Source organism: Cinclus cinclus, chromosome 6 (genome assembly GCF_963662255.1).
Source record: "Cinclus cinclus chromosome 6, bCinCin1.1, whole genome shotgun sequence".
NCBI classification, from domain to species: Eukaryota; Metazoa; Chordata; class Aves; order Passeriformes; family Cinclidae; genus Cinclus; species Cinclus cinclus.
Window position 1 is genome coordinate 27,050,428 of NC_085051.1, and position 285,826 is coordinate 27,336,253.

Consider the following 285,826-nt stretch of genomic DNA (forward strand, 5'->3'; position numbering starts at 1 on the left):
TGAGAAACAGTTCTGATATTTTTTTTTACTAAATACATTACTGATACATTACATGTTCAGAGTTGGGATGTAAAGAGACAGGAAGAGGAATCAAGTCAGTGTTCATGCTTTGTTTTTTCTTTGCTGCTAGTTCTCTCACTGGTTCTCAGTTGCTTGGCTCTCCCCATCATAGGAGAGATTGCAGTACAATGATATATACTGATATATCCTCTTGTAGTTTATTTTAGGAAGACAAACTAAATGTTTGTGTATATTTATATGTACACACACTATTTGTTATATACCCTTATGTATCTCATTTTATCACTCGGTTCCCCTGAGAACAAATGTTTTTCCTCATTACGCTAGAGTAGTTTAGGAAGTTTTGTTTGTTTTTTAAATTTTTTTAAAAAACATGTTGAAGTTTTTTGTTTGACTGTTTGTACTATTATTTTAACTTTGAATATAAAGCTGTATTTTGGGGTTTATCTTAATTTGTTGTCTTTGATAATGTTGCTTTTGTTATTTGTAGAGTAATCTAGAGTAATGGTGACCAAAACATGCATGAATTATAACTGCAAGTTTTGTTCTTGTCTCGTCTATTGTTTTTTTGTGGTTTTTTTTTTTTTTTTAAGGTCTTGTCACCAAATTTTTGAAATACTAGTTTGGTACAGATGGTGGATTTCCAGCTACCAGAGTGGCTGCTTCCCTTAAACATGGATAAACCAGAACCCGTTGTTCTTTGGAGCTGCATGTTGTGGGGCAGTCAGCCTGCTGAAATGCTTGTCACCTTGTCTGCTCTGTGCATCGTAATGAGGTCCAAAGTTGAAACTAGGCCTAGAAATCTGAATAATCTCCAAGTAGCCTTGCTATGGTGTAGTTCATAGGTAAAAGTGCATTTCTGTTTGGATCCCAGATTGCATGAGGATGTTGCATGATTTCAAACTTGACTTAATCATGTATGCTTAGGTGCGGCCTTATCTGCTATCCCTGTGTCTACCTGGGATTCCTTGAGCATTTCCTTTTCAACTCCTGCATATGTCAGCTGGTAATTTGTCACGAGTTGCATTATTTTTTACAATTTTATAATATCCTTAACAAAACTCTTGGGAGTTTAAACTGTTTTGATTTCAGGCTTTTATTTCTCCCTATACAATGTATTCTTTCATGCACTTCCTGAAAGGAGAGTTTGCTGTGTTTGTGGAAAATTACTACACTTGGGTGGAGAAGAATTAAGCCAAGTATTTTCCTATTTAAATTTGATTTTATACCATTTGTTAACCAAAATTCACCCAAATTCCTGGTGAGAGGAGAGAGAGCCACAACTGTAAGACATTCAGACTGCTTTAGGAGATTCCTGTGATGACGATTTAGGATCCCAAATACACATATATGTGAAACTGGCAAAGGGAAATCTAACTGCTCCTATGATTTAGTTTGATTTTGTGACTTCAAAAATGCTGAGTAGAATTATTCTCTTTGAATCTATTGTGACAAACTCTAGATGTTATCCTGCATGAGACATGCTATAAATTGGGGACAATTATAGTATCTATAATTAATTAATAATAAAAAATTATTTGGATGCTTTATTGGAAAGCTATTGTATTTTCAAATGTTTTAGAAAATTTAAGCATATATGAATAAATAATGCAGTTTTTCCAAACAATATTTGTTTAAATGAACATGTTTTAAGGGATGTTGAGATGCTCTGGAGAACAAAAGGAATATATTAAAAACAAAAGCTAGATTTTTGTCATCCTAATGAAGCATTCTGGTTATTAGGGGCTTAAGCAGTCCTCCATGAATAACTAGAAAGCCTTTGCACATAAAGGGTGTGATTGTAAGTAAAGAACTGTGCATTGTGCAAAATTGTTGCGTTTGATTATCAGCCTCACTTTCTTCTGTTTTAATTTCAGCATTGAAGTGGTCTTTTGTTATTGTGATTTTCTAAATACATTTAAGAGTCAAAAGGATATTTAAGACATTTCTTTCCTTTTGAAGTATGGGACTCCTCCTTGTTTTAATCCTTTTTCTTTGGCAATAGTGAAATATTTCAGGTAATAGCTGACTTATTTTGCTATTGCAAATTTCTTTCTACTGAAAATGTACTGTAAATGTTTCTGTAGAAAAATTTGATCTGTAATAAAAAGACCTTTTATTGCCTAAGAAGATACAAAAAGAATGTGAGGTTCCTTATAAACAATTTATTTTAATTTTTAATTTGAGATGTAAAGAATAAACATTTGAAGAATTGAGGAATTAAAAACCTGAGAAGTGTGATATAGCTGATACTATACTCAGGGTTTGCACTTGTTAGCAGTGAATAAGGGGCTGCCCTGCAAGAAGCTTTATTGAAGTCAATGATGGTATTTTTCTGTTTAAAAGATGAATAAAGCTATCTGGGCTGTTTTTATTTGCAATGTAAATAAACCTAGTTACCTTACCTTTAGAGAGGAAATTAAAATAGAGAGAGCTTTGTTAGCAAACAAAATGCAGATTTGAAGCCTTGATTTCTAAAGTTTTTCTCTGCAACTGGAAGAGCTCTTTAATAATAATAACAACAATAACAATAATAATAATAGCTACAGATATAAATTGCACTCTGGAAAATTCAGTTTCCTTATTGAGGTAATCTCTCCAGGCATTTTAAAATTAACTAGGCTGCCTGTGCACACATGCATGCCATGATGCATGTCTTTGTCTTAGAGTGGCTTAAATGTGTATTTGCTGAATTCTTAAGCACAGGAGACAAATGAAGCTGGGATGGACTGCAAATGCATTTCTAACACAGAGGCGATAGAGCAAGGCTAGAGACCCTTCCTTGGCCTCCAGCTTGCACTGCTGCTTTTGAGTGACTTTATGGATTTCTCTCCTAGGCACCTCTGTCAGAGGTATCATTAGGCAAATATGAGACCAAGGGCAGTGGCCCAAATACTTGTCAACATCAGCAATTGCTTGACCACATATACATGGACATTTAGTTAAAGGGACAGTGTATTTGATACTTGGAGTTGATGTTAAAACATCCATGTTGGCAAGATGCAGCTGCTTTTGTGCTGACTGAAGTGAAATGTCTTTTATATTTTTCTTAACACAAGTGGTTTTTTTTCCCCAGTGATGACAAACCAATTGTCTGTTCCAATCCTGATCAGCAATACTCTATTGTTATAGTACTATCAAGTTACTGTTGATACTTCTGGAAGAAGGACATTTAGATGAAAGTGCAAAATTTCTTGTTTTTAAAAGACTACCCACAAACCAACATTCTCACGCTCACACAAAATTAAAAGGTGCCAATATAGGAAGATACTTAGATTTAGAAATTTTTAATGCTTCCTTCATTAGAGATATTGATATTTAAACTATATTTGGAATTTTGATCTCAAATTGAAAATGCTTACTTCAGCTTCTATACTACCATAATAGCATACTCCAAGGACCATGTGACAAAAAGCAAACAAGAAAGCTGTAACTGGTTCACATGTTACTCAGCTGAAGAACAGAGATGGCACTAATGTTTGCAGCAACCCTTTGGTTTCAAATACAGAAAGATAATTCCTTATGAAACAAACCAACAAAAAATCCTGTTTTCTATATTCTCTTGAATTTGAGATCTGCTGAAGAGGGATTTTTTGTATAATTCAAGCTTGCGTAAACTGGGTTTTTTTCTGCTCTTCTGTCAAGGTTTAGGAATGGTACTCCCCAGTCCAGTGCCCCCACTCTCCAAACCACACATTGATTCTCTCTTTTTTCCCCTTCTCACCCACGGAGGATTAGAGGCACAAAAGGCAAAGATCATGGGTTGAGCTAAGAACAATTTACTGGAAACAGCAATGAGATAAGAAAAGGCAACAAAATAGCTGATGGCTCCCTGTGCCACATTTTCGCACTGGAAGGAACCCCTTTTCCCTAGAAGAAAGTCGGTTTCCTCCATCCCAGCAATGACATGAGATGGTGTAGAGTAACCTTCATGACCTAGCTATGCCCCTCATGGCTACTATGAAAAATAACCCTGTCCTGGCTGGAACCAGGACACCTTCACATCATGAGCATTAATAAAAAAGAGTGCACCTGGTCTCAGGCTGCATAGAAAAGTCTACAGTTTTACTTTCATTTCTTGAGGCTTTATGGCTTTACTGCGGGTTTTTACCATTTTTGTTTGAATCATATGCTACAAAGGTGCAGGATACACTTAGACCTTTGGAAAGCTAAGTGATCTTTAGGTGTCCCTTCTGTCAGAAGCAAATTTGAGGATCTCAGTTGCTGGTGAAGATTGTGATGCTGTGATAGAGCTGTACCTGCAGTTCTTACAGAGATCTGTATCAGGAATATAGCCTGAAAATTGAAGCTAGGGGGAGCTTTCTAACATTAATTGGGTTAAAATATTTAAGAAGTCACATTCATACTCTTCCCAAGAAAGCAATGGCTTTGCGTAGCCTTTTAAAATCTTAAGTAAAATCTTGCTCTTAATCTCTTTTAGTAGCCTGAAGTGCTTTTATTGTTCTTTCTGTGGCGTCCCACCCTTAAAGGGAAGTTGAGCCTTTTATTCATACTTAGACACAACAGGCTGCTTATATGGAAACTAAAATGGACAGCAATAAGGAACAGGTACCCTGAGCTTAGAACAAGTCATGCTCTTTGCCCTCATGCAGAAGAGCATTAGGTCTTCCAGTCATGAAACTTCCTGTATCTAATACATGAGTCTTCACTTTTATCAACAAGCTGGTAGATAACAATAGGATAAGTAGGACTAAAGGCAGGCAGACCTGAAAGAGAAGACAACAAAGTCCAATTCAGGAAGCATTTGTTTTCTGGTGCCGTAAGACATACAACAAAATATTACCAGTCCTCTTCCTTTCTTGCAAGCTCACTGGTGACAAGTATTTTACATCGTTTGTGCAGTGTTATCATCCTAGTTTTAAGGTGAGACAATAGTCTTCAACTGGAGAGGCTACAAAACCATAGTCTGACCTGACAGTGGCATAATGTGATTAGAAATGGAGATTCTGCCTCACACAGGGAAGTTGATTGATGGGAGCTCTTGACAGGGGAAGGTGTGGTATGTGAATCTGAATTTGCATCTCTATGGCTGGGTGAATCTTTTGTCAGCAGGATTAGTAGAGGAGCCCAGACCCTCTCACACCTCCTTGAAAAGCAGCTGACATTGCTGTTCAGAAATGGTTTTTGGCACCCTCTGTGGACATCCAGCAAATAGAGGCACTTAAGCCTTGGGTGAAATAGCAATTTTTTGTTGAATTGCAGATACATGTTTGCCTATATGCATCTGCTATGGCCACTCTTGACTGGCTTTTCCCTGGACATTGTGATTAAAAGCCTAAATTTGGGTTCTCTGTTTATTCCCATAATGTTTGTTCTAGAAATCTAAGATGTGGAATGGAGGCTTCTGGATTGTGCTGTAGAAATGCCTGCATAGAAGTGAGTGCTTCGGTTTCTGTGTGGAGCAGATTGAGTAGTTTCCCTAGCCAGGTTACTTACTTGGCTTTCAGTCATGTCAGTGAACAAAATTATGAACTACCTGGTTCTGTGCACTTAGGTGATTTCAGTATGCCTCTTATGCAGAGTTATTTTATGGTTTTCTGTTTCTCAGTTGAGTAACTTTGGTAGTGTCACTGAAAAGGTCAAAGATGGAAGAAAAGAAAGTGGTGGATTAACATTTTCCCTTGTAGCATGGGTTCAGGGCATTTTTTGCATCTCTTAGCTGCTCTGTTGTGGGTTTTTTTTATTGTGAAGATGAATAGAACTACTCAATTTTGCTATGTGCTATAAAGCATTTTTAAAAGACATTTCTTTCTGAGTGACTTGATTTATGAGGGAAGTACAGTTTGGAGGTGGAAAAATATTCTCTGTTCAGTGACAGCTCTAACAGAGTAATTTTAAGTGACAAAATTTGCTTGGGAAAGTGCTCTGGGCTAAGTGTAGGATGCCTGGCTGTTTACAAGTAACCATCTAAGCCATACAGTTTGGGTGTGTGGAGGCAATGTGAAAATCTATTGACATCTTTAGTTACTCAACTGGTTTATTTTTGGGAGCTCATGAATTGGCAGGACATACTGACCCTGTCTGGAGGGGAAAAGCATAATGACTTTGAATGCAGGAGATTTAATTAATATTTTGTCAAGTTATTTGCTACTATTTCTTTGCAGCAACTATCATGGAGGTTTTAACCCTTTGCTTTCCCCCTCAGAACATTTTTGCATATTGTTGATATATTTTAATGAAAATCTAATAATACTGGTCTGTCAAGACAAAACAGCTTAATACATCCTACAACAGATTTGAAGAGTATACAGTTTTCTTGCTTGAAAAAGGGGGAGAAATATTTGGTTATAGATTGCTTGTTGGTAACCCTTTGTAATATTAAATTAATAAATTAAATTAAAATTAATAAATTAAATTAAATATTAAATATAAATAATTCACTTGGAACAGCTAGGTTGGATTCAGAATTGGTCCTGGACACAAAATGCTACAGTGTAGGAAAGACAGAGCAGTACACGGGTAATATTTTATTGTAAGGAAGTAAGGAGCTGAGAGAAGTTGTATTTATGTCCAAAAACGCAGTTGTATTTCTTGTGAAACTGATACTGCTTTTGCTCTATGCGAGCTAGAGAGACCCAGCAGACAGAATCAAAAACAGACAGTAACAACTGCAAAGTGAACACTTTGCCCTTCCTATTATAGTGTTTCTGCTTCTGACTGATTCACACAAAACTATTACCCACTGTGCATAGGAAAGTAAAAACAGGAAGATTTTTTTGTAGTGTTCTCCTTGTAGCTACTACTTATGGTCCTGATTTGGAGAGCTGGTACAAGGCTGCATGGAGTAAATAGGGAGTTTATCATGCATGGATGAAGGTTGGTTTTCTTTTGGCTTTCAATATTCAGTATTCTGACACCATCAGAAATTCTCAACTGCATTGTCAGTTGAGTTGAAAACAACTTCATTGCTGAGAATAAGTAACTTCAAAACATTTTGCTTGATACTTGCTGTCATCTTACTGAAAAGTTAAAGTTGTATTTGTAACTTAATTATTCTATATCCCTTTATTCATTCACACAATTAACTTGTAGTCTCAACACCAGCATTGCGAGATTTATTCCAAATGCTGAATTGTGAAAGAGATGAGTTACCAATCGCTTTGAAGGGAAAGAATCAGTGATTTGACTTTTGTGTGTTACACGAGCAAAATTTAAAAGAAACTCAACAGGTGAAGAAATAAAATAAAGCATATGTTAACACTTGGCAAGCTGACTGGACTCACTGAGACCATATTTCTTGAAAGATGTCTACTTCACCATCCTTTTTTTAAGTAAGTAAAAGTGTTGGTGGACTTTTTGTGTTTTGGGTTTTTTTGTTTGTTTTTTTTGGGCTTTTTTTTTTGTTTGATTTGGGTTTTTGTGTGTGTGTGTAGGGGGGTTTTGTTTGTTTGTTTTTGTTTTCTTTTTTGTGGGTTTTTGTTTTTTGGGGTGTTTTTTTAGTTTTTTTTTTTGGTTGTTGTTTTTTAATATGAAAAGGAAGATCTGGAAAACTCGTGTCTGGAATGATATCAGCTTATCTGTTCAGCAATAGTCCCAGTCCCTTCCTATTATTAAATACAATTGCTGGAAAAATTTGCCTTGAGGCAGGAATGTTAATTTATTTTTGAGAGGGTTTTTTTTCTGAAGCGTGTATTGGACATTAGTTTCAAACAGTTCTTTTTTTTCCCCTCAGTCCTATCAGTGCTACTTTTCAACTTATTTTAATAAAATTTTGACTTTGTTAGAAAGTTATATAACTAATAATTTTGGGATTTTGCTTTCCTTCCAATGCAGATGCTGAAAACAAAGCTGTGTATATTCATAGCTTATAGAAATGCCAGATAAGTAACATAAACAATAGAAGAGGCTGTATATTAAAATAAAAAAATCCTCACTGAAGACCTACATGAAATGACTGTTTTGCAGAATGCCTTTCTGTGCAGGACTCTGTGGTTGTGCTGCAAGCACCTAGAGCCTCTCCTGCCTTTGTTGGGTGCCTGGCTGGCCCTGGGGGTCTCTCTTGATGGAGGTGGGGCTGGGGCGTCCCAGCAGCCGCAGGTCGAGGCATGCCGGGCTCAGGGGGAGCTGCCAGGTGCCTCGGGACTCGCAGGGAACTGAAGCTCAGCTGCGGGGTGGACACAAACCCTTTGAGAGATAATGTTTCTTCAGGCTATCACTCGGGCTCTTGCTCAGCAGCTGAGGCATTTCATTGGGAAATGCAACATCAGAAAAGCATGCTTTTAGACTCCAAGTGGCTTTGGAACAGCTGTACTGGAGCAGCTAAATAAATGTAACCCTCTCTAAGAGGAAATAACTTTTCTAACAGATATATGCACAGATGGATTGTAGCCATACTGAGCCCAGCGTTTGCCTGAGCAAGAGAGGAAACCTTTTAATATAGATCTATAAATGGAAATTTGTGCTTGTACCAGCTTCTAGCAGTGATTGGAGCGCACTACTCCTGCCCAGTAGGAATGAGATAAGCATCTCAGGGAGTTGGAAAAACTAGATGAGTTAGGGAGACACCAGCATGAACTAAAACAGCAATGTATGTTAAAATTTATTGGTGCCCAGAGGCCTACAGAAGTGTCTGGGAGCAGTTCTTTTACAGCATTGTGAGTGGGTACCAGAGGTCTGTGTGCCGGAGGTATTCAGTGTGCTTGGGGAGAGCAGGGGACCATAACATGCCTGTCAGGGGGAAGCCCTGTGTTTTGCTACCTCCAAAATGCAGGAAAATACTAAAACAAATTTCAAATTTGGGACATATTTAGTAGTTACAGATGCATATCCTAAAATATTTTATTATAATAGAGCACAGCACTGAGCTGAAATTATATGCAGACAACACTTATGGGAGCTGCTGCTTCAGGAAGGAATTACAGTTGTAAAATAGGGGATCTGGTAAAAGTTCATCGCAGGTTTTTTTTTATTCATGAATGAGGGAGTTCTTTAATAAATACTTCAATGCAGTGTTGTCCATCACTTAATTTTCAAATTTTGAGATATTTTGTGAAGAGGGAATTGTTTCTGGTGGGATTTTGCTTTAAAGCAGCAGCTTCAAACTGAAAGCAAATTGTTAGATTTAAGCACCAACCTGTGTGTCTTAAAATAAATTGATGGCATCTCCTGACAGACATGGTGCCAGTAATCCAGAGGAGACCTCGGGGCCATGTGATGAAGTTGCATGCCTTAAAGAGTAGAACATGACTTTAAGTTAGTTTATGCATTTTTATGTCTGTATTTTTTTTCTTGGGAAAAAAAAAAAAAAAGGGTTGTTAAACTTTAGTGTGGGAGGGAAGAGGTGGTCAGTGATTGCTTTTATGCACTGAGGTTTTCCAGAATGCCTGGGAAGGACATGGTGCTACTTTTGTGGTGCACGTTCGCTGAGGTCTGTGCAGCAGCAGATCTCTGGCAAGAGCTTGCTGTGCTGCACAGGCCAGTTTTCCACAAGCCTCAGCAAAGTTGGTCACCGTGGATTATTCTTTCCACATGTTGATTTCGTGCATGAAGCTACTTTAGGGAGTTGGAGCCAAAATTCAGGAGTTGGAAGGTTAATTGTTTTTCTTGCCTTTTGTGTGTCTGTGTCTGCTTATTTATTTGGAGGGAGAGGGAAGAGAGTGTTAACCATTCACAAGTATACATCTCCCCTCATTCCTTCCCGGAATGATGTGGAAAATATTCCTAGGCTAGTTTACTTTAACAGCTCAGTTACTCTCAGTAGTAGAGGCTGTTGTAAGTGCACATTATTAGCAAGAAACACACAGGGCTTGGATTTTGTTTTCGAGGAATTAGTTCTCCACAAAGAACAGGAAAAAAATGTGTCCACATTCCGCTGAGGAAATTTTTACTGATGCAGCTAGGCAAACAAAATATATGCATTGCTATGGACTTTACTTTAAACGATTTTTTCAAAGACTGCCAGAAGTGTCATTTAATCTACTTTAGGCATAAAAAGATAAAAAAAATCAGAATGTGAAAGGCAATTTCCGTTTTTAACATTGGAATTGCAGATATACTTATTTTAGAAGTTGACTAGAGACCTAGTGAAATTATACTAGGAGCTGAGGAACTGACAGGTGGGGTTTTTCCAGCTGCTGCTTTTATAAACTTGAACTTTTAAATCCAACGTACTGAATGCTAAGGGAAGCTTTATGTATGAAATTTTTCAAATTATTTTTAGCAATTTGCAATATTTGAAACTATAAGCATGTTTCCCAATGATATTGAGAAAATTGGCGCACAACATTCTCTCCATATATAAGAAAAAAGTGCTAATTTCTCTTTACCATGCAAATATCTGTATATAAAATTATATATGTATATATATAAAAAAAAGCAAAATGTTTTAGAAAACCTTTTATTTCTTCAAGGAAGTGAGCTCAGAACTATAACAAAAATGATAACAAATCCTTTTTATTGGATGTAGCTTTTTATATGTCCAAATCTGTCTTATTATTGCTAGGTAAGGTATAAGTAAAAAAATTACATTAAGGAAATGACCAGTTATAAAAAAAGTACCTTAAAAAAAAAGGGGGTGACACAGTAAGAAGTTATTATTGTGGCTTAATTGGGTGAATAGTTTATGTCTTTTGGAACAGTTTGAACTGCCACGATGTCTTTGTGGAACTAAAGTATGTTTAACTGGAAGGCATCATATTCTAGAAAAAGGACAAAATCTACTGGAAATGTAGGAGCAAGAGGAAAGGCATATGGAGGGACTGATACACTTGTGGTTTGAGGAGATTTTCTTCTTTCTGCTAGTGTTTTTGTCATCTCACCCTTTTCTCACTTGTTAGCTTCTTGCGTGTTGCAACACGAATGGAAACCGACCGTGGTACTTGACCTCACTCTGAAATTGAAAGCATGAATTCTTCAGCCCTGGGCCTCTGAAGGTGCTGCTCAGGGAAGTCCATGTCTCTGCACTGATGCTACTGTGAAGCTTTATGCCAACACCAGGGTCACAAGTCTTGCAGAAGGTGAGCTGAGGGCAGCTGAAGAGTGTGGAAATCTTGCATAAGCAGAGCCACTGAGTTTAGAAATGTCTGCAGCAATACAAACTTAGCCTGCTACCTGCAGGAACTATATATGCGTAAAAGCCATTCTTCCATCTAAACGTTTTTCTTGATGGTCTGATGTGCAGATAGCAAAGAGTGAATTTCCTTCTGCTTTTTTGTTCATTTCTGTGGCTCTGACAGTACTTTTGTGACTCTGATTTGTCAGACTTTGTCTGCAAGGGAAACTTTTGTGCAATGTTCAAGATTGTAAGACAGAGAGATAACAAAACCACAAATACAAGTGGTGCAAGACTTAAGAAGAGCATTGACTTAGCAGTTTAACCTACTGTAGTATGTGAATGTCATCAGTTATGTGAAAATTAGTACTTGTCCTTTCTAAGTAATACTGTGAAAGCATTCCTTATGCATAGCTCTCTAGGCTTGATTCTGATGTTCTTTTTTGTTTTTCTCCCCTGTAAATAGCTGTGATAAGTATATATATTTTTATGTAAAGGGAAAAATGACACTGCCAATTTTTTCCATACTATTTGCATTTAAAAAACTCTGGGCATTATTTTATTTTTTTTTCTGTGAAACCTGGCTATATTTCACAACCAAATGGTTCTGACCTTCCCTTCTCCCTCTCACCCCTTCAATGACAGAAATCTGACATTTGCTGCTGCAGGTCAAAACAGTAGCCAAGCACCATGGTGCTCCCTGACTTCTGGGGCCTTCTGAAGGGGCAGTGGGAACAGTAGCAAAGCCCTTTCCACAGTCTGCTGAAAGAACCCTTGTTCCTGCAGTCCAGCTGCTGTGATGTGTGCTGTCCTCCCACTAAAAATCAGTACAGGTTGCTCTTAACTTGTCCAGGTAAAACAGAACATTCAGTCAGAGGGTTCAAGGACTGGAAGATGTGGAAGCTTGTCCCTGCCCAAGTGAGCTCTGAACACATATGATGCCTTTTTAATAAATACCTACTTTATTCCTTTAACATTGTCTAGCCTCTGTTCTAGGCAGCCTCTCAAGGAATCACATGCAGTTTCAATGCATCCATTCCTTGTGGGCCTGGAAGCTGTTTCTTATTTGTGGCATCTCAGATGTTGCAGTTGTGGGAAGAGAACAAAATTTCTTTTCCCTTGGAGTGGTGGTTGGGAAGGTGATTGCGAAGAGGGGAGTAATATACATGTCATGGTAGTTGCTAAGAGCACTCTTACAGGATTTTAGAGCCCCCTTTTTAATTCTCTGATTCCAAAATGTGTTTTTATGCTTATGGTGCTCATAAGTGACATAAACAGATGAAAGCTTGGATCAACATTAGTCAACTAATAGGTATAAATAAATAACATCCATTCTTTCTTCATATGATTTTGTAATTTCATGCAGGGAAGGAATTGGTTGAGATTTTTCAGCATTGTTACCTAATTCCTAGACAAGATTAGTAACAATGTATTAATTGCACCTAAATAGGTCTGCCTAGTATCCTGAATTGCTCTGTGTCCCCTGGACACCACCACAGCCAAGGCTAGGGTATGTGCACATAAGTCTTACAGATGACAACTCTAGTAAAAGCTAGCATGATATTTTTAGATCCACAATAAACATGCATTGACTGTTGTATGCTTATCTTGAGTTTATTATTATGCATGGCATACAGTCTCGTGGGCGGGCTGAAATAGGAAGAAATGGTTTGGAGAGGTTTCATGTGCACTTTAGCCAACCTTAGGATTTCAAACTGAATAAGAAGCTAAATATGATAGAAAGGATAGGCACTAACCTGAGACTGAGTTAGTTTATCTCCTCTGTTATAGACCTCTTCAGGCAAGTAATTTTAAAGTCTCTCCCAGACATAGCTGTCTTCAATAAAAAAGGAATCATTAAAGAGACATTGCCAGAGGATGTGCATAAAGAGTGTACTTTTTATGCATTCTTTAGTGCTGTTATAGTGTGATTATGAGGCCATGCAACCATGTAAAATAGAAAGTGCTATAATTCAGTTTCTGTATTATAGTGCAGGAAATTAAGCCGTGGACAATAAGAGCCATACACCTGGCTAGTGTTGTCATTTGCTTAAAAAAAAAAAAAAAGAAGTCTAAAACCCCAACCTACACAGATCATGCAAGTGGAAGAGCCCTTCCCTTAGGCTGCAGTTGCAGGCAGAGCTTGTGGAGAGTGCAAAGGCATTATAGAATACTGCATATGTGGAGTATCAGAGATCTCTACAATGACACTGACACGTATATTTTAATGTTAGAGCCTTTAATGTCTACAGGTGAAATTTCATGTGCTTTAGAAGACTTTGTGAGTTTTATATAAAATTGCCTTAAAATTTATGTGACTTTTATATCAACTGTCTTAAAATTTACCTCAGGATGGGGGGAGTTCTACCGTGTACTTAAAAAGTAGTGTTCTGTAGTAGTTTCTGAATTCGATATAACTGTTCAAAATGAAGATGCTTTACGTGACATCTTCCAAATGCAGTTTGTGGACAAAACTGAGATAAAGGAGATACAGAAGAATAATCTCATCTTTGCTGCCTTTTTTTGCTTTTTAGTACAAAACAGGCTGCTTTGTCTCTCTCTGTGTACCTGTTAGAAATACACAATGTGGCATGTAACACATGTTGTGAAGTTGAATGAATTGGTGTTAATTTATTCCTTTGACTGTTGCCAAGTATTGCATAAGTGGTGACTATTCCAATAACATGTAGTTTGTTCGTGGACAAGTTCCTTCAACTACTTTCCCCAGGAGAAATTTGTCTGTGGTATAACTGGTAGAATGTTCTTCTGCCTTGGTGGATTCATAGATCTTTTCCAAATGGGGAAGAACTGTGTAACAAATGTCAGTCTGCTGATGAGAGATTGGATGTTCATTCTTACTGCTTGGAGGTTTGTTGAAAATAGTAATGTCATCAGATGCTGTGGGACATAAGCTGGACTACTTGAAGTAAACTACTTGAAATAAGGGAGTGCTATCTACCTGGTATGAAAAAAGAATTTAGAATCCATTATCACAAAATCAGAATGGTTTGCTTTGGAAGGGACCTTGAATATCATCTCATTCCACCCCCCTGGCAATGGCTGGGACACCTTCTTCTAGGCCAGGTTGGTCTAGAACTAGATGACTAGATGCATTATGGATTGTAAAGGAGCATCAGTTTCAGAATTTCTTTGGTGTGAGACAGTCAGGTTAATGGAATCAATATACCGGAGGACATGATTACTTCATTAGCCCTTCATTCCAAAGTTAAAACTATATAATGTAAGGAAATTTATTTTTTTTCCTTCATACATAGGACTTTTGTTTGTTTGTTTGTTTGTTTCTTTTGATGGTCAGGTGTTTAGTGCAGATGATCTTACCAACTTTTCTAATAAGTTTCCGGTTATTTATGCCCTGTTTTTTTTTTTTTTTAATTCCGCAATTTGCAAGGACTTACTGTTCCTGTTAATAGCAATTGCATAGCCTGTATCTTTAGCAAATACAGCTGTTCAAAGTGTAATGTGGGATTACCAAAATGTTATGACTTTAGTTAAAATGTATTTATATTCCGGGACTCACAGAGTAAACTATGCAAGTGCAGGATACTTCTGATCTGCTTAACACTCATAGAATTCCATCTACAGGTGGATTAATGTATGAACTTTAGTTTTTCCCATAGTATTGAACTTAATCATTGTGACCTTAACTTTGTTTTACTAACAACTGAGTCTTTTGCTCTGTTTAAAATAGCTTTGTAAGGGTTCTTAATAGAGAACGCTTTTCCTCATGCTGTTATTGAGTGCTTCTTTTCTTTCTAGTTGTAAAGTACAGAATGAGTGGTTTGTTTAATTTCAGGTGGGCTTGTTGAGCTGAATCTTTAGGAAATTTCTGACTTTGCTCTGAGTCCATATGAGGCTGATGTCACATATGCCCCCCATAGTGAGGGAAGTGGTTTATAATGCTAGTAAAGATACAAATAAGCCACTACAGAAATGGAAGCACTTTGTATTTGATCCAGCATTGGTGCCAGCCATCTGCTCTTTCCTTCCTTCACTGAAATCCCTGTGGCTAAAAGGAGGAGACTGGGCAGGTCTCTGTCAGGTAACTGGCAGGGACCTCTGAATCTGGAGACCTGGAGAGTGCTTTGATTTTTTAAATCAAAGGTTAAGAAATCAGAGTGCTCTTTTAGGCCCTGGAGTCTTAAAACCTTACTGTATTCCACTGTATGATGTTCCTACTTACCCATGTCTTTCAGTGTTCCTACTCCCAGAACTAGTGTGCATTTTCTTAGCTGCATTGTTGTAATGCCTGACAGCCCCAGTCATGGCCAAGAGCTTACTGTACCTTGTAACAGACCAGCACAGTAAAGAGACCCTTTTATAGTCAACAGTGATTGCAGCAATTCTTAAAAGACATCATTTTAGAAATTTGAACTAAAACCCTGTCAGTGCTGTTAAAGACTGACTGCACTCAGTCAATACTGTCATCTGTTTGCTGCAAGTGTGTGGATATGGGCAAACCAAGGTCAGCTCTGCTTCAGCTTAGATAACTGCTGATAAACAAAGATGTTTCTGGGTCAAGTGAGATAGAGGCAAGCATGTGACAAAAGGACAACTGTGCTACTGTGTGACCTTTTTCCTTCGCTTTTTGTCTTACTCTTCTTTGGTTTTCATTACTCTGATTGTGTCATGTCTGAAATTAGGCTTCTAAGCTCTTTGTGGAAGACTCCCCATCTAGGGTGTTACTGGCTATTGTTTAAGGTAATGCAACTTTTATGACCTCAAAATACTCCATTAATATCAATGTATTTGGTTTCAAGTATTATTCTCATTTAATGAAACAATTTGAAGTGGCTTGCTTAAGATGCATGTCTGTAGCAGAGCTGGAGGCTGATCCCAGATCCCAGGGGTTCTGCCTGTACGTGTAGTCTCAGCTATTGTCCAGCCAGACTTGGGCAAGTGATGATGCCTGCTTGACAGTCTTAAGAATGTATCTGCCAAGGGCTCGGGCTGAGGTATTGAGTACATTTATATTTCTCATGAAGAAACCTCCGGGAATGGAAAGTATCACTGTCTCTATGAACTTTCACCATTCTCTTCCCTTATTTGTAGCCCATTATCTCTTGCAAAGCCTCAAAGGAATCTGTAAAACACTCAGACTTTGTTGTTCTGTACACTGGACATCTGTGCAAGCCTGGTTTTGTGCTGGAGTGCTGAAGAGGTTGAGATGGAACAACTGAACCTGTAGCAATCTTTCCTGTTGCAGCTCAGTGCATTCAGATGTGTTTTCTTCTCAGGACTAAAGTGCAGAGAGATTTGGTCTGTCTCTGGGGTGTCCGTGCAATTCCACAGCTGGTGTATTTGTGGCAGGAGAGGCAGAGGCGTTTGGAGTGAAAGATGTGTTGTGGTCCTGTGGTATGTGAATGCGAGGATAGGGAGAAGCTTTTGGCCTGCCCTTTGTCATTCTGACTTTGGACCCTGCTGTGATTCCTGCATGTTGGTCTCTCTGTTGCTAGCAACTGCTTTCCCAGGCAGCTGCAAACAAAAAAGCTTAAAATAACTGTCAAAGGGCTTACAATTAGAACTGTTAACTGATCTCCAGTGGGAAAGAATTAGGTTCATGTAACTTTACAAATCCTGAAAGCAGCATTTCGTACTCCATAATTACTATATTCATTCTGCTCTCTAAGACTGCCCAAACCCCTTCAGCTCAGCGTTTGTCATGATGACAGACTATAATAACAAATATTCCTAACTTCAGTTCAGTTTATAAACATTAACCAATGTAAGAAATTTACCATGTACCTATTTTATTAAACGATAAGCCTGGTCTGTGTTGCAAAGCCATTTGTAAAGATGGGCTTTCCTGTGTGTTTACAAGCATCCAGATTGTGGAGCTGCCTCTCTCACAGTGCAAGACAAAAGACTAGTCTGGTGCAAATCATGAATAATTTTTTTTTCATGTGGTGAGGTTTACGTGAAATTTCGATTATTTTGGAAACAGCACTCAAAGTTTTGCTTGAAAATAAATGAAGTTCTTACACATCCTTTCAATAGCTGGTAGAAACAAAATTGTCAGTTCCTTTAAAAAATCAGGTTGTGGCTTTTTTTCTTTCCTTTTGTTGTTTGTTTAATTATCTGCTAAGTTTTAAATTTAGTCTGTCTTTAGTAGTTTTTCTTCCTCATCAATGCTGATCTTCTTCTGGTGGAGCTGTTTGTGTTAGCCAGGTTTTGTCTGGCTTGTTTGTTCTAAGAATAAGACTAATCAGCACTTGATGTAGAAGCTTTCTGTCTCTTCCTCATCCATTAGAACAAAATTATATAGAATACCCTAGGTGTATTTTGAAAAGGAAGTCTCCAGTGCTTGTAATAAGTTTACAGCTTGAATTGAGGAAGACAACACCAAAAAAACCAGGTTATTTTTAAAGTGTTCATCCACAATATAAGACTTTCTTCTCACAGAACTGTTACCTGAAAACTTCCCTTTGACGTGCATCTGTGGTACTTCACACCCTGTAATTCAAAACACCAAAATTCTCTGTAACATTCTTCATACTAGAGATGGATCTGTGTGTTTAGATTGAGTGTGAATTTAGATTGGTGGTGATGGGGAAAAATAAAACCACGTCCATGGGTGTAAATAGTAAGTCCAAATAGAATCAGAATGCATGCTTTGGTGAATTTGAAGACCATTGGAACAGAAATGTACCTAATTAAATAATGTTTGAAGGGTTGCATTTTCACTGTCTCACCTTTATTACCTACTTTACTGTAAACCAAAAATTTCTTGAAGTAGGATTTGTATTTCTCCTTGGATTGATTACTTTGTGTAGTTCATATATTTCCATTTGGCTATGTATATTTTCCCCGGACAATATGGTAGTTCTACATTTTGTGTTATTTTGCTTGCTGTGGGTAATTAACCTCTGGTGTTGAATGTCAGGAATGGTTTAGATTGGAGCAGTAATTTGTGGTATCTGGTGGTGCAATGCAAGCAACCTGATTTTTCTGGCACATAGTCCTTCACAGCATGACCATTTTCTCACAGAGCTGATGGGTTTCACTTTTGAGTCTCTGGTTAGTACAGTGGTTTAATAAAGCTTTATTAATTCCCAGCCTCTGAAAATGGGAAAGTGAAAGCGGCAGCATAGTAGTTTTATTAGTGTCCTCAGGGCAGAGGCGCCCCTATAGTCAGTCATAGCTTCAGTCTTTCTCTGCAATAGAAATGGGCCAATCACATGAAAATTTGGGTAGGTCATAAACGGTCTGCCATGCATGCTAGTTATTTAGGTATGTGTTTGCTAGCCCCAGGCAGGCACCTTCAGGAACTGTGGAAGTTGCCAAACTTCCTGGATGCTGTGTTTTCCCTTTTGTTGTCTGTCTGTGAAGCAGCTTTCCTTTCATCTCTTTGTCGGTATTACAGGCTGCTGTAGGATTCCTTTTTCTTGCTATGCAGTGTTACACAACAAGTAAGCCTTCCCCATTTCATAGGCTTTATTGATTCTAGGACTTTGATCTGATAAATTCCCTAGATTAGTTTCATACTTGGAGGTTTTAGGGGAAATGATTGATACCTAATTATATTCTTTTGTAGTGGGCTTCTTTTAAACTTCAGACTGCTCAGTTGGTTAGTTTTACTTGTTCACTTTAGGCTTCAGCTGTTACTCTTCAGTAGTGCCACTCTCCTGCAAAGTACACCTTTTGCTGTAGAGACAGACATTCTGGATGTCTAGAAAATGCCATGCCATTTGTGATTAAGTGACAGGAACCTAAAACATCGTATTTGTATTTATGTTTTTGGCTTTCTTGCACAATATTTTGTTTTGTAGTTGCTTTGAGTTTTCCCCTGCGTTCTTCAGGACATTTGTTGCTGTGCTTTGCTGTGTAGAATTTACAAACATTATTTATTTTCTGTGCTGTGCTGTTATCCTTCCTGTTCAAGGTGTCTGAAGGTGGTGAGTGGGAGGTTGCAAACAATCTGCAGGAATTTTGATGTAGCTAACTGTCTGCAAGAAAAGGTGACAAAGTGAGTGTGCAGAAAAAGCTTTGGAAGGAGGGATTGAAGCTGTTTCCATATACAGCAGCGTAAGCATAGGCTGTGTGCAATAAGCTTTGCAAATCTTTTACAAACACAAAAATTTTCATCCTTTTCTCTGTTCTTACTCAAGACTGTTAAAAATTGTGCTGGTGGTTTCACAGAGGCAGATTTCTGCTAGCTGGAACAAGTTTGTGATGCCCTGTAAGTCTCCAGTCATTTTCAAAAATGCAAACCACAAAAGTCAGAAACAAAACCTACCTTACTGAGCTTCCTCTGACCTCCTATTGCACTGAAGGAATTAAAACATTTTTGCCCTTTCTGCACATGTGTGAATAGTGCACCCTTTATCTCTTTCACAGGTAGATTTAATTGTTTTTTCTTTCAGGTTTGAAGGGGAGCTGGTAGCTAGTATATTATATATTGGTTAATTTTTGATCTTGTTTGTTGTGTGAGCTAGAAGTGAGTTATTTCCTCTGTTTCTCTTCCTCATTAGTAAAATATGGATTACAATACTAATAATATTAATATAATATTAATTATATCTAATTTATAATTATAATTTATGTGTTTAATAAATGTGAGATTTGACCATAATAATGAGCAAATTGGAGAAGGAAGGTTTGATTGCTCTGTCTCAGAAGGACACAGGGTAACTTGCTGTATTTGTCTTAAATGTAAGATTGTTTTTGGAATCTGTCCATCATGGTTGAAAGTGATTGAGCTGCTTACAGGAGAGAACCATAATTTCATTTGCTGGCAGCAGGAGAACTTGGTGAGAAATGATTGTCATCACCCTAATCTGGCAGATTTCCTGTAAGGAACAGTGACAGCATTGTTGTAGTGAAAGCTGAGAATGTACATTAGCTAGAACAGAGGAACACTTTATTTTACTTGAATAAAACCCTGAAAGAGAGGAATTTAAAAGCTAAGATGGTGGAATAAAAGATGGTCTGCAACTACAGCTTGTTATTATTCTCAGCATGCTTAATTTTGCTGAAGTCTGAGGAGAAATCAGAGTCTTTCCTGAGTCATTTCTGCAGCATTCTGTCAGAGAGAAATGTTTACAAATGATCTCAAAGGAGAATGAGGAATGTGCACAATTTTAACTTGCTTATCATGCCAGATATAGCTGATGTAGCAAATGGACTAGACAAAGCACAGGACAGCACAGCCCTCAAAAAGTGAGCTGAAGAGTAAAGTTCAAGATTACTACAGTGTGTGAGGTCATGAACTTGATATGTGAAACAGTACAAATATATATATGCTTAGTTGAGAGAACATTTATAGAAATGGAATAATGGTGGATAGTTACCAGTTATACAGGCAACAATTGCCAGTCATACAGGCAACAAGTTTTAAAGAGAGAGAGATAGTTTACATTAAATGGTTACCATTGACTGTTTTTAATTTGTTCCCTAAATCAAATAATCTTGAACTCTAGTTAAGGTTTTATAGCAGGCTCTCCAGGCTAATAATAAACTGTGACAAGACAGTTGCACTGGGTAGGCATGTCTCAGTGATTCTGCTTAGGATTGGGTAAAATCAGCTCATGGGTGGCCTGGGCTGGTAAACAGCCTTGTGAGTGGGTGTGTCTGTGTCCTGCACCATTCTGGTATCTCCTCTGAAAGGACTCCATCCTTTCAAAACAGAATCCTGGGTACAGGGAGAGAGTCCTCCATAGTTGTGTTGTATACTACATGGAGTCATTCAGCATTCTTTGCATAAATGTAGCTTATATGGTGTTTTAGATGTGTTTGTGATTTTCTTCAATGCATTAGTGCAGATACGGTACAGAAGTTTTTAGCTAAAAATGCTAACTTTTCTCATTAAGGTGCCATGAGTTACTTTCCTTATGTATTTTTCATTCTGGAAAATACTGCCTATGTGCCCATTGGGTACATGTATATCTAATTTGTCATTTTTTTTAGGTGTAGAAGAGAAAGCTTTGCAATATCAAAAATTCCTTAAAAATCTGAAGATATTTACAGTATTGAAGGAGATGATGTACAATTTGTCTTCATTTGGAGAAAGTTCAGGAGAAGTTCTTGAATATCAGAAGCTCCTGGAAGTGAAAATAACTGATTATGTTGCATGCTGAATTTTCAAGTTATTAAAACAAAGTATACTGATGCTGGGTTCTGCTATTTCTTTGTGCAATATAAAAACAATGCAAAGTATCATAACACTTCAGTATATTTGGAGGCAAGACACAGTATCTTCTGGGAATTACAGTATTGGAACTGGCTCTGTGCTTTATTCAAAGGTAAAGAATGGTCCAGGGTGTACCACTCTGAAGCACTTAAGCCTAGAAGCATGTTAGAAGCACATTTTTCTGTGCTACTGCAGGCTGACTCTTCTGAAATTCAAGTGAAACAAACAAAAAACCCCAAAGCTGGTAACTGGCTAGGATGATGATTGTGTGAGCTCATTCCCCCAACCTCAGGGAGGGAAGCCTGTTTAGTCAGAGCCAACAGTGCTCATGCAGTGAAGCTGCCAAGCATGAGCTTTCTTGAAGCATAGTCATGCTGCAACTTGAACATTTGTCACTGCAGCTTAAACTATGAACTGTTATTATTAGGATGACATAGAAGATACTTTTCTGTAGTTTTTCTACACAGAAAGAACTTCTAAAAAGCTAATTTTCTTTCTGTGATATTTTCTTTTACCATCAAATACCAGATCCACCAAATCCTCCTTTATCTTGGTGATCTCTTACAATATAGTTATTTTTGCATGTAACTGGGAGAACTGGCATGTTTAGTAAGCATATTTTGTTCAAAGTACCTTAAATCCCTTTTCTCCCTGGTAACGTTCTTTTCACTGGGTTTTGTGCTGAATGATAACTTCAATTGTACATATTCCTTTCTCATTTAGGTTATCTCTGAATTTACTCATTTTTATACTTTGCATCTTAATAGTTTCATTAGATCTCTTTCCCAGGTTGCTGCAGTTCTAAACTAGTCCGAGTTGGACCTTGTGACACTGGTTTGGAAAATTGTGCTAATGCAATACTTTCTTACTAATGTGAGAGTCCTCTTGCTAAAGGGTACCTCTGGGTACTTTTCTGTGTGGTAGCTGCAAATCCCAGCCACAGCTATTAAGAACAGCATCAACTGGGCTCTTCCTTTCTTTGAAAACAAGTATCCTTGAAGTTGAAAGTTGAATGCCATCTTTTTGATGATTGTTGTTGTATTTTTCTTCAAAGTGTAAAACATCTACAGCAGAATTTCAGAAAGCTGTCAGGTTAAAACTTGATCTAGTGGTAATATATTCTAATGTACAGAAAACCTTGCATTATTTTTATCAGGATGATGTGACTGATCGATGTGACAAAAGCATCAGCAGAAGGAAAATGTTGCCTGGTTTGGAGAGAAAAATAGCTTGTGATGATTTCACAAAGTAAGACTGTCAGAAACCACTCTTAGTAGTATTACCTCAGGTGTTGAGGTTTTGCTGTTAGTTCTGATACTTCTGCAGTGCTGCAGAAAGAAAGGAGAGAGGATAGATAGCATTAAATAAAGCCTCTGAGAGGCATATAGCAGCTTAACTACCTCTACATTTTTGCTACAAGTGCTTCAGTTTCCTGCTGTAAGATGTTTTCTCCTCTCCTAGTGAAGTTTGGAAGTAGGAAAGACTTACTTTATGAAATCTTTGTTTGTGTACTAGTTGCAGTTTAGAGAGAATTTTCCATCTCACGTGTCCATCATTTCTCCTAGAGTTATTTTTGTCATGTTTGATAGTCTTGGAAAATGAGGGGAGACGTTGTGCTTAGAGGAGGGAGGAATGCCCTGGCTCAGTGATGCAGGGTGGCAGAGGTCCGTGGTTTGTAGCCAAGGCAAAGGGGAGGCAGTGTGGGGGAACAGCTATGTAACAGCCTGAGGAAGTGAGTCACTTCACTCTGAAACACAGTCCCATGGTTCCAGGAGCACTGAAGCCAAGCTTGGCCTCTGAGGTGGAAGTTGCGTAAGTTAATTAAAACTCTGTCCTTTCCTCCTCGTCATGTTCCCAACCCCACCTCACTATTAAAACCTGCACTGTACCCATATCTGTCTGAGGAAGCTCAAGTTACAGGACTTCAGTGTGCTATGTAATTTTGATTTATTATTTTTCATTTTAGAAAGAAGGATGAATAGATTGCAGGTTTCATCGGAGGGGATGTGTGCTAATTCTACCTGCTCCATTCAAGAGAAATTTGATTATGTAACAGAAGGGATGTAATAAGAATAGGTTTTTAACAATTTGTTGTAGTTTTCCTGGAATATATTGGCAGTGGGATTTAAAGTGGAACAGAATGCACACTGAAAAGGATAGGAATAGAGACTTGCACTAGAATGTTAGTAGTGGTAATCTAAGAATATAATTGAATTTAAAACTAAACATCTAAAAAGGTTTTAGGTGTCCAGATAGAAATACTAATGTATGTGTTCACACATTAGACCTTAATATCCTTCAAGCTAGCCTCTTAAGAGTTTGTGGATAGCTTTCTTCATGGAAGAAGAGGGTAGGAGGGTAGAATTGTTTTAGAGTACCTGTTCTGGAAAGGTTTTCTCCTATTACGGTTGTAGCTTTACACTAGCAGATACTTGCTGATGTCTGTGAGCAGCTGTTACAACAGCAGCTGCCTGAACTACCTTTCAGTGAGTGTGACCTGAGCAGGAGCAGCTTCTTTAAGCTGTTGAAGAAAAACATCTGAGGGAGCAGGTTGAACAGGCCCTGGTCTGAGGGCTTAGATGCTGGGTGGGCAGTTCTTGACTGGAAAGCATCTGTAATCATTGGTGATGTGTGTGTGACTGATGGGCTGTTGCCTGACCCTTTTCCTTCAGAATACTGAATTGAGCATCTTGCTGCGTGTTTGACTGCAGCCTTCATGTACACACATGGCTTTTAAAGGTCTTTGGGAAATGTGGCCTTTTGGCAAGCCATGAGGGTTTTTTGTTTTGTGGTTTTGAGTTGAGATTAAAACCAGATTATCCTGGCTACAGGAAGACGTGGAAGTAATTGGCCAGATCAGAGGTAGTTTAAGAATAAAACTTTCAGGATGAACTTAAGTGTTTAGTCAGAATTCTGTGTGCAATGGGGAATTGCATCATGCAAGTACAGTGTGATATTTATTTTGTAAAACTAGTTGTTTTGTTTCACATTCTTCTAGCAGGTAAGATGTGTTGTTTCTTCCATCTGTTATCCTGGTCTTCATTTCCATGGGAAATGGGACAGACATACATATTGTTGTCTGTCACATGAGCATTCATAGGCCGGTTATGGCTGTTGATGATTCATTGCAATTGCTTCTCTGTTTCAGGACCTATAACTAAGTGGACCCTACTGACCTCTGAACCACAAAGTATAAGAGTGAAAAGAAGTGGGAGAAGCACACAAAGAAAAAGGAAGTGAATGCACTTTCATCCGGACTTCTTTCCTGCCCTTTATTACTAAAGCTGAATGGAAAAGAAAGACTGCTGTGCCTTTCCTCCCCCAACCTCAGGGATGGGTGGATTATAAATACTGTGTATGTGGCTGGGCAAATAGACTGAACCATGAATCTTCAGGCTCAGCAAAAGTCTTCAAGCAAACGGACTGGGAAACGGGTTGCCTATTTTAATGAGCAGGACATAGCTGTGCCATCAAAAGAACCACAGCAGCAGCTTAAGGAAGGACAGTATTATGGCCATGGAGGGAATATACCAGTCTCCCAAACTATGGAGACTTCTCATCCAGGAGGATTAACAAGTGCACCCAACAACGTTGCTCTGATGAACTCTGTTTACAATCAAGATAGGGGAGAAGCAGTGATGATGCCTCAGTCAGTAACAGCTGTCAAATGGCAGAATTCACTAATGGGAAATCGGTTGCCAGAGAGAGGTGACAGCCACTGGCAATCTCCACCTTCAATGTGGAACCACAGTATGGTTTTTGGGGGCAACCCAAAAGGACCCCACTCCAATGCTGGTGCCCCAGGCTTCTATGGCCACCCAGAAGCCCTTAAAAGAAATCAAGAGAAAGGAGTGTTTGTGTCACAGCTGGATTTATATGGAGATGCTGTCCAGCAGATGATGTCCCAGAAGGCTCAGCTGGAACAGCAAGCCCTTGTTAGACAGCAAGCTCAAATGAATTCTTTTCATCAAATGCAGAAACAGCAGCAGCAGAATCAAGCTCTGCCATTGCAGCCTTTCCAACTTGCTTTTGGTCACCAAGGCCAAAAGCAAGGTCTTCCTGAGTTGTTACATGTCTTTCAAGAAGCTCCAACTTCTTCCAGTCCAGCATTTACTGCACAACAAAAACAGCAAGCTCTTCCCCAGCTACAACTCTTTGAAAACTTCTATCCTCAACAGCAGCAGCAGCAACAGGCTGCAACACAAGCCTTCGGTCTGCAGCAAACAACTTCTATAGCACAGCCTCATGTGGCAGCTGCAGCACCTCAACATCACATGATGCCACACCAGTTTCAGCAAGCAGAGAGGAACCAGGAGCTATTCAAGGCATTAACAGAGCAGAACCAACAGACTGTGCTACCTCAGACCCAGATTCCCTTTCCAAGAAGGTCACGGAGACTCTCCAAAGAAGGTGGCCTGCTGGCATCTGCAGGAGAAGCGTTGACTTCTAAGCAGGCAGAAGAACAACCTAGCAATTTATTTCTTCATCACTGGCAAACACATCAGCAAGAGGTCCCATTGCAGCAGGCACCTGAGTCACTGGCTCACAATAAAAGTAGCTATTTGCATCCCAGAAGATTGGATCTGGGGCAGAAAGATGTCCTGGTCAATAGTGAGCAGTGCCAGATGGAAACAGATAGGCAAGCTGCAGCCCAGAATGGTAGAGATGAGGACAAACAGGCAGCAGCACCTGAAGAAAGCATTCAAAGAACTAATGATTTTCAGAGTGTCAGAGGTGGTGTAATCCAGAGTACCCGGCGGAGGCGACGTGTTTCTCAAGAAGCCAATTTGCTGACTTTGGCCCAAAAAGCTGTTGAGCTGGCTTCTCTTCAGAATGTAAAGGTAAAGTATAGACCCTAACCAATATAGCACATTTTAGACTACAAAGTAGAGCTGAAAGGAAAGGAATTTATGTACATGTACAGGACAGGGTGGTATCTTGAAGTGTGCAACAAGGGCAGTTCTGGTGTGGAGGTGTGTAAATTCAGCTACTGTAATTCATAGATGTAGGAGAACAGAGATGTAGTGTAGTGAGACCACTAAAGGACAGTTCTATTTCACTAACACCAAATGTTATTTTAGCCCATGATATGAAAATATGCATGTTTTCAGCTTAGGTCTCAAGGTGATCAGGAATTTTGAGAGGCAACTATAAGCAGTTTACTTGTCTTTTTACCAATTTAACATTATCTTTCTTTTCTGTTAAGAGACTTAGGCTTAGCTGTCAGTTTTTCAGTTTCAGCAGTTGAAGTGTTTCTAAAATATACTATCTAAAAATTACATAACGCAATTTACATGTTCAATATTTCACAAATATTAAAAGTCTAAGAAGGCTTCACTTTCATTAAGAACATATACTAGGAATGACAAAGGCCTGTCTCATGCAGCATCCTGTTTGATCTGAGGGCTGTAGAATGACCTGTCTGCCTGTAGACCTCATGTAGGACTTAGTAGGGAAGAAGTTTTAGTGCTGACTGATTTGGTAGCTCACTACTCCTAACCTTTTGATATTCCATCAGTCTAAACTGCACAGTATATATTCCATATGGCAAGATGGAAGAATTCAGAATTAACTAGCCTATTGGGAGACAAGTGATGGGAGTTTTGGAGTTGGGTGGGGTTTTCTGGACTGACTGTTTCTGAACATATTTTGAGCGTTGTGATTTGACTAATCTTTTATTGAGTGCTTCTTAGGAGGCACACTTTTCCTTGGAAGTTTTGTTGCCAAAGGTTGATGAAATACACATGATACATGAGTTACTTTTACCTACAGTTTTGACACCTGAGTTGCTATCCAGTCAACCCATAAACCAGGGTGGGGGGGGGGGGTGTTGAAATTTTATTCCCTGTCTTGTTCTCATCATCCTTTTTATCATAGTCTTTCTGTCACTGTTTTTTTCCCACCTCTTTCTTAGAGGAATGTGCTGTTTGAGTGAAGGAACTAAACTAATAAACAATGAGCAGAATATCCATAGCCTACTCCATCTCTTGGACAGCAGAAAGCAAACAGTGACTTGGTTGATGCTCCCTTCAATCCTTTTTGCTCTAATTCCAAGTTGAACCAGCTGATTTGATAAAGAACTGGTAGTACATTGTAGCATGTGCTTGCTCTTACTGCTGGTGTATTTGCTCTTACTTTGCCAGCCATTGTGTGGTTATATTACAGAAGGCCTGCAATTCACATTGCACTAGGATCACTAACAGAGTGTCAAGAAGAAGCAAACAGAGCATTTAGGAAAAGGCCCTGAGAGATGAAGCAAGAAATTGGCCGTTTGAAGGCACGTCTGCTTGCAGGCTGATTCATAATGTAAAGACCAGAGAAGTGTTTTGACAGATGCTCTTTTTTTCTTTGCAGTTATGCAAGCATAATGGCACTAGCAGAAGAACTCTTTATGCTTAGATCTCTTCAGGCTTTCAGGATGAGGTTTTGAAAGAGGATAAAATTCTTACCAGAGGTCTGATGGATTTTACATCCTTAAAGTGTTGGATATTGTGTGAGGGAGAAAAAAGAAAATGTTTGCTGAATGAAAGTGGTCTGCCTCTCTTACGAGTGTCATTCTGTTAAAAACAACCTCTGTGAACGAGCAGTCAGACTTACACACTTCAGGGTCACTTACAGGATAAACCTTTCTGTGCACACTTAGGCCAACCTTAATAAAAGGTCTTGAAAGGAGACAGTCCTAGATCTTCTTGATATGGTAGATTTTATATGTTTAGTTTTGTTGCCTGACTTATTTTGATGGCTTAATGTTTTCCAGAGTCAGAAAAAAAAAGAAAGATGAAGCAAAAAGCTAGCTCTGGGTATGGGGTTTTTTTTTGTGTGAGAGATTTAATTAAGATATTATCATGGTTCAGTCTTCCCTGGAGCAGAAATCTAATATTTGAAATTAATAACCTGCAGCTTTTGATCATTACTAAAACTAAAGAGCCTTTGTTGAAAGTTACAAAGCAGGACATTCATATAGAAAATAAAATGTTAAAACATAGGTGGTAAAACAATTCCTAAGAATGACCTATATAAGTGTTCTAGCAGTTGAGACTACAGGCAATCCTCAAGTAATTCTATTAAATTTTAGTAATGCAGTGAAGTATTCTTTTCCTCCAGTAACACTTCCAAATCCATTTCAGCTTGCAAATTGCATCAAGAAACTTGATATACACTAAAAGTGAGATGATATCTCATTTATTATGTAAGTAATACAGAACTTTTTAGGAATCTATTTTTCTTCTCAGGAACTGGATAATTCAGAGGAGAAGAAGAGTGTGCTAGTAACAGCTCCAGGACCTACTGCAGCTTCAAAAAGTGTTGTAGAATTCGCCAGTTCTTCACCAGCTCCCAAAAAAGCCCGGGAGGATAGCAGCCTTGTGCCTCTTATCATTCCTGTGTCTGTGCCAGTGAGAAAAATTGACTTGCAGAGCCTTGAAAAGGAAAAGTCTGAGGATGGAAAGCTCCAGAGAGGCCAAACAAACGACCGAGCTCCTTGTGAACGGAAGCCTTCTGTGATAGTCACTCGGAGGCGATCTAATCGTAATACTAACATGGAGACCTCGAGTCAGGTATGGATGGACCAAGAAACCAAAGATGAGCTACATCTCTTAGATTTAATCTCACAGTTTTTAACCATTTTCTATTTAAGTAGTTTGATCTCAAGGCTTGGAATGTATGTAGTCTGGGGATTATTTTTTTATCATAATATTGCCATATATTTGGGCATTGGTGGCTTTTTCATGACCTACAGCTAATGCTAGTAAAGCCAGGCAGTGCCTCACTAAATTCACTAAACAGTGAATAAAACCAGATGGGCAGTAAGACTAGAATAATAGTCTGTCTGTGTCAAGAGTGCTTTCTTCATACGTACATAAATACCAATAAATTCTAAGTAGTGTACATATCTCTCAATGTGAATCAAATCCAAAGTGAAGATTTAATTCTCATGCAATTAAAACCTTTTACTGAGTTCTGAAGGCCAGTACTTTATTGTTCCCCTGCAGCATGGTAGTGATGAGAGGGTGCATTGATTTTTTTATTTTCCCTCTCTTCTAACCAGAAGTACAACAGAATGTTCAGATACCAGAGAAATGGCAGGCATCTGGGGAGGTTTTTCTGTATTTAAATGTTTGACCATCTAATGAAATACTGCTATATTGTTTTCCATTCTCTTACCAATATTTGGTGTCACTGTGTATCTGTATCAGGGTTCTGACGTATCTGTGCCAGGGTTCTGCTGTGCTTTTTTGTTCTCTTTTAAAGCTGCCATCTTGTAAAATACAGCTTCATGATCACATGAGCTAGAGCTGCTACCTAATAGTTCCTCTGTCCATTCCATTCCCTGTGTTCTTGCTCTCACTTTCCCCTTCTGCTAATTGTTGAGGCATCCTCCAGCTGTCCTATCAAGATTTTGAGCTGCCATAAAAAAATGTTGTCATCTCACTAAAGTTTTCCAAACAACCTGAGGTTTTAAATTAAATTATCTTTTTTTTTTTCCTAATAGCATGAAGATGCTGTTCCAAAGGATGAAGCTGAGGGCTTTGCCCGAAAACCAAAGCAACGGCCAAGACCTGAGCCACTCTTCATACCACCAAAAGCTGGCACCTTTATTGCACCACCTGTTTATTCCAACATTACTCCATATCAGAGCCACTTACGGTCACCCGTCCGTCTGGCAGACCACCCTTCAGACAGGAACTTTGAGCTACCTCCTTACACTCCTCCACCAATCCTTAGTCCAGTGAGAGAAGGATCTGGACTGTATTTTAACGCTATCCTGTCTACAAGCGGTCATTCGGTTCCACCTCCAATGACTCCCAAAAGTGGTCACAGAACTCTGCTTAGATCAAGTAAGTTTCATTTTAACCTTCCTTTCTTGCCTAATTTCTGATTAGGAACTGTGGAGCATTAGGAGGAACATCATGCCTTTCGGGAAGGTGCGACTGTGTGAAACTGGAGTTTCTTCCTCATTGTTGGGGGAGCCAGAATAGAGGAAATGCGGTGTTGGTCCATCTGGGCATGGATGTCAAGATGTGTTCATAAACAACCTGCAACACCCCCTGCTGACGTTCTTGAGAATGAAAAGTCAGTTTCTCGCAGATTGTCGGTATCTTGAACTGAGGGGAGGAAGGCAAGTTCCTGGTCATCTGAAACTCCTTTATTTAGCCTAGGGGTACCCTTTTTGAGAGATGGAAGCTCTGATAAGATTTGCAAGGTGTGTGAAAAGTAAATCTCGGATGTGAAGCTAAGCAGTTCTTTCTTCTTGTTGCAGATAGTTCAGAAGTTACCCCTCCCATTCTTACAGTAGTGGGGGAAGCCACCCCGGTCAGCATTGAACCGTAAGTAGTAGATTCAGAGTTTCTTACTAAAAGTGCTTCCTTGCTTCCTCCTAAACTTTTAAGATGCTTCCTGTGTCTCTTAGAAACATTAAAACTATTCTTTTTGGTGGTTCAAAATATAAGTTGTCTTGATTAAAAATTACACCACATGATAAATAGTGTTTGTTTGAGCAAATGTAATTCTGGTGACGCTAACTGCTTTCTATTACTGCTCATCTTTCTCTGGGCTGAATTACTGTTAGTTACCTAAAGGTGAATCTGTCCTGTGTTGTTGTATACAAGCACTTCTTTGTATGCTCTGTGCTTGTTTTAGGGTGGGAAGATGATGGTCCTTTAGAGGAAGGACAGAATGTGGCATGGAAAACTGGAGTTTGCTTTCACATGGCCTGGTCCAATTGTGGGTGTGTTGTAGCTGCAGCACAGCTGTGAACACTTTGTTCCCCCCTGCCTGAAAGCCCTACAGCCAGAGGCATATGGGGTGTATGCCCTGAGCTAGTCAGCCTTGTTAGTCTTTAGCTGGCTGTGTTGTGAAACTTCAGACATATGTGGACACAGCAGCAGTAGGGAGCACAGTCTGGAGATACTGAAGCTGGAATTGTGATCTTAGGCTGGGTGCCAGTCCTGCCAAACTTGAGTGGAGTTGCAGATTTCTCTGTACAGCCTTTGCCCATGCTCTGGGAGTGGTATCAGTTCAAGCTCAGTACTGTAGAACTACAGCAAAGTAGTTCCATTTCATTATTATACCTAATTAACAAATGCCTGCAAAATCTAATCATGGAGATGGAAACACCCATATGGCATAAAAACACCTACATGGGTCTGCATCTGACTGTACAGTCAGAATTCTCTGCTCTAAATCTGTAGCGTATCCTGTAACATTGGAGATAAGCAACTCAAAATTTCCCCAGGTAAATACAATGCTTCTTTTGCTTTTATCCAAAATAGTTTATGTTTTAAAATGGACTGGAGCATTTGCTGACAATTTTATTTTTTCCTTGCCCTTTTTCCATTTTGCCTTCTTGTTTGAAGCTCAGTTTTCTGCACTTGTGTTAGCAGCCTGTCCTGAGCAAATGTTGCAATTGTGAATGAATGTAGATTTTTCTTGTTACCTTTGCAAACTTCCTCTAGACCAAGCCCATTCATTGAAATAAGTACATTTATTGTTGTATAAATTTATTTTGGAAGTTGCCTAATTCATCTTTTTGCCATTAATCCAGGGGAATTAATCCAGGGGAACTTCCTGAACAGATATTTTTTGTCTCTCTCTCAGGTCTTGATCTTTGACCTCTTTATGGTGTAATTGTCTTTCTTGTGTCTGTTGGCTTAAATTGCTGAAGTTAGTGACATAAAGTTAGTTGTGATTTTAGTTGTGTGTGAAAACTCATTGCTGGAAATTTCAAACCATGGTAGCTTAGTAGTGCAAGTTCATTTCTTTTTGCCAAAAGGAAGTTATATGCCTAAAACTTCCCTGCTTTACACTTACTATGTTTGATGTCATCTTTCCATCACCTACTGAAAGTTAGCATCAGTCTGTGCATCTAACAGATTCTGAAGGAAGGAATCCAAGAAGAAATCCCACTCCACTTATGTGGTGCTGCTGCTGAATGGGTGATGAAGTTGGAACAAATGTATAGTATAGAGTAGTTAACTTCTGCATCGCTTTTTTTACACATGAACTGTTCCCCTTAAGAAGATCTGGATCTGCTATAGATGCAAGAGAAATAGTTTGCAAAATCTCTTTCTATGTATGTTAGAAATCATTCATTTTTTTAACACAGGCTTTTCCAGCATGTGATGTCTTATGATGCAGGTGTTTCATGACAATACCAAAATGAGGAATTGGGTATAAAAGGGAATTAAGGTGTTTGCTTCTTCTCCTTCCATACCCATTTCCTCCCTTTTGATACTACAGTCTCTTAGGACTTCAAAACACCATATTTAAACACTTGCTAGTATCTCTCTGGATTTCTGTGCAGGTTTTGTGTTGTTTTAAGGCTCTCTCACACATATTCCAAACTGCTTTTTATAATAGATATGTATGTGTCATTTCAGAGGATGAGAAAAGTCTGGAGGTTGGCATTTCTCAGAAGTTTTTGTTATTGCTCCTTATTACACCAGATCATGCTCTTTCTCTGGTAATTGTGCTAGGTGTGGGACACCAAGCCAAGACTTGAGAATTATAGCAAGCCTTGCCCTGGGCAGGGAAGGCTTTACTTTATTCCTAGTGAAGCAACTCCAGAATTTTATCATCTTCTGGGCACTGCCTGATCTGCTCTCTTCAAGAAAGAACTTCTTTCTCTATACTTTCTATGTCAAGAGCTACCAGTGTGGTACTAGTTGACAGACATCTGAATGAGGAGCACTTTTGCACTAAGTACATAGCAGAACAGTCTTTCAGTGGAGGTTCTTACCCACCTCTGTGCACAAAATCACGTTTGCTAGTACAGAGTAGAATCTCTGTGGTTGGTCATGACTTAAAGCAAATGTAGTGCTCTGTGGGTTGCATGTAGTGAAAAATCTGTCTGCTAATTCATAAGTAAAGGTATGAGATTGCTGGTAAAAGGATAGGATTTGGGTTTGGTACAAAATGAGCAATACAGATTTCATTGGTTTATATTTTTGGTTCCAGTTGTTAGCAAGAGTACCTAGAAGACACCACATTGCATCAAGGTCATAAAGGACCAAATTTTGATCCTGCTTTGAATGGAAAGTTGGACCAGATGGAGATGTTTAGGTTGAAAAGGACTTTTGGAGACTCTGGTTCAGTTGTTGGCTGACAAAATGTTAATACTAAAACAGGCTGACCTATCTTATGCCTGAGGAGCAAGCTTGCCATAAGAGGACCCTGTATGAGAGCCTCTCAAAAACTGATGATTATTAGAAGCTAATAACCATTCTTTAAGCAGTTATTAGGGGATGCTAATTTAAATATAGTTTCAACCTATAGTGATAAAAAAATGGAAACTGCTAATAAATATAAAACCTCTCAACTTCTGAGTTATTTATGTAACCTACAACACTGTTGGTGTTATCTGCAAGAGCCTGCATTTGTATATGCATTTGTCTCTTTGTTTGGTTCTTCATTAGTGTTTCTAGCAGAGATGGAGACTTCCTGGATATTGTAAAGATGGCCTGACTGTAACATTTTTCCTTCTCTGCAGGCGAATAAATGTAGGAACTCGCTTTCAAGCAGAAATCCCATCACTCCAAGACAGATCTCTGGCAGAAGCTGACGAACATAAAGCAGAGCTGGTGTGGCAACCATGGGGTGATTTGGAAACTAACAAAGTCACTCAAGAGAATGGTAAGAAGGTGGCAGGCTGTTAAAGAGGGCAGAGTTGCCACATTGGTTACAGGGGTAACCACATATCTACTGTATAATTAAAAATCTTTTAGAGGTGCCATTCATGTGACATGTTTGAGTGGTCTTGAAAACAGTTTTAGGAACAAAACTTGTTTATCAGATTGCATGTGTGGGGCAAGGGGAGGTGGGTAAGATTGTTTCTTTTAATAATGAAAAAACTGGGACCATTTCTTCTGTCAGGCCAAGGGCAGCCTTTTGCTCAGTGAAGCTTCCTTGGATTTGTTAACATTTGAAAACCACACACACTCAACTCCTGTGTTTTTGAGGGATGTTCAAGACGTAGTAGTATTTTGAGAAAGTCAAGTTGTCAACAGAAGGCAGGATGAGGAAGCAGGAGTCGTGGTAGCTAGTAGCAGACTTGGGGAGCTGCCTGCTTTTGTTGCATGTTGGTTGTGGCCTGTGTAAATCCTGAAGGGAAGAGGAAGTGGGCAAGCTTGAAAGAAATATTTTAAATGAGAGATTACAAAGGGTTTTGTGAAATGGAAATTCACGATATAAGGGTGGATTCAAGAAATGTCAGAGGCACAGGGAAGTAGGAGGACATTAGAGGAGTGAGGAGATTTGCAAGAAACTCCATGTGTAGATAGTGATGCATGACCTTGTAGTCTAATGAATTCTGGAGTCCAAATTTGACCCAGATAAATTTGCAAGGACACTGAGCTTCTCTGAGTTTTACTTTGTGTTAAGTCTGTTCCTCCTTCAAAAGAGGTAATTTATCATGCAAATCCTGTAGGAAACTTCATTTTATTCTTCTTTTCTGAATTGTTTGGTACTCCTGTGGAAATAGTGGAAAATCTGCTAGCTGCTGCCTGTTCAAGCATTTTTCCTGGGGCTGGAACCAACCAGGAGCTGGCGTTGCATTTCTTACATGAAGAAAAGGGAAGCATTCTGGTGAGTCTGCCCAGCTGTTCACCTCAATATGGTCAAAGATGTCAAGGAAGGTCAGGTAACCTCATTCCTGAGAGGGGAGCCTTGCAAATTCCTTTCAGTGCATCTGGTTCCCAGTGTTTGATGTCCCTTGTATGTCCCTAAAGTGGGTTCTGACTGATAAACAGTGCCATGTGCACTTACTATCTTGTATTTCCAATTTGGACATGTTTGGCTTTTTAACAAACACACTGACAGTCTATCAGGGCAAGTGAGCCAAGACTGCTAAATGAATCTTAGATGTTGTCTACCTTGAAAGGTTACTATGTAGAAAGGAAAATTAAGAGGCTGGGGCTGAAAGCTGAGTCAAAGAGCAGTGTCTTGCACCTCATTGTTTTGGTAGATCCATTTGACTTCTCTGTCTGTGTCTGTAGAACAGCTGTGCTAATTTTATATCAATACTGTTAGACGTGATAGGCTTTCATTATTTCCCTTTGATACCCCTGGGAGGTAATATCAAAAAAGCAGAGCAGGGCAAACAGCAAAACTTTGTCATCCTTTTATAGTTCTATGACTGATTTAACTTGGCATAAATCAGCCCTGTGGTCAGGAGTATCCCACAGTTTTGCCTGGCTGCTTGTTTCCCATCCCCTGGCACTTGTGAGACTGCATGGACTTGCATTGGAGAAGAGATCAAACAGAAAGTAGTTTTTGTGTGTATGTATTAGGTTTCTGCCAGCTCATCATTGTGAATGCTGTTGTTGGCATTAGGGAGGAGCAGGACTGCCTCTGGCAGCAGGAGCTCATTGTTCAGGTGGTTTTTAACTGCCAGTGGAAGCACGATTCCATTGTCTCCTTCCAACAAAATTTGAAAGCTTTTCTGGTTTAAATGAAAACTAAAAAGCAGCTTGAGAGGTGGGGTTTGTGTGTGTGTGATCTTTCAGTCACATGACTTTTGTTTTCTTTTGAAATATTGCTTAGTTGAGTGAGATCAGACTACAATTACTTGGATGTGTAAGACAGGTATCATTTAGGGCAGCATTTTTGGATGTGTGTGTAATAGGCCTTTGGTTAATGAGAGGAAACTGTTGCAAAGTCTCTATCTATGGAATTAGCTCTCTCCCAGTACCCTGGTCAATTCACAGATGTGAAGAGGTGCCATGAATGTACTACTTGCCTGTGGTATCCAAGATTAGGTAGGTAGTCAAGAATGTGATTTTTAAAGTTGTCCCAAGTGGTTAACTGTGTTCTGGTTCTTTTCTGTTAACTTGCCACAGAAAAAGAAGGGATTAACAATTGCTTGATCTTTGTTTTTAATAGCCCAAACATTACATTAATTATTTTACTTGTGTTTATCCAAGGGAGCTCTGACCAAACTGCTGTTGAAGAAGCCAGTGCGACCACCTACCCACCCTTTGGCAGATTATCACTACACAGGTTTGTTAACCAGAACAACTCAGTGCTGCCTGCTCATCAAACAGGATTTTTTCTATCCTTTTCTGATTTTTTGGGGTACTCGGTTATATTACAGGAAGATTAAAAGAGCCGTCCTCTCTTATAATTCAAATAATGGCTTGCCAGAAATTTTGCTTGTGCAAATTATGGCACTTAAAATGTAAGAAACACTGCATCCTTCTGAACATGTGCATGTGTGTTGGAATAGGTATGAGTTCTGATTTTCTTTATGGGGAAAAGGGGAGGTAATCCCTTGCACTAAGCCATAGAGAATGTAGAAAGGTAGTCAGTATGTACAAGAAAGGCTGTGGTAACCTTAGAATCATAGCCTCTCTAACATGAGTTTCCAGGGTGGAGTTAAGCAGGGGTTTTATGGGGAATAGTTTTCAAGCTTGCTGAAGAAGCCTCAGCAAACTATGGATACCTGTTAGTGTTTCTGCAAAATTTAAATGCCATAAACTGCCTCTGTAGTCTTGCACCTAATTAGAAAATAGTCAGCTGTGTGACACTGACTTCAGTGATCTGGAGTGACCCAAGTCACCTGAAAGAGCTGATATAAAGTGGTAGAGAGGCATCTAATAGCTGGTGGCACAATTGGTGCCACCAATTTCTATTGGTGCCACAATAGAAATTACATTTCTTCATTATTACACATTTGTCCTGTAGTTGTTGGTAAATGTTATTTGAATAATATCTATAAGGAAGGAGGGAATTCAAAAATATGTTTATTTTTAGAGGCAAGGAATATTTGAGGAATACTGGAGATCTAGTCAATCTTCAAGTACACATTGCTGCTGAAAGAGAAGATCCTGTTCTCCTGCCCCACCATTTCCCTACTATAAAGTGTTATGACTAGGCCACCACGAAGTGTGTCGTGTCAGCTTGCTTGGGCAATATCTTAGTTCATCTAACTGAGTGGTTTTTGCAAGCTGAGCTGAGTTAACCTGTGGTGATGAGTGCTAGATCTAACACAAAGGAAGTGTTAAGAGGAGAGCTGAGGTGGAACAGTAAGGGAGAAGTAAACAGCAGTCTGCAGTTTTGCTGTAGTAGGTTAGAGGAGAGATTGCACCCCAAGCATGTGTGTATTGGTCTTACTCAAGGCAAACATGAAGAAAAGGTACATAGAAGAGTAAACATATGAAATTGTATGGGCTTCCATTACAACTTTCTTTTACCTACAGGATCAGACAAGTGGAAGGTTGCTGAAAAAAAGCTATTCAACAAAGGCATAGCAATCTACAAGAAAGACTTTTTCTTGGTCCAAAAGCTTGTAAGTTACTTTTGTTTGTTTGTTTTCATGATACATTTTTACATGTTTGTTGAACATTTAATACAGGAAGTTCAATCTTGATTTTTCTGAAACCTCCATTTTAAGCATTAGGTCCTGCACGCAAAAGAATTCAGAGAAATTTCAGCATCCAGCACAGCATAAAATGTCACCAGAAAGCTAGAGCAATAATGTTTGTTTTGCTGTTGATGTTTACTTAACCCTGGTACTTAAGCTGCATTACTTCCATTAGTCCATGCTGCAGATTATCTCCTCTGCAGAATACATTTATAGAACACTGTCAATGTTTAGCTTAAATGGCTTGCTGGTGAAACTAAAAAGAAACACATCTTTGCCACTGATGGAGAGGATCAAAGAAGGATATGAGAATGATGCATCCTTTAGATCTCTCTCTCCAGTGATATGACAATGATAGTAAAAATGATTGCTCCCATATTTTGATGAGGTAAGACATGTCAGCAAGGGGGAAATCACTGAAGGAGAGTGCAAAACCAGGAGCTGAAAACATATTTACTGAATGAATGCTCCAAAGGCATTTAAATTGCAAAAGCTCAGAATCTAAGAATATATTCCAAACTTTTGAGAAAAATCACTGATGCAGAATAAGTGGATGGTCACAAATCTGTACTGATACTTGTCTACCACCATATGCCTACAAAATGCACGTGGCTGAAACAGGAAAGGGCTGCAAACCTTCCACTTCCATTTTTGGATTGGTATTCTGGTCTGGTCTTCTCTGAAGTGCTGCTGCAAAATAAAGCTCCCCCATAAAACTGAGAGGCTGCTGTCAAGCCTCATAGCTCAACTAGAATATTTCAGAGGCTAAGAGGTGCATTAAGCTTACAAAGTCTTAAAAAGTTCCAGGTTCTGTCACCTTTACATTAACCAGCTTTTCTTTGGAAAGTTTGTCCTTTAGTTCTCAGTGAATAACAATGGCAGTAGGTGATAGGCTGTGGGATGAGGCAGACATGCAAATATGACACAGAAAAGGAGGCTAGAACAGCAGCTGTGGTGGAATGGAGATGACTAAGGAGAGAAAATACAAAGTGTATTTATTGCATGCCTAGTAATTATTTGTAAGTCTTTTTAAAATCATGTAATCCACTGGATTTTCATGTTTTGTAACAACAGATAAAAACCAAAACAGTGGCTCAGTGTGTGGAATTCTACTACACATACAAAAAACAGGTGAAAATTGGTCGAAATGGGACCTTAATCTTTGGGGACATTGATGGTGCTAATGAGAGATCTATGAAAGATGAAGCTGAAGTTGACATCAAGGTAAGTAATTTCCTAGATTTCTCTCACCTCTTTTGGGCTGTGGTTTGAAGTCTTGTGTGTTGTCCCTTTTACTGGTCAAATCAAAAGCACAAACAATCTGGCGTCTCTACAGGGGTCCAGACTCATAAATTTGTGTCCTGTGTCACATAATGTCATTTACTTAGAGACATCAAAATTAACAGTTCCTTTATCTTCTGGTGAAGAGTTCCCATAGGTTTGCACGTGTTCTTCCTCTCAGAAGAGACATCTTCAGTGAGGAGCAGGGGCATGTGGAGGAGGAGGAGGAAGAGGAGGAAGAAGAGGAGGCAGAGGAAGGGTTCGATAACAGAAAGAGTGCTGATGCTCTGAAAGATGAACAGACACTACAGGATGGTGTAATAGTAAGTGGTGCATTGTGCATGTTGTGCTTTCTATTCCACCTTCACTCTGCAAATAGTTTAGAAAACAGGTGGGCAGTTCCAGATGCAAAATAGTTTCCATCTTTTTCTGGAGCAAGAGATTGGGCTGAGATAGCTTGGAGTGTTACTATCAATCAGACTGTGTGCTGTGATGGGAGAGCTGGGATGTGTAAGGTGGAAAAATGCAGTGTATTCTTTGTGGCAGGTGCATACAGAGAGCCATGATGAGAATTATCCTTAAAATAGCCTGAAGACTTTGTCATTAAATAAAACCTTTTTCTGGAATGAGTGAAGCACAGGAGCTCAGCCACTGTCTTCCTTCTGCTGGTGGGTTTAAGTGTCATGTTGCCTTAACCCTTCTCCTCTTTGCAAAGGCCAGCAACACCAATATGAGGAATCACGAGGCAACTGTCATGGGCAGAATTGGGAGGAAGCCAAGGGAGACAACATTGAAGCCTCGAAAGCCTATTACTGCTCCAGTGCAGAGGAAGAAGAGGAAACAGAAGATAAAATCAGATGCTACCAGTAAAACACAAAACACAGAAAACACATTTCCATGTAAAAAATGTGGCAGGTAAGACCAACTCTGCTTCCAGCAGTAGTGACAGGATCACAGTAGGGCATCTCATGGTGAAGCATTTTCTCAAATGAGTTTTCTGCCTTCCTATATAGGCCATAGACATCAGCAATCATTTTAATGAATTACTGCCTCACTAATACTTGCAAATTAAGGCTTGTGTCCTAGTTTGAAAGACGGGTATTTGCTAAGAAAGGCAGAAGCCTCCCTTTGAACTGAAAAATGTGATCCCTCCTCCCTACAAATTATTATCATTTTGGAATTAAGGGAGCTCTCAGGCAAAGATATGGGGATAGAAATAACAGTTCTTTACTAATATATCTAACAAGACAAACAAAAACAACAACAGCTATGAAATTAGCCACAAACAGAACAGTAACTCAGTCCCAGTGTTTTTTGGCTGCAGGCACCTTTTCCCTGAGCTGCAGTTCCCGGTGCTGGGGGCGGGCGGGTCCCGCAGAGCCGCAGGAGGGCTGGGGGTGATGGCAGAGCTGTCCCAGGGGGAGAGAGAGAGATGGAGAGACCCCTCTGCTCACGGTGTGGGTCCTGGTGCTCAGCAGAGTGCTGGATGGTGGTCGTTCACAGCGAGAAGACAGCAGTGCAGGGTCTGACAGCAGTGAGGATGGTTCCTGACACTGGGATGGCAGGGATGGGGCTGAGGCGGCGATCGTCCTTCTCGTCCGAACTCCGCGGGGGAGATGGGCCGAGCCAGAGCCTTCTGTCTGCTCTTTTGGATTTTTTGGATATCGAGGGGTTTCCCTCTTCCCTCCCCTCCCCCCTTCCCCCTGCCACCAGGGCCTAAGTCAACAGGTATCTTAGCATGACAATGGGAAAATTCCACAGAGGGAAAAGGGAAAAAGGAAAAAACCAACCCCCAACAGCTTGTTTTTCTTCAAATGATATGAGATACCGCCTGCATTACAACTGTATACAGTATTTGGTGTTAAAGCTGCACTTTCAAGCAGCTGCTGTATTGGCCCTTTGTAATGCTTACATTTTTGTAACAATAAGTTTCTATGTATTTGCTAGATCACATATAAAGAACACAGTATAGACTTAAGAACAGTGTTGTAGAAAAGCGAGACACTACTGTTGTTACAGCAGCAGCTATTAGGCCAGTAGGTACATAGTTCATCTGGTTAAATTTGCAGCTGTCTTTGGTGGATGTCAAATATATTTGTATTTCCACACACAATTTTAGTAGTTTTTGTAGGTTTGTTGCCAACAGGATCATAACTGTCAAGAAAATCCAGTTCCCTACATAGCTGCTTGCTCTTAAAACAACAGGACAAGCAGACAAGTATTCTTAATGGTGTCTGAACTTCACCTGTGGCACTTGATGCAAAGTCCATATAGTTAATGGTGGAGGAACAGATCACAGAAATGTAGAGTCAGAAAGAAAAAGCTCAAGTACTTCAAGCTCTATGGACAAGGCTCAAGAGTGGCATTGGGCCATCATTTGCCTCCATGCTTATTTCATTATTGCAGCACGGGGGTACGCCTGAAAAGCAGGGCCCTGTTTTGTTAACCAGCACATGCATAATTCAGATACCAGCACTGCCTCTCTGAATTCAGAGCTGACTGAGAAATGGCCACAGTAAGGAATGCAGCGAGTGGATTCAGGGTGCTCAGAATTCCCTGCTAGCAGCACATGCCAAGTGGTGTTTGCTATAGGTGCTATCACAGTGCCAGAGGGAGTTCCAGAGCGGAAGCCCACAAACTTGAGGCCGGAGCAGCAGAAGCTCTTCTGGAGAGGTGTTGAAGGAGCCCATAGGAGGGGCCAGTGCTAATGTACATGTGTGCCTTCCCCAGGGTATTCTACAAGGTGAAGAGCCGCAGTGCTCACATGAAGAGCCACGCGGAGCAGGAGAAGAAGGCGGCAGCGCTGAAGCAGCAGGAGAAGGAGGCAGCAGCAGCAGCAGCCCGCAGCCAGGCCCAGCACGAAGAGAGCAGTGACACTGGGAGCAGCAGCAGCGGGAGCAGCAGCGCCAGCTCGGATGAAGATGGAGAAATATAGCAGCAGACCAGATGTGGAGGGAGTAGCAAGGCTGGACCCAACCTCCCTCTTTGTGGTCTCTGTATTTTGCTTGCACTTTTCTTACCTGAACCATAAGGTTTTGGTTTCAGTGCTGCCGTTTCTTCATGCCACATATTCCACTTCACTTTGCCAGTACTGACCAAGCCAGAATGGTGAATAACAAGATTTGTTTCAACTTGGATTTTTTTTTAAGACTAATAAGATTTATATTCTATTTATAATGATATCCAAGGTACATAATAGAACAATGTCACCTGCAGTGGAAGTAAGTTCTCTCAGGTCAGTCAGACCTTTCTTTTTGTTCTTGTCAGGAATCATGGTAGTGGGACTCTAGGATATAAAGGTTTCCAGACTGGAGCAAGAGAATGAAGCTCTAGTCTGAGCTAAGTGTATCCAGTTACTGTGACACTGGTGATTTCTAGTTGTTTTCTCTCTCAGCAGTTTCTTCCTTGCATGCTTTCCTGCCTTTCTTTCTGAACAGTTATTCAGGCAGACAACAAGTTTTGTGGAAAGATGGTGTGCACTTTTGACCTCTGTTTCACAAAAATGAAAAGTGGGATGAGCAAGACATTCTTCTTCCCTTTGAAAGGAAGTTTTATTTTTCAAACGGAAGCCTGATGTCAGTTATCTTATGGCATTAAGAATGTAGCAATGCATATAAAAATATCCTGTGGGATTAGAGTAACCACAGGCTTTGCAGGTTGTGTCATATTGAAAAACAAAATAGTCAGCCTTTGACTAAAGGAGTCTGGGCTTCACAAGTGCAATTTGAAATGAAAACTGCTAGGTTTGAATTTACATAAATGGGAGCAAGTTTGTTTAGTGAAAATGAGCCCAGAATCCAGTGTGTTGGATTGTGCGCACCTCAGAAATAGGAGGAATGGACTCTTGTCTCCAGCAGTGATCCCTCTGTGAATGTTTTTACCTCTCAATATCCTCTTCTGTCTTGTAGCAGCCCTCATTTACTCCTTGAAATCAAGCTTTTGTGGCAGGGCCCTAGTTTCCCAGATAGTTGCTGTCAGGCAGTATGTACAGGAGAAGCTTGTCACCTGTTTGCACACCAGTGGCTGGGCAATGCTGCCTGCTGGGTTGTCCTGCTGTGTGCTGTGCTCTTTGCTGAAAGGCTGACTCTTCCTTCAGAACTGACACAAACTAGTAGCCCAGAAAGTCTAGCCACCAAAAGCTGCTGGTGAAAGAGAGTTAAGAAGTGGCCCAGGTGACAGATGTTAGATTCGCACAGGATTGTTCTGTACATCTTTATAGCCCACATTTATCATTATTTTGTAAGGATGCAGAGAATCACTTGTGCTTCATGGCCAGCTGGTGCCATCCTGTTGCCCGGCTGCCCTGCTCCCTCCCTCTGTCCAGTCCTTAGGGGCAGCAGTGATCCCCAGCTTCTCAAGTGCTGCCATTGTGTCAGACCAGACCATACTGAAGGAGCTGATCCGCTCCTGCCTTCCCCAGCAGGGATCCAAGAGATGATGTTGTATGTGAACTACAGAGTGTGCCTGATTGGCAGATTATTTTTTTTTTAAATCTTGACCGTTCCAGCTGCTGGATAAATTCCTGGTTAACTATAGAAAGAGGCTATAATTCCAGTATGTCATCTGTCAGTCTTCTTACCCTGTAGTTTTATGCAACCATGATGGCTTCACTCTTTTGTTTGGGAGGCTGTGTACTGTGCAGTGTTTGCTTTGACATATCTATGCCTTTGCATAGAATTGTTTTTCTGAATAGCAGAAACATTTACTACTCCTACAAAATCAGGAGGAACATCATTAAGGACTGCACTATTTGCAAAGTTGACACTTCTGCCTGTAAATATTCAATTTTCTGTCAAGTTTATACTTTTCATTCTTGTCAAAACTGGGGTTCCTTTCAACATTTGGATGATTGTTCCATGTTCCTACATTGAATGGATCTTGTTGTCTAACCAAGAAGCACATGGCACATCATGAACTGTTAAAATCATTCAAAAACTGCAATGAACTAAAAGCTGCTCTTTTAAAAAGAAGCCTAAACAAATCAGTCTTCCTCTTAAGAATTTCAGTGTTGATTTTTATCTTTTTTATTTATAAATTGGAGAAAATATTTGTCTGCCATTATGTTAGGGACCTTGGAGATAACAGAAGCTTTAGCACACTGTGTCAGGAGGAACAGTAGGTGAAAGCAACTGCAAGCATTATTACAGTCCTCCAAAGGCCAGATCTTTCACTGATTCTCCCTATTTTAGGAAACTGATAATTTTTCCTCTTGTCAAAAACAAGCCATTGAGGTGCTGATTAGAACAAATCAGAGGTTTTCTATATTTGCATAAAAATGTTGTGTGTATTTTGCGCTGATTTCAGTATTGGTTGTTTCTCTCCCTCCCTGCTGCAGTATAGGTAGAACAGAACAGGAAAACTGGACACAGTCTGTCACTGGAAGAAAAATCAGGAAAGGGCTTTTCTGAGGATAACCCTTATAACAGCTGTGGGTTGGACCACAATCAGGTAAATGTGCCAAGTAGGTGGCATCAAGTTGGAATGTTTCTGAGTGCACTTCCATATTGCTAGCAGCCACCAGAAGACTTCTTTTCTGGTATGGTATTAGGAAAACAGCTCCTCCAAGTGTCATCTTAAAAGACAAACAAGCAAACCAAGCCTTCTACCCACTGGCTTACAAGCAGGAGTTTGGAATTGATCCTACATTTGAATTAGAACTTGCCTACCATCAAAAGTTGGCAGAGAATTGTTTTTTTAAAAAATAACAAAACCTAAACAACCAACCCCCAATTTCTGTGGGCAAAGCATTTAAATGGAATTTGTCTAATCTGGAATGAGTTTTGTTCCCGCTCTTTGTGGGGGAAAATAATTTGAGTGGCTCTTTACTGTAGCACAGTGTTAATTTGTGTTATTTCAGTTAAGATTTTAAAAAAACCCACCCCAAACAAACAGAATTCTTGTCAATGTTCTGTTGATATGTCTGTATTAAAACTCCATTCTCATTATTTTCCATAATTTAAAGGCCTATTGATTGATCCCCATTTAATGTAAAGGTTTGCTGCTAATTTAGAAAGCAGGCAGTAGAAAGTCATTAATTTGAACAAGGTGTCTCAAGGTGGCTTTAGTTGTTTTATATGGGAACAAATATAATATTTATGGAACGCAATTCTGTAACTGTGTACTAGTAGATTTGCCTTTTACAGTGCAAGATCAGGCTTCAGGTGGTCATGCACCCCATAGTCAGATGGCTGTATTTCAAATCATTACCTACTTGAGTCTTGATGTCAGCACTGGGCATCACAGAGATGCAGTGACAGGTCACATTTGCCCTGATCATGTGCTTCTGCCTGCCCTTTACAGATAGACTCAGTCTTTTAGGTTTGTGATCTGCATGGGATAGCATCCAAGTTTTGTAAGACTTTGTGTGTATGTAATTACTAGATAGATGCATGCACTTGTGATGCATATCTGATATAGCTGCAGGTGTTTTGCAGTCTAGCTGCAAGAACCACTCTGCATTTTAATTTATTTGATGTTTGTTCTTTTACTGATACAGGTGATGGTATCAGAGAGAACTTGGCTCTGTAAATTGAAGGTCTACAGAATTTCACTCAGCTGTGCAGGACCATGGCATTTTGCTGACTAGAAACAGGGAGGGATGTAGCTGCTTAAAGGCAGGGCAAAGATAGAAATTCAAAAGCTTACAGGTAACTCATCTGGTTAAACCCATTGTAGACAAAGTCAAAATTAACTAAAAATACTCTCTGATTTATCAAACTGAGGCTTTTGATCATTTTTATCGTTGCAACAAACTAGATTAAAATCAATGCTTTTCAAAAAAAGTCTTTCTTAAATTACAAATGTGAGCTTTCTCACTCTCAGCAGTTACACACTTCTTAATTCTCTTTCAGGCAGCAGACTAGAAGGCTCCTACAGATATTTACTGTATTTTAAGGAAATGGGAGTAGGAAGAACTATAGCCATAGGAGTCTTGTCTGCTTTCATACAATGGCACATTTAGTCCAGTGCTTACCACAAACCTTATTCTAATACACATTTTCCCACACAAACTTTCTTCCTGCTTTATCTTCTGATGTATGTCTGTTTATAAAGCTTTAAAGAAGCAGAGAAGCAAGCCTACAAATCATGTTTGATTTCTGAGGGGGGTGAGTTTCTATGTAAATTCGTCACTTGGGTTCAGCTGCTTTACTTTCCCTCCTCTCCTGTGTCATGTTAGGAAGACACAAACTTTGAATCCCAAGCTGTCTAAGGATCTTTCTTGCCATGACTAAGATTCCACTGACAGCTGAGCCTGAAAAAACCCTTGACTTCTCCAGATTAGAAGACAACATATATTTTTATAGAAATGTAATTGTGTATTTTAAAAAAGTTTCCTGCGGCTTCTCCACATGTATTTTTCCCGTTGTAGTTGAGATTTGATATAAACTTTTTTGTGTTTATTCTTTTTATGTTCTGTTTTTAAATTTGTAGTCAAAGCTTTGGTGTACTGTGCAGGAGCAGTCAGCCTTTGTAATTACTGTATAAATGCTTTATAATAAAGTATATTACTTTTATTTTAACAAGTGAGCAGACACTTTCTTTTGTGTGTCTGCTGCCTAGGGCACCTTTTAAAAGACTGTTACATGTTTAAAATGTACATATATAAATATATTTACCTGTTGCTGTACAGTTGTGATAGACTGGACTGAATTTATTTTTTGTGTGCTTTTTTTATAAAATATTAATACACTAAAGGAAATCTTGCAGATGTGATTGTAATGTACTATGTAACTTATTTACTTAATATCCTCTATATATCTAAAAAACCTTTTATTAAATGAGGTTTAAAAACTCATTTCTTAGCTGAGGGTTTGTTTGTTTGTTTTTTGTTTGTTTTTTTGTTGTTGTTTTTGTGGTTTTTTTGTTGTTGTTGGGGTTTTTTTTGTTGGTTTTTTTTTTGTTTTGTTTTTGTTTTTTTTTTGTATGAGGGAGTGGCCGGGGGCTTATGTAGGCTGTGATGCACAGGAGACTGTCCCAAGTCCTTCTGGCTGGTCTGCTCTCTCTTCCTACTCACCTGTGTTTCCCACAGCAGCCCTTGAGGCATTCCTCACCTCTCCCCCGAGACAAAAACCTGCAATGTGTTTTATGTCTTACATCCAAGCAAGTAACTGGAACATGTGGCTGTAGGAGTCCAAACAAATCTGCAGCTCCACTGTGTTACAGAAGTGTTGATGGGATGTGTGTCCCACTCCAAGCCGAGCACCCTCACAGAAAGACAGAAACAACCTTGACAGTATGCTAGGAATTCCTGGGGAATAGTTCTGGGTCTGCTGTGCTGTAAATAAAGCTGGTGGCATTGTGACACTACCTGAAGCAACTGCAAAGGCCATGGGCAAGGCAAAGATATCATGAACTAAGTACCTGCATCAGATGTGACTTCTGGGATGGCTTCAGTTGTTGATCATACTGCATCACACTTTTCAGTGACAAAGTTTGAAAAAGCTTTAAGTAAATGCTGTCTTAAAGACATTATCTGTTACCTGAATCTAAGGGGGGGGGGGGGGGTGGTTTGGTTAGAGAGCACGTATTTTGTTTCTTCTGGCAGCAGTTGGATCTCTTGGTGTGGATTTTAGATAAGCTTCCGTCTGTCCTCAGAACATCTTCCTTCTGTTTTGGTACTTTACCTTTTTGTTAACTAGGCTGCACAGGTGTTCTCACACCTATGGGTGTGATGTCTTTAAAAGCTACAAATGCTACACAAAGCAGAGGGCAGAAATGCGTATCAGGGCCTGACTGGTCTCCTGTGAGATTGCATTTATGATCTAAGGCAGCACACCTGTTAATTTATGCTGACCTTTTAATTTCAATATTTTTGGCACAGCTGGCAGGAGAAAAACTGAGCCCAAGACTCGAAAACACTAATTTTTTTCAGCTCAGTGTAGACATCCTTGGTTTAGTTTAGTCCTGTGCCTGTGCCAGTTGATCAGCAATAGTGTTTGGAGAAAAAAGTATTTTGCTTGGTGTGTAAAGAGACAGGGAACACTGAAGCCTTCATTTGAGATACAGGACCAGTACTTTAGGGCTGTAAGTCATGCATTTGCCTCCCTGTCAAGGCCAGCTGGCAAAAGTGCTGAAGTTTAGTACTTTGCACTAAATCTGAGGCTGTACAAACAAACCTTGGACAATCAACCCACACATTTTGAAAAATTTATGTTCTATCTTTTTTTGACTGCTGGATCTAAGCCCAAGCTTCTGGAAGTTACTTCAGCTACTGAAAGAAACCTTATGAAGCATTTTAGTGATTATAGTAAGCTTTGAGTTAGTGGTACTGTGAGGAGGAGTTCTGCAGTAACTCCTTACATGTTTTCTAAATAGCATTACAGCCATCACTGTAGGATGCTGCTCTTGTCATTACTGAGACCAACTGCTGTGGGCTGTGAGGTAGGAAGAGTTTTCTTTATATCACAGTTTTTAAATTACATTTCAGTGACATGGTCTACTGAAGGTTGAAGTTTCTATTAGAAAAGTTTATGAATCAGTTAGCCTTTCCCTGTCTGGGTTTAATGGAACTGATTGTATATTACTGTTAGCAGAAATAAAAAGTGAAATAGTAATTTTGTACTGAAGAAAGACCAGCCATTTCTCTAACTTATAGGGATTTTTTTCCACATACAGAAGTAGTAGACTTTTCTTTTAGGACCTAAGAACAAATTCTGACTACCAATGTCTTAAAAGATTGAAAAATATTTATGTAACAGATGACAACAATCACAGTATATCAGCACTTTTAAAGCCTTATTTTCTATTCTAAAATATAGAAGCAATATGAAACAGCATTTACATGCTATCATACTATAAATACATTGTTTCCTGAGCAGCTCAGAAAGTTTAATGAGAACAAAATTTAGTTTCCAAGTACTCTTCACAAGCTGAACTATTTTATTACACATCAGCCAAAGACATTGGTATAAAATAAGCTTATATTATTTTTGAACATGTTTCACAGAATAGCATTTATAAACATAGGCCTAAATAATTTAAACACAGCAAAATTAACAGCTTTTCATGCTACAAAATTACTGTATATAAAAGATTGCCAAAGGGGATGTTAAAAGTGCTCTCTTGCTTGGAAGTTTTTCTAGATGAGCCTGTTTCTAGTGTAACCTGAGTCATCTGCTGGTTCTCAGGTCTCTTCTGTCATTTTTCCATCAGTTCTCAATACTCACTGCATATATCAATCAGCTCTTTGAGGACAGATGAGTGTGCCAACAAGGAAGCAAAAAACCTAGCTAGTTCCTACCACTAATTTAATTTTAGAATATTTCTGTAAGGAATAAAGTGGATGCTAGTCCTCTGTAACTTCACTGGGAAAAGCAGAATTCCACATGGCTTGCACATTTTACATGTGTGCTCTTTTCATCCATGAACAATAGTGTGATTACTATTTCCATGGATGTAGTGTGATAGGGAACAGCAGAGTGAAAGTGAAAGCCAGGCTTTCCAACATCTCACTCCCATGTCCCTGTGGGCGCACAGGCCAAGGTGTCACTGTCACACACAACATCGTGTAGCACCACCAATATGCAAACCAGCTGTTTTAATTCTACCACCTCTCCATGTCTTCCACCACATCCAGTGCCTAATTTTAAAGTGCAAATTTAAAAATTTAGGGAAACTTTATCCCCCCCCCCCCCCAAACTTTTTCATCTCCAAAGTAGTTTTGTTCTTCAAGAGTAATCATGACTCATTAAGCATAACAAGGTAAAGTGAAGCTACCAGTTTTGAGATTAATCATCTCCTGGCAAAGAGAAGCCACAGTCAATTCTTTTTCTACTGTATTGTATTGATGAGACTGACACATAGTTTTTATCAGAAGGGTTCTAAATTATATTCTAAGACTGCTCCCTTCCTTCAATAATGATTTGTTTTTTTCCCTTTTTTATTGGTATTTATAATGCAGCCCCCAAAGAAAAGAGCTAGAGAATTTGTGCCATTTCATCTGTGGAAAGCACCAATGCCAGTGGGCCACACAATCCACCCAGCTCTACCATCACCTACAATAGTTTTGGACTGATTCCCATAGCTACAGCCTCTGCAGATGACTTACAAGAGCAAGGAACTGTTCTTATCCCTCACAACTTGTCAGTAGATCTGTGTTTTACTTCAATCATTACAACACAGTCAGAAAACTAAGCTTCTGTTCCTCTCTCAGAATGCCCCAATATAGTCAAAGTGTAGAGTATTTGCTTTATCTAACATAACCCTCAGAAATGTATAGACTTAGGGCATATTTAAAGAATCAACCAGCAGGACTACTTGGCATTGGATTGTGTTAGTCACTCCCTTTCCCTCCTGTCACAGTTGTGGTGGAGCTAGCCCAGCCATACACACCACTTGCAGCTGTGCTGGGAGAGACCAGGTCTACAGCTTCAACCACTTTTCTTTGTGGCCAGCACTAGAAGAGCACCACGTGGTCTATTCTGAAAATATCTCCAAATATATCCAAATATCTCCAGAGACAAATTTGGCATTTCTTCTTGTCGGGAGCATTCAGAAGGCAAGTTTTGAGCCACTCAAACTCTGGCTCACGAGCCACACTTTTACTACAGTCATCAAGGACACAGCCAATCCCCTGTGGGCCCCCCAGCAGATGGGGCCAGCAGGGCCTAATTGTACCACAGGCTCTGTACTGCCCAAGCACACCCACCTTGCCAAGAGTGGTTGGCTGCAAGTGAACAGAGTGGCTTGGCTTCAAAAGACATGTGAAATGGCTGCTGACTGTAGACACTCCTCCATGGTGGCTCTTGGTCAATGCTGCCTTTAACTCATGATAAAGCTAGGAGAATACTTCTAAAGAAATAACAAATGAAAATGAAGTTGTCTAAATCCAGTGAACTAGCTAACTGAGAAATCAGTTTCTGGTAAAGAGAACAGCTGCCTGGAAATAATTTGTGCTGGATGAAGAATGTCCAGAGCTTTTCCCATTGCACTCTTGACCTGACTTTTTGTAACAGATCCAAATCAAACTCAAACCTCTTCAGCAAATGCCAACTTAAATCGGAATGCTTTAGAATTCCCCTAATAATCACAGATTAAGTAGCAATATATTGAAACTAAACTGTGATTGTCTAGTAATCATTTACTTCACAGTGTTCACTTAGAAACTGATTAGAGAGAATCACCTACTACAATTATACCTGGAGCTTGACATCAGTACCACTGTTGTCTGGGCCAATTCTACCATTTTATCTCTGAACTTGACTTCCAAGACTTCAACTCTTGCCATACCTTCACAAACAAAATAACTCAAGAGTGGCATTCTGCCCCCACCCCTTCTATACCTGGGCTGGAACCAGCAGATACACTTGTTACCACTTCAGTTTAAAAAAAGATGGTAACACAAATCAGAAAAAAAGCTTGTTAAAAAAGGAACTGCAGAAAAATCTACTCAGGTGACTCCATCTATTCTTCAAAGAGAAGGAAAACTGCACTATTGGCATCTCAGAGTGCAATCAGGTATGTCTTCATTGTTGTTTAATGCTTTTCACTAGAAACAGCCACACAAGGGGGCTTTACTAAAACTGGTTACCCTCCAATATAGCACATTCAGTACCTCTTCAGTAGTTTTTTTTACCAATGCCCTCATCTCATCTCATCTCATCTCATCTCATCTCATCTCATCTCATCTCATCTCATCTCATCTCATCATCTCACCATTCCCACTAACTACATGTATCTTCTCTCACCTGTGCTTTCACAAAAAATTAGTATCCCCAAAAGCAACATTTTCTGTCCTCAAGCCCAGGTCTTCTGTTTGCTGTTAGTTTCTCTGTTCTATCAGCCTACTTAGTTATAGGAAGATTCCAGAGCTGAGAAGGATTATGTCCACCAGTGACCCAATCCAAAGCCAGAAACCAGCTGTAGGCTAATAGGCCACATATTCCAATCTAAATTTCTTACTAAGAGACAAAACCTGAAGTTAGCAGGTATTTTAGTCTTACTGAAACCATGCAAAGAATTCCCACTGCCTCTTAAAAATAAATAAATATATAAGTTATATATGGCTCTAAGCAATGCAGTTGAGTTCCAATGTGAGGAGCCCATTTCAAGACTTAAGGCCAGGAACAAGCACTCATCAGACCAATACCTTCTTGTGCATTTGTCTGCAACTACTGGGCCTGTTTGTCATAACACTTCAAGGAATGAAAAGGCAAACTCACATATTAAAAATATTGAGAAAGTCCCATGACAAAATCAAACACAAAAAACCTTGTCAGGTGTCTCTAAACCACAACACTGTTCTTCTGGCCTCAGTTTCCAATTCAGTGTTGGTCAGCAGCACCAAATAAGCTAAAACGGTTCTTTTATAACCCAAGAGTGAACCAGAAGCACCACTAATCAGGAATTAAAAATAGCTATGTATTAATTTAAATAAAGATCTCTTGCTAGCCAAACAGCAAGTAAACTCAGCTCCACTAGTCTCTACAGAAGGTGTCAAAAGCTTGAAAAACCATTGTGAGCAATTTTTGGTAACTAACTCTTTGGGTGAGAGACTGTGGAGATAAGCTGGTCTTTTAAAAACTGCCCAAAGATTTTCTTCAAAACTAATACTTTTATAAAAGTTCATGTGCCAAGCTATCTGGAGTTACTTTAATAATTTAATACCCAACAAGAAAGTGTCATCAGTTTCCTCCTTCTGCTCCTTCTGCTCCTTCTTCCTCTTCTTCTTTAACAACTAAGGTACCTTAGGAGGAAAAAAAAAGAGGAAAAGAAGAAGAGGAAGACATAATTCATTATGATCTATCTGAAAGCTTATCTGTCCTGTTGGAAAGAGTCAAGAGTTGTATTTCCTGCTGTTTCTAACCCACATGAACTTCTGCATACCTCAGCTGGTCTAAACTAGAAAAACCTTCAAGTGATCAATTCCTCTGTTGGATGTTTTTCCAACATCTTGGGTAACATGGAACAAAAAGTTACTAAAGCATGATCTGCAAAGATCAGCCTCACTTGGTCTTTGGGAGATGCACCAAGTCAGCTCAACTGCCAACAACCAATCAGCACACTGCCCTTCTCTTGTAGGGCCCCTACTTTGTGCTGCCTTTTCCAGGACATATTTGCCCAAGTTTTAGTGTGGTTAGTAAGTCTAACCTTATACTACCTAGGGCACTTTTTGCCCACAAATATGTGCCTTATTCTGTTTTTCATTTTACATTTAAAACTTCTACTACAACAGCAAATGGACCACTCCAGGACATCCTTCCTAGCAGTGCAATTCTCTCACCAGGATTCTGCTTTCTAATATTTTTGTTTACTGCAGCTGAGCTGGTTTTAGATAGAATCTGGTAATAGATTTCCCATCCACTGTTCCTTGTAGTGAAGCTGTCTCCTCTTGTTGACATGCCTGCACTCTTCCCTTCCCTGCTGTTATCCTGACTGTGTATTAGTGTTACCACTCCTCTCCCCTTCATTGCTTTAGAAAACAGGGGATAATAGTGAACACCTAATATCTCCATTGACAGGAATTAACATGTTTAAAAGTATTTCAAAATTATCTAATTTTCAGTCACTAAATGGTTGAATATCTTTTCATACCAGTGTCTTAAATAGGAGAGGACAGCTCAAAAATTGAGGCTTGCTACAGGAATGGAGGGGGATAATCAGGCATTTAGGAAATTTGCATGCAGTTTTGAAAATTTGCCCATGCATTAAAAGCGAATCAGAGCATATCCCTGTCTATCTCTAGTCTCTCATTTCACCTCTTTTGTTGGGAAAACTGTAATTCAACTTAGCAGATGAAAGCCTTGTTAGCTTATTTAATGCTAAATCTTTCCACTCCCTATTAGGTATTTGATAAAACTGCTTGGCTAACTACAGAACAATACCCAACTGTTGGTGCAAGAGCACTTGGATTTAACACTCTAAAATCCATCAAACACTGTGGCCAGGATCTCAGTAACTACTTCTGAATAACTCTGAAGAGGAGGGAGGAATATTAATTTCATGGGCACACAAATTAATCTCTGAGGTTATATTTAAATTTCCCGTGGTTGTCTTTATACTAAGATTTTAATTCACCCCAGTTGCTTCATGCCTCAAACTCACCATCCAGTTTTTTCAGCTTGGGTACCCGTTTGGTTGCTTCTTCAATCCAACTGTTCTGATCAGCAGCAAATTTCTCTTGTAGTGGATTGCCTACAAACACCAGCTCCTCTAGTACTGGCAGCTCTGCCAGTCTCACAAACTCTGCTGCAACCACAAAGGTGAAAACACCAACCAGATTGTAGAACATGGAAAGTACATCTGCACCACATGTTCCTTTCACACTCAGTGCAAACATAAAGAGCATGGCATACAGCAGGGGAGGGACTGCTTGGGCTATAACTGCTGTCAGGTTAAAGAATAGAGGTGTGCTTTAAAAGAGGTTGAAGAAAGATGATTCAAAGCATGAATTTAATTGGACTTAGAAGTTGAATTGAATATTCTAACTATTTTTAGTCTCTTGCATGAGTGGATGTTTAGGGATTTTGCACGTTTGCAGGCTTGTCAGTTACAATCAAAGCTCCATGAGATACAACGCTATTTTTCACTTGGTGACTTAACTCATGCATTCACCATACTGCAGAAATCTCTATGGAGTAGAGATGCACGACTTACCCCAGTCTTTCACCAAATTATTTGACATATAAAGAACTTTCAACTTCTTCATTACACGGATACCCCTTAGTTTCTCAATTAAGTTGTATGAGATCCACAGCTCCTCTAAAGTTTCAGCAACTGCCTCCTGGAAAATGACAGTACTACTCAGATAAGCAGAAATACATCTTCTTTATTATCCATACTCTTTCTTCACCTTCTACAGGTGAGAAAATACTAAGTTGTATTGGTTCTCATTTCCTTTTAAGCAAGTCCCTAATTATTAGGCATCGCAAATGCTCATGGGAATTAAAAGGTAAAGTTATATATGCAAATATATGTAAGGAGGACAGAAATTGCTATATTAGGATAAAACAAAATGTAGCTGGCTGGAGTAGTTCTTAAGGCATAGGGGCAGAGGAGAAAAATCTGCTTACTTATGCACTGCAAGCATATGTGAAAAGAATGCCATTCAACAACTGTTTTGGAAGGGATGTTATACAGTGTGAGAGCATTATTTATCCTGGTATATTCTGGTATGTTTGTGTCTGCTGGCCAGAAATCACATTCATAATTCTCTCAAAAGAGAGGTTTTCCTAAAACCAGTCATTACATACTAACTCTGCATTTCACAGTTAAGAGATACGGCATCTCTGAAGGTGAGAACAGCTTTGAGGAGAAACAGTATCTCTTGAGAAAGAAAAGAATTTATATATTCATTTTAAAAATACTGATTTGAAAAAAGTATTCTTCTGGCCTGAATTCAAATGTAACAAAATTGATCCAATTTTTTTCTCAACTAATTTTCCCCTACTAGGTAGACTCACTCCTGCCACCATCCACTCTAAAGCCATACTTCTCCAGGTGCCAGTTAACATAAAAGAGGGAGAACAGATGATAGCAAAAGAAGAATGTAAAAGGTTAGTGCCTAAACTTTTATTCAATTACTTTTATTGAACTCAGCAAAGACTTGCAAGAACACAGGGGAATTACCTCATATTCTATTTTGTTAGTGAAGAATTGATACTAAAAAGCACATACCAATCCATTCAAGTTCTTTATGTTATTTCTTCCCAAAGACAGAATCCTCAAATTTTCTGTGAAAATAGTTTTTTAAAAATCTTGTTAATAAACAGGAGGGTTTTTTTTAAATAAGAAGATGCTGTAAGTCAGGTAAAATGCCATATTCTGCTTACAAACTGCACTCTGAACAGGCTGCCTTAAGAAAGAATGACCTAAGAGAAACAAAACCTCCTGACCTAAACAGATCAGGAATTGATGTAGGGGAAAGCTCAGAAATACACCCATTAATACAAAGCTGCTCATCCGTAGGTTATCCAGTTGAAATTCAGTTTTAATAAATACAGAACAAAAATTACTATTTCACCTTGCACCTGAACTCTAACTACTGACTTGCTTCTTTTGATCTTACATAATTCATATCCCTTCTTCTCCAGGCAAAAGTGGTTCTGATCTTATTTTAAGGCAGCAGATTTGGTTTATATACTAGAGGCAGCATATAAAGCTGCCTTACAGATGCCTGATGAGAGACATTCAACTTAGTTCTAGTTTGTCTGGCTTTAGCATGAAATACTTGGTATAGACTGGATATTTTGAATCTACATTAATATAAATAGTTAAGATGCTTTAAAGTCTTTTAATGTTTTATTCCACTAAAAATTTCATTGGTTTCACTTCTATGTATAAGTGCCTAATTACTTTTTCTCATAATAGCTACTCAGTAGAAGTATTACAGGACAGTTACTTGGAAAGATTACTGGAATAATGTAATGACTAGTATTTCCAAGTCTTTTGAAGTCTGAGCTTATTATGAAAAGAAATAAATTCATGAAGCTCTTTGACAAATCTCTCAGTGTGCAGTTGGAAAGGATGAGATTCTAGATTCCTTATCTATCCAGATGGTATTTTAATAGGAACAGAAAAGCCTGGAAGCTCTATTCAAAACCTGCAGCTCTTTACCAGTCTCATGCTGCAGTCAAAGTCTTGAGGACAGACCATTAAGACTTCTGTTCCAAAGTCAGTAACCCAAAAGTTTCAAAGACAACTGTCCAAAAAAAGAGAAGCTCTACTTCTAGACAGGTGGCACATCCATTGTAAAGTATGAACAAAATTAAACCAAATATATCCAATCCTCTGCAAAGTGGAATGACATTTTTCCATCCCTTGGAGGATGTCTACAACACTCCAACCTCCCTGCAACCAATAATGCATTTGCAGAGACATTGAACTGCAGACTGTCTCCATCAGGAGTGTGGAAAAAGGTCATGACATCACTTTTCAACTGATTAGGTGTTGAATAGCACAGCAAGGCCCACAGGAGGGTACTGAAGTTCTTACTGATGGAATTTTTTGATTGTTGCACTGTGAGACAACTGCCAAGGCTAGTGCAGGGATACCTGCTGCAATACACCACTGCTGCTCAGCCTGCATTCTCCAGTAAGACTGGTCATTTTAAAGGTCACTTGTAATGTTCTACAAGGAGGGAATAAAAAAAGGATAATAACAGGTATAAATAAAGCTGGACACATGTAACAAATGAGGGCATATATCTTAACCAGGCAACTAGAAAACAAACACAATGGACAGCTGGCTTGTCACTTACTTAGGTTGTTCAAGTTGGCGATTCTGTCAATGCAGTTTGTAGACAGTGACAGTTTCCTTTAAAAGCAAGAATAATCAATTCACACTAGAAGAGTTTCATGTCCCAACACCACTGCATTAGAAATAATTATATGTTCTTGTCTCATTAGATGGTAAACTAACTGGATGTGTAAACAGACTCAAAATATCCTCAAACCATTAGGATTTCTTCAATTTTATTTAACTTCTGGGAAAGTACCATGAGTTACAAGACATACTGAATTATCTTTTGATGCCTAGCCTTATCAAATGCATGGATGTTTATTTCTGAAATTACTCTAATCTCTTTCTGAAAGTCCTGCTCAAACTGCCTCTTTTTATCATGCATTTTGGAGGCGATCATAAACATGCCATTTAGGTGATAGACTCCAAACACAGATCTGTAATTATATACTGACAAACAGTGTATCATTTCTCTGGGGTCAAATATTAATACAGAATTGACCCTAACACCTTCTGAGTTAAGTTACAAGGGCCTTTCAATTAAAAAGGACAAGTGTGTGCAGGAAGAGAAGCTCAGTTAAGTAAAAAATAAGAGAAAGCTGCTGCTTTGAAGACCACACTTAAACACAGTAAATACATATTTGCATTGGACAGCAGAAAAACTGAAATGAAAAGAGGAGAACATTTTGTTTCCAGCATGTTTTTAACTGAACTTACTCGCAGTTAACAAGAGCGGAGAGAGCGCCATCCATCTTTTCCACAGGAGGAACCTGCCCATACAGTTTCACTTCCTTTGCCTCTGAAGCCTTCTGGCCACTTTTCTCTTCCTAAAGAAAAGAGAAGGTGAGGAAGAGATTCACTGCTACATGCAAATTACCAAAAATAACTATATTAAAAGAATTACTGTAAAAGTGATTACTACAGAAGTAATTCCAATATACTACTGGAAAGAGAAAGCAGTTTGAGTTACCAAGATTCCTGCTGGTGTAGCACAAAAAGGGTAAGGCTAGCTTATTTTCAAGATATCAAAATAACTTATACATTACGTATGCTGGTTTTTACAAGTTGTGTAACACTTGAGCAATTTAATAAAGGAGTCATCTGCCATACAGAATGGAGAAGAGATTGAAGGCTAAAATTCTGAATTAAGGTATTTCCATGGAGACTAACATACAGAAACCTCAGCTAGGACAAATCTATAGCAGAAGCAGATTTAAAAGTTCTGACAGAAAAGTCTCCTTCCCACTTCACCCAGGAATCTCAGAATTCATGCCTGGCTCACAACACAAACTGAACACAAGGGAATGTGTTTTGGGAAAGAACCTCAACAGATTCATAGCATTAAGAATCTTAAAAAAAAACAAAAAACAAACAAACCAAAAACATCTAATTAGCCATTAAGAAAGAGTGGGGGAAGATGTCACACTTTGGAGAATACAGCAAAAGACAGATTTTCTATTTACAACCTAGGCTGATAATTCAGAGCCTTGGAAAAATGGACATAACATCGGCATTTAGGTTTATTTAAAAATATGGTCTTATTAAAGCTTTTAAAATTCTGAAGTGATGGCAATTGTTGACTAAAAACTTGGAACAAGTATCTATTTAGAGAGTAGCAGCAGTTTTGACAGCTGCCTCCCTGACAGCACAAAGGGAGCATTTTGTCAGTTCACTCAGTGTTCAGTGCAAGGACTGGAGGTCTATTAACAAAGGAGAAATCTTGGCACTTTCAGAACAAGGACTCTTGTTTTCTCCTTCATTTCATGCATCTACTGAAAAGAGAGATAGCTGAGTGTGCCCCAGTTTATATGGCTACTTCGTAATTAAATTAATCATGTCCCATAAGTCTTCTAGTATCCCACAACAGAACACCAGGTTTTGATAACATCATTTTTCCTCTTATGTACCCAAAATACTTTAGAAAACTGAATTTAATTTTTAAAAATCATGTTGTTTTATAGACTTATTTATATTCCAGTTTCTGTCCAAATTCAGTATGACAGTAATTTTACTCAAAATTACTGATTTAGCTAATAAGCATGTCAGATGTTTTGCTGGAATATGGTGATGACATGTTCAAACAAAGTAAGTACATCAATGTGAAACTTCCATTTTCTTTTCTAAGAACAGTACTGTATCTATTTGTATTTACAATCGGTTTGTAATCTCTCAAAAAGATTTCATAACAAATCTCTCTTATGTCAACGAGTAAAAATACATTTTTCCTTAAAAACATGAAAGGGAGAGAGCTTCCAACACAGACTGGGCCCGCAGTGAGCACCTGCAGGAAGAAAATTCATCCTGATTTTTTTTGTAAGCAGTAGTGCAACCACAATATGCCACAGAGAAAGTATAGGTAGAACAGACATGTTTTTTAAGAACAGGTTATGTGTTTACCAAGCTGAAGCTGCTTTGATTTCAAGTTGCTTTGATTTAACTAATGTCACCCTGACTGGAGGGCATCGGTAAACTCTTATGCCAAAGGGAAGAAAAACATTTAGAATGCAACACAACACCAAAAGCAATTGTACAAGTCATATGGACCCACATTAGGAAGAATAAAAGGAAGATTTAGACCCATCCCAAATAACTTGAACAGAAAAGCAAATTCAGCCCTTTATGCCTAATGCTAATGAAACTCACTGACACAGGCTGATTCTGCCTAAGAGACATGTGACAGAGGAGCAAATGAAAAATAAATCTGTAATAGGAAACATGGAGCTAAAGTTCTGGAAGGCAGAAAGAGTGAGGGAGGAAAAGCAAACTTGTTAAATACACAGTTCATACTTCTACTAATGCTAATGTTTGCAAGTTGTTGCATTCTAGTTCTTACTATGAGAGCAGGAGTGAAGTTTGTGGGATATACAAATATAACTGGAAAACCCCTGAAATACTGAAGGTACCAAACAATGATAAAACTCAAAATGGAAATAATCTTCAGTTAAAATCTAGTACCTTGAGCTTCTGGCTTTCAAGTGTATCTGCCCACACTATCACATCTGGATCTTCTAGAGACCAAAACATTTATAAATCCTTGCCCTACCAGCTGGCCAAAATTAGCAGGGAAGTGCTAATCCAACAGCACATCTGTTCCTTCATCTAAAATTCAGAGACTGGGGAAAGATTCTCACAGGTTTTATTGGATATTGAACCTGACCCTGTGAGAATTTTGTACTTGTTTATTCTGTGGGAAGGACTGCACTTGGGTAAAGTGAAGAGAGCATAATTAAAACATAATACATCCCCAACTCTAAATCTCTTTGTGGCTTCAGGCCAATGCATATTCAGCAGAACAACACAGGTGGGCAAAACAGACTAATCTTTACTAGTTGTATCAATTTAACAGGAACATACAAAAAGTCCAACAGAATGTACTATACAACAAGCAGTAATCATCATTTTACTTTGTGAAACTTCTTAAAGCAGATGTTTCAAGCAAACATTTCTTACAATGTTTGAAAAACAAAATCAGCTGAATACAGTCAAACCCCATGCCTCTAGACACTGTTCTAGTACTTACCCATCTGGCTAGAGCTTCTTTGATGGTCGTTGCTTTTGCCTAAAAATGAAACAAACTTAAGTGAATATTCATTGAATTTTTAAAGTGACTTGTTCACTGCACATTTTTTTTCCTATCCTGCTTTTCTGCCCTCATTCCATCATTTTCCTGTATTATCTTGGGTCATCCAAGTGAAATAAGTTGGAACCACCCAGTGTCCTGTAATTTTGTTTTCTGGATTACTTTGCTGCATTTTCAGAAGTAAACAATGGGTTTAATGTCAGGACATTATCTTCCTGATCTTACTCTCTGTCTCATGGCACACTGCTCATTAGGTTTTACGGTGAAATTCAATTCAAAGGCATAAGAAGTTACTGCATTGAAAATTGTGGTCTAATGCTCTTCAACACTCACATTTTCAATTGCAGATTAGCAACTTCCTGTCTGAAAGCAAGTCTGTGACCAGAAAATTATACAGCCTCCTAAAATTCACTGAAAAAAATTAGGTACATCTTGCCAAAACTCAAGAGCAATCTGGATTATATATATTTGGGGTTTCTTTCCAATTGTTTTGTATTGAGTTACACCATGTCATGTGAAAACATGTATTATTGAATTTGGAAAAACTTGAGAGCTATTTTTTTAAGGACTGGCCCACTGACCAACTTTCTGTTGTCACTAACACTTACTTTTCCACCTCACATCAGAGTCTTAGTGAAACCACATAAAGATATCCAAAACAGTAGTATATAAACAACATGTTTAATGCTTCTCTAAACATTAAACATATTCCAAGATGTCTTTTGGATTAAAGGGGCTTTAGAAATCAATCTTTTACAAACAGTGATCAACAGCATTCTTTCCACAAATACAGGAGGACTCTAGTTTTGGCATCCCTATTGCTCTTAAGTGTAGCAGGACATGGATAAAAGCAGCCTTTCAGATAATCAAATATATAACCCACCCCACACACACACTGCAAAAGTTAAAAATAACAAACTAACTTCTCCCAAATATCTTACAGGCAGCCACCTCAGTTATAGAGCTTTAGTGTTGGGTACTTTACTCTGGACCACAGGAAACTCTGACCCCAGCAGTAAAAGCTGGGGCAGCTGTCTATCAGAAAAGGCCACAACCACCAAACACCCAGCAACAGCCTAAGAGCCATCAAGCTTGAGCATGCATCTTAAATATCAACATGCACCTCCATTTAGACATCCTCAGATGTTCCAGCTGTTTCCACCCACTGACAGACATTCATTTCCATCTGGTCTATACCAAATGATAGCTAGCTCTAAGTCCTATTGGAAATGACCTGCAAATTTGAGCCACAGCAGCAGCTTCCCAGTGTCTGCCAGAGATGAATATCTGCATGACCTCCTCTGGTTCAGAAGATCACATCCCTAAGTTCCCACTACAACAGCCTCATTCAAGCCAATTAATAACTACCAGAGTGCAGGCAAAAACAGCTGGCCTCCAGCTAATAGGGGGGGTTTGGGCAGAAACTTCATTGCCTTTCTCATAATTATGGCAGCTAATTACCACAGCATTTGGGTACATGATCTCAGTCACTCATGTTGAAGGCAGAAATGCATTTATAAGACCAGTGGCTGCTGCTGTTTCAAAGCCATGCCTAAAAACAGTTTGGATTTTAAAGCTATTGATCTATGTGAGCACAAGGAGCAGCTTCTTCCCTAATGTCTGTTGACTTCTCTCTGCTGATTTGATGAAAACGTGGACATCAGCACAGCAGGTTATCCGGAGAGCGCATATCAGGGATTTCATTTTCTTTGGGGTGCACTTGAAATTTCTGTAGGTAAATCATAGTATCTTCTGCCCAGGAGATTACTTAAGTGAAATTTCCTCCAAGAAACTTATCTGCAGGGTTCTTCTACCTGCTTATTGAACAATTTTCTACAGGTATTTAGACTAAAGTCACAATACTTAAAATGTTCAAAATGCCAAGTGACCAGTGGTGACCCTGAAGAGTCACCATCAACATGGCAGGAACAAGAAACGGGATCTCTGAAGGGGGGAAACAGCCACACCTCTACTAGCAATAGTTGCAACAAAAGATTTATTTCCTGCCCAAAACATGGCAGTTGGACACATAGTAATTACAAAATTTAGACCCCCAGGAAAAAGCAAAACGGCGACACTTCACTTTTATTTGCAGACATTTATTTGTATTTTAAATAGATGAAATCGGATTTGCATAGCAACAGATACCAAGTTAATCGCTGTAGCGATGGCCGACACTGCCGCCTTAAAACCACGTACTAAGCGAGGTTTGCGAGTTTGCGACTCCCCTCCTTCCTCGCTTATCCCCGAAATCCCCCTTCCCAAGGCACTGCAGCAGGCCACCGTGCCCGGCTCAGCCGCCGCCCCGAGCCCCGCGCTGCCTCCCGGGCGGCTCTGGCCGAGCCCGGGCTGCTCGGCGAGGCTCCGGGCCGCCCTCACCGCCCCCGCCGGCCCGGGGACCGCTCCCGGCGCCGGGCCCGGGCCGCAGGACTCACCATGGTGCCGTGGATACCGCGAACGCTCCGGTTGCTACGGGCGCGGGAACGCCCCGCCCGGAACTCGCGTAGCGAGCGGCCCGCGGCGCCTTGTGGGACGGGCGGGGCCTTGGCCGAGAGGGGCGCGGCGCTCGCGGCCCGCCCGGGGCCTGGGGGGGTCCCCAGGTGAGGCTTATCCAGCCCCCCGAGCACTCGTCCTAATGGAATGTGATGGGCGTTTGGCCTGGCACAGAATTACAGTGGCGGGTTCCGGGCTCCTCAGTGCAAGAGGAGCTACTGGAGAGGGGCCACTGGAGAGCCACGAAGGTGATGAGGAGGCTGGAACCTCTCTCTTGTGAGGAGAGACTGCGGGACTTTGGCCTGTTCCGTCTATGGAAGAGGAGAGCTCACCAACAGATAAAAATGAGGATGGTGCCATACTATTTTCAGGGGTGCTCAGTGACAGGACGTGGAGAAACAGCCTTAAGCTGAACCACGAGAATTTCCACTTCAACATGAAGAACCTCTTTACGCTAAAGGTGGCAGAGCACTGGAGTAGGCTGCCCAGGGGGGCTGTGGATTCTCCCTCTGCAAACAGTCCAAATCCACCTGGACACATTCCTGTGTAACTTGCTCTAGGTGACCCTGCCTTAGCAGGAGAATCAGACTAGGTGGTCTCCAGAGGTCACTTCCAACCCTAACAGTTCTGTGAGTGTAAACCAATGTAAACAAAGTGGTTGTAACTAAGGGCATAATCAGGCACTCAGTTTAATTACACTTAATGAAATAGTTACACATTCTGAAGTGCCTGCAATGTGTCATGTCCCCAGGTAGCATTGTAGTATCCAAAATGCTAGTGCAAAAGTTGTCTGGTTTTCCAAGTAGTCCTTCTATTATTTACTTTGTGCAGGAAACCCTGACTCATTAATTAAAAGGCTCTTCACAGTAAAATCACATTGTTTTTATTTTTTTTCTCCCTTTAAAACAAAGCATCGTTTCCAAACAAATACCTAACATCAAATTCTTACACATGACTGCTTTTTAATAAAGTGCTTTGCTTTTCTTTCAAATTGCATATATCACAAAACCTAGCAATGAATTATTTTTAAAGCTTGTGCTTTAGAAATTAAGTCTGAGAACTCTTAATCTACCTGGTTTATTGTTTGTTTTTGTTTTTTTTTTTTAATTTACAACTTAACATTTACTGAGCCTCCAGATTGCAATCTTGCATAGCAGTGCAATGTATGTGTGGAGACACAGGTATTGGCATTGGGAAAGTGACAGAACAGGGATAGGGGAGGTGCTGCTCTCTTGCACAATTAATAACAGCTCTAGCTACTTAAGAGACACAGGATGAGGCAGGAACTTTCACACAACAGACAACCCTTTCTCCTACAGTTGCCACTTGAAATGGGTTTGGGAAAAAAAAGGCAGGGTGGCAGGTACGGTTGACTCCAAGGAGCGCATTGCAGCAGGCTCTGGTCCTGAACTTCTGCTGCTCATGTTAGCAGAGGTTCAGGCACCACATATGACTTGGCAAAAGCCTATTCAGCTGGTGAGGGAGTTAAGAGACCAGGCACAAAGAAATCTTGTGTGGAGTTAGCAGGATGGAGCTTGTTGTGTAAAGAATGGATAGATAAATTGTTCAGTTGGCATTGATTGTGTGTGAAGAACACATGACTTTAATCGAATTAATAATAAGAGTTGCAGAAAGCTATTGAGACTGAGAAGCAGCATAATGACAGTTAACTGGAAAGAGATCCCTGAGAGCAAAGCAAAACTGAGTACCACTAATGAAAGTTTTCTATCTTCCTGGGCAGCTCTCAAACTGGTCTGACAAAATGACTTTGGAAAGAGAAATTTTGTTGATATAGGCTTCCTTAAACAGGTCTTCAGCACCATTTCAGCAAGACCATCTTGAGACATCAACTCATTTGCAAAGAAGTTGTTTCTTTCTACTTGAATGGTGGGGGGGAAAAGGCACTAGCCAAAAATGAGCTTGGATTAAAAAAAAAAAACAAAAAAACTCAGGCAGTCATGGAAAAGCTATCCTAGATTTGGCTTTGGGTGCTTTTATTTGGAGGGCATTGTTGTTTGGTAAGATTCTGAGTTAATCACCACCACAAGGTGACAGCTTTTTACAGTCAGTTTAAATCTACAGGCTAGGTTTTCTGTCTCCCAACTCTGCTTCCTCCCTAAGAACAGCTGTCAGCATCTGTTGACATTACTAAAGAGTTCCACAAGTAATTAATCCCTAATTTAATGGCTGTATTTAGACATGCTCTAACCTATCCTACAGAATCTTAATACCCTGCATGTCAAATGCCAATCCAAGACATTGCAGTAACAGACAGGTACATCCCCAATACAAGACAGTGATAGAACTGCCATTCTCCTTGGATGACAAAAAGTACTCAGCACACTGTTCTTTTTAGAAAGAAACAGACTGTGTCACCAGAAGACCACAATGCTAAGTATTTGAGCCTCATTTCAAGTAGGTATCTCCAGCTTCATGTAAATGGAAAACACTTCCAAAGTGTATATAGCTATAAATACGAGAATTCTGGTGTAAGGTAGATTAGGACTCAAAGCCAGAGTCATTTATGATCTGGATTTCTACGTTTATCATCCGTCATTGCCAGGGTGTGATCCTGTCTGCCACTGCTGAGAGCGCAGACTGCCTGTTAACATTCTGAGGTGTAAATACTGCAAGCAAGGAAGTACCTACTACTCTCTTCAGGTACTTGTTTCTTCATATCATAACCACTTTGAGCTGTCAGATTTTTACCATAGTGCAGCCTACCTGTTGTTTCATGCCTCTTGTTTGTCTACTCAAACTAACTTAGGCTGCTCCACATAAATCCCTTTCTTTTTAGATTTTTACTTGTAACAAAGTACTCATTTGTTTATTTTCACATTTCAAGGCTTGTCTCAGTCAATCCCTTCAATTCACCAGTCATCATCAGTCATTTTGGTGGCTCAAGTTCAGTCCTTGCAGATCTGCAACTGCTGGCATGTGCTTAGGTGTTCATCCCAAATGCAAGTGCAGAAACTCCTGAATCTTTCCCCAGGAGTGTTCCTGTGCATGGGCATGTGCTTTGCTCTCTCCACCCCCGAGAACAGGCACCCCCAAAACACGATCCATAGCTACCTGACAAAAGGGAGTAGAAGGAGGATCAATTCGGTGACCTGCTCCCGGATAACTCAGGAGTTCAAAGTTCTCTTTCCCGTGCTGGCGTAGACGCTTGATTGCCAGCTCAGCATATAAGGAGCTCTTCCACATCCGATCATCTTCCCCCACCACTAAGAGAAAGTGGCCTTCTGCTTTTTCAATGGGGATCACACTAGGAGAATTAGCAGGATTTGTTGGGTCATCCAGAGCTTCAAAAATGTCAAATACACCAGAGTCAGAGACACTGACTTTCTTCATATCAAAACGCAGCCCGGGCAGAGTCATGTCACCATAATGGAGGTCTGCAACTGTGTTTGAACTACAGCCAGAGATTGAGACAGCAGCCACCACCTCTGGCAGGAAGGTGATCATGGAGAGTGCCAATTCTGCCCCTTTCCCAGTCCCAATCACTCCAACTCCTGGTCCTTTCACCTTCAGATAAAATAGGGGGTGGAGAAGAGAGGAAGAAAGGAATAAAGGAAGCATACATTATAATGGGATTAGCCATTAATTGACTTTGGAGATGGTTTATTAAAAACACTCAGGTTAATTATTGATGCAATCTGTTGGAAAGTGACAGTCTGGACCCAGGCTCCTTCTTCTGTTTACAGTCTTATTTTTCAGAGACACCAAGAGATACCAAACCCCCCCAGAAATGCAGACAGGCACATGACATACCATCACTCGATCCTTACCTGGTCCCTACTAAATATGTTAATGCAAATTTTTTTCTCATTTTCCTAAAACAGGTAACAGGAAATTCAAGCCCAGTCTACTGTTTCATATGTCTCAGGAAAGTAAAGTAACTTCACAAATAGCATCTGAAGGATTAAATAAGTAGCATTTGCCTTGTCCTTTTCTAGCCTGGAAAGTAAAACTGAAAGCAACATCCCACATCATCAAATTCATTCTTTCAACTACTATTGAGCAGTGTTGCATCATCCTCTCAAAACTAAATGCTTTCACATAAAAAAAAAAACAAACCCAATATTTTTATCACCACTGGTCCTGTTTAGAGGGTACTCCAGCATTCACTATCCTACTGATCAGCAAGCTTCTAGCTCCAGCAAGAATTTAACAGACATTTCGTACTGGTAGAAATCCACTCTCCCCAGTCATATGTGTCAGCCACTTTTGGGCCTGAGCTTGCCCAGAAGAAACTGATATTCAAATATAAAAATAACAATCACCACTACCACCACTTTGGCATAACTGCTAAATCCTCCCTAGTCCTAAGAGATCTCTCATTGCACTCACCTTTGGGTGACGCTGTAGAAACCTTGCTGCCTCCTCAAAGTACTCAAGTTTTAATTCTTTCATGACCCTAGGAAGATCTTCAAAGTCAAAATATGGCAAAGAAAGAGCAGCAAAACCACGGGTAGCCAGGAGACTGGATCTAAATTCAATCAAGCCTCCTTCATCACCATACATGTCAATCACTCCTGGAAAGGGACCATCCCCTATATTAAAGAGAGGAGATACAGAGGAAAAGTCATCAAACAGGACACAAAAATCTATCCGGTGAAGAGTGAACAACAAAATACAAAGTGCTTGAGACAGTTGCTATTAATAGTCATTATTTTTCCATTTGCACAGCTGAGATTTAAGAGAACCAGTGCTGTATCCACTTCAGGTATTTCAAACTAAGAGGCGGCCCAGGTCCTTACATTCCTGTAAAAAATACATGAAGTTACAGGTTTTGCTTTTTAAAAACAAAACAAAAACCCCCATCAACTGTTCTAAATGTACTTTTCCATGGTCTTAACCTCCTGCCCCCAGACCAATAATACACCAAATCAGCTATTTTCCTACAAAGTTACATCTTAATTGCAAGTGCAAACTCATGCATAATGAGGCAAGAACACTGAGCCCTTGAAGTGAATTCTACAAAACTTATGTAAACTCCATAATAAACTGCATTGAGCAAAGCCCAACAAATATAACCCATTGTTAAAATCAACTGGATTTACTATCTGTATCTCCACATCAGCACTGTAAGACTTGGCAGAAGAACTGCTCCTGCAGATGTGACAGGACAGAAGGCAGAACTAAGAGCTGTATAGATGCAGTTGTGTGTGCATGACTGAAGTACAGATAAACGTGCATGCATACGTGTATAACATATCCCACCAAACTACAGAAATAATCAGAGCCACAACTTTAAACAGCTGTGCTTCTGCAGCCAAGGCCATGTTGTAACATGCTTGTATGCCAAGCCAGGAGATCTTAGGTTAAAAGGCTAAAGATGCTACTTAGTGGAGCTTTAGAGACCCCAAGCAAGCAATTTTGGTTTTCTTTTTTTTTTTTTTCACCTGAACACCAGATGTCACATCTGAAGTGCCCCAACCCAGCTCATTACAACTATCTCAGCACAAAGAGGACATGCTTGTTGCAAGAGCGTATGAACTCTCTGACACTACCTGTATGTGCTAAAGTCTCTGGCATTCCAACACACTTGAGAAAAGGAAGTTTTGTATAAGACATGCTAAATGTATAAGACATAAATTAAAGCATTAAGAAGTCAGAAAGACTGAAACATGCTTTTGGGCTCTTACTCATTCAGTTCTGATTTTTTTTTCATTGAAGTTAAATACTCTATTGAGAGAAAATATGTTGGGATAAATTTATTATAATGCTATGATCAGCAGGAACCGTCAGTTAGCAGCGGCCAGCCTAGATGGCAAGAAAATATGTATTCAATCATCAGTCCTACCTGGAAAGCTTTCTAGCAAGAGCATGTAATCTGAACACAGTCATAGATGAATGTGCTTCTCTCTCATGAAGACACCCTTAAACTTGCACAAGGATCCTGGACTGCCTGAGTGCCTACACATGCCCAAGTATACGGTTCCAGCAGAACTCACTAAAAAGCAGGATAAAATGGGCTAGACAACTTTACCAACATTTAAAAACAAACAAACCTCCACATCTGTAACTCTTATGCCTGAACTGAGAAATCGCTTTCATGCTAAAAGTACATCATAAGTCCACTCATATCCTCTCACTTTTACTAAGAATGCTTCACATTTAAGATTCCTACCTTACAAATATTAACATTTTTTTGTCCCTGGAGCAAAGAAGGGTATGGTTGTAATGCTGTAACTGGATCCTCCATCATGACAGATGGCAACATCATTTAAGCAATGATTCCAAACTTTTCCACACTATTACAATGCCAGACTTTCTAAAGGGGAAAATGCAGTTTCATCTTGCAGATCTCTGGATTCCCACTGAGCTCAGCAGAAATCAAACTCATCCTCTAAGGCAGGATAGATCAAAACCAACATCTCAGAGATGGAAAATCCAGCATGCTGACTAAACATCTGAAATTCAAAGTTCAATCTCTGTTGTTTTTTTCCTCAGTGGACTTTGGAACCGTATCTAAATGTATAAAAAAAAAAAACCTTTGGCTTGGAATGAAAATACTTAAATACTTAATAAGTGTAGTGATACAGGAGTTGCTGAACAAAGTAGTTTTAAATTAGAGGTAACGTGGAGCGCAGTTCCAGTACCCACGACACTCAAGGAATTATAATAAGTTTAACTCCTAGCTCAGGTGTACAAATACAATCACTGGTGTAAGGTTTTGTTTTCAAACACCACTCACAGACCACCAGAATATCCGATCTCTTAAAGCACAGCCATCTGATAAGCAGAACAGGAGAACTTGCTCATAAATACATTTTGGTTTTATACCACAAAAGTAACCCAACTACTAACTCTAGTAACTCTGTAGTAACAGAGGTGAGATATGTGTATTTTCTAGAATCTCATCTGCTGCTCCGCTTCCTGGTTTGTGTTTCACAGGGAAGAAAAGTACCTTAATTCAGTCCTACTTAGGGTAAAATCCTTGGGACATTCAGCACATGCTCAAACAATGAAGCACATCAGCTTTTCTGGATGTTATATTCTGGTACTCCAGAGCAAACATCAAACCTACTGAAAAACCACAGGCCGAGCACAGCGATGAAGTAAATAAACTCTACAAGCCCTGTTCTCGTTTAGCCGCGGCCCGTCCCGCAAGAGCCGCCTCCGTGCCCGCCCTGCTCGGTGCCGCCGAGAAGGACCAGGCGGGCTGGCCAAGCACAAGCCGGACGCTGCCGCGACGAGCACCTGGGCTATCTCCTTAAGCGTTCAGGGCCACCTGTCCTGCAGGGCGGCGTTCGGCTCTTAGGGAACGCCGATTCCCCGGGTGATAGCCTCTTCAGGGGTTTGTTTTACGAGACTTTCCTTGCTCTGGTCAGAGACGGCGGAGCGTCCCGCCGGCCTCGGGGAGAAGGTCTCGGGCCGGGGCACTCACCCGGCGGCAGGAAAAGGGAGCCCCTTACGACTCCTTCCTTCAGCCGGATCCTCCGCACGCCGGGGGCCGTGAATAATCTCTGCACCTCGGCCTTGGCCACCACGGGCCCGGGCATGGAACCGGGCGGGCTGTGGCCTTGGTGGACCAACACCTCCACCTTCATCGGGGCGCCGGTGCTGCGGGGAACGAGCCGCTGGTACGGCTTCTCCATGCCGGCGGGGGCGAGGCTCCAAAAGAGCCCCATGGGCTCCACGCCGGTGTAGTCCCCGCCGTGGGAGGCGTCCGTGCCCAGGTGCAGCTCCCCGCGGCTGTCCGCCCGGTAGTGCGCGCACGACTGGAAGAGGCAGCCGCGGTCATCGGCCGCCACCGCCCGCAGGGTCACCGGCTGCCCCGGGCTCAGCCCCGCCACCCGCGTCTCTACCCGCTCGTCCGCCGGGCCCGCGGCGGGGGACACGGCCAGGCTGGCAACCCACCGGGCCGGCGGGGTGCGCAGCAGGGCCCGGGCCGGGGCGGCGGCCAGCGCTCTCCACATGGCGGCGGCACTGGCGGGTGCGCGGTGCGGCCGCGCCGCCCGCAATATCGGTACCGCGGCCGCCGCCCCCTCCAGGCGGCCCCAATAGAGAGCAGAGCCCCTCCCCGCCCCCCAGCCCCGGAAGGCCGCCAGCGCCGGGCCGCTCCCGCCTCCCTAAACCATCCAACCGACAGAAGTAGAGAGCCGTGGGCCGCGGTTAAAGTGTCACTTTAATCCATTACAAGTAGGGTGATGCAAAACGTACAAACGGGCAACAGCAGAGGCCGGGTACGGGCTGCAGGCACCGGCGGCTACAACGTGTTCGGACACACAGTGCAAATGCGCCGGCGGCACCCAGCGCCTTCTCCTTCAACCCCGGGCTTGGGTACCAAGTTACTGTCGATGCCCGGCGGGGCTGAGCGCTCACCCCGCTGCACAGGTGTGCAGCCGGAGCCCCGCTCCGCCACAGCGGGCCGGTCGCCCTCCGGCCCCTTCCAGGCCGCCTCATGCCCGCACGGCCTCATGGAACCGCCGTGCCAGCCCCGCAGCCGGGCTGCTCTCAGCAGCCCTTAGGAGCTGACAGCTGAAAAGGCATTTGGGGAATGTACGGCAGGGAGCTCCGACAGTGCTGCGGATCTCCACAGCTATACCCTGCCATGCTGAGGAGACACCCGTGGGCGGCTCCAGGACGGTAACTAAGGGGACCTGTTCTTTCTTCACGCTTACGAACTTCCACAGACCGTTTAAATGTTTCTACTGTATGCGCTCAGAACATCACATCAAGCTACGGCCTATTGGTTGCCTATAAGTGTGAAGTGTTACCTGAGGGTGCAGGCACAGTACTGCTGCTTTTGGTAAGTGAAATATTAGATATTTTTAAGGCAGTTGCATTTTAGTGGTTTGGGAGAAGGGGAAGGATCAACAGAAGAAGGAGAAGTGCACAGGGAGAACAGAAAGATTACTGGAGGCAGATTACTGCTTTCAGAAAAACTAGAATACTGGAATTAGAACACAAAGCTCGAAAATGGCATGTATTTCCTCTGAGAAGGCCAAGGCATATTTTCATTCCAGTTCTCAGCTTGGATGAGTTACTACCACTTCAATTCACACTCAAAGCACACATAGCCTCATCACCATTTGTTTTCCACAACTTATAACCCTGTACTACATAAAACAGGAGGCCAAGACCTCTAACCAAGATTAGAGGAGGGTGTAAAAAGGAAGCTGCTTTCTTGCTTTCACCCACCATCATCCTCCAAGAAACCTAATAGCTTATTCTTCTCTGACGTTCCTTGTTCTCATTCTGAACCATCAGACAAAACAATTTAACAAAACCAGCATCTTCATTAGTAACAGTAACCTAATTCATATCACAGCTTACTGGATGGCTTGCCTGTGAGGTGTTTACGAAAGAAAGCTTGGATCTGCTGCCAAGCATCTATCTGTGCCTCACAGTGTGCCTTGGGCTCCCCTCCCCACATCACAGGCTTGCCAAATAGCAGGTGCATTGAGGCTGCACACATCGGGAAAAAGGGAGGTTCAATGTAGTGTCCTGCTCCAGGATAACAGACTATCTCAGGCTTTTCTTTCCCATGAGCCTGCAAACGTTTGCTCCCCTCAACTGCAAAGAATTCACTTTTCCAGTTGTGATCATCCTGGCCAACAATGAACAAGAAGCAACACTCAGCCTTCTCCAAAGGGATAAAGCTTTGCTGGTCAGGCCCTTCTAGTGGGTTGTTCAGTACATCAATAATATCAACAATCCCGGATTTGCCAATCTTGATGCGTTTTGTATTGGTACCAAGGGGTGGAATGGTGATGTCCTTATAGTGGAGCACTGCACCCACATTTGCCACCGAGCCGTTGATGAGGGCAGTGGCTGTGATGCCCTTTAGGAAGGAGGCCATGGAGACACACAGGTCACCCCCCTTCGAGTGTCCAAGCAAACCAATTCCTGGACCTTTAACCTGGAGGTGAGAGAAGAGAAACCAAAAGCAATGAACCATGGCATGCCACTTCTTTAATATGTTGCCGTGTTTGCAGCTGTGTCTGCTTGTGCAGGTCTGTCCCAAATTTGGATCTCACCTACAGGCAACTGAGTTCCTGTGCGGAGGGCCCATGTCTGAGGGATCCTGGGCACTGTTCTGTGTTTGATTTATGATCCTAAGCCCTACTGAGACTGTGACATCATCCTAACAAAGCTACAGGGTTCAGTGCTGAAGCAGAGAGTATAGCTGTGCTTGCAAATGTGCAGTCACAGATTCACTTTATTTATATGCAGTTGAGAGAAGAAGAGGGGAAGCAGGGGAGGCGTCCTCTGCAACTGCTTACTTTCAGTGCAAAATGCTCAAAGTCAGCAACGACTACGATTTTGTCATCACTTATGCTAATGTATTTCTTATATTCAAGGTTCCCCTACTAAGCTGACATGGGGTAGCAGGCTCCACATGAGCTGCTCTCCCACTTCTCTAGAATGCTTGGTATCTAACTCACAGGAAGTAGTCTGAGGTAGCTTACTCATTTAAAGTTTACCTCAAATATATAATATATTAAAATACTTTTTCTAGGATAATTGTACAGTCCCCTATAGTCAATCTAGTCAAATGAAGAAAATTTTCATTTTCTTTCACACAAGGCAAATTAACTAGAATAAGAAAGTTAAATGAGCTTACTGGGTGCTGAAATTCTGTAAGGATACTGGAAGAAGGTTAGATAATACCACAACTCTTCAATATCCAGAGACTCTCAGGGGCAAATAGGGTCTGAGACAGCATCAAAATGTAATACCTTCTGCATCTTATCACCAGTGTAATAGGCTTCAAACCCACTGACACTGAAATATTGGAAGAGGGCAATCAGAAAATATGGCTGAAACTTTGCAACATATTAAAAACCCAGTGAGAATAGCAGTGGAGGTATTAATGGGAGGCAGTGGTACTGTACTGCTCTCAAGGGGGAAAAAATGCAAGGGGAAGCAATTTTCAGACTTTTTTGGGCAGGGAGGTGGCATGAGCAGTTAAGGGGACTAAAAAGCAGTCAAGACCTTTAACAACTACTCATCTTTCTGAGGCTGAGGAAGGTATTTCTTTTCATTCTCCAGAGAAACCAAGTGTTGGTTTGTGCAATTCCAGCTACGGTCACTCACAGCTATTTATAAGGAGATGCACAATTGAGCAGGGTTCTCTTCCAAGAGGTGCTGAATTAGAAGGATCCCTAAGTGCACAACTAGCTACTAAAACCCACACTTATCAAATACCAACATTTGGAGTGATTTTAACAGCTTATAAAACACACAGCATCAAATGTGTATGTATCAAATGTGTATCAAATTATGTGCTCCACAGATGAAAAAGACATTTAGTTCTGAAGGACATTCTACAGAGCATAAATCTAAAATCTCCACTGAAAGTCCAGTAAGCCTCCAGGAAACTAGCACCCTAGTTACGACACCCTAGTTACGACACGAATGAAGTAGAAATTACCAGTATGTGACCAAAGTGTCACTGTTTCACCTGGCCAGTTCAAAAGGAAGAGTTGGAATAATCTGCCAGAGACCCATTGTAACGGGACTTAAAGATATAAAACAAATGAATAACAGCCAACTCAACTGCAATGCTATTTTAAGTACAGCTGCTCTGCCCCATCTGCAGTCTGACAGGACCTAACTAATGAGAGTTCACTGTAGTGACAGTCAATGAACAAACCAACCTGGGCGTGTTGTAACATATAGTTTACAGCTTCTTCAAAATATTCTAGGTGGAATTCCTTCATCCCTTTGGGGAGATCTTCATAGCTGTAGAAAGCCAGAGCCAGCACAGCAAAGCCGTGGTTGGCCAGCAGGCATGCCCTGTATTCAGGGAGTCCTCCTCCAGTTCCATACAAGTCAATAATTCCCGGAAAGGGGCCACTTCCTGAGAGAGACCACATAACAGCACACGTTAACCCACAATTTTTAATCTATATTCCAAATTCATAGAGCTGGAAACATGTCTTTAAAAATAAAATTAACAGCAGCATTATGGTATTGAGGGTCCTAAATTACTGTGACAGTTTTAATAAAATGACTACATTGCTTCAAGATTAAACAAACTAGCACAAATTAGCAGGCCTGCTAATGTTTTAGATAACATCAGGAAACAGGCAGCTGGAAGAGAAGGGATCTTTTGACAGTCATAACTAGTTCTCTGTATCATGTAAATTTACTGCAAATGTATTAAGCTCTGCTTCAAAAATATCCAGAAGGCTTCTTAGTGCATTTCTCTGAAGGCCGATTTAAAAAAACCTCATCTTCTGATGGGTCCAGCTTCTCAATTTTAGTGTAAATGCACCTCAGTCATTTATTCTGGGATTAAGAGAAGAAAGTATTTGCAACCAGCCTTGCTTACCTGGTAAGGGAAGCATTACATTAGGTTCATCATGGGACAGGGACTGAAGTCCAGAAGGACTGAGAGGGATTGCTGCCAAGTACTAACCAAGTATGGAAAGGAGGAGGCCAAGAGGGAGACTTCCATTCCTGCTCCGGAGGGACGGTGAAGCATCCCTCAGGTGTCTGCAGACTAACATCAAACCTGGGTAACAAGCAAGAACTAGAAATTCACCTCCAGCCTCAAGGAGACAGATGAAGTCAGAGCAGTCAGAGCCTGCTGACTTGGTTGGCACTGGCTGGCAGGGCACTGGCTGGCACAGCACGTGTGGTTTTAGCACTGTCATGAAAAACTTATCCAAGACAGACAGGAAAGAAAGGGGAGAGGGGAAGGCACATGATACATAGAAGAGCTCCTTGAGTACACGGAGTTCCAGAGACACACTTGGTGAAAACCTCTGTATCACAGCGGGAACGAAAGGAGGGATGTGGTGGGGGTGTGGCTACTACAGAACCAAGTTAATGCAAGAGATGAGGTTTCCTACAGAAAACTAGCAGAAATCTGGACAGCTGATGGAAGGACAAGACAGCATTTGTCAGGCAATCTGAAAACCTCACTGCCAGGGCAACTCTGACCAATGTCTTCCTTGACCTTCTAGTCATAAACAGGGAAGAAATGGTGACAAATGTGGCAGCAAAAGGCAACCTGGGGTACAGCAATTTAGGACATTACTAAGTTAAGGATGTGTGGAGAGGCTGGAAAGCGAAGCCACAGGCTTAAACTCTACAGTTTAGGAGAGCGGTGTTCCACTTACTCAAAAGAATTACCACCTGAATTTCCAGGAAAACAGCCAGGTAGAGGAAAGGTACCTTGAAAACTGGCTGATTCCACCTCCCATGGCATTTAGGAAGGAAAAGTGTACTGTGATTAATGCCTTCATGTCCAATAGAAGTCAGTTAAAGAAACACACATGTGCTTCACCACATGCAGCTGCTCTGTGTGAGGAGTACGGCCAGTAGATCAAAGCTGGCTGGGCTGATCAGGCCACTTCTTGAAGAGTGTCCAGTGCCGACTGGCGAGACGCAGCTCCCCCCTGTCCTCTGCCTGCTACGGGACTCCAGGGGAGCCTGGAGGCGGTCTGGCTGCGGGCCTGGGAATGCGGGGCCGAAAGCAGAGGCAGCACACTGGGGGCAGGAGCCCGGCACAGCCGGTACTCACCGGGGGGCAGGAAAAGCGTCGCCCGGATCCTCCCTTCTCGCACCGGGACTCTCCGCACCCCGTCCCGCAGGAACGCCCGCTCGTGCTGCGCCTGGGCCAGGAGCTGCCCGGGGCGCTCCCCGTGGCCCTCGAACACCTCCAGCTGCAGGAGGAAGGGGCTCTGCACGTCCCGCTTTACCAGCCGCCAGAAAGGCTTCTGGGGCTGCAAAGCCCAGAGCAGCCCCATGGGCTCCAGGCCGGAGAAGCTGCCTCCCGGCAGCGCAGGACAGCGGGCGAGGTCCAGCTCCCCGTCGTCGCCCGCCTGGTAGCGGGCACTGGCCTGGAAGAGCTCTCCGGTCTCGTCCCGCAAGGACGTTCGCAGCGTGACCTGCTGCCGCGGGCCGAGGCCCTGCACGGCGATGGCCAGCGGCTCATCGAAGAGGCTGCGGGCGGCGGGCGACAGGCGGATGGAGGGGGCCATGGAGCAGAGTCCCTGGGCCGGGGCTGTCCCGGGGCTCCGTGAGGCTGCGGGCGCGGGGCCGGGCCAGGACAGCCGGCTCTGCCAGGTGCGGGAGCTGGTCCGGCACAGGGAGCGGGCACTGACCTGCCACATGCTCCGGAGCTGTCGGTCCCACCTCTGGGGGCGGTTTCTGGGGCAGATCCTTGCGGAACCAGGGCAGGGCGCGGGCCTGGAGGACGCTGGCACGCCCCGGTGGGGAGGAGCGGGGTGGCAGCTGCCTTGTCCCACCCTCTTGCTTCTCTCCTGCCTCCCTGCCTGCTAATTTCCGTGCCTCTCTAGTTCTTTGCGCGTTTGCATCCTCGTCTCCTCTTCTGTCTTCCCCCCGCTGCCTTCACCGGTTGTGGGAGGCTTCATCCAAAGGCTGCCTATCCTTGAAACCCATCTGGGCCTCGGCGAGTTCCTCGGTGTCCCCTCGAGCTCTCCCGGCCGGCCGGTGGCTGCGGGCAGGAGACGTGGGGAGGGGACGAGCAGATAGGGTGACGAGCCGCCGAGGAGAATCGCAGACGGAATTCACTGGACAGGGAAGGGCCGGTGTGGGACAGACCGCACAGAGATGGAACAGCTCTGCACGACACGGCCCAGCTGTGCTGTGCTGCTCAGGCAAGGCACCGCAGCGAGGGCCAGTCCCAGCCGAGGTAGGGAGAAGCCACGCCAGCAGTAGCTCGCCATGGCTTCTTGTCTCCTTGGCAGCCCAAGTCATGGACAATGTGGGTTATGTCTCCACCAGGCTCTGGCCCGGCCTAGCCAGCTGCACAGCCGGGTGTATTAGGAAGGATGATCGGGGTGGTCAGAGATGCAGGAGCAATAAGGGAGGAGCTCTTATACACACTAGGTAGGTAGGTCAGGAAACATCTGTCTCTTCTAGTAACAGATTGTGCAAAGATTTAAAAAAGAAGGTAACTCACTCCATCTTATGCATAGATGGATCTTCTGATGCAAAAGGAGCTGCAGAGGGAGAACTGTTTCCTGAAGCTCCAAGACTCTTCCTGGGAGATGCAGGCACCTCTGATGCCTTGCACTCTGAGCTCCTCATGTCTGTCTTAGATGTGTGAAAGAGGTGGAAGCATCTAAGGGAATCCTGAGTGTTGTCCTAATTGGAAATTCTGAGTGGTCAGAGATACTGGACGTCTCAGCAGTCTTCCATTCACCATGGAAATTACCCTTTCTCTCCAAATAGATGAGGTGTTCTGTCATCTAGCATTTGAGTATGTTGTCTGGTGTCCAGCTAGTGCTGAGATTAACACTCTGTGGCATACACTACTGGATCTGATCATGGGTTTGACCATATGCAGGAGCAGATGCTAAGGGAAAGGGTCCTGGACACTTCAGCAACATTTCTTCTCCAGGCTTGGTGGCACAAGAGCTGTGGAAGAAAGTGAAGGTAAGGAGGTTATGTGTCCATCTCCTATAGTCTTCTGTTCCCACCTGGGCAGCCTTTGATTCCAAGTTGCTGCAACCATTCTTGAGCCTTCACCCTGGGATGAGGAAGTAGTCAGGTTGCAAACCCTGCTTCTAACCAAAGCACAGCATGGCTTTCAAATTTCAGTCTCTTTATTATAATTCTTATCCATAACAAAGATTAAAATATTCCACATCATGTAGGAGAAGATCAAAATAGCTGTGAATTCAACAAAAGGGTTTTTTTGCGTGACATCTTGGGACCAGAAATATCCACAAGCCAGAGGACTTCCATCTGAAGGGAATATGGACAGAAGGCACAAAAGGCAAATGACCTCTCCCAAGGCTTAACAGAGACAGCCCAGCATCCTGGCTATAGCAGCCATTCTTACAGACTTCCAGCACAGAGGTCAGAGAAGTTTCCATTTGCAATGACACATTCACCATAGGGGCAGTGACATCCCTGCTCCGAAACTGTCATCAGAGACAATTGTCATCAGAGATAATTAGTATGACCTGAGGATGCATATAGAGACCACAGTGACATGGAAAGTGCTGTCAAGTATTAGAGGAATAGAAACCACCCAAGAAATGTAACTGTGCATTTTGCACATTGCCTGTTTTGTCAAAGGCTGATGCAAAAACCACTGTTCCTTTCCTTGACACTTGAGCAAAAAGGTTGAGGTGGGTATTATGGATGTGCAAAGTCATGGAAGATACTGTAGCTGTACTGGTACAGCTGTGACAAGGTTTGACCTGATAAATGTAGCAGAATTTATCAGATCTGATTGTTCAAAGTTGTGTGTTGCTTGCACATTATTTGTTGTACATTAGTTAACAATTAAATGGTTTGTGAAAAAAGCCTGGATCTGTGACCAAGCGTGAACCTGGGCTTTAGAATAAGCCCAGAGCTCCCCACCCAGGACAGCCCGCTTGTGAAAAACGGGGTGGCTTCCAATGCAGTACAAAGGGAAAAAGGGAGGGTCTATGCAGTGCCCTGTTCCAGGGTAGGAGAGAATCTGAAAATTTCCCTTCCCTTGAGCCTACAGAGCCTTGCAGACTTCAGTAGCATAATACTCACTGATGGAGTGTCTCAGGTCACGGAAGAGAAAGCTCCAGGGCTACCTTACTGCCACTTTTCAGTACCTGAAGGAGGCCTGTAAGATGGGGGCAAATTTACTAGTAGGGCAATGACTTTAAACTAAAAGGCAGTTTATACAGATTGGACATATGGTAGAAGTTTTTTACAATTAGGATGGTAAAATACTGTCCCAGATTGCCCAGAGAGGCGATGGATATCCCATACCTGGAAATAACCAAGATCAGCTTGGACAGGTCTCTGAGAAATCTGATCTAGTGGAAGATGTCCCTGCTTATTGCAGGGGCTTGGACTATATGACATTTAAGGTCCATTTCATCCCAAACTATTCTATGATACTATGATCTTCAAAAGGCAGCTGCACTCTCCAGACACTTGTTGATGCACAGTGTGCTTATTTGCTGTGGTGGAAGTTCCTACAGCAGGCCTGCTGGACTGGACACAGGCACAGGCACAGCTGCCACCCTCCTTCCTGGGTTTCTCACGCAGGCTCTGTCTTTTTTCCCTCAAATTCAGTCAAGATGCAGGCATGGGAACATCTCAGGCAGAGACAGCCCCACTAGCCCAGCACTGCTCTCCCAGCATCTTCTGGAACACGTCTTGCACCTTTTTGTGATGACAGCATCTGTCATGGCCATGAGCTGCTCCAAGACTTATGTTCCTCCCTCCCTCCTGCTCTGTCACATTCTCTTCTAGCCTACGCTCAGAGAGCTTTACCCATTCTAGGGCAGGCCCAAAGGTGTCAGACAGTGCTCCTGATTACATCTGTTATGAAACATCCTGGGCAGGAAAGGGCTAGAATGGGGACGCCCAGATGCTGAAAACATGACAAGGCTGAGAGGCAGCTGCTGGCTCTGAGGTTTGCCCCATGTGTACCAGGCTGGCCTGGAGGACATCTTCAAAATGGAGAAACCCAGAACAGCTGGTTCAGCTGGTGTGGGGTGATGATATTCACAAAGGAGGTGGCAGCCCTCCAGGTCTGACAGAAATGGTGCTCCCTGGCCCCTGGTTTTGTCCTCAAAAAGAAATTGGGGATGCAGGTGGCAGTTGATTGTACTCAGATGTTTTGGAGCAAGTGTGACTTTTCTGCTGAGGAGGGACAGGAGGCCCTCAAGGCCTTTTGACCAACAGGGCCCTTGACCCACCCTGGGATGGGAGAGTGGTCAAGATACAAAAACTGCTTCTAAACAAAACACTACAAATGACTACATGGATTTCAAATTCCATTTCAAATTCCTTTATTCTCACCTCAATAAAAAGGAAGGAAAACAACCTTTCTCAAGGCTTAACCAGAGACAGCCCAGCATCCTGGCTATAGAAGCCATTCTTACACACTTCCAGCACAGAGGTCAGAGAAGTTTCCATTTGCAATGACACATTCACCATAGGAGCAGTGACATCCCTGCTCCGAAACTGTCATCAGAGACAATTGTCATCAGAGATAATTAGTATGACCTGAGGATGCATATAGAGACCACAGTGACATGGAAAGTGCTGTCAAGTATTAGAGGAATAGAAACCACCCAAGAAATGTAACTGTGCATTTTGCACATTGCCTGTTTTGTCAAAGGCTGATGCAAAAACCACTGTTCCTTTCCTTGACACTTGAGCAAAAAGGTTGAGGTGGGAACAGAAAAGGCAAACCCGTTTATTTTCTGTATTATGGATGTGCAAAGTCATGGAAGATACTGTAGCTGTACTGGTACAGCTGTGACAAGGTTTGACCTGATAAATGTAGCAGAATTTATCAGATCTGATTGTTCAAAGTTGTGTGTTGCTTGCACATTATTTGTTGTACATTAGTTAACAATTAAATGGTTTGTGAAAAAAGCCTGGATCTGTGACCAAGCGTGAACCTGGGCTTTAGAATAAGCCCAGAGCTCCCCACCCAGGACAGCCCGCTTGTGAAAAACGGGGTGGCTTCCAATGCAGTACAAAGGGAAAAAGGGAGGGTCTATGCAGTGCCCTGTTCCAGGGTAGGAGAGAATCTGAAAATTTCCCTTCCCTTGAGCCTGCAGAACTTTGCAGACTTCAGTAGCATAATACTCACTTTTGACAACACGGTCGTCTTGTCCCACAAGGAATAGGAACTGAGACTCAGCTTTCTCTAGTGGGATCAGGCTTTGGTTGCCAGGGGTTTGAAAGGGATCATCAAGGACATCAGAATAATCAAGAAATTTGGAATTGGTGGCCTTGGCTTTGTGTTCATGTAAGGTCAATGTGGGGATGATTTTATCCTTGTAAGAGAAAGGAATACATGTAGCAGCAACAGGGGCATTGAGGGAAGCAACAGCCACGATGTTCTTCAGGAAGGCAGCCATGGCAAGGGACACTTCACCCCCTTTGGAGAAACCAAGAAGGCCAACCCCTGGACCCTTCACCTGGGAGAGAGGGGGAAACACTCATCAGTGCTGAGCTGAAAAGCACAACAGCTGCTTCATGGAGGGATAGATTGTCTAATGCTGAGAGTTTGCAAAACCTCCTGAAGAAAGGTGATGGCAATGCTTACTTTTCCTTCTGGACAAATGAGAGGCACACCCTCCTGCACCCCCTATACTTCCTCCTCATACTCATACTCACATGCACATGCACATGTACAATCACTCACATGCAGAATATTCCCTAGTGTTCTGAAATCAGCCAGGAGTGGGGGGACATGATTTCATTCATCTGGGGACAGCTTGTAGGTCACTATGAATTATTAGTCTTGGATCCTGGCAAATGCTCTTTTCACTCTTGAGACTGTAGGAGGACATTCGGTGGCAACTCATGAAGGTTTTCTCCTGCACACACTTCCTACCTGGTTATATCTGATCTGTCTCTTGTGATGCTACTTTGCTATTTCTCTCCACCCCCATGCCGGTGCATCTCTACTTGCCCCTTCTTTTTCCTAGAACTTGGGCACCCAAAATACTTGCAAAGGCCAGCCCTGCCAGGGGAATATTTCTGCAGCCTCCTCCAAAGGTGACTTGGGCAAAGTGAGAGGATTTTACAGGAGTGGTTCCTGGTACCCACAGGAAACAGGGGTGTTCCTACCTGTGGGTGCTGCAGCATATAGTTCACTGCCTCTTCAAAATATTCCAGGTGGAGTTCCTTTGGTTCCTGGGGCAGATCCTCAAACTGATAATAAGCCAGAGCCAGTGTGGCAAAGCCGTGATTGGCCAACAGGCTTGCTCTGGGCTCAAAAAGACCTCCTCCAAGTCCATCTATATCAATGATCCCTGGAAAGGTGTCTTCTCCTGAAGCAAAAAAGAGAAAGATCAGAATTGCCTGAAATGACTCCTTTCAATGTTTCTCTGGTTTGGAATGCATCAAATGAGGTACCAAACAGGAACTGCAGAAAAGCATCTTTTGAGGAAAAGACATGATCAGTCAGCTGTGCAGTGACAGCACCTGAAAAAATTCTAGAGTGTGTTGTAGAGGAAAAATAATGCAGGAGCAGAACCTCTTAGGTAAGGTGCAAACCCTTATTTGTTTTAAGAAGCAGCAGTACTGTGCATTGTGCTTAGGGCCAAGAGGCAGAGAGTCTTTGGCAAAAGAATCTTGTCCCAAATTTTCTTCCTGTAAACAGCCCTGTAACAACAAGCTCTTCAGCTGCTGCTATAAAAATTCTCAAGGTATTATGTTTTGATAGATGCAATGCAAACTAGAAACTGTAAGCTTTTTGTTTGTATTGTAGCTTTTAAACATTTGGGATCCCTTGAAAAGCTGTAAATCACCCAAATCAGTACTTTATTTCTTTGCCAGTCACCTCTGGCAGCAGTCAGCATCAAATTCTGCACAGGATGCCACAGGTGTCTCAGTGGGTGATCAGCGGATCTCTGTTTGGATCTTTCTTGGTTCAGGATGCTCTTTTCGTCATCCTGGGAGAATCCTGAACCAGTCCAGCAAGTGCAGGGAAAGAGAATGCTTTGCATGTTGCATTCCTTCAGCCTGATTGCTTTTGGGACTGCAACCTGCAGGAAAGCTCCACAAACCGCAGCCAGAGAAGATGACCCTGGTGCTGTTGGGGAGTGGAGAAGACCTAGATCACACAAACTTCTGTCTTCAGGAGAGCCACAGGCCTGAGTGGGCTCATGCCTCCCACCCTTTGAGGATGCCCTTCTGCCACACCCTGCACTGCAGTGGCCCATGCATCTGCAGATAAGGCTACAGGTGGAAGGTGGGAATGTGCTGCAGGTGTCACAGAGGTGAGGGGAGAGAGAGAGAGCACAGCATGTGTTCATTCTCTGCCCTGGACCAAGGAGAGCCCTGCCATCAAAAGTGTTGCTGTGCTCTTTCTTCTGTGGCTGTTTGCATGCAGGCAACAGCCCATCTACTGGCTCTTCACAGGCTATGAGCACTCAGTGGATGTGTGGCCAGGGGCCAGGAGTGCAGTTGTCTGTGGTCTGTGGCTCTGCTGAGTGTGGCAGGGCTCTGTGGACTTGCACTGAACAAACCCAGAAAAGGTGGTACAGCCTGTGAGGGTGCTCAAGAGAGGTGTGACAGTACTGTAGCAAAAGCCATTCGAGCTCTCTTTCTCTACATAGCCTTAGGTTATTTGCTGAGGAGTGTCCAACTCCTGAATCTGAATGTGGAGATGTGTGGTGAAGAGAGCTCAGGAACTGAAAATCATGATGGGGTATCTCAGTGCAGGGCAGTTAGAGTGTGGTGAAATCATGCTTGCAAAATGCATCTCCAAATAGAACTGAGAAATACTGACTACAGACAGAGCTTACAGTCTTGCTAAGCTGAACCTTGCTTATGGTGGCAGTAAGATGGGGATAAATGCTTTTTATCCTGGTGCCTAGGAAACAGTTCAAAGTGCCAGAGAATGTGTGGCAAGGGATTATCATTTTAAAACACAGGCAAAAAGTGGAGGTCAGGGGACTCAGAGGAAATGCACCAGCATTTGACTTACTGTAAGTGCCTCAGCTCAGGGGAAGTGGGACATTTTGGATATAAAGTTTATGCTGATGGCTTCTTCCTCTCCTGGTCAGCAGGTGTGGGTAGAAGTGAGCCAGGGATGGGAGTCCTGGACTTGTTGTGGGTGGGATGCTACGTCTGTGAAATCAGCCTTCCCACACCCTGCACTCTGGCAGGGAATCTTGGTGTAGCTGCCCAGAAGATGCTAGAAACAGGTGGTGTCTTGGGCAGTCCTTACATCTCAGAAGGGCACTCTGCTCCTTTTCCGGCACAATTAAATAATTGTGTTTTCCCGCTGGAAAGATTCATTCCCGGTAAATATTCACCCCAACACATTGGGCCACATAGTTACAATAGTTAGTTGCTACTGGGGGAAGGAGGGAGAAGGATTCCCCAACCCCTCCCAGTGAGTAAGAATGCCAGTGACTGTCACACAGCCCTTCCCCACCACTCTCTTCTGCAGCTTCTTGTCTCCAGCAGCCCTCCTGGCACATTCACATTCACTTGCTGTGAATTTATTCATGGTTGTTGTTTTGGGGTTTTTTTATAACCTCAAACCCCGGGTAAGAATGGTTATTCCTCTGCCTCCTTTTGCAACTATGTCCTGGTACATCCATGGGCCAGGAAAGGATGGCCAGGCTGGTCAATGGCATGGGAGTGGGGAGGGAAGGACGGGGGGAAAAGACATGGGGCTTTAAGGGACTCCTTCACAGAGGTCAAGGAACAACCTTCACTAACAAAACAGCGGTTTAGAGAAAGCAGGATGGCTGCAGTTGGTACTCACCGGGGGGCAGGAAAAGCGTCGCCCGGATCCTCCCTTCTCGCACCGGGACTCTCCGCACCCCGTCCCGCAGGAACGCCCGCTCGTGCTGCGCCTGGGCCAGGAGCTGCCCGGGGCGCTCCCCGTGGCCCTCGAACACCTCCAGTTGCAGGAGGAAGGGGCTCTGCACGTCCCGCTTTACCAGCCGCCAGAAAGGCTTCTGGGGCTGCAAAGCCCAGAGCAGCCCCATGGGCTCCAGGCCGGAGAAGCTGCCTCCCGGCAGCGCAGGACAGCGGGCGAGGTCCAGCTCCCCGTCGTCGCCCGCCTGGTAGCGGGCACTGGCCTGGAAGAGCTCTCCGGTCTCGTCCCGCAAGGACGTTCGCAGCGTGACCTGCTGCCGCGGGCCGAGGCCCTGCACGGCGATGGCCAGCGGCTCATCGAAGAGGCTGCGGGCGGCGGGCGACAGGCGGATGGAGGGGGCCATGGAGCAGAGTCCCTGGGCCGGGGCTGTCCCGGGGCTCCGTGAGGCTGCGGGCGCGGGGCCGGGCCAGGACAGCCGGCTCTGCCAGGTGCGGGAGCTGGTCCGGCACAGGGAGCGGGCACTGACCTGCCACATGGCTCCGGAGTTGTTGAGTACACTGCATTGAGGCTGAGGCTCCTTCTATAAATGCAGTTTCCCACACACGGGCGAGGGGAGGGGAATTGAGGCAGGAATGCTGTGGGCACACACGTACGGGAAGATGCCAAGTCTGCCTGGAGCCACTGCTGCACCCTTGCCAGTGCCCACGGGAAGGCGGAGTCATCACAGTCGATTCCCTGGCACTATGTGCATCTCCGCCCGAAGAAGAGAAAGCTCAGGGACTACCTTATTGCCACCTTTCAGTACCTGAAGGCGGCCTGTGAAATGAGGAAAAATAATGAGCTATGTTACTGCTGTCAACTTAAAGACCATTTTTTCTGTATTATGGATGTGCAAAGTCATGGAAGATACTGTAGTTGTAGCCATGACAAGGTTTGACCTGATAAATGTAGCAGAATTTATCAGATCTGATTGTTCAAAGTTGTGTGTTGCTTGCACATTATTTGTTGTACATTAGTTAACAATTAAATGATTTGTGAAAAAAGCCTGGATCTGTGACCAAGCGTGAACCTGGGCTTTAGAATAAGCCCAGAGCTCCCCACCCAGGACAGCCCGCTTGTGAAAAACGGGGTGGCTTCCAATGCAGTACAAAGGGAAAAAGGGAGGGTCTATGCAGTGCCCTGTTCCAGGGTAGGAGAGAATCTGAAAATTTCCCTTCCCTTGAGCCTGCAGAACTTTGCAGACTTCAGTAGCATAATACTCACTTTTGACAACACGGTCGTCTTGTCCCACAAGGAATAGGAACTGAGACTCAGCTTTCTCTAGTGGGATCAGGCTTTGGTTGCCAGGGGTTTGAAAGGGATCATCAAGGACATCAGAATAATCAAGAAATTTGGAATTGGTGGCCTTGGCTTTGTGTTCATGTAAGGTCAATGTGGGGATGATTTTATCCTTGTAACGGAGAGAAATCAATTTGTCATAGAGGGATATATTCCTACTCCTTCCCACAATGGGAATGCTTCTCACTGGGGAAGCAACAGCCACGATGTTCTTCAGGAAGGCAGCCATGGCAAGGTACACTTCACCTCCTTTGGAGAAACCGAGCAGGCCAACCCCTGGACCCTTCACCTGGGAGAGAGGGGGAAACACTCATCAGTGCTGAGCTGAAATGGAGAGGAAGATTGTCTAATGCTGAGAGTTTGCAGAACCACCTGAAGAAAGTGGCTGCAATATTTACTTTTCTTTTGGACAAATGACAGGCATCTCCTACACAAAAAAAAATTTTGGTCCCATGCAAAATGTTCCCTTATGATAGCCAGAAGAGAACAAGCACAATGACACCATTTGACCTCTGGTTGCAATAGAAAAGTAAGATTATTTAGAGCTTGTGTGGAGAAGTTTTGGTAGCGAGAGGTTGTAGGAAGGGAATGGGTTTCCCCCATATTGGACAGAGACAGTTTCAGCCAGCTCAGAAGTGTACCTGATGCTGCCCAAAGATGAGGGGGAGGTGGTTTTAATTTTGTTTTTATATCTGTCTACTCTGTTATTTACTGGCAATAAATTAAATTAATCTTCTCCAAGTCAAGTCTGTTTTGCCCATGATGTTGGGCAAAATATTGATGAATTACTCCCTGTCCTTTTCTTGACCTGTAAGGTTTCTCTTAGTTTCTACACCTCTCCTGTTGCTAAAGAGGATTGAAAGAGTGACTTGGCAGATATCCAACAGCCAGACAAGGTCAATCGCCCACAGCTGGCTACCAGTAAAGGCTTTTTTCTTTGTATTGTGTAGACTAAGGGTTCAAATGTGGGTATGTGGTGACAATTCATGAAAGCTGCTTCAAAAAATGCAGGTGTCTCCTCTCCACAACCTCCCCATGTTGTTACGTCTCAGTCACTCTGAGATGGTGCTATCTCAATAGTACCCATGCTCCACCCTTCCAGTGCATGTCTGATCCTTCCCCTTCCGAGGTGAGCATTCTGGCAGGAGCTAGCTAAACCACATGAGTCTTTCTGCAGCTTTCTTGAAAGTGGCAAAGTGACAGGCACGTATGGGACTGCTGACTCCCCTCCCCACTTTTTGTGCCCCATGTAGTTGTTGCAAAACTCAATGATCCTTTTGTCCTTCAAAAAGATGTTGTTCCTGTGCCTCAAGGGTTTGATTATAAGAGCAAATAAAGGCTTACTCTCTTAAAACTCTTCTGTCCTGCTCAGCTCTGCTTGGAAAAGTGTTTCAGAGGTTTGCCAGTATTTATGGGAACTGACCACACAGCCAGGAATGTATTAATGTGACTTGATAGGTCCTAAAATGAAACTTTTTTTTCACCCAGCACAAGAAAACCCCGAACATAGTGGAGGGTGTCCCACTTGCCTTGAAAGGACCATTAATTTCATTGCTAGGGGCTGCTGTGGGGAACCAGTGGGGCAGGATATTTTATCTCTATTACTGGACTGAAAAGGAAGCAGGTGAGCCTGAAGCACTTAAAATGCAGCAGATCATGTTTGCCTGAGAAAATCTTACTGCATCATTCAATAAGTGCAGAGCTACATAGGTGGGTGTACAAACTGACTGGGACCTGCTTGAAGGCCCCACTTTTAGGAAGAGTAAATGTGTGACCGAGGGATTTTTACAACACAGCATGGGCCTGAAGGCCACGCCATATATGCAGCGTAGCACTGCGAAGGCACACAGAATGGTGACCATCACCAAATATGTGTATGAACTGTATTTCCTGCAGCTCAGCAGGTTGTTTTAAAATACTGTGAAAACATGACGATGATTTACAAGATGGCAAGGAAGTTCACAACATTCCTGAAGTCACCTAGGGTGTACTAAAAGCTGGTAAAAAGAAGATAACCAATTCTCTTCTCTAGGCACTCAACCATGCAGAATTGCTCCTAGAGCAAATACTTACTTTAATCAGAACATTTGATTTCTCTACCCGTGACATAAACGTTCTACCCTCAGATGAGATAGAGACCTGAACCACTGATTCAAATCTAGCAGGCGTAAGGCAAGACCAAGACAGAACATTTTCTAAATAAGTGTATGTTTATTTTGTAAAAAAATAAGAGTTAGACTTGTGCCAGAGGCTTCTTCGTAGTCAAAATACCCTTCTCAAACAGAAGTGTAGCTAGAGAAATCTTTTCCTCCAAGGTTTCACATGGAAGATTATCCACATTGACGTAATTTGGATAGGAAGACAGGAGAAATTCGACACTGTCTGTACACTCGGGATCTAGCTCAAGGAACTTGGGTTCTTCCTTATGATACACTCTTGAGTTTTCTGTAGTGTAGTACAGCATCACACCTGCTTCTTCATTACACAGTCTAACGATGCCATGACGGAGCAGGCGTACTTCAGTGTCTTTTGTTATCAGGATATCAACATTGCAGGGACCTCCATCTTGCCACCGGGCCGGGAAACCATAGACACTCTGCGCCTTTTCAGTTGGCGTGAGCACTGGAGGGAGACAGTCATGAAGAAACGACTTGGCTCTCTGATCCACAGCAGCATCAATGGGCGCATAGTCAACAAGTTTCTTTATCAGGCCCTGCACCTTCTCCACAAAGGCCGCTCGCCGAGCATCGACTGTGTCTGAATTAGCGACCCCCATATACTGCAGGTAATCCATAGGAAGCCCTTGTCGATACTCCAGGTCTTCCTCCAGGGCCATCTGCAGGGCAGCTGGGAGGAGCTTCTCCAGAAAGTCCCCCCAGGAATTCCTCTGGTAGGAAGACACAGTGATGTGGAGCGAATGCGCATCAGGGAGACAATCGCCCTGGTGGATAAAGCCACGGGGGAAGTACAGCAGGTCCCCGGGCTCCAGCACTGTCTCCAGCACAGGCTCACCGAGTTCAGCCTGCGTGAGGTTTGCGCTGGAGAACTGGGGCAGTACCTCAGCATCTGTTCGGGGCCTGTAGACACGCCAGTGCTTCTTCCCCTCCAGCTGCAGCACGAACGCCTCGATGTCATCGTAGTGGGGGGCAAAGCCCTGCGTACCCGGGGGTGTAAGGTAGGTGTTCGCCCCTGCCATGCTGCCAAACTGCTCCTGCAGGATGGAGAGGAAGTGCCAGACGGTGGGGGAGAAGGCCTGCGGGCAGAGGAGGCGCAGGGAGCAGCCGTTCTGGTAGAAGTCCCACACGACAGCGGGCAGGGCTCTGCCGGAGGGGTTGTGCGTCTCCCGCACTCCCTCGGCGTAGCTGGTCACATCCAGGTGGGTGCCGAAGTGAACCTCTCCTGCTCGCAGGGCAGCGTCGAAGTCGGCCGTGGAGAAGAGCCCGGCGTAGTAGCCCGGGTCGCCCCTCTGCACCAGCAGCGGCGCCCGCTCCCAGTGCCGCCCCAGGAACTCCGCCGGCGCCACCGGGGCCAGCAGCCAGCGGAAGAGCTCGGCCGCCCGCTGCCGGCTGTCCTCCAGCCGCGACAGCCTCCGCAGCAGCCCCGACACACCGCCGCCGTCCTCCCCCGCCGGCCGCGGGCCGCCCGGCATCGCCTTGGGGCCGCCCCGCGGTTTCCCGTCAGGCCCGGCGGCCGCCGCCTCGGGCCGAGGATCCAGCGGGGCCTCCACGGGGAGCTCCACGCGGCTCGGGGGCGCGGCGGGCGGAGGCGCCTCCGGCTCCGAGCCACCGCCTCCCGCCCGCCCGCGCTTCAGGCGGGCCTTGGCCCGCTTGCGACTCGAGGGCAGCGGAGCCCCGCGGCGGCGCCGCTCCATCCGCCCGGCCCCCGCTACCCCGCGGTACACGGCGAGAGCCGAGAGCCGCCCCAGCTCCCGCCGCTGCTCCGCCGCCATGGCCGCCACGCCCCGCCCCGCGCCGCGCCGCCGCTTCCGCCGGGAGCGCTCCGCGCGGGGATGGAGCCGCGCGCCTGCCCCCGGAAGGACGCGTTCCATGGGCGCCTGTGAGGCAGTGGGGGGCAGAACGTCTTGTCTTTTGTCATCACCGATGCTTAAAATGTATTTGCTTCCCCCGCCCCGCAGAAGAAAAAGAGAGGCGATTCCCCTTGGTGCGATGCAGGCAGGTCTGTTCTTTGGCTGGGAGGCTTCCTTCTGGAAGTATACTCTAAGCACGTTCAGACAGTTTGTGGTTTTTTTGTTTGTTTGTTTGGTTGGTTGGGTTTTTTTGTTTTTTTTTTTTGTTTTGTTTTTCCCTGAAGGTAGACTGTAAGGATGTGCTTTTAAACAGCCTGGAATTACTTTGCAACTTAATGAGGCGAGATAACACTTATTTCATAAGGTCGTGTTGCAAAAGGAGTAGAAACCCAAACTGGATGGAGCCAATTCTTGTATTCCATCCCCCCTCTCCTTTTCTTGTGCTTCTGATGGTGATGACAACTGAAAGGCTATGTCATCTCAAAAGGATCCCCAAAACCCAAAAGACTGCCGTGACGCCGTATTGTGTGGGTTTTTAAAAAGTTTTTTCCCCCAAATCCATTCACTGTCTAATAACCTGGGCAGACTTTTGTTTCCTTTCCATTTCTCTCCGAGGCCCAAGGCTTCCCAGAAGGCCGGCATTAGCAGTGCTCAGCAGCCTGAGGACTGCTCTGTGCTTCCAGAGGCTGCAGCTTCAGCGTCGGAAGCTTTGCTGTAGGGGTGGAACAAGACTGCTTGAGGCAAAGGTGAAAAAACTGTAGAGATTTGTATTGCCAGACTGTGTTTCTGATTGAGAACAAGCTTCAGTTTAAGAAATTCACTATGCAGTCCTTTTGTGAGAAGAATCTTTGATGAACTGCAGTAATTCATGGGAATGAATTTTGCATGAGAATTTCATCTCCAGAGGCTGCTGTGAGTCTAAAGCATTTAACTGCAGCAATTACCCCGGTGTGCCCAGGAAACCTCTGGTTCGCAGGGTGTTATTAACCTCTCTCAGATATGAATATCAGCTGCACACAATATGTTAAACAGCTAACATTCACAAGGCATGTGCAGATTTGCTGTGTGGGCTACTTAGTGTATCAGGAATGGGATATAAAGCTGAAAAGAGAATTTTCACCTTTTGCCAGGTTTCAAACCAGACCTGCACTTCAATTTTACCACAATTTAGGAGCAGAAATCAGTTAGGTCTGATGAGGATAAGTTCAGCTGTTAAATCTCAATTGTAGAATAGACACATATGTCTTAAAGGTTTAAGGTTGTTTGAAGTGCCTTAAAAACAGCACAAATCAGTCTTAGAGAACACCAGTGTAGTCTAAGCAATGGAGGCCTTTTTTGTAGATGTGCAAGTACAGCTATTTTAATTTTGGAGGTGTTTTTCTGACGGAGTTCTTCGGCCACAGCCTTCGCAGCCGTAGCTGCGTGAATAGCAACGGCAGGAGAAGACTGTCCTGTCTGTGGCACGATGGTTTTAATTAATGGAGACGGATTTTAGGCGTGCACAGGCAGCGCTCCAGCCTCCGGTTTCGGGGCTGGCTCGTTTGCGGCTCTGCCAGCAGGTGGCAGAGGGCGACCAGCGCTCTGCACCCCCGCTCTGGGAAACGCGCCCGGGGGACGCCGCATCTGCCGGGCGAGGTGACCCGCGGGGTGGGGTTTGCAGCGAGAGGGGAGCGCGGGCAGCCTGTGCGTGCATGTGGAGACTGGAAGAGAAGGGAAGGGAAGGGCGAGCTCTATTTCAATCCACTCTTTGTTTCCCCAAGGTTAAGCCCTGCTTACCAGAATAATCTTATCAGCTGAAACCATTTCAACAGAACTGGACCCTTAACAAAACAGAGATGCAAGCGCTAGAAATATAGTAGAAGTTAGGCCATTGTAGGCTTTAATTATACATAAGCACGGCTAAACAGGCTTGGGAGGGGGAAGACTTGAAAAACCTGGGCATCTGGATTGTTATTTGTGTTACTGCTTACTTAATTTACTGGAGGGCAACTGATCCTTCTGAGAAGCAGCCGCGCTGTGCGCAGAGCCTGACCTGAGTTACACCAGGATATCTGTCATGACAGCAGCAAAGCTGTTCTGGATGTTTATCAGTACAGGGGGTTCCAAGTCTCTTTTGAGGGCCCTGATCTTCATAGGGATGTCCCTTTCTCCTGCTGAGAGAGTTGATTTACATTGGATTTTTTCGATGTGTAACAAAGTCTCTGAGTGAAGGACACAGTGGAAAATAATAGTGGTTAAATGTCTATAACAAGAAAACATTTATTTTGACCATTTAGTATTTCTAATAATAAATGTTTTCAAGAATAAAGAATGTTTCTATTTTTCTGTGTGACACAAGAAAGGGTCTTGACCTAGAGCAAAAAGACAGCTTCAGTATCACTTACAGAGTACTCACATGGTTGTTTAGGAGTAGCAACAAGGTTTACGTGCTGTTTACATTAATTGTCCAATATTTCAAGGGAATTTGTCTAAAGAAATAGGTGTCATGTACAGCTCTTTAAATAAGCCAAAGGAAAATAATACAGATCTCTGAATGATTATGTGATCCCTAGTTGCTGCTCACACAGACAGAGTAGCAACTGGAGGTTTAATTAAATTTCTTAATTAGAATTTAGCACAAAATTATTTGGATTCTATGAACATATAAGCTGTATTGCCAAGAGCCACATGTGTTTTATTTAAGAGGACATAAATGTGGTGAGTACAACCTATTAGAGAGTCACAAGTGACTTCAAAAGAAGTAAGTAAATGGCACCTTAAAGAGATGTAGGGTTCATTTGATATTTTAACCCTATGCCATTCAAATAATGGAAATCTCAAATTTAAAGAGCAGTTTGGGTAAGACCTGATCTGGCAAAGTTATGAGTAGTCTTCACTAAAAAGTGGAAAGGGCACAATTCTTTGCAGTTTCCTGTGTATTGGATACTCACTTGTTCACCACCGTGCAAACTTTCTCTGTGTTCCTGGCAAACCATTTATGTAAACCAGTCACTTCTAGAAAGTTAAGCCCAGCTTAATCCTTTTTCTCATTATTACTTTGCTGGCGACCTTCCTTTTGTACCATCAGTTTTGTTCTCATGCCAAACTTAATACCTAGTAAGGATAAAGAGCATTTCAAGCCTTCACTAACAGGTTTGCTTAGCTGACAATCTTTCTCATACAGCCTAGCTACATCCACTGTGTCATCACTGGAAGGACACTGGGCTGGATTGTGAAGCCTGCTTCTGCCTGTGAAAGCTGTGAAGTTCACTGCCAGATAACAAGACTGAAAGCTAATTCAGGAACTGTTTCTCAAGAGCTATCCTCTGCCCTCCCTCAGCAGAGTGAATGTACTCACTCACTGAAGCATCTTTTGGCAGTGGCTTTGGCCTCCCTCCAGCTGTTTCTCTCTTCTCAGGGATTTTCTTATTCAAGTGACTGGTTGTGGTCTTTAATCCTGGTTATCTTGTACAAGGGGCCTCGCTGAGAAAAGAAGCCTTCCCTGCCACAGAACAGCCAAATTAAAGCACATTTGTAAAAATCATAATTAGAAGGTCCTGACCTCCCTATGAAATTATATTTCTGGAGGGATTTGGAAGCACAGACATTTTCTTTTGTACCATGTGACACTAAAGCAGATACATTGGAATTAAAGCTGAATTAAAATAATGTATTTAAGTAGAACCCTTGATTGAGTTTACTCACCCCCTTGACTAGGCATGTGTACTTTAAAATTTTGAAATAATTTTATGGAGGTTTTTGTGCTTTAATTAGATGCAGTCTAGCATTTGATAGCATTGAGCAGATACCATCTACACTGACTCCATAGGCAGTGATAAAATAGAAAGCTCCAGACTTCAAGGCTCTAGCAGAAGGAGAAAAGTAAATGGCCATGAGGAGAAAATCCTCATCCTAAAATTAAGGCAAAGAGAACCTGAATGAAATATTTGTCCTAAGAACATCTAAAGAACCAAGGTAGAAAGTACAGTCAAACTCTTCCTGCATAAATCACATATCTTGTCCTAGAGAATATCCTTTTGATGTGTAGGGACTATGGCTCTTGACGAGCTGTTTGGCTGATGCTTTTCCATGGAAGTCAGGTTTTAAAGAATTCTTGCTGTTTATATCCTTTCTGTACTAATCTGTGCATCTGTACTAATGATGGCAACGGCGTATCTTTGCTCATTAAATACATTTATGGCCACTATTTCAAGGTTAATATATAGCTGTACTAACATAGGGTAGTACTATTCAACATTTGCTTCTCCTGTAAGCTTCTCCGGGTCAGAAGTCTTGCAAAGAGACTTTACCTTTTGTTTCCTATACTGAAGTTTTTCAGAAGTACTCTGAAATTGCTTGCTCACCTCAGCTGCAGCACTACTAAGATGAAAATGCTATGCAAACAGAATGCCTTGGTTTAGCAACCGTATTGATTCAGATATGCTCAGAGCATGACAGGAGAAAGCCTCTGTAATACTTGCTTATTTGCTTCCCATAGTAGATATGTGTTGCTACTAGCCAATATGGCACCTTATTGAAGTATTTTTGAACATTTCCAGTGCTCATCCACACACACAATCTTATATTGTTTTATATACATTGCCAAAAAGATGGAATTCCTCTTGGTGAGAAAAAAAAATGTGTATGTGGTAGTATTTATTCTGGTATGGCTTGTTCCTTGAAGGGATAATATTATGGTGTGATTAGAGAAGGGAGATTTAATCACTGACATTATTTTAGATAACCAATAGGGAAGAACGGTGTTAAGCCTCTGGGTATCTGCAGTGGGGATAAAGGAGTCTGCATTGTCATGAATGTGTGTGTAATATATTCTCAGGTCCTTAGGGAGTAGCATACTCTCCTGCTGTCCCGCTGAGTCCACGAAGGATCTTGGCTAGAAAGGCACAGCTGACAGGAGTCAGTGGGCATGACAGGAACAGTCAAGTCCATTAATCCTGTGTATTACACAGGGATCCCTGTTCCCAGTCTTAAAGAAAAGGTGATAAAGGGGCAAATTGGGTTTGGTTTCTTGTGAATGCAATGAAGTATCTTCCAATTCTTTGTTATCCATGAGGATCAAAGCATTTGAAGCATTGCTTCCAGTATCAGACCTTGGAGAAGTAATTTACCCCCCCTCCCATGGAAACACTGTGGGAAGACTGAGTACACAGAACGTGCCTTGGACCCACAGTGCAGGACTGTGGATGTGCAGCTTGCTATGCTGGATGCTCAGCCTGTCCAGCTAAGTGACCTCTAGGGTCATCTTCCTTTCCCACCACAGCACCCTTTCCCTTCAGTCACCAACAACCATGTCAAGTTATCAGCTGAGCAGAGAAGCATAATGGTAACAAACGAATTTAGCTATCTAATACATATTTGTAAAAGTTATAAATAGCTGAAGCATACATTAGATTTTATTTACAATAGCATGTCCTGGCCTTTTCCTTTGGAAGTAGAGCTTCTTGATAATATGGGAATTTTCATCTTGAATCAAGTTTTCATAAGAAATTAATGGCACCATGCTTTACAAAAATTTCTGTCAAATCCAGAAACTGAATAAGATGAAGTGTTACACTGAAGGTATGGGGAATGGAGTATTTTAAGAGCTATGTTAAGTAAGGAATGTTTTCATAAAATCAGAAGGAAACTTAGGACTGGTAGAAATGTCTTATTCCCTAGTAATTTTTGAATATTTGAAGGGGGGAGGGCAGTTTTGCCTTGATTTTGCTTTCATTGGAAAGCAAAGGGATATTCAACAAGGTGTAAGGAGAACCCCTGCATCTTCTCAGTTTAATTTATGAACAAGGGGTGACTCGGGGGTCAGAGCATCAGTCTGAAACTCAGTGTTGTACTCATACTTCTGAGCACTTCCTATGTAAACTTGGTAAATGATTTTTGCACATGATGCTCTGAAATTCCCGGTGACTTCAGTTGCTTCATTTTCTGGGTGTTTGCCAGCCAACATTATGGCCCGTGTTCTTTGTTGCTGTGTTTCTTTGCTTGATTCAGAAACAAAGAGGAATAAGGGGGATAGTGAATGCAGGGAGAATATAATAATGCAGAGTAACATAATGTAATCTTTGCATTTCAATTACCTTCAATTTTGTAAAAAAAAAAATCCCAGCTGAATGCAGTGGGAACTGTTCTGGCTTGCATTTTGGATGAAGTAGCTGCTTGAAAGTCTGGTGAGAGGAGGCAGCTGTTGGAAATATGCATTCCGGTTAACGCGTTCGAGCCAAGCCCCGTATGTGCAGTCACAAGGATGCTGCTCCCAGAGGATTCCCGTGGTGAACTTCCCTTTGAAGTGCAGCCTTCCCTGCTGAATTCAGCACCTGGTACTGTCTCCACTTCGAAAATGGGGGCACGCTAGTGTTTCCTGGGCCGAAGGAAGGATATCCCGAGAATACTGTGGTTCTCAGAAAGTCAGAGGCTAGAGGAGCCTGCTCGGGGTTTTCCTGCAAGCCTGGCCTCTGGCTAATGCAGGACATCACGGTTGCTGGAGAGCTGGCGTTAGCAGCACGTCTCACTGCAGCCCCCAAGGAAGGTGTCAGTCACCACATGTGGTTTATCGGGGGGGGGGGGGGGAACCGAGGTGGCACTGGGGCTACGGGAGCCCTCCTCCCGGTGCCAGCACCGCCGCAGCCCTGAGGAGACAAGAACTACGGCTGAGGCGAACCGGAGACGGGCGGCGGAAGGTGCATCCCCCTTTGGGGCATCAGCGGGACGCCGGCCAAGGGGCCCCCGAGAGCCGGGGATCCCTGAGAACCAGGCGGCCCCGGCCCGGCAGCGGCCGCCGCCTTCCCACCGCGCCGCGCAGCCCAGCCCCGGGGGCGGGGGGGCGCAGCGCCGCACTGGCACCTCGGGCAGCCAATCCTGGCACGCTACTCCCGCCGCGTCCGCCAATCGGAACCGACAGCGAGAGACTGGGGGCGCCAAAGCCCCGGCGTGAATAAAACACCCGGGACCTGCGGGGCGGGATGGGCGGGGCCGAGGCTTTGACGGGCGGCTCTTCACACCAATCCGAAGGCTGGACTTTGGGGCGTGTGGCCAATGGGCAGCCGGGGTAGGCGTGGCTGGCGGCGGGGGGCGGGAGCCGCGGCCGGGGGGCGGGGGCGGGAGCGGCGGCGGCGGCGCTGCTCGGTGGCGACGGGCGGCGGAGGAGGCGCCGGAGGGAGGCGGCTGCGGGCAGCAGGTGAGCACGGCCGGGCCGCGATGCGGGGAAGGGCCTTCGCCCCGGTGGCCGGAACCGTCGGCGGACGCGACGGGGCCATGCCAAACCCCGCGGGGCGCGGGTGGGTCCGGCTGCGGAGGGGGGGGGCGCCGGAGGCGGGGGAAGCCTGAGGGGCCGGAGGGGATGAGTGGGGGCAGTGGTATCCCGGGAAAGTGCGTGCGGAGGCCGGGGGTGATGTGGGGGCGCCCTCCGGTTCCCGCCCCGGCGGGGGGCGGTGGGGTGGGGCGCGATCCCCGGGGTGCGGTGGAGCGGGGGCCCGGCGCAGGTGGAGCCTGCGGGGGGCGGCCGCGGCACCGAAGGGCCCTGCGGGGAGCGCCGAGCCGCTGGCCCGAGGGAGCGACCCCCGGGGCGGTGCCGCTTCATGAGGTTCTCCCGGGGCTGTCTCCTGTGCCTGCGGTCTCTCCTAGGCCTTGAATCCCGGCCAGGTTTCCGTCAGAGGGTCCCTCCGGCACGGCCGCTCCCGGGCAAGCTTTGTATCGCCTGCCGCCCCTGCGTGGCCGTGGGAGCGACTGGGGGCTCCGGGAAGTAGGGGCTTTCCCGAAACCCGCTGCCCCGTCTCAGCTGGGGTGCCGTGAAGTTAGGGAGGCGTCGGGACGAGGCTTTTGGGCGATGGTGCTGACGACGACTCAGCCTGGCAGCGGGAGTTGTAGGGGAAAGGGCCCCCGTAAGCAGCGGGGCTCGTCTCTTTTCACCCGGTTCGTGGCTTGGCCGGTGCCTCAGTGCGTGTGCGGCAGCTCGCCAGGCTGCACAAAGGAGCAGCCGGCCGGGTTCGGCCCGTCCTGCGGGCTCAAGAGGGATGGATGAGCAACAGCGTGCGGGGCGGGGGCTGCGGCGGGCCCGGGGAGCATCGCCCCGCTCCGTGCTCCGTCGATCACGAAGGGTTAAAATGCAGCTCCCGTTCGGAATGCCCTCAACTCCTTTTATTGTGCTCATGGAGATGAACAGTCTTCAAGAACGAAATTATATATTCCTCACAGCAATGTCTTAGAGCAGTTATGATCTACAACTCCTTCGGTCCAGTAGATTTATATAACCTGCTCATTAATGGTTTATGAAATGATGAGGGAGCTTTTCTGTGTGCTGCTGTGTTTTCTGTGTTGTTGTCAGTATTTCCTAATTCAGCTGTCCGTAGCAGGAGAAGCTTTTAGCTGTCAACAATGTATATTTGTACCATTGAAAGGATTTTGCTTTCTCTCTTATTTTGTATTTTTCATCATTCTGCATCTCGAGATAGGCTCCTGAATGAGGAGAGTGAGTAAAATGGAAGGCACAGACATTCTCTTTGGCTACGGTAATACTCTAGGTATGACTTGTAACAAAAGATGTAAATATTTAAAAGGATTTCTGACTCAGTTCTATTTGACTTATTGATCTATGGTTACTGCTAGAATGGTCTTTATGATTATGTAGAAGTTAATAGTTACCATAGAGAAAGAGATTGTTTTTATGTTCATCAGTGAGTGTTTTCCATTTCTTCATCTCTTGGCAGTTGTCTGTGGAAGTGCTGTTTTTTTCCTTTAGCAAAAGTCTTACAGAAGAACTAAGAATGTGAACGAAGTCCAAAACAATGAAATTTCAGATGTGTTCATCCTTGCCTGTGATTCTGAGTCTTGGTACCCTGAGTTATCCTACAGTAAAAGCTCCATGTAATTGCATATAGTGTTGGTTTTAAACCTCAGTGAAAATTCAGATTTGGAGAACTCTAAATGTAACACATCAAAGATTTTCCTTTTCCTAAAGTATACATGTGAAATGCGATTCAAATCAGCCATTTAAATCCTTACTAGCAGAAGATTTATTTTTCATCCTGGGAATTACTTTTCTGCATTTATTATTTATCTTAAATGTGTGGAAACTGAAGGTGCATGTAAACTAGACAGGGTGGACAAGTTTGTTTATCTTCTCTCAACCTAGTGTTGTGAAACATTCTGATTTTGTGTTAGTAGCTTGACAGCATTATGCATTTGGGTAGAAAAAAACCCCAAACCAACAAGCCACACTGGGCTCTTAAAACTTTCCAGACTTCTGAGTCTTACATTTTGTAGTTTGATAGTGCTGCTTGGTGTCAGAATGATCTGTAAGTAATCTTCTTTCCTACCATAATGGATGTGATGGGACAAAAACTTTCTAAATGGTAGTGAAAGTCTTTGCAAAAGTGCTTCCCTCCCCCAGGGATAGAAGCTATTGGGAAAAACATGTTGTAGTAGGTTTGTTATTGTGTGTTTGTGAGAGCCTGTCACAGCACTCTTCAGGATTCTTGAATTCTGCCTATAGCTGGTTTTATTCTACTAGTACTATTGATGGAGCTGCATAACATTGGGAAAAAATTAATTGATCTAATGCTATAGAAATTAAATCTTTTGTACTCTAGAAAATATGTTTTACAGAATCTGTCAGGTAAGAGATTGGCAGCCTAAGCTGGTCTAATTGTTGACTTTGGAGTTGTATCCCACTTACCACACTTATCTACTCATCTGACACTCTGCTGACTTTGTTCTTTTCTTTAGGGAAGGGGTCAAAGTTTACTTATATTTTTATTTGTTTTGTCAGCTTATCAAGCAAGCTTGGTTTAAGCTAATGTGAAATCTTGTCCGTAGTCTTGTTTTTGAAGTTTGATTTGATCAGTGAACATGTATTAAAATTACAGATTTCTTGTTTGGTCTCAATTGATCTCACAATATTAATAAATGAGATTGGACCATATTGCCTTTCTTTTTCTGCAGAATACCAAGGATAAATTCAGTCAAGCTAAGACTTAACATGTCCTCTACAGTCCTGTCATTGCATTACCACCAGAGCTGATGCTTTTTACCAGCAGATGCCGATGCTTTCACCAAAAGGATGTTTCCCCATGTTAGTCTTTGCTGATCCAGCTGAAAATAGTCATACAGAAAAATGTTAAGCTTCTATTGGATCAACTGCCTGAACTGACTTCATGTCTATACAAATGTTACTGCTTGCATAGGAGGAGGAGACTGTGACCACTCTTTGCTGAAGCAGCTCAATTTTAGTTTTGGCTAAGCTTGTCAATAGACTTGGCAGCTTAAACTGAAGCTCTGGTGGTCGTGTCTCCTTCTTGACTGTGCATGTTCAGCTGCTGGCAAGGAGGCCTCTGTGGCTGCAAGTTAAGTATAGTCAGGGAGTTAATCAGGCTAGTAGTTAATTTTTTTTTGTTTTTGTTTTGTTGAATTTTGGCTGCATCATGTATCTGAACTGGCTGATCATCCAGATCTGGGAGTGGAAATGGGACTTACATTGAAGTGGGGTTGGAGATGGGGCCATAGTAGCTCTGACTGAAATTTATTTGAACTTTTCTGGAACCATACATTTCCATCAGTGTGACCTGGGTTAACAAGAATCTATAGCAAACTGTTTCAAGGTGGTTTGGCAGGTAAAAATCACAATGAATTGGGGAGTGTTCTTCCATTTCTCTTGGCTGGCATGTTGATGTGGGTGGTAACAGTAATGAGTAGAGGATGTGGAACTAGGGATGTACTTAGTGCTGTAGTCTCAGGCTGACATGGCTGTGTCTGGAAGAGGATTTGTTCTCATCCTAAGGGTGGGGTCCATCAAATGCTCATTCTGAACTCATGTTCTTTATGGTGTGTAGTTAAAGCAGATGTGGCATTAGAAAGAACAAAAATTTTAATAATAAGCAAGATCAGGACGACTCTTCCGTTTCACTGGGCAGGATGTGTTTTTTATTGTTGTTATGGGGTGTTTTTTGTTTGTTCATTTTCTTTCATTTTTATTGTCCAGGACTTGCAACTGGCAGACACCAGTATGGATGCATAAATGGCATCATGGCATATGTAGCTGCAGTTAGACATTGATCCAAACTCCTTTGAAGTGTGTGGTTAGGAGATAGTTCTGAAAATGTGAATTGCTTTGTTTGCTGTTTGTCTTACATAGTAATTTTTTGTGGTGTCCTGGTGTTTTGTAGTAGTAATTACCAGATGTGATGGCTTAAAGATGTTTCTGTGCTGTAATTTCTGTTTCTGCAGAGTTGTGACTGAAAGTGTGTCAGGACAAATTCATTTGTGTGTGAGAAATTGCTTGAAAGGAGTATGTATGCCAAAGCATAAAGGTGCTCTTGAGGAAAATGTGAAGCCATTAATTTCAGAGTCTGGGGATCTGAAACAAGCTCTGGGTTTCTTTGAGTGCTAAATCTGTAGGCTTTTTGAGATTTTGCTGGTGGGTTTTGATACTGAAACCAGAACCAAAGCAATTACCCTTCTAAGTCAAACCGTGGTTGCAAGTATAGCGTTTAAGACTTGGACCAAACTGTTTAGAATCTTTTTCTGATTACTTTTCCTTTTCTGGGAAACAACAAACTGGAACTTCCTGGTGAACTGGATTGTAAGCAGTACTGTAGGTATACCTAGAGAGTTTACTCTTCAGAACTGCTTTCTGTAGGTATGTACTTGGTCCTGGGCCTGGGCTTCTTCACTGATCTAAGAGCTACAAGTGTTACTGAGACTAAGAAAAAACATGATTGGCCAGAACCACTCTTACTGCATGCTAGCTGTTCTAAATTTGGATGTGACCACTCTTAATCAGTTTATTTTTCTGGAGCAAAAACTCCAAACATCAATGGTCTCTCTTTCCTTCTACTTTTAATGTTGTTTAAACTTCATTAATGCAATTCAAGCCTCTGTTGAGGCTCCACTCTCAGCGGCGGACTGATTTCAGACTGTTAAAGAAGCTTGTTTCTATAATCCACCAGGACTAGAGATACCTTGGCATTTCCAAAGCTGTGCAGTTTGCTGATGGGCACCACCAAGCATATAAATGCCAAACTCTCCTCCTTATTCAGTGTGCCTTGTGGTGCTGAGTGGCTTGTAAATGCTTGGACCTTTAGTTAGCTGATATCTTTGTGTGTTGCCTTAAGATTTTGAGTGAGGATAGTCTTCTTTCAAAGGCATTAATTCAACTGCTGTAGTAAAAATCTGTGGAAACGTGAGGGAATTTGTTCCCCATATGGAGGAATGACACAAATAGAAACTTGGTTCACAATTAATATAGGCTGGGTCTAGCTTTTGTTTAGTAACTAATGATAAAAGTGTTGGATTTGTATTTTCCCACACTATAAGGGAAAAGCGTGTTCCTGCCTTCCAAATGTCTTTGGCAGCAAATTTCTAATTTTGTTCTTGGGGTTTTTTTTCTGGAACTCAGTAGTGCTAGACCAGTTTACATGAAGCAGGAATCTGAATACCATAGTCCCATGAAACTGCTGTTTTGTTTTTTTTTGTCTAAGACTTGTTTCTTACTCAAGTTAATAATCTAAATTCTGTAGGGAAAAAAAAAAACAGAAACAGTGGTTGTGGTTTATTACAAAAAAAGTTGTTATTAATTTGATTTGACCAGGTGGCTGTAACTGCAGGACTGTAGAGCTATACAGATTGTCTTTTGAGGGTTGTGGGTGCCTCATGTCTCAGCAGTGGGTCAGATGAATTTTCCAACATTTTCTGTGCTTTTTTTACTACTATGCCTTTAGCATATACTTTTTTTTTTAAGGCTGGCAATTTTATTGTCAGAGTCTGCTTAACATGGTATTTCTGCTGACTGTTTTTGATTTAAAAGAATGAGATGTGACTGTTTCCAAAAAGCCTGTGAGCCTTAATCTGGTCTAAAAAGTCTGAGAAAGAATTTACCCATCATTAGTGTGGTACTAGTCAAGTTTAAGTGCTTTGGGCTGGGCTGGGGTTCCTGTGCAAGTTTTTCCTTGTAGTTGTGATCAGTGCAGAGTCTGCATTTATGTTGAATCATTGCATTTCAGGTTGAAATGCACATCACCTATTCACATCACCTGTGCACTGAATTCCCTAACCCAGTCTGAAAATCTGAATATGAGAATTAGACTGTGTAGTTTAAGGTCTTACATAAACCAGACTTTACAGGATTCAGTGGCTGCAGCGTTGGTTTTGCTTTTTGTATTTGAACACATACCTACTGATAGAGTGGCTTTTGGGGGTTTCTTTCCTCTCCCCCTGTTGAATTATCACTAAATTAGTTAATAATTGGGATTATTTGTATTAACAGACCTTTAACATTATCAGAGTTTAATATTGTTGTCCAATTTTGGTTGTGTCTGTGAAGTTTGGTATTTCTGTATAGGTTTCAGTGTCTATGTGAGAAGCATCTTTTAACTGGATTTGCATAGGGTAGCTTTGAAAGGGTGCCATTATATTTGTATGTATATTTATTTATTTAAACACGGGGATTGCTCCGTCTTTTTTCAAATGATATGAATTTGTCAGAGGCCATTTGCTAGTTTAAAGTGCCTCTCCACTGTGCCGTGCATGGATTTTCCTATGCCGAGTAAGCAGCCAGTAAAAAGCCACTTTGAGCAACTGGACACTGCTGTGTGTTCTCTTAGCTTGGTAGCAGAAAGCCAGCCTCCTGCAAGGGAATGAAGGACTGCAATTCATTTGGCCTGTATCTTCTTGCTAGGATATTTTCTGAAAGTGTCTGTAAAATAGTTGTGTTTTAAACAACCTTTTTGTAGCTGACTTTATGTATAAAATCTAAGCTGTGGCTTGGATTTGGTGTGTGGAGCTGGCAAATAGAAGAAGTCACTGAATGCTTTCTTTGTCAGGCTCTCTGAATGTGTTATGGATAGGTGCATCATGCTAATGTTCAGTGTCAATTGTTGATCTACAGCTGTAAGATTTGCTTTGTCCAAGCTCTAACAGCCAAAATACACTAATATTTCTTTGCTGTCAGGTGGGGTAGGGTACATCTCTTTAAAGAGGTATATGCTTAGTACTATCTGAAAGTTTTCAAGTTCTTAGAAGTTCAGAATTTGTTTCTCAGACATGACCTTTATTGACCTATATGACATAATATAGATTTACGTCCATTATATCACATTTCAGATATGGTCTCAAATTTATTTTCAGTTGTAATAAGTTATTCTCTGCACAGTTAACTCTTGCTTTGAGCATAATTTATTTTGTCTGTTAGAGTTTGTTCTCAGAGTAGTCAGTCATATCCACAGTGTTCAGCATCTTGTCCATGCACAGACCAGGAATATAACTGTGACTAGAAAAGGCAGTGTAGTTTGCCTACACTATTTGTTAGCTTAAAGGCGAGGACCCAGTTGTGAAAATCATACATAAAGAATAAAGAATATTTATCATTGAAGCAGAGAAAATAAAATCAGTTCTACCATATACTAATTTAACTACTGTTAAATTGTTATTCTTGTACTGTAGACATAGTTCTTCCTTTCTCCTGGAGCAGGCAGAGCTGAGGTAGGAATACAGATACACCAAAAACAGTAAGGTTGTGTAAACTGTGGAAATCTTATTATTGTTTTGGAAGTCCTAGGGGAGATAAAGAAGGAGATTATAATAATAATAATAATTTTTGAGGAAATCCAGGATGAAAATATTTCTGATTATGTCTTGATTTCCTTATTGCTCAATTTTCTGCTTTAATTTCTTCATAATGTACTCCAGTGTTTTGTTATGGATGAGTATCCTAACTTGGTTGGGGAAAAAAAAAATTTCCACAAAATGGTTTGCCTTCTCTTGTTGGATATTTTCTTGCACTTGCAGGTATTTGGTTGATTTTATAGTGTATTACTCTCTTGCATCTCCTGCGTTTCAGGCAAAAAAAAAAATTAAAATTAATTATGTATTCAGAGGTAAGAAACTTTTTTGGAATGTGATGTGTGTCCTGGAATTTTCTGAGATGCTGGATCATGACTTACCTCCAGTTGTGCCTGGTGACAGCTAAAGTTCTTGCACGTCTGAATGGCAGTTCAACATCCCAGGACTGTTTGTGTATTCCTTACTCTAACTGAATAAATGATTTCCTTTTTCTAGGTTTATTTTCAGCAGGATCAGTCCCTGTGTTCAATTCTGCAAGCACTAGCCCTGGAGCTTTGGGTGGGGGAGGACAAACAGAGGAGCTGTGCTGTTGCTAAAAGGAAGTGACATGGATCCGGTGCATACAACTAATGTAACTATGATGTAGTACATTTTGGAAATGGTCCTGCCCGCCTGCCTCCCTAACCCTCCAAAGATCCCACCTGGGATGAGGATTATGCATTCAGGAGCTCTTCCCTGGAGTTTCTTCTAGATGCATAAGTGATTTCTGTGGCACAAGTAGTGATGGCTCTGTACTTTTTTAGTAGAGAAGCATCTGTAGGTTGGATTATGTTAGCAGGGAACTGCTGATCATCTTGTTCCAAGACCCAGGTTTCAGAGATGGGTGCACATCTCAGATCCATCAGTGACAGGACATCTCCAGGTACTGTCACATTGTTTTGCTGTCTGTTTCTATCAGATACCAAGATTTTATTTAAACCAACTGCATCCTGCTCACTGCCTTGGCTCTTGCTTCTCACATAGTGTGTCACAGTCTAGCAGCCTGAATTAGTTCTGTCCCCTCCCATAATGGCCCTAGAAGTTGGGGTTTCTGCAAGTAAAGGCTGTGCAGCCATCTGAGCACAAGTAAAGAGGAGTAACTAAATGGATGTCTTTATTTTTCATGGCATTAGATCAAGCGAGAAATGGAACCGATTGGTGTAGGCAGAGTGTAGGCAAATGCTAAAATGATTAATGTAGTGATCAAGAAGACACAGTTTATCTTGCTAATGTTATTGTTACCTTAGGGAAGAAGAGAGTAGTCCCAAAGTCTTCATTCCTTCAGATTTTCTACAAAGAATGGGAAATACTTGTTTTACATAGAACTGGTTTTTTGTTCCTCTTCTCACATTGGCTCCAGTTACATTTAGAAATATACAAACATGTCTACTTAAGTCTTATGTGGCTTTTACACTGTAATTGATTGCTTATTGTTCAGCTCATTGTTTAGTCTAGGTAAATGCTGCACGAGCTTCTTTTCCTCTTTCAGAGACAGTCTTTCAGCTTTGTAATATGTGTCTTTGCTGTGAGACACAGCCCGTGTATAAAAACTGATCAGTTGCAGCTGAAATAGCTGCTGTCATGAAACAGCTAATGTTGTGTTGACTCATCTGTGAGAGATGACACTGCATCCGGTCTAGTTCTCTACAGAGATACCAGATCAGTCTGCTGTGAGTTGTCCCAGTTTTCTTCAGTGGAAAGGGACTGGCATCTGCCAGTCTTGCATTATATCACCCTCAAAACATGAGGATGGCTGTTCTTTGGTAGGTCTAAAATGTCTATGGCTGTCATATTTTGAGATTTATGTTAGACTTCATTCCATCTTCCAGGACGTGATTTCAGATACACTTTGGGGCATAGATAATGCCCGCAGTTCATGATCAAAAATTGTGGTTTTACACTGCACTTCCATTGGTTTTCCATGTAGTGCAGTATTTATAAGGCATGTATGGCTGTTAGGGCTCTAAACAATACTGTCTTAAAGCTGTAGGCCTAATTTTTGGGATAATCTCATTTCATAGAATTTGGGATGGTACCAGTGTGAAATACGCTGGGAATTATTTCTCTCCACAGTCTGTGAACAGACTTCCTACTCAGACTTAATAGCCCTTGAGATCTAAGCAATGAATTCTGTGTAATTCTTAGCTCTTGCTTCTTTTAGGCACCTCATTATTATTGAAGTCAGTGATTAGTTTAGGGATGTAGCACGGGGATGGTCTTGGGGATTTTCTTTAGTTTTTTTTTTCCCAGAAGCACCACATTTGTTTTCATCTTTTAAAAACAAACACATAGTTTGTTTGGTGTGTCAGGTGTCAGTAATGAGTATGTATTTAGCTTCAATATTTTGTTTAACAGGTAATGTTCCCCTAGTAATCCTGGTATGAGTGTATGGAGATGTATTTATGTGTATGTGTGAAAGCAAGCTGTATTGCTGTATTAAATTAGGTATGGTATAATTCTGTGTTTACTTTGGGGACTTCATTATCTGCTGTTTTAAATTTGGAACTGGGTTACAGAAGTTCCTGGGTTTTAATCCTATTTCTTTCATGCAATTTAGAAGGTTTTTATTTTTCTGAAGATAGGAAATTGTGTCCCTGTCTTCTTCCCACAGGCCTTTTGTCCCAATAACGATTGTAAAGAACTTAACCAAGAGAACTGTCATTAATACATATTATTTCTGACATTATATATACTATAGTTTCCTATAGGAGTTGAGATAATTTAAGTTTGCATGCATGGAAAATGTGTTAGGTGATTACAGTTTAGATTGTAACATATTTCATTACTCTCAGTCTTGTCCAGAGCAAAATTAGGGGAGGTTCTTTGCATCCATTTAAGGTTTTTATGACTCATCTGTCTGGGTATAGAAATATCACTTGGGGTTCATCTGAAGGGTCATCAGGGTAGTTTAACATGTATAAAATTCACCTTTATTCTGTAGTAAGTCTAGATCACTGTGTAGTGGTCTTAAAGGAAGAAGCAGAACATTTCTTCTGATTGAGACTACTGGAACATCTGAATATCAGAAATTCAGATTGTCAGAAAGGGGAAGAGGCAGGGCAGTAGCAGATTGTGTGATTCTGTGAAATCAGTGAAATAAATCCAGTGTGAAGGACTTGGTCAAAACAGAGTTCTTGTGGTACACAGGAAATAAAGGATGTTGAAGAAAATTGCAAGTTCATTGCTAATATTGCAGACTAAAATGGTTCATGGTGCAGCACAGATTTATTGAGAAGGAAGGTGGTTCATGGATCCTCTGCTGTTTTCTTTGTCTTTTTTCCTTTTTATAAATTTATATTTATTTTTCAATTCTCCTTAATTTCTATATAAACTTCAAGGCAAGTGATGCAAGTTCTGGTAGTGGAAGCTGGACTTGTGAGATCTGGCTTAATTTTTTTGTTCTAGAGATGTATTCAGTGATGGGTTATTTGTGGTTAAATCTAGACTTAAATTTTTCAGTATTAACGTTTAGGTTCTTGCCATGCCAAACTCCAAGTGAAGCATGTTTTAGTTCTCCTGTGTGTGGTATATGGTGGAAAGCTAGAAGTGGAATCTCAGTGAAAGGGTATTTGCTGCCCAGTGTAGAAAATAAGACACACAGTCTAGACTCAAGTCCTCTTACTTTCTAGCTTATATCCCTTGGGATTTATAGTTGTATGCCTCTTTGGAAGTTTAAAATATGTCTGTGGTTAATGGGTTATTCCTTCTAACATGTCTGATAGATGTGCTTCTAGGCAGGGTTATGACATTCAGAGAAACAGACAAAGGTATGAGCTGTTAGCTCAGAAACTGTTAGCCCAAGCAAGTCCTGTTCACTAACAAGTTGTTTTGAATCTGGCAATGACACTTGTGAGGATTCTAAGGATGATCCAGGATATCTCATGAATTCTTAACCTGACTGCTGCCACTGAAAGAACTGTTCTCACTGTCCGCTGTGTCTTTCTGCTGTGCCTTTTGTATTTGACTTTCTCATAAACTGTAATCATTCAGTGAAACCAGCACAAGGTATTTTCTGCTGCTGTGGTGAGCTGGATTGTCTCAATGTGGTCTGGCAAATGCTGTCTAAGGAAGAATGGGAACTAGTGGGAGCACTGGGTGGTTGAATTGGTATAGCCAGCTCCTGCAAACCACTTTTAAATGTGACTGAGTCCTAATTTAAGTTCTCCAGTTCAGGGAATAGAGAAAATAGTTTACAGATAGGTTAGCCTAGTTCAGTCTCCATCTGCAAGTAGCATGCTGATAATTTTTGAGCAAAGGAAGTTTTGAGAGGGCAGGTTGCACCAAGTAGTAAACAAAAAAAGGAGCTACCCTTGAAAAACTACAGTGTTAAAACTTTTTTTGAGGGTAGTATTTCATGGCATCACTTCGAAGGTGTTTCTCATTAAAAAAAAAAAAAAAAAAGAAAGAAATTAGTAATACACTGGCTGGAGAGTTGGGCCAAGGGCAAGCATAGCTTTCTAGCCCAGTTGTGAGGGCCCCTTCTCAAGCAAGTGAGGATGGTGGAAGTAGTGGTGACTGAGTTGGGGACTTTTTTCTCCCCTCTTTAGTGTGTGGATGTAATACTTTTGTTGTATGTGTTTTTGCTTTAAACGAGGGCTGCTTAGTCAAATGGCAGTAGGTTGGTGTTACGTGGGTAGGGGTGAACTGCACAGCCATGATTAGAGGGAGCACGTGCTGGGCTTGCATGAGAACAGGTCCATTAGAGAATTTCACTTACACAGAACCTTGAGCAATGGCAAAGTTTAGGCTGTGAGAGGAAGGAGGTTCCTTAATGTGTGTTTTCATCCCACCCACTTGCTGACTTTTCTCTCTGCCTCTCAGGGGAAGGAAGAAGCAGCTTTTGTCTGTGTAGTCTACCTACAAAACCTTGTTTCTTTCAGGAGCCATGTCAGAGAGCTCTGAGCATTGATTTTTTGAGACTGATGCTCTAATGGAAATAAGCACTTATATGTTAGTTTCCAAAATGTCTTTGTTTAATCAGCTCTTGGTTTCAGAAAGGCTGCGTTGTATTTCTTCCCTTCAAACCCTGAGGCACCAGGGAGTGCAGGTACAGCCACTTGCCTCAGCTGTTCAGTACAACCTGTAGAATTCCATCTTTCACTTGTTCAAGATGAAGAACCATCATTTCACTGTATCTAACGTGTTATAGGCCCTATCTGTGACATGGTTACTCTGTTACTGTGTTCTGTATAAGTGAAGCATGAAATGAGTACCTTTGAACATTAACTTGCTTTCCTAGCAAAAGACTGTAGCAGTACCAGGTACCCAAGTCTGGACTGGGAACTTTGTAGCTGATTATCAGGCTGTTAGTCCCCACAGTTTGCCAAGAACAGTGTTTTTAGAGAAAAAATGTTAACTCTAAATAGGCTAAATAGCCTTCCTAAAGGAAACTTGAAGTATAAATGAGTTTAATTAAGTTGGAAAATGCATCAACATTGACCAGTTATTGGGGAGGTAGACACCTTGTATTTAAAGGAAGAGCTAAAGAATTTTAGCCATGAATGAAATACTGCATGATTATAGACTCAGGAAACTTTATTTGGGCAGGAGGAAGTGTTTAATTTCAGTCTGCTCCAGCCAACCTTTCTGTAATACTCCATTGTGTTAAAATGCCCAGTAATCACTGTTTTTAAAAGTTATTTTGAAGTAAACTTGCATGTTCCATATAAGCTGGGAGAAGAAGCTGAATATTAAGTACACTTTGATCTACTTTCGTGGTAAAGAGACCTACTGTGTTTATTCAGCTATACTTTAGTACTTTATTCTTACCATTTCTATTTAATTTTCTGACTCTGTTAGTCTAAATTCTCCTGTTTCTCTAAAGAATGGTGATCGAACTTTTCCATGTACAGGTCTGACTTTAAAAAAAAGCAGTAAAATAGAAGGGTTTGAAACACATAGCTTCCCACTTTTAGTTCTGATGTGGATGTCTGATCTAGAAAAATCTTAATAGGCTTGTGTATGGTTTGTTTCTGTTAAAATTAATTTTGCCCCAAACTTCCCAACATAACTGTTGTCAGTTCTGTTTTATTGTGGATGCAGAGCTGTGTGTGCTATTATGAAACCTGGGTGCTTTTGCCATTTAGACTCTGTAATCTATTCCTGCTCTTTGTTTTAAAAGCTTTTAAATTTGATAATAGTTGTAATTCACTGATGGGATGTTAATTGTGCATAAATTGTAGTAGGAATGGTCAATTGTGAGGAATGAGTGTGTACTTTTCTCGCTACCCCCTTCCTTCTGTTGTGCATCACTAAATTGACAACTTACTTGCTGAGGCAGAGCTGTGATTTGACTCCTTTTGCCAAATGTTCTAAAGCTGATCCAATAAGCTGTGTATGTGTGTTGGACACCTCTTATTTTTATGCCTAAATAAATGAGGAGTTATTTTTATTACAGTGTCCTTAAAAATGGGTGTTCGGTACTTAGAGATAACCTTTATCAGTTATCCTAGTAATTAATAAATCACTGTGTATGGACAGGCATTCAGATTTTTAAAATCAGAGGCTTATCTATGCTAAGCAAAGCAGAATCAGATATTTTGTCCTTGTTCTGCTGGAGCCTATGATCAAAATTCCTTCTGAATTTGGCAAGCTGCTCTTGCATTGTTTTTTGAACAATTTATTTTTTAATTTTTTTTTTTTTACTTCCTTATTGCCTTCATCTCTGTGAAGTAGCTTGTACATGGGCACTGGTGTGCTGCTGACAGGTGTCAGAGTGGCCTGGGTGAAATGAAGTGTGAGACTTGTGCTTAGGTGTGGAGATAGTCCTACAAATACAGCTTAAGAAGAGAGCTGCAGAGAAGTCGGAGAAAACCTGTAAATAATGGATGCCTTTGAGCACTATTTAATACAAAGAAGATGTTAGGGTAATGAAGGTGATTGATAATCCAAGTTATTAGCTGACGTCTTCCCCCTGAAATGATTACTTATGTAGCTCATTTGATTTCCCTAAATTATGTAGTGAGAATGAATTGTCTTTGGTGAGTTGCCTTCTGTCTAGCTAGGTTTGTGGTTTAATTCTGACTAGCCATTATTTCAGGTTCTGACTTTGCAACTGTTCCGATGCAGCTTCCCTAAGAAGAAGCTCTTCACTATAAATATGAGCAGGTTTGCTTCGAAGTGAAGAGTTGAACAGAAATTGAAGTGGGAAAAGGGCTGAGAGTTCAAAGTGAGAATGCATATTAGTGGAAACAGTGTGTGAGGCTTTTGGAGAACAGCTTTTGTTTGATTCTGAACTAGTCTGGATGAAGTCTGCCTTTTTATAATTGATATTTAAAGGGGTTTTTTTCTACTTATTTCATAAAACTTGATCATGAATAAAATTAATTTTCTTCTTGTCAAACCTGGTTTTCCATTATTCTTCAAGTGGGAAAGCTTAAAACTTGTAGAAAACTTGAAAGGACAGATCTTAGCCTGGAAAGGCAAATTTTCATACTGAGAAGATGAAACAACATTTCTTGCTTCTTTCTGTGTGTGGCATGCTTGCTCAAAGCAGGCAGAGCTTAAGAGGAAACCTGGGTATGGTTTTCTGCTCTTGTGCCTTTAGATTGGTACCATTCTTCTAATTCCCATGAGTTTTTTCAGGAGGGCTTTGCTGCCTGTTGCTCCTGCAGGTCAAAGATGAGGTTCTGATTTCAGAGTAATTGCTAAACCTACAGACTGACTAAATTGTGCAAGGGAGGATCTTCCTTCAGAAGTACTGGAGAAGTCAGTGCACAGTTATTTTCCATTGAGGTGGGTTGATTTATTAGCATGGAGATAATGGTGTCTGCACCTAAGAATTAGTCAGACCATGAGCAAAGCTATGTGTTGCTTTAAAACTCCTGCTGTTCAAGGTAGATACATTAACAAAAGCAGTGATCCTGGGTGAGGCAGGTGTAGAACAAGTTTTTTCTTCCTCCCACAGTTTGTTTTTTTTGGTGTTTGTTTTTTTTTTTTTCGTTTTCAGGGGTTAAAAAGTGCAGTAGTTTCTGAAGACAAAAAGGGTGTGTTCATTCAAAAGATACTTCAAGGAGAGAAAAGAAATATAATAAATCAAGTAATTAGAGGTTTTAAGTACATGGTGAGGACTATTTATTTAAATAAAGGTGGCTTGCAAAGCTTCTGTGTTTTTTGTTCATTTGTTTGGGGTTTTTTTAATGGATGCTGGAGCCACAACATCTGCTATGATTCTTTTGAAATCAATTCTGGATACAAAAGTGAGGGAAGGATCTCACAGTTATGACAAGTCACAAGTCTGTAATTTCATTTTGCAATTAGTTCAGTCATGCCAACTGAAGCTTTTCATGCTTAGAAATTCAGTACTGTTCATGATTAATGGAACAATTAGAATTTGTGTTAAAATAGGTAAACATGTAGAAATCCTCTCATGTTGGCTTTACTGAGAGTGAAAATACATCCACTGAAGCAGACAACATAGTTCTTAAATGCTGGCTAAGATGGAAAATAACTATGACTGAAAGTGAGTAATGTTTTTCAACTAACAGGACTTAAAATATGAAGACTTGTCTGCAGGAATCCTTCCTCTAAAGGCAGTTTCATCCTGGTTGCTAAGAGAAAATTTTGGCTCGGTTGGTAACAGTGGAGATGGAAAAAAAAAAATCACCATTTCCAGTTTGTCCCCTGAGCCTCAACTCTCCTGGGACGATGGCAGTATGAACCACAAGTGCCTATTGACAGTTCCTAGAGGGTGTTTGGTGATTTTTTAAAATTCTGACTATAGGAGGCTGAAAGCAAGCTGATGCTACCCAAAAGGAGTATTAGAAGCACTAAGAAAGAGTTAGCCTTTTAGCAACTGGCAACATCAACTTTTAAGAAAAGGGTTTACTTTTTGGGTAAAATGATTTTAGAGGTCATTGTCTTAGAACTGCTACCAAACAAACATGAAGTCTTAATCTTTAGATAAGCTTTGTATTAGTCTTCTGTATTATTCTTAGTAAAACTTTCAGTCACAAAATAGAACTTAAAAATAATAACTATATAGTGAAAAGAAAATATATGTCTGGAGACTGTATAGTGTGCTGATACTGAAGCAGTTTGGTATTTGTATCCTTACATCTGGCATTCTTGGAAAACGAAATTCTCCAGACAGTAAATTTATCAGTAGAATTTGAATCTAAAACATGCAGACTTGGAAAGTATTTTCCTTTTGAAGTAACTGCTTGTGAAGGCAGTTTGTCCTTCACAGAAAGGTAATCTGTACAGGTAGCCAAGACATACTGGACAAGAAAGGTGGGAAACTGGTTGTATTTATTCACGATCACTTCTACTGTGCTTTCAAACTTGAAGGCAGTTTAGGTGTTGAGGACAGAAAAGGCTGAATTTCTCATGTTTCCTTCACTTGGTTAAACTGTGTGTTTTTAAAAATGTATATTCAAATGAAGTAGGACTTAGATAAGGTCGAGTAATTGTTAACAATTAAAAGTGCCAACTTCCAGTTGCATACAAGTATTCTCTTACATCTGTGTTAAAACAAACTTGTTGGCTTTCTTCTTTAGTTGTTTGAATGAAGGCAGACATCAATTTCTTTGAAACTCTCAGTATCATGGATCGAGTGTTTGAAAGATTTGCTTTAGTAACTGGGGGATAATGTTGCCAAAATCCAAAGGAAATTATGAAATGCAGTTTAGTAATCAGTGCAATGTGTTTTAAATTTAGTCCCTGAAGTCTGCCTAGAAGAAAAATTGTGGTATTAGGGAAAGCTGTTGGTGTTAATAAAGTCACAAACTAGGAAAGCAAAGACAGACTTAATTTAGCATTTACCATTTGACTCCGAAAAGTTTGTGTAGCTGTACTGAAACAATTGCTTTCATTGGCAAGATTGCAGTTTACCTTCTCTTAATGGGTTGTGTTACAGTACCTTAATTATACTTGACCGTGAAGTTCCAAGTGGAAGAGATTTTGTCAACACTGAAAAATTGTAAAATGCCTTTTCAAAAAACCCAGCTTTATGCCCTATCAAGGATGTTGTTGGTGCAGATGGAGTAAAAGGCTGAACTTTAGGTTGTAGGTTGTACTTCCTGAAAAGATCAGCTACAGGTTCCTGTTAGCTCAGCCCTGCTAGGCTGAACCATTAATGCTGTCACACTGTGAAGCACTTCCCAAAGTGATTCCAGTGCTGGGGAGTTGGTGTGGGGCTGGTGCTGCACCCAGGCTGGCTACAAGGATGAGGCAGGGTGTGAGGTAGCTCTGTAGCTCTTTGGCTGTGTGTTATGGACTTGTGATGACTCTACTTGGGTGGGTCCCAGGCTCTGTTGCAGGGGATGGTATGTACACTATAGCTCAGCTTGTCTTTATCTTGGGTAATGAGTTTGTGTCTCTATGTATTCATTTAGTCTGCAAACAGTGGGGCTGTACAAAATTTGGTACCAAATTTAGACTTGTCCACTTTTAATGTGGCTGCCATAACTTTTTTCCTGTCTCTGGTGGAAAAGAAAACCAACTCTGACTTTGCCTTGTCATATCTCTTCTTCATCCTAATAGAGTTAAAAGAGTAATATTTCTTTATCAGCAGAATGCAGCTTTCATTCCCATAGCTCTATAAAGCTCGGTGGTGTGGAATATGTTTTAGCACATCTCTAAATTGATCTGTTCCAAGTATACTCTGAGTAACTAGAAAAAGAAAAAAGGACAAAAATCCAAAACAGCAGCAAAGAAAAATGTTTAGACTTTTAGTGAAGAGTGTCTTAGCCTAGGGTTTGAGTCACAGGCAGAGTTCTGTCTAAATTAGTGTAGGATCTGGAATATTGGTATGTTAAAATATTGTCTAACTGAGCCCCTTCTTTATAGTTAGTTATTCAGCTTAAAGTACAGATACTAAGCTAGTTATGTGTTTGGCATTTGCTTGTGCCAAGCACACCCCAGGTGTTGGCCTTTATGAAATTCCTCGTCTGGATCGTACAGAGTTCCCTCTTTGTGTCATGTAAGGACTCTAATACCCTGTTGAGTACACAGGCTTATGTAGGCAGTCCAGGTGTGCTTGGGTAGATGTCATTAATGAACTTGGCCTGTAGTAGTACTGAAATTTTTGTTTGTTTGATTTTATCTAAGCACTTGTTTAAAAGTATTCTTCCCTTCAGATGATGTGTATTAGCTTATATAAAAGCATACCATGGTGAGCTCATTGAGCTTAGAGGCATTAGGGGCTGGTGTCTTTCTCTCGGCTTGAGCCTCTTCATGTGCTCACCACCCCAGCAGCTCCCTTTTTTATGGGAGAGAAAGGTGTCAGCTGTAAAATTCAGCCAGTCTTGTCTCTGGCATGCACCTACATATCCACTCTCTCCATGTTTAACTTCCTGGTGTTTATGTAAGACTTACATTGAGTCTCTCTTTTCTTATTATGCTTTTTTTCCTTAGGGGCATCATTTTGAACTACAGTGTAGGCTCATGGTAAATCTTTTACTAGGTCAGATTATTTTATAGTTAGAAATTAGATGCTATACAATTTCACCTGAAGTCCATGTTTTATTTGAACTATATCTTATGCTGTAAATCACACTCTACATTTTTTAAAACTTCAGGTGTTGGATTCTCCTAATATACCTTGCCAAGTTATTCCAGTGTCTAAGAATAAGCTACAATGTCCATCTAATACCAAATGCCAAGTACTTGATCTAGTGGGAAAAAAACAAAAGATGAAAAGAAGTTTGAAGTCTTTGTCATTTAGATTATGACCTAGTTGTTGCTTTATTTTCTATTTCAGAAATCAGTTAAGCAAAATATAAGAACTCAGTTTTCATATATCTGTGGGAATGGGATGAGCTTCTCTTAAAATGTGGGCACCTGAACTGTAGGTAGGAGTTGGGGGTGAAGATGAAGACCTGTCAATGGGCTTTCCCTGCCCATGTGTTCCGAGGTCATTTATTCTGTCTCTTGCATCATAGAATACTCACCTCATCCTCACTTTCTTACCGGTATAGCTAGAATCCACAGTAGACTCTAGTTTAGCCTGTATTCTTTTTGTGTAGGTATGATCTTAGGTTTGACTTGTCATAATCCATACTGAAAGGAATTTACTGTTGAAAGGAATTTGTCACCATAATTAGTCCTTTTTTGCTACCTCCAAATTTGTCATTTTCAGATATTGGCAGATTGTGCTGTTGAATAGTCTTATTTGGGGATGTAAGTGCAATACTAGAAGTACTAAGTGTAACAATAATCTGTGCTGGACACATAGAAAATAGAAACACCTTCTTCTTTACCTTGTGGACTTCTGTTTACCTGTTAATCCAATTAATTGATCACATAGATAGGTCAACATTTAATCCAATTGAAATTAAGATTATGCAGCTAAATTTGATGGAGTTTATCGGCCTTTATTTAACTCCCTTGAAACCATGATACTAGAAGTTAGTTTGTGATTATGGTGGTTCTTGGGACAGAAGCTCAGAACTTCTGTCAGAAGTAGTGAGATTGCACTTCATTCTTAATTTGTCAAATAATTGTATTATGGAGGTCTGGAGACATCTTAGTAGAGAGAAAAAGATTTCATTTTTTTATTATTAATATGATCTGATTAATTATCAAATGAGTAATGTAAGAAACCATGGGTTACAAATGAGTTTAGCAGCCCTTTCATTATTTGCTGAACAGCTAGTATGGTTTCCAAGATGTGAAACAAACATTAGAATGTGTCAAATGTTGCTACTGAAAGTATTTTATTTTCAGAGTGTAGAAGTTCTTAAAGTGTAAAAAGCAGGATATGAAATCAAGTATTTCTGCAGTGTGGTTTTGGCTGAGTTGCACAAGTTAAAACCTGTCCTTTCCTCTTTACCAGGTGAGAACTAGTTTGTAGTGCATAGAATATGCTTCAGATCAGTCAATGCTAAGTTGTTTAGATGAACTTCTCTCAAAGTAGCTCTCAGGAAAATGGAGTTTAGTATTGTATTATGCTCATTTTTCTGGATAAGTTGAAAAAGCTACTGTACTTCTCATTTTTTCATTTGGTTTTTGGTTTTTTGGGGTTTTTTGGTGCAAAATTATGTCAAAACTTTCAGAAATAAAGCCAGAAAAAGCAATCCAGAATCTTTAAAATACTATTCTGTTCCATACACGTGAAAGCAGTTTCTGAAAAAATGTTGTTGAAAACGTCAGATGGCAGCCTTCAATTTAAAGGAGTAGCAAAATGAGTCATTCTTAAAATGTAAAAAAACCACAAAAAACCAAAAAACAAGTCTGTAGTGTATTTTTTTGGTCCAGTAATAGAAAAAGGATTGACTCTGGATATGAAATGCTGAGCTTTATTGCATTTGCATTAAGCAGAATTATTAACATTATATTGTAGAGGCTGTGGCACATTTTTGGCGAGCTGATACATTCCTCCCTTTCTCTGTTGTTTCCTCCCACTCAAGAACTTTTGTCTTTTCTATCTGCTTTTTGAAGAGAGAAATGTGGTGTGCACAAAGACCTCTGAAACTGTAACTTAAGTTTGGATTTGATATAAAGCTAAACTGTTACCATAAATTCAGATTACAGAAATACACAAAGCTGAAAGCCTTTGTTTTCTTATTTAAATAAAGCCAAATGCAGTTAAACTGTAATATCCGGCAGTAGGGAATTAATAGCCTGACTTTTGTAGCTAATAGCTGGCAGAGCTGAGAAACCAGTATTGTGTAAGGTAACCATGCCTTCTCTGTGTGTGTTTGTGTATCATCTTTTCTCCTTTGAGTGGAGGCTATTATGAAAGATGACAGTGAGTTAAATATAAGAAAAACCCAACACTTGTCACAAGAAGTGTGTGATAGCATGATGCCAGCTACTGTCATGTTCTATTTTTAGCAAGCATGAACTTGGTCTGTGGTATTACTGAGAAATCTTGGTCTCTACTGGATGAATTTGGGGAAGAGCAGTGCAATTTTTTTGTTAGAATGGTCAGAACTTTTCATCATCAAACCTATTGAATGTCCCATGAACTGTACATGAACATATCTAATTGCCATGAGTTGATACCTTGGAGGATTCTTTTAAGCCTGTTGTATGCAAAAACCAATTAGCAAGGTTCAGAGGTGGCTCCATACACTGCACATACACAAGATCTTTTATGATCATCCTTGGAATGCTACATGTGTAGTTGTTTCTAAAACAGAAAGTAACTCTTCCCCTCTGCCTCTGTTTATTTATAGACATAGATGAATTAAAAACCTTGATTCATCTGCAGGCGGCTTTTTGTTTATTTAATTTATTGAAATAAAAAGTCTGTAAAAAGTAGTGTTCGTCTTTAAATGAGTAATGAAGTACTTTAGGATTAATATTAACATAGTATTTTTTATAAAACTAGTAATACTTAACTCTAAAGATGTTTCACTGTTGAAATGTAAGGTTGAATTATGTTACTGAGATGAGAAGAGAGGAGGCAGGGGAGAGGGGGCTGAAGCTGACTCTTCATAGCCAAGGGTATCTAAAAATGAAGCTTAAATACTAATACTAATTTTCCTTTTTAGGTCTTCTTCAGGTTTTATGCAATAGTATATTGGGCTTGCATGGAAAGGTTTTGGTAGCAGGAAGGGCTCAGGTGTGGCTTGTGAGAAGCTTCCCCCATGTCTGGCCTTAGCCAGTGCCAGAGGGCTCCAAGGTGGAGGTGCTGCTGGCCAAGGCTGAGCCCGTGCAGTGGTGGGATAACAGATTTAAGAAGGGGGGAAAAGTGTTTGTGTGGCAACAGTTGCAGATAGACAGGAGCATATGAGAGAAGCAGCTCTGCAGTCCCCAAGGTCAGTGAAGGAGCAGCAGCAGAGGCCCCAGGTGCTGGAGCAGAGATTCCCTGGCAGCCCATGGGTGAAGACTGTGGTGAGCCAGGGTGCCCCTGTGGTCTGTGGAGGTCCAAGGTGAAGCAGACACCCACTTGGAATCCCTGGAGACCCCTATGCCGAAGGTGGGTGCCCAAAGGAGACTGGGACCCTATGGAGGGTGCTGGAAGATGCTCCTGGCAGGACCTGTGGACCATGGAGAGAGAAGCCCAGGCTGAAACATGTCTTCTGCCAGGACATGTGACCCCACAGGGGACCTCCTGCTGGAGCAGTCTGTTCCTAAAGGACTGTACCCTGTGGATGGGACCCATGCTGGAGCAGTGGGTTCATGAATTACAGCCCATGGGAAGTACTCATGTTGGAGAAGTTTATGGATGATAATCTCCCATGGGAGACACCCCATGCTGAAGCAGGGAGAAAGTTTTTTCTTGTTATCCTACTCTGATTTGATTGGTTATAAATTAGATTATAAACAAACTTGACTTGTGAGTGAAGATTGTTTTGTCCATGACAGTAATTGGTGACTGATGACCCTGTCCTTACCTTGACCCAAGAGCCTTTATTGTATTTTCTCTGCTCTGTCCAGTTGAGGAGTGGGAGTCATGGTGGACACCAAAAGGCCAAGGTCAGCCCATCATTAAATTATAACTATTATATGAAATTTCTGGAAAAACCAGAACAGCTAGCAATTTGATACTGGAAGACATCTGGTTGTTTCCAGACAAAGCTTTTCAGGTGATAGCAAATACTTCAAAAAGTGATGGGGAAGTATCTAAATAAATATCTTGTCTTGGAGATTGTCATGGAAGTTCAGACATGATTAAGAAGGTGGGGTTCTGTTTGCCTGGTGCAGTGTTGCATCTTGACAGCTCTTGTTCCCGAAAGTGTTGGTGGGGTCAGAAATTTTGAAATCACACAAGCTATGGTACAAACCTTTCATCTGTGTTAAGTACTAATTCTTAGTGATACGCTGTCATTATGGCTTTTTTAGCTCATACATCTTCTCATTGTATGCTGACCTAACCCTGACCACTGTTGCCACTTTCTGCCCTTTGCATATTCGTAATGAAACTGTAGGACCACTTTGTAAAGTCAGAGTTTTCCTCAAGAATAGACTGAAGAGCATGTTCATTTTAGTAAAGTTGAATTAGGGAAACATAAGTTGGGTGAGTAATACTGTACTTTTGTCCATGTGGGCAAACCAGTTTTTCTCGTTCAGTGGTAACCAGCATAATGTAAAATATGTGTATTTGGGTCACGGTTTCTTCATTTCATTTCTAAGCTAGTATTTTGGGAGGATTGTTTTAAGTTTTCTGTGCTGCCTATATTGATCTTGAAATTTCAAATTCTGAAACCTTTATGAAACCAGCTTTGGGAAAGCTAGCAGAAAATTCCATTATTCAGCATCTGAAGGCCTTTTATTTTGGTTTTTCCTTTATGAAAGTTAAATACTGGTTGTTTTCTCAGCAGATGTGTACAGATGTCACCGTATGCTTATGTGCACTTAAACGCAGACAGATGACCTGGTGGGGACTTTAATTGTAATATTTAATAGCATAGTCCTAGTCGTATCAATAATTCCATAAGCTGAATGTCCATAACCAGATTCCTTGAGAAATTTGGTCTAGTAGTGCTCACTGTTAGTCTTACCACTTAGTGCTCAGGAAGGGTTTGATGAGCTTGTTACTGGTTTTCGTATTGAAGACTGAACTATGATTGATATAGCCCTGGAGAGAAACTCCTTATCAAGGGTATGTTTCCTCTCCTTATATATAAGGAAATCTATACAATAGAATAAGAAACTATTGCCATTTTGTTCAGTTTTGAGCATACTGGAATTAAAAACCAGTAGCAGGAAAGATTCCCATACTAAAGGTACTTGATGGTTTTTTCACTTAATTTTTTTTTCTTCTCTCCCAGACTCACATAGCATAAACAGATATATTTTGTACAACAAATTTTGTTTTGGTTGAAGATTGTTAGCAGTGGCCATTGAATAGGGTGGCATCTGATAAAAAACACAGAAATTCTCTTTATGAAAAGGAAGTAATATTATTAAATGGTCCACAGTATTGAAATGATATTTTATAATAGTTAATCTAAGTTTCTTAGTTTTGTAAAGTAAATCCCATTTCTTTAGAAGTCCAAGTAGTAAAGGGCCATTGTTTGGTCCACTTTAAACTGGAATTCTCTGATGAGCTGTGTCTGACCTGTGGATCACTAGTAAGATTTTTTGCATGCTGAAGCTTTTTTTCTGCTTTTTTCTGCATATTTTGCTAAAAACCTAGATACTGCGACTCCAACCGACCTGTGTATCTGCTAATTAGCAAGTGCCATCAGTTTCTGGACAAAAATAATTATTTTGAAGTCTTTTAATGAAATTGCTGCTTGTCAGTTGATTACACTTTTTCTTTGATGTGTGCAGAAATAACTTGTAGAGGTGCAGGCATGCTCAGATACCTCTTTAGATGTGTGAAATGCTGAGTGGTGTGACCCATTGTGCTGTTTCAAGACAGGCTTTCAAACGCTTGGTCAGAATTGTGTCGATACTGAAACGGCTTTGAGTGTCCTGGCCTTTAGGGTCACTTGAGATGTTAGAGGTCTCATGTTAATACCTGGATTTTCATTTAATGTATTGAGAAGAGATATAATTTTGTTTTTTGAATGGATGTATTAACCGGAAAATGAGTAAAATTTAAATGAATAACACTAATTGTCATGGTATCTTAGTTTTCTTCTTTACTCATTTGTTCTGGTGCCTGTTCCTTTGAGTTTTAAATCTGATGGGTTAAACCACCTCTCACCGATGTCCCCTCGGACACTGAGCCATTGACTACTGCTCTCTGGATACAACCAACATCTCAGTGTCCCAAAGGATATTGGTGACAAATGGTGCCCCTCAGGTGTCTGTGCTATTTAATGTCTTCATTAATGACATAGTTAAAGGGATCTGGTGCACGCTCAGCTAATTTGCTGATGACACCCTCTGCTCTGTTGATACCCCACCCACAGTGCTGCATCCAGCTCTGGGGTCCCCAGCACAGGAAGGACACAGACTTCTTGGAGTGCATCCATAGGAGGGCCATGAAGACAATTAGAGGGCTGGAGCACCCCTCCTGTAAGGAAAGGCTGAAAGAACTGGGGCTATTAGAAAGACAGTCATTTTAGCAAAGTCTATTGCAACGGGACAAGGGGTAATGGCTTTAAGCTGAAGGAGCCTATTTAGATTAGACATATAGAAGGAATGTTTTACAGTGAGGGTGGTGAGACTGTAACAGGTTGCCCAGAGACGTGGTAGATGCCCCATCCCTGGAAGTGTTCAAGGTCAGGTTGGGTGGGGCATTGAACAGCCTGCTTTAGTTGAAGATATCCCTGCTCACTGCAGGGGGACATTGGACTAAATGAACTTTAAAAGCTCTCTTCCAACCCAAACAATTCTATGATTCTGTGAAAACGGTATTTTTTTGTGCAGGTATGATGCATTTCCAGTAGTAGAAACACTTGCTCAGGCAGATCTTTGTATTCACTATCACACTCAGACAGAAAAAAAAGAAAACCTTTCTGACTGTTTTCTGAAGGTATCATACCCAACCTTTCTTCATCTGCCATTCTACTGTTGACCAGGTTGTGAGAAAGAAGTAGATGAAAGAGCTGCATGCTGGGTGTTTGAGTGTTAGTGTGGGTTGGGGTCAAACATAAATAGCTGTATTTATAAGGGAAAGAGGGAGAGCTGTGCTGCACTGATTATACTTGTAAATGCACTGGAGCTTTACCTAGAGCACTGAGACAAAATGGGTGCTTGTTGTGGTATAAATTTAATTAAAATTTTGGTCAAAGGCTTTTTAAAAAGCCTGTTAAATGAGTTAGGGAGCCATCAATTTAGAGGGAGCTGATTAAGGACATACTGTTGGTTTCCTCAGCTTTTCTTTGTTGGTGTTTCTACAGATGTTCAGACTCCTTGTGCCTTTAAGAGTTGCCTCATTGCACAGTGGTAGAGTGGCTGGAATGTTTATAGCTGGATATTCTAAAGCATATCTGGACTTTTACAAAATTGGGTTTTGTTTATGCCTCTTAGTTGCTAACTTAGCTTTAGTTAGGTTTGAAATAATTTATTATTTTAAAACACACCAAAATTTGGGAATACATTGTTTTTTATAAGCAAATGTATAATTTTTGTCTTGACGGATGTCAAACTGTTAATATCACCTAGTCTACTTCTCTACAGCTTTTAGTGCAGATGTTTGCTTTTGGACACTTTATTTAAACCAGCCTATTGCCCTAAAGTTCCAATTCTCAGGACTGCTTTTATTTTGCATGTGAGTGAAGCATCCACTATCCTGTGGCATAAAGCTGGTTTTATGTGCTTTTTAGTATGTGCTTGTTGGTAGCTCAGTCATTTACCATGTGCCATCAGAGATCTGTAATGCATACTGTCCAGAACCAGCGAGTTGTTTAAATTGTTGGTTATAACATTTCACCTCTTGACATGTGTATGATGTTGCCTTGCCCTAGAAATGCAGGGCAGGCCATGAGGTATGAGTTAATACATAAGATGAAAGAGCTGTAAATGTAAAACACAGAAAACATAACCACTGGGATGCATCGTTTAGATTTCCTGACAGTAACAATTCACTTTCATCACAGTTATAAACACAGAGGTTGTGCTACTGTTGAGAAGACAGCTGTGTTGCTGCCTAATCATGCTCATTCCAATGCATATCACATCTGTCAGCCAGGGTCTATTTTTGACTGCAGGAGCAAGTTTAGCCATCATTAGCATGATACTTGTAAGGTTAAACAGAATAGAGAGGCAATTTGGAATTGGTTATGGTTGCCTTGTTTTTTTGTGTACTGTATTATAATGGTTAAGTTACAATAGGCCCAGTATGAAGTTTTTCAATTAGTGCCTTTTGCCTTATTTTCCATTTTTTGAATCTGAACTTCACTGCACCTCCTGCTTGTGTGTGCATGAGGAATGAAATGCAGGTGTGTCTGGGATTGGCTTTGGACCTCAGTTTTCAGGTAGGTGTTTAGGGACCTGAAGGGCAGCAGGAAAGATTTCTGCAAGTACATCACCAGACAGAGGGAGATGAAGGAAAACATGGGAAAAGCTGAGGTACTAGATGTCTTTTTTACCTTGGTCTTTATGGGTAGGATTTGACATCTGGAGTTCCAGACCTGAGATACTAGCGGGAAAGTCTGGAGCAATGAAGATTAGGCTCAGTAGTGAAGGACCAAGTAAGTAAACATTTTAAAAAGTTCGCTGTGAGAAAGTCCATGGGAACTGATAGAATGCATCTACGAGTAGTCAGCTGATGTCATAGCAAAACCACTCTGAACTGTTTCTGTAAAAAAGACTGAAGGCTGGGAGAATGCAAGTGTTGCTTTCGCCTCCAAGAAGGGCAGGAGAATCTGGATATTTGCAGACTGCACCTAGACCCTTGGGAAGATGATGGAGCAAATTCTCCTGGGAAGCCATTTCCAAACATAAGAAGGACACGAAGATGATTAGCAATAGTTATTGTTATTGTAGCTTTAAGAAGAGGAAATTGTGCTTGACCAACCTGGCAGCCCTCCCTGGCTAAGTGACTGGGTTGGTGAAGAAGAAGAGAGAAGTTTGTACTGTTTGTCTTTAACAGTGCTTTTGTCATTGTCTCCCTTAACACCCTTGCTATCTAGCTAAGTAGAGAGGGAAGGGGATTGCAAATTGGCTGAAATACTGGGCTCCGGTGTGCCCTAGGGGTTGATGGTAGTTACTGGGCTGTTTATTTTCATTAATAACTGAGTGAGGGACATGGTGACCCCTCAGCAAGTTCACAGATGATGCAAAACTGGGAGGAGTGGACAACACAACAGATGTTTGTGCTGCCTTTCAGAGGGACCTTGACGAGCTAAAGACATGGGCTGACAGGAATCTTACATTTAAAAAGGTTCAGCAAGCAAATCTGCTAGAAAGGTGTCTGCATTCCAGCATCATCATCCTTGTACTTCACTGCTCACACTGTTGCCAGCTGCTGGCAGATTCCTGGTGCCGTGCCTTGAGCAGCATACTGCCATTTATGTGTGGTGATTAGACTAAAATATGCAAAAACTGTTTGGAGAGAGCTATCAAAGTCCTGGAGAAGGCTGTGATAACAAAACTAAAACTTTTATTTTAAGGATACTTGAAGTGTTGGTGAGGTTTTCACAGCTCCGGACGATTATTTAAATGTTACTTGATGTCAGAGTTCTGTGAGGCAAGGAATGTGAAAGTGGTTTTGATCACAGCTTATGTAATGATTTGCCCCTTGAAAATGTGCAGGGCTCCTGCTGTCTAGCTCTGTGTTGCTAAACCCACAGGCTGTACAGTCATCCCTGCTGCCACAAGTTGCTTGTGATTTGTAAGGTATTTCTTCGTGAAAGTACAACATCTTGTCCAGCTGTCCTTTAGTCTTCAGAACTAACATTGTCACTTCACATTACTGCTTGCTGAAGCACGTCTCTTTCAAGATTGTTTTCTCAATTCTTATGTTTTGAAATACATTAGCTGTAGTTAATGGTTGCAAAGAAATGGCTTGTGAAGAGGTAAAACCTTTGAGGATGAAGATTAGGAGCAGACTTAAGTTGTCCGTGTTTGCAGGTGACCAGAATAGCTGTAATGGAAGTGCTGGCTTGTATGTTAAGCATCTTGTGTGATGCCATATAAAGGATTTGATACAAGAAATTGGAATCCATGAGAAGGACTTTTGACAAAGGTGACCCATAACAATTGTCATGGCCAAACTACCACAATAAGTGAGAGTGTGTGAATTCTGGAAGGTTTTCATAAACCTAATAAAGTGAAACTCTAATGTGTCTACAGTTGTTCGAAAGGAACAAAAAGCAACAGCTCTGTGTAGCTCAATGCTCAGTGTGATCTTAGAAACATAATAGTTCACAAACTTGAGGAGGAGAACTTGGAATCATTGTATGCTACAAATTGCACTCTTCCCTGCTAAAGAGCCCAGTGTATCAATTTCTGTTATCTAAGGTTTGAGCTGGTCTGCTGCAGTGTGTCTTTATTGTGGTCTGATACTGTGACATCCTTCTGTAGCTTTTTTGCTTCATGAGTGGTGGTGTAAGAGTGGAAAAGCTATCACAAGTTTCTAAAATATGGCCAGTCTTTGGAATGGTGATACTTGTCAATGTTGTTTAACCAAAGTACTAATCCAAAGCAAGCCCCAAACTTTGATTAATATGTTTATGTGAAGACTAAGTGCCAAAGAATTGGTGCCACTGACACTTGATGTAGATGCTTGTCTATACACACACCACCTTTGCAGGCTTCTGTGGTTAACTTTTTACTTATGTTGGCTTAGCAGATGTGTCAGAGGAAAGAATGGTTTTTTTAGTGCATCAGTGACAGGTAGACCATATGTATTAATTTCAATAATGAAGTTACACAAGTATCACGAGTTTGTATGAGAAGGCAGAATGCAGTGTTTGGGTGGAGGTGAACCAAAACCCTCAATCTCTCTGAGTGTTCTGAATCTAGAAATACTGTTCCAGTTGCTTTATGGGTTCCAAGGTACTGTGTTATATCAAAAGGGCATTCTCAAGTTTTTTATAAATCAAACCTCTGAAGACTTACATTTGCTGCAGTATTTTCAGCTGACAAATACACCTAAGTGTCCATGCATCATCACGCTGTAATCAACTGCGATCAGTTTGGCAATTGCTTAGATAACCCTTGTTGGAAGGAATATGTTAGTAGAAAGGGGTTCCTGTTTTAATCCTAATAACACAAGCTGGAATGTGTGTTGTCTGCTGGATTGTTATTTGAAGTGGGTGCCAGAAATTCTTATGATAAAATCAGTGATAATCATTATGCCAGTTTAAGGAGACACCAGCTCCACCCCAGAAGTTCACAGAAAACAAAATCTGGAAAATGTGTTCCAAGATGAGACTGTATCTTTGCCCTGGATTACCTCTCATGCCAAAGAGGATCACCCGAATTCTGAAAACCTTTCTGCCTGTGTGACCTTAGTTTTATTTCTTGTCTGTGAAATTGATCTTATAATTTTGAGATGCTCTTGGCAGGGAATTGGTAAGAAAAATATTTATACAGTTGCAGCTGTGTGGTTCTTCCTCATGTATATACTTGATTCCAGATGTCTAGATCCAAGCAGGAATTAAATGGAGTTGATTTTCCTTCTTAAAGAGATGGTAGTTATGTCCCTGATGTGTACAGTAGCATGATTGCAGTGTAGTTTCTTGAAGATCTTGAAGTATTTAAATGTAGTTGGTTTCTCATGTTAAATAGAGGTATTTATGACACAGTGTAATATGAGAACCATTGCATTACAGGCAGGTAAGCAATCCAGGACTTCATGAAAATCTTTTGATAGACTTTGCTCAGTCTGAAATTGGACCTCAAAAACTAACTTTTTCACTTAAAGGTTGCTCAGTGCAATTGAAGCTGAACAGGAAAAATACAGTGTAAACCAAACAATTCTGTATCAACTCTTTGAAGGAGGGATATTTTTTCCTGTAAGCTTGTACAAAGCCTAAGTAGCAGCTCATAATGTAGTGACGCTTTCTAAAAATATAAGTTTATGAATCTTTTCCATGTACTAATATATTTCTTTATTATTTAAAATGGCATCTGTGATTTAGCGATACTTCTAGTTCCTGAAAAATTGAGATCTCAATCTTACTTTACTTTACAGAAAATGGTGTGTATAAATTGGAAGGAATGAGTCTAGAGCCTGTAAATCATAACATCTGGTTTATTCAGTCTGGATTGTGTGATTTGCTTTGTCATTGTGTTAAAAAGTACGGTATGAAAGTGAGCTTCACTGTTTGAATTAGGTTTTAATATATGCAACCTCAAATTTGATTCTGTGACTTGGCTTTCTGTTTTGCTGTGTGTTGCTTGCTCAATTCCCTTTGCTGTTTGATAAAATTGCATTCTCTCTCTCAAAAATTCTTAGCTGTTAACCTGATGTTAATAAATGAGGTAATGCACTTTATCTAAGGTATGAAAAGCTTGAGCTGGAAAAAATACTAAGTGTTTGAGATCTCATCTGCCAGGCTTATTTTCCTCCACATCTCAGTTTCAAGTGCAAGTATCTAGAGATGCAAACTAATTCCTGACACTTAGTGATTGAACTAAATATGAAAGCAGGCTTGTCCAACTGTTTCACTCCAGTAAACATTGTTAGGATTTATACCACTAACCTGAATTAAGCTTTTGTGTAGTTTTCAGTAGACATTTTACTATAAAAAGGTTGAAAAAATGTTGCTTATTTGCTCAATGCTTTCCACTTGCATAAACTGCAAGAAAAAAACAGAGATCACTGTTCATCTTGGGAGAACTGGTAGCTAAATATAAAGGTCTGATAATAAAACCACAGTAAAACCAATTTAAAATAGTTATTTGAGTGATTTGGGCCAGTCTTCCTATTAATTTTGTACTTGAGAAAATAAGACCTTTTGACCAGTAAAAAGCAGTAATTTTACTTATGGGAAAAATAGGTACAGTATTACCAGTCTATTTAGGAGCCCTGCAGTTTATTATTGACCTAAACAGCTGGTTCTGTATGGACTTGGTGCCAGTCCTACAAAATATTGAAAATTAACCTGATAAAAATACTTGTTGACTTTGTTCCTCATGTCATGGACATCACCTCACATGTTTTGGAATGCAATCTTAAAAAATAAACACAGAAAAAAAAACCAAAGCAGTAAACATCCTCCCCCCCCCCTTTTTTTTTTTTTTGCCTTAAATAGGTGCATACACTTTATTTAGTGAACAGACTTGGACTATGTACACATAAATTCCAAATGTCTATACTGTAAGAAATAGCAAATAATTATTAGCAGTTTTGTTCTGCTAAACCAGTGTCAGGAAGCATGTAACTTCAAAAGAGAATGGATGTAACAAGGAAAACCTTCACACAAGACTACCACACAGGGAGCTTCACAAATACATTGTTCCTAGTTCCCTGCAGCTGCCAAGTGAACATGTTCACCAGGATTTCTGGCTTGGACAAGGCTTGGTTAGAAAAGCCTCTCTGTTCTTTGACAACAATTTTTTTGAAAGCCAAAGTAAGTAACCAGTAGAAGTGTATTTATTATCCTAATCTCCAAATTTGCACGCTTCTCATTGCTTTCCTGACAGGATGTTTTGGTGGACAGTGTGTCCCTTCCTTAAGGTCAAGACAGGACAGGGAGTAGATCTTCACCCTTTGGAACTGGAGCCATTTTAAACAATGATGCACCTTTGATATGTGACTGTCTGCAGAGAAGTGGGGTATTAGCTACAGCACTTCCTCATATTGTTGTGTACTCAGAAGCACGTCACTAGGAAAGTCTCAAATCTTTACAAAGTCCACATTGTAAACTGAACTGTGTGCAAAGTTATAATTTATGAAAACTCCGTTTCTTGAAGACCTTTGTACTGATTAGTTTAAAACTCTGCCCTTGATTTGTAGATATAGTTTTACTCCATGTGTAAATAGTAAGATAAATGCTGAGGGAGTTTTTTGGTCAAGTTTGGGTTTGTTTTTCTGTTCATTTTTTTCCCCCCAAATCATGACTCTTAATAAACATTCTTCACATCTATATAGACTTTAGACACTTTTATATGGTAGGATTAGAGGGCTGGGTTGGTAGGGATTTTAAAATTATTAGTAGTATTAAATGAGTTTTCTGCTGGAAGTTTTCTTGTGAACTTTTTTCTGTGTAGGAACTCATTTCTGTTCTTGCAGTGCAGTGAGTTGGTGTTAAGTGGGTGCTACTTCTGGATTACTTGTGCTATTGCTCCTTATTATGTAAGCTTATGTAAGTTTGAAAAAAAAAAAGTCAGTAGTTTAATTTCAGTAGCATGGATGAACATTTAGAGAAGTGCTTGACACAAGGAGTGCCAGAGGTATCATGCCAGCTGACGCTGATGGGGCTTATTTGGTCATGGGCCTGCAAACTGAATTCTGAACCAGCAGTTCAGTGTGTTTTCCCAGGTGCAGCACTCTGCTTATGGGGGTGTTGGTCCAAAAAAACTGCCCTTAGTGTTCTCCTAAAAAGCTGAATTCTATTTTACTGCTGACATACAACATGTTTTCAGGTAAGTGCAGAAGAGCCCACTTTGTAAATTAAATTATGAAGGGGACTCTGTGTGTGTGTGTGTGTGTGTGTGCTCTGTGTTGTGGTAGTGGTGGTGTTTTTTCCCCCTCAAAGACCTGAATGTACGTCTGATCTCTGATTATAGCTCAAAGAACTGCCAGAAGATCTACTGTAGTGGTTTGATAAGTGGTTAGCTCTTCTGGGAGGAGGATGGGGAATGAAGATCAATTTTCATAAGAGGTTTGATTTTTCATGTTTAAATTAAAAAAAAAAAGGCTGCTTTATTCAGGCAGACTCTACTCACCAGAATAATTGTTGAAACAAAATCATTCTTGATACACAAGCTGTAGATTTGCTTTAAGGTGTAGTTGAAAGTATTGATATTTGATAGGATTTCAGGATTTAGTTAGGAAGTGTTTGACTTGCAGAGAACCACATGCCAACTTAAACTAAGTATGTAGAATTCTAATAGAAGAATAGTAGCATAATTAATATCAACTAGCAGTTTCATCAGGGATGAAATTATTTTGTAATTCTAAGTAAACTAGAAATAGTCTTGGTGCACTCATGGCAGTTATAAAGCAAATGTTTTGCCTTTAAAGGGGAAAAAACATGGAAAAAGGATAGGCGAGGAAATCATGGCAGTCTCTTTGGGTTAGATTTAATATTCACAGCATAGTGATGTGTTGACTGCTGTGATGAAAACTTTCTATTAGTACCTTCAGGGAGATGGGGAAGAGGGGATTAGAGCTGTGACTTTCCTACTGAGAGCCTTTAATTTTGGTTTCTACAGAAATGAAGAGGACAATTGTCCACTCCTGAGCCTTCCTGAATATAAATGTGATGTTGCCTTTCACTTACCACGGGTTCTTTTTCTTTCTTTGTTTGTTTTTAGCTAAGAAGTGCTTTCTTTCCTCTGCTGTTTTTAATGGGACAGAAAATGGAGATGAAAAGGCATGGCTTCTCCTTTAGGCTGGAGTTTGCACAGAGGCTCTTTGGTCTGTTTCTTTTCTATGAGTGGGTTGCTGAGAACTGGAATCTGTCAGGGCAGCAGGACAGTGCACCTGGGAAGCTGAGAGGGAAGGGCAGAGCAGAGCTGTGCAAGACCAGTGTCCTCGCTCTACAAAGTCCACACTGTACTAGTCCAAGCTCTTCTCTAACCCACCATCCCATAGCAGTGGTTTGGATCAGTTTAATTCTGGTAGCATTTTAATGTATGAATGAAGGGAGCGAGATAACTGTGGAAGAGCTTAGTGTTATCTTGTGAAACTGTTCAAGCAAGCTGGAAGTCTGGCCCTAGCTCACATTTTGTTATTAATATTAGGACTTGATTTTTGTATTTTGGTTACTTGAGGACTGATGGAAAGGGTTTTTCTTCTCCTCACTTTTGCCTATAGGATATTTATCAGTGAGTGAAGATGTTCAAAACATGGTACTTTGTATGTTTAGATAGTGATTGATGTTGGGGGTGGGTATTTCCTGATGCTTAATGATGGTCTAGAGGAGTTAGTCATCACTGGCCAGGAAATACCAACTCCAGATTATATCGAGTTCAATTATCTAAAAGATATTTCAGTGTCCAGCTGAATGTGGTACATCACCAAAGACATTGTGTTCATAATAGCATCTTGTTTCAGTGTTTATTTATAGAATGAATGGCTGTATGTGGGTTCTGTGTGCTACAAATATGTCATCTTGAAGCCGCCACCTCTGCTGCCCCATGTTTTGGGAAGTGGTCAGGCAGTGTTGTGTACCAGTTGACTAAAATTTAGTACCTGCAAGAATTTCAGGTTCTCACATAAAAGAATACTTAGTACTTCTCTCCCTCCCTGCCCTTGGCCACCACAGTTGCCATCTGTGTAAATCTTGCAGTGTATTTCAGATTGGGATTCACACTGCATCTTTTCAGGTTGATCAAGTTCCTTTCTATTTTCTTAACGAAAGTGATGTTTCTCTGCTTTTAGTTCTGTGTACATGCATTACTTTGTACTTGGCATGATAGAAATAAGTAAGTTTGTTTAAGAAAAATGGACAAAAATGCAGAAGGTAACTACACTACTACCAAACAACCAGGGTTATACATACCACGTATAATGGTTAATTGGTTGTGGGGGTATATTTTCTGACATTAAAAAAAAAGTATTTCTGAGTATTTGTAGGCCCCCTTTCCAGAGAAACTTATTCTGGAAATTTGCTCTAGTCTTTCCCAACGAGGTAGACTATGTTGACTGAATATATTGTAGGAGTTCAAGAGGGCTAAAAGCCAGCAGTGACTTCTGTAATTCAAGACTGAAGGGGGGAAACTCTGGGAATGTCTTCCTGGCTGCCTCTATCTTTGTTCTGCATTTTAGCTTCTTTGCTTCTCAGGACAGGTGAGCTTTTCCAGCTCTAATCTTGTAAAAAACATATATTGGGACTTAGCTGTGTAACTATAGGTCTCTATGCTTCCATTAACTTTTAAACTTCTTTGGAATAGGCTGAAATTTCCTGCTGTCTAGGCTTGTAACTGTCTTATTAGTACACCTTGGGATCCTGTCTGCACAGTTATTTTTATAGATGTGCCCTGAAGAGTAAAGTAGCTCTGTCAGTCATAAAGACAAACTTGAATGAGTGAAAGCAGGATTCACGAATAACACTAAATTCACTTTATAGAACTAAACATATTACATGCTGTATATACCCAAATGTTTCACTCTGGACCTTACCCTGTTCCTTCTCAGTTGTTTTTTACAAGCTTTCTTACAGTATCGATGAGCACAGCTGGAGCTGGCAAGACCTTGTGTAAGCTTTGAAGATGCAGAGGAAATGAGGCATCTCCAGTGGCCCAGTGATGCAATTGCTCAGGTTTTGCAGAAAAGGAAGGGTGTTGTTGAAGGTTTCACTGAAGTTGTGGTACCCAAGTGGAGGACTGTTGTTGCCACCTGAAACTCACTGGTTTTTGTTCTCTGTCACAGAAGGATGGACTTATGAGCACATTAACTGCAAGGATGAAAAAAAAAAGGGGATTCAGTAGATTATATTTTTAATTTTATGTGGATGTGTCAGTTGCTGCTCTGGTGGACTGTAATAAGTGACAGTCACAGTAAGCTGTGCTAGCTTCTATAGCATGATATAGCTGTTGCTTCTGTTGAGCTGTCCTAAGGTATTATGACTGTAGTAGTCTGTTAGAAAATGTTTGCTTTGGAGTCTCAGAACTGATGCAGGCACTAGCAGAATGTGTGCAAAACAAGGCAGCTGAAGGTGGCTTTGATTCGTGTACGCTGCTGTGCTTCCCAGAGCCAAGTTAGGTACCCCAGCTGTAGCCTTTGAGGCCATGTGCAGTTGGTTTAGGTTTCCCAAAGTGTTTCAGTGTACCTGACCCACAATGAAGGCTGTCCAGGCACTTCCTGTTGCATGTCATATCTGGATGCCTAATGTGAGGGGGCGTGAGTGGTGAAGAGAATTTGCAGGGAGTGTCTCAGGGCAGCCTGTCCAGTGAAGCCTGTGTCACAGCTGCATTCTTGCCTTACCTTCTCTCTCTTGCAGAACTTTACCTTTTCATGTTCTGAATTTTGGGGAACTGTATGGTCTGGATTTGTCTGTAATGTAACTGAACAAGTGTGTATGGGTAGTAATCTGTGGAGTCCTAAAACAGCAGATTTTTTTTTTTTTTTCAAATGGTAAGAAAAGTGCTATGGAAACCAAGAACTTAATTCTATAGGTAAAAGTTAATGTTCTGTAGTTTTCAAATCCTAGGTGAACTGGATTCAAATTGTTGAAGGAGTTATTTGTTAGCACTTGTTTGAATTAGGTACAACAATGTACTCTGTCAGTTCTCCTTTCTTTGACTGGTTGTGTAATCTCTGTATTCCCTGAATTGAGATTGTGAATTTCCCCATCATTTCTTAAAAACTAAATACCGCATCTTTTTGTCTATAGATTTTTGTGAGCTTTAGAATTTGAGAGATTCTGTGAAAGATTATAAATAAATTGTGGGGCATCCAAAGGAGGTTGATTCCATTTTAAAATGTATATCTTAATATAACTGAGAACATTGTATAGAAGTGCTTTTCATGTTCTTGGAACTCAGACCTTTGGCTTCAGTGGGATTGTTAAAAAGTCCCTCTAATTGTTTGCATAGGGAGAATCTTTAACCACTTAAAATAGTCAGAAAAGGTTACTAGTTACTGATATGTTGAAAGTTTGAACCTTTGAAATGCAATATAATGCAAATGTAAATAAACACTGTGTGTTCTTACAGTGTATTTAGTAGATAAATTTAAATGTTTCTCTAGTTTGAAGACTTGAGTCTTGCCTTTGATTTGATTTTAAACGTTATACTCATTAAGCTGATGCTATTAATATTCAGACTTCTACTCAAAATCCATTTCTTCTGTGATGCTAGTCAATAATTAGTCACTGTAAAAGCTAGATGTCATTTAGCCATAGCTGTGCCAATGATGAGGTGATTTATTTTTATTAATGTTTTAGTTGTTGTTGCCTTAATTTTTTTCTTCTGAGACCTGGGACATAATGCTTATTCAGTAATACTGACACACATGGCCTGCTCCCATAATCTTTGGGTAACTGTATCTACGAAAAGCACATTCTTTCTTTTTTTTCCCATTCCCAAAATAATTATGTAGAGGAGAATCAGAGTCAGAGGTCAAGGTTCTGATTTTGTACTGGAGTGAGCATAGATTTACTTCACATGGTGGTCATCAGCCTGGGATACTTAGGTTTTACAGAGGTGTTCAGTCATCCCTCTTACTACTGTGTTGCAATTCCCTTGGTCCCTTCTGGAGTCTCCCTTCAAGCACAATGGAGGCTCTGCTTAGAGCTTCACATGTTGTGGCTGTTTTAATTTTACTGACATAGTTGTTTTTGTGTGTAACATAATACATAACATAACATAATCCAGCAGGAAATACAGTCTCCTACTGTGAATCTCAAGACTATCAAATATTTTAGGAATGCTTTCTAACCTTCTTTCAAGTGTCGGGGAAATAAGTATATCAAATAGTCCTGTTCTGTACCACCCATACCCTTCTACCCCTTTAGGAAAAAAAAAAACTAGTTTGCTTTAGATATCTTCACTCTTTTGAAATGTAACACAATTTAAAAAATTCTATTCAGATATTCATGGTTTTGTAAGTCTGCAGTGGCTTCTAGAAGAAGAATGTAGGAGTAACAAAATTTTAAAAATCCTTTTTAGTAGAAAAGACACTTACCTATAGAGATTATTTTGAAAGTAAAAATGTTCTCAGTAGAACACCCTCTCCTTCCCCAAACAAACAAAAAGGGAATAATACAATTTAACTGCTAAAACTGGAGCAGATCACGTGTATGTTCAACTATGAATATGGTCTTAAGCTTGGGCAAACTTTAGATGTATTCTGTGAAGTTAGCTTAGGTGGTCGGTCACATCTTTTGGGATTTTTGCCTTACTAGTTAATCTATTTTGATCTGTTTTTTTCACAAAAATTTTACTTGTTTTATGTAGAAAACATATTTATAAATATATTCACTAGCAGGATTGTATGCATTGGTGTATAATATGCAAGGGGAATTTTTTGTAGCCCAAACTTGCGATTTCTTTCCCAGCCTTATTTCTTGATTGCTGTTTCTGTAAGCAGAACTTGTAGGCTGTATGCCTTCAAGTAGGCCATACCCTGAATTTCCTCTTATTCCTTAATTTTGTGTTGCTGGAACTTTGCTTGGTGTGTAATCAGTATTTGTGTCTCCCACATATGGCTGCAATCTCCTCATGTATCTCCAGCACTGGATATTTATAGCAAGCCTGCCTAAATGCATTATTCCAGCGGTGAGAAACTGACTCAGTGCACATTGCAATTCCTCCTGCGCCCATGTCTGTGACCAACTGTGGAGATTTGGCATGCATTGCATTCCTGGGTGTGGTTGTAGGACAATCCAAGATAACCTCAGTTATCTTGGCTTCTTTACAGCAGCCTGTTGCATTTCAGAAGTTCACGTCAGAGGCTATGAAAAGCATTTAATTCCAGACTCTGAAGTTATTCTGTCACCTTCATCCTTAGCTCTTCTTTTTTGTGTGAAATCAGGGAGAGAGAAGTAATATGAGGAATAAAAAAGGCCTGTGTGGATCACTAACTTGATATTTCAAAATATCGGGAATAAAAATTCATGTAGCTGTGATTGCTTGCCAGCTTTGGGGTGTAGAATCCAGGGCAGGCATGCTGAATTTCATCCTGTTCTTTCTGCTGTAGTTTCAGGGTTCAGGAGGTTTCATCTTGTACCACCAGTAAGTCTGCTTCCAGTAAGAATGACTGTAATGTTTATTCTTAACAAACTTCTAAAATTCAAGTTGCTGGACCAGTAAAGGACTCAGCCTTGAGTTAAAGTTTAAAACAGAAGGACCAAGTACAGGAAGGAAGCTGAACATGGAAAAACGCACTGTAGCTGTCAGACATGATGATGGACTTCAACCTTTTCTGATGATAAGGAACTTCCAATAGGCAATGTGAATATGAGTGTCCTGGAAACTGTTGTCACTTAATGGTGTTGTCATTACTCAGACGTGAGACTTGGGAGGGCTGAGGAAGTTCTGTCGGTTTGTGTAGTCAGACACTGTGTACGTTATGAATATGTTTCTATATAATCCCTGTGTAAACAGTGCTAATGGTCAACTTCAGTGGGTGTGTTTCACAATAGAGAGGTGCAAAAGGAGAACATGATTTTTGCCCCTTCCTCAGTAGAGTAATTTTTTAAAAATGTAAGAAATCTGAACTTATTAAATACTTAATTTATCCTTAATTAAAAAGGAGAGACTTAAGTAGGCTGCCCTTGAAAATAGCTATTACATTTGCAGATTTATAGATTTTGTTGAAGAATATGTTAAATACTGAGTGTAAATAACTGAAGAACATATTACTACATTGATCATTTATCGCTTTGGGTGATAACTTGTGAGTTCATTAATTTTGCCTGACCACTGCAAAATATCACTTTGGTGTTACTTTTAAATCTGGTTAGTGTGAAATTTGAGAATAAGTGGTTTGTGGCTTGCAACTGCACTTTTTGAGGCATGTGATTCCAAATGCCTGTAGACACTTGTGTAATTTTACTGTCATGAGACTAAATTGGTCAGAGAAACATACCTAATAGCTACTTGGCTTTTTCTGCTCCTACATTATAAAAGTTCTGTGTTGTAGAAATCCAACTTCTCAAGTCTTTGTGCTGGCAAAGCTGTGCCTTTATGCTTGTAGGAAGGCTTTATATAAAAGCTTTCAGCATCTCTAACCTACAGTGGTTAGACTTCTACGATGTTGAAAAAAAATCTCTTGTAGAGAGAGGAGTTTTGCAGTTCTTGTCCAAGAGCTCTTTCCTTTTCCAGAAAGTAATACCACTGGAGGAGGTCACTGCCTTTATACATGCTGTTTGCTTGGTGTGCAGCTTCTAAGAGCTGCAGGTAAGATGCTGTTGTGTAGATGATCTCAGGAGGTGGAGTTGGAGCTTGGGAGATGCTGTGCAAACCATAAGTAGAGTAGAAGGGTGGCTCTGTAATACAGATAATTGCAGTGCACCTACCTGATGAACAATCAGCCTTTGGAATGAAATCTGACCTTTGAGAAGTAATGTGAGGTACGAGCAAGTGCTTGATAATGTGAGTAGGCAGACCTTAGCCATTCTGCTGTAGACAACCTGTGATTTGCTAGTTTTGTTGATGTGTGTTTGCAAGACACCAGCTGTCATCAGTTAACCAGGGGTGAAGGTTGCTAAAGCTGCTGGAAGAATGGTGCAATTTGAGTGGACTTTCTAAGTTCTGCCATATGCACTGATGTTTTCTGGCCAAGTGAAATGTGTGCCTTTGGTAATCTCAAAGGGTATAAGGTGATGCTTTAGGGGTTGTGGTCGACTTTGACTCTTCCAGAATTTGCCAGGAAGAAGGGATTATCACAAGATACTCTGAGTTGAAAGGAGCCCACAAGGATCCATCAAGACCAGCTCTTAAGTGAATCGCCCATATGGGAAGTGAGCACACAGCCTTGGCATTATTAGTACCACGCTCCAACCAACCATGCTCATCTCAGTGGCACATTATGCCAACTTACTAGAAGATCTGATTTCCTAGAGAAGAATAACCTCACTTTCTAGCTCAGTTCAGGGTCTATGCCACCAAGTCAGTCTTTGCATTCCCTGTTTGTAACTTCCATTCCTGTGAATGCAGTAAATAAGGTGAAATTTAAGAAATGTAGAGGAATTATAATTAAGGAATGTATAATTGATTCCTTGTGAAGGAAGGTGGTGTTGTCTCCCACCTGATTTTAATGATATTCTAAATGGAGTTTTCTATATTATCAATGTCCTATATACTGCCTGTTGTATAAGAGAAAACTGCACATTCTGTAAGATTTACTTCCTTAAAATTTTCTGGACTTAGAAAGGGAAGGCAGGGCATACTGTTAAGAATGGTGATATATGTATGGAGTAGTTGTGCTTCAGTCACCTGCCAGAATAATGGAGATGCTATTCAAATCAGTGGACTCTGTGACTAGTTGCTGGTGAAGATAACACAGTTGTGACTTCTATGGTTGCGTGAATCTGGCAGCACAATATCCAGAGTCCTTCTCACTCAGTCCCTATCGTGCCAGCCTTGCTGCTGTGTGCCAGCTGTTCCACTGCAAGCATTTTTAGCCTGCCTTCCTCTTCATCCTGCCTTCTGTTGCCCAGCTCTGTCGCCACCCCGGAAGCAGCTGTCTTTTGTGGAAGTAGGGTGATGTTTCTCCAGACCAAGATGGCAACACAAGGCACATGATTTCATCTGTCAGCCTGGGCAGCAGCAGCAGCATGATTTCCTACTTGCTCCAACTGTAGAGCTCATACTGCTTTTATGTCAAACTCACTGATACCAGGAGTGAAATTTTTTGCTTGCCACTGTGGGCATCCATCAGCAGGCAATGCAGAATATGGCAATGGTGGAATCTGAATTATTCAGGGGAAATTTGTGTGAGTGATGCCTCGGTTACTTTCTGCCACTTGCTCTATACTGTGTCTGGTTTTTGAGGAGTGACTTGTAGAAGTGCACTGTGCTGCAGATGTGGAAAGGCTTTTGGGTGCAGGATTTCAGGGTCGTCAGGTGATATTTCTGTCTTTGCTGAGCTTGAAGCTTCATTGATTGCTCTGATGGACTTGAGAATGAAGACATTTTTCCTCATTATTTCCTGTTTGACTTTACTTGTTCTTTTGCCAAGCAGTTTAAAGTTGGGAAGATGACAGGTAGCATATGGTTCAAGAGGCCACTGCAGCTGTGGTTTTCAAGTGTGTGTTACTTATGGGCAGTGCACTTTCTGGGACTCTCTTTCTGCCACCAAACTCTGTGTGTTGCAGCAGATCATTGTAGCTGTTTTACTGTGGTGAACAACACTTGATTTGGAAAGATGAGAGACATCTATGGGTTTCACAGTTGTAGCCCAGCTGAGGCCATTCAGTCAGACTGGTGTGTTGGTGAGGACTGTTTGGCACCACTAGAGCTGCTGAATTGCCACTGTTGCTGGCAGCCCAGCCTGTAGTCCTCTGCTGACCTGTGGGCAGCCTGATCTCCCTCTGGGGGAACATGACCTGCCACTCAGCTGTGGAATTCATTTCACCTTCTGAACGAGACGGAAGTGTGATCCCACATGTGATAGACAGAATCTTACTTTGCTTAAGATCATGGTGGGGGTGAGAAAGGCAATTTCTATACCAGTAACAAAACTGTGTACCTCTCTAGTTCAGGGTGACGTTAATGTTGAACTTCTTTCCTGGGTTTGAACAGTGTGACAAGACAGTCAAAGCTCAGTTTGTTTGAATAATGAACATCTTTGACTTTTTGTCCATGTCTCAGCTGGCAGCTTATTTTAAAGAGAGTTAATGGGTGCTCAGTTGCAGTACAGTATGCAATATTTCTGTAGTTCTTATCAGCCCTAGCTGACAAAATATCTTACTGATGGCTTGAGATGTTTCTGACTTAATTCAGCATATGTTACTTGTAATTATATCTTCATTTGAAGCTTTCAAAATAGAAACACCTTTTCATGATCTTTTAATGCTTGTAATCTTAAATTGACCATTTATTTACAGATAGGGGTTAAAATAAATGCAGTAGTTTAGAATCAGGTGGGAGAACTGTAATGAGGAATGGTGAGACAGTTTTGTGAATATTTCATGGAAGAGGGTGATAATCTTAGCTCCTTGTATAGATAAACTGGGACCCTGAAAGACAGCACCGGCATTTTGAGATGCATATCTTAACTTTGTATTTTAATGTGTGATTGGTTAACTTTTAAAGTGGTTGGTTTAACTTCCTCTCACTGTTATGTGTCTTACTACACTAAGAGCATGGGAACAATTTTGATCTTAATTTCCAGATTCTGTGGACAATTTCAGTGGAGGTTATTATATTAATTATTATGTGAAGGTTATTTTAAACTGTTTGTGTTCTGGCCTTTTCTTAATAATAATTTTGAGATGTGACTATAGCTTGTGAAGAAAGCATACATACAAAGGCTCATTTTTGGCTTTTAATGCATGTTTTTTTGTAGCATAAATTCTGTGCCAGTCTTGAAAGAGATAAAATGTGTATGCTAACAGAATTTATACAGGGCAGAGAAAGGTAACAGAAAACCGTTGAATTAAGATCCCAATATTTTGTCAGCAGGGAGGTGGTGCAGTAAGTCTGAATCCATTATACTCTAGTCCATTATATTCTAAGACTTGACCTTCTGAATTACCATGGTCTTAATTTTGACTAGAAGTTAAAATGCTGATGTGAGTTCTTGCAGTTCCTTTATTAGGTAAAGCAGTTTTACAAGTTTGGAGCAGTCTGTTTCAAGTAGTGACATGAAATTCACATATATACCTTCCCCCACTCCCCCAGTGTTACATTAGATGAGGTGGTTTATTGTTTAAATATTACTTACAGGCTGAAATTAAAATCCTGCTGTGGTCTTGGAATACCAGTAATTTTGACTAGATTGTTAGAGAAATGAACATACTGCTTCCATTTCTTAATTAAAGCTTTGATTAAAAAAAATCTTCATTATCATGAAGGAATTTTGTAATTATTAATTTGATTTTAGGTGAAAAGGGTAGAAACCATCTCTTTGGATGTATACAGAGTTATTTATTTAGATAAATATAGTTTCATTGTTAGGTATACTTAAAGTAAATTTGTATAACTGAACTTTCTTTTCTCTTCAATGAGTTTAATGGGAGTAAAAAAAAAAAGAAAAAAACAATCTGGAGAAGAGCCCCGGCATTTATTGATGTCTGAAGCTTTATGTTATAATTCTCACTGAGCATGTAGTTGTGGATTCCTAATATATTATTACTGGTCAAAAATAATGTGTTACTAATTTTAATGGCCATCATGAAATCTGGTAACTTCTGTGGAAGGAAATGTCTGAGAGATTATTATTGGTGTTTAAAAAAGCACTGTCTCTGTGATTTTGTAGCAATAGCAGTTGGATTCCTATCTACAGCCTCCATAAAAACCAGCATTTCTATTACAAGCAAAAGGCTTTAAATGCCAAGTGTTAGGAAGGAGTGGGGAAGGGAAGTTTGCATCTGTTTATAAGAGCAGATATGAAAAACTTTACTTAGAGTGTGTCTGAAAAACCTCAAACCTTAAATGCAGACTGATCAGTGTATCCTTTTATCACTTAATTCCATAGAGATCAGCCCTTCCCTCCTCTCCCCTCTTACCCCAAATGAAAATAGGCAGACACTGAAATCAGTAAGATGAAAGGTTTTATGTAGGTCTGAGAAGCTTCATGTCTGTTGCCATGAATATAAAAAAATTCAGCCTTGACTGGAGTTGTGGCAGGTTGGTATAATGGCGTAATAATTCCAGATTGTGAGGTTGTTCTTTAAAAGAAACACTTGAGATTGTCTAAAAAAACATTGTCTTGTGAGGTACAGGGAGAAAAGATGCAAGTTCCCAGACTGACTTTATCACTTTTTCATCTCTCGTTTATTTCACCTCCATCTTTTTTTTTTTGTTTGTTTGTTGTTGTGTTTTTTGATTGGTTGGATTTGTTTTTGTTTTTTGGAATATCCACGGTGTCGTGGTCATAGCTTCAAGAGAAGGATTTTTAAGAAAAGTACTACAGCAGAATCTGAGTGGGGGGGGGGGAAAGTAAGCCACCAAGTGAACGTATTCTTGCTATCATATGAACATTATTCTGGTAACTGATTGTACTACACTTGGGTTTGGGGAATTTTTTTTCCCCCCAAATTACATAAATCAGGATTTTATGGAGGTAAATGCTTATAAAAGGTATTTCTTTAGTTATGTTGCTGTATATAATTTTCAAAATCATTGATGTTATGCTTGGATCTTGTGGGTTTGCAGTAAGCAGACATGGGAAATACTAGGCACACAGTGAGATTTTATGTGCTGTGTCATCATAAGGAATTCTAGTTGTCTATATACAAAATGGTTCCAGAAAGATGGAATTGTGTTGGAATTCTCTGTTTAGACACCTCTCACAGGGAGTGTGGTGACAGATTCCTTAAATGTTTTGTGTGTTCTGTGGGTGATGAAACACGTGGCTCGTATTAGACTCTGGAGAGGATGCAAAATATTTTAAAGGTATTTAGCTGGTGAGGGAGTTCAATAAGCATTGTATTCTGTGTGCTTAAAAGAGTTTATGGCTTGTATTGGACTTTATTAAGCTAGCTTCTGATTTGATTACATTTGTGTAAAGTAAATGGATTTGGGAAATAATTCTGTTAGTTCTTCTAGTGTTTTGTAAAGAGTCATTATGAGAGAAGTGTTACGGAACAACTCAAAATTTGTGCTGGGCAGGTGTACAAATGTATACATTAGTTCCTACTATAATAGATAAGATTCATGTAAAGAAAAATTTATGTACTTAGAAGTCAACCACAATTGCAATGCTGGATGGACACCAGAATGAGTGCCTAAAAACATTCTGCCTATCTTTTACGTGAAAGTGAACTACTTCTGTTAGGCTTAATGAGGGATGATCAAACAATTTTCTGATATTCTGACAGCCAGAAAAAAATGCTGTATCTTTCCTCTGGGCTCATTTTTATTATTAAAACCTGCCACATTTTCACAAAAGCTAGATACAAAGCTTCACAATTTCACTTTGAGTTTAAATTAATATTAAAGATGCCTTTTGTGTCACTTGCCCTCCTCCTTCTTTGCATTGGCTGCAGTTAGAAGTGTGGTTGATTTAGCGTGAACAAGCTGAAGAAAACCCACGGATAAGAGGGCCTTAATTATAGTTAGCTGTGGAGGATGGGAGCGATTGAAGTGTCTTGAGCTGCCATGTAACAGCTGCCAGGCAGTGACTGAGTGGAGTGCTTGAGCCCAGTGCAATAATGGTGTAACAAGGAGTCATCTGTCATCCTGTGAGTGACACACTTCGTGGCAGCTTAAGCTAATTTTCATTTCGTAATTGAGATTGACTGGTCCGCCCATGGTTTGTTGCCATAATAATTCAAATTTTGTGAGCTGTCTGGAATATACAGATTAATTTCATTTAAATGTCTTGAGCTGTGGAAACTTCTGCTTCTGTGTCTGCTTCTGTGTGTTTGGGAAAGGGAGATCTTGAGGCTGTAGTGAGGCAGCTCTTGGTGCTGCTGCGGCAGCTGGGTGTGGGCAGCTCTGCTGTGATGCTGTGACAGCTGCGACACGGAGGTGTGGCCAGCTGGACTGGCCCTGAGGGGACACCAGCTTGGGAGCTGTGCTGCTTCACAACAAAGGCTCCACAGCACAGTAATTCTCTCTGATACAGTCAGTGTTGGATCTGGGAAGAAAAGATTAAGACGTGAAGTAAGACTTCCCAGCGGGTCACATTGGACTGGGTGATTCCCTGAATGGATGGCTGCCCCGCCTCCGCTATAGGTTACAGTAACTTTTGGAAGTTTCGATCAAGTAGTTAATGTGGGTGGCTTGGGGATTTTTTTTTTTTAATTACTTTCTATTTTTAGTTTTTAAACTTTCCCAGAGATGTGAATTGTCCCGCTTGATTTTGTATCATGAAGAGAAATACTCTTTTATTGAAAACTGGACCGCTGGAGAACTCTTGATTTTTCGCAGTTACTGCAACATAAGAATTGGAAAATCATCATTCCCTTTTGATTTCTAACATTATGATACTGCAATTTCTGTAGCTTTTCCCACTAGAAAATTGGTTTTCTGAGGTGAAGACCTTTGATGTGTCTAATCTGTCCTTGAGCTGAAGGTGTTACGTAGTCCTTGCTGTCCTCCTTATCCGTGCTTCTTTCCTGCACTTCCAGTTTCTGTTCAGGGAGGGTATATTAACTACAAGAACTATATGGTTTTGAAGCTGAGTGCAGTCTGGTCTTACGCTGCCACGTCTTGCTGGCTTTGCTCTGCTCCTTTCATAATAATTCTTACTACTGTTTGCTTATTTGACACTTCAATTTTTAGAGGCGTAAACATGAATTACGACCTTTCCTAGATCATAATAAGAACTAAATCAATATTGATTGCTATTTATAATTACGGTGGCTTTTTTACCCTTCTTCCATGTGCTTTTCTCTGCTGTTACTACAGAATAATTTCTTGTGAAATGATCTTGTATTTCTAAAATCAGTTTAGTCTACTCTGGAACAATTTGCATCACCTGAAAACAGTTGCTGAACTATTTTCTTTTGAGAGCATACCTGAATGAATGAAGCATTGCTGGTTGTGGTAGAGAGCCTTCTTTACCTCCCTGTTTTGTGTCTCAGCATGCTACTACTCATGTGGATTTACCTAGTTTCTCTGTACCTGTATCCTACTTGCTGGCAGACTGAGCAGCACTACTATTTATTCCCACTGAAGGCTTCTCATAAAGCCGATACAAATGTACAGTTTATTGTTCCTAATGTTTCCAGAATGTGGGCCAGGCAGGCTGTTGGGCTGGACCATGCTGTGGGCTGGTGTAGAGCAGTGTTGCAGGATCAGTTGTCCAAAATGCAGGTGGAAACATTGTATACGAACGGAGGGTAAAGCTTCACCATGAATACAAGTATATCTTTAAAAATCTTGCTAAAATATATCCTCCTAGTGATCTGGTTTAGAAGGCAGTCAGTTCCTGAAACGTGTGCTCTGGATCTGTAGCTCGTTTTGTCTGTTCTCACCTGAGAGCTGGAACCAAAAACACAGTGTTCATATGCTTCTGGACTCCCAGTAAGTAGGGAGTGATCAGGTCAACAGCACAAAGGTATGATTGACTGATTTATATTCGACCCTGTCTGATGCTAAGCAGCAGATGTTTGGTCTTGTTTAGTCTACGCTGATTATTTGCTTATAAAATACTCATGGGTCCTATGGCAGTAAGTCCAGTGTGAAAATCTAAGATTTGTGACTAATCTACCAGTAAAAACACTTACTTTCCTTGTAAAATAATATTTTTAAAATTTTGGAAATGCATTTATTTTTGTGGGGTTTGACATACATAACTTCAAGCTGCGGTTTTTGAAATTAGGTGATGAAAGGATGTATTTTTTGGCTGTTTCAACCTTTTTTGTACTTTCTTTAATATCTAATTAAATCTAATAGCATGTATTAGTAAAGATACCTTTTAAATCAAGATGTTGGTGTTTGAAAACTGTTGAGTTGTCTGATATTTAGCTGCCCTGAATGTAAATGATTCACTTGGAAATGACATGGCTTGCTAAGTTAAAATTATTCACATGTGTGCAGATGAGCTACAAAGCAGTTACTTGAACTGCTTTCCACAAGGCACATAACTAATGTTTCTTTACTAAACTTCTACTTATTTTCAGTTATTATAGATAATATAATTCAACTCATTTTGTATCAAATCAAGTGTTTAGGAGACCTGCTTTCTACCGGTGACTGACATTCTGCAGGGTATTTTTAGAGTGAGCCTGCAAAACAAGGGGATTACTGCCTCATATCTCTGCTCTTAAACCTCTTAGCATATTGTTTAGGACCATAGTCAGAGTTTGCAGTTGCTGTGGTGTCTGATGAATTGGGACATTTGCTTTAGAATAGTTATTGATAGAGAAAATTAGGCTTGCTTTCTTTTATTTGCTGAATTTCACAGGTTTGTGAGAGGCAAATGATTTATCTTACTAGAAGGGGCATTGCATATCTTTAGGAATAACTGCTGCCTTGCAATGATCAAACTTGGTTTTTTTTTGGTGACAGTTTAAGAGTCTGAATGTTTACTTTGGCGATACTTCTTTTACATAACATTGTGGAATACTGACTTCTGTGTTTAATTGCTGCAGTCTGGGGGTATTTATGTTTGAAAAGTGTATTTAACAAAATCCTATGCTTTAGGACAGGGCCTCTGGTAGCTGAATGTTTTAGCCACATAATTGTTAGCAGTGTGTTGGAGTACAGTTCATTATTTCATTTCCTGGTATTTCATAAGCTGCTTGCAATTTTTGTTTAAGTCTGGCTTTTGCCAGTAAAATGTTGCTGTCATAGCACTGTTTTTTCCCCTTCTTCTACCCTCATCTGTGGTGCAGATAGAATTGTCAAATGCTCTGGAAGAGTTAAGGAGTGCTGACATGATACCTTAGTTCAGGTATAAGACAGCCAGAAATCTGATGGATTTGAGGATGTCTTGTACTTCACATCACATAACAATGCATCATGATTTCAAAGAATGCTGTCAGACACATTATTGTCATAGCTCTGATCTCTTTGGTCTTACATAAGGAGTTTAAGGTTGCCATTTCTGCTGTATTTTCAAAGTATGATCTAAATATTACTTTCACTGCTGAAAGGTGAGTTTTCTACAGCTGGTATGCTTGCTTCAGTAGACTTTTATGTATCCAATAATTTATCTTCAGCGAGGAAAATCCCCTTAATTGGAACGCTAAATAATAGTAATAACACAGCAAAATGTGTTTGCTGGCTGAACAAATGAAGAAATGCTTCACCTTTATGCATATTTTGATAGAATGCTTACTTGTAGTATTGTATTATTAGATGTTAATTGGGTAATGAAAGGGTGAATGGGTTGGAAAGCCGTGTGGTGAATAATGTGGTTAGTCAGCCTGTATTGCGAAACAGGGCTGTTAACGTTTTAGTGAGCATGCTCATACGGTTACATGCCTTCATTTGCTTCAGTGTGACAGTGCTGGATTTAATTAGATTTTATGGGATCTAAACTTACAAAAAGGCTCAAAGTTCTGCATTCAGAATCTGACACATGGTGTGACCTTTTCTTCCTTAGAAGATAAGGGTACTCTGTGTGCTTGTGTTGGTGAATAATTGCAGAAAAGCTGTTGCAGGGCAATTGCAGCAAGTTTTGGCTAACCTTTACAGTAGGCTTGGAGAGATAGGACATTACATGTTTTTGTACTGTGTAAGTGGGAGAGGAGGGGAGAGCGTTTGCTTAGCAGCAATGCTTAATAGGGATTTTTCAGAGAAGTAAAACTCCATCCTGGCAGCTTCATAATAGACAGGGACAGACTATTTACCTTGGCAGCAATCAACTCGCTTTTCTAGCTTGCCTCTTTTTTTATAAATGAAATGTTCTTGCACTGTCATCTTAAATTTAGGGGCTGAAATTGTACAATAGAGAGCAAAAGAGATCGAAATGTTTGGAACCACTTCTATTTGTGTTTGTACTGCAGGTAAACCTGCCAAACCCAGACCTCATCCCATGAGAATGACTTGAAACAAGCATATTTCCTCACTGATATCCTTGTGTCCTGGTTATAGCCAAGATTTACAATAATGTTCGAGTGGCAGTGGTGAACTGTATTTTATTGGAACAAGCAATGTGAAGTACACTTCTGGAATATGGAAGTGTGGGCTGTTTGCATTTCCTGGTGCAGACCATTGTGGATTTCATAGTATGATTCAGATTTTCATAATGCTCAAAAGATAGCTGTTAAACATTAGTGTGTGGACAGGTGTGACCAGATTGCACTTGCACAAGAACTTGGAGCCACTGAGCTTTCTAAGGATACAGATCTTCACAGCCATGTGGAAGAATGTCTCTGGAGTGTTTGCCTAGTAAATAGGTTAGGTAAACACATTTTTTCCAACGAGATTATTTGAATTTCCTCTTGGGTCTGAAATATCAGGTGGCTTTGGGAGGAAGAATGCATCCTGATTCAGAAAGCTTTGGTGTCAAGAAATGTGAGAAAAACATATTAGAGATGGGTGAGGTTGTGAGGTTTTTGCTCTGGGTTTCAGACTCTTTTTGGCTTGGCCCTTCAGCAGTATTAGGTGTATTTCACTGGGGAAGAGCACATAAGGGAGCAGATGGTTCTGCAGCTGCTTAGCTCTCACCTGTTTGTGGCCAGCAGGCAATACAGGTATGAATGAGACCTTTTTTTTTCTTTTAAATTACTTAACCTGATAGTATTAAGTTAACTGAATTTGTTTGATATGGAGGGTTGTAAGTTTTAGAATGATCCCTATAGTACATTGTTCTTAAAACTGTATTTCCCAGCTGTTTGAAGTGCATCTAGGAATTGTGTTCATGTGTCAGTACTACTCCTGGTGGTTCGTGCTTGTAGGAGGACTTTGTACTACAAGTCAGGAGGATGGCACCTGGAGTGGGTGGGGATGTGTTCCCTCCTGCCCCCAGGTACTCTGCATTTGTTGCAGGCTGCAGAGAGTACTTTGCCCTTATTTGACCTGTGATTTCCTTTTTTTCTCAGTTGGTAAATAGGAAACAGTATTAAATTCTGAAAGAAAATGGGATAGTAATCCCAAACCTGCTGAATGGTTTTAAAAAATGATCTGAAGACTAAATACGTGTTTTTATCCTTTTTCATTGCTAACAGAAAAGATAACAGATAATTGAATGCAGATTAAATAACCTTTGTGAAGGCTAGAGTTCATAAGAAAGATAAAAAATGTTTGTGCTGTTTCTTTGTTGTGAATGTTGGAACTGTAAGTAGTTCCTTGGTGTGAAATATGTAGTATACCCTAGTTTAAAATCTAACCAGTTGAATTTATGCGTGCAGTTCAGGTACCCATATTGTCCTTCTGCCTTGCAGATTTTGTAGTTTGGATCGGATTGCTCAGTAGTAGCAACTGCTCTGCAAGAAACAGCTATCCACAGTGTAAATGAATTGCTTATCTAAAGATATGTTTACGTGGGTAAACTCTTGCAAAGCTAAGCTCCAAATTTGCATCATCAGCAACTTCATCCTGACCTAACTTCAGTTAATATGAAAGCTTACCCATCTCTCACTGAAGGGTAAATTGCTGGCTTGTGCTCACTGAAGGGTAAAAGTGAACACAGTTGTACAGCAGAGTAGCTAATAAGACATGAATTAACATGCTGGTTTATCCTGCAGTAATTTGTTCTGCAGCCATAACCTGCTGATGCACAAGGCAGTGAAGCCAAGAGTGCTTCAACATGCACTTTTATCCATGACAGTGTTGTTTCTGTCTCTGTTGTTTCTGACAAATCTGCCCCTGAGCTGTCAGTGGACTGATAGAGGTGTAAATGGTAGTTTTTCTGTTGGTCAGAAGAATAATGATGCTCCAGCTCTCCTTAAATTGCTTTTGGAGCTGTGTGTTTCCAAAATACATACATTTGCATAAAAATAAATGGCAACATAAATTCAAAAACTCATTTGTCATTTTGATACCATTTGTAGGTAGGTGCTTTGGGAAACAGTCTAATGTCTAGTCTCATGTTGTAATCTCCTGAATTACAAAAGTGGTGGAGAATTTCATGTTGTGTGGGTGGTTTTGTTTTGTTTTGTTCTGTTGGGGTTTGTTTTGCTTATTTGTTTTTTTCTCCAGTGGGAATGACCATTCAGATACATAGCTGTCTGCAGTAAAATAACCTTGAAATGTACTGGGACCCAATGTGGCTCTGTTTCCTTATTTCTCCAGAAGGCTCAGGGCTTTCAGCTTTTGTTGGCAGTTTGTCTCTGATGTAGTGTTGTGTTTTGTGATTTTAATTAGATTTTGAGTTCCCTGTCTTGACTTTTCACTAGGTTTATCTTCAAAGTCCTCTTTCTCTGGGTCCAAGCTGGATTTGTAAAAGTGAAAAGGAAATAGAGGTTTAGTGTTTTAGTTTGTCTCTTGGGTGATTTTAAAATGCTTCTAATTACGTGACAAAAATAAGCTGCTAAATGAAAAAAAAAAATGGAGTTTGATAACTTTCACCTTACATAATCTCAAAACATAGTATCAAATTTTTTATGGTAACAATGATGCTGTTGGTTTAGTAGAAAATACCCGGATAGCTTATTGCAGCCTAGGCTGCTGTCTGTTGTGTTGGCAAGCACAAAGGCCTTGCATGGAAATGTATAGTGCCCTGCAAAGAATTAAAGTAGAAAATGCTCACTTTAGAGATTGAGTTCCAGACAAAATTATTAAAAATTTCAGCACTTAATTGGAGCAATTCATGTGCTTCTCTCCTGAACCCTCAAATATGCAGCCTGTGTGAATTTGTTCTATTTAACACTTTCCCATCAGGTGACAGCTCTAGTTATGTTGTGCTGACATGCATGTTACCAACAAATTAGGTATTTATAGGACATACTGTTTTGCAACCTACTCATAAGTCTGATATTTCAGAAATACCCAAGTGCGGCCATTGGAGAGAGCTTGCTGGTTGCCTGACAAGAAATTAATTCTGCTGTTTTTCAGCATTTCTATCAGATAGAATAAGCTATTTTTAAACTGTTTGTTGCCAACATGACCTCAAAATTAGAACATGTAGGAAAATGGGTTTGGTTTTTGGTGGAAAGGAAATACTTTGGGCAAAATGCCATTTCAGTTTCTCATACAAAATTTGTAGTTGAGGAACTCTTATTCTTATCTTCCCCTGGGGATTGAGATTCCTGGTCAGTATAAATGTCTGATAAGGCGTCAGTCTCATGGGCACCAGTAATGCCCGGGAGGAGAAGTGCAGCGGGATGCTCGCATAAACAAATGTTATGATAAGGCAATTAGAGTGCGGTTTTTCACAAGTGGTACAGTGGTTGTGTGCTGTCCTCAGTCCTTGCTTTGCTATTCACTGAAGTTTTTGAGATTCAGAGTTACCTTGAGGTCTTCAAAACTGACACATGAGCCTTACTGCATCTAATTGTATCTGCTTAAGAGTCTGTTGCCTCTTTTGGCAGAGTGGAGTATCTGTGTCCATTTGTCCCTCACTGGAGTGCAAGGTTGGGCAGCTGGGCTGTAAGCCATGTGCTGACCAGATCTCTGCACTTTTCACTGAAGCAGCTGGAGCACCTGGCTTTGCTCATCGTGCTCTGGCACTGCCAGTCTGCAGCAGGGACAAGAGTGGGTGTCTGTCCTTATGAGCTGAGGTGCCATGTAGAGATTTGCTGCAGTATGTTTCACATGCCCAAGGTGATTGAATGGCCTCCCTTGAAATTCTGATTCCTTCAGACTGATGCACAGAGTCCTCCGTCTGCAGTTTGTGAAACAAAATACATAACTAATATTGCTGTAATGCCTCTCTAAGCCTTGATGGAAAATAGAAGCTTTGCAGCTCCTCTTAAAACATCGAGAATTGCCTTTACACATTCAGAGATTTTTAAAGTGGCTTATAGCTTGTAAAATAAACAATGTTTATAGAAGAGTGTTATGATCTAACCCCAGATGACAACGAAACCCCATCCAGCCACTTGCTCACTCTTCCTGGTGGGATGGGCAAGAAAATCAGAAAAGCAAAAGTGCAAACTTCATGGGTTGAGAATAAACATAGGTAAAACAAAAGTCACACAGGCAAGCAAAGCATGAAATTAATGTAATGCTTCCCATGGGCAGGCAGGTGTTTTGGCATCCCCAGGAGAGCAGGGCTCTATCACACACAGCTGTTACTTGGGAGGACAAACACTGTCACTCTGAATGCCCTTCCTCTCTCCCTCCCTAGTTTTACATGCTGAGCATGGTGCCATATGCTGTGGGACATGCCTCTGGTCAGTTGGGCTCAGCTCTCCCAGCTGTGTCCTCTCAACTTTTTGTGCCCTGCAGCCAAGTCAGTGGTAGGGTGGGGTGAGAAGCAGAAAAGACCTTGACTTAGTGTAAACACTCCTTAGCAGCAACTAAACTAATGTGTTATCAACATTTTTCTCAGCCTAAATCCAAAACACTGCACTGTACCAGCTACTGGGAAGAAAATTAACTGTCCCAGCTGAAAGCAGAGCAGAGCTGCTTCAGCTTATTGAGTGGTAAGAAATGCACATGTTTTTTTTTTGCACATGTTTTAATCTCTAAATCCACTCAAGTAAATTCAAGAAAATATTTTATGTTCCTTGTTATTACAAGCATTTTGTAGCTATGAAGGAATGAAGTTAACACTTCTCAATCACAATTATCTAACTATAAAGAATCCTTCAGCAAGTTCCCATGCCTGCACTTGCACTGCTTGTTAGACCTCCTGGCTGTTCTAGGTAGCTGCTAGGGACAGTTGCCTGTAGCCTTTGGCATACATCCCAACCCATCACTTAATTTTTATTTGGATTTTGCTTGGAGTGTCTCACCTTGTTGCTTTCAAGTGCTCATCAAGCAACTTTGAGCAGAGTGTTTGCTATAAAAGTGTGTTTAGTGTGGATGTTTTCTAATGTAGAAATACTTCAGGAATTATCTCGTATGCTGAAAGAATGCTCCAGAATGCTGCAGGATCCAGGAATAATGGAATTCAAATGCCACTGAATTTGTGTCTGTGATTATCATGCTTATTTGCACTTAAACAATTAACGTCAGCACACTTAAATTGCCCAGTCCTAGTGATACAGTGGTGTAATCTTTATCCATAGGTACATCTTTGAATAATTACTTATCTTACAGTCTTTCTTTTAATAGACGATGGAAAGGTGGAATGTTCAAGAAGAATTAGCCAGTATTATGCCACTAAGATACAGTGGGAACTGATTTGTTCTATTTTCTGCTGCTTGAGGGAGAAAGTAACAGTTGCTGAAAAAAGTTTTAGGGAGTCAGAAACAAAATCCACACCTTTTTGTTATTGGCAATGGCTAAAGTGCACCATGAGATACAAAACAATGTAGCATTTGTAATTAGTGGTGGGCAGTGATTTTCTATAATGCTTTTAATTTCTGACTATTGTTCAGCTTTGAAATAGTTGCATTTTGACTTGAAAGTTCTTAAATGTCAGATACCACAAACAGGAATGTGCTGATTTTTCTCACCTATGTCATATAGTTTTGACTGGAAGATACTAGTTCTTGTCAAGGTTTAAAATGGTGTTCCTGCTATTAAATTGCTTTTAAAACTGCTTTTAAAGCAGCTTTCATTTAAAGGCCAGCTACTGATACCTGTAAATATCTATATTCTGTAGTTTATTCAATCTAATGGGAAATAAGCATACGTAAACAAATTAGATTTTGTTTCCTTGCATTCTACTGCATCTTTTTTTTTTTTTCAATCAGAATGAGATGTCATGATTGTGAGAAGGCTTATTTTTCAGGAAAGACAACCAAATCTCAAGAAACTTTTCAGTAGGTCTTTAATATTCCCCACTTTATATCCTATATGATTTAATTTTTTTAGGTGAATATCAGGTCTTTTTATTAGTAATAATTTCTCTGATAGCTTCTTGGCTAATTGTAGTTTGAATCTTGTAAAGCTGAGAAAGTCTAAAGCGTAGATTGGACTGTATATCGAAATTGTTAAATAAAGGCATAGTACATAGAAAGTTTTGAATTCTGGACTTCAGAAGTGTATTTGCAGCACTGTCTTCCCCTTTTGAAGAATTGCATTTCTCATCTAACCATAAGAATTCTACCAGTAGACTAAGCAAGGGCTGGACTGTTCCCCTCAGTAAAAGTGTGAACCTATCTCTTGTACTTAATGAACAGCACAAGCACCTGATTTTAGGAGCAGTTGTAGAGCTATGAATCTTTGCCTTGCCTGAGTGCCTTGGAAGCTTTTGCTGTTGTTGTCCTGCTTGGTTGCTTTAGGTAGGTGTTTAAATTTGGGGAGGCAGGATTTCATGTGCATCACTCTTCAGAGCTTCTCTGTCAGCTATTTTAGGTAACCGTATGCTCCCAGTAATAGTTATTTCTGGGTCTAATGCTTCAGCTGCTGTGGAAAGATGTTAAATAAGTAATGAGGATTTGTGGTTTCTGTTTTGAAGTAAATATCCATCTTTCTCTGAATCTGTGTCCAGAATATTTTCCTGTCACAGACCCCATCCATTCATCTTTGCAAAAGTTCAGGTTTTCCACAGCGTCATTTGTCATGATAGCGGTTGACCCAAAGTGGCTAAATGTGTGTTTGGTACCTATTTGCAGTGTTCTTTTTTATTTCTTCTAGGACGTGAAAATCTGAGAAATGAACAAATTACGGCAAAGCTTTAGGAGAAAGAAAGATGTCTATGTCCCAGAGGCCAGCAGGCCTCATCAGTGGCAGACTGATGAAGAAGGCGTTCGTACTGGCAAGTGTAGCTTTCCTGTTAAGGTAAGAGTTTCTGCCTTTCTTTTGGATATCCATGAGGTACTCTAGCCATGAATTATTATTTGGGTTACTTTGGCAAGCATCAGCCAGAGAGACATGCTTCATTACACACTGACCTATTTTACAGTCAGCTCTCATTGCAGAAGATGTGGCTTTTTTTCTTAAAACCAGATGGCTCACGTAACAAATGCCTTGGAAAAATCAGTCTGAGATATCCTATATTAGTATCTATTTGGAATAAATCATGTAGCTAGGTAGAGATGTAATACAATGTTTGTCTTCGTTTTTCTGGAAGATCTGAAATAGCTAGATCTCGTGGATTGCATGGAAAAGTACTCAGTTCTCTCTGTTAGAAGTGTAGTGGTTACAATTTGAATTGTAAGGTAAGTGGTGGGCTGTGCTGGAGAGCAATCCTTCCTCCCTCTCGATAACTGAAAATATTTTCAAGTAACACCTGGGATTTCAACTCGTGCATGAGGTTAGAAGCACTTGCTAACTTTGAGAATGTCTCTGTGCTACAGTCTTGTGTGTGTATATTACAGGCTGTTAGTGCATATGAAACTGAAATTACCCCTTAAAATTCTGGTAACTCATTCCAGATTATCAGAGTATTATGAATAGGTTTTTTTTGTGTCCAATTCTCCTTCCTTTTTATTTAAGAAACAATAATTTAATATTTTAGAATAATATTTAATATTAATACTTAATAAATACCAGAGTAAAAATAAATATAAAATTTAGGGTGGCTTTTTGCATATGCTCTCCTTTGTTCCTTAAGGTACACTAATAGTAGATCTACAATAGGTTGGAAGCAGATGATGCTTGAGGAAAGCTAATGGGTTAAATATCTGTGTTCAAGGAACACAGTCTACGGTTCTGACACCTAAGAACCTTTCATTAGTTTTTCACTGTATTATGTTTAAAGTAATTCTGTCTCATAGTTAAACATGTGATGTTGCTAGGTGGAATTCTTTAAACGGACTGTTGCATATTTTTGTGAGGTTGTGGATTGGTGTAGGTGTGTGGTAACTATTAGATAACTTTCACTCAAGGTTAATGCCCTGCTTTACCCTACTGGAGTTGTTTGTGTGCTTTTTCATATACTCAAGTGTATAAAACATTTCTAGTTCATGGCTGCTTGCTTATTTTTGTCTTGAGTTATTTTTCTGCTAAGAGGAAGGAACTGTAATTCAGTACTAAACAGAGATGGTGTTTTGCCAAAGCTTTGAAAGTAATTGCTCTGTGAAACCTCAAACTTATATTAAGGTTTAACACTGTCTAGGAGAGAACAGAGTTGTAAGTTGAAGGATAGTGACTTTTTCATAATTCAGGCATTACACAGGTTGAAAAGCAGAGTGCTCAATTTCTAGGCATTTAGTTTTAGTCAAACTTTTTCAATCCTTTACTGAACACAAAGGGTGTGAACCATTTTACACTGTCAAAAGACTTTTTTTTTAAACTCTCAGTCAGGACTTGCACTTCTAATGACAAGTGCTTCCTGTATTTAAATGAAGCATTCATCTATTCTGGGCACAAGTACCCAAAGTCAAAAAAGGTTTTGGCCTGTTCTGTGCTGAAAAAGCATAGAAATGGATGAATCTTTGCATCTTGTCATCATAATGGGACTTATGTGCACTCTTTAGTCTGCTTTTAATTGTAATTCACTGAATTATTTTAATTTGTTATATGGAAAAAAAATGCTTTTAAAGTAGTGTAAGGGACATTTCTTGATTTGGTCAGAATGGTAAACTATTAATATCAAAAGAGCTTGCAACTAGGTGAAAACTTAAATTCGGAACAATTTGATATTAAGAGGCATTTTATCTTAGTTGACTAGAATTTATTGTCTGAAATAGTGTGCCTTGATATGGACAAAGGGGAAATTTTTATAAGGATTGAGATGCAGAGTGGGTGTTAACTGGTGTTTAATAGATAGAGACAGGAAGTATGCCATTGTGAGGGAACAAGATAAACCAGATGTAGAGTCGTCGCTTTAGTGGGTGGTACTCTATTTTGCTCACAGAAAGAATAGAACTTTGTGCTATTGAAGGAGAGTATCCTGTTACGCCTGTCTTGGGTATTTTTTGGGAATTTGTACATTCCAGGAAAAGTATGCAGTCTCCTATGTCCTTAAATATCTAATGGAGTGACTTCTTCTTCCTGATGTTCCTCAGTGAAGAAGGACAAAGTGAGATATTTTGGGAAGAATGTTTAATGAATAGGAATGCATTCAAATCTGAAAGATGGTCAATATAGCTGAATTTTCTTTAAGTTTTGCACTGGGAATTCCACAGTGGTCCATTTTCTATAGTGTAACTGCTCAACCACACTTGAGGAGGGGGAAACAGGATTAGCCTGTTCTTACTTATTATGATCTTCCTTGCCTGCTGTCTAAACATCATCATCTGTAATTCTTTGGAGCTCAAAGTATAACTGAGTAGCAAGACCAGAATCTGGATTTTACAGGGGTGGTGAAGACTTCATCTGTACTCAGTGAAGACCTGAGAATTCTTAATAAATGTTGCTGTAGCTCCCTGTAGGATTTTCTGTTTGAAAGTGAAATATATGAGACTAATGTGATAGCAGTCAAGTTGTGGGTTTTGTTTTCTCTAATGCTTGCTATTTTCTATAGGTAAGACTCTAATATTCTTCTCTTTTTTTTTTTTTTTGAGATAGAGAAGACTAGTGCAAACATGTAAGGGAATGTTTGTTCTTTGTTTCTCTTGTAAAAAGAGATCTCTTAAATTTGTTGGGTTTTTAACTTCTTGCCTTTGGTCATTTATATTTTGCCCAGAGCTTGGGTGTTTGTAGAGTGCTACCACAAATTTATCCTTTTTTTAGACATCGCAGAGCATGTGGCAGTACTTTGCAAGTCATATTGCAAATAGAATTTCATCTTGCCTTCAGGCTTCACTCTGTTAGTGTTGGACAGGGGCTCCAATAGCTGCTCATTCATTGTGCTTGGAGGATGCTGTACTGCAAACAGATTTAATGTTATTGAAAGGTTTTCTATGTTGGCATGTTTCTTGAAGCTCTTCCTGTGCTATGTCCACAGCTGATCCTTATTGTTAAAGTCCTTAAGTGTTCTGATGGATTTTGAGCAAACCTGATACATCTATGGATCGTATTCCCTTTGGGAGAGAAGATGCTCTGTGGAAAGTACAGCCAAAATTCCTGTTATGCTCCTTTATGTTGCATTAAAATTCAGGGTAGTAGATTTGATCTACACTTGGTTCTTTCCAGTGCTGTGCTGATAAATTTGGAGGTGGTGATAATCATGAATGAATACTGTTCCTTTTAGTCAATAGCACTCCTTTTTGTTAACAGCCTGTGTTTTTCTGCTACTTGGTGAGGCTGTGTTGCATGTAGCCAGGTATTGATCATATTTTCTCAATCATCTTAGTGTGTGTAGATGTAATTACAGATAGTTCTTCTGTGTGTTGGAAATCTAACCATACCTGAAGTGGTAACCTGACAGTCAAAGATAGGGCTGTGCAATGGCTACTGACTTTCCTATAATGCTCTTCTGTGTCGACTGCTTTGAGTCTGCTAAAGTTAGTTAGATTGAAAGAAGAGCCAAGGAGAGACAGGACCTGTCTGTCAGCAGAGGTATGGAAAGGATGTTAAACTTGTGTTTAGAAAAGTGACTTGCAGACTTTTGCTATTCTATTGGGAACTTAAATGATGTTGCTTTCCTAACTTTGGTGGTATGGATGCATAATACCTTGCAGCTTTTGTAGGTGTTCAACAAGAGTTGCCCCATTATTAAAAATGGCACTGGTGCATCTATTGCAGTCTGTGCAGAAGTCTGTTTTCAGGGTCAAATTCTTTTCCACTGTCCTAACAAACTGAAAGGTAAATACTGTATTTCGGTAGTGAATCCTTCCTCTGAGAGAAAAACTAAGAGATTGTATTTGAAACTATTTAGAAGTTGAATATTCTAATAGACATTACAGCTGTGCTTGTCAGTGCTGTAATTTATTTATACACAATTTTATAGATTGGAATTGCAACAAATGAAGTTCGTTGACATACACATTTTTAAACCTGCTTTCTTGCTCCAGACACTACCTCACTGAAAACATGCAGCTGTTCTGTGGTATAATAACTAAAATATTTGACACTAGGGCTTCTTTTGTGTGAAAAGCCTTTTTGAGTATCCCTCTGGGTAAGTGGTTTTCATTCATACAAATACTCCTTGGAGTAACTGGCCTGTGAAATTTATATCAGAAAAATTAGGTCATTTCCTTCTACCTAAGAGAACTAAACAAACAAAACATTTGCAAGTTCTTGGTGGTTCTGACCAAAAGGATGTGTTGAACAGAATATTAACAGCTGGTTACTACCTGGTGTTCTAGAAGATGCAACAGTTTGTGTATATCTTGAATAATTTAATTAGTTTTATTCTGTCACTTCCATGTTCTTGGTAGTCAGTCTCTTCTGACCTTAAGCCATCTAAGACTACTGTTGGATATCACCTGCAAGTTTACTTGCATTTTTTATTTGACCTGAAAGACTATGGTTGTTGGTGAAAAAGCTGGTCTGGAAGAGTAACAAACTGCATTTCTACCTCTGGCATCCAGGGTTTGCTGCTGAGTGAGTACCTGGTATCATTTGAGTTAGCCTTTCCTGTGGTTGGGAATTTGGTTTCTGTGTTAGTGTTGACATGGATGCAGCTGTACTTTCGTATATAAAAGAACTGACTTTTCAGAACAAGTACTCTTGAACTGTTTCCTATCTAACCCTTCCTTTGATGGTAGATGTTTGGAAGATGCTGTATTGCTTTGTGTTCAAGAAGAAACAGAAGGAAAGGAAACAACTGGCACAAGCCCTGTAGAGTATCCTCCCTGGGACCTGTGAATGTCAGTTCTCATCCCTGGGGTCCCTGTGTTTAGGCTGTTGAGCTGTACATGGCACTGCTGAAACCACCATCAGTAGGAGCTAGGCCATTACAGTGACTTTGTTTTGTGCTCTCACACCACTTGTGGCTGCCCAGGTGTCCTGTTTGGTTTTGGAATTTGCACACTGAACTTTATTGCTTAATGTCAAATTTATGAATCTTATATAAAAAATAACTTCTTATATTTAATAAGTTTATAAATACAGCTTGCATTCTGTTTCTCCAGGCCAGAAAGACTGGGACCAGCACAGGTGACTGTGGCTTTTATTTTATATCTTAACTGCACTTCTAGTGTGAAATAATAGCTCTAAGAATTTACCAGCATGATGCTGAAGTGCCTTTAAGTTAAGCATGTGATATTTTTCACTGTGAAAGCCTGAGGTACTTGAATAGTCTTTGGAAACTATGTTAAGTATTTTTAGGAAGTTAATGTGACAAATCTGCTGATTTCTGAAATGCTGTGCAGCCTTACACATTAAACACTAGAAGTCTCTGCCTCTGAAGGCATGAACTGATGTTAGCAATGAACAGTAATCATTCCTGTTGAATACTAACCCTCAGCAAGCAATGGCACATTTAAAAAATCTTGCAGCATTTAACATCACAGGAAAAAGGCTGGAAGTCAGCTAATTATAATGGAAGGTATGAAGCTTATCTCCAATATATTCCTATGCATTTTTGTCATGGCTAAAAGGAATGTAAGGCAATCCCTAATCTTTAAACTTTTCACTCTAGTGTCCAACCCCTAGTTTTGTTTGAATAACCTTGCAAACAGGAAGTTTTAAATGAAGCTTCTTGCTGAGTTTTAAAAACCTTCTGCCTTTGACAAAGGTGAAATTCCTAAATAGTTTTATAAACTTCAGGTAGTTTTAAACATATAACAATTAAAATGGTTTGGATTGACTTGCAGAAATACTTATTTTAAATGTAATTTAGCTGCTGGAAGTCAAAAAATTCTCATTGGGTTATACTTTTTAATTCTGTTTTTTTAAATTAGGAGATCCCCGGTGTTGTACATGGAAATCGAATTTTTTGCAGGAATTGAAAAAAGGTACAGTGTGCATCCATGCAGTTCAGTGTGTATAAAACTTTGTGCTATCAACACTTGATTTTCCTTTGTATTTTCTTTTTTAAAAAAGAAAGTATTAAATTTATTAAATAGTCCTGAATTCCTGGAAAAATAGGAATTCCACGTCAGAGCATACAGTTGTGAACCAAATTCTAACAGTATATACATGAAGCTGTGAAGGAACTAGGAAAAATAGTGTGTTTAGCTACATCAAGGGAAATTTAGGATATGCATTAGCAGTAACAGCTCAACAAAATAACATCCCTTTCTACAGTGAGACATATAAACTGCAGGGTAGAAGGTCTAGCCTATTGATCTCCAGTTACAGAAATATCATAGTACTTCAAGGCTGACTTCTCTGATGTAGATGTGGAAGTAGATCCTGCCCTAAAGCAAGTCCTGTCCTACATAACCTTCTGAGTTCCCTCTCTGCCTCATTTTAGGGATTTGTAAGAAAATGAAGAACATAGCATTTGTGCATCCTGTATTGAGCTTCTTTATTGCATGTTCAATATTCCTGACTTACATTGTTTTTTTCTGTTGACAATGATAAAGGTTATGTGAGAACCAGGACGTGAAATGCACAGTGTGGCTCTTAGGTGGATGTGATGTGAAGAATAGGGAGAACTACTGGTATAGATGCTGCTTTAGATTTTTTTGATACTTATTATTCAGAGACATTTAGCAGTCATAGGCTGCTATAGTACCAATAGTACCTGTTTTGGGGAATTTAACAAGGTGGGGAGACATTTTGATTTCTGGTGACATGAGTAGCATCCTGAGTAACCTATAGCTTTGACTTAGCAAAATTAGACTTCGTTGATGCTTAATCATAGAGTTTCTGTTGTCTGTGCTTCTACAGCTTTGTCTGAGCAAACATCTTTTTCAAACAAATACATTTAGAAAGTAGGAGCGTGAATGTGAAAGGGGAGAAATAAAATATTGAACATTGGAATGTAAATCTTAGAAGTCAGTGGAAAAGTAGCTCAGCTTTAAGACGTATCCAGGATTTCTGGATTTAAGCTTATGTCTACTTGCAAGACAGCATTTCACCCTGAAACTTTGGCACTCAGGCTTTAATTCTTGAGCAATGCCAATTCTAGAAGCATATCTGCACATGCAGATGTCAAGTAGTCAGTCTTGCGAATAATACCCCAAAACTTACAGAGAGGAAGAAGGAGGAACGTTGTTGCCTCGAGGAAAAATACCAAGAAATGCTGGTGTGCTTCTCTGTATGGCAGCTCGTTTCCCAGCCTGGGATACCTTGGCCAAGACTTCAAGTAAGCTTGTTTCCTGTATCCACCTAGTTTCAAATGTAATCCAAAGAGCTTAATCTGTTACTGCAAATAAAACAGTGCTTGTGAACATCTGCTGATACAGAGGGAACTTCAGTTATTTGTGTAGCTGAGTCTGTTTCAGACTGAGACTGTAAAAGCATATTACCAGACTTGAACAAACAGAACTGCTTGAGTGAGTTGTCAGGTTGAAGGAGCACTGGTGAAGGATCTTCTTTCTGCCAGCTGTTATTGTTGAACTTGGAAATTTTGAAAACTGAGTCAGCCAAGTATTCGTGAGAGAAATGAAAACAAAGAAGATCAGGGCAGTATTGCTTGTAGTAGGACACAGATGGTGTTTTATTTCTGACCTGATATACCAGCCCTTGATGTTTTAGTAGGAACAATTTCAATAGCATGTATTTGGGAGAAGACAGTAGGAAAAGTTCACTAGAAACACTTGATGTGGTAATTTGAGTGGTTGGCTTTAGATGAAGCTGGAAAAAGTTTAAAATGTTGAAAAAGAATAAAGTTTTTCAAGCACTTTCCAAATTCTAAGGATGCATTGCTGTTTGGCAGTTCCCACGTCGATTACTTTATGTTTGGTTTGAGATTGATACCAAACATCAATCATCTTCATTGAAAGAGAGCATAAAAATCTCTGATGAAGAGAGAAGGTTTTTTGGTTTCTGTTTAATTTGCTGTGCCATAACCTCATGTTCTTTTTTGCTAAAAATGTTAACATAAGCAATGCTTCTATATAACAATGTTTGCATTAAGGTCTTTTCTCCAACAGCCCCTGAAAGTGTTTTATTTAGATTAGAGCTTTTATGTTATGTTACTCTGTATGTGGATTCTGCCCACATGGATTTTTAGCTTTCTGTAAAAGCACTGGTGGTTAATTTCTGGTATAACGATTAAATCTCTTACAGAACAACTTATGTCCAAGAATTGCTGATGTCATGACTATCATTCACAGGTTGCTATGGAAATTAAGTAGGAGTGCATTCAATATTAATACTGCATTCCTGCTATGTGCATTTTCCTGATGGAAAAGTACTTACTTTCTCCAGGAATGCTAGCTGCAACAATCCCTGTGACAAGAAATGCTCTTTGCAAATATGTCAAGGGTGCTCCTTTCCTTACTGTTCTCAAAGTCATCATCCACCACAGTATGGCTTAGGCAGTTCAGGTTGGGTTCTGCATGCCCAGTACTTATATGTCCCAGGCCTTGAGTGTGCTTGTGATAATGTACTGTCTTGGATTTGCATGAGAATTTACTTACAGAGGACAGTCACTGCCCAGGCACTTCAACAGTATGTTTCTTCTCCTTTAGTTTGAAAGGGAGATTCCTTGCAAATATCCTGAAAGGTTGTGTACAGAAGTGTGGGATTTGTGTATCTGCTTTAAAGTGGTTTCCATGTAACTTTCTGGTAGTGTAACAACAGAGTTTACCATTAGTTCATTTTTCTGATGTCCTGAATTCTAGTGTTTAACTTTCATTTCACACTCTAACTAGTAGCTCCATGTCCTTTATTAAATTTTGAAATGTCACTTATAAAATGCTGCTGCACTAGGAAGTTGAGCCAGTATTTCAAATGAAGGGCTAAATTGAGATAGATTTACAATTTAGAACTTTGGTCTAGAATATAAAGAAGACGTTTCAGTTTTGACAGGGTTTTTTGTCAGTCTTCTTGAGGAAATGTTTTTGACTTGATTACTATCCATTAAAAGCCAGATAAATATTGTAGCACTGGTTAAATACAGGAGCTGTGTGTATCTGCTCTCAGACTGATGAAAGAAGCTTGAAGACTTGGAAGGGGACCTGCTGCTTAACGGGCATTTGGCTGTGAAAAGAAGAGGACCACAGCATTCTGGTTACAGAATTTAAATTTATTTTTACAAGAAGGAAAGGTATATTGGCATGTATAAGCAATTAACACACCACTGCTCCATCCCAGAAAAATTAAAAACTAAAGCAAGAAGAATTTTGAAATTGGCTGTAAAATGTTCAACACCAGTGCTAATGATGAGCTTTTGGCTTCTGCAAAACAGGCTTCTGCAATGGCAAGAACAAGTTTTTTTGGTTTTGGGTTGTTTTTTTTTTTTCTTTTTCTCATGAAGGGCTAGAAGTGTAACATGTAAATGCAAACAAAGTACTTTTTGTCCTCTGTATCATAAAGAAGTATTGTATGACAGTGTAATTTATTTTATAATTCAGAATTGATTGATGCTCAATGAGGTCTGTGGGTTGTACCCCTTTGGTATGGATAGATGCTCTTGATATGTGTAATAATGTCTCCATTCACAGGAGTGGAAGCAGTATTGAAAACTGCAGCTAAACTTGCTGTCTCCAGCAGCAGTGGCATGACTGATTGCTGGAAGTTGGAACATGGGACTTGAATGGAGGTTTGGCAACACAGGGGAGAATGGTTGTCTGTTTTGCAGTGTGACATGAGGCAATATTTACCCTGCTCTGTTTCTCCCTTTTCCAAGCAGAAGGCAGGTTGCCAAGTACAGGGGCTGAATGGTTTGAATCTTCATTTGGAAACCTTCTGGCTACACTGAAGTAAATGAGATGTGCATATAGGTCAGGAAATACGAAAGTTGCCTTCTGTATGGATGATACAAATGGTCATGCAAAGTAGATGGTTAATTTCTTCCACTTATTTTTATTTTCTGTCCAGTATAAACCTCAGGCTTGTTCTTGTCTATATCACTCTCTTCTTAAAGAGACGTTACTAAACCCAAAACTTTCTCATGACAAATGTACAACAGAATTTCTGCATCTCTGGAACTTCTCCCAGAGAAGTCATGGCACAACCAAGTAGCTGATGATGTACATATGTACTTCCAGACACATAGTAATTGCATCTTTAGTTGTTACTGTTTGTGTATTTTTGGGATTAAAATGTTCTACTTCGTGTTCTGGAGAAAAGAACAAGATCTTGCGCAAGTGTTCAGCAAGCTCAACTGGGGGAGTACAGTTGCTGTTTTGGCAGCTCCAGCATTCAATTATAAGGCTTCAGCCTCACAAAGCTTATTTTGAAAAAGCTCTGAAGAGTCAGATCTCTTTTATTTACCTTCTAATTTCAGTGCAGTTTATTTTTTAAGCTGTTCTCCAGCTGTGAGGGCTGATTTAAATGAAATTCTTCCAGAATTGTTCTATCCACATTTAACTCAGTTTAAAAAAATGCCACATACTCAGATTTAGTGCTAAAGCTCTCTGTCACTTAGGATATTGTGAGTCTTTCAGCAGTGCAATGATATATAGAGCCTCCTCTTCTGGTGCATCTTGTCTTGCATGAAAAAAACCTCAGCTTCTCAATTTCTTTTAAATCTTTGAAACAATCTTGATTTTTTCCATGTAGTTGAATCTCTTAATCTGAGGGTGCTTCAGAATGGTGCTGTGAGTGAAATGGGTTTTTTTGTCCAAGTCTAGTAACCTAATTAATGAAAGAAAATCTAGGAGATTTCAAATAACTCACTACAGAATAGTCTGTTATAGAGTGCAACTTCTTAATAGGTTATTTAACTTGTGTTTTAATATACTGCATTAAGTGACACATGCATTGATTCTGAATATTTCTGATATTTTAAAACCACTTACTCTCTAGCTAGCCTAGAATCTAAGTGCTGAATTGCATACAACTCTTACCATGGCAAGTAAATGGTGGAAAGTTTCTTTCACCTGTAGCTCTTGTTACAAAATTTCAGAAAGGTTTTGAGAGTTTCTCTGGTTTTCTTCAAGAGTTAAGTACTTTGAATAAGGATATGAATCTTTGTGAGAGAACACTTCACTATAAAAAACCCGCTATGATTGGAAAAGGCAGGGAGATTGGAGAAGTTAAAGCTAAAGCTCTTGAGTGCAAAACTATCCATGGTAACCTGAACACTACACTCTTGATGTATTTCTTGCAACTGGTTTCTCTATAGGCTAATTTTATTCTGGGTTGTAAATTTAAAAGCTTTGAAGCTTGAGGTTTCTATTCACTGTTGTGTAGCTGGGGCTTTTTTAAGTAGCACTTGGTATGATGAATATATGGAAAACAGGTGGGTGTTGGTTTTTTTTAAAACCCCTCTTTGTAAGAATGATGAATGCCTCAGTGTCTACATAACAGTCTGTTGTTGTAGTGAAGATAAACAATTTTGGCTTGCAATTTAAAAAAAGGGGGTGGGCAAATTTCTCATATTTGGACGTTACCATTCAAAAATATTTGGTCGTCTTACTGTGTAGTGTAATTTGGTTTTCAATACTAAATATATTTATCATTATTAAAAAATAATGTATTCACCATCATCTATATATTGATGTAAGGTTTTCGTGCTATGCTAGTGAAAAAAACATGACTAAAGCTCATGATGAATAAGCAGGAAAGCAGTTTTCAATACTTTTCAATTACATATTTTCCCCAGAGTAAGGAAAGTCTGTCTTTCCTCTCTAAATTTCTAGTTGTATTGCACTTTTCTGCTGATGCTGGTGCCCCTTTAGATATACACAGTCAAACCTCCAAATTCAGGTTTAAAAGAAGGCTGGCAAAGTGCTGGTAATGTCTGTCACAGCTGCGCTGAGATGAATTCAGAGCTTGGATTCATCAAAACCCCGGGAGTTTAAGGAGCTGCTATTAACCTTTTCTCTCCATACTACTCTTTCCTGCAGTACTTGGGACATGTTGAAGTGGACGAGTCCAGAGGAATGCATATCTGTGAAGATGCTGTGAAGAGGCTAAAATCTGTATGTATATTTGTTGAATTAAAACGTTGGCTTTGGGGCTGTGAGCGTTGCTGGGAAAGGTCTGTTTGGAGCAGGGCTCCAGCTAAAGACTGAACTTTTGACCCATGCTAGGAGAACAGTTGGCCAGTTTGAGAGCACTTCTGCTCTTGGGGGGACGTGCTAATCTGATGATGAGAGGGAGAGTTACAACTGTTCTTTCTACTTGCAGAAACTATTTGCAAAACAAATGTGTAAAAATTCTCTGTGACCTTTCAGGCTAAGTTGGTACCCACATGGGACTTCAGCCATTGTTTTTTAACAGCTTCTCCCTCTCTCTCTCTTTTCTTTTCCCCCTCTCTCTCTTTCCCTTTTGCCTGCCACTTTAATAGTGACTTAATTCACCATTATTATACAAAATATTACTTGTTTTAGGATGCTTTTTTCTAATGCACTGCAACATTGTAGTCATGCATGAAATAATCTGGCTTGCATCTGCTCAAAGTGGCCTGAAGGCTGCCTAATTCTGATATGTGATGAAGTGGGCTGCTCTTAGTTTGGCTTCTGTGAACGTTTGCTCTTGAAAATGGCACTCGTTCAAAGCTCTTTGTATTTCTGTGGCTCATTTGAAGAGGTCTTGTCATCTCTTTCCTGCAGTAATAATACCACAAAATCCTGTGGAAATAGCAAACTCCAGAAAGGCAGTGATCAGTCTATCAAGGAACTGAGGCTTTAACATCATTGAAAAGAGCAGGAGAAAGGACATGAAAAACTTGAATTTTTAATAGAGAACTGCAGTCCTTGTCATCACTTCTCTGATACTACATTCTTCAGTATGCATTCAGTGGAAGAAACCCTTGTATCCTTTCAGCTCAGCAAAATCCATCAAGTCCATCAAACCCTTCTCCTGCACTTTTACTGATTTAAAATGTGTGCCACTGGACATCCCTTTTCTTTCCTCACCAAGTCTGAGAACTCAAATGGTTTCCATCTAAATCAGTTTTCCCTTTCTTCCTAGCACGCAGCAAAGGATTATAGGTTATCTTTTCTGCCTTCTGTTGTGTAAAGTTTGTGAATTGGTTTAGTGCTCTGATTAAAATCAAGTCTTTTCATTCTTTTCTTTCTCAGCTAATGTATAGTAAACTGTTAAAGCCACATCCCATCTGTTCCCATTCAGTCCACAGTGATTAGTGATTGATTTTTATTAAAAAGGGCCACACAAAATATAAATGAGTTTCTTTGTCCTGTGGATTTACTTCACGTACCTCAAAGTGCAAGTGCTGACCACATAATCAATTGCATCCGTTTTTGTCTCTTTCTGATTTTTATTCTCTCAGAATACTTTCTGTTAGCACACCAAATAGCACTGCAGTATTTACTTTGTGCAACTTCTTTCATTCTCTTCCCTGGGGAGCTATGCTGTGAAGTAGCTGTTCTCTAGTTCATAAAAATCTTACAAGTTCATGAGCTAGCTAGGTGTAGCTAAGCTTATAATTAATGAGACATAGTAAAAGCATAGCACCCAGTTTCTTCTGGAATCTGGATTTCTAGGACTGTGATTCTTGATCACATGAATTATTGATTCAAACCTCAGACTTGGCTATCTAACTTTTACAGTTAGTCAGCATTTTCTGAAAGTAAATAGTTAAAATTCCCTAATCCATGTTATGTCATTATTCCAAATTGTGGATGGCATGAATTTACCCATTCTCTTAAATTAACATTTTTCTTCAGATAATTTTGATTTTTTTTCTGCTGTGTGATGTCTATGTGTACACCAGATACAAGTGTGCATCTCTTAAAATTGCTATTTGTCTCCTTTGTCAGTGTTGGAAGTTGAGAAATACAGGTGAAATTCTCTTTGTGCCCCATGAAGAAGATTCAGATTACTGCAATGACTTTGTGTGCTTTAGTTGCTAGACTCTATCAGATCCAAGGTCCATTTGGAGCTGCTCACTGCAGTTCAAGCCCTGCCCCTCGCCCCCAGCATGTGCGTTTTAAACCAGGGGCATTTCTTCAGGACATCACCATTACCAAAAGCTCTATTCTGTACAAGACGCTCTTAATTTAGCAGAAGCCAAACACTGGATGATATTTCAGCCTGTGAGGAGTGTGATAAGAAACCAGTTTGTTCTTCTGGTAGTCCCTTGCTTTCACATTACTTAGTTATTTTGATGGGCTTTCTCTTGGTTTTGAAAGAATTGCAAGTTTGAGTTGCTGTGCTCAAACTGGGAAAGACAAGCTTAAGGGATATTGGACTTCACTTTTAATGTGGTTAAATTACATTGAAGTGTATGTGGGCTGTTTTAAACTTTTATTCTCTGCAGGTAAGGTGTAGGTTTTATAAATCCAGTCAATAAAAATTAGAATTGTTGAAATATTTGTATCCTGTAGCTTCCAAAAATTAAGTTTTGTCTGTCTTTTCTTATTCTGATAGATATATTTTTGTCTCTTAATTCTTGCTATACAACAGTTGGCAATTCTTTTGGGGAACTGAAGAGTATTCTTTTATAGGACTGACTGCTGGGTTTTGAAAGATTATGTGGGATTTGCTAAGAAGAATATGAAAAAATGTTAATCTTGACTTTAGGGCTACTTTAATTACTGCTTTGCTTTTTGAAAGAAAAGATGCAAACAAATATCTCTGTCTTTTTATTGTGTGAAATAACCTTTCAGGGATTTTTTATTACCTGCTCCTTTAATGGGTATAATTGTTTTTGAGCGCTGCATCTTGTAGAACTTGCTAACAAATGATTTTGAGCATTTTATTTAGACATTGCTTAATTGACAACTGAGTACAAGAAGCCACTTTTAGCTCAAGAATCCCTCATCCACACTGTACTCTGTTGTTACAGCTTTATAGCTCTGAAATTGCACACCAACAGTACTGTAATTTTCTGTCTGAAGAAATGGCATCACAGTCTTATTAACAGATCAAAAACCCTCATATTCAACTATTAGTCTGTTATTAATGTGGACTTATATTATCAACAAAACTTACATTTTTCCTTAATGGAATATTACCAACGTAGCTTACACCGTTCCCTTAGTGGAATTATATTGCTAGCTTTGCATACATTTAATATCTGATAAGATTCTTGTAGATGGACATGAGGGTCTAATGATTTCTTCACAGCTGTTTCACTGAATTTAAAATATTTAGTGCCAAGTGGAAAGTAATTTTAAGGGCCTTGTTAAGTGACTCAGTTGTGGTAATATCATGTACAGACAAAAGTGTATTCTCTCATGTCATATTTTGATTTTAAATCAGCTTTAGCTTGTAGTATTGGTTTCTAACTTGCCACTTTTTGTTTTAAATTATGCATTTGTTTTAATATATGTTCTTGTTTTAGCAGGTAAAGAGACATAACTTAATATTTTTAAAAAATACATTAGTTGTCTCTAAACTACATTAACATAGTGTTGTTTAAAACCCATTTTGCATGATGCCTTTTCCATTAACCTTGTCCAGTTTATTTAAAAAAATAATCTTGTTTAACAAGCATTTTTCTGAGAATAAAATTAACCATCACCTAAAAATGAGGTAGCTTCCGGTGACTCTCTTTAGCCTTTGCTGTCTTTAAAAAGCTATTATTTATTGTAATGCAATAGTCATTGCTCAACTTGGCAGCAGCATCCAACCCCTTCTCATTATGTACACTACATTGTGATTAATCCATTAGTTCCCCTCCTAGTGTTCAGCATATCCTGTCCAAATACATAACTGTTCCTGCCTCCAAAACTGCTTAAGTTTTTCAGCTGACTGAGCTTGGAGATGTTCTTTATACAGTGTCTGAGTTGATGTAAATATGTTGCAGGTACTTGGTAAAACTCTCTATGGAAGATCATTGGGAAGAGAGGGACACACCAGCAGGGCCAGGAAATGCAAAGTTGGGATAGATACTCCCTCCTTAACTTGATGTTTCCTGGCTTTTGTTGCCTTGCATCAGAACCCTAGCTTTGATTTAAATATAACCTTGTTTATCACTCACTTTTTCAGACACTGCCTTAGGATGATTGTAGCAATACTTTTAATACAGTACTATCAGTGATGAACAGGTTGGAATTGCACAGTGTAAATGTGGGGTCAGGGGCTGTCACAGAGACACTCCCTGTCTCTTCTGCAATTCTCCACCTCCTCCTCATTACTGCTACGCCAGAGCTTTCTTAAAAGTGAAGTAATTTGGAAAGATGGCAGGAACAGCTCTGTGCTCCACGTTGGCTTCCCCCACACGCAGAGCAGCATGTGGCTGTGCTCACAGAGCAGCAGGCCTGGTGAAGTGTTCTCTCATGTAGTTTACTTTCCACAGTCTGGTAACAAAATAAAGCTAGTAAACTAAACTGCATGCAAATATGCTTAAAATTGTGTGCTGGCTTTTTCTTAATGTGGATTGGGCAATCGGTGTAATTGCTTTCCTGAAGAAACTTGGGAAATTGTAGTTCAGCCTTTGATATCTTTGCACTTGCCTAACTGCCTCTGCCTGCCTGAGTTGATTTTAAAGGCTGTTCAACATATCAATTCAGAGTTGTAGAATTAATAACTAGTATTTGTAGAAATATTGCATAAAGCCTTGTAAGGCTTTAGAGAAAGTGAAAGGGGTCTCATCTGTATTAGAGTTTTACCACAAGGTTAGTTACCATGAAATCCCTTGCTCTCCAGAGAAGACCATGTAAGATGTGAAGCATAAGAGTAGCACGTAAGCCAGAGCAACAAAGAAATGGAATAGAATGCTGCAGTACTTACCCCTGCTTTATATCAGCCATACATGCTTCTCCAACATACAGAACATGAGCTTTGGGGAAGAGTGATCAATACAGAGTAAACCAGACTGCAGTTCTGGAGTTAGAACTTTGCATTTCACAAGAGCCTGTACAGTATTTTACTTGTTTAACCACCATGTCTGCTGCCAAGTTTGGTTTATAACCTAACCAAAAGGGACTAAACAAGGGAGAGTGAAAATAAAGTAACCACTTTGCATGAAATTGGGGCTGAGGTGTTCTTCTTTCCACCAATTTCAGGGCAGTAGCTTGTTAGAATTGTGTGTGTGCCCTTTGATCTGCATTTTCATAGGAGTATTTTCACATTTGCCTGTCGCACCTTCTCATGGATAACTCTAAAACCCCTTCCTTTCCCTCCAAACCCTATTCTTGTGTGTGCTTGTTGGTTTGAAAACCCTGGGACATTTTAGCTACCTACAGTAATAGCGCTCGACTTGTCCCCCCTGTTCCTCCAGGAAAGGAAGTTCTTCAAAGGCTTCTTTGGAAAAGTAAGTTTAATGCCTTGTTTGTGCTTGCACTATAAGGAGTTACATCCCTGGTATAGCACTGCCGTAAAATCAGGGTGTTGAGAGTTCCTTAATCCGTTTCAGAATATTTGCTTCTAAAACAGACTTGGATATATTTTGATCTAAGAATGTGGTTTCAAAAGTAACCTGAAACAGAAACTTCTGGACTGTATCAGAAATCCAGTATTCTGAAGTGATTTGGTGTTCCTGGGGAAAAAAAATAATTCTTTTTTTAACCCTTAAACTTGTGCCAAACTACATCACTTACAAACACCTACAGAACAGTTGAGTTCTGTGTTGTGCTAAGCACTTCATGCTCAGCTGCCTGGCAGCATGAGTTGATCCCCAAATGTTAGCACTGGGAGAAAGCAGCGTGCCATCTCTTAAACCTTCCTTTTTTGAGCACAGTTCCAATTCAGAGGTATATGAAGATGAGATCAGGCCTTTGCCTACTATGTTTTCCTAATTTCAGATCAATCTCCAATTTCTGTTGTTGCTCATGTTTTTGCAAGGATGATATCGTAGATAAGAAGGGAAGCAACTCTTTGTCCTTATTAAGAATGTGCTGCACTGGTGGCTGGGTGGTTTTATTCCTGCTGCCTACATTTCTGCAAGGCAGAAAGACTACTCTCTCTTTTACTTCTCATCTGTTTCCTACCTCTGTGCTTAAAATTCCTGCAAAATATTTTAATCCAGCTTTCATATGGAATTATTATAAGATAATGGCTTTGAGGTATCTTGTTACAAAATGAAACATTGCCTAAACAGAAACTAACAGGTTTGTAACTTTCATACACGCTGAAGTCTTTTGAAGCAGATTATTCTCTGGTTATAGATTGGTTTTGGCTTTATTTGGGGAGTAAGTAAGGGTTTTGCAGCTGATCCTTTTTCACCATTCACTCAGTGATGCATGTCACATAAGGACATCTGTTTTTCTAATTCTAGTTTCTTCCTATGATCTGGGAAAGCACACATCCAAAGTGTAGTAGTGATGGTGGGGAGCTAAAGTACAGAAGATGGCAGGTCTCTTAGATTAATGAGAACAATTCTGTGTAAAAATCAATCTTGGACTTGGAATCTAGAAAGACCAAGACCCAAAGTGCTAAATTGGAAAAACAGCCTCCCACCTCAACCTGATTAGATATGTTAGTTTTCTCTCTACTTGTCATTTCTAACTTGCATTAGGGTACATAAGAAAGCAAAGATGTAAAAGGAAAGGCATTACTTAGGTAAAAACCTTTCTTTGACTTTCTAAATTATCAAATATGCCATCTTCCCTATTACATCTTGCTTGATATTTAATGAAGTACTGGTACTTCAGAACAGCATTTTCTATTTCCTTTCTCTTGTATTACAGTATTTTGACAAAGAAGGACCTACTTCTACTTCAGCCTGTGAATTTCGTTAATTAGCACTGAAACCACTTAAATCCATAGTGTTTAGATATCCCCACAGTACCAATGTGGCAGTACCTTTATTACAGCTTTGGCCTACAACAGGAGCCCACATCTAGGGAAATCTGCAGAAAAAGGGACAGCTGTTCTCTTATTAATAATTGAGAAATACTAATAACTCTAATATCTTTTGGCTGTCTCATCTATAATTTCTCCCCAGATGCCTCGCATTGGGATTAATATAATATTCCAAACTGCAGAGCTATTTAAAACGCATCAGCAGCTTTCAGAAAGTCAGTCTAGACATCTTTGCTGCTTTCCCTGGCCTTATTTTTCTCCTTGTAAAAGGTAAATATGATGGATTTGTGTCTGGAGATTTCAAGTTATTAGTATTGAAAATGCTTTTTTCCAACTTTAAATAAAAATGAGATGTCTGTTGACAGCTCCAGGTTAGGCTTTTGTGGTTATCAAATAAGCTGCCTTTTTAGGCAGCACCTTTTAAAACTTAAGCTTTTCTGTTGCAATAAGTAGTAGTACAGATTTGGTGATCTTTGTCATGTTTTGCTTCCATGGGGTGTGTGTATTTCTCATCACACAAAGTTTTATACAGAGTCTGAAATGAAAAATTTTTTTTATATATACCTCAGGCTGCAGGTACATCTTAGAGCCGTGTCCAAGTCCTAGGACAGAATAAAATATAATAGGCAAAAAAACTAGAAACAAAATTATTTTAAAAATGCATTACTGGAGAACTCCTGTTCTCGCATCCTTAATACTTCGTTTTACACCTTACAATATGGCAGGCTACCAGAGCAGCTGCTTTCTGTTTGGTGGATACCCATCTCCAGGGCACTGCCAGTTTGTCAGTGAGGTTTCTGTCATGCCTGACCTGCCATGGACCTGCTTTGTCCTCCAGCCTTGTTGTGTGTAAGTGCCCACCTGCCCTCCTGGAGGCATCTGAGGACTCTGCAATGAGTCCAAGTAATGAATCTCATGCTGGAGCAGATAACTGACTTCCCAAGAAGTGCTGAGCAGTGAGGTTTCTATCGGTGCTGACTCAGCATGGACAAATCAGGCTCCCGGGAGTCGATGCCACATGTGGCTCTCCTCAGGCAGTGCTGTCATCTAAAAGCTCTAGAATATGAAGACAAGCTACTGATCTGGCTATCTAGATGAGTCCCTTGGTAGCAACATTTCAGAGCATCCTGTTCCAGTGGATATTGGCCACTTGCTTTAAATATTTCTGTGTGGAGTTGCATGTACCTCCCAGCATTTGTTACACAAGCTGCAGTCCTGAGTTGGAGTTCACTTCCTGTGCAGTATCTTGCAGCTGGTCTGATCTTTGTCCAGTATGTGCCAATAGTGCAAATGTTCCTGTCCACTCTGTAATCACAGTTTACTTGGCAATATCCTGCCCATAATGGAGTAGTACTTTGATTTGTGTATCCAATAGAAACTGAATTGGAGAGTTTGTTCCTTTATACATCACTGCTAGGCACAGATAAGCTGAGAATTCAGTAAATGTAAAAATCACTCATTGTCCAGTAGTAGTAGCAGTGGGTTTGGGGTATAGACTGTAAGGATAAGCTCTTTCAAAGCACTGCATCCACCATAAATATAGAAGGAGGAACTGGGCGATTTAAAGTGAGTTTTCTTTTTCTCTTAGTGTAGCAAACCCATCTTTGGTTATCGTGCATGTGGAACCTAATGTTTCAGTGGGAAAAGAAGGCTTAGGAAGCTCTTCAGCCGTTTTGTTGTATTCTGAGAAACATGAAATTAATGTGTTAGCTATTTCTAAATCCTCGTTTGGTAAAATATCAAGTGAGGAGTAGCTCTGCTGAAGATCAGCATTGCTTTATGAAGTACCCAGCTCAGTTAAACCTGGTAATGCAAACTTCAGGAACTGTTCACAGTTTCTGTAGGGACAAGGTTTTTACTGTTTGCTGGGGAAGGATGTGTATCTCTTAATCTAATGATGGCAGTCTAAACCAAACAGTTACCTGCAGGCATTATCTTCTCTTCATTGTTTGTATTTGCATGAAATAAAGATTTTTAAGAGTTATGGCTTATAAACAACCAATACTCTTTTTAAAACACTTCAAGGAGACAGACGATTTGTTTTGGAATTAATAGAGACTTTCAGGCTGTGGAAACTAGCTGACCATTGAAAATACAGACTATATTTTGTGGGTACTGATACTGCCTTTTAAAACAAAATATTAGAGGTGACTTTATGCTGCAAAATTTTCTAACACATATGATGGTAAATTTAAGTGTATCTTCTGTTGTGAATTGCAGTCTTTCTGTTAGGCATTCCAGAATCTAAATTAAAAATTCTCTGGGGTATCCTATAGGCTGGATGGTCATTTAGAAACTTGCTTCTACAAGCACTTCTCTGTAGCTTGCTTTCATGCTGTGCTTATTTTCTTTCTCTCTTTTTCTTTTTTTTCTTTAAATGCTCTTCTGTGCAAGTCAGTCCCATTCTCTGTTCTCACCAAGCTTTTTGAAAATGCTCAGGATGTCATTGCTGCTTCCGAAATCAGGACAGATAGTTCCTCCCCAAAAAACAAACAGAAGTTCTGCCAACACCTTTTTCTTCACACTTGCTGCTTTCTCTGTGAGTGAAACCAATATGATGTAATTGGAGACTTTTTACTCCAAGATATTTCATTCTTAGTGTTAAAATCAGTGTTGCAGACTTGGAGCATGCAGTAGCTTATGCCAGAATGTATTCTTGTTCCATTACTTGCTGTAAGAATATTAAGTATATGCATCTGCAATAAACTATTAAAAGACTATAAAATAGTTGCAATTCTAGTTTGAAGCCACTAGCTGAAATCCCTTTATATTTTTTTCCCCTGTTGTTGCTTTCTACACTCCCTGCAGTGGTTTCTGGTGGGTGCCATTAGCAGCCACAAACTACGTAAAGCCAGTGCTTCAAAACACATGAAGAGAGTGTTTTAATAACTGGCTGAAGTAGGGAGATAGTGAATAAAAGTGACATGCTAAAAGAAAAGGTATCAGTTTTCTAGTAGCAGTTCTCTGTAACAACCAGAAAAATTATGTTGACCTATTTTCAGTGAATTAGCTTGAGAAGACTATTGTGTTTATACTGTTTTCTGTAACTTTCCCTTGAAAAGTAAACAGCCTGGAAAGAATCTGTAGTTTAAATGGCTCCCGAGGCCTTCCTGTGTTCCCCACTTTTACTTAGCCTCAGTTTGCAGCAGCTGAATGTTCCCACAGTTAGGTTTTGGATAAAAGCCAGACTGTTCTCCACTGCATCCGCCTGCCACACACCACTGCTTTTTCAGATACACACCAAAGGGCTAAGAAATCCTATTTTTATACCTCTCTCCCAAGATAAGACATTTAGTTCTTAATCAATTAGTGAAACATATTCGGGTGATTAATCTTAGCATTAAGCTTATGAGCTTAATAAGCTACACAGTAGCTGATGATTTTGGGGTTCTTTTAACACTGGTTTAAGGTGATGCCATGATTCTGCCATAGGACTATTGGGGCATAGGGTAGGGCTGGTGGAAATATCAGGTAAGAATTTTCCTATATTTAAACTTGTGCTGAAGAAGCTACCTGTGGTGTAACTCCTTATGAATGAGTGTCTTCTGGCTCTAGTGGAATTCTTCACCCACTTGGTCAGTCTTGAGTTCTTTCCTGTCAGTGGATGTACACCTTATTTCTGCCTCACCTGTCCTGTGCCCTCTCCCCATCCCCACGACGTGCTGTTTCTGAAATACTGGCTTTGGCTTGGTTCTCTTAATGTTTTGCAACTTGGATTGAGCTTTGGGCACCCTACTGACCATGGACTTCATCTACACTTAATGTTATAGTTCTTGGAGAGGGGAAGCGGGAGGCATTTGGCTGTTGGCATAAAACTGTTTTGTTTTTCTTTTTTTTTCTTGTTTTTTTTTTGTTTGGTTTTGTTTGTTTGTTTGTTTTCTTTTTTTTTTTCTTTTCTTGAAAGTCTGGGAAGAAAGCCGTCAAAGCAGTCCTTTGGGTTTCAGCGGATGGACTCAGAGTTGTAGATGAGAAAACAAAGGTTAGACTTCCCTGGACAAAAGCTTTAAATCTCTGTATAATAATGTATGTGTTATATCTTTAAATGTTATATCCTTAAATATTTGTTACTGCTCATGTTGGTATTTGAAAGGAGATCTGAAGTGTGTAGTTTAGTTTAATAATTTCTTGTTTTGTAAACGTATGTACACCTGCTAATTTCTTTCCAAGTTAAGTCCACATTACTCTCAAGACACATTTTGTAAAATGTGGCAAGTGTAGCACAAGCCTGGAATATTTTTTGTTGCATTTCCTGCAACAAGCATTTATTTTCCTGATAAATTCTGTTGGCAGTGAACTTGAAGAGTGTTTGGACTTTGTTCTGCACCACTGTAAAAGGTTGCAATAGTAATGCATAGGCAAACTCACATATATATATTAATCAATATCATTTTCAGTGATCCAGTGATCCAATCCTAGAATGGATCTGAATGTTCAAGAGCTTCCAAAAATGCAATGAAGAGAGTAAATTAAACAAGGAGATTGTAGCTTCAGACTCAAACTAAATAGTAACTGTATATATCAAATGTAATAGTCTTTAATATCAAATATTTATATTAGTGGCATGGTTCTCGATTGTTTCACAGTATTTTTTATTGTGAAATTGCAGTTTTTTATTATGAATTAGAACATGGTGTACCACCCCCAAGGCACATGTGTCCAAGTAAGAGCAAATGATTCTTGGCTTAACGTAGATGTAGGCAATTAGAAATAAGAGCTTTAGGCTTACCACCACAAGTGCACTAGAATTTTAAAAGATGGCATAGCTATGAGAACAGTTTTAACTCTTGTCAGTCTGAAATACTTTGTTTCATGTTCATATCAATTGACACTTGCTTTTGTCAGCCTAAAAGATTATTTCTCCAAGCCAAAACTGACAGGCAGAGGTAATTCATATCCCTCTGGAGTGCAACTGCCTGTCAAATATCTGCTTGTGGTTAGACGTCTTCAGGGCTGCTGTACTGGTGTGGCTCATCAGAGCTAAAGTTTCTATCTCTCAATCATTCACTTTCTAGTACAAACATACTGATGTGAATGAATTCAGTCTACTGATTGCCTCATGTAAAAGTAATAACACATGTATTATTTTCGGAAATGTTGCTGCATATATGTAATATTTCCAGTTTGAATTTTAATAAATTTTGCAGACTCTGAAGGTAATTAAAAGTATAGGATTTAAAAAGAAAATAAACTATTGCCTCCTGGTGGTTGAATACATCAGCAGAGGTGCCAAGTACTAGCCACCAACCAAATGAAATAATTTGGAAAAAAATACTAAGAAACTAATTTTTAATGAGGATGTCATAATCTTAAACTGCACTAGCTCCTTTTTCGAAACATTTCTCCTGTCTCTAGGATTAAATAGGGAGCGTTTGGTGCTGCCGGTGCTTTTCTCTTGCATCCCTGCTTAGCTGACTGGGAGATGACTTTTGCTCTTTGTGTAGCAGCTGCAAGACCTTTTCACACTTGCAGACCTCTCCCCTAAGTTTCAGTGTTTTGTTTTAACCACAGTGAAAACTTTCTGGTTGCAAGACTATGGAGCTGCTGTAAAAAAAAAAAACGTGTGCCTCCATAGTCTAGAGGAGAGGTCATAGGAATTCACTGGATCCCTAAATTCTTAAGTGATGCCTTGGCACACCTCTCCCGAAGGTGGGTGGTGGAGAATGTTATCTCTTCTTTTTGTTTTGTGCTGAGAACAGATTCTGAATGATGACAGATAATTACAGTCACATCAGGTTATCCCCTATTTAGTATAACTCATTTTTGTGCAGTTACTCCTAACAATGACTTGTTCAAGTGTTTAGCTGTATTTCCTCACGTTTCTTTTACTGTGGGGGGGGGACTTTTTCCTTCTAGGATCTTATAGTTGATCAGACAATAGAGAAGGTTTCTTTCTGCGCACCAGACAGGAACTTTGACCGGGCATTCTCATACATCTGCCGCGATGGCACAACGAGACGCTGGATCTGCCACTGCTTTATGGCTGTGAAGGACACGGTGAGTTGAATATGCTGTGTGGCCAGCTCTCCCAGCTCTTAGATAGAAGTGAAGGGGAGAAAATGTGAGTACCTGGAATAGTGCAGTATGTTTTGACTCCAGCTGAGATATTAGTTAGTTCTTGTAAATTATTTTAATTCTAATTCCCTGTATCTGAAATATTTGCCATCCCTCTGTGGTGCTGTCTTATGGAGAGAAATGCTGCTCAGCCTGTGTGCAATCAGTGCAATCAGCCTCAGATAATCTGCAGCAAAAGGGAACTACTCTTCTAAGAATAGACAGAAAAATTTCTCATCTGAAAATGTTTACAGCCAAAAACTGAACCAGCAATGACAGTTTTTCCAGGATAAAATCATAGTGAGTAAATACAGACTGGTTATGAATGCAGCATCTTGTATTTGAGTGTTATCTTGAATGAAAATTTATCTGAATGTTAAGAGTTGGAGCTAAACTGAATTAAATTAGCATTCTATTTGCTTCTGAGTAACAAAAATGTTTTCAGTAGGTTTGAAATCAGTTTCTTGCTGTGTAGGCTTAGGTAGGTTATTTAATTCCCTGATCTGACCTTTTCTTTCTGCTATTCGTTGAATCCTGGCTATATTATACAAAGTGCTTGAAACCCCATGCAAATTCACTGTGTGAACTCCCCAGAGCTGCGTCTTCAGAGCAATGGTGCTTGATAATTTATCATTTTTCTTTAAACAATGAAGTCAGAAATTCCCAGTAAAACTTACATTAGAGCTGGAACAATTCTGTTTTCATTTGTGAATAACAGGTCAATTCAGTTACTGATTGATAGATGCTTTGAGCTACTGGTAGCAATAGTGCCTCTGATTCAACTGTAGCAGCTGTATCAGCTGGGTTGCTGAACTTCCTCCGACTTGAATGTCATTTTTACAGCTATTGGATAGTGGATTCTTTTGACCTGGTGAATAATGGAAGTGCTTTTCATTAGGCACTCCTCATTAAGAGGTGTGAGTAGTCACCACTGTACTTTAACTTTCACAGGGGCACACAAGGACAGTGTCTCCCTGAGCCTTCTGTAAACTTTCTTCAGGAATAGCACTTACGTGTGCTTTAGGACTTATACCTTAAAATGGCTTCCTGAGAGTTTTTTTTTTGTGCACAGATATATCTAGAGGCAAGGGATCGGTGCAGGCACGTTATCACACTGGCATCTTGGTAGCAGTTGAACTAAACAGATCATCCAACAATCTCATTCATTCCTGGGTGGCCTTCTTGAACATGGCTTCTGCATTAGTAGCTGGGAGTTTTTATGTACCAGGTTTAAGGCTGAAATGCAATTAAAACAGTTTTCTTTAATGCCTTAATTAGATTTGTCTTGTAAAGGCAGGTTATCAGTTTGTGATGCTTGAAGTACATGTATGTTTCTGTTCAGTCACTGTGTGATGCAATGTTGTCTTGTACAGGGGGAAAGGTTGAGTCACGCCGTGGGCTGTGCATTTGCAGCATGCCTGGAGCGAAAGCAGAAGCGAGAGAAGGAGTGTGGAGTCACTGCCACCTTTGATGCCAGCAGAACCACATTCACTAGAGAGGGGTCATTCAGGGTCACTACAGCTACTGAACAAGCAGAGAGAGAGGAAATTATGAGACAGATGCCGGATGCTAAAGGTACGGGATGCAATTTAAGCAATCATCTGCAGCGAGCGCAGAGGCCTCTGCGAGGATTGAAGCTTAAGGTCCTTACAAGCATTCCCTCTCTTGAACCTTACTATGTTCAAATCACATTCCCAGACCCTTGTCAGTTCAAAAGATGGAAAATGCACCCAAATTCACTCAGCATTTTCCCGCATTTTCTAGAAAGGTGCAGGTGGCTTCGTATGTGAAATCTGCTTCTGCTTTGTTTTGTTGGGCTGCTTTGTGGCAGAGAACAACATAAGTACCATTCTAAAGGGCCTTATTAGAAAATTGTTTAAAAAATACAACAAGCTTGCCAGACACAGTAATTTATGTAGTCTAATGCTTGTGGTAAATGGACTGAAAATTATATGCATTTTTCTTAGAAAATAATGTATTTTTTGATATTTGTAATTGTATTTTGATTTGTATTTTGATATTTGTAATTTTGATTTTAAGGTTATAGAGTGTATATATAGAGCTATATTCCGTGAGAGAACAGATCAGTCACAGAGTGCTTTCAAGAAAAAAATCCAGAATAACCACTCCCTCCCCATAAAACACACAGGTGCTTGACTGACTATTAATTACATTCAAAATTAGTGACTGATTTGAGAGTGGATAACATGTTCTGAAATTAAGTGAAAGTAGAACTTCTTACTGAAGTTTTATTACAAAGCATGGAGTTCTACAGCTAACATGAAAAAAGTATTATAAATACTGTTTATAACCTGCTTCACAGTGAAGTCAGACTTTTGTTTCAGAGGATTCCACAGCAAGTTTTATGCTACTTCTTGATTACAAAACTTTAATCTTCGTTTTCATCATCCATCTGCTTGTTTCCATACGTTAGTTTTAGAATGTGCTAAATGAAGCTTAAACACAAGGCCTTTGTTACTTGAGGGCATAAGTCAAAGTCTTGACTCAATGAAGGTGTGTGAAATCCTTTCCAAGAAAGACTGATTAGAAAAGTTTCACTTGAATGAGCAGCTGCAACTCATGGGTACTGAAGCTTACAAGACAATGTAATTAGTTCCTCCTACCATTCCAGCTCCTCAGAAATCTCTAGTCTGACTCCTCTCTTTACTTCTCTTTTTAGTTATTCTGCTGATGTGTCAAAAAGAAAAGTCATTGCTTTTTCTAAAATATTTGGAAAACATATAGGTAAAATGAGAGTTTTGCCAGGATAGTGAGATTTCTTTTTGTCCTTCTGTGTTGATGAGCTGTGTTTGTTGTCCCCAAAGCCAATTCATTTATGAGTGAGAAGGAGTTTTCCTAGAGGTGGAAAAAATCTCCCCATTGCAATTCTAATCATAAATGTCATGATTTAAACAAATCTTAATCCTACATTTCTGCCACTCGGTCTGTCCAACAGGAGCATTGTGGTGCTACGCAAAGCCCTGCAAAATGAAGGAGCTGACTTTAAGTCAGAGGAGTTTCCACTACAACTAACTCATGATTGGGTAGTAACATTGCAGCTAAATTCTGTACAGAAGTGACACAGGAACTCCTTGCAAATGTGTCTGGTGTTAGCAAGGCCTGTCAGCTCAGAGGCTGGATCTGCCTTGCAGCACATTTCCCTCTACCTGTAATGTATTTTCTGGAGGAGCTGGGAGCTGCAGCCTAACCTGTTAAGTGCTGCTGCTACCTTTGGCCTGCTAAAGCTTGTGCAGTGTGTTTGGCTGCAGCTGCTGATTCTGCAGGGCTGGGAAAGTGGCTTTTAAAAGAGGGTCCTGGAGCTGTGTTCTGTTCCCTGCTGCTGCTAAGCTGTGCTGCCCTAAGACACTTAATACAGTTGGTAGTAATATTTTGTCTGTGGTTCTATGTGAGGCAAAGTAAAGGTCTCAAGAGCACAGTACCTTTTTCAGTCTTAACCATACATGAATTACAGGTATTTTTAGAGCTGGGATCTCAGGAACAGCTAGAAGGAATACATACATAAGGCCATCCTTTTTAGGAAGTGGCTTGCCTTAGAAAGCTGTGGGGCTTGGGTATGTCAGGTGATGTGGTGAAGACAATGAAGGTATACGGAAAATGTGTTTCTGCTGTGCTATGAGAAACTCATTTGCAAGAGTACTAGGTATGCAAATTCCTGCAGTTTCTCTTTTCAAAACAAATAGAAGTACAGGTAGGCAGCTGAATGGTACTTTGCTTTACTCTTCTAACCTCACCCTGTTTCCTCCAGCAGTTGAAACAGAAGTGAAAACAGTAGCACCAGGTGCTGCACCAAACAATACTGCCCCCTCTTCTGGCTCACCAACCTCTCCTACTGCCGAAGTTGCTGCCTCTCTGGATAAAGAAATGAGCAACCCCCACGCTATCCCACGGCGGCACGCCCCTATAGAACAGCTTGCCAGGCAAGGGTCTTTCAGGGGCTTCCCCGCCCTCAGCCAAAAGATGTCTCCTTTTAAACGCCAGTTGTCTTTGCGAATAAATGAGCTGCCTTCAACGGTGCAAAGGAAGACTGATTTCCCCATGAAAAACTCAGGTAAAACCTAATGGTTCCAGTGAAACATTGCCTTAAATTGTCTCTTCCTCCTTTCTTTCTCTGTGGCTTCAAGTAACTCCTTACTTTCTAGTAAATCCTTCGTCCTGCCTCATGTTGATAATTTGTCATGAACAAACATCACCACGTCAGAACATTTCTGCTTTGGGAATAGGCAAGGATTTCAAATGTGGTGTTCTCATGCAGAAGACAGTTCTAATTGCTATCTGAAGTACTGGAGCACAGCTTGAAGTGTTCCAGGAATGGGTGTTGGTGAATTAGTAGGTTTTGGCTCTTCCCTCTGAGTCACTGAACCAGTTCTTCCACTTACTGTCAAGGCATCCTGAGACACAAATCCCTTCAAGGCCTTAACCACTTGTCTGGGGATCATGTGATGCTCTTCTGCAGTCTGTCCTTCTGCCTGTCTGAATTCTTTTTGAGAGCAATGAATTACTTTTCATGTTGCATTAAGAGAACCTACCTGTTTAGGTGGTACAGCTGGCTGTATCAGTATTACATGGTAGAGTTTTCACATGATGGTAGTGGGGTTTTCTAGGAGTCATCCCAACATAAACTCCTGGGGTGCTCATTACCTTGCATGGTGTCCTTGAGTTCCCTTAGCTAGGTGTTATCCTTCAGGCCAGCTGTACTCTCACTGTTGTACCAGCAACAGAGCTGGTTTTAGGCTTCTAAGCTTTGAAGTAAAAATTACTGTGGCAAAGGCAAACCCAACAAAAATACTCTGACTTCTTTCATAATCCTTTTTTAGTGACCTGTGCTTTATGACCAGCACTGAGCCAGTCAGTTTTGCAGTAAGAGTGCACTGCTCAGTAGTGATAGTCACTGAGCCCACCACAATCTCAATTTTTCATGATTCAGAACATTTCTGATGCATGTTCCCATATATGCCACTGCCAGTGCTGCTTACTGTCCCACTGCATGCACTGCATTGGAATATCCCTCGAAGAATCAATTTTTGGGCATGCCTCCCCCTGGATTTTAGATCTGGTGCATGTTGTGTGCAGACGTTTTATGTTTCTTACACTATTTTGTGCTTGATTATGCCTGTTCATGTCAGTTCTGTGCAGTGACGGACTGATGATCAGTACTTTTGGAAAACACTGCCATTAGTAATAATGAGAACATCTGGTAAGCTGGCAGCTTTACTCCAGATGTTACATTATCCATATGACACTGATGCTTCATTTAAAACTGAGCATCCATTTTATCTGAGCATTCAGCTTTTGCTTTTATGATTCTAGCACAGGAACTGGGGATTTCAGCTACCACTGAACTGGAGCAATCAACACTTAACTCTAGACTGAACTTGCTGCTGTGCATTGCTGTCAGTACATTTAAAGTTCATCTAGTTACTGTACAAGTATGTTGTTGGAACACTTAAATCTATCATAAATATTTTCATTTCACAGAATGCCAAATCTTAGAGTCAAACCATTGAGAAGTTTAGCACTTTAATAATGAAAGATTTGGATCTCTTATTAAACTGTAGAAAACCCTTATTATTTTCTGATACGAGCATCCTTTAAATCTGAAACAGCGATCTCCTTGCCCTTTTGACTTAATCACAAAATACATTAATGTGGTGTTCTATTTCAGGCCAGATCTTCAACACTAATGTAAAAAAAAAAAAAAAAAGAAAAAGTCATGCAAATCAGTAGCAAGAACATAAGAACATGTAGGACATAAGGGAGCTAACTATAATTCCATTTCACATTGGTAGTTGTAAATTGTTTCTGTATCCTTTAAACTTTCAATTTAATGAATTCTGTTTACATTTTAGTCCCAGAGGTAGAAGGGGAAACAGACAGCATTAGTGCCCTGTGCTCTCAGATCACCAGTGCTTTCAGCACACCATCAGAAGATCCTTTCTCTTCGGCCCCCATGACAAAACCAGTGACAGTAGTTGCACCACAGTCTCCTGCCTTTCAAGGTTTGTGATTTCTTTGGGTGCTGGATGAGGCTTGAATGCATATAACGTTGCTTTCCAGTAACACATGTTCTTAATTTCTTGTGCAAGTCCTGTTACCAGTATTTTGGGTGAATGCATCCTGCTTTATTCATCTTGTCTGTTTAATTTTTCTGTGGTTTTGTTTTTAACAATAAGTTCATACATCTACCACACAATAGTTACCTAGAAAAGGGACTGGCTTTGAGGTAATGGCCGTTTTATCATTCTGCCTCCTGAATTATCATTCACACTCCTTAGGAGTGTGTCATAGGAACCAAATCTCAGAAGGTATTTTTGTGCCACCACAATCGCTGTTTTTTACACAAATTCTTAGATAAGGTGTGGAGAAATGCCAGCTCTAGAACTCATAGCATTCATTTCACTGCTATGTCTTTATAGAAGCTGTGCGAAAAAAGAAACTTCCACGTTAAATGTAGTTATTGTTACTTTGTATCTACAAAGTGTTCTTTCGAATATAAAATTTACAGTACCAATAACTACTGGTGAGCCATATCTCTTCCTTATGGAAACAACAAATTTAACTTCAATCAGTCATCAGAACTCAAGGCCTCCTAAAGCATATGAAAATCCACCATCCCATGATTCTCTTAACAACTATTGGCTTGGTGAAATGAAATTTTACTACCTTTATTGACTGTCAGTTCAGTTTGGCTAATTACACAAACTCCTGTCATGTGGAAGTGTCTAAAAGTGTTGTATGTTGATAGGTGTGACCTGGCCCACTAATGCTCCGGTCATGTGCATGCCTTGCATGAATTAATTGCACTGATGTTGTCTGCTCCCATTTTAGTTAATGGCACTGCCTCTGCCTTCTGTGTGCTTGCTGCTAAACCATCCCAAGCTGCTGTAGTGTCCACAGCTATTCCAGTTCGTGAAACCAATCCTTGGGCTCATGCTCCTGCTGCTAATACTGGAGCTGCAGCTGTGGTTGCTGGTAAGACTGGAAATAGATCCAGTGCATTGCTATAAGAACTTGGATCAAAAGCATAATTGAGCCCCTGAGACAATTGTCAGTGCCACTTAATGGCAAGTGGAAGGAACAGGAACAAAAGCCGGAAGTAGTAGCGTTTTGCACAAGTGGATGGAGGGAAGCGATGAACTTGCTGGTTTTAGGTCTATAACCTGGACTGATTCTTATTTTGGCAGCATTTTATAAAATCAGTGCTTAAAAAGGAAGTAATGAAGTTGTATGCGAGCTTGTGTGTATAACAGAGAAAGAATCTATGTGTACTCAAAATAATCTTTGTGCATTATTTTCACTAACGCACTTAAGTTGGTTGCTTAAAGGTTTTAGAGGTTAATTTCTTCTGTTTAGTAAGTTTAGTGTGTCCCTCCAGGCCTTGTCTGCACTGTGTAAGGTGAAAATGGCTGTCACTTGTATAGGGACACATGCTAGAAGGCTGCAGGTTGAGTTACTTCATTTTGTGGTGTAAGTGCCACTCCATGAGAGAAACTTCGCTAGTGAAATAGTGGGTTTTGCTTGGCCTTGTAAGAGTACCAGGCTTTGCCTTTAAAACAGTTTCTTAGACCTTTGTGCTCCAAGTCCATCAGTCCTGAGCTGTGCATTCAGGAACTGATACTCCCCAGTTAGGGGGATTAGTGATTATAGACTAGATCATTGCCACCAAGTTTTGAGCGCAGGCAACAGCTTTCCTGCATACCCTAAAGTCTTAGATGTCTGCTGTGAAGAAAAAAAACCCATAAATCTGCACTTTAGTGAAGAAGCTCTTACCTACCTCGTATTGACGAATGTCTTCCTAGAACAGAACAGTACAGTGGATGCATAAAGATGCTTCCAGTGGTGGGAGCATCTTTCAGTCATTGCAGGAGGAGGCCCGTGTGTTCCTCTGTAAACCCTCCAGGCTTTCTAACCAATAAAAGGATGAGGAGTGGAAATAGTGACTTGCCCCTGCTTTCCCTTCCCAGGCACTGAATGGAGCAACACCTCCTCAGGTGCAGCCTCACCAAGTCTCTTCCAAGGAAATCACAGACGTACTCCCTCAGAGGCAGACCGCTGGTTGGAAGAAGTCTCAAAGACTGTCAGAGCCCAACAGCAGCCAACCTCAGCCCCAGCCCCGCAGCCACTGCTCCAGCCTCCTCCAGCAGCTCCAGCCTCCCAGTCAGCACCAGCCTTCCCAGTCAGCACCTTCATTGCGCCTCAGCCCGTGCCGGTGGGCGTGGTACCGCCCATGCAGCCAGCATTTATTCCAGCTCAGCCTTATGCTGTAGCAAATGGGATGACCTATGCAGCCCCAAGTGTCCCTGTGGTCGGGATCACACCTTCCCAGATGGTGGCCAACGTCTTTGGTACTGCCAGCCACACTCCAGCGGCCCACCCGCATCAGTCCCCCAGCCTGGTGAAGCAGCAGCCGGTCCCTCAGCACGACGGCAGCAGCGCCACTGCCAGCCCCTTCTTCCACCCGCCCGCGCAGCACAACGGCTCCGCCGCCTTCAACGGCGTGGAGGGGGGCAAATGGGCTGCCGAGGACAAGCATTCGCAGCCCCCCGCGCCCGCCCCGCAGGTCGACCCCTTTGAGGCACAGTGGGCAGCTCTGGAGGGCAAGGCAAAGCAGCGCACCAACCCCTCCCCCACCAACCCCTTCTCCAGTGACCTACAGAAGACATTCGAGATCGAACTTTAAGCGGTCCCGAGGGGGGTGGATAATTGTACATTAGGATAGAGGGATAAAGGGAGCTGAGGGGACTGTTTGTGATCGGTTTGCTTTGATAATCCCAAAGGTCCCTGAAAATAAAATGGGTTAGAAAGAGGGAGCGGTTACGGGGAGGATGGAAACGCATGGAGAGGATTTAATGTGCAGTTCTTAAAAGGAATCCTGGAGCCAACCCAGTCTGCACTCCCTCCTCTCTTGGAAAGCTGGAAGTCAAATGGAGCAAAGAAAGGCACCCAGTCCCAAAGCCTGTTCTGCAGAAACATCAATCATCTCACGGAAAGGAAGGCAGATGTTTGTACCTGTGTCCTCCTGATGCCCTGCAAGCCCTGGATGTTCCCCCTCAGGGAAGACTTGGGTAGGGTGGGGGGTGGATATGGGTGGGATGTTGTCACCTTAGCAAAAGCTAGGTTTGTGGAAAAAGACGAGCTTCCATTTTGAGTAACAAAGTGAATATTATATGTAAAGAATAAAGTAAAGCCAAAATCTTTATTTTTATGCATTTAGAATATTTTAAATAGTTGGATATTAAAAGCTGTATGAGTTGTAAGTAATCTTGCCAAAGGTTAAAAAACAAGGGGGTTGGATGTAAGAAATTGTACATAAGATTGATTTATCGCTGATTCTTATAGTAAGTAATATTGGGGGGGTGGAAAAAGGGGCTCTAGCTTGTTCTTGTATCTGTTCATTGTAAGTAGCATATTGCAACAACAATCACAACCAATAAGTCATTATATCGTAGTTTTAAATAAAGAAAATTAAAGAACAGTATTGTATTGTCATGGTTTGAAAACCATGGGGAGAATTTACTGTTTTTTATTGGAATCAGTCTACATATTCTATATAGTATGGATTTTTTTCCTTTCATATATTGCTGCAGGTTCTTTGTCTTAATCTATTGGTTCTAACACTACTGTGACAACTTAATGTCATCATATCTATATCCTGGGGCTGCCTGGGAAACCATTTTATGTTTGTCGGTCAATAGTTCTTAGAGGTTTTTAACTTTGGTTTTATTTTTTCCCACTGATGTGTGAAACCTTGTGGTTAAGGCTGCAGCTGGTCCAGGTTCTGCCTCTGGTGACTTGTGAAAACCATCTCATTTTAACTTTACTTTCAAACTTTGGCCTTACAAGCAAATGTAAGTTATATATATTTGTACTGATGATTTATAATCTGCTTTAACAGAAATAAATGTTGGTGGTAGAAGCACTGTCTGTAAGAGATTTATTTCCCACCCTACTTCAGTTTTCAGCATTTGCCTGTCTGGGTATCTTCTGTCTTGTAAGGTGAATGTAGATGAGCACTGCTTGCCAACCGAGCAGCTTAAGGATAATATCTTAATACCTTTCATTTTCTACGACCTGTTAGGGTGCATCAAACTTTAAAACTGAATTTCAAAATACCCTTGTGATGCATAAACTTAAAGCTCTAAAATAGAGGCCTTTACTGAAAACATCAGATTCTGGGTTTGCAGGACAGAATTTTCTATTGCTGAATATTTACAAAGAGACAAAGAAAGATGAGGACAGCAACATTCAGTAATGGCAAAAAGGAAAACTCTTTCTTTCCCCTACTATTAAAAAAGAGCCATATCATCATGTGATATGTATGAGATGATGAGGTATTTTCACCTCTTTTCTGTTCTTACTGCATTCTTTTGGGCACTATTCTTTTGTCAGTTTAGACACAAGGAAAAAAGTCAGACTCCATAACCTGAAGGGGAAAAAAACGCTCCCTTTGTTGGCCCTGGATTTGAGTTTGCCAGCAGTTTCCATTTCCAGGCACGTCTTACAGTGACAGTCTAGAAAACGACAACTTCTGACATTACAGATTCTTACCTGTGTTCAGTATGGTATGAATAGTAATGCAAACACTCCCTGTGGGATTCGAGTTGCTGTCAAGGCTTTTTTCAGCTTTCAAAAAGCAAACAAGTATTTATAGACATTTATAGTAGGAAAGAAACCAGTTAGTTATATATCTTTCATAGTAAGGGCCCCGAGATGAAGCTGAAAATAGCCCAGTATAGCTACACCCTTCTCCTGTCCTGGAGATAAGCACTTCCTACAACCCATTGTTTAGGGAAGAAAACGAACATCTTGATTGTCACATAAAAAAAGTAAACCTTGAGTAGGTGATTAAGTGGTACTACAGAGAGGGAGAAGCTGATCTTGTCAGAGGAAATGTAAAGATCCTTTGGTTAACTTGATGGTATGGATTTACAGCAGGGAGCTGCATGCCATCAGTCCCACCCTTACTGCCATGGTTGTGCAGCTGAAAGGAGGTCAGCATAAATTCTCCACTAGCCAAAGCACTTCCAGTGTTAAAGTCCTGCCCATCAGCAGGCAGGGGCCTGTTACAGTCCTCAGAAGTTACTTCCTGGCCATATCTTTTACAACCATAGAGTTTAAACGACAGCTGACTGCAGGCAATATTTAAATATTCTAAATATAGAACCTCTGACATCTTAGAAAGGGATTTTATAGAACTGGCTGCTTACTCTGGGGCAAAAGGCTCTGATGCTTCCACAATTCACTTCTAACCATGCTGCTGAGCAGACCCTGACTGCACATGGAACGGAGGGAGCTTCAAAATGACTGAAATTTACAGTGTCTCTGATTAGTCCCTGGTCTCAAAAGGTAAAAATCATATCATATACTAAAATGGTAAAATATCCTATACACACAGACACATAGAATCATATCGTATACTAAAATGGTAAAAAGATGCTGGTCTGAGATGTTAGATGGAAAAATATATACAAACACAACTGGATGTTTTCAGGACCATCTCATTGTTCTTAAGTATCAAATTATTTCCACTTCAAACCTTACACTGTAATGCCTGCCCTGCATTCCAGCAGAGGAAATTTTTCCTAATTAAATTAAAGGGTCTTAAATGCAAAGTAAGTATTTTTGTCTTTCTTCGCAAATAGAGTCTATCAGAAGGACCCAGCCCCAAACAGATGTGGCTGTCACCTGTCTCTCCTGTACTGCATTGCTTGTAGACTTTGCCTTTTGTTCATATCTTAGAGCAGTGTGTCCAGTCCATACCTGTGCTGTTGAGAGTGCAGTCATTAGGTCAGTGGTTCTTGTTTTTAGGTCCATGTGAACTGATTTACTGGGTTTATGTTACAAACCAGCTCTAGGCTGTCAACCCTGGCAGTATAAACCTGTGTATTGCTGCTGCCTGAGTCAAGACTGAAGGAGAGGAGAGTGGTGTGAGCACAGTTCTGAATTAGCTGCATTTCTTAAAAGCCTTGAAGTTACACAAGTAGAAGACAAAATAACCCAATCCTCCATCCCCCCCAACAAAATATCGACATGTACACATGAGTTTGTAGCTACATCTATGCAAATAATACGTGGCTAATGTTGCTAATAATTACAATCAACCCATCCAAATCTAGAATGAGGAAGAAGGGAACTGTCAGGGCTGATGCTAGGGTAGAACAGTAGTGTGGAGGCTGTAAAAGAATCCTTTTGCTCAACAGTAATTCCATTTTGAGATACTGAAGATACCTAAGGGCTTTTCCTGGTTTAACATGATACAATCATAATACAGTCTCATTGCCCCACCCCCAATGTCTGAGATTTTCAGAGCCCCAGATGCACACTTGCTGTCACTCTGTGTTGGTCTTGAAATGAAGGGTGCTTTTCAGCTACAACTGCTCTGCATCTTGAAGTTCTAACTTGTTAGCCCGTAGCAGCAGGCACCAACCCTGAGATACAGAGCCAGGCTTTCCTGGATTTAATTGAGACTAGAGCAGATCCTTGGGAGGTTTATTGTGCAAGTGAAATGCCCCTACACTTGTATTTCTATGTGTTTATTATTAGCCCCTGCCCAAACTCAGCACAATGTCAGAACAGCATAGTTCTGGCTCAGGGGAAAAAGTTCACCTCCTGAGCCTTCCTAGAATGAGTGCTATTTAAACTGCAGCATCTCAGAACAGGTAACAGTGTTGGTGTATTTATCTAAGCTACCCCTAGCATTCAGGAAGGGCTAGAAGTAGTTTTCTATTTTGTCTTAAGCTTTCTGTGAAGCATTGCTTCTGCATTTCATGCCAAAGCTGATTGCAGCCAAGCAGAAACCAAACTGACCCTAGCAGAAATTTGTCTAAGGTCTGCTGGAATAAAACAGCTACAGTAACATGACATTACAGCTTCATCCTGAGAGCCAGTAATCTCCTAGGACCTGAACACTAATTTTATATGCATCAAGCTATTTCTCACTGCCAGAGTCCTTCGAATTTAAATGGAAAGTGCTCCCCAGGAGCACTTGTTCAGCAATGATCATTGGAGGAACAAATGTTCATGGCTCATTAGTGCTTTGGTTGGAATGGTTCAGGCCCATCTTCAAATACTTCAGAGATTATGTGTTTAAGAGCACTTCTCTCTTGCTTTTATGAAGAACTGGTCTCTCCCTCTTTGATGCTGGTCATCTGCCTTCTCTAGTCACATCATTCTTACATCCCTACTATCCATCTGATTTCTGTGAGTGACAGCAGCTACCCTTAAGAGATGGATTAGGTACAGCAAGGCATACAGTGAAAAAGGAGTTTACAATAAACCTGAGGGTGGTGGGTTTCCCACCTTTGAGCATTTACACCCACCTACACGCTGTTCAAGTCACCCTCTTGAGCTTTCCAGCAGGGCAGAGTTCCTAGAACTGTCCCATGCAGTAAAAGAACAGAGTCGTGTTCGCTCTTGTCATGGGTCACGGTGCCGAGGCGGGGCTGTCACCCGCGGGGGTGCGGGGGGCTGCCCTGGGGGCGGTGGCGAGCGCAGCTGGCGCAGCAGAAGCTGGAATAGTACTGGTTACCACAGAGCTGCGCCTGCAGGATCAGGTCACAGTTGGCAAGGTGGGGCTGGTCCACACACTCTCTGCTCAGGTCCACAATGTGACTCACAGCAGCTGCAGCCAAGCAAAGGGTGAACCAGCTGTAAATTTATCCTCAGATTACTATTCCCCCCCAAAAAGACACAGCACATTCCTGCTTCTTCCACCCCACCATTTCTAAATTTAGTCCAACATCAAGGAGGAGATCATGAGTTTCAAGATGAAACAGACATCTCTGGTGAAATACAGGAGGAAAATGCCGTTTGCAGGGAGAGGAGAGACTACTCTACCTACCCTCTATGTAAAGATAGCTGAAGGGTGTCCAAAGTCCAAACTACAAATCATGCAACCAACTATTTGGTCAACCAACTATGGCATTTTGGCTTCAGGAAGTTAATTAGGCTCCCAGTGCCCTGGTCAGGGGTGTTTCCATCATCCTGCTTTTCTGTCCATGGAAAGCTAGGCTCCTGAGGCACCACAATCCAGAGGCTCCTGCTGCTCCCCAAAGCTGGTGCTGGTGCTGGACTGGCACACACAATGGGTGCAATAGTGGCCAGGGGCCAGGCACTGTGCTGGGAGAAGCAGGAAGGCTGTGCTGTACTCACTGTTAGGCCGGCTCCTCAGCACCTTCACCTCCGAGCTGGCACTGACAGAGCTGCTGCTGCTGTAAGCACTGCATGTGTAGGATCCCTCGTCAGCCTCTCGCACGTTGCTTATAGTCAGGCTTCCATCCTGGGACAGGTGGATGTGGTGGCCATCCCCCCGCATGGGAACTCCATTCCTGTGGTGAAAAACAAAATATTTCACTATTGCCACCCACGCATGCTAAAGGAGCTCCCTGCGCTCTTTGGCAAATGATGTTCTGTAAAAGAAGTTAATTTTTGCAAGTTCAGCAGGAAGGAAGAAATCCTTTGCAAAACCTGGCCCTACGGTTGGGTGGTAACATGAGCCTGAGCGAGTCTGCATCCCTTGCCCAGTGTCTGCGTGGGAGGTAGCTGTGTCTGTGTGCTCCGTGCAAAGACATTGCCCTTTCTGCTAGCACACGTTCTTGAGGTTTGAGGAGTGAAGAGAAAATCCAGTGTGCCTTTCCCTCTCTCCAGGTTGTGGTCTGGCAGTACTCGTTTAGCTGGCACTGATAGCAGCACATATTGCTTGATGAGCATATGTGGTAGTGAACAATGCACCCTCTTTCCTCTCCCTTTAAAAGTTTGTTTATAAAAGCCAGCAAGATTGTGTCTGTTCAGTTCCTCCTAGAATAATTTGTGCCCAGCAGGAAAACTGCCTGAATTATTAACTCCTAGTTACCAACAAAATGAAATTTGTTTCACTGAAAAGCATTTCATTCCAACTCTGAAACATGCATCATTTTGTTAGCTCTAAACTTATGTATGGAAGAAAAGCTCTGTGTGTGAGATGGCCCACTTCACTCCTAACCCCTGGAATTTCAACACTTAGCAGTCTATCTTTGGATAGTTTGTAAGAAGGCTCCAAAGCAGAACTGATTATTTTCAAACGGGGAAAAACAACCCACACTAAACACTTGCACAAATGCAGAGTTTCTGGGTAAACTATCAAGATAAGAGGACACAGGTTTTCACTTTAAAACACTTCTAAGTCTCCTTTGCTCCCAACTTTACAGCAAATGGAGAGAACTTTTGCAACAGGAAGCTGGGAGAAGAGGCCCTAAAATGTCTGTCATGATTAGGCAGAGAGGGTTTTTTAAAAAGCAACTAAAGATTACTCATTTTAGTTCTTGTTATTTTCATGTCACTAGTTTTCTAGCACAGAGGTCTTCTAAACTCCATGAAATCGTAGTTTAACATCTGATTTCCTCCTTATTTGGCTGGAACATGAACTTGATGACCCCCACACCCCACAGGGATCTTGCCCAGGATTTTTGGGTAACATCCAAATTGTTTTAAGAAAGGGTAGGTGATACTAGGTGGGGCTCTCCGCCATACCTGGTAGGCACCCTGCATTAGTATTTGGAGGTTTGGGAAGATAAGAAAAGGGAAGTTCCACCTCATTTTTGCTCACCTTGACCACCTTATATTCACATTGTTGCCAGTCACTGTACAGTGAAGCTGAGCAGTCCCTCCCTCAGGTACGGTGATGCTTGGCAGAAGACCAGTGATCCTCAGCTCTCCTAGACCAGAAGGGAAATCATCACTAGCAGGGAGACAATGCCATGGTGCCCCTGGGAGCAGGGGCATTCCCTCATGGGAAAAGTCCCAGGCCTTGAAACAGGACCCCAGGCCTTGAAACAGCATGTTTGAGGCTGTGCTGTTGCTGCTATGGGGAATGTGGATTTCCTAGGACTTTGGCCCAAGAAAGGACCAGTAACAGAGGTCTCAAAGAGCTTTTACCTCCAGCTGGACACATGGATGTCACATGCACAGAAAAACCATCTCCTTAGTTTCTCTTGTTCTTATACTCATTCCACACCAGTATCCCAGAAACAAGGCCCTTAGAGTCACTCTTACTGTGCTGTCAATCCCTTTTCCCAGCTGCCTGGAGCACCAGTATGTAGTGGGCACATGCAGTTGACCAGTGGGTAAAACAACTCATTCTCCCCTTGCCCTCAAGGTACCTGTTAAACTCTAGGTGCGAGGCAAAGAGGCACAGCCAGCAAAGGAGCCCACGCTGGCCCTGCCCAGCCTTCCCTGTTTCCCACTCCTGTGCACAAGAGCCGTGGGGGCTTCCACCCACCCAGTACCTAGAGGTCGGAGCAGGACGTGGCGCTGGTCACGGTCGCGTCCATTGGAGGCAATGCAGGTGAAGAAGCCAATGTCTTCAGAGCTGACCCTGCTGATCACCAGGGCCCCATCCGACTGCTGCCTGTGCCTGGGGAACAAAGCCACCATGCCACTCAGCCTATGCTTGGGTCAGGATGGAACTCCAGCCAGCAGAGATAAAGCTAAGCCTTGTGCACAGTTCTGTAGCACCGAGCAAAGGTTTGGCAGCTCAAAAGCTGCACGGCTTCTAATGCAACCCTTAGTCCTCAAATCCCAGCACTGCTGCTGTAAGACTGGAAAAACTTGACGCTAGAGCAGATTTCTGGGAGCAGAGAGAGGGGATAGCAGCACCAGTAGCTGTGGAAGTTCACTGCAGATGCCCTGATCTCTTTCTGTGAACCTCTGCCCTTGCTCACTGACCAGCTGGATTTTGGCAAATTTGCTAACCATGTGGTTTTTTATTGAAAACCCTGTAGCTGAATAAATTTGAGCCCTGGCTCACTTGTAGCCCCTGTGTCACAGCTGTTCCCTCAAGGGTTCAACATTCAAACTTCCATCCGTGAGGGAAGGGAAGACAGGGCAGGCCAGCAGTACAGCCTGGTTCTGATGGAGGAAGCTGGACAGCACAGAGCCAGACAGGTCCTCACCACATGGCCAACAGCTCTGTTCTCTCAGAGAGGAGACAGGGAAGGAAAAGCAAGTCTTAATTCTTCTCATGAGTGGTTGGAACCACCTGGGAACTCACCTGGGAGAGGAGAGGGGCTGCCCATCTTTCTGCCACTCAATGGTGAGAGCTGGTGATGCTTCCACTGTGCAGGGCAGTCTGACTCTCTCCCCAACATTGGCCTCCACTACTGTGGGCTCGCTCTTACCCATTTTCAACCTGCAAAGTTCACAAGCACAGCAAGAGATGTAGAAACGTCCTTGCTCAGCATTTGACCTTTAGCTCAAGGCTTTACCAATCACAGGCCTCATTTTTTGCCTCCAATGGCAAAGGGAGGTCTCTGTACTCCTAAGAGAGCTCTGATGCTTGCCATGACCAACATTCAGAAAAGAGCAGCCTCTATAAAATCCTGCTCCAGTTCAGCACAGCTGGTGCTGCACTCCTGTCAGCTAGCTTAATTTACAGACAGCAACCCTGGTTCTTATAGCAACCCTCTGGATATCAGCTGACGAACCATTAAAAATGTGAACACATAGCAAACAGTACAAAGTCCTAAACAGGGCATCGGGCAAGCTTCCCCTTAGGTGTTTATCTGGCACACAGAAATGAGCCTTTTTAGCGTGTGAAGAGCCTATTGCAATCACCTGACTGCACACAAGGTCCAGAAGCTGGTTGTCCACTTCATGCAGCAGAAAGGTTGAGGTCTTGTCCTCACAACACACATCTCCTCATGTTCTCTGCTCTTATAACTAGAGCTAAATACTGTCTTAGAAGGGAACTAAGCCATGATGTTCCCACAGTTAAATAAAACGTCATCTACCCTACCCCCATTCTATGACCTGAATTCTTGATCTCAAAAAATAAAACCAAAGAGCCTTAATTCAATGAATCACTTATTAGTGCTTTTAGGGCAGAAGCAGCTAAGGAGATTGCTGCAGAGTTCAGCAAACTGGCTGGGTTTTAGGTTGTAAACTCAAAAAAAGAGAGAGATCAGATCATGGCCCTAGTTAATCTGGAATCCCAACACGCTGCATTTATGGCAAAAATAATTTGTCCCCGTTTATTTCTGTGGGGTCTAGAAGCAATTAAAAAAACACACAAGAAGCTACAAAATATGCCAGTACATGAGGAGACAGTTTTGGGTTTAACTGGTTTGTTCACAAAATATGTAAAATTAATTAGTGGAGGCTGAAGGAACTGAAGTTTTATATATATATATATATATAAATATATATATATGTGTCTATTTTGTGCTAGTTAAGCAGCTCCTACTTGCTTTAGTTTTTTCAGAACAGGTTTCTCTTTCTGCCTGCACCAACATGAACAGCTAAGGATGTTGCCTCGAGACTTCTTTTGTTTGAACCCAGCTCCTTTGCTGTAGGCTTCCCTGTGCATATTTGCTCAGAGTATGCTTCTTTCAAGAGACCCTCAGGGAGGACAGGAGGCAGCTTGTGACTGGGATCTTCTCCCGTTCCTGTTGTCAGCAGTTCAGTACTGCTTGCTTCCCAACTGTGCCCAGGAACAGCTGACCTAGACCTTTCCAATCTTTTGCTTTTCTACATGAAGAGACGCCATATGGTTCATCAGCTGGGCATGGTGGGCAAACTGTTGCTGCAGGTGAACCTACCTGTATGTGAGCTGCTGACGTGCAGAGGAGCTGGCTGCCTGCACGAGCTGCCTGCCTCTGGATAACCCTCGGTGCTGCGGATTTGCCTGGTGAAGGACCCGACCTCTCTCACCCTCTGCCAGAACAGTGCTCTGGTACTCTATTCAAAGCAAAATGCCATATGTGAATAAAAGGACACTTCTTACTGTGACCTCTTGCGTAGGGTTTCTGTGAGCTTGGGAGAGCTTGCTGAACTGGTGCCAGAGAGCCCTTCAGCCATCTGCTTTTTGGCTGACTAGTACAGTAAACCTGCACTGTCTACTAATGAGAGTCACAGACCTGCAGGCAAGCAATTTTAGACTCCTTCTCCTCTGTCAGTGAACAGGTTGCAGCATCCCTTAGGCCACAGTGCCTTCTGCCCCATGTGCCGTTGCTGTGACAAAGCACACTTCAGAGACTGAAGGCTACAGGGTGCCTTTCTGGCCCGTCTTTTGAGACTAATCTTTTTCCTGTTTTGTTTCTGAAATAAGGCACATTTTTCAGAACAGGGAATTATTTGTTACCCAGCAGGACCCATTTAGGCAAAACACAGAACATAATTGCACCAGCAGTTACGTTTTGGATCAGGAGGCAGCTGATGGCTCTCAGGGAAGAAGACATGCTTGCTGTGCTAGAAGCAGGGTGGGTTGCAGGAAACCCACAATTCCACTTATGAGGTGGCACTGCAGGGGAGAAAGTATTTTAGGGCTAAGGCTCTATCATGAGACAACACTAAAAGAGGCCCTGCTGCCTCCACATCCCTCTTGGCAGCAGAGGAAGTTTGCTCCTGCAGCTGAGTTTATTGAGCCTGTGGAGCCCCGAGTTACCTCTCCGGTGACAATTCACCTGTGACCTGCAGCTGGATCTGTCGGCTGTCCGTCCTTCCGTCGGAGGTGCGGCAGGCGTAGGTGCCGGCATCCTGCGGCTGGACGTGGCGGATCAGCAGGGAGCTGTCGGACTGGTAGGTGTGCCTGCAACACGAGTGGGGAGCGCTGCTCTGCTCTGCTCTGCCCTGCCTGCCCACGGCTACCCGCCCCGGCACAGCGGCTGATGCCACCCGAACCATCCCCACGGAGCGCCCTCCCCGGCTCAGGGAAAAACAAAGCCCTGCTGACCATTGTCGGGTCGCAGGCAGGGGGAATAACTGCGGCAGAAAGGAGGTCAGGAACAGAGAGGAAAAACAGATGGAAAACAGGGAACTGCTTTCAGTAACCCGTTCCCATGCGGAGGCAAACTGCCCTTCCAGGGGGGAGCTTGAATCCCAGCAATCAACTGCAAACAGAAAAGCATAACTGGGCTTTTCTTTACTGTGATTTTCATAATACAAAGGGACTGACTGGCTCCAGACTCTTGCTGGAAACAGACTTCCCAGGAAAAACAGGTTTAAAAGTAGTTTGAAAAAGAATTATGCCAGAGATTTCCAGCCAGAGGAACTCTGAGTTATTAGGCCACAAGTTTCACCCCCAGCTACTGGCTTATTGCTGCCCCAAGATGAACCAAAGAGAAGCAATATTCTTCTGCATCATTACCCACGTCAGCTTCCACCAGTGCATTCTACCACTGTTACGGGACAGCACTTGCTCTGCCCCATAACTCTAGCCAGCACCTCATTACTGGTGCAGACTGTACCTGTTTCTGCTCTGCACAGAGCAGGTGGACAATTCATGCCCTTAGATGAATATGGGGGCTTCTTTATCCCTTAAAAAAAAGAGTGTGCTGGTTGGGGCTGGTATAGTGTTAATTTTCTTCACAGTAACTGGTATGTAGCTGTGTTTTGGAACTGTGTTGAAAACAGTGTTGATGTTTTCACTACTGCTGAGAAATGTTTACACCAAGTCAAGGCCTTTTCTGCTTCTCACCCCACCTGCCAGTGGGTTGTGGGTGCACAAGAAGCTGGGAGGGGACACAGCTGGGACAGCTGACCCTGACAGACCACAGGGATATTCCCTACCATATGGCATCATGCTCAGCATGTAAAGCTGGGGAAAGGAGGAGGAGTGGGGGGCAGTGATGGCGTTTGTCTTCCCAAGTCACTGATGTGTGGGATGGGGCCCTGCTCTTCTGGAGAGAGCTGAACACCTGCCTGCCCGTGGGAAGTGATGAATGAATTCCTTGTTTTGCTTTGCTTGCACTAACAGCTTTTGTTTTATCTTCTAAACTGTCTTTATTTCATTCCATGGATTTTCTCAGTTCTACCCTTCTGATTCTCTCTCCCATCCCACCAGGGGTGAGTGAGCAGCACTGTGGGGCTGAGTTGTCAGCTGGGGTGAAACCATGACAGTCCTATTTGGATTGCATATTAGGCACTCTGCCTAGCAAGGAGCCCATCTGCTCTGCAATGAAGGGAGCTGAGCTCACCTGTCAGAGGAGACTGGTTGGCTGTTTTTTATCCATTCCACTCTGGAGAGCAAGGACACGCCCATCTTGCAGACCAGCTGGATGTTTTGTCCCACAACTGCTGTCACAAGAGAGGGCTTGGCTTCCTCCAGGATTGTTCTGAAAGAGAAAGTGATTCCATTGGCACTTTTGTTGCCCTCCTCACCTCTGTGTCCTCTCATCTGACTCTGGATGAGTTACAACCACAAGGCAAAGCAGGACCAGGTGCCCATTCAGCTTTGAGCAGACGCACTGGGCAACAAGAGGGCTCCCCATTGCCATATTTAGCAAAGACTACTTTGGACAGACTGAATGCTACAATATCTCCTGGAAGACAGCCCTGTAACCCCTCTCTTCTGAAGGAACAAGGTTCAGCTCAGCAGACAGACACTGATCCAGTGCAGACATGTTTAGATCTAGCTCTACATACTTCTGATTTTCAGGGTAACACTGGATCTTAACCCAAAGTCTGCATCTTGAAAGTCTTCCCTAGAACAACCCACTGCTGCTCCATGCAGTGCTGAGGTAAAGGCTACAAAGTCAGAGAGTCAGCTCAGTTTGTTGGTCAGAACAAGAAAAACATCTATGGATTCTCATTTACAGTGTAAGGAGCCCTCCCAGACAGAGTCCCCAGGATTCTGCAGTCTTTTCACACGTCATACTTCAGTGCTGTCAGAGCCCCGGGAGTACGTGAGGAAAGAGACAGCAGGTAATGGCAGGGCCTGAATAACTGACTTGATTTACCAAGGGGCCACATGTGTAGCTAATCCACCACATGGTATTCCCAGTTAGCTGGTCCCAGCTAGGGCAACATTTTCACTGCAGAGAAAGATGCACTGATGTTTCACAATGAGCTGGCAGAACAGGGGGGAAGGGTGGGTGGAAATCATCACCTGTGCAGAGCCTGTGCTGGGAACAAATCTGCAGACTCCTGGTGCCCAAATCCCTCAGAAGTCACAGAAGCATCTGCTCTGAAAGCTTCACGCCACTGCTTGCCTTCCTGGGGCAGCACTTGCTGGCCACTGCTGCTCTGCCTGTCCAAGGGCACAGGCACAGCTGTTTCCCAGGAGTGCAGCTGGCCCAGGCTGTCCAGTCTGCTTTGCTGGCTGTTCCTGCGCTGGCTCTCCAGCACACCAGTCCTTGGCAAAGCCTCTGGCAGCACGTCCCTCCTCCAGCTGTCCTGCCTGCGGCTGTCTTGCATGGGGATTGAAGTCCCATAGGTTCTTCCTTCTTGGCTGTGACTTGCAGCCTGTCCTGTAGGTGATTGCTGCTGACCCTGAGCACGTCCTGTATAAGAATTGGAGGCAGTCTGCTGGTGTTGCAGGGCTCCTGTGCCAGGAGAGGGCTGGAGCTCCAGATGACTGATTCCCACAGAGCTGTGGCACACTCTCATGCACTCCTCCTCCGAGGCAAAGCTGTTTTTATTACCGTGGCAGCCACCATACCAAAACCGGTTGCACTTGCCAACAACTCCCACGAAGTACCAGCGAGTGGTCCAGTTGGTGCAGGGGCCGTGAGCACTGGGCAGCAGGCACATCACAGGGTATGCTGCCAAAAAGAGTGGAACAGAGGAAGATGTGAGGGTCACAAAGCACAAAGGTCCAGGGGCTTCAAGACACCTACCCAGATGATTTATCTGATGGCCCTGTGGGCAGAGGGCAGGTGGGCAAGTAGGACACCTGGGTGTCCTATCCAGCTGTGCTTTGAAACTGAGAAACTGCGCACATGTTTCTTTTTGCCTCAGTTTTGCCTCTGATGGAAGAACCATCCTCAGACACATTTCTGAATCTAGATACTAGACAGATGCTTTACAGCCTTGCTTGAAGAATTATGCAACTGCAAAACAGGCTCCTGCAAGGGACTCATGGCTTCCATTTGCATATTTTCAGCCCACAAAGCAAGTGGCTTAGATCTAGCTGTGAAGAAGACTCGTGCATTACAGAATACCCTGCACACTGATATAAAGAGGAGCACAGCCCAAGGTGTCTACAAACCCGGAGCCATGGGTATCACAGCCACATGCTGACAAACACTGGATGCAGGGTTCCAGCTGCAAGGTGCTTTGCCAAGCTGTGGCTCAGCTGAGAGGATTCAGAGAGCTTTCCCCTTTCCCAAGGCTGCACCTCAGGGATGGCCACCAAGCAATCTCTGTGCTGCAGCAGGAGGGCAAGGCACTGCAGCAGCTAAGTGCCTGCAGAGGGTACAGCTGGGCACTAAAGGAGCAGAGATGCTTTCGCCCAGCAGCCCTCGTGTTTCATTGCACAGCAAGCACTGAATTGAACTTCGCTGGCAGGGGCATCCATGCAGCCCTGAGCAACCCCTCCTTCTCCATGTGGCTCTCATTCCTCCCATGTCCACATGCTGTCTGAAGGTTGAGCACTGTCCTGATTCCTCAGGAGATCCCTACTCCTCCTAAAACTGGGCAATTCATTTGGAGCACTCCAGGCTGCATCAGAGTGTCTTCTCAGGAACAAAGAACTCCTGAGTAGTTCTACAGGCTGACGCAGGTCACACAAGCACACTTCTGCCCAAGTATCAGCAGAGGACAACAGGAAGTTCTGCAGCAGCTGGCAGAGCTGAATCGTCAGGCTGATGTTCTACAATCCCTCCAAGCTTCTGCTGCCCCAACCACCAGGTAGAGATCTCTTCAGAGAAATTATTCACTACATTTTACAGAGAGCAGAGCCTCTGCACAGGAAACTTCTATCTGCTACAGGACTCTTTTTGTGTTTCTAAACCAATAAGCCAAGGCATCACTTACGGTAGTTTGGCCTATTGAGACATCCTTCCCCACGAGGACCTGCGGCCGAGGCGACGTTGTCAAAGCAGCAGCCGTACACGGAGCTGCGGCACTCGCCCGAGGGCTGCTGCTGGGACAAGGCTTGGCTTGCCTTGGAGACAGGAATGGAAAGCCAAGCGTTACCCTCACACATGAGGACAGCAGCACATGCAAGGCACCGTGTGCAAGCTGTCAGCTGTTAGAGGCACCACCGTTTGCTTGTTTGCCTCCTAGAGGCTTTTGTCCTGGGAAGGGGTGGGAAACTTGGCTGCCAGCCACGGAGCTGGGGCTGCAGTTCTCTGCAAGGCACATCTGAGAAGCAGCCCAGTTCTTATTGCTGCCACCAACAAGAAACCCAACCTATGGGAGGGATCACCTCCCCACCTTGAATTAATCTGCAGAGCTGACAAACAAAAGCAATTAATAGAAGCCATGTTTTTCCCTTTTTTTTTTTGAAACTGGATATCAATTTTCTGACCAACAGAAATTTGGATTATTCAATTAGATCTACATAGGATGTCCTTCTACTTCTCAGACATCTCCCTACCATCTGCTCTGTGCCCTGCTTGTAGAGGATTGCAGGTGGATGCTCCAGACTGAACAGGAGCAAGGTGGGCCAAAGGGCTTGATGCCATGCCTGGAATATTGGTGCCTCAGCATTACTGGCAGAGATGAAGCCCAACAGAATCCACAATGTGAGTCGGCAGGGTCAAGTCTGAATCTTCATATCTGATCAACTCCTGAAATGCAAAGAGCTCTTGTACTTACTGCTGGAGTGATCACAGTGGGACGATCTTGTCTCTGAACGTCACGGTAATGTTGTGGGCATCCAATGTTGTTTGGACCCTGGGCAGCGGATACTCCATCAGGGCAACAGCCATACCTACAGGCAGAAGGGCTGCAGTAATACCTGACCTGCCTGGTCCACAGCCACGGGCTACAAGACTCAGGAAGCCCCCAGGAAAGGCAATGCCTCCCTGCTCTATCTCCTTCAAGCTACCTGTTTTGGTGGCAGGTGCTGAAAGGGCAACCTCTCCCCAGAGGGCCTGATGCTGGAGTGTGCCCGTCTGGACAGCAGCCATGTGGGCTCTGGTGGCAGTCCTGGAAGCCAGCCCCTGCAGGGGGGTCCTGAGAGAAGCTGAGCCGATGGGAACCTGGCAAGCGGGACTGGGGCTCCCAGCCAACAGGAAACAAGTTGATGCCATGGTCTTTGGTGGATGGAATGCGCTGACTACCTGAGGTACTATGGATCATGGTGTTCCCAGGGAGCATACTTCCATCATCAGAATCTGGGGAAAGAACTCAAAGTAGGCAGGTGACCATGAAAATCTGGTCATCTTTCCTCCTCTCTGCTCTCTTTCGCCTGCCCAAGGCTACCTGGCAGGATTTTTTGCATCACATCTTCTGGCCCACCCTTCCTGATCTGGCTGAGGTACTTCACTCATTGTCTTGACCATTCTTCCTGCTGTCCCATGAGAAACCACGTGCTGTGGTCACATTGCTGTGGTCCCTTCACATCATCCTTTCTTGTTCCTATGATCTCTTTGAGCATAATTTCTTCCAGCCAGCACTTAAGTCATGCGGACAGAACCTGGGATCCACATACTGTACAGAGTCTTCTGCATGGATAGATTAAAATACTGCTCACTGCTGGTGTAAAAGAATCTACATTTTGTCCCTGGCTTCTTAAGTTTCTAGGACCTTATGAAAAAAGTGAGAGAAATGAAGAAAAGAACAATCCCTCTCCCTACCACACCCTATTCCAACTACCCCATCATCAAACCCCAAATTTAAGAAATTCTTCCAAACCTGGGGCAGGGCTGTTTGGGTTGTAACGTGTCAGCAAGGACTGGCGAGTGACGTCATATCCCATAGTGTCCTGCATACTGGGGACCTCTGCAAAGAGACACATGCACAAAAAGGGTGCAGTTACTCCAGCCCTGTGCTCTCATAATTGCAAATACACCCAGCAGGAGACAAAAGCTGATGAAAATGTTCCTGTTCCTCTTGTGGAATAGCTGCTGAGTAGCAATTGGATTCAATTGGATAATCAGGACAAGCGACCTACAACAGGCGGACAGACAAAAGTCAACATTGCAGCTCTGACATGGAGAATAGACATAGACAAGAAGCAAAATGTTCTGAATAGTTGTGACTCCTTTAGAGCCAGTCCACAGAGGGATGAGTTTGGCTATAGTTTTTAGCTACTGAGCCTGCCCAAATTACCATCCTTCTGGACTGAGAGTCCTGGCATTAGTCTGCAGCACACACTGGATGAGCCGTCATAGAATACTGGATTCAAAATGGACGCACACCAATGTTGTTCCCAAGCCAGTTCCATACATTTCAAACAGCACGGGTACTGGGATTCTGAAGATGTTTTGTGCACATAACTTTGGCAAACTCACAGGATGGAGACAGGCAGGCAAAAAGCTGAGAACATAAGCTGGTGCAGAGCTAGGAATTTCTATTCCTAAGCATGTTGGGAAAAGCTGGGTGTGCAGCAATACCACTCACGCTGTGGCAGGTAGCAGGGCTGTGTGTTGCAGCTTCCCAGGGTGGCTGGTTTCTGTGGCTCGATGGCTTTGCATGTCTCAGGACTGTAGAATTTGGAGTCCCCATCAGCACAGATGACCTGGCGTGTCCGGATGCCTGAATCGCAGCTCTTGGAACACTTGAGCACAGAGACAAGGCAGTGAGCAGGCAGCAAAGGCTGAATGCAGAAACCCCACAGATCAGAAGTGGGGAACAACTGCACGATTAGCTGCAGACTGAGCACAGCTTCCTCCACCAAGACAAAGCAAACAATATTTCAGCTGGAATCATCTGAACCATTAGAAAACCATATTTTAAACCATTTTACCAGATGTTCCACCCAGCCCTGAAGCATTAGGCTCTGTGCCACACTCAGCCTGTAACTTCCAGATGAGCTGTTGTTACCTATAGTGGCGTGTCAGGGAGCTGGAGGGAACCATTTCAGCCTGAAGGAATAAAGGCACCTCAATTCTCTGGGGATCCACCAGCTGTGAGTGGGTCAGTTTGCATTTCAGAACAACAAATTACAAATGGAAAGCATACGGGTGGCTTTCTTATTAAGCAGCTAATGGAGTTTGCCTCACTGGAAGCTGTGGATAAGAGGGAGCAGCAGCTCAGAGGAGAGGATAGCATGAGGTGTCCATGCAACCCACATGGCTCATGGCAAGTTCTATAAACAATAGGAGAGTATTTCTCTCTAGTTCAGAGAGGCATATGGGAGAACGTCGGATACCAGAAAGTCAGGAGAAAGATCAGATTCAGATATTAAATTTCTTTCTCTCTAACTAAAACTTGGCCTGTACCTCATGAAGAAGATGTAAGATGTTTTAGCTGAGAACAAGCTGGTCTGACTAGCACAGAAGTAAAAAAGGGTGTTTGGAAGTCACCTGATGCATTGGATCTACCCATATCTCTACTCCCTGACACTTTTCCCAGGTTGAAGACAGTGTGGATTCCACCACAAAGACAGGATTAATCTATCTGAAGATCAGTTTATCTGAATAATTACAAAAATGTACTTTAAAGCATATCACCTAAGTCCTGAAGCCTAGAGCTCTAAGCCACACTTGGCCAGAGAGCTGTTCTGATGATCACAGCCATGGAGCAAAGAACTGAGAATAAGCAGCAAGAGTGAATTGTTTCAGCTTATTGGCTGCATTTTGCCACTGTCACTGAAACGATAATCTCTCCTCAAAAGGATTTATTTTTGTAGCAGCTGCACGCAAGGCAGGCATCAGATTAACTGGAGCATTACTAGTGCCAGTTACAACACAGCTGTAAGCCAAGGGGCTGGTAATGAAGCAGTCCTTGCTCCCAGCCTCAGCCAATGTGCAGACTGCATGGATCAAAGCTTGTTTGTGAGGAGCACAGCAGTACAATCAGTAATTTCCGAGCCATGACAGCGAGGTGCTCACCAGACCCCAGTCTCCAACGTGCCAGCCGATTTCCTGGATGCAGTTCTCCTTAAGGCAGGGCTGGGTGGCTGATGGCTTTGGCTCCATTAGACAAGCGAAGTCCTGAGCCTGAGAGCCCTGCTGCGTCCTGCAGGTGACAGTCCGGGTCTGCACTCCTTCCCCACAGCTGGCTGAGCACTGCAGAAAGGGGCCCGACAATTACAAAGAAGCCTACCCTGTTCCAGGCTGGGCTCCCTATCATTAGAGCAGAGCTCCATTTTGAGACTGCCTGAAACAACCAGCTATCATTGAAATAATTTTCTGGGATGGGAGTTAGCAGAGTAGCTGTTTATGCTGTAGAGGAGACAATAAGCCATATGGGAGCACAGGATAGGGTCTAGGAGATCTGGAGGTCACTGGATGATTTTGGCCTACTCATATAATTACTCTTGATCTGTCCCCAGAGGAGATGTGGAAGATGAATTTAGAAAAATATAAACACTGCAGAACACATTGAGAACAAATCATGGTAAAAAATAACTGGAAAGTCACGTTATTTACATCTCATTAAAAACAATGCAAGGTAAAGAATTTTACAGAAGGTAAAAGGTTAGGTTCTTAAACTGCTCATGTGTTTTGCTTGAAGACTCTGTGCTCTATTTTTACAGCATGAAGCTGTGACAACTTCTATACTAGTAACTAGTTTGTGACATTTTCAATGCCCTCTTAAATTCACAGTGGTATTTCCTGGAATCCAACCTACTTCTACATGAATTACCAATACAGAGAGCATTAACCCTCGGACAGTCTGAATCACTTCAGATGAGCTTCCCAGCTGAGTTTCAGCCATTAGTTTACCAGAATAACCTTTTAACTCTGAGAGTACACCAAACACAGTTGCTTCGGAGAACCCTGGAATGAATCACTAAGGCATCTGTTTCTAAGAACATGACCCTTGGTGCCTTCCTCAAATGGTGCTCTTACTCCACAACCCCAGAGTCACACCTCGCATCTCACAAGGTGGGGGAAAAGAGGGGGTGAAAGGACTTTCCAGTCTAGGTCATCATGCCTCAAAGTTGTATTTTGTGCTGTTGTGCAACTCAGACAGGCTAAGTACAACCACAAGATTGCAAACCCAATGTTGCAAGTGTGCGTGTACTTCTTCTAATAGAGGAAAATTCACTTGTACTTTAGGGACTGAGTAGACATTCCCTTTACTTTCTAAGCCCTTGGAATGTAAGATGCCTTCTAAGAGCCTGTCTGGCTGCACTGAGCACACAGTGTGAGCTGTTTCCTCAGCTATACTCTTGCAGATATAAATACACACAAGCATCAAAAATGTACCACATGGCTGTATTTGGAGAAGCCCTGTGCAGACACACAGCAAACAGCAGGTCAGCAGTGTTTCCAGAGTACTGCTGTCCTGGGGTGGTGATGCAAGGCAGCAAAACACCTGGAAATAGCCAGCACAGGCAGAAGCCACAAGCTCCTGCTTCACAGAGGAGGGTGTGCTACTGCATATCCCCAGCTGATGGACAGAAGCTCTCCTGCCGACGCTCCTCCTTCACCAGGCCTGGCTCAGAAACTAATCCAGTGCCAGGTGTGGGGCGGTCTGATAAAAACACAGCAGTGGAGAAAGGATTGGCAGACCAGAGAAGAGAGAACGTGCAATGAGAAGAGCAGAGGTGCAGGGGCACACACAGGTTTGAGGAACAGGGATGGGTTCATTGGAGGGCATCAGAGGGCTGCAGGGACAAATTCTACACCACTGGACACCACCTACCCAGGGACACAAACTTTTTTGTAGTCCCAGAACAGGAGCCTGGCTCTTTCTCCCTAAGCTTTGGCAGATCCTGCTCCAGTAGGTGCCAGGAGGGTGTTATCTGCCCAGGGCACTGACCTCGGACCAGGGCCCCGTGCTCCAGGTGGCACACTGCCGGACGTTGCAGGGCTGGCTGCGGCGCGGCTGCTGGGCGAAGGCCATGCACTCGGTGTCATCCACCACCCCCTGCCAGCTCTGCCCGTCAAACACCACGCAGTACACAGAGCGAGTCTGGGTGCCCCCGCCACAGGTGGCTGAGCAGGATCCCCACTCTCCCGTTTTCCACCTGCAGGTCACACAGTCAAGCACAAAAAAAAAAAAAAAATAAGCCCAGACAACCTGCCCGGAGGCACAGAGGAGTCAGTGTGACATCCCTGTAGAAATCAAGCAGGGATGATGTCCCTTTGCAGAATAGAATTAGAGGCAAGTTCCCATTTGACCAAGCATGCCCAGCTTAACTGGCAATGCAGAGCATTAGTCCTACTCCAGAGACATATCCCCAGCTACAAAACACTTATTTCTCTGGAAATGTAGAGCTCTTCCAGAACAGGAAGCTCTCTTTCCATGGCTTTTGGTCTCCTGATGTCTGCAAAAATGTCATGCCTGGAATAGAACAACAAAAAAAAAAAAAAAAAAAAAAGGAAAGAAAAAGCTCAAAGAAAACAATCCAGATCAGCTAAAAGAAAAGCTACCACAACAGCCTAATCCACACATTACACTCTAGACATTATCAGAAACAGTAAAACAAAGCCAAGTCCTCACTCTGCCCACAAACCACGCCAGACACTCCCAGAAGTGCTTTACTTTTCACTGAAAGCCAGTAGAAAGCTGGTTTATTCCTCCCATCAGTCAAATTCTCTAACTGCAGCACACATACAAAAAGCCCACAAAAATGTAAATAGACTTTTTTTGTCTTTGGTTGCTGAAGCAGCTGCAGAAATGATACTTCCTTGCTAACAAGGGGAATGTCCACAGAACAATCTGTCTAAATACTAAAATCTCTGCCCATGCCCAGTCCAGCTTCTCAGAGCTATCTAGGTAGCTGGAAGCACAACTTGCATGGCCTGGCTTCAGGGACAATGTGAAGTTTCATCCCCAAATCCAGCATGCAGTGCAGTTCAAAGGCACTGGTTGTGGAGGGGGAGCATCATGGTGATCTGCTTGCCAGCTGCTATGTCCCCTTGCAGCCAGGTAAAGCCCAGCCAGGGAGTAAAAGCAGTGAAATCATGTTTTCTCCCCCCAGCATTCCAGATACTTCCCTAGCCTGGCCCTTGCCACCCCTTAACAGAGTTTCAGCCAGGCAATTCATATTCACATCCTAACAGGATTCCAAAGTACACTCTGCCATGGTCAGCTCCTAAACACACCCTTCTTTGTTGATAAAGATGCACATTTTAACCTAAAACAGAATGGCCTTCACTATAAAATGTTTCCTTTGGAAAGGGAACAAATACATTCAGTAGAAGCCATTTACTATGGTGTGATTGCAGGGCTTATAACAAATTATTCATCAACGTTTTTCAAAAGCTCCAGTGGGGATAACTCCCCCCCAGCTACTATAATCTGTCTCCTGTATAGCAAACATACAGTTTTGGAAAGGCTGTATCAACCAGATGGGATCACCTACAGCTTCCTGAATTGTGAGTCAAGACTCCTCTGACACTTGTTTCATTTCCTTTGTATGACAAGGTCAACCATAAAGCTGGGACCCTCATCAGAGGGCAAAAATTGACAGTCCTAAGCTGTTAAGAGCTTGCTGTGGGACAACTGGTTTGCTTTTGATACTTTTAACTTCTCATATCTCAGTGTACATTACTGTATCTGTCACATTCTTGTACTCATCACACCTTACAGGCTCTTGTCTGCCTGCTATGGAGCCCATGCCAAAAAAGGAGAGATTTTAAGAAACTCTAACTCTTTTTCTATGCTATGCTGGCCAATGTTACAATTGCCCAAATGACCATGTTCTCTTTTCATTTATGTTCTTTTACTTATCTTGACAAGTAAACAAATCTAAAAAAAAAAATCTTCCAGAACTTCTTAACCCTGATTCCAGAGAAAACATGGGAATAAGCAGCCAGGAGCTATGAAGAAATCATCCCCTTCTCAATCCCCTAAGGATCAAGTTACCAGAGGCACATGTAGCCACCTAAGCAAAGCTGCCAGCCAGCACCCTCCACCACCATTTTCACTGGCAAGCATCAAAAGCAAAGCACACCCACTTCTACCACCAGTGCCAAAGAGGAAAGCCCCCGTGGACTGCAGTGGAGAGCTAGGTGGAGAGCAGAAGACAGCAGCTGCCTTCCTGTACTTTCTGTAACTTCCTTCTCTTTGTTACCTCTTCATCTGAGAGCTCCGTGCGCCGCTGTGACTCCAGGCTTGCGGCAGGTAGATGTAAGAAGTCCTTTATATACAGAACAAAGGTTTTAAAGAACTTAAAACAAGTAGCTGGAGGCTAACATGTATTCAGAAATGCTCCCAGATGCCCACTCAAACACACCAGCTCTCTCAGAGGCCTCCACTGGTACACAGATACACAGCTAATGCTCATGTTACAGCTCTGGATGCCCAGTAAGAGCCAAGTGAAGGCAGCTGTATGGGGCAAGGTGGAAATGGCTGGGTGAAAGGGTTTGAAAATGCTGGAGAATGAAAAAAACTCCAGGATTCATCCCCTTCTAAGAGAACAGACACTGGGAATGCAGAAATGACATAAAATGACACAAGCTCAGACCTTCTACTCTGTCTTAGTAGGCTCCAGCTCAAGAGAAGACAAACCAGGGAATCTGTTTTACGTCCCCTACATGGGCTAGACAACTGTCTTCCACTACCCTATTTTGGAAGGCAAATTCAATTGCCTATAAAATGAACACAAGATGTATTAAGCCCTTTCCTTGTGCACACAGAAATGCTCATTACTCATCCCTGTGTTATCGTCCCAATCTTCTGTCTTTGGCTTTCTCTTAGAAGGGAAGCACCTACTTGAAGAGAACCATGCTGGAGGACAGAAGAGGGAGGGTAACTTTTTTCTCAGTTCCAAAAGCACCTCAGGAAGAAGTCATACCCCAGAAGGAAGGAAATAGTACCGTTTTGTCTGGGGACAAGGCTGATGGCCACACGTCTGGTTGTTGTCTGGTTGTGGTTTATTCCTGCACATATAGTCGGGATAAACTTCATTGTCTATGGTACAAAACACCAAGCGGGATTGGAAACCTAGGGGACAAGCAAGAGAGTATCTGATCAACACAAGCTACCCAGGACTAGGTTGGCAACACAAGTTTCTAAAGTCATGTAGAATCCACATCTGTCCCAGCCATTCTGGAAAAGAAACAGGTGCAGGTCTCTGTCTCTCACTATATGGACAAACGATGCTTTCCCACAGCATAGGAGTCTACTGGAAGAGCAAGGGAGTCAGTTGAGTTCTGTGTAGCTGAAGGGAATTGTCCTGTTATGAGTTGAGGCTCACAAGGGGAGTGCCTACCCGACCTGTAAGCTGCTCATGAAGGAGCCCTGCAAGATGTGTGCAGTGTACAGCAGAACTGGGGGTCTCCTGTTAGACTCAAAAGGCCAGTCTTGTGGGGATTAGATATGGGAGTAAAACTACCAACTCTTCATGCTTCCTTCAGGGCATGAGTAGCCAGGCTAAGACAATTTTAACACCAACAGTCACAATATGGCAAAAGCTGCCAAAATGGCCATTAGCACAGGGGCCCAGAAGAGGCTGATAAGAACTCTGTATACTAATCAGCTGGAGAGGGGTTTTTTTGTTTGTCTGATTGTTTGTTTAAGTTTTTTGGTTTGTTTTTCTTTTAAGCTTAAAATCCATAGTGATGCTCATGGAGGAATTGGTGAAATGAATATGATGGTGATGCCTAAAGAGGCCAGACAGATGTAACAGAGGCCAGACAGAGTTAAAGGAATAAAGTAGGTATTTATTAAAAGGCCTTCAAAGGACACACCTTAGGCAGAACAAGAGCTCAGCTGTGGCTCTACCCAAGATGGATGACCAGACACAAGTTTTCATATTTTTATAAGTTTTTTTACATATTGGGGTTAATTGTCCAATTACAGCTTCAGGTCATGAAGTCATCCTCCCAGATTTCTCTCCTCAGTTTGCTGTTGTTTACACTTTTTGGGCCTGAAGCTGCAATGGTGTCCTTGGTTCTCGGGCTGGAAAAGGATTGTTTTGTCTAACTAAACTGAGGAGAACTTGCTAACTCTATATATGATGTTCAGAGTCACACACCAATGGACTAGAGAATTTGAAAAATATGAAAGTTAAAACTTAAGGCATCAGTGGGACACCCCAGGAGATCTGACAGTTCTCTTGGAGAGAGGGAATCTTCCAAGCTGTGGCAGAGAAGAATGATGTGATTCACTAATGTAGGCCAGGTCTCTCTGGAGAGGACCTCTCAAGTGGTTGAAAAGACTACGAAGACCTGAGGCAAATCAAAACAAAGGCTATCTATGAAGGTTTTTAACAGGTCCTAGTAATAAGTCTGAGGACTATGGAATGGAAAATAAGAACAAGGCATGGGGCACAATCCTGTTGTGACTCCATGCATGACCCTCCCTTGACAAAACCTTAGCAACACCCTGCGGATCCCAGTGATACCTTCAGCAGGAGACTGCTGGGAAGCCGCTGCAGAGGGCAGCACACTGTCACACTGCCTGCAGGGTGTGGATATAAACCCCATGCCAGCCACCAGGGAGCAGGTCCTCTCCCCTTACCTCCTCCACATTCGGAGCTGCACTCGCTCCAGGAACTGTAGCTCCAGCTGTAACCTGAGGCCTGTCCTTGCAGGGGCAGGTAATACTCGTACTGTACCCCCGTGTTTGGCTCCTGGCTGATGAGCTGCAAAAGCATGGGAGGAAATCAGGGAAATTACATTTTTCCTCTTCACAGCATTTCCCCACCATGTCTGAGGGTTCGAGCTGACTTGCACCCCTCCATTTCAAGAAGCACTGATTCTCTGCACTGGATTTTTCCTTGCCTTCCATCATATTCTAGAGAGCATTATTTTTCAGAGAAGGGCACATTCATCCCTCTCGACTTTAAAAGATCCAGCTGCTCCTGTCACAACAAGTACATTTCCTGCCCTACAGCACAGTACAACAATCAGGGTCCTGGAGCCTGTCCCTGCCCCAGCATCATTTGGTGCTGACTCTTGCCTCCCTTAAAGTCAGTGCCCAAAGGAATAGGCAGGAAATCAACATCGAGCCTTGCACTGCTCATTTCTGGGCAATAGAACCAGAGCAGCAATAAGTGCTATTCCTGCAGTCCAGCTTGAAGGCCCACAGCTTTGTAAGATTCCTGGGGGCCCCATCACGTCTCCAGTTTTTCCCAGCATACTCCCACTGTTCAAAGTGAGAGCAGAGTGTCAGCAGGGGAAGGCACAGCCTCTCACCTCAATGACGAGGGGTTCTGTGGTGGGACCCCGAGCATGGAGGAGCTCTGGGGCCACATCACCCTCGGAGCCACGGTCATAGTGCAGCACCGTGCTGGCCACCTGCAGCGCCCGGCTGAAGTCAATTGTCCAATGCCCGTTGAGGTAATACTCCCCTCGCACGTTCTTGACAGCTGGACAAACCCACATGCCAGAGAAAGGATCATAAGAACTCTACAAGGTTGCTCCTGTTTCCACTCAATACTGTGTCACAAGCAAATGAGGGTGACCATCATTCTCCATCAAAGCTATCCTTCCCATATGGCTTTTTAGCAGAAGTTGCTCAAGTTCAAACAGTGGTTCTTGCCAGCTTTGTTGCTGATCAAGCACTTTTTTTGCTGCACAGCCAAATGCCTCCAGCATATTACTGCCCTGCCTCTGCATTCCCCACTGTTAGTAGCCAAAGCACAGCAGATGTCAGCCTCTGTCCTGCTTGCCATTAAGATGTGGGATTCATATACTCCACTGCCTTTACACCACTATCTGGTCCATCAGATACTCTATTCAGAAAGCAAGATGTATGCTGAGTCCAGTTTTCTACAAAGGAAAACATCACCAGACTAATTTGTCCTAAGCACTGACTGATGGAACTCAGTGAACTCAGAAAGCAGAAGACTATTTACTTTCTCCACTGGAATTTCCTCAGCCCTGCCCAGAAAGCTATGCAAGGCCTTTTTTCCCCTCCTTTTTCCCCCTCTGCAGAATGATCAGAGTCTGAGGCTGTACAAATGTCCCAAGGAAATCTATGGAGAAGAGAAGGCCACCCCAAACTTCTAGATGGCAGGAGTAGGTAGGGCTTGCATTCACCAAACAGAACTCATAGCCAAATTTGGCTAGATCAGCTAGATTCCTTCTAAGTTACAGACAGGAAGTCTCAGTGTGGTTTGGATATTTTTATTCCCCACCCAACAGCAAGATCTCCACAGGAGAGAAAATGAAGTAAATGTGAAGCCCAAAGTTGTGCATCACTCACATTTCAAGGATACTCAATATTCAGATCCTGATATTCAGTTTTTCACTCTGCCATAGCAAAGTAAACCCATACCTTAAAACCAGGTTTTAGCATAATGGTTGGAATCCAAATGGACTGATACACAGATTCTGACATCAATCATACCTAGGAAGTTCCTGCTGGGCTTAACCTCCTTAATTTGGATGCTTGTGGCTCCCACAGGGATAATAAAGATTTGATTGTAACCTGAAACAAAAAAAAGGGGATTATTCAATATCTGACTGTGGGTGCCATAAAGCCACTTTTCTGTGCCAAAGACGCTCATGGTTTCATTTGTGCCTGAATAACTAAATGAGCTTTTAGATGGTGACATGAAGCCTTTCCATCATCACTTTAATTGCATGCTGAATAACCTCTCCCTACATTATCCACAGATCAATCCACATGTAAAAAATTCCAATGACACCTCAGAAAAGGAAATTTTCTACATTTTGAAATCGTTGGAATTTCAACAAGAATCATATTGGAATTTAATATAGAGAGATGTGACCACAAGCGTGGTTGCCATTTTGAAATTTTTCAAAATTAGCTAAATGCAGAAGATACAGTCCCATTTCTAGCATTCCCTGCACATGTCCCAGGGGGGCTGTGAAGCCACAGGACAACCTCAGGAAGGCAGTGTGTGGTGATGTTATTATGGTGCATTTATTTCACCTGCTGGAGAGGAAGTGGGGAAAGACATCAGCATCATGGCAAGTATTCCAGCATGGACACAGATTAAAGAAATTATTCCCAGGATAAGGCCAAGGGTACCTTTTCTGATGCTAAGGCCACACACCGCCCAGATATTTCAAATGAATATCCAAGCATGCCTATAACAATCATGGAAGCAGGTGTCCCCACCAGCCCTTGTAGCAGCTGATTTTTGGTTTAACTCTCTCCTTCTCACCTACCCAAAGTACCTAGGATCATCTGTACCTTTGGGGAGGGTGGCCACATCAAAAGTGCCCTTCACACGATAGCAGGTGCTGCCATCTCCTCCACACTGCAGGCACTTGTCTTCTTTCTTGGCAGATTCCAGCATATTATCACAGCCAACAGCCTGTCGGAGCACAGGAGCATTAATAGGAATAAACTGTGATAACAGAGGAGGAAAAAGAAAGCCAAATGCTGGACAGATCTATTGAGAAAGCCTGAATGTAGGGAGCCTGGAAAGTCAGGGTAAGGCAGAGAAAACAACAGAGCTGTTATCTACTATTTCACATCCAGAGACAGATAAATGCTGTACACGTGCTCCTCAGCACCTTGAAACTGAGTGATTCACCTTTTCTGATGCCATTATGAAAGGTCAGGTAGAGCAGAGAGACAACAGAAAGACTGACAGACCTAATGATGAATGAAGGAAGTACCAAGATGACTAACCTGACAAACACCCTCTACACAAATGTCTCGCTTGCCAGGTTCACAGGTAGTCCCATCTACCACTGCTTCCTTGTGCCTGTAGTAGAAATTTTCTCCCTTGGGAATACAGTTTAACTCACATTTATTAGGTGCTGGCAGGAGAGAAAAAAGAAGCTTTTATATAATAGCTTGATACTGCGCCAGAAGCCTAGCTCTAGATCACAGGAGCAGAAACAGAGCGGTCTACTGATATTAAGTGGCAGATACTGAATGAATTTTTGGGTCACAAAGTGCTGGAGGCTGGAAAAATACCCTAGTAAAATCTCACTGTATGCAACTATGTTCTATGGGGACATTGGTCTAAGTGGATATTTGTCTATTCCTTAGTAGGATTGCTCTTATACTCCCTTGGAGTACAGGGCTTTCTAGAATGAGAACAAGTGCTGATACAGAACAGTAACTTCACCAACCAACAAAAAATCCCTTTAAATCCATCTTAAAATCCCTCATAATTTGTTAACCAACTGTGAATGATACCATATCAAAGCTCAGAGCAAGGACCCTGGTTCCCACACCTGCCTTCTGAGCTGGTTGCTCAAGAAAGCATGGGCAGATGACAGAGATGTCATATTTTCTGAAGCACTCATTAATTACATGCATTTGCTTCTCTTGTGCCCTGCTAATATTCTTTTGACAAATAATATTTTTCTATTTGGAAAACACAGCAGAACTTTTGCTCCTCTAATACTTTGGAACCTAGCTGCAACCAGTTCCAGATTTCCTCGAGCAATGTTTCTGAAGGAATGGCTGTTACAAGAGACAAGTACGTATTGCTGCAATGTCTCTTGGCCCATGCATCCAGTGTCTTCAGGACAGCAATGCTTTGCTGCTGGCAAAAGGATTTTTTTCAATGCCAACTCCTGCTCCCCATTCCAACTAAGGAAGTGCCCTACAAAGATAGTACAGTAAAAAACATTGCAGTCACTTCAAAACCTATTGTTGATAGGTAGTGAGGAAGTGTAACCCCGCATGTTTATCATTACCTCCATAATATGGAAGCCACTTATATTTCTTGCCTTGGAACTCAGTCTCATCAAACTCTGCACACTGCTCTGCCCGGAAATCCCGGGAGCCTTCCGGGCAGTTCTGTTTGGAAGAGAAAAAGTTTGTATTGGAGTATTATAAAAAAAGGAGGAAAATAAAGTATACAATAAAAATTTGGGCTTTATTCTTATTCCTCCCCTTTAAATCGGGACTTAATTTCAATACATTTTTGAATGGATACTGTTAATGAGCTGCATCCACCAGTGACATCAGAGAAACAGGTGCTAATAATTACATCTTATTTTTGAACAAGAATGATGTTTGTCTGGGGAAAAGGAGCAACAGGCAAGAAAAACTAAAACCAGAGGACTATACCTGAACATTACATGACTGATAGCTTTGTGTTGGTCCAACACAACTGGAAGGACCTTCTGTCCTGGAAGACACCAAAAAATACATGGAGCTCTCTGAAGAATACACACACACAAAGTCATCTCATGGCAGACGTTATAAATCATCTTCACACCAAGCATATCACTCTCACGCTCTTCCCAAAATAACTAAAATGAACTTCTTCACAACTAAAGCAAGCTGACATTTTCTAGTGGTATTTTATGCTATGGTGTGTGTTCTGGCATGAATGAGACACACACCATGAACAACTGCAGTAAAGCTCTTCAGGGTCACATTTCAACTAAATAATGGAAGCTGAGATTTTACTCCATCATCCACCAGCAAAGGGTTGAGGTGTCCATACAAGAGAGGGAGACATGTTATGAGCAGCATGAGGGTAGTGGCCAATTCAGAATATCTTTATGCATCATTTATCTTGATTTTTTTTGTGCACAATAGATCCCTTATTAGGAAGGGTTGAACAAGCCTGTGAAAAGTGTGCAACACCTTTAGTCCAGTCAAATGACCCCAGTTGAGAATTATGGAGAGAAACAATTATGGAGGAAATTGATCTAAAAAGCCAATCAATCTCTGACATCTCAGTGTTCCTAAAATGGAGAGACAGGCCTCCAGGGATTCTGGCAGGTATAAATCATAATGGGCAGCTTTCAAAAGAGACCTTTCTTTATTCTCTGTGGGAATCAGCAGTTTCATAACTCTGGCTTCTTCTATTACAAAACCTCCTCTCATTTCTCTAAACAGAGAGAGGCTGTTTATTTCAGGATATTATTGAGAGTCTGGCTTTTTTTCTCCTCCTTTGCTTTGTTTCCACCTACAACAGGATCTCTAAGGTCCATCATTCCCAACAGGTGCAGTACCAGCCATCATCCTCATTAGGATGTAGCTAACCCAGCTGCATATGAGGTGGCACAATGCTAACACTGGCTTGAGCCAAATTGACTCTTCCATTTCCTCTGGGGCAATTTACCCTCCTGGCAATCATCATAAACCTGAGGAAATCTCAGCACTGTCACCAGCTCTTGGGAGAGAAACCAATTGCTCTGGTCTGTTCTCCATCTCCCTCAGACCTTGGCACACTAGACCTGATTGAGCAGCTGCTACCATGCCAATCCCCTGACTGCACAACCTCAAATCTCACAGAGAAATTTCTGTGCTCTATCAAAGGAGCCAAAGCAAGCACATGTTGAAGAGGGCTCAAAACAGCACTCAAAACAGCAGGGACAAGACCAAAGCTGAGGTTCATCTCAAAGTGGACTCAGTCCCCCGGGATCAAACACACATTCATTTTTTTTCCTGGGTGTATATTGGAACATAATTGCAGGAGCTCCGTAACAGTACAGTGTATTTAAAGAAAAGGAATAAAACAAAAAAGAGGTTAGGTCTCACCTTTGGGAATAGCAGCGCCGTTGCCGAAAGCTGACTCCACCGCCACAGCTGCGACTGCACTTGCTCCATTCGCTCCAGCTCCCCCAGACATCAACCTGCCGTCTCATCCTGTGGCCCTGGAAATAAAAAAACCCACAGACATAGCAAAAAGACATGGTAACACAGGGATTAAAAAGAAAAAAAAAAAAAAGCAGAGATCCTATGTGTTCTATTGCAAAAAAGGCTGTCTTGCTGTGCTGTATTTCTAACATGAAAAGTGGCACACAGTAATACATCAGAAAGATCAGGTCTCCAGTATCTAGGAATATTAGCTTCCTGAAGCCATACAGCACATCCAGCTTCATAATCTCTCTTAACTGCTACTGTTTGTCTATTCATAGAATTTCAGCACTTTTGAATAATGATCTAAGAGGGGATAACATCTTCATCTCAGCAAGGCAGCAAAGGCAAATAAATCATTACTTCAGGGACTTTGAGTACCACCACTCCACACCAGATCAATAGAGCCACTTAAACCCAAATCCTTGGCTCTAAAATCCAACACTTAAGAGAAGTAAAGGAAGCAGAAAGAAAATCCCCAGAACACAGTTTTTACTGCAACAGAATTCCATACAGGGACCTTTATTCCCCTTACCCAACTGTGTCCAATGATGATGTCAGGTCTGGGCCTGACATTAGTAAAACCCTTATTAATTTTGTATTTAGAAAGTTGGATACTGACATTAAGAGAAATAACCATTATAAAACAGACAAAAATTTACAAGTGTGATGGAACTAACCAAAATACATTGTCTTGGAAATACATGAAATATCATATTTTCAGAAAAAAAGGCTTCTGCAGCTGATGGGATCCACATACAGCAGGACATGTGTGGTCAGTGAGAAGAATGGCAGTATCTTATGGAAAAAAAAAATATTTGCAAGATGCAGTAGGGGTAATCCTGCTTGAAAAAAGAAGGTAAGTGCAGGGTTATGTGGTGAGTGACACTGTAAAAGCAGGGTTTGCTGTGTAGCTGCACCCGTAGGGCATTTTATAGATACAATTGTACCACTGAGAAGGTAGTGCAGGCCCTTTGGGCACTGAGACATTTGCTGTAGTGAAGAGTGGGTAGGCCAAGAATAAAAGGTAAAAAATTATTGTGATGTGATCTAACTCGCCTCCACATACAAACATCCAAGCCTCTGCTAGAAATAGGAGCTAGTCTAATAAATCATAGTCTAATAAATCATCAGTCCAACTCAGGCAAGATGCATGGGTTAATCCTCTCATGTAATTTAGACAGATTTTACAGTTTTCCACACACACTCTCTCCCCTAGTGTATGTCCAAGTTACAGTCTTGTTTCTTTACTTCACCCTCTTTTAAGGGATTATTCCCTGCTGCTGGAAGAGCAACAGTCAGAAATTATTACCCAATAATATATATGCATTTACTACCGAATTACCCACAACTATCTAGCTGCAGAGTCACCCCAAATTATTACCTATACTTCTCTAATGTGAAACACTTTCTTCCTAGCCCAGATACTTACTTTTCTGCACACAACTCCTGTGCAATTTTTCTAATACCTCTGGTTCAGACTAGCTCTGTTTGCCTTTGCCCCCTACATTCAGTGGCACTACCCAGGTTACAGCCTCTTCTACATACCTCCTCTTGGCCAAGTCAACATCTCCCTGACCCTGTGCCAAACCCTTCTCCTACTTTTTCACTCCAGATACTCAGCTCACTGTTTGTCTTCTGCATTCTCATTTGCCTTTCTGGGCATAAACTCAACAATAGTGTTTTAGCTTTCAGCAAGGTTTTTTCAGCGATCTTATTTCCCAAGTTTTTCTTTCAGACACCCAATTCCTCCCCCTGTAATCCCTCCTCCTTTACTCTCAAAAGAATAAAATATGCTACCACTCTGTTTCTCGGCAGTCTTATTCCTCTGTATCAACTGACTGATTTAGGTGCAGTATAAACTCACCCTGGAAACAAGAGACCTTTCAGTCAGCATAAGGGAGAAGGAAACATGTAGATAAAAATCCAAAGGAAGAGCATTTGAAAGTCAGATTACTGAAAGGCAATTAGGATAGAAAGCCTTTCCTTTCCACACACACACCACCCTGATAAATATTCCAATATCCCTCCTACAGAACTAGAATTATTTATTCCTTTTATATAGAGTAAAATCTGCAGGGACTCTTTGTTGTAAGGCTTATGCACCCACAGAGTGCAGGAACAATAATTTTTCTCAGTATCACTCCATTTATGTACACCCCAAAAGAAGCATCAGACAAAAGAAACCTCCCAAAGCTGTACAATGTCAGAAAAACATTTTAATAGGGGCCCAACTCCCATATTTGGAAATCTGTGTACAGACCTCATTACCTCAGTAACTGCACACGTGTATACAAGTAAAGCTAAAGCTGCATGTTTATAATAAATAATAAATACATTATTACATAACCTGATAACAAGACATTTTTTTAGATGTTGTCAGCCAGTTTCTGTTCCAAAAGCCTCTTTCCACTCTCTTCAGACTCTGGAATGCTTTTATCTCATGTCAGCTGGGACAACTAGATTCCATTCCTTCATGGATTTCAGAATTAAAAATCTACAATCTTCATCGCTGTTACAAATTTATTTGGTTTCATTCTTCCCTTGCTTCAGCCTGACATGCATACAAGAATGTAGTTTCTTTGTCTGCGTAAAGTATATATGTTAATATTTCAAGAGAAGAGAGAAAATGCATACATCCATCCCTGACTTCTACAAACTCCCCAAAGAGCAGCCAGTTAATGCCCAAGTTTTATCACCAGTTGAGACAGCAGCAATGCATCCTTTCTGGGAATATTGATATTGCCCATGACCCTGGCACTGTGGGCTTTCAGGGCTCATTTGCATACAGACTGCTGTGGTATAGAAATTTAGAAGGTCAGGGATTTCATTTTTATGAACACTGCATTGCTTTCTTCACTTCTTAGACAGATGAACTGCTGACGCAGTTGCAGCATCTGCTGTTACCAGGCCAACTGTATCTGATATCATCAGTAAGTAAAAAGCTATGCCTCTGAGTCATTAGACCTCCAGACCTCATCTGCAAAGACAATTCCAGTATGCATCACATGCAAACAAAAGAATTCTGGAAAAGAGTCCCAGATAGCTTATTATATACAATGTAATGTTTATTTTTGTGTATGAAACATGCACTGGAAGAGAAGCTATGAATGGGACTTGACTCACAAAGGCAGAAAATGCTGCCACTATATAGGAACAATTTAAAAAGAACCCTTGAAAGACTTTCCAGTCAGTTTGATGAGATGGATAGGAAACTATGCATGGGAAGAGGACTGTGCTTCCCAGACAAAGGCATTGCAGGCATGCAGTGATCCACAAAGTTCATATCACCAACTGTGGACAAGTGATTCAGTACGAATAATTTCTTAGTGCCTTCTTGCAACTCAAATACTAGCAAGCTATCAAAGCAAACATCAATTTGGTATATGGTCCCAAGTGAGCAGTGAAGTTCTTCAGCCACATGTCCAAACAGCCTACATCCCAGGTAAGTTCTTATCCCTTGCTCCTTGGGAACCTTTCAGGACTCAGTCACACTGAATTACTTCGTGATTTTTTTGGTGCTGCTTTTCCAGATCGATGAGCAGCAACAAAACATCCTGTTGCACCACTCCAGCAGTTGGTGCTCAAAGCACTTGGTTCCTGACAACCACGCTATGCCCAAGAGCTTTCGGACAAGGCCAAAACTGCCCAGAAGGTTGCACAGCTTTGGCCTGTTGAGATGCAACTGAAGAATCATTTTGGACACTGAAATGTTGTTACTGTGACTTCTGGGGCTGTTTCACATGCTTACTATGTTCCATTGGTATCAGACACATCTCAGTGCCAACAGGGAGAACGTGGTGGGAAATAGGGGCTGAGGACAAGGCCCTGTCCAGCTGTTACCCACTGAAAACAGATACTGCTCACAATGATAAAATGAGCAATGTGGTGCTACAGTTTTGCAGTGTTTCCATGGCTGAAAACTACAGTCAAAATCAGACTCTCTCTCTTTAAACTTTCTTAGTATTTTTGAAATAACACTGCATCATTTTATTTAATATATATCTACGTTCTGGTGTTTATAGTTTCTGAAATATGGTTAATGTTTATTTTGACACACCCTGAATGGTAACATCATTTAGGAAACATATAGGAGAGAAGGGTGAATGCCAAATATTTTACAAATTAAAACTATCACTACTATTGTAATGGTTTCATTGCCAAAGTCTTGGCAAGTAAGCACTGTCCAATGAGAATGTGCAACTTCGTTAACATTGAATAATAAGGGCTTAGGGAGAAGTTAATTGCTGAGAGAAAAGTTAATAACAGAAGGGGAGAAAGAAAGAAAAGTGTCAAGGTGTCCCCAAAGGTTGGCTGTTCCCTGTGGGCTGGGAGCCAGTAGTGTGAGGTGCTCCCAGGACAGCATAGCCAGCCAGGGAGCAGCCCCAGACCTGGGAATTGGACACATCCACCTGAAACCAGGCTGGGATTTGAGACTGCAGGTGGGCCTGGCTCATCAGGGTCCACAGCTGGCCAGGCAGAGTTGTGCAGATCCTCATTGCAGCATCACTGGGGCAGGAGCCAGCAGCCCGAGGAGGCTACAAGGGGATCCTGGGCAGTAGGCTGGGTGTTAGCAGTGCCCTCAGGGCCCTATCTAAACCAGCCCACGTGGAGTGTGCCCTTAGACCATGTGCTCTTTGGGGTATGAACCATTTCCTTCTCCTTCCTATATCCAGAAGAATTGCCCAGTACTACAATGATGATCACCAATAATATATTTCCACACAGCTAAGCTCTGCATGACATGTGGTATTCAACCCTCAAACTTAATTGAAAGGGAGCTGAAAATATTCAGTATATCTTACATATTTATAATTTAGATATCTGCTGCTATGCCAATATGCATTTTCAAGATGGCTCCATCTGCAACCAGCTAGGGGATTAGCCAAAAATGCTACCAAAAATGAGCTAATGAATCCAAACCACATCAGCAAAGCATTTTTTTATAATTCTGTCTTAACCTTTGATCTTGGCTCAGACACAGCAGGCTTGCAAAGAGCTTTGAAGGTGAATAATGCCAAGTACCATTTATATGAATAATGAATAAGCAATCAAAGTACTGCATTTGAGTAAAAGTAGAAAAACAAGAATGAAAGTGAACAAGATGGTGACAGCAGGAAGCAAAAAACAAAGTGGTGCAGAAGAAGTGAGTACCTTATTAAGACAAGCTGCTTTACAAAGATGAGGAAAAAACATAGGCTTTGTTAGATTTAATGGCTTGTGGTTTACACTCTCTGTGTACATCTCCTTTCATCCCACTTTCACCCTAGCCGTGGCTCATTAGCATATCTCCTCTAACAAATCCAGAAAAATCCAGAAAAATCCAGCTGTTCCCCAACACCTTCATTTTCTCAAAGCATTTCAGATTCTCCCTACATCACTGAACCCAGTCCCTCATGGTTCCCAGATCTTTCCCATGTTCAACTCTTCAACACTCCTCACTGTGTTACCTCTGTCTGGGCTGTCCCACCCTGCAGCTGGCTCCTTCCACACCCACGGATCTTCTGTCAGCTGGGGAGGATATGGTGCATGCCTGGTGCATGCAGAGCCAGGGATGTGCTGCTCCATGGGACTGCGTCCTGCTGCTGGGCAGAGGGCAGAGCCAGTACCAGCTACTTTTCAGAAATGGAAAGGCTTCCAGAAACTCTGGGTGGCCTGGAGATGAGGAGGGGATTTAAAGAACTCTAAAAAGATACAGCCATTGCAGAGAAGTCAAATTAATTCTTGGAATCCTTGTGGAGGAAATGGAGCACATTCAGAAAACTCTACAAAGAGGATGATTGTGAGTAAACTTTATGACCCCAAACTTATTTGGAAAAGTGGACAAAACACACAGTATGAAGTCACCAGAAGTTGTTTATCCAAGGGGCCTAACAGGAACTCAAGGTTGAAACGGATAAACTGTTACATACTAGCAGACAATCCTCTCAGCTATATCCACTTCAATATGTGATTATTGGAAAGTGGAAAATCTGACACCAGTTTACAAAATGATCCCAGGGGAACCCATGGATGTGTGCATTCACAGAGCGTAAAACTGACATCAATTGATAAATTAATAGAACTTATAACAAAGAACAGAGCTAGCAGGCACCTGCATAAATACAGGATGTTTGGGAAAAAGTCAATAAGACTTGTAAAGGCAAATCCTTCTAAGACTATTGCAGTTCTTAAATTCACAAACACGTCAACAAAGGTAACCTGCCATATACACTAAGATTTGCAAAAAGTTTACAAAAAAATCCTTTACCTAAAGCTTCAAAGGAAGTTAAGCAGTCAGAAGGACAGTTCTTCAATGGATGATGAGCAGGTGGCCCAAAGACAAAAGCAGAAATAAAATCTCCACCCACTGCAAGAACTGACATTAGCAGCAGAATTCAATCAGGAAGCGGAATGCCTCAACACATTTATTAGTTATGCCAAAACCACAGAAGTAATGAAAGCAGATGATAAGGGTAATATAGGGTAATAAAGGACATCAGAAAACCAGAGACATACTGCAAAGAACTATGGGAAAACATTACAGTAAAAGCGATTTATCACTAAAATGACAGTGGAGATTTAATGTAGGCAACTTAAGTGACACACAGGGGAAACACAAATCCTATCCCAAATTGCTATTATTTATTAATTATTAATTAATATTAATAAATCATTACGTGATAGCTGATATTTAGCTCTCAAGAGCAGGATCTTGGTATTACGGCTTCAAGGAGGCATTGACCAAACTCAGGGAAGAGAAACAGAGACATCTCAAGCTCAAAGGGGTCATAAACTGGAAGTGTATTGAGGAAAATTGTACTTGCTTATCTTTTAATATGTTTTTCCTAGACACATGTTTGTGACATAGCTGGAAACAGGTTACAGGGCAAAACAAACTGGTCCTATCTCGTAAAATTATTCTTGTGCATGTTTTCTACCTTTCCCTCCAAAGGAATAATAGTAAGATCTCCTCTTTCTTTGTCCTCACAGTAATTTTTACTGTTTCAGTATGACCTTAACTTTGATGTCCTTGTGCACTTTCTGCCCTTTGTTAAACCAGGCTAAGACATCTAGAAGTTTATTCAATGGATTAGCACTTTAAGCAATAACAATGTTGAGTTATTCAGAATAAATTAAAAACCAGCATTTCAACCTAGAAAGGTGGATCCATATAAAGAAACAGTGTTCACAGGAAATGTATGACTTGGACAGATCCAGTATGTCAGGGAAACTGTACTTAAGTGTTGACCAAGCAAAACTTCTCCTTTCATTCAGCATGGCTTCAAGAGGAACTATTAATTGCATGCAGGGGTCCAGTCTAAAGCTACAGAGAAGTGTGAGCCTTCACAGTAGTAGGGTTTTTCAGTCATATCCCCTCCAAAAAAAATCACCAAAATCTCCAAATTGGAAATAGGCAGATGAACTGAATAGAATATATTCCTTTTCTTTTAATGTACAGTAGGATTTTTTTAATTAGATATGAGACAGCAAGCATTCATTTAAGCATATTTCCATCTATAAGAGAAAATATGGCAAATAACGAACTCTGCTTGATTTCTGGTCTCTCATCCCTGATCTTCAAAGGTGGCCTAGAAAGTAAAACTCTTACTCCAAGCGATAATTGCCTCTTTTTTTTCCCCCTCCACTATCTGTTCCTTTACACCTAACAAACATGTAATGTCTTCCTTTGCTAACACTTCAACTCTTTTACCTTAGATGTCCAACTCACTAATAAAGTTTAACTTCAAGTCAGGGAAACTGTCCTCAAGCTGCATTTATTTCAGAAAGATCCTGCTTCTCACTCAGAAAAGAACAGGAATCCCAGGTCTTAATTGCTGCATTCTTTTTCTGATAATATCACATTGGCTTAACACAAAGTAATCTCTTCCAGCAAAGCTAAACCACATGGCTAATACTTCTAAGACTAAAGAAAAGAGAAAAATAAACTAACCAGAAATCCATTCTCTTTATTTCAAGTGATAACTCTCTTTAGCTTTGAAGCAGGAGACAGCAATTACTGCTTTTCAGAAAACATCCCTAGAACCAGAGGCACTACCAGAATTCCATTATTTAATTGCCATGTTAGACTTTTAATAAGATGTGCCACAATAGGCCTGATGACTTGAACCTATTAGCTCATTCAGAAATACTTTCTACAAAGCACTTGAGTTACAGATGTTGACAATTCTTAACAGAAGTATCTTTCATTTCTTGTAACAGTGCTCAGAAGAACATTTACTTACTGAAAATGCAGAAGGCAACATCATTGTTATCATGAGCAGAAGGAACAAGTTCTTCATCTCTGCCTGTGGGAACAGAAGAATTACTCATCAGGGTTGCTTGCTTCTTTGCGGTTTGTTTGGTAGAAAAGCTACAATAACATGAAGTAAAAATGGAGGTGGAAGTAAATCAAGGGGAGAGAAGAAAAGCAGTTTTACCATTAAACTCCCTGGATAGATGAAGACATCTGCAAAGACTTACATTAACCTGCACAGAAAAGCAGGATATAATTACTGAGAGTGAATATTTCCCTCAACTTTCCTCTGGTATAATGAGAACATCATCCCCAGGCACAGTGGAAGGTGCATGCTGTTGCATGTCTGCCCTCCCACCTCTTTATGTATACACCTGATAAAATACTTGAAAATTGCAATGACTTCAACCATCCCAAGGTAAAAAATTCCACAGTTAACATTTTTGTACCCTACATTCATCTCGTGCGGTTGTGCTTGCTTAAAATCCAACAGTTCATCATGGACAGCTACAGCTAGATTCCACCATGAGTAGTTATATCCCCAGAACTAGAAAGGTGATCAGGTCATATAGGCTGGTATGGCAGCGTACAACATTTCCTAAATATGGGGCGTTATCCACATTTGGGACATTCCCTGTTGCTACTTAATCCTTCCTCTTTTGAGCTGCAGCCCACACCAACCACCACCCACCAGAGCTCACAGCTGTGACAGAGACACTTCAGCCACTACAGACTGGCTCTTTCTCATCACCATTTTCTCATGACCCTGTGACCAGTTAAGCCCAGGGAAAAAAAACAAAACGACGGACTAGATATTCCTAGCACTGTTTTATCTAGTTTGAGCTTCTTTCTGCCTTGGAAAAGGAAAGGTAAAAGGAAAGATTTTCCTTTCACAGTACACAAAATCATCAAGGAAAAAAATGTTTATTTCATCAGTTCTTGTAACAATATCTGTTTTGATATTAAAACTTCATATATAGCTCCTTTAGTCTGGCATATTAAATCCAGATTTAATACAGAATGTGTATGACTATTAACAATGATAACATAGATATAAAATCATTGTTGCATGAGGATATGACATCAGAACCAAGAAATACCCAAAATGAAACTTACTTGATCTGGTATTTGAGTATTTCAGGCTACTATATGATGGGCAGACATTTTTCTTATAGTCCTAGGCCTCAATTAAAAGATTTTATTACAACTCTCCAAGTCCATATACACCATGTATTTTAACATTCCCAACATTCACCACACCAAGCATAAAAAGCTTGTTCAAAATATTTTCTCCTTCAGATGTAAAAGCTACTAAAAAAATTCAGTTGCACCAAAGTCTGTGTGCAAAATGATAATGAGCAGGGAAAATGGAATTGGGAAAACAAGTAGTGATAAACTTCTCTCCCTAAACACTGAGTGCCAATCATAAGATTCGTAAGAAAATGATGATATAGGGTTTTTTTATATGAAAAGACTTTCATTAATTTTGGTTTAGTCATTCTTAGGAAACTGAGAAAAGACTGTGTATCCTCCATCACCCACAGGTGCTACTACTACTCTTCCTATTCAAATCAAGGAAGAAACAACCTGGGGATGCCCTCCAGAAGAGGTAAAGGATGCTCTCTGTGCTGTAGAGGCCAATGACCAGGTTGGGCTGGATGTGTGTCACAACCCTACCAAGCATCCTATCCTTTCTCAGGGGAAGCACAGGCAAGAAGAGACCCTTTTGCTACAAGATCCATGTACACAAACAGCAAAGTTCTCCTGAATGATTTTACAATGTGCCCACAGCACTAGGAAAAGGCACTGTGAAAGCAGCCTCTTCCTTGAATGGTATTGGTATCAGAGGTAAATACTTGTGATCAGCTCCTATTCCTACTACCAAAAGGGTAAAAAAAATCATCTCTTCCCCAGCATTCCTCTCTCACATATTGCATTTCCTGCCACCTCTCAGGTCCACAGATATATCCTTGAAAATCAAATCCTTGTTCTGCTGCTAATGAACTGTCTGCTTAACTCTTTCTACCCTCTGAGCCAAGAGGCAGACAGGGAGCTGGGACCAAACCAGATGAGGCTCCTGGAGAAGAGGCTAGAGGAGCAGGTCATCAGGGCTAGCAGTGCTCCCATTCCACAGCTAGTTAGTGTCTTGGATGTTTTCAGCCAGACAGGAGAAGATTCTCTGAGGAGACAACTAGAGTCAGAACCCAATGTATGGGACAACCCTGGGCACCAAACCAGCAAGAGGTTACAGCTCTGATGCTTGCTTCTACTTTCATGCCATTGCACTTGCATGGAAATTGCTATCATATGTCCCAAATCTAGCATTAAAATATTTAGACCATCCAGCCCTATTAAACTAATCAAGAGATTCCAGGAAGGATCAGCAGAAGGAAGAACAGGACCGTCTATATGCTATGAAATTCCCCACTGGAAAACAAATATTGTATTTGATTACTGAGCATCAACAAACTTGTTATTTTAAAAGTTTCCTCAGATGTAGAATTCAGCATTGATTCCTTTCACCTTAGTTTCAACCACAACAGATGGGATTGAAGAATCCGTCTGAAACCTTAATAAAAGGGTCAAGTTCTGTTTCTAGATTTAATGGCCCTTTAACTCCTAGCAGGACCTGGGGTGCAGCAGCGCAGGTTTGTTCTGCTCATTTGCCATTCTTCTCACCACAGGCTGGGTATGTAGGGAAAGAAATAAAAAGGTCAGTGTTTTGCAGTTCTTTCACTCATAGCCACAACAGCTGCTGCTCCCTGAGCCTCCTGCCCTCCTCCAGTTTTGTTCAGCCCTCCCCAGCTCCCTTTTCCCACTGCGTGCTAGAACAGCATCTCCACCCCTCCTCCACCCAGAAACAGCAGCAGAGCCTGAGGGGAAATGGTGACTTTATGCTCAAGCTATGGAACAGCTGCTGGAAAGCTCACAAGGAGGAATTCCTGCCATAGTGCTAAAATATGAAGTTATCTCAGGGGGAGGGTTTATGAGTTCACAAGAGGAAAGGAATAACCAGAATCTTTAACCAGAAATAGAGGTGTGCCCAGCTGAAACCTCTGCAATTACACCAGAAGAAATTCAAATTGTCTAGGCAGTCACATCTGGCATTAACTGCTTGGGTGAGATGAATAAAAGGCTTGAAGTGTGGAGTGGTTCCAGCCATCTGTGAGCTTGGTCAAAAAGAATTAGCTTCAGAGTTCAGTTCTGGACTATTTTCTATAGGAGATGCTGACCTAAAGTTCTCCAAACACCAGAGAAATTCAAACTGGAATCTAACTTTAGCAGTTCGGGAACCTTCTATTCCAAAACAGGAAGGTGAAAGGACCACAGAAGAAATAGCTGGAATTTCCTAATTTCCTGAACAGAACATGAGAACTCCATTACCACTGGAAACTGGGATAAGTACCCTTATTTCAGGGCTTAACACAGAACCCACTTAGGAAAGAAGCTTTTGCTTTTACAAACAGAAGTTGTAGAAAGACAGATGGGAAGGAAGACCTGGAACCTTCTCTACAGTGGAGCCAGCAGTGACCTGCTGTAAAAATATTTTATTTAGTTAGAAACTCTTACCCAGGGTCAGGCAGGCTTAGCAAGATCAGTCAAATCTTCATGAAGACCAGGAGTATGTTTTGAAATCAAGGACATTTTAATGACTCCTATATTTACTTTATGTGTGTAAATCCTGCCTTCCAATGCACAAATAAAATTGCTTACTTAAACTTTTTCAAACAACCTCTTAGCATCTATATTCTTGGGGAAACAAGACCTACATTGCCTATATATATATATATATATATGTATGAAAAAATAACTTTGCATCAGTTGTCTAATTTCACGGTCTCAAAAGCAATAAAGTTACCTTTTGAGAGAAAAGATACTGGACCAGCATGAAGAGATGTGTTGAACTTTTAATCTATTTAGATGATGACTTTTTCTTTTCAACAGGAAGGAAATCCAAACTTAAAAGTAATGTTATGAATAACTTAGCCTTGTGTAAGCAAGAATTTAAGCTGTTTAGGCACTACAGAATCAGATCACAAAGTCAGAATGAAACAAGTTTCACGAGTTCTATTGCTCACACACTCATCAGGTTTTCTCTATTCCTTTTGAAAATAATTGGATAGCCAGTGTTATTCTCTGTTTAGCACACAAGACAGACCAGCCTTCTTTAGCCTGTGAACCACATTTCTAAATCACCTTTGGCCAAAGACACATATCACATGTCTGGGTCAGGGATTGTTCTAGGAGTGGTTCATAGGCAGAAGGCAAAAAGATCCCTTCAGGGCTCCCACTTGTGTGATCTAGATGAGATTTAGCTGGACATGCAGGTAAGTGGCAAAGCCACCCAGCATTACTGACTTTGGCAAGTCCTTGCAAGTAATTTAATCTCCCTTTTGGGAATTTGAATTACCCAGTATGGATCTATCATTCCCTTTGAAGTAACCCTGACACAGAAGCTGCCTTTGCATACACAACTTCTGAGATACAGGTTGGCCACCCTGGCAATAAATATTTACCTGCTGCAATATCAACAGAAATGGCTTGTTGTAAAGTTTAGCACATCCAGCACTAAAGCAGACATTGCCACAGGGATCCCACTACTCACACCTTTTCAGAAATTCCTTCCCTTTCCTCCACTCACTCTCCTCTAACACATCAGATCTCACTTTGACATTATATTTTTAGAAGTTTGGTTGAAAGAGGTGGGAAGCCAGAATGGGCAACATATCATCATCCTGTTATTCAGTGACATACATTTTTTGAGTCATTGGCTGAGAGCAAAGTCTTTGAGCTTTTAGATTCACTACATTTTCTAAAGACATTATAATTTTTGTTGTGCTCCAAAAAGCATATCTTTGTTCCAGCTTGCTTTTGTTTGCCTTGACAACTGAGAAGCACCTTTTAAGTTTTTGCTGGAAGAATTAATAAGGAAAAACATACACACAGAGAAAGAAGCTAGGATGAAGGTGGGGAGACAAAAGGGCTCCATGGAACAGAGAAAAAGGATAGGGAAAAATCTCCGTTTGCTTAGGATGTGAGCTGAGTGAGGACAGCATGAGAACCACATCACACAGCCTGGAGGATCCAGGAAACAAATCACTGCTTTAGGCAGATGATATCACATTCAAGATACTTCTTAATATGCCTGGTTTTGTTCCCCAAACACAGTAAATAATTCTTTTTCTCGACAATTTTTCAAAGAAAATCATGGGTCTTACTTCCTTTGGGTTAGGGCAAATAAGCCAAATAATGTCTATGTACCCATTAAAACAGCAGGATGATGAATTTCCTTTGTCTTGACCATGCAATGAAACACATTCATGAAGAGCTGTTTATATACAAAGGAAGGGGTAAATGTTTATAAATGAGTTCAAACACAGGACTGGCTGAAAGGGCTTAATGGGAAAGGAGAGAAAACAAAGAAAATGCAAGTTGTCTGAAGTTTTATGATGGTGTCTTTACCATTGGTATCCAGATTAATTAGTTCATTCTAAACACGTGTTAGAAGTTGCAGAATCCTCGTCAAGGAAGCAATCCCTTCTTCAGCAATCCACTGAGGTATATTTTCTGCCATGTTATGCATATTATAAAAGACAAACTTTAAGCTAGAATACCTTTAAAATTCATCTTATTACATGAAAAAAATAGTTAGAAAAACTTACTAACAAGCACAATAGCAGAGCGCCAGCTGGAGAACTGAGTAGTGGTAACACAGAAGCACCTTCGAGCCTGCTCTATCCATGGTTTTCAATTCAGCCTTCAGGCTGATTCCTAACATGAATTTGCACCAGGCCATCACTTCACATGGCTGACACAGACTGACAACACTTTTTACAGAGGATTTCTACAGTAAAGGAAAGTTCAACAACACCTGGGGAAGCCACAGCAGCCTCTGAATACTGAAATCATACAAAAACCAGTAGTTGAAAATTCATTAGGCTCAAGAGCAAGACCAACACACAGAGATTCTAGTAAGGCCTCACACCATACCCTATCAGTGGGTGGGGAAGATGTAGACCTGCCTCGTTCTGCTCTCCAAAATCCACAATGATGTATCTCAGGCTTAGTTCAGTGAAGCAGCATCTTCCGAGCAAATGCAATTGCTATGCCATCCCTTTGCAGGAGCTGATACAGTGTTTCATGAGGGCAATTTTCTGTCTGCCTATTAATATCAGCTCAGATTCAATTTTATGCAACTAGCCTCCCACTATTAGGTTTGCAGCAAGAGATTTAGTATAAGGAGTAAAGATAGGATTCTGCCTTCTATTTTGGTAGTCTCACAGTGCTTAGCTGTTAATTAAATCTGGGAGCATGTAGGGATAACGACAAGCACACAAACTGATTTAGACACTGCTAAAAGAAGGCACACACTGCCTGTGGAAAATACATGACAAGGATATAATACCCCAAACACTAGCATAATTGAAGAGGAATAGCTGACAATCTTTTACATTTACTACTGTCCTGTCATAGCTTAAGCTTAATTTCTATGAGTTATTTAGCCTGGCCTGAAATATCACCTGACACTGAGCACTGCTGCTGTTTATAAATAATAGAATGGATTGGGTTGGAAGCGACCTTAAAGATGATTTAGGTCAACCCCCCTGCCATGGGCAGGGACAGCTCCACTAGACCAACTTGTTCAAAGCCCCATCTGACCTGGCATTGAATACTCCCAGGGATGGGGCACTCCCAGTTTTTCTGGGCAACCTGTTAAGCATTGTTGAGGTTGTTAACCTCGTAAGTGTTAGTTCCCTGGGCCTTCCTTCATCCTCTTTTTAAAAATAGGAAAAATGTTTACATTTTTCCAGTCACTGGGGAGTTTGCCTGACTGCTATGACTTCTCAAATATCATAGAGGGTGGCTTGGCAACCACATCAGTCAGTTCTCTCAGGACCTTGGGATGCATCTCATCTGGCCCCACAGACTTGTGCCTATTCAGTTTCCACAGGTGGTCTCAAACCTGCTCTTCACTTACAGTGGGAGGGACTTCACTCCCCAACCCCCACCTAAGCATGTTTCCCAGCTGAGACCAATCTCTTACAATTCAAATTTTTGAGAATTCTTTAGGAAAAGTAAAGGATTTTCATGCTAGAAGATTGCTTCAAAAATTATTTAATTTCATGCCATCCTAAATATAAGCACAGCAATTTCTCTGCTGTGCAATGGGTTAAAAAAAAAAGAGCGTTATTTCAAGAGGAGATTTTAAAACCATGTAAATTTTTCTCTGCCTCTCTTTGCAAGATTCTCATCTCTGTTCACTGAGAGGATGTTAGCACTACATTCAACAGTATGCTTGTAGTATATATGCACGGGGAGCACCTGTAAAACCTTTAAATATATTTGCTTGGGGACTAATAATAGACAGGAAAACACGAGACTGTTTATTCTGAACCTCATGGGTTTTGATTGCTCCTGCCTCTACATTGTTTCTGGAAGCCAAGATAAGTTTTTTTCCTTTAAAGTTAACTCAGTTTTATGTATATATATATGTATATATATATATAAACATGTCAAACACACCACACTTGTATGGGTACATCTCTTCCCTAAGGAATCGCCCCTACAGACTGTGATGCAGATGCACCTTCAGTGGTACAAGGCAGAAATTCCCGCAGAGAAATCTGTGGGCTTGCTTACATTACTGTGCAAGAGAAAGATGAGTAACATGAGGTGAACTAAAAGAAACAAAAATGGAACAAAATCACAACTTAAACCAGAACTTTAGATTAACAAATTTAGGAAGGAGAATATGTGCTAGTGGAATTGGGGCTGCTGTCTCTGAGAATACTGGCCCTAGCATCTTTCATCTGTCACTAAAAATTAACTTCATAAAAAATGATCTTAGGAGGGTGTGATCACACTGCAGTGCCTGGAGAGCTCTCAAAGGATGCACATGCTCAACGGTGTGATCACAGCAAAATGACAACAGTGTGATCTAAAAATAAATTGGTTCTTTGCTCTGAAGCTGGTTTCTCCCACAGATGCCCAAACCAGAGCCACCAATTACTGCTTTGAGAGCTAGGCAGAGAAATAAACAATCTGTGGATGGTGCTTGTTTTCTATACAACACGTCTGCATGTCAGGAAGGTGAGCTTGTTACTGTGTGAGAAAGCATAAACAAATTATTTGGTCACAGACTATGCATATAAGTAGACACACATTCAAGTACTTTGATATAAAAGTCCCTTTCCAAACATCTAGCAACCCTTATTATTCATTGCCCAAGACAAGACTGGATCACAACAAATAACAATTCAAATACAGGAGTGCTAAAAAATGAGCCTCTGAAGCTGTATCCAGCAGAGCATAATTTTAAGAGAATAAGTCCTTTTGACAAGTCCATCATACAGTGGACATAACTGCAATTGACTGTCCTGAATCCAAGCAATCATCCATCACTGCCTGGGCTCAGTAGCTGTGCCAGGTACGCTGCAGGGCTTACAGAACTTCTGTATCATCTTTCCAACAGACCTAAGAGCAAGCAACCTATTTCTTCTGGTGTTCATTGAGCATCAAAATGCCACCAGGGAAACATTTTCCCCTTCATCCAGCTGATGATGAGCCTGTAATGCTAATTGTGAAGACTACTGTAATTGCATCCTGTGTATTCTAGGTGCTGTTTTTATAAAAAACAGAGCTCCCATCCTCTTACAAAAAAGTTATTTGTTTGCTGTGTACTATAAGTCACTAGGTACATACATGAATGAATGAAATGGTCAACATTTTATTAATATTCAAGGTCCCCACTGAACAAAGATAAAGCCTTCTGGTAGCCTAAGCTCTACACGTCCTGAGGCACAGAAGAGTATTTTGTCTTATTTTCATTCCAATGAATACATTATATTCAGAAAAAGGGGTCCACAATCAAGATCAGAGGATTTGTTTGGGTTTTTTTAACTCTCAGGCTTCTTATTTTAACAGAACAAAAATAATAAACTTTGCACCTTTGACTCAAAAAGTGCTACCAAGAAAACCAGTTGCAACAACCTACCTGCTTTCCTGTTTCCTCAGCCCTTTTAGCAAGTCAGAACACAGTCATTCACCTAGACTCAAAAAGAATCTTGGTGCCTAATTTGAGAGGCAATTAATCCCTGAAGCAGCTAGATTAGATGAGATCTACCTGCATTCTCCTTTACCAAGCTGGCAAGAAGCTGGATCTGAGAGAGCCCATCCCAAAGCCAAAGAGAAGTGATCTGCATCAGAAGTTATTGCACTTACTGAACAGCAACATTTGAGATCATCCATTTCCTAAGTTCTTTACACAGTGGTGGTTACTTTCCCTTAAAATTGACACAATTTTGGTTTTTTTTCCCTAATATTCTTTTTAACATACATACATATAGAGACCAGCAAACAAAGTTCTACATCCTTGCTTGAAAATCACCTCAAATAACTCATCACGCACCTTCTATCAAAGGCTACATTCAGAGTGGATTGTTTACTGGCAAACAGATTTGGAATAGGCAAGTGCTACAAAGAAACTATCCCAAGCCCAGCATTTCTGTGATGACATCAAGTGCTTAAAAATTCAGGAGAAATTATTTCAAAATTAAACACCTTTAAGGTGTCAGGACACTTCACAAAAATAGGACCAAAATAGAAGTCTTAATTATCTCGCTCTGGACAGAAAAAAAAAGCACAAAACTCCCAGAGATAGCAAATTTGCTCTGCTTATTTTTTTTTTTCCTTTTATCAATCGATTAATTCACTGACATGAACAAATACTAGTTTAAGTTAGTGCCACACCAAAGACACTTGGTGACTTCATCCACTCGTGTTCCTCATCACAAACACCTGGCTTTGCTCCCTGTAGAGCATTTGTCCGGGAAGGCCAGGGTGAGGCTGTCCAGTACCCACACACATGGCTGTGCAGCACATTGGCTCATCCTCACACTGCCCCTCGGAAAGAATGGCTTTTCACGGCTGCTGTACCTGCAGAGATTGGGAATGCTCTGGCATTAAAGTGTGTGGTACATCTCTCTGAGAAGCCAGGCTAAAAACATAAAAGCGGCAAGCCAGTTTACAAAGGAGCTGTTGACGTGTAGAAAGGGTTAAAGTGTGTTTGTGTAGACACTTTCCGAAGTAACAAACAAGGGTGTTTACAAACTCACTTTAAGGTCTCTGCAGGCAGACCTAAACAAACCCACCACCTCCTTAAACTCCTGTACTAACACTAGCTATTCCAAGACCTAGGGACTCCATTCTAAGCTAACATTACCTTCATCAAAGCTTTGAAATCAGTTTCAAATCACTGCTCCCCTAGTTCCACATGACCCCCCCAGGCACAAGGAGCACCCAGCGCTCCAGGCAGATCTGCTGCCCTCCCACATCGCTTCCAGACCATTACCTGCTCCGTGCCACGACAGCTCCCTGGATCCCTGGAGCTGCCTCCTTGGCCTGCCTCCCACCTCAGCCTCCCTCAGGGGCGGGAGTCCCGATCCCGAGCAGCTGCCCTTCCCTCACAGGCAGGTCTGCTGGCTCTGACGGCCTCAGGCAGCAGCACCGGAGTGATGCACGGCCTCGCCCGCCCTCAGCACCTGCTGGCACCCGAGCAGGAGCGGAGCTCTCCAGGGATGATGATGGTCAGGGGCTACCAGAGCCGTAGCACCCAGCCAGGCCTTCATTCCCGTGTGCCAGAACCCCGCTCGTGCAGGCACTGGCCCCGCTGCATCTGCCTCGCACCCTGCGCTGACACAGCGGCTGTGACCCCGGCGGGCTCGCCCCGCACCCCGTCACACCTGCCCGGGCACCTCCCTCCCTGCCGCCACAGCAGGAACAGGAGCAGGAACAGGAGCAGGAACACGAACAGCCCCTGCATCAGAACAGCACTGCGGGCACGTGGAGTCCCGCCGGGATTCACTGAATCCACGCGCGTCAAAGGCACGTGTGTTCACCAAACTCACGGAGCATCTTCTGCCCTCCCTCCTGAGAAATGAAATGTTACAGCCATAAGGACTCTGGTCTCTCCTCTCCCCTGTACTCTTTTAATTGAAAGGAAAGAGAAAAAATAAAAAGGTGGGAAATGAAAAACAGTTCAACAGCACTGAAAAGACTAATAGAGAATAGATATCCAGGTAGAGGAATCAGGAAACAGCCCAGAAAACAAAGTCAGCTCCTACCTTCCGCACGTGCTTGTGACGGGTGAGCACAAAAGTTGGAGACACTCTGCAGTCAAGCTCCAGAGCACACTTTCCAATCGTTCTTGTTGAAACAGTGGCACTTCAGGGATCCTTTCTCCTGCTTCTGTTTGGTTACTAATCCTTACTGCACAGGAAAAGCAGAGTTGTATTTCATTTAACCCTTTCAGCTTCTGAGCTCCTTCACAAGAGTTTTCACTTTTGCTTTGGAAATCCAGTGTCGTAAGCATGCACACAGCACGCCTGCCTTGGAATTGTTTCTGGCTTCTGTACTCTGTGTGTGAGCACACACAGGAGCTCTAAACTGTGCCTAAAGTGTTGCAGGGGTGGAGCCCTTTGTAACTGGTTTTATTTTAGCTGTAGGCATCATATCAAAAGACAGACAGCTATCCACAGATCCCTTCAGTATTCATTTTCAGTAAGTTCTTAACTCTGAAAAAAAAAAATATTTAGCTTTACATTTACTTTAAAACTACAGTTCACAAATAAGCTTTTGACAAAAGAAACTTTGAACTTAAATATAATTCACAGCTAGATTTGGGTCTAGGTAAAGTTAAGCAGACCCCTAAAATCTGAAAATAGCAGCAATTTGAATACAGACCTGAATTTAACCAAAGATAATGGCAGACAGGTTTCTCTAGTTTTTTTCCTCTAACAAATACCACACAATTCAGAAATCCCCTGAAAACTCCCTTGAAGGAATAATTTAACAACATAAAAACTGTTAAAGGAAAAGGAATCTAGTTGGATGCCTTACAAGGAAAAACTTGTGTTTTTAATCATGTGGATACTAGAGAAAACGTTGCATAACAACTTATGTGTTGCTGTTGTTTTATTTTGCAAACAGATAAATCTGCCCCCCTCCCCCATTGATTTTGTCCCCTGCTTAGTATCAAACAAATAAATAATGGAATACAGAGACCACAAATCTGGAAAAACAGATTCTGATCAAGCAATTATAAGAGCTACCAGCATTTCAACACTATTTAATATTATGACTGAAGTTTCCTAGATTATAAGAATAGATTTAAAGTTTGGGTTGGTCTTCTATGTTTTGCCTTCCAGTTTTGGAGTCCTTTTTAATCAGTAGTTCATTTGTAACCATAAGAAAGAGTATCCAAAGGCAAGATGAAGCTTCTACCTTCAGGTAACCCCACATGTTGGATCTTCCATGGAAGATATCAAGATGTGCAATGAAATTTCCAGAACTGGTATCACTACTGTCTTCTTGGCCATGCTGCTGCTGCTTTAGATAATCAAAAGGGACAATAAACTTGCCAACTGTTGCCAAGCCTAGATGTGCACAGCTCCAAATGGAAGTTTCTAACAGACTCATAAATGCATCAGACACAGAAGCAATTTTATTTCAGGGATATGGCTCTCTTCATCCCTGCTGTTCAGTCCCTGTCTAGCAGCTAGCCATGAAAGGTACACAGTTCTCAAATCCTACCATTACTCATCCCACAGGGAACAGAGTTCAAATAAAAGTCACATCTTTTCCACAAGCCAAAGCAATCCTGTACTTTCCTGTCAAAACTAACTCTGCTACAATAAACAAGGATAAGCCTTAACAGGAAACCCAACACAAAATGGCAACACCTCCACCAAGCAGGAGGGGAACCACAGGGTACTGAAAGACACAATACACCCCAGAACAACATCTAATGGTGGTGCAGTTGCATGACTACCTATGTTATCCTTGTCAGGAGAAAGAAAAATTGGATGTTGTTAATGACTAATTTAACAATATAGAAATTATTGCCCAGCCTATTTAGATTCAAATTTTCTTTTAAGAAAAATAAATCAGGGTTTTGGGCCAAGCTGTTACCTCCTTTAGCATCAGAAAGCGATTACATGAGCACATGCTTTTTCTTTTTCTACCTGTACTCTCAATGAGCCACTGGTTAATGCCATCCTGCTGGGTGTCACCTAATATCCTAAGCTTCATGATATTTGGTCAAACCAACACCTGAACCCATGGCCTTCTATGAATAAACCAAACTCTCAGGTCAGTTTAAAGATTTTAGCCCATTGGCAAGAAAAAGCTTGAAATCCAACCCCAAAGGTTCAAAAACTAGAAGGCAAAACCCCCAACAACTTCAGATCAATTTATAAATGCCCAATCATTAAAATGCTTCTCACAGCAGTGGGACCCTCAATGAATGTTTTTTCAAATAGCAAACTTAATAATGTTCTTGTAGTTCTTGTGTTCTTGTTGATAAACTATGAGGGAGTACAGAGACAGGGAAAATGTGACTGCTCACATTGGAATCTAGCCAGGATACGTCCATAAAACAGCTGTGCCTACTGCATTAAAGCAGATACTGTGTAAACACATCTGGATTAATTTTAACCCCATACAGACTTAATAGATGGCCTCCTGATATGCTGAAATAAAAAAATGACCAGACTTTTACCACAACTAAGCAACATGAAACATCAATTAAATTTCTTTTATTAAAAAGAAAGGAAATAATAATCTACTCATACTTCCTGGTTCCAGCAGAGATGTGACAAAATCAGAAGCTGTTGGTGTAGAATTTGAACTTGAAGCTAGTTCTTACCCAGAAAAAGGCAATGCAAATAAACCTTTGCCCTGTGGTTTCACAGAAAGTTTTGCACCAAGAGAAAGGATATGATCCTTGTGTTGAAATTGTTTTCACCACTTACCCTTTAGTGAAAACAAGATAATCCACTGATTCAAGACCATTCTCATTGCTTGGTAAGACACTGATGGGTCACCATGGAATGAACACAGCAGGACCACAGGCATTTGCTTCTTGCCACTAGGTCTATCCAGTGACTGGCCTGGCATCTGGGTGTCCCAGATGAGGTCAAGAAGAAAGAGCTGAGATGAGTGCATAGTGAATGGGTACTGATGAAGACGATATCCCTTCTAGCCTGATCACTGAAGTGCTTCTGGCAAGGAGCAACCTCTACAGGAGCTGTGGCACTGGGATTTGAACAGTTACATGGCCAGAAGCCAGCAGTAAGATTTCTGCTTTCTCTTTTGTTATACCTTTCATGGGAATAAGCCAGGATTCCTTACTGCCAAAGGCTATTTCCAAAGACTACCTAAATATCTGCATGCTTTACTGGACAGGGCTCCAGTCTAGCTAGTTATGGCTGGCTAACACTTAGAGCAATGCAGCACTATGCTGGTCACCAGATGCCCACCAAGATGCTCTATCACTCCTCAACCTCAACATGACAGAGGGAGAATAACTGATGGAAAAACTTGTCAAACATGAAAAATACAGGAAGATTTACTGGTTACTGTCATAGGCAAAATAGACTTGACTTCAGAGAAATTGATTACTGAGAAATAAAACCAAAACACCTTGCTTCTTCCCCAGGGGGAACTTAACACCTAACTTTTCTACCTCTTGTGCTTTCCCCCTGAGCAGCAACCAAAAAAATCATACAGGACTCACAAAGCCTCCAGAAGAGAAGCTTGGGCATTCATGCAAGGAAGAGAAGAATCTATGTTCAGTTTGGTTTCAAAATCTGCACCTCCCAGGACACCACTGTGATCAAGAAACTATGGCATAGTCACATTACGAACTGGTGTTCTTGATTCCTCACTTTATCAAAGAGCAAGGATCTGGGGTACTGTGATTATGTCTGGGTCACATGCCTAAAAATAGGATGTGTACCTTGCTTTCCTTTCAGAATGATGTCCAGTTTCTTAGATAAGAGGAATGGCCTAATCAAGGGAAATGGACAGCCACTACATTTAGCCTTCTACTTGCTTTTTACCCAGGGGATATGCTCAAATATTTCTGAGTGCAGGATAATACTGAATAGTAATCTTACATCCTAGGTAAGTGTGTTGATAGCTGAATGAGAAGGAAAAGAAGTAAGGGTCTCTGGCACGTCAAATCAAGTCCACTGCTCCTGGGAACATTATGGCTTGTCTCTCTTTCCATCAGCTGCATAAGGGTCTGAAAATTGGAGGATTCAGCTTACTTCTGAAAAAAATAAATCTTTTGACATAGTGATTTTTAAACTTACTTTAAAGAAATGACAGTGCAGTAAGTTTTGATTCAACCTGAGCTGAACTTTTTTCAAACTCTTTTTCAACTGAGCTCTTTTGAATAGTGGACCAATAACTCCATTCTTCTCAGACTCTCACTCACTATTGCAGGATAGGCATGTCATTTAGTCCTCTGAATGACAGCTTCTCAGTGTACGGAACGAATCCTGTCAACCCTTCAGGAGAAGCAGCTCAATTTCATGTTCAGGAGACATTACAAAGTCCTTAGAGGAAGGGTGGAAAGTGTATTACACACCAGTGGGCTCTGCTGTACAAGTTAACTGCATCAAAGCCTGTTATCCTCTTGCAGTACCTCTGCACTGGTTTATCTCTGCTGCATTGGCCACACATGAACTCTTTCAGGTTCTGAGGATGTTGCAGAGGAGCTGTACAACTTTTCTATAGATACAGCTACAAGCAGAGCTGATTTTATTGTGGTTTGCCAGCATGCAGCCACTGGAGTCAGCAATGCAAGAGAACAAGGAGGTATTAGCTTCATTCCTACCTAGTCTCCCTTCTTGGACACTTTCACATAATGCAGCTCAGAACTGTGGAAACAAATGCAGTCATCAGTATTTTGTTATAATCTGCTCCAGGAACAGAGCAACTCACAGGCACTTGGTCTGGAAGGATTCTCTTCTCTTAGTTCCTTGATAACTGAGCCAATTCCAGTGCTGTGCTCTCCAAGAGCCTTCAAATACATTTACTCTTTGTATTCAAAGAATTAGATACTTCTCTTCATCCATTTCCAAGATGAGTGAAATGGCAAGCCTGTCACTTCATATTTATTTTGATTCTCACCCAAATAAGGTGAGACTTTTATTCAGGCCAGCTTTCTAAACAAGCAGACAGTGCTACACCAAGTTTCAGCTCTTCATCCTTAGGCCATTTAAAGAAGAAAAGCAGCATGTAATGATAATGTCAGTGTTCTAAAAGCAAGAAACAACTTCAAAATGCTGTGACTAATTCTGTGCAAACTTTGTTGTGAAAGGCACTCCAGTACACTGCACCTCAGGATACAAGTGAAGGCACTATTCCTTTGCTAAGACTATACTTGGATACACAAAGGTTTGCCTGTAAAAAACCAGAGGAACTACATGTAATGGAATAAACATTGTCTTTAAACCAGCCCAACTACTCCTGAGTATAAATCATGTAAAGAAAAACCAGGACACAACTGAGTCTATTGGAAGGGAAGTGGTGTTAATTTTTTCTAGCATCGGATAGCACATCTAGTTTTTCTGATGTCCCACCCCAAATCTTAGGCTAATTGCAGGAAATCATTCTAACAGCTTTCCTTAAAAGTAGACATTTTGAGTCCTGCTAATTAAGAAACTGTTCGTAAAGACACTGCAATCCCATTTTCTTTTTCTGTATCATGGATTAAAATATTGCGTAGGGCAAACTTGGCAGCCACACAGAAAATCCCATTTAGAGAGATTAACCTGTGAACACAGAGAGATTCAAAGGGTCTCTGTTTGTCCACTCCTTGATGCACAGGATTTAAACAAGAATAATTATATTCAGCAAACATAAACACACACACTCAAAAAGTAACATACATATACATTAAATGAGGCAATGCCTTATCCAGAACAGACACTCCCTCAGCTATTTGTTTTCCTTTTATTTTGGTTTTACATTTTAATGATATATAAAAAGTAGAAGAAATCACAGGTGGTAAGCAGATTTGAGCTAGAAAACTGATTTCAAGGGAAAACAATTTTAGCTCTTATACAAACAAATATAGTGATTAATGTTGATTTCTTGTGCTCCCCAAGCTGTCATGGGTGAGCAAGGAGCAAAGGGTCAAGGCTGGCCATTTGTATTCAGATAGCATTTGAAAACATAAAGGGCAGTCTCCAAACTCCCAAATGTTTTCTGGATAATCCAATCTGCTCTACCCAAAATAGCAAAAAAAAAAAAAAAAGTCTAGATCACACATATTTAACAAAACATGTTATCACATGAAACAAAACCAAAAAACATGTTCCCCATGGATACCACTCTAACATCAGCTCTTTGCTCAGAAGGTCTTGCACAGAGCTCATTCAAGATCTGAATTTCCAAAGGCTGTGGACTAGGGATGATATGGTAGAGAGGAGGGCAGAGAAGGAATCAGCTAATTCTAGGCCTGATCTCAGTATTTTGTAGTGATTGACAAAACTGCAGTTATTTTCACCATGGCTGGACTGAGTCCTAAGAGAAAATCTTGCTGAACTATTCTGCCCTGCCCAGACCTTTAGGGAAACCAAAGCAGCCAGGTTTCCCTTCCCTCTGAGCTGACTCTCTTTCCCGCCACAGAGTGCACCTGGGCTCCTAGTGCCACGCACACCTGGAGGCCCTCAGCAATGGAATCAGCTTCTCTGCTTCTCACAAGCATCAGCCCTTGCTGGGAATAGGGAGCTTGCCAGGCAGAGATAACAATACAGCAAAGCTTTAGAGGGAAGGAGGAAGCTGGCTACATCACAGCCAACATGAACAAAGATCCTCCTGGAACTATTCCAGCTATTCTCCTTTTAAACATTCAGGCTTTTTCTCTGAGCACTCTTTCCACACTCCCCCCCTCCAGAGACCTCATGCTATTCACCATGGAGTCTAAAGTCACCTGCTCTTAGCTGGGCTTGGCACTTACTCCCACAAATGCTGCTTAGGAGATACAGAAGCAGAGAGAAAAGTTGAAAGCCAAACCTCTGACAAACAATTCTCACCCCCATGCCCACATACATTTATCCCTCGTAATTCCTGGACCATTTATACACATTACTTCCGCTAAAGAAAAGTAAATCTGGTGCCAAAATGTAGCTCTTTAGTTAAAAAAATGTTATATTCAGCAGAGGTTTTAACTCTAGCACACTAAACACAGAGTCATTAGGATTTAATGCTATTGAAATAGAAATCGAGACAGAAACCTTTCCAGTTCTTATACTTCACTTTGGACTTGGAAGAGGACAACACCAACTGTAATTGCATTAAAAGATCCTTTGGAACAACATGCCCTTGATAGAAAGTACTTGGAAGCATGAGGCACAACATAAGCTCTTGCTGATGTCTTCCAGCATCAGGCAGCAAGGAAGCTGGCACCCTATTAAGGGCAGCATTAGAACCTGGCTGCCCAGCAGAGAAAAGTCAGCAACAAAACAGAGCAACAGGGGCTGTCAAGACGATGATCCTTCTCTCCATCTCAGCAGACTCTCGCAGCACAGCTCTTTCCAGTGGCTCAAGGCAGTGACAGTTCTTTTCCCAGGCTCTGTCCTTGTGCAACCCCTATAGGGCATGAGAAGGTGCCCAGATCCTGGCAGCTGTTTCCATATGCCTATGGCTCAGATCTCTGACAAGGGATACTGGAATGAGATTTCTCTCCCAGCATAATGAGGTCTTTAGTCATTAACAAAGGAGCCTTCTGGGGCAGAATTCCAGCTGTGCCTGAGATCTTGCCCCCACAGAGATGATTTTTTTCCAGCACACAGGTTTAGTCTGAGGAGAAAGGGAAGGGTTGCTTTTACCATCCAAGGATTTTCAGTTGCAGCAGTTGAAGGTTTCTATTTACTCTTAGATCAGGGTAAGAAATCTCTTGCTTCTCCTTCCTGCCATTTCACAGCTGCCGGTTGAGCTTCTGTGCTTGCCGCTCCTTTGCCTCAAAGGCAAACTTGGTGTCCTGCAGCTGGGCAATGGCCTCCTTGGCCTCCTTCAGGTCCTGACAGATGAGCTCATACTTCTCTATCAGCTCCCTGTTCTCTCGGCGCAGCTCCTGTACCACCTGGTTCACCTCCTCCGTCTGCTTGGTACAGTGGATCTTCAGCTGCTCTACCTCAGAGAGCATGATCTCCATGTTCTTGACCAGTGACTCCAGTTTCTCTTTAGACATGGTGTCAGGATCAGTTCTATTCAGTCTGCCCAACCCAAACCCAAAAGGGACAAAGAAAGCCACCCTGTGCAACATGCACCAGGACGTCTGGCAATCACAGTCTTGTGCTCTCTTTTTATACTCCCTGCTGCTCATCCTCCTCCCTTTCCTTTCCTTCCCCAAAGTGTCTCTAATCTTCTTTGCTTGGTTAATCTACTTATTTTTACTGCGTTGTAGAAATCGACTGAAGGGCTGACAGCCCTGCAGTAACATATGTGCTGTGCAGCAAAAGCCAGAGCAATAATGAGACTCTGTGCTGCCCATCCACAGAAAAACAGCTTTCATCTGAAGAATTTTCTTGGGAATCCCTTGCAGTACCCATTAAAGTACAAAGAAACCTCTTCAGGTTCTACTGCAGTCCTGTGCACCCAGTCTCAAGAGCACAGCCCGACTTTCATCTTACCTATATTGAGGTAAGCAAGCTTACAGCAATACAAATCATGTATAGGCAAAGAGAACTAACCTCAGTTTCTCTTCCTCTCTCCTAATCTTATGTTTGGGCAAGATGGAAGGAAGAAAATATAAAATTCCTGGGTTTTTTTCCTCAGGAGATCTATCCAACAACAAATGCTGCAACAGCCTCATCTTCTATAGAAAGCAGTCACAATGATTATCTCAAACAGTGGCAACCACAGTTACTGGGCCATGTACCACTTCAAGGTGGCTTCTGTTCTGTTAGGGACACAGAAGCTAGGAGTTTTAAATCCCGGTACCCCTTCCCTCTCTTCAGCTCCATCAGTAACACTGGCCCCAGAATTCACACAAAAACTTACTCTGTACACACTTGCCACCCACATCAGGGTGGCAAATGGCTGCTGAGCACTGCTGAACTTGGGAGGATCAGGACTGAGACATGACAGTCTCAACACCCCGATTACTCAGGTCACATCACACAGCAGGGTGATCCCAGCAGCCACAACGGATTAAGTGAGTCTGGCCGACTTTCTGAAGTTTGACCCAGACTTTCTTATGTATCCAGTTAATTAATGCACTTGCCTAGACAATAAGAATAATTAATTAGCCAAGTATCTGATATAACAGTATCACCCTTGAGAAATTAATTTGTCTGATGTGATATCACACATGGATCCCCAGGAAAGAACCCATGCAATTTAGCATTGATTGTCTGGCCAGGGGGCACAGACCATGGCAAAGACAAGAATGCAGGTTTGCTCTTGGGGAACTTGCAAGCTAAGGACAGAAAAGCGTGTCTCCCTCCTTCCTCCCCACACAGGAGCATGTCCTTCAGGCTGAGTCTGCATCTTTTCAAAAGCCTTCAAATTGTTCTACATACCCACAGAAAGAGCAGGGTCTCATTTGCCGTACAGCACACAGACACAGGTCTGTGCTCACTGTATTCACCTCACAGGATTACATTCCAGTGCACAGTATTGCATAATGGCCTTCACTCTTGCAAGCTGTTTTGCAATTCCAGTTCCCCTTAAAAAGGATCCTGTAATGCCATCACATACATTCAATACCACATTGAGAGAGAATACACGTGTTCATGTGCAAAGCTCCCCCAGATATATTTTTCCTTCACTTTTCTCCACAAAATGTTGCTTTTTTCAGCTACGGAGAGTTTCAGATGCTTCATCCTACAACTCATTGCCCCTTCTTCCCTGCTAGGCTCAGAGAAATAAAGCTCCTTCTTCCAGGAAATTTTACATCTCCTCCAGCACTGGATGAAAACACTGCTGGATGCTGGCCAAGCCCTGACAGTGTTCAAAGGCCTGGGACTTCTCACAGCTGGAGGTTAAAGAGATGCTCACAAAGCCAGCCATCCTACTGCCTCTCACACAAGTGCACCAGCAGACCCCTCTCATCCTGGCAGATGGAGCACTTTGCACCACACTTTGAAATGAGCAGAGTGACATCCTTCAGATGAAAAGAGAGTGGGAGAATCTAAACATAATTAGAATATGTCCTAAAGTCCTTGAAGAAAACATTTGCACTGGCTGTCAGCCCAGATCCCACGTGATACACATGGCACTGGAATAGGCTGGAACATGCTGCAGCAGTACAAAACAGCAGGTCTTCATTAGTGAGGAATCTTCCCTGTCTCCACAACTGTACATGCTGCACCCAAACAGTTTAAATCAAGCAGAATTACAATGATGCACAAAGAGAGTGACACAGAGGCCATCTACTTGGATATTAGTAATTGATACATCACCTCTCACTATCTTACTCTCAAAATTATTTAAGTTGCCTTGGATACAGACAGAATATTGGCAACAGAAAGGGGGTAAGAGACACTACTGAAATAACAATGCAAAATGAAAACAAGGAGTAGCATGAGAGGAGTTTCTACAAATATATGGGAATTGCTACTATGCTTGGTTTGATTTAAAATATTATTTGATGAAGTAAGAAGTAGGAATTAAAATTGTGTTCACAAAAATTCCAGTGAGAAAATGATGCAAAAATCACTAGACCTACTGCAACAAGACTAACTTGAACTGCAGTTTCTTACCTTCAGTCACTGCTGGACTCCACTATTGCAGAGAAACTGAAGGAAGAGACAAATACCAATAGTGAATTCAGCTGGGGAAAAATGCAGAGCAGCATACCTGAGAAAAAAAAATTCAAACCACAAGAATTCAGTGCACATGGACACAGAACGAACAGCAGAGTGTTGGGGAAATAGCATGTTAAGACAGAAATTAGTGACAACATAGCAGGGGAAAATAATAAAGCACTGCTAGACTGTATTACATAAAGGCAGCACACTGTAAGGGAATGAGGTAACTCCAGCTTCTCCCTCCACCCTCCTGGAGGGAAAATGTAATGTTTTGTTCTGGAAATTTGTCATAAAGAGACCACAAAAGAGTTTGAAACTTAGACCGGTGTTCAGAGAAGATGCTGATATCAAAAAATGTAAATTCTATGGACTAGGTTTAAGAAGGCTTGAAAACTACACGGCAAAGTATTTTTAGGACTGTTTTGCAATCATGTCCAGGTCCTCTGCATGTTCTAGGAAAGACAGCTCAGCTGGAAGAATATTTCTGTAATTACTAAAGGCCTGACTATGCAATTGTAATTTTGAAAACACCAATGATTTCTGTGGTCTCAGCCAAATGGTGCCTCTCTTGTTATTTCATAGTCATACTAAATCAGGAAAAATTAGTGTTAAACTTCTCACTACAGTACATGCTACATTCACAGTCACCATTGACAAATCTATCAGCTCTTTTGTGCATGTTCTTTCTCTATTCCACCTTTCAGTCTACATATGGGTTTGAGATATACAAAAGAAGGAAATACAGAGCTAGTTAAGAACAAAACAGGGGAGCAACCACTAGGAACACCCACTCCTGCTCTTGTGGATGGCAGGAAAATTGTAGAAAGTGGCACTGGTAGAAGTGAAACTTCTTGTGCTTTTCCATAATGGGTGGGAGCTCCAACATCTGACTACAACACCACACTTAACTCTGCTGGTTTTAGCACTAGAAGCAAGTGGCAGTATGAGGCTGCCAAGCTGAGGATGGTTCATGTGAGACAAACTTGTGCTTCTTCACAGGTTTCTGAGCCAAACTACTAAATCAACTACTCCTCACATTCAGAGGCACACACAAGCCAGAAATGCAGCTTTCCCATCACATTCATACCTCTGAGAGTCTGAGAAGGAGACACAAAAATCTTACACTTTCAGTATCTGTCTGAAAGCAGAGCATGGGTGTTCTAGTTTCTAGTGTATTTAACAGGGGCCCTAGGAACATTTGAGGAAAAAAATCATTAAGATACCTCACTCTCTCTTTGAAGTTTTCCCAGCATCACATTAATTATCCTAGAATTTTAAATGGGAAGAATGGCTTTTAAATAACTCTTCAGGCTAAAAAAGCTTGCCACTTTGTACAAACCCTGCAAAATAAAGCTTCACATACTTTATCTGCTCAGGCACACACTTAGATTGCTGTACCTACTTCTAGTTTTTCCAGTCACAGACACAAAAGTACAATGCAATGTCCACACAACAGCTGTGGGAGACAGCGCTGTAGATTCTTAGTAGATAGCTTAAGGTTATCATCCCCAGCTAAGAATGGTCATTATTTTAACAACTGATTTTTTAAAAAGACATATAGTATACCACTAACTGTAGTGAAAGCGTTAGGACCCTTCGATCTGTTTTTTCTTGCAGCCTTTTCACTTATCCCTGATTTATCCCCAGTGGTATGTCTAGCAGCCAGTGCAGCATTTGCAAGCTCTGTGCTTCACCATCTAGGAAGTCTACTTAGGTAAATGCATTTTATACACAATCATTACAAGACAAAGTATAAAGAGTTCTCATCTCTATATTCATAGTAAAACCACTTGAAAAAGCAAAGCAAAACCAAAACAACATAAAAACCCACTAAAGACCAAGCAGCACCTGGAGGCACTGACCATTCCCGCACCAGAGTGGGAAACATTTGTCCCCGGCTATTCAATTTGTTTCTAATAAAAGACAAACACCATTGTTCCATGTGTCAAAATACTCAGCACTGTGTAAGACATTGATGTAATGGTGATCTCATCCTGCAGAGTTTAAAGACTATTGATAAAATCTGCTCTCATATTAAAACACAAATTTAATTTTTGCTACTATTATAAGCACTAACCATATCTCATGCAATTTGGCAGAATTCAGTTTAGCTGCACATAAAATGACATGATTTACAGGTTTTGATCTAAAATACTGCACCAAAAGGATACCTACCAAAATTGTGATCAAAACTGTAAGACAAATGAGAATAATATATCAATACTGTAGGTGTCGAGAGAGGTATTAATGGATACAGAGGTACCTTTTTCCTTTCTGCCTCTATCTACTCATCAGCCAAATCAAAACAATTAATTCAGCATAATACAGCTCAGTAAAATAAAATTTGATACCTTTAACAGAGTTATTCCCAAACTGGGTTGATTGCTCCTTAAGAAATCAGCTGGGTAACAAAAATACCAAGTAGTGACAGGTGACTTATAAGAACTTAAAAAACCCCTCCAACCCTTTACTAGGATTTTTACTGTCTAAGAAGAGGAAGAAACTGTTCCCACATGTTATAAAACAATTTGAGGTGAAAAAGTTATCAAATCAGGACAGGGACGAATCCTTCAGATTCAAGCAAAGAGTGAAAAATATTAATGACTATTTTTAAATGTTAAGAACGTTTCAAAACAAAAGCTCTTCTTAAAATAAGAAATGGTTTTGATCAGAGTGCCAAATTGGAAAATTTGCAAAGCCCCTCTAAAAAGTAACACAAGGAGTTCTGCTGGAAAGACATCCTCCATGGCACCTAATCACATTTCTGGTGAGGAAACTACAGAGAACATCTCCTGGGGACCACAGGGAGCTTTCACCCAAGGGGCTTTCACCCCCACAGCAGCCTCCTGGGCCTGAGGGGTGCTCCCTGTCCATAGAGTCTGAAGTCAATGCTGTGAGAAGGAGGAAAGAAGAAGGAAATACCTTCCCTTGGAGCAGACTGGGGCTTGCCAGCATCTCCACAGCCTGCAAGGGTAGATCAGATGCATAGGATTCAAATTATGGTCACAGTAAGACAATGAGCAATGCACCCTGAGGAGTAATTAAATCTAATAACAACACAACAGTCAATGGTTTGCCTGATACATCTTTCCATGTCATGTTGAATTAAGGGTGGCTGGAAAGGAGAGGAATGAGCAGAAAACAATTATCCATAATCAAAAATTTATAGAGGGGCAAATTAAAATGCATATATAATAATAAATAAAAAAAAATAAATAATCTTGGAAGCATTCTTTCATTTATTCTGCAGTGTGATTTTTTCCTAAAGACTGAGTTTTCATCCTGACAACATACAGGCTTCAGGAAAACAAAGAATGTAAAAATACCCAAACAGGAAAACAAACAAGTAAAAATTTCCAAACTGTAGCTATTATTCAATACATATGAATTGAAATACTGGTTCAAAGAAAAGAAAAGATGCCCACTGATTATTTGCAAGACATGGGGTTATGCAATCTGTTCCTTTAACCAGACTACACCAAATAAAGTGGCAATGGCGCAGATGTCAGTAATTACTGAGAAATTTGAGCTGGTGAGAAGAAAGGCCTCTTTTAGTTCTAGATACATGTGAACAAACACTCACGTCATTTTTGGTTCAGGATGCCAAATTCTATTATAATGATTATTTTGACGTGACATTTAAAACTCTCCTTACCCAGTCAACCAATCTCCAAAACACAGCTGAAGAACTTCTCAGTTGTCTGTGGACTACCTGTTGTACATTTAAGACTATGTCAATCTGCATTATCCAAATACATCAAGGAAATTTTAATTGTGTTCACTATTCAGCAATATAAAAATACGACTCAATGTTGACTCAGAAGCCTCAGAGACTGTAAGGAATGGAGAAGCATGATATCAGCAAGCCCTTGCTGAGGAACTCCAAGGAAGAGTTTCATTTCACCACAGCAAGTTGTCAATGCCAAAACACCGGTATAAATGAAGGCTGGCTTCCCAGACAACTGTTCTCTACCAGCTTGTCATAAGATCAATCTCTCAGCAAATCTCAAACACTATCAAAGTAAGCAAAAAGTACTAAATTTTCCAGGGGCAACAAGTAGCATCTTCTCAGTACTGTATCCCTAGCTCCCTGTCACATAAACAGCCCTGACAATCTTTAAGCAGATTATGTACACAACATCTTCATCTCCAGAGGAAGTGGGATTAAAAGGTTTATTACAACAGCCAGGTTCTGCTGTTCTTAAAATAGTTTTGAAACCTTAGCAGTGACTGGAATTGCATACATGCCTCCCCTACAGGATTCATCATGTACTAAACACAGTCCTCCAAAAAGAAATCATTTTATAACAGTCTGCTTTTTTTTCAAGTATATATTTTTGTCGTGCTCTTTAATCCCTTGTTACGAGCACTATGAATAGAAAGCAGTAAAAAAGGAGCAGTGCTGCCATGTGGCTGTGATTACAGCTTTAGAAGTGATTACTGATGGGTGCTGCCTGCAGGCACCAGGACAGGCACTGCCCCCAAACAATAATCACCCCCTTGCAGCACCTCTGCCTGTGGGGTATCCAGATGCTCCATGCTGCCATTTTTGTCCTTACAAATGTTCCCCTTGATGCCCACAGGTATGCTGTTACATCTAAGTCTGAATTAATTCCTCTCTCATAGGAAAAACTGCAAATAGAATTTGCCACACAGTTCATTACCAAACTGTATCAGTGAGGCCCGGGCTGGGGTGTAAGTGTGCCAATAACTACTTGGTAGCAGGACCCTCTTCATTTGAGTATGCGATTGTATCAGTGATTAGCATTTTGTTACTGAGAATGGTTAAATAAGCCATTGATTCAATTAAATATGCAGCTGCTACACTAGATGAACATCCAGCTGTGCTCTGAGGCATTCTCCAAGTACATTCATGCTGACATGTACAACCAAGCCAGCAAGAAGTACAATGTTTAATTCTGACAGAAGCATTACCCCAGATCAAAGTGGGTAACCCTTATCTAACACTACTGAAATCAGAAAATTAATATGAACACAGAAGTCTATTCATTATTCCAGTCAGTTTAGATTAAAAGCATATTTCAACCCAAAGAAAAATCAAATTGAATCCAATTACATTGGTACTATCCACCAATGTCGCTTGATGCCAAGCTGAAATCATCTTTCCTGCAGCATATCACAATTTAAAGAGAAGAGAAGCAAATACAGGCTGTAAAGCTCAGGAAGCAATTGATTGTTTCCTTACCCAATTCTCAGTTCTGTTAGTTCCTGCCAATGAAGGCAAAAGCTTTTCTCTATAGAGTTCACAAACTCCTGACATTTCAGGCCAGAATGTGGCCTTAAACATAACTTTGAGATTTCTTGGTAATTAAAAAATACCTAGCAGTAACTGCCATGGACCAAGCTGAGTTCTCCGTGAGAGCTGACACTGTCAATAAAGGAATCTTATTTACCTATCCCCAAAAGATTACATTAAAAATTGAACCAAGAAAACACACATAATTAATTTAGCATATTAGACTGTAGCTCCAAGTTGAGTATTTAGCCTAAGATAAATTTCTACTTCTTTGCAGCTGGTCAGACCCCAGCAGGTACTGATGCCTGAGGTTACTCTTCCCACACGGTGGGCTTTGTATTTCCCTTGTTAAACTTCATGAGATTGCTTTCCATCCAGTTCTCCAGCCTCTTAGGTCCCTCTAAATCACTGCACAGTCATCTGGTCTATCAGTCACTGCTTCCAATTTTTCTGTCATCTGCAAACTTGCTAAGGAAACACTCCTTTTCATCATTCAGATCATAAATGAATAAACTGAACAGCACTAACCTCTGTACTGAGCCCTACGATATACCACTAATGATTTGCCTGCAAATGGATTCTGTGCTGCTAATCATAACCCTCTAGACCTGGGCACAGGGGTAGTTTTCAGTCCATCTCACTATCCCCTTATCTAACCTGTCCTTCATCTGCTTGTCTATGGTGAGGTTATAGGAAATGGTGTGAAAAGCTTTACAAAAGTCCAAGTAAACAACAGCAACTGCTCTCCCCTCCTTGAGCAAGACATCCAGCTCATTGTGGAAGGCAGAAGTTGTTCAAGCATGATTTTCACTTTATAAATTCCTGCTAATTACTCCCAATCATCCTCTTGTCCTTCATGTACTTGGAAAGTGCTTTCGAGCATGATTTTCCACGTCAGCTTCTCAGGGACTGGGGCAAGGCTGAACGACTTGTAGCTCCCCCATTCCTCATTACTGCTCCTCTTGAGGATAGGACTTAAATTTGCTCTCTTCCAGTTTCCAGGAGGCTCTCCCAGCTGTCATGACCATTTAAAGCCAATTGAGAGTGGCTTTGCAATGACATCAGCCATTGCCCTTAGCACTTACGGATGCAACCTGTCAGGCTTCACACACTTCCACATCCTGTTTGTCTGCAAGCTCCCTAAGCTGACCTCTTCCACTAAGATCGTCTACCTTGTTCCAGACTTTCCCTCTGGTCTCAGTGATACAGGATTCCTAAAAGCCAGTCCCATCAATAAAGACTGAGGCAAAGAGGGCAACAAATATCCCAGCCTTCTCCATGTCATTTGTCACAAGGTACCCTGCTCCATTCAGCAGGGGTAGAGGGGCACCTTTATTTCCCAAGTCTTCCTTTTGCCCTAATATAATTGTAGAATGTCTTCGCTTCTTCTAGCCCTTTACATCTCTAGGCAGATGCAATTCTAGAGGGGCCTTTGCTCTCCTAACACTATCCCTGCAAGATCAGAAAACAACTCTACGCTTCATTTGGGTCATCTGCCCCTGCTTCCACCTCTTCTCCACTTCCTGTTTGGGCTCAGTTAGGAGCTTCTTGCCCATCCACACAGGCCTCCTACCACCTGTATTTTACTTTCTACTTGTCAGGATGAACCCCTCATTAGATCTTTCATGCAGAGACAAAGGTTAAACCCTCACTCCCTCCTGCCCCCCACCCCCCCCAAAAAAAACCCCTCTCTCTTCAACAGAAGTTAGTCAACTCAAACAAATTTGAACTTTGCAGTGAATACCTTTCCAAAACAATGAAAAAACCCCAAAGCTCCATTTCAATAATATTGATAAGAAATCAATTCCAAAAAAGCAATAAACAACACTGTTCATGAAATGTTTTCCTTCTGAACATCCTATATATTTTTCCTGGTAATCTTCATTGTGCCAGCTGGTGTTTCAGTATAATCTCATTTTTCGTGCCTTAATTATACCTTCTGGGTGCTTTTGCAATAGGCTTTGACTGACTTTTTAAAGGAACATAAAAAGCAGTTTTTAGAAGAAAGTAATTCTACAAAAAGCAGTTGAGGCTCTATGGCTAGGAAATACGGCAGCTACTTAAATGCCTTAAGAAAGGAGTATTACTCATTCAATGTTGAATGAAAATAACTACAGTGCTTATGCCTCCAAGAGCTTTAAGTGATGGCTTTAAAATAATGTAGTAAAGACAAGATTAATCAGGATCCATGCAACTTTTATTTTAATAATTAGACAAATACAGGAAAATTTGCCATAATCTATCAAAACTGTATCTTATCAAGAACCGGAAAGGTGTTTAAAAAAACATTCACATTCAATTCAGGTTATGTACAAACCAGTGTCTGTAAAAAAGAAAACAGCAAATGCTTTGAGTGTAAAAGAATTCCATTCTAGTTCACGTTTGAACATTTCCAATGACCAAGTTAGCACTGAGATGCAATCACAGTGCAGACACGTTCCACAGTCTATTAAACTTGTTTCAACAGCATTGTCGGAAGCAATTTTTTAAAGAAAGCATTTTGATAAGTTTGTTGAAGAGTACCATCCACCCAAAATTTACTTCTGCACATTTAATCCTTGACCGCACAAATAGCAGAAGAGCTGTCATCTACAAGTCCAGAGTAGATGAATCTGCATCTTATATATATATATATATATATATATATATATATATATATATATACGCACAGATATATATCTATATATCCGAGAAGCACCCACCTCTCATGCCTGAAATAGCCTGTGTCTGCTTTGTACATTGAGGAGATCAGCCACTTTTAGTGGAGCACAGCCCTTGACTTTTATGGCTCAAAGAAGTCATCATCTACCCATCCAGAACTATCCTGAATGTGTTGCAGAGTCACATTCTTACACCTTCAGGATGCACCTCTCACAGATGACACTGAATTTGAATGCGACTGTAATAGCCATACACAGGTACAATAGCATCCTAAGCCTTTGCTGTAAAACTAACTTCCTTTGGGGTCTCCTTCTTTGCCCTGGATGAAATCTTCCAACAGAAGGGGAAAAAAAAAAAGAGAGAGAGAGATATAAAAAGGGACAAATGGAAGTGCCTGGATTTAGGAAAACTATTATGTCTTCTCATTTATATATTGAATCTTAGCCAAAGAAGGAGATGTATTGATGTAAGTTGAATGGGGAGAGAAAGCTACTGTGCTAGCCAGTTTTGAAGTGTGAACACTGGAACAGCCACACAACAGTTACCAGTCAATCTGCCTGAGCACAGAAGGGATAAATTTAACTCTGGTTACAGCATAGCTCTTTGAGTCCTACAGTCTAATGTACTGTCATTAACATAACAATTTAATAATAATGGAAACTCTCTCAAAAATGCAGACTACTTATGAGAAATCTTTCAGTTACAACAATCTAACCAAGGTGAATCACGACCTCAAATCAGATGGGTGTTTCAAGACAAAGGAGAGAAAAGTGTTATTACACAAAAAGTGTTACTACTTCTAAAAGTTACTACACAACCTTCGCACTCGTGTAGTAACAACCCAAATGCAAACAAAACCTATTGGCAACTGAACCTTATTTGGACTTATGTTCTGAGATAATGCTTAGTTGCAAGATCTCATCTGAAACATAAGCTACCATGATTTGGCCTGAGAGGGGAAATCTAGAAAATTTCATCTGGTTTTTGAAGGTGTACCTGGGAATAATCAGTGTACTTTAACATACAGCTGCCTATAAAAGCAATTTCCCTTCTAAATTTATTTTGAGATTCAAACACAAACTTGAACAGCTTTCTGTGAATACAAATGTTACTGTCTCCACCACAGTAACTCTACACTAGCTCAGAAATTAACACTTTGGAATAACGGAAGCAGCTCTGGGAAGTGGAAGACTGGCAATTTAGTGTTGGAGGGTTCTGAGCTCCTCCTTGGGTTGCACATATAACACCCATTCAAGCATGTGAAAAGGCTTTTGTACATTTCTACAGATTCTAAAGTGACTCTTAATGGAGCTAATGCTCCCCTGCTGCATACTGAAGCCAAAAGAAAAAATAAAAAAGATGACTTCTGTATTTAAGTTACAACCCTTTACTGAGAGCCAGCTCAGATAGACAAACGCCAGCGATGCCAACTCTTAGTAAACCTGTTCTATACAATGGAACCATAGCTGGGATGCCCAATAAAACACAAGGGAATTTTCTTAGATGCAATGCTCAGGAAAGGGACAAGTTACAATGGTATAAAAACAGTTCAAAGTGTTGTTAAAAAAAAAACAAACAAACCCAAACACAAAAACCAACAAAAAATGACAACAGAAATCCCTGAAACCCTCACCAACCAACCTGTTGTAAGTCAGACTTCATTGCAACAAAATATCAGTCATTTAAGCTAGAAAACACAAACAAGTTTGACTTGAAAAGTCACTGTAAGCAATTTTTTATATAGTTGGTTTATTAATGCTATCCACAATGAATCAGCACACAAATGAGATGAATAAAAGTACTTTAGATGAGACAAGACAATGTATTTTATGAAAATGTAAAGGCTAACCTTACAGTTAACAAGTCATACTGGAAAACACATACATTACCAAGGACAATCAAAGGAAGCGTTTCTTGGTTTTAAAGCAGATTTATACATCACAGCCTTTCTTTTTTACTTGGGCAATGATTGGTGAGCATTTCTGATGTTTCAGTCCTATGAATCCCTAGGCACTGAAACAAAACCCCAGGGAAAAAAGGTAGATAGTGTCAGGACTTTGACAGCTGCTCTACTTGGCAAGGACTCCAGTACCAAGATGCAAGGAAAACAGAATGCCCATCCACTCCCTATGGTTCCCAAAAAAAACATTACTTGTACACAATAAGAATTTATGGCAAAACCAACTTCATCTCACTCATTTCCAAGCAATTATTCATAAACGAGTTCTTTCAAATGAAGAAGAAATCAGAGTTTAGCAGTTTAAGGTTTGAAGAGACTCTTCCTATAAGAAGTTCAAAATTTATCATCTTCTCAGTGATACTGAATTGCCCTTTATTTTTGCCAATCACCAGTTCCTCACCAGAGAGGTAATTAAAGTGAAGAGGGTCACAAACTTTGCTCCTTAGTGACATTAAGCAATCTCTCATCTAACTTAAGTATCCTCAATAATAAAAATACTGCACAAAAGAAATCCTTGCCAGCCTGAGGTGTTAAGACAGCTGAGTGACCAATACTCAGGGGAACAGAACTCTAAACCACATTTTTGATGATCAAGAATTTCAGTAATGCAATGGAAGAGCTCCTAATAGCACTTTGATCTCTAGATCTGGCAAGCTAAACTCCATCTGGGATTGCTGCAAAAGCCCACTTATTTTGTAAGAATGCCAACAGAAGAAACATCCACCAGTGATGCAGTCCATGCTGTTAGTGACTATTTTCAAATGTGGGGTTTGAAAGGTGTTCTAGCAAAATGATTTGCAAGAGCACACAGAGTAAATCCCAAAACTGCTTTTTAATGTAGTTTATTAACCTTTCAGAATGTCAGATCCAAATTAGGACCGTATGATCCTCTACTGCCAAATAATTAAATCCAAGTTTAAGCAGCTACATAACTGGAGCAGGTGTACAGAAGGTGCACTCCATGCTTGAGAATAAAACGTATTAAAACTGAGAAGAGGCTCTAGTTCCAGTGTGGGGAAAAAAAAGCTTTTAAATTTCCTAAACCGAACACACTCAGGCACAGAGGCTATGAAGTCATGGAGCACTGTTAGAGTGACAGTACTTTCTCCCTTTGTCGAATTGCTACAAAGTCCTTTCCTGTTACACAGTCGGGACTCCACTGTCAAAATATCACTGCTGAAGAAATCCAGATTGGGCTCTCTCTCTTCGAGCGGTTACAGGGACAAGTTCCATGTGATTTGTCAGCTTCCTCTGTTAACATCAAGGAAGTCCTGAGCACCCTTAGTGCTGTGAAAACAATCAGCCTGTGGTAAGACATCACATTGCTGGTGGAAGCATTAGCAAATTTCACACAGGTGGTCCTTACCAGAGGTATGTATACCAGATGACCTCTGATATAACAGCACCTGGCTTAGACTGGCCATCAGGAAGAAGCCACTTTCACACAGGAAAACTCATATGGTGCCCAGTGCAGCAGTTGTCTCAGGAAAAAAAGCAAACCAAAAACCACCATCGGAGGAAGTTGAAATGATTCTGCCTTGGAATCTTGAGTATTTGACTTCAGTCTCACTTGAAAACTGAGGGAAAACCATTTTTCCTCCTCCCAGATTTGCTACAAATATCCATTTCAGCATCATGTCTGCTAGATATAAAACTGATGGAATGCTAGCTGGTCCATAAAGGGTTGCACCAAGTTATCTGTAGCAAAGTAAAATACTAGCCCAAAGGTTATGGAGATCGGAAGAGCTGGTAAGGCCTTCTTAAAGATGGCAAGAAGCAGAAGTGTAAGGCACAGACCCTGAGGGGAAGGAAAAAAAAAAACAAAACTCAAAAAATAGGGAGAAATTAGGGAATTCTGACAAGCAAAAGATTATATTATATATATAAAAATATATATAAATACTAATTCTACAGGTTATGTTTTATGTCTTCCTAAACTAAAGGCACTAGTGACAGATGTACAGCCAATGAAAATCACAGCTAAAGTCCTCACCAGGTTTCAGTCTGGCCATCCAATAAACAAGATCAAACACAAAATGCAGCAGTTACAACTTTGCCCTTGATGAACATTAGAAACTAACCCTATTACTATTTTACATAATACTCACAATTAAAATGGCTACAAAACATGCTAAAGTTGTATTCCAGTCCCCACTTGCTGTTGCAGAGGCTTTGCCAACAAGGACACTGTAGAAAATGAAGTCTCCTAAACCGAGCTTTACTCCTCCTGCAAAGTAAACATATGGCAGCATTAAGTATCAGTCTACTAATATTACACATCAGTGATTATCAAAGAAAAATACACATTTACATTAACTATTAACAAGACTTGCTGAAAACAACATTTCATTTTCAAAATTAGTACCACTCCTGAATCAAGTGGTAAACTCCCTTGAAAAAAGATGGCTTAGTAATGCTACACTACTCAATTAATTCACCCTTCAATTAGAATTTGTCTATACTCCTATTTTCCTGGACACATAAATGCAGTATATATAAACTTAGAGATCTGTAATTTTATTTGTGGAGGGGTGTCTACTTATGTTGACTTGTCATATTCAACAGAATACTGAAGAGCAATTCCTTTAAACTGGCTGAGGGAGGGGAAAAAATAAATCCCTTGCAGATGATATATTATTTGCCAGTTAGAAACCTATACACTGCAAAATATTCCACTGTCTTCCCAATTTTCCTACTGAATTCTTATGCAGGCAGTTCTTAAAAGCACTTGTGTAAGTACAGAGCATATCACAGAGGCAAAAACTTGGCATACTTAGTCCAAGATGGGAGATTCAGGAAAATTCATTCTCTCTTTTATACAGTAATCGCCACGTTAACAACAACTCTGGAAGCACAATACTCAATTATTTCTGCAAGCACTGTAAGATTTCCTGAATGCCAGTTCACTTTCTGAGCTTTTAGTCCAAGATGTTAATTAAGAAAGGCCAGCATCAGGTGACCAGCTGTTTTAATTTGGCCTATTGATTACTTTCCCACCTTACTACAGTCCAGCCCAACCCTCACTTTGGAGTTTCAAGAGGAACTAAGAAGATGAAAACACAGGTGGATATCTGATTAATTATGAAGGTGAGGGGAGAGGGGAAAGGAAAAAGGGAGAAAATAGATAAAAGAAAAAAGGCAACCCTACTGTCTTTCAACAGGCCTCCAATAAAATGCCTAGATCAGTGCATTCATGAAAAGCTCTTAAGCACTAAAATATGCTTTAACTGCTAAAACAGACCTTGAATGCTCCAGACTTGTAGTAAACTAATGCTCGCTTGACAAGTCATTACTACTCACTGCTGGATCATTACTACTCACTGCAGGAACACAGGAAGGAGAAATTTATTAGCCTGACTAGATGAGAGTTTTAGTTGAAAAATTAACTGAAATAGCCACTTTCCTAAAAGTTTTGCATATTAATGTCATTTTTTAAGCTCTGGAAATTAAAAAGGATTTGCAGCATGCTGTATTTGGACTTTTTGAGACAAAGTAAATTTTAAAACTGTTCTTAAACTAGAAGCCTCTATTTTCAAACAGAGGACCACCTGATAATCAGAGGAAGCAGCTGCATCTGCTAAACTCAGACAGCATCACATGGGGAGAGCAGTTCATTAGACAGGCACACCCTAATTTATTTAGAGCTTTGCAAATCTAATAGCAGCTTGAACTCCAACTGGAAATCACGAGTCTGTTAAAACGGGTATCTGATTACTGATATACTCTCCAAAGATATTTCACCTTAGCAAGATGCTGGAGAAAACTAAGCAAGCCCATTGCATCCTGCATTCATTTCAGTCTCCAATCGGGTTTTAAACATTGCTTCCTACCAAGTGGATTACAGCAGTTTAACCTTGAGGCCTTACAAACCTGGTAATTACACCATTTACAGGGCCCAAAGTGCAAAAGAGGGGATACACAGCAGCACACTGCATGGAAAAGACAAAGGCTAATGCAACTGACCATCTAATGGTCTGAAAGCAGCTTGCGCAATGTAAGTTTTGAGTCTGTGTATCAAGCTAACGAGCAATTTGGCAATATTACTCATTCCTGCAAAATGGAATGCTACTAAAAAGCAACACGATTATTCCTATGAGGCGTATCAGTATTCAGGTTGCTAATAACTCACAGAATCCTGCATCTGTGCACTCAGGATGCCCGACTGACTAACTTCAGATTTAGTAAGCTTTTCAGACACAGTAGTCCATACTCACGTTCTTCGGGATCTTCACTTGTTTGAGAGTTACTGGGTAGAGCCTGGACAGCAGCACGTGATTCAGGTGTTGATTCAATGGGTCCTATTCTGTTGTCCCTTTGTTGCTGCCATTCTCGACTAAAGCCACCATCATCTGCTTCAGCATCTTCATTCTGGGTCCGGCTTGCTGGAGCTCAAAGGAAGAAAGGCATTTAAGACTTCTCCAAAAAATGTGCCTTCTAAAACACAAAAGTCTCTCCACATGTAAGATCATAGAAGAACAAGATACAAAGAGGTATTCCATAATACTTAGCAACATCTAACACTAGCACACACAATCACAAGACATCCTCACTTAGGATTTTAATATTTACTTAAACAATCAGCAGTCAATGTACATTCTGCAGTCACAGCACCTACATGTTGCACTCCAGTCCCAGTATTCAGGAGTACACATATGAAAGTGGAAGTTCTGTGGTGACCTAACAAAGACCACAATTTCAGGAATAAACACTCATCTAATATTTAATTAGCTTCTTTAGTTGACATTGACAGTTTCATTTTCCAGTAAAACAGAAAACTACTGAAAATTACATATACATGGATGCCTTCAAGCATGCTAAATTCAGAAAATGCACTCTGCTTTGGTAACACATATAAATAAACAAACTCCATATTTTAAACATTATCTGCATAGCCAAAAGGACTAGGCATGTTTCTATCTAATACAAATATAAATGAGTTTGTATTATGCTATATCATCCCAATTCGACAAGCAGTTGAGCTCAGTTAATAGTTGAGTCATTTCAACACCAACACCCCAGATCCCAGAAAAATGAATGCAAGAACATTAACTGCACAATAAGTAAACAATTTTTCAAGTCTTGACAGATGAATCATCCTTAATTAGGCTTTCATCCTTTCACTCTCCTACAGCACCCAAGACTCTTAAAAAACTAAAAGACAAGCATCCATAAACATGTATTCCAATAAAGTGACAAAGGTTCGTCAAAGCAAAACTCACCTTGCTTATCATAAGTGGAGTTTTTGGATTTCCGTTGGGCTTCTGGATCTTCCTCAGCCATGTTCACAAGCCATATCATTGTTGCTATCAAAAAAATCCAAACCACAACAGCATAGATAATTGTATCTTCAAATCTATTAAATTCTGAGATAGTGTTAGCATCAATCCATTATTTCCCATTTTTCATGGGTTTTTTTGATACAACTATCTTTTCCAACAGACAATTTTACTCTTATTAAAGCACAATAGTATCTGGAATACAGCCAGTACCAGCAACAACACATTTCAAGAAACTGGTGAATAAAATTTTATTTCTACTAGATTTAAAAAAAAACCTGGCAACAGCTGTTGCCAGACAAATTACTTCTACATATGAGTTTCAGTCTGAAAATCAACAATTTCTTTACTTTTTTTTTTCATTAGTAAGTTCTTTTATCTGCAAGTAAAAAGGTCTCTAAAAGCTGTTATGGAGTTATGTCAATTCAGAGACAGTATCTACATTAAAGTTAATTGTTCTCTGCCTTCACCATCACAAAAAATTCTCCAATCTGGAGGTAACCAAATGCTGTTACATATAAAAGGTGTATTTTAATTCAAGTTCTCAGTGTTAATCTCTTGTTTCACAAAACAGAGTAACAGGTAGCTACACCACATTTTACTGATGCTGTGCAAGTGTGACAGATAAAGAAAGTCTTCCCCTTTCTCCACTGTAAGCTTGTCCCTGAAGTAGAGTCTGCAGCACACTTCCTGCTTCCAAACACAGGCCTGTCTGGAGTACCAGTAGCAAAATGATTTATGATTAGCCTCTTTCATGTGACTACAACTAGCAACATGGAACTTCAGAACTAGTGGAATTATCTACTAATTGATACACAGGATCACAATAGCAAGTTTAATTTAATAGGTTATTTTTCACAACTGCAGGGAGAAACAGTTTAACCAAAAAGGACCATTCCAAGCCATTGAGAAAACAGTCACACAAACAAACCTCTTTCTAGTAATTACTCACATTTCATATACTAAGACACAGGTTATTTAAGGACTGAAAGCTGGTAAATATTTTCGGAAACAATTACTCCCTTTGAACAGGCTTAATTCACAGCCTAAAGATATAGTACTTTACCCAAAACAAAGTCTGTTAACCATTCTTCCTGTTTGTATTTTGGAACAAAACACTGGCTGGTTTTTATCTTGAAATGTCTCAGTCAGATGATGTTCCACATTTTTCAGTCAACAGTGAAATGAAAACTGAGGTCCAAGTGAAAAGCATCTTATTAAAACCCAGAAAAATGAGAAGATACCTTCAGATGAGCAGGTGATTGCAAGCTTAAAGAATTTAACAAAATGTACTTACAGGAGTAAATAAGTGCTGGAAAGAGAGTTTCATTTCTCTCTTGAGCTGTTTCAACTAACATACGAAGAGGACCTTTAGGACAAAGGACAGCAACCAAATCTGAAAGGAAGAGCAAACAGATCTTACATCCCTGCAGACATAGTTAATGTTTTTTTTTCTGTAACACTTGGAGAGACTTTAAGAAAATGCACCCTGAATACAGATTTCGAAGACAACCACTGGCCACAATTCAGTATCCTACAGCAATGTTTTTTAATATTCTCAGTTATGCAACCTATTTTACATATTACTGTAATATGCATACAAAATTTAAAACATTGTATTCCTCACTTAAGATATTATGCAACGGCAAATGTACCTGTGCCTATATGTTGACCTGTGAATAATTCAAGAAAGCTACTCTAACTACCAAGCTTGCCTTCTATTAGGAAAGCTTTCTGTAACCTAAGTTTAATGTTAAAAGGAATTTTAAGACAACAGGTGAGGCTTAATTAATTCATGTGAAGCAAGCATATTGGGACAGAAAGCTCTTACATTGCTATTGCCTTTTGCACTTGTCTACTCACCATATGTCTTTAAATTAATTTGAAACTAAATCTCTCACTGAAAGGAACAGCTGGCTTGTCAGGAGCTGTGTGCTGCTCAGAGCAGGCTCTCTGCACCTGAGCCAACTGCCCTGGCACCACTGCTGGTCCCACTCAAGAAAAGAATTCTTGGTGTGGGGCTACAGGCTTTGAAAACTTACATCCCCTTTACTCAAAACAACTACATCATGGTCTTGGAACTTGATCTTGAGTAATTTCATTTTGCTATCACTGAATAAAGGCTGAATGTTTGGAGCATTCAGATTTGTTCCAGTTATATGAAGGGTGGAAGTGGGGCTGGGGATGGGAAGCTTTTCTTGGTATGCTTTGTGATCCATGAAGATACACACAAGGGACAATTCTCCTCTCCCTGAAGAAAGAGGACACTTAAGGAGTAAACTGCTGTATCAGAGCTAATCAAATCTTATCAACCCCTGCACTTTTATCTGGACAGATTCTCAGTCTTTATCATGATCAGTGACTTTGAGAGCACATATTTAGCATATTTACATGCTTCCAAAAAATTCAAATTAAGACCACCTCTTCACTTAGCTGTACTGTTTTAATTATGTCTAAGTAACTGAATTTTAGTCTTGCCTGGAAATTAAATCAGTATTTAGGATACAGTGATCTTCCTACCAAGCACTCAGTGCCCCCTAAAGCTTTATGGAAAAACTACATCTAGGTTTCCCTCAGCCATCATTCTGAAAATGAGCAGTATGTGACAACTACAATGAATAAAAAAAAAAAAAAAAGCCAGTGAAACAGATCTCACAACCATATCCTTCTAAATATAAAATGACTTTGAGCTATGCAAACTGTTCTTAATCCTTCCTTCCTTCGATCAGGTTGTTGTTTCTATGTCCACAAATCTGAGCAATTCACAGGTTGGGCAAATCTGTATTTGTATGGGACTGTACAGAAACAACAAGCTCCTAAATTCTGAATGTACAAGGCTTTCCAAAGATTCTTGGGGAAAATGAGGAGCTGAAAGCTCTCCACATTCATAAAAAATATCAAAATGGGTCTCTCATCTCCTCCTCTCTTGAATTACTTCAGTTCTCCTCCCCCAAGAATCCAGAGAGTCCAGGAAACATGAAAGAAGATGGGATCATACAATACAAAGCCCTCAGCTGCAGTGAACTGATCTCAGTTCAGGATCGTGATCTTATTTATGAAACCTGTAATCACCTTATCTGCTACTTTGGATGATACACACACACACCACATTTTTTTTAAGGTCTAGTCAGACAAATGGAAAAGTCGGGGAATAACAGAAATTTCCACTACAGGACCTGTTACTGTGCCTTACTCCCAAACTTACCATAGACTGAAATGACAGCCAGGATAAGCCACGCAGTCCATTCGGGAAGGTACTTAATGAACACCAAGGCCATGAGAGCGCTTATCATAATGAGATATGCCTGCTGGAGCCGAAGAGGACCCTTCCAATGGATACAAATCATTCCCACAACACCAAAGTTCCAGATCATGAGTGCCACCGTAATGTAGTCCATGGCAACGTTATATGTCTTAAAAACCTCGCTACAAAAACAGGAAAATTATACAGACTGCATTTGCTTGAAACAATGGAAACAAATTACATATGCAAACTTCAGAATATATTTTTAAAAATTTTCATATTCAATGCAGTGGCATAAATATAAAAGTCTTTCTCCAATTAGTACTTAACTATTCTTCACAATAGGATTAATTTTGCCATTGTTTGCTTCACACCAACTCTTTCTTTTTAAAAAAATTTCCTTATTTCCTTCTCAATCAAAGCAGAAACTGACAGGAAAGTACATTACTGCAAAATCAGCCATTTTGATTATGCTCATAACTTTTAAAAATCAGAATAATCAGAATTTGAGAGGTTATAATGGATCTTAAAGGTATGCAAAGATCTCTTTCTACTTACATGCTGCCTGTGGAATGCTTTGATAACTTCAAAGATACATGTTTATTCTATTATTCCCCATAAACACTGATGTAAAAAGCTTTATTTTTGGACGAACCATGTTCCTGTCACACCAAATACTATAAACTAATTAAGAATCTCAATAAGTAAAACCAAAATAGACAAATGTTATCACCAAGTCACAGGTGATTTCCACTCACTCAGGGAAGAAATGGCTGTGATGGTTTTTTGCAGATTCTGCTGCTACCAACTCATCAAGCCACTAAGAGCCCTGTAATTTACATAATACTTCCTCCAGGAAACTTGTCTTCTTCAGCTGTCAGATGACCTTTGAGACGTTCATTGTTAACAGGATGTCTCTTACTATCATCATGTATAATTGGTCTACAAACTCTCTCATTCTCTGAATCTCTGGCAAAAGGAAGCCAGCACTGCTGTAAGGAAGGAGGGGCAGATGAAGGAATTGCCTTGTATTTCAAGAGTCACTGCTAGGGTTAGAGAAACTACTGACCACAAAAGGCATCATACATCACTTTTAGCAAAAATTAGTGACTGAAGGGAAGACCACATTCTCTTTCCACAGACCAAATTAAATAAGCCTCTTTAAAAGAGAAGTGTTTGTCATCAAGTGGCATAAAAATACCATATAGTGTATAATAATTTCATGACATAACTCTAGTTACAAACCCTGAGGAGTCTGCTCATTTTAGACAATACTGAATATTTTGGCCGATTTTTTTGATGTCTGGATAAGGGCATGCTTCCAAATTTGAGAAGAAAAGTGCTAAATATACTTTGGTGAGATAGTAGATTCCTTCCAGCTGACTCTTTTCCACCACTTCCATGCAAACAGCCTTTGCACATACAGCTAACAATCAAAGCCAGGATGTAAACAACTGCCCTTGAGTCATACGCCAATGAAAAATTAAGTTATGAGAAGACATGCCAGCAGAACAAGCTCCTGCCAAGATAAGCTTATTCTGATAAGCAAGATGTCCTTATTCTGGTGATGAGTGTGATGGACAGTTTCTGTACCTAATCAGATGCACTATAAACCCATAAACCACTCTCTATTTTATGTGTACTCTATCAGCCTATATAAAACTAAAAATTTTATTGCAATAGCTTACTCACCCTCTTGTGATTCAAGGCCTAGTTCTAAAATAAATACATATATAAAGTGATACATGAAAAATAGCATATTAATGGTTTAGTTCACTTACCCCAGGTAGATGAACGAGAAAAAGAAAAGCAGCAAAAGAGAAGAAATGATAAGCCAACCATGGATCACCTGAAGAAGAAGATAAAATAATAAGTCTAAAAACATCTGTATTGATAAATTTAGCATCTATTAAAGTACTTTAAAAGTTATTTTTCCTTTTGTTTAAAGCAGGAAAATTATTTAAGATATCTCTCTTTGGTTGGTGCTGCTTTCATGTTTACTCTATGCACATTGGTGACACTTATGCACACTTACAAATTTTAAGTGCTTTGTGAACTTTCAGAAGATGTTCTTCAGCTCCACTGAGAACTACTGTTTGCATATTTTTAGACCATTTTGATACTAGTAGCATTATAACATAGCAGAATCATCCAGCATGAACACAGATAGAAAACATGATTCACTTTTGTGCTGCTCTGATTTCAAATAATTTTCAGAATGCAGCTATAGAACTAAATGCTGGAACCCAGGAAAACCTTAAGTGCTTATCTGTTGAAATGTCATTGATGAATGACTATATAAGGCTTTCTATATTCTCCACCAGTCATCTATAGACATAATCCCTAATTTTGATATGAGAGCAGACTTACATGCCAAACAATCCAATAAATAACAGTTCAGTGTTGTACTCAGCAGGGACACTCAAAGATTTAAACCTGGAAATGACAGGCACTTAGACTTTGCACTGACAGAAGTGTACTCTTCTGGTATTTATCGTGCAAAGTGAAAAAAAACACGATTGAAGACCCCTTTAGCTCCAGCAATCTCTGACAAATACATGTTCATTCTCAGTTAAGAGACATTAAAAGTCCCAGCACAGAATCTCTTTTATAAAACCTGACCCAGTATTACAAGCAGACAACCTGTCAGAAGCAATAACCTGGAAATCAAGGCTACGTAAGGAATCCTGCTTTGAACAGACACAGTCAGTGGAAAATTATCTGGCTAAATTTGCTATAAATGTACACCAGGTTAAAGAATTCAGAAGCTGTTAAAAAACTGTGTCATCTCTTTGTCCTCTTCTTAAAGATGTGTTGTAGAACGCATCTTATATTCTTAAAATATTTAGCAAAAATTAACTTAAAGTGTGTATGCACAAAGACTAAAGGAATCACCCTTATGTGGTGCAACCAGGACTTTTTGACAAATTAAGAATCCAGTCATTACAGCTGTACATGTGTACACCGAGTCTAATGCTAAATTTTTCATATCCATTTTTAAAAGTTTCAGCCATTTTTGAAACATTCATTCTCCTCCTTCACAATGCTTCTCAAAAGAGATTCAAATTTAACTTTCAACCTAATAAAAGCTGTCATTTAACGTCCTAATCTAACAGACTGATTTATGCTAGTATGTTCTCAAAAAGACTTAAGAAATTCCCACATGCAATAAGCACTGTGCCTGTACAGATGCTGCAGGAAAATTGCCAAAGTACCTGTTCTCAGCATTTCAAGCTGTCACCACTCACAGAAAGTGGGAGAAAGAACCTTTCCAAAGATGAATATTGGTAGGTATTGATTGCAACAGAACCAATTTTTCCAACAACTTGTAAAGCTACTAAGTAGAGACCTAACAAGAGTACCTTTATTCCTCTGTAAAATTAGTTGAAACTACTTGAAGAAAACAGCAAAGAAAGCTGTCTCATGACTTCTACCTGTACTTTTTTTATCTGTAATATAAGCTCTTAAACTCCTATCTCTTAAGAAAATAAAGTGAATAGTAATGTTTCATCCTAAAAAGATAGTGAATGCTGACAGTGTCAAACACCAAGGCCATAGTCCAGCAAACTTCTACGCACACCTTGCATAACTACTGTAAACAGAACAGAGGAGGTAGTTTCAAGAGCTGACCTAAGCTGGTGTTTTACACGTTTTACAGATGTTTGCTTTATTCTCAGTATGTATCTCATTTACTATAGCGTTTTCCAGATCACCAGTCTCTTTTCTCACAAGTGACTTTACCAAAGTACTTCTTGTAAGTTTTTCTCTCTGTTTTCCTAACAGGGCACTACAACAGGATTTTAGCCTTCTCATTAAGGAATTTTCATTCTTAGTTTAACAACTTTGACACTAATTGATTGCTGGTACAAATTTGGCTTTACCTGCTACAACTTGAATAAAAATTAAGGATCAGCTGCAAGATGAAGAGAATTAAAATAAGCTACAGCAATCAGACTTTGGTTAGGCAGACTACAACAAAGAATGCAGAGAATAATAAATTAAAAAGAAAACTAATAAAATACAATCCCCCTTCAAAGATGCTGCTCCTGGTTAGATTGATGAGCTAGAATCAGGATCATGCTTAACATATCATGTACAAGACAACCACAGAAAACTAACAACAGTGAAGCTGATGTAGTATTTCCTTTCTTCAAAAGAGTTTTCAGATAAAAATCTTGTGAGGGTAAGCAAATTATCACTACCAGATAAAGGCCTAATGTTCTTCCATTATAAATCCCATTCCCCATAATCTGGACTACAATCAACATATAGAACTGCATGTAAAATAGAACTCAATTGGCAGGTAACTACATTACACAGCATTCTGATATAGCAACATAGAAATACACTGACAGGAAATTTTAAAATAAGTTAATTATTCAGTATAATTAGCATAAAATATAAACACAGGAAATTTCTGGTATCTAATAATTCTAGTTTTTAGTGGAACAATTACTTTTGTAAGGAAAATGTGCTGTGCTTTAACAGGTTAAGAAGGAAACCAGAAATGTGAACAGCTTAGTAAAAACTAGCTGTTGCCTTTAGCACCTGAGGAGAACCAAGTGGCTACTAAGGAACCTAGTTAAAAGCATGGTAGTTATTTCACTTCATTAGAATGAAGAGAGCTGCCAATTTAACAAGAACATTTTGTTTAGTTGTAGAAACTGTACATTGTGCACTTCAGACGTAACACCACACTATGATAAAAGTGAAGTCAAAAACAAGTATTCCACTATGTATGCAGATTCAGGCAAAAATAACTTCCCCTGTCACTCCATAGATAATCTGTAAAGGGTTTTCACCCACAGACATGAAAACTGAAACCACTGCTCCCTCTTGTAAACAAAATGAAATTAAGCACACCTTTGAATCCCACTACGTGTTTTACAACTGTGAAACACATGCAAGGCCCTGGCTGCATACTGAGAAGTTTTATTAAGCTTAGCCTTGTCAAATGGATCATTAAGACCAAAACAAACCACGGACAACTCCTCCCATGCAGGTGGCACTGCAATTAATTATGCTAAGCCTGGGCTTGCCTAGATGACATCATGACACGATTGAAGCCTTTCACAAAGAGCCTTAGAGTCTCTGCATTAGCTGTACAAATACTGTGTGGTGTGTACAGCCACACACACATTGGTAGGACACATCTGTACTGGGGACAGGGTGGGAGAGGGGAGCCCTCAAAATAGGACCAAGTCTGTCCTTTGTATTTCTTGACCACAGAAAGATTTCAGTGCATGAACATTCCAAAAGAATAAAAAGCAATGTCACCCTATTTCTAACTGACAGAACAGATGGCAGTGATAGCACTGGGCCTTTGCCTGCTTTGTGCCAAATGAACAGAAGCCACAACATTGAAACAGTGAATTAAATCACAAATTCTGTTGCTTTCACTCACTCATCTTTGATAAGCCTTCATTATGTTCCATTCTCTAAATCTGTACTAATAAATAAAACTAGCACAACTACTCACCTTGTAGCACCTGTATTTGTAAAGCACAACCAGGAGGATGGTCATGACAATGATAACGCTGATCATGATGGCTGCATTAAGAATAGAATTCAGGGCTCTCTGTCCTACTGTCTCTGTCTCTTCTGTGAAAGGAGTGTAGATGCTAGAAAAACAAAAAGTCAACTGAAATGACACTGAATGCACAGATGTTTCTGGTATGTAAGGCAAACATCAAACAAAACTGCAGTGATCTTTCAATTCAGAGCTGTAAAAGCATATCTGTTTTTTACTAAGGCAAAACTTGAAAGGTGGCGTAGTATCATATTAGGCAAACTTGAATTCCTTAGAAGACCTGCCTTTCCTACATTCTTAGATTACTATTGTTTTCTGCTTTGTAAAGCAAATAAAGCCCACAGTTTGATATGGCTACTCCCACGCTGTGTGTCACTGCCACTCTCCCATGCTACTACTCATGGGCTGGCCAGTGGAGTTGGAATTTCACCTACTCATTCATGGATTTGCCATGAAAGACTCCCCTGTGATCTCAACAAAACAACATATGGGCTCAACTCACTCTTTCCTAAAGAAATACAATCTCCTGGGGCAACTACTTCATCATGGTGTGGGAAGGCAAGACAGGGAGAAAACAACATAAATAAAACCTCAAAACAATTCTTTGATCAACAGCTTCTAAACTGAAGAAAAGTTCTGTGTTTCATTGAAACATTTTATGACATGCTTATATTACACAAACATTTCAAAGCCAAACACACTCTGAATCATTTTGTCTAAATGTTTTCACTGTGGAACATTTAGACTGATCTTTAAGGTCTATTCCAACTCCTTAACAATCTGTGATTCTATGACTTGCTGCAGTCTCTGACAGACTCAGTATTCTTCCTTTTCCCCTTTTCTCTCAAATCAGCTTTCACCAGAACTGGTGTTTTTTTAGGCAACATTAATATTTTACCAAAATCCCAAAAACTTCTACAGAAACATCTGCCAGGAAAGTTTCTGTAACTTCACCAGAAGTGAACCTCTTGAAGTTATTTTCCTCTTGCATTTGAATTTCTTTATCAAACAGCATGGGCAAACCAGAACACGGCATGTATGTTATTTAATTTACACTAGTAGTTTTGTTCCTCTTTCAAAACTCTTGTATTCTAGCATAGTACAAGTGAAATGGCTTTGGCTCAGGATGGAGTTTATTTTATAAATACCACACAGCATGATAAAGTATTAAAATGAGGACTAGGATTTGAATCAAACAGTAACAACCAAGATATTATCCCCACTGGTGAGCAGACAAACAACAAATATCAGTAGTACCACAAAGAGAAGAGTCTGGTTTCTGGAAGGAAAAAAACAAAACTTTCTTTGGACTGGAGAAGGGGAAAATGGAGGCAAGAGGAAGTTCACTGCTTGAATCAGACTCCAAAAGAATTGGGAGTTTAAAAAAAATTATCTAAGTCCACTAAATAGACAGAGGAAAATACTGATACTTACAGCTGTCCATCCTTGCGTGTATAAAAGCTGACAGACTTGATAGTTGCAACAACAACCACCATGCAAAGCGTGACTGGCACAAACAGCATAATCACATGTTTTGCCCCATATTTCAGTGTTAGCTCTTCATCTTCTTCTTCATCTTGCTCCACCACCTGCTGAATGTTGTTTTGTGGCTGCCCATTAGTCTCAGACTCTGCATGGTCATTTCTTCTGCGCTCACTATTATCATGGCGACGTCTTTCACTGTTGTCATTCTGCAATACATAAAAACCAGTTTCCTCAGCAACTCTCCACAAACATGTGCTTGTACACTAAGCTAAAGATGACCCTGAGGAGGAAACATGTAAGATAATATTTACTGCCAAGAACACTTGCTACAGTGGGATTTAAACAGTAGTAATTAAGTGCATCACAGTTATTAAAAGAATGGGAGCATAGGGTCATGTTAGAAACATTTACATTAAAAACACCAACAGTCAAAAGTAGGCTGGTTGTATCTAAGAGCCTTTCCTTTAAAGAGAAATTCAAAAGATGAATAAAGGCATCTTTTTCCCTTGGTTCAAACTACAGTCGGTAAAAGGATGCATGACAGTAGAATGCCTATAACTTGACAAGAATGAACTGCATTGACCTTTAAGAATAATGGCAAATAGACATTTATGATAGCCTCTCCATGAAAATCGCAAGAAAATATCTACTTCCTTTCCTGTGTTACTCCCATTGGAGTATACTAAGTAGAATATACATTAAAATGGATTTTCATCAGGTATGGTGTTCTCACATTTTTAGTAAGAATGACATAGAAGTGATGATCAAACTCGGGTAATTCTCAGTCTTTAGACTGCTATTTGATCCCAACGTTTCAGCATGATAAGTTAAGCATGCAGATTTTCTTCTTTTCCAAGGAAACCACTGCCACATCCTTTCACTGATCCTGAAGAAATTCCACCACTCTTATCACAAATATGAAAGAGCTTCCTGTCCTTCCTAATCCTGAAACATGAAGGGTATAATACATGAAACACCAAGCCTGTAATTCAGACATCAAGACAGTGGTAAACTTCCAGCATAAGCAAAAGCACAGACTGGGAACATCACTATCAGTAAATGATCAGGCCTGCACTCCAGGCTCCTGGTGTCACAAATCTTCTGCACCCTCAAGAAGCACCATGAGCAGGGGACATTCACCTTTTATACGTTCTGTGCACATACAGAGAACACAACAGGAGTGTGATTTATGCTTTACCTTTTCTGGACTACAAAGAAATAAAACCATTACCAGACACTCTAAACAAGCACTAAAATGTGACAGCTGATACAGACTACTCAATTTTTTAGTGTATTACTTTGTCCAAAATCAGTGTTGTACTGTTCAAATTCAAGAGATTTAATATAGGAGATAAAGCAAAAGTATTTTTGGTTCCTTACAAAATTAATCTCATTTCTTCTGAATTACTTCCTGCAGAACAGTTCTGTTTGACCAAGTGCACTAAAACAGCATCAGATTAAAATGTACAATAAACTGAAGGATGATACATCTTGCAATACCTTTAAAATACCACTCAGTTTTCATAAAATTGATCTGGACATAAGACAGGGTACTGAAAATAACCTAGAGGTTTTTTCCTTAAGTATTCCTATTCAGGTAGTTTTCTCCTTAAATGTGCAATGTTGAAGTCTAATTACTTGATCTCAGTGTCATTTCCAAACATAACTGCTGACTCATATCTCATTAATTCACCGCAGTTTTTCAATAAATCAATAATCATTTAAAAGATTCTCTCTACAGAATTTTCCCAGCCCCACCCTCAGAAAAGAGAAGATGGTAAGTACACACTCAGAAACTCATAGTGCGGTTTTTAAAAGCACTTATGTGATTAAGGAGCACAAGTCCCTGAACTTTGAACTGTAAATACTGACACTGCTAAAGCCCTGGTTGAAGCTTTACAACTTCCCCAACTCATGAAAAATTTGCTCTTACAAAGCAGTGCAAAGTAACAATATGCACCAAATGCACTGCCTATTCCTTCCTTTTTTTGTGGTACCCTCATGATCAAGCTCAACAGGATTTCATGATTTGTCCTCTAAGAAAATATGTTGCATTTTTCAACAAGAAAATGAAATGTAAGAGGAGAAAAAACCCCAAACTAAAATTGTTTAAATTAAATAATTAAAACTAGGACACAACCAGATTTTTAGAGTCACAGTTTTAACCTTAGTTTGAATTTAGTATCATTAACTTGAAATATGTCCTGAAAAAGATGCTGGGTTCAAAATTATTTCTTAGTAAATGAAAAACTTATTATAAATCACTTGGCATTTTGCATAAAGTCCTCACAATTATTGAAAGTCAATTAGAAATGGGAATATGGGAGAATGCAAATAAAGAGATCATGTTTAATTAATCTGAAATGCTGGCTACAACTATACATATTTCTGCACAGATTATAGCAGAAATGCAACATTTTTCATTTGGATGGTAAAATACTCTATTTCTCTCAGCCTACAACAAGACAACAATAAACTTAACCATCTAAATAAACTGCCTAAGATGAGATGAACAGAGCCTTGGAACTCTGCACAAGCAGAGCAGACCGAGTACTTAGGTTTCTGCACACCTGCTGCTTTTTCTCTGCTGTAATAAGTCTTGCATGAGGGAGCACTTACCCCATCTCTGGAACAGAAATATAACAAAATAAATTAAAAATCTACAGCTTCACAGAGCAAACACAACAACATCCAAAGGAAAAAGCCTGATCAACTAGCACACCACTACAAAAACCTGTTATATCAAACACGAAAAGACATTAGACCAATATGTGTCATTTTACTCCCTTTACTAGTTAGGAACAAAGATGTAATCAAAAAAGGCCTTTACATACTAAAACACAGTACATGAAAACTAGATCAGCATCAAGAGTTACACAAGTTATTCTCTCATTTGTACTTAAAAGCTAGAAAATAAGTTGTCCTTTCAGGCTACTAAACTGTAGCTAAACGTGACATGCGCGTGCCCCATTGCTTAAAAGAACAAAGTGCACTTATATCCTACCTGATCAGTATTAAACAGAGCAGAGGTCATGGACTCTTGCTGAAGTGGAAGCAAAGGAACAGACTCTTCACTTTCCTCAGACATAGTTAAAAGTGAAAACTCTGAAGCTAAAAAGTCAGTAACACCTGTTGTAACACCGTAAGCAAATGTAAGTTTATGAGCTACACGCTTTCAGGCGAATAAACAATATCAAAAGCAAATGATAGTGGTTTCTTTCCCTATCAGGAAAATAGTTAATAGTAAACCCAGACCAATGCCCCTGAACCAAGAGATTAAAACATAGCACATTTGATAAGAAGGTTTTAGCTATTAAATCCAGATTTATCCATCAGGAGCAGACCACCATGTCTGACAGTGGGCATGGACTTCATCAGTTCTCACATACACCACTGCTGCTAAAAGGCCATTATACAGGGGCACATATTGAAGACTGGGTTGAACTCTGGGTGTAACTAGAGGAAGAGATGGCAAATTATAGCATTTAGTGATTTGACATGCTGACTTGTTAGCCACAGAAGATAGTATACTTAAACAGGAAAGAACCTCTGTAGGTGTGTACAAAAAAAAGTAGATGTGCAAAGGGGAAAAACATAATTGTAACTTAGTATCCAAACTACAGTTACTTAAATGTGGAAAGGAAAAACACAAGTAGCAGTTATTAATCAATACAGCCTGGTAGGGAGAAGAACATAGAACCCTTTGTTGGTAGGGAGCATCACCAAGTTATCTGTAAGGAAGGTGTGCCCACAGCTTATCACTGAGCCCTGCCTTTTTAATCTGGCAGAAGTGTTTAATAAAAATTAATCTCTCACCTGCCCAAGAGGGAAAGAAATCTTTTTCATTCCCTCTGAAGGAGAAAGGATGCAGTAGGAAAGTTCCAATTTCTCTGTTTTAATTTTTTAAATGTTTTCTATTTTATTGATACAGCATGACGCTTATCTGAGGATTTTTCAAAATTCTATTTAAACTGCTGATTGTATAGAAGAGTTGAAACAGGAACCAGAACATGCTCCTGAATTACTGCTATAGACACGTCTACAAGTGGCCCAGCCTCACAAGAGCATCTCTGAGCCACAAGGAAACCTGACATTCAAGAGCTATAGCAGGAACAAAGAATGGTGTGACAAGTCTAAGAGCCTGACCAACACACCCAAGTAGATCATCTAAACCTGATTTTTCCAAAAAACATACGGTACAATGGTATGGTTTTAGAAACAAGCATGTGCTTAGGCCTTTCAAAGCAATCATATAAAACTTCAGGTTTTGAGTTCCTCCTCCCCCAAAACCTTAAGAACCATGAGAGCACTTTGAGAATTGCTCACAAGTTAGACAAGACAGGGCTGTTGTTCCTGCACAGGAAGTCTTCCAGCAACAGCAACAATAAAACCCAGGCTTCAAGCTCTACCTAGACTAAAATTAACTCTGTGACTGAGAAACCTGTGAACCAAGCAGACCACAGCCAGGTAGATCAAGAGAGCTTACTAAATACTGTAAATGTCAGTGTTTGATACCAGAATGTTTGACCTTTTATTTTTTTTTTTTCTTGATGGTTTGGTCACTCCAACAGCCCTGTAAACTGGGGGAGGTCTTATCTATACATAAAAATGAGTTTAGAACATCAGATATTTTGCAGCATATTACTTATGGCACTGCTTATCACCACAACAGTTCAGAAAGATAAAATGAATCCCAATAAACTATTCATCCCCATTTAACTACTAGCAGGTACTAAAATTGTTTGTTACATACAGTGTTGCTGAGGTGGGTATCAGGGAAGTTTTCTGTCAGCTGCCCATGCTGAAACTGGGGTAAATGTGCAGACAGTTCTGTCATTGGGACAGTCCTCTGGGAATGACTTATTTCCACACAAAATGGACCTTTCTTCTTGGGATGCTGAAAGGAAAGAGAAGTGTAAAGCCTTTGTTCTTAACATGACCAGGTTTTCCCTCCCCTCCCCTACTCAGACTTCTGGAGCTCACACATGCCACAGACAACCACTTTGTATCTAACCATGATACCAAACAGTATCACATCTACTAAGAGGTCATAACAGGGATTTTCCAGCACAAAAATAAGAGCCTCTAAGTGTTATCAAATTAGTTCATCAGCTACAGAAATCAGTCAGCAACAAGCTAATAATTTAAACAGTTCTTCATTCCTTCTTGTGCAATAAATGAGAAGCATTGCACACTTGCTCAGAGCACAACTTCCATGTTTAATCTCAGCAGATTTTGATTGCTCCAAGTTGTTTTGTTTTGGACTGCTGATAAATTCAACAGTAATGTTCAAGGAGGACTGAGTTACACCTGATTATTTAAAATCTAGACAATCCTTAACATTGTGATGCTGCAAGAATGACCTAGTGCTACACAAGACAGTATTTCAGCTGAGCCTCAAGAACTAACATGCATTCAGTTCCCTGTATGTACCAGCTACATCTACATAAACATGCCACATATATGTAACATGTATGTTCTTCCAAAAAGAAAGTCAGATGATAAAATTGTCCTATATGAACTACACGCTCCATAACAAAAGAGGATAAAAGCAATATAGGGGAAAGAGAAGTCTGACTGACCTAACTAAATTTCAGGAAAGAACCCCATAAATTTAAGAGACAATAAGCAGGCCTAGCTAAATCACAGGTTTGGTCACATAATAAATAAATAATGAATACACCTCAAGGGTGGAGTGCCAGTCCATCCCAATTGGCTCTTCTACCTTGTGTGAATTTCAGCACTCATCAGAACACTCTACAGTCATTTTACTCACTAAAATGGAATAAATACAGGTCCAGGAAAAGAAAAGAATATCTTCTGCTGCTTTAGTATACTCAGGTAATGTATTGAGAGATCTTGAGAAAACTCTCACAACAGAGTACATCTCAAAGCAAAACCTCTCACTTTTGGCAGCAACAAGACACAAAGACACAAGTGCTGTAAGACAGCACCTTAAGCTAAGCCTATTTTCATAAACAGAACAGAAACTGCTTATCTATTTATGAATAAATATGTGTCTAATAAGGCCAGGGCACAGTGCTTACTAACTTCAGCATCTAACAGTGAAGAGCCAATAGGAAGCAACACCAATTTAACAAGTCAACAGGGAAAATGCAAAGTGTTTGGAAAAAGAAAGTGAATGTAGTATTCACTAGAATTGTTCCCTTCCACATTTGCTATTAAAAATAAGGCACATCTAATTTAAAATATTATTTAAATGTAAGATTAGATGAAAATAAATATTAATGACTCTGCTCTTACTTTTACAATTTTACTCTAGTTCTTTGGTTGGGCTACAAAATAAGAACAATGTTGTTTTAAGGCTGCTATTAGTAGTAATTCTCAGTGACAGGGAAACCACAATGGAAAAAGTTGAAAATTTTCATCCAGATGTGAACTATCAGAATGAGATTTTTCACATAACAGCATAATAAAATTCTAATTCAATAACTGGAAAGAAAGCAAACAAACAAACAAACAACAAAAAAAACCAACCACAAAGTCCTACTTATAGACTGGTGAAGAAGGCCACCACAAATTCGCCAAACAAAAAAAACCTCATCTACTGATGAGCAAAGAGAATCAGAAGACAGAGAGGAGTAACTGATGGAAGACTTGCACCGAAGTTTGAATGACAGACCTCAAAATTTACGGTTTGTTAAAACAGTTTATTTTGAAAACTCAAGAGCTCAGAAAATGGATTCAGGACATCTTCCCAAACAACTTATTTCTGTATTTCTAAATAAATGAAATCTGTATTTAAAACTAACTATGAATGAATTAAATCTATAAATAAACTGTGCATAAAGAGACACAAACTAAAACTTCGCTTGTTTTAGCTGAAAAGAGACTCACCAAGACTTTTTTTCTAATGAAGCTGTTAATGCTAAAATAGCCTGTCAAAAAAATTCTTCCTTGCTTCCTTTGACTTTCCTAGGTCAGAACAGCAGAATTTACAACTCTCGCTGTCATGCGCTTACGTTTAGCCTAATAAACAGAGGTGACAGGCAAGTAAGCTCCTCGCAGAAGAGAAAGCAAAGCAAGTATCGATCAGACAAACGCGGAGCGGTTAACCCGTGTTTTCTCCCTCAACTGAGCAGCAAGAAGCAGCTGCCACCGCCCTGGGGCCACCCCCGCCCTCAGCCCTGCCTCGGGCCGGAGCAACCCCGCCGCAGCCGAGGCACGGCGGTCCCGGCCCCTGCGAGGCCTCCGCGGCGCTGAGGGTGCGGCTCAGGCCCGGCCCGACCCCGCTCGGTGTCACCGGCTGCCCATGCCCGGCGCGGCCGCACCGACCCCAGCCCCGATGCGGGTAGCAGGGGAGCGGCAGGGACCCTCCCCGGCCCGAGGGCGTGTGCCGCGGGGCTCGCCCAAACACCGGGCCCGGCCCGCCGGTACTGCAGCGGCCCCCCTCCGACAGACGGACCTGCAGGCAGCCCTTCCCCGCGCTCCGCCACCGGCTCCTCGCCGCTCGCAGCCCGGCCCGGCTCGCTTCCGGCCCGCGCCCCGCCCTCCGCCGCCACCTCACTTCCGAGAGCCGTGGGGAGCGTCCCCGGCCCGGGGCAGCCGCGGCACCTCACCGCACCTCACCTCACCGTACCGCACCTCACCGCACCTCACCTCGCCGTACCGCACCTCACCGCACCTCACCGTACCGTAACCTCACCGCACCGCACCTCACCGGGACCTGCGGCCGGCCGCGGCAACCCCGACGCGCAGGGCGCACGGGGAGCGCCTCGGAAAGAACACGCCGAGAGCTTTGCCGTCAGCAAGTGCCAGAACCAAGACACGCGGGTGGGAACTAAGGAAAGGCAGCGGCTGGGAGAGGGTGGCTGGATAGCAGAGAATGAGCACTCGCTGAAGCTCCAGCCGCGAGGAATCGCGCAAAGGAAATCTACCTTGACCTTTTTAACCTAGTATCAGATAGAGGTTTTATGAGAAAACACACTTCTCGGCTCTTCTGAATAAAAGTTATATATATGTCAGCAACCCTGTTTTAAAATGGTCCACCAAAAAAGGCATTAGGAAAGTAACGTCAAGGGGTATTTATATTTCAAAATAAAAACAGTATTAAAACTCAACATGGTAACTTTTCAAGGAGCCTCGAAGTAGAGCTGTGATCGGTTAGTGGAAAAAAACAAAGTCAATTCCAAATATGAAACTTACCTTGCCATCTATATTTGAAGTATCCATCGTTCCAAGTGCATAATCAATTGGGTAACATATAGCAAATGCTAAGATATATATAACCACTCTGAATGTAAAAAATGTAAAATCTGAAGGAGCATGCAATTCTGCATCTTTAAAACACTTGTATTTCAGTATTTGACTACACTACAGGAAAATCCATTGCACCTAAAAGGTCATGTAAGTGTTGCAATGCAAATAATGAATTTCAGTAGCTCATAAGCATATGAAATGGATTTAAAAGAAGTAATTTTAGGACTGAAGGTTATGTCTAACTATTAATCAAATAAAACTACTTGTAATTTAAAATTTAAACCAAACAAAAAGTCTCAACCAACCAAACATGGGCATACAGCTGTACCAAGCAATTTTCTATTATCAGTTTGGTCCATGATGAAATGTCTATTTAACAATATCTTATGCTGCTCACACTGCATGACTGTACTCAATGTTCCTACACTGGATTATGCATAGAATAAGTGTAATTCAATTGTAATGTAAAACTCAACAGCAGTTTTCAGTGTATCCACTTTCCAAAACACTACTCATGCAAGCAGCAATCCAGCAACCCTGCTTAATAAGAACATGACCCTCTCAGCAATAGGAAAGCATTAGTAGCAAGACACAGGAGTTAGTACAAACCCAAACTCACTGTTTAGGGCCTTTCCACTGCCTGCATTTATAGCCATGATGATCTAGCTAGATCATTGTTTAAGTACATGTTCCTGATTAAAGAGAATGAAGGAAACAGCCAGGATAAGAAAAACCAAATTAGCAGGTGAGCAGCTTAAATCCTGTAAGGACAAAAAAAAGACTCTCACCAACTTAAAAGACTAAAAAAATATATAATTATTGGTAATAGATCTTACTTGCTCCTTGTTTCTCATTTCTTTATAGTGCATACTAATGATGAAAAATTATACTTAAGATTTTATGCTCACATATTCCAAACATTAAATGGCAGTTACACAAAATAAAGCCTTATTCCACAGTAAGGTTCAGGTTCAGATAAACAAGTACATCGAGTTCTACTGTGTAAATACTAGTATTTTTTTCACTACAGTGTGTGGAACTTCTGGAGTAACTTTCCCTCACAGTATGGGTTGTACTATGGCATGATGCACTGAGTACCTGGTGGCAACACCCATACTTTACCTGTGTATCTCATTCTGAGCATACTCTTGATCTGTGCATTCACTAATATAACACAGTGTTTTTAAATCATACATCCAGACAATAAAGTGTTGTAGTATTGGCAAAGAAGGCTTTTTCTACCCTAGATTTTCCAAATTTGAAATAATTCTGTTAGTCCATGTTGGAAGTCACCAAACAGAAGTCACTTTCTATACTAAGAAGCTCACCAGTGCGTAACTTGTGTTCTACTCCCCAGCATCACTGATGCAAAATACAGTATCACTGAGACATAACAAAACTTTGAGTAAGAGGCAAAAGTAGAAGTGACTTTATACTTGCATTCTGAAAGAGGAAAAGCTGGTAAGCCAAACCAGAGTTCATCTAGTAAACATTCCTTTCTTCCACTACTGAAGAAAACCTGAACTTCCATGAAACTGATTTTTTGATGTTATCAATGATTCTATATACTTATTTACCTAGATATTTAACACTCCAGCTTAAAAGTTTACATGTCTTTCTCATCCAGGCACCTTCAGTCTCCCTAGGAAAGGAGGAGTACAAGCTTATGTCCATTGCACACACAGCTTTAGTTCAGGGCAGAAATAAACTGAAGTTTCACAACTTGAGCTTTCGCTGAAGAATCTGCATGAGGATGTTGGGCACTGTTACACAGTGGCATTACAATGTGTTTGTCACATTTGTCTTGTTTAACTACTAATGAGAGAGATGGCCATTTACCAGGTCAAAAGGCACTCGTGAAGTTCACTCTCCCTCTTCTCTGAATTTGCTACAAACAGAG

The 285,826-nt window shown here is 41.1% G+C and overlaps 9 protein-coding genes across 13 annotated transcripts; 2 read left to right on the forward strand and 7 right to left on the reverse strand.

The window, feature by feature from the left end:
- Positions 1-24,562: 24,562 nt before the first annotated feature.
- Positions 24,563-41,828, forward strand: MIDEAS (mitotic deacetylase associated SANT domain protein). Its single transcript, XM_062495163.1, has 12 exons — positions 24,563-26,020; positions 28,412-28,735; positions 29,671-30,016; positions 30,439-30,505; positions 33,667-33,809; positions 34,657-34,760; positions 36,098-36,173; positions 37,373-37,461; positions 38,611-38,760; positions 38,964-39,140; positions 39,533-39,732; positions 41,548-41,828. The coding sequence occupies exons 1-12, from the start codon at positions 24,563-24,565 to the stop codon at positions 41,750-41,752; spliced, it is 3,339 nt and encodes a 1,112-aa protein (XP_062351147.1). The 3' UTR covers positions 41,753-41,828.
- A 10,611-nt stretch (positions 41,829-52,439) lies between these two features.
- Positions 52,440-60,547, reverse strand: DNAL1 (dynein axonemal light chain 1). Its single transcript, XM_062495359.1, has 7 exons — positions 60,515-60,547; positions 57,712-57,821; positions 57,014-57,069; positions 55,432-55,487; positions 54,412-54,538; positions 53,860-54,003; positions 52,440-52,501 (listed from the first exon to the last, which is right to left on the reverse strand). Exons 2-7 carry the CDS (start codon positions 57,744-57,746, stop codon positions 52,440-52,442), a joined length of 480 nt encoding a protein of 159 aa, XP_062351343.1. The 5' UTR covers positions 57,747-57,821; positions 60,515-60,547.
- A 5,469-nt stretch (positions 60,548-66,016) lies between these two features.
- Positions 66,017-70,992, reverse strand: LOC134045289 (acyl-coenzyme A thioesterase 5-like). The gene is made up of 3 exons (XM_062494992.1): positions 70,461-70,992; positions 67,418-67,620; positions 66,017-66,592 (listed from the first exon to the last, which is right to left on the reverse strand). Exons 1-3 carry the CDS (start codon positions 70,990-70,992, stop codon positions 66,017-66,019), a joined length of 1,311 nt encoding a protein of 436 aa, XP_062350976.1.
- Positions 70,993-72,341: 1,349 nt separating this feature from the next.
- LOC134045010 (acyl-coenzyme A thioesterase 1-like) lies at positions 72,342-77,028 on the reverse strand. Of its 2 annotated transcripts, none has more exons than XM_062494563.1 (3): positions 76,554-77,028; positions 74,680-74,882; positions 72,342-72,938 (listed from the first exon to the last, which is right to left on the reverse strand). In XM_062494563.1, exons 1-3 carry the CDS (start codon positions 77,011-77,013, stop codon positions 72,342-72,344), a joined length of 1,260 nt encoding a protein of 419 aa, XP_062350547.1. In that variant the 5' UTR covers positions 77,014-77,028. The 2 variants fall into 2 exon arrangements, with proteins under 2 accessions (XP_062350547.1, XP_062350548.1); XM_062494564.1 differs by having other exon boundaries at positions 74,680-74,878; positions 76,550-77,013.
- A 4,320-nt stretch (positions 77,029-81,348) lies between these two features.
- LOC134045547 (acyl-coenzyme A thioesterase 5-like) lies at positions 81,349-85,830 on the reverse strand. Its single transcript, XM_062495369.1, has 3 exons — positions 85,239-85,830; positions 82,586-82,788; positions 81,349-81,930 (listed from the first exon to the last, which is right to left on the reverse strand). The coding sequence occupies exons 1-3, from the start codon at positions 85,828-85,830 to the stop codon at positions 81,349-81,351; spliced, it is 1,377 nt and encodes a 458-aa protein (XP_062351353.1).
- Positions 85,831-88,866: 3,036 nt separating this feature from the next.
- RIOX1 (ribosomal oxygenase 1) lies at positions 88,867-91,539 on the reverse strand. The gene has a single exon (XM_062494395.1). It carries the CDS (start codon positions 90,679-90,681, stop codon positions 88,867-88,869), a length of 1,815 nt encoding a protein of 604 aa, XP_062350379.1. The 5' UTR covers positions 90,682-91,539.
- A 6,256-nt stretch (positions 91,540-97,795) lies between these two features.
- Positions 97,796-189,254, forward strand: NUMB (NUMB endocytic adaptor protein). The gene is made up of 11 exons (XM_062494363.1): positions 97,796-97,831; positions 155,293-155,436; positions 167,337-167,411; positions 172,622-172,654; positions 178,049-178,123; positions 179,998-180,138; positions 181,569-181,770; positions 183,962-184,264; positions 186,063-186,212; positions 187,042-187,185; positions 188,178-189,254. The coding sequence occupies exons 2-11, from the start codon at positions 155,311-155,313 to the stop codon at positions 188,891-188,893; spliced, it is 1,965 nt and encodes a 654-aa protein (XP_062350347.1). The 5' UTR covers positions 97,796-97,831; positions 155,293-155,310; the 3' UTR covers positions 188,894-189,254.
- Positions 189,255-193,658: 4,404 nt separating this feature from the next.
- Positions 193,659-228,731, reverse strand: PAPLN (papilin, proteoglycan like sulfated glycoprotein). The gene is made up of 27 exons (XM_062494518.1): positions 228,675-228,731; positions 220,351-220,466; positions 218,926-218,986; positions 218,550-218,652; positions 217,528-217,658; positions 217,084-217,207; positions 216,271-216,351; positions 215,115-215,287; positions 214,438-214,561; positions 212,793-212,919; positions 212,048-212,113; positions 209,788-209,995; positions 207,909-208,085; positions 206,476-206,632; positions 205,768-205,854; positions 204,959-205,247; positions 204,727-204,841; positions 203,941-204,070; positions 202,073-202,727; positions 201,162-201,299; positions 199,650-199,774; positions 198,786-198,924; positions 197,240-197,377; positions 196,476-196,603; positions 195,797-195,905; positions 194,365-194,540; positions 193,659-193,834 (listed from the first exon to the last, which is right to left on the reverse strand). The coding sequence occupies exons 1-27, from the start codon at positions 228,729-228,731 to the stop codon at positions 193,659-193,661; spliced, it is 4,110 nt and encodes a 1,369-aa protein (XP_062350502.1).
- Positions 228,732-257,735: 29,004 nt separating this feature from the next.
- Positions 257,736-283,179, reverse strand: PSEN1 (presenilin 1). 4 transcript variants are annotated; one of them, XM_062494579.1, is made up of 12 exons: positions 283,133-283,179; positions 280,460-280,603; positions 278,711-278,749; positions 275,656-275,912; positions 274,171-274,312; positions 270,473-270,540; positions 268,653-268,873; positions 266,745-266,843; positions 265,391-265,474; positions 264,386-264,559; positions 262,280-262,398; positions 257,736-261,969 (listed from the first exon to the last, which is right to left on the reverse strand). In XM_062494579.1, exons 2-12 carry the CDS (start codon positions 280,541-280,543, stop codon positions 261,814-261,816), a joined length of 1,443 nt encoding a protein of 480 aa, XP_062350563.1. In that variant the 5' UTR covers positions 280,544-280,603; positions 283,133-283,179; the 3' UTR covers positions 257,736-261,813. The 4 variants fall into 4 exon arrangements, with proteins under 4 accessions (XP_062350563.1, XP_062350567.1, XP_062350564.1 ...); XM_062494583.1 differs by lacking the exon at positions 278,711-278,749 and having other exon boundaries at positions 264,386-264,553; XM_062494580.1 differs by lacking the exon at positions 278,711-278,749.
- Positions 283,180-285,826: the final 2,647 nt, after the last annotated feature.

What these genes read in the sequence shown, in the direction of transcription:
- LOC134045547 (XM_062495369.1), bottom strand. Translation starts at nt 85,830, where the DNA reads ATGTGGCAGGTCAGTGCCCGCTCCCTGTGCCGGACCAGCTCCCGCACC. An exon ending in GACGCTTTTCCTGCCCCCCG is followed by an intron (nt 82,789 to 85,238) that starts GTGAGTACCAAC and finishes TTTTTGCTTCAG; the next exon opens with GAGAAGACACCTTTCCAGGG. An exon ending in ATATGCTGCAGCACCCACAG is followed by an intron (nt 81,931 to 82,585) that starts GTAGGAACACCC and finishes CCTCTCTCCCAG; the next exon opens with GTGAAGGGTCCAGGGGTTGG.
- PSEN1 (XM_062494579.1), bottom strand. Translation starts at nt 280,543, where the DNA reads ATGACAGAACTGTCTGCACATTTACCCCAGTTTCAGCATGGGCAGCTG. An exon ending in CTCTGTTTAATACTGATCAG is followed by an intron (nt 275,913 to 278,710) that starts GTAGGATATAAG and finishes TATGTATTGCAG; the next exon opens with AATGACAACAGTGAAAGACG. An exon ending in AAGTGAAGATCCCGAAGAAC is followed by an intron (nt 262,399 to 264,385) that starts GTGAGTATGGAC and finishes TTTACTTTGCAG; the next exon opens with GAGGAGTAAAGCTCGGTTTA.
- RIOX1 (XM_062494395.1), bottom strand. Translation starts at nt 90,681, where the DNA reads ATGGAACGCGTCCTTCCGGGGGCAGGCGCGCGGCTCCATCCCCGCGCG.
- NUMB (XM_062494363.1), top strand. Translation starts at nt 155,311, where the DNA reads ATGAACAAATTACGGCAAAGCTTTAGGAGAAAGAAAGATGTCTATGTC. An exon ending in TTATGGCTGTGAAGGACACG is followed by an intron (nt 180,139 to 181,568) that starts GTGAGTTGAATA and finishes TGTCTTGTACAG; the next exon opens with GGGGAAAGGTTGAGTCACGC. An exon ending in TTTCCCCATGAAAAACTCAG is followed by an intron (nt 184,265 to 186,062) that starts GTAAAACCTAAT and finishes TTTACATTTTAG; the next exon opens with TCCCAGAGGTAGAAGGGGAA.
- MIDEAS (XM_062495163.1), top strand. Translation starts at nt 24,563, where the DNA reads ATGAATCTTCAGGCTCAGCAAAAGTCTTCAAGCAAACGGACTGGGAAA. An exon ending in GGCAGATTATCACTACACAG is followed by an intron (nt 36,174 to 37,372) that starts GTTTGTTAACCA and finishes TTTTACCTACAG; the next exon opens with GATCAGACAAGTGGAAGGTT. An exon ending in CACTACAGGATGGTGTAATA is followed by an intron (nt 39,141 to 39,532) that starts GTAAGTGGTGCA and finishes CTCTTTGCAAAG; the next exon opens with GCCAGCAACACCAATATGAG.
- PAPLN (XM_062494518.1), bottom strand. Translation starts at nt 228,731, where the DNA reads ATGAAGAACTTGTTCCTTCTGCTCATGATAACAATGATGTTGCCTTCT. An exon ending in CCTTGTCCCCAGACAAAACG is followed by an intron (nt 212,114 to 212,792) that starts GTACTATTTCCT and finishes CTGTATATAAAG; the next exon opens with GACTTCTTACATCTACCTGC. An exon ending in ACGTTGGAGACTGGGGTCTG is followed by an intron (nt 206,633 to 207,908) that starts GTGAGCACCTCG and finishes TCTGTGCTCAAG; the next exon opens with TGTTCCAAGAGCTGCGATTC.
- LOC134045289 (XM_062494992.1), bottom strand. Translation starts at nt 70,992, where the DNA reads ATGTGGAGAGCGCTGGCCGCCGCCCCGGCCCGGGCCCTGCTGCGCACC. An exon ending in CTCCCTTTTCCTGCCGCCGG is followed by an intron (nt 67,621 to 70,460) that starts GTGAGTGCCCCG and finishes TCTTTAATATAG; the next exon opens with GGGATGGTCCCTTTCCAGGA. An exon ending in TTCTACAGCGTCACCCAAAG is followed by an intron (nt 66,593 to 67,417) that starts GTGAGTGCAATG and finishes TTTTATCTGAAG; the next exon opens with GTGAAAGGACCAGGAGTTGG.
- DNAL1 (XM_062495359.1), bottom strand. Translation starts at nt 57,746, where the DNA reads ATGGATGGCGCTCTCTCCGCTCTTGTTAACTGCGA. An exon ending in CGCCAACTTGAACAACCTAA is followed by an intron (nt 55,488 to 57,013) that starts GTAAGTGACAAG and finishes CTATTTTCACAG; the next exon opens with AAAATTTGAGGATTCTGTCT. An exon ending in TAATTTGGTGAAAGACTGGG is followed by an intron (nt 54,004 to 54,411) that starts GTAAGTCGTGCA and finishes TTGTGGTTGCAG; the next exon opens with CAGAGTTTGTGAGACTGGCA.
- LOC134045010 (XM_062494563.1), bottom strand. Translation starts at nt 77,013, where the DNA reads ATGGCCCCCTCCATCCGCCTGTCGCCCGCCGCCCGCAGCCTCTTCGAT. An exon ending in GACGCTTTTCCTGCCCCCCG is followed by an intron (nt 74,883 to 76,553) that starts GTGAGTACCGGC and finishes GGTCTCTCTCAG; the next exon opens with GAAGTGGCCCCTTTCCGGGA. An exon ending in ATATGTTACAACACGCCCAG is followed by an intron (nt 72,939 to 74,679) that starts GTTGGTTTGTTC and finishes TCTCACCTCCAG; the next exon opens with GTTAAAGGTCCAGGAATTGG.